At 36.0% G+C, this 286733-nt stretch overlaps 6 protein-coding genes and 1 long non-coding RNA gene across 11 annotated transcripts; 4 read left to right on the top strand and 3 right to left on the bottom strand.

The window, feature by feature from the left end:
* The first annotated feature begins 25190 nt into the window (after positions 1-25190).
* On the top strand, positions 25191-43694 carry EIF3J (eukaryotic translation initiation factor 3 subunit J). The gene is made up of 8 exons (XM_031952225.1): positions 25191-25924; positions 26034-26131; positions 36747-36801; positions 37183-37274; positions 38028-38142; positions 41067-41228; positions 41942-42015; positions 42612-43694. The coding sequence occupies exons 1-8, from the start codon at positions 25891-25893 to the stop codon at positions 42741-42743; spliced, it is 762 nt and encodes a 253-aa protein (XP_031808085.1). The 5' UTR covers positions 25191-25890; the 3' UTR covers positions 42744-43694.
* A 1141-nt stretch (positions 43695-44835) lies between these two features.
* Positions 44836-117802, bottom strand: SPG11 (SPG11 vesicle trafficking associated, spatacsin). Its single transcript, XM_031952224.1, has 40 exons — positions 117478-117802; positions 115365-115549; positions 113911-114138; positions 113237-113429; positions 108287-108424; positions 104983-105431; positions 101712-101857; positions 99651-99783; positions 98611-98766; positions 98057-98229; positions 96747-96923; positions 93336-93407; positions 92948-93072; positions 92401-92579; positions 91768-91981; positions 90839-91042; positions 89771-89877; positions 86487-86632; positions 85293-85454; positions 83977-84043; positions 76312-76477; positions 74345-74550; positions 72476-72584; positions 71104-71263; positions 69641-69916; positions 68508-68708; positions 67914-68021; positions 63720-63879; positions 58933-59147; positions 57445-58204; positions 56679-56818; positions 55978-56176; positions 55165-55302; positions 53761-53894; positions 51147-51254; positions 49406-49574; positions 48403-48491; positions 48041-48196; positions 45524-45675; positions 44836-45164 (listed from the first exon to the last, which is right to left on the bottom strand). Exons 1-40 carry the CDS (start codon positions 117729-117731, stop codon positions 44984-44986), a joined length of 7335 nt encoding a protein of 2444 aa, XP_031808084.1. The 5' UTR covers positions 117732-117802; the 3' UTR covers positions 44836-44983.
* A 5068-nt stretch (positions 117803-122870) lies between these two features.
* Positions 122871-134788, bottom strand: PATL2 (PAT1 homolog 2). The gene is made up of 16 exons (XM_023500754.2): positions 134718-134788; positions 133913-134009; positions 133307-133467; positions 132609-132689; positions 131321-131463; positions 130177-130269; positions 129803-129944; positions 128348-128468; positions 128153-128250; positions 127906-127956; positions 127482-127615; positions 126597-126756; positions 125643-125783; positions 125017-125117; positions 123817-123966; positions 122871-123374 (listed from the first exon to the last, which is right to left on the bottom strand). The coding sequence occupies exons 1-16, from the start codon at positions 134754-134756 to the stop codon at positions 123350-123352; spliced, it is 1737 nt and encodes a 578-aa protein (XP_023356522.1). The 5' UTR covers positions 134757-134788; the 3' UTR covers positions 122871-123349.
* Positions 134789-145299: 10511 nt separating this feature from the next.
* Positions 145300-154641, top strand: B2M (beta-2-microglobulin). Of its 2 annotated transcripts, none has more exons than XM_012546656.2 (4): positions 145300-145453; positions 151145-151423; positions 152279-152334; positions 154243-154641. In XM_012546656.2, the coding sequence occupies exons 1-3, from the start codon at positions 145384-145386 to the stop codon at positions 152293-152295; spliced, it is 366 nt and encodes a 121-aa protein (XP_012402110.1). In that variant the 5' UTR covers positions 145300-145383; the 3' UTR covers positions 152296-152334; positions 154243-154641. The 2 variants fall into 2 exon arrangements, with proteins under 2 accessions (XP_012402110.1, XP_003756112.1); XM_003756064.3 differs by having other exon boundaries at positions 152279-152314.
* A 951-nt stretch (positions 154642-155592) lies between these two features.
* On the bottom strand, positions 155593-156577 carry LOC116421559. Its single transcript, XR_004231962.1, has 2 exons — positions 156490-156577; positions 155593-156360 (listed from the first exon to the last, which is right to left on the bottom strand). It is a non-coding gene; the product is annotated as an uncharacterized LOC116421559 (long non-coding RNA).
* A 41-nt stretch (positions 156578-156618) lies between these two features.
* Positions 156619-198249, top strand: TRIM69 (tripartite motif containing 69). 4 transcript variants are annotated; one of them, XM_003756065.4, is made up of 7 exons: positions 156621-156810; positions 175228-175713; positions 176219-176314; positions 178283-178516; positions 181291-181313; positions 181400-181524; positions 197634-198249. In XM_003756065.4, the coding sequence occupies exons 1-7, from the start codon at positions 156805-156807 to the stop codon at positions 198194-198196; spliced, it is 1533 nt and encodes a 510-aa protein (XP_003756113.1). In that variant the 5' UTR covers positions 156621-156804; the 3' UTR covers positions 198197-198249. The 4 variants fall into 4 exon arrangements, with proteins under 4 accessions (XP_031808088.1, XP_003756113.1, XP_012401947.1 ...); XM_012546493.3 differs by having other exon boundaries at positions 156696-156810; positions 175234-175713; XM_031952226.1 differs by lacking the exon at positions 156621-156810 and adding an exon at positions 157098-157181.
* Positions 198250-219963: 21714 nt separating this feature from the next.
* TERB2 (telomere repeat binding bouquet formation protein 2) lies at positions 219964-237188 on the top strand. The gene is made up of 7 exons (XM_031952229.1): positions 219964-220163; positions 220297-220378; positions 223779-223918; positions 226058-226119; positions 229125-229210; positions 231399-231487; positions 236569-237188. Exons 1-7 carry the CDS (start codon positions 220100-220102, stop codon positions 236712-236714), a joined length of 669 nt encoding a protein of 222 aa, XP_031808089.1. The 5' UTR covers positions 219964-220099; the 3' UTR covers positions 236715-237188.
* The last annotated feature ends 49545 nt before the right edge of the window (positions 237189-286733 follow it).

Consider the following 286733-nt stretch of genomic DNA (forward strand, 5'->3'; position numbering starts at 1 on the left):
GGAAGAAATTTGAAGCAGGCAGAACATTCAGGTAATGTTATTATTTTCATTATAATGGCATGGTCTACCTATAAGTAATATTTTTCCAGTTATTTAGGTGTAAAAACAGCCTAGCTCCCTGGAGGGCTTCAGGGTCAGCCAGTCAGGATAAATAAAGTCCTTGGTCTTTAGGGAGAGAAGTGAAGGAGACAGGCAAGCTGCCACAAGGCTTGCCCAAGATATCTCCTGGATTCTCCAGTCAGGAGTCACCAGCCTCTCTCCTCTTCCTCCTACCGTGGAGTCTTTCTGACTCTCCCTCTGCCCTCCAATCCTTGTCTATGATTATCTCACTACCAAACATTCAGCAAGCACCAATAATGAGAGCCATTATCCAAATATATGCTAATAGAACCATTGTCTCACATCAAATAGGTAGCCTTAAGTGCTCTCTTGTCTGATTTCAGAGTTTCAGCTCTCTACATTTAGGTCTGTATTTCCATAAGAATGTTTGGTAGTTGTATTCTCTTGGTAGATACAAATATTTTATATATTATGTAGTTATTTTGAATGGGATTTCTCTTAATTCATCCTGCTTGACATTGTTGATAATATACAAAAATACTGATGATTTATGTGGATTAATTTTACATCTTGCAATTTTGCTGAAATTATATCAATTAAATGTTTAGTTCTTTATTTAGACCATTACATCATCTGTGGAAAGCAAAAGTTTTGTTTACTCTCTTATTCTGTCTTTATTCCCCTTTTTTCTTACCAACTTGCTGTAGTTTGCATTTGCATATATGCATTATTTGCATATATCAAATAATACTGGTGATATTGGATATCTTGGCTTTACTAAACACTGATATTATTAGAAAGGATTTAAGTCTCATACTATATTCATAAAAGATCCATTTATTCTCATGTTTTCTAGTATATGTTGTTTTGATTTTAGCCAAAATGGCTGTTAGGTTTTATTACAAGTATTTTCAGTATCTTTTGTTAATGTGGTTTTTATTATTATATGATCTATTATGTTTGTAATTTTACTTATATTGAACAAACTTTGGATTCCTGGTATAAATTCAACTGGATCATAGTGTATAACCTTTTTTTTTTTTTTTTTTTGCTCTTTTGCTGAAGCATTTGGAGTTAAATGATTTACCCAGGGTAACACATCTAGGAAGTATTAAGTGTCTGAGGCCAGATTTGAACTCAGGTCTTCTATCCACCTAGCTGCCCCCGTATATAACCTTTTAAATATTTTGTTGTAGACTTTGCTAATATTTAATATTTTTACATGAATATTCATTAGGGATATTCATTTTTGGTAGAATTTTATCAAACATTTTGGTCATTACAGTCTTAAGTGTTTAACTCTAGGGAACTATGGCTTCATGAAGACAACTACATTATCATATCTGTTTCTGCATTCAATCTGATGTAATATGTTGGTTGAAATATACTAAGAAAATCTGGCCTCAGAGATATATAGTTAGAAAAGGGAGGAAGATTCTAATGGGTAAAATGTTAAAAAATAATTTTCTAAAAAATACTGTGTCATGAACATACTTTGAGAACTGATGGTTTAAGTTTCTCTTATATCACAGAATTTGGAAGGAACTTTTTCTTATTTTTGCAAACATTTTATGGGTAATATAAGAATTGTTCATTGAATATTTGACAATGCATCTGTAAATCCATTTATAAATCTTTCTTTGGAAGTTTATGACTCACATTCAGTTTGGGTTTTTTTAAAATAAGTTGTCTTTTGTTCTGTTAATTGGAATATATTTTTGTAAATATTCCTTAATCTAGCAGTTTTGTCAGTATATAATTGGGGAAAATAACTTCTGATGGTTTCATCTTTAATTGCTGAGAATTCTATTTCAATTTTAATATAAATAACATTGTTTCCTTTGTTTTTTTGAATGAGAATCGTTAAATGAAATATTTTATGTATGGTGAAGACCATAAGTATAGAGTCATGAAGTCTTTAGACCTGATACTGAAGGGCCAACATTTTAAAGTCACAGATAATGTTTCTACCAATGCTAGTGACTAAAAGTAGGGCCTTCAGAATAGAGAGGTGTATGTGAAAAGTGAACTGCTTAATAAGGAAAGTGTTTGAAAGTAAGACTCAAATGTCTGTACCACGGCATAATATAGAAGGATGTTGTGAGGAGGATGTGGATAAGGAGTGTTGGAATACATTTAAACAAGGATAGAAAGAATACATTTATCCAGATTCTTTCTAGGCAAATTTTTGATCAGTTCAAAGATTATATATATATGTGTGTATATGTGTGTATATATATATATATATGTATGTTTTAGCTGGAAGGAATCTTTATGACCATCTAATTCAGCCTTCTCAATGTTCAGATTAGAAAACAAGCCCAAGGAAGCTAAAAAATTTGCCTAGAGCCACATGGTAAGTGCCAGGAGTGATTTAAATTGAGGGCCTCTTGTCTTATTTTTTCCACTATACCACTGATCAAGATGACATTAAACTGATAAGGAATGGGGAAACTGTACTAGTGCAATGCCAAATTTTACTATAACTAGAGCAGTTATGATACAGGAAGCATGATATTGTTGGAAAAACCCAGTAGTATGTAGAAAACAATAATGTTAATGTAAGCCACATATTAAACCTAAGAAGTAAAGTAGATCACACAGATCTCACTGATAACTTGTTTGGATAGATGTAAAATAAGAATTTTCAAGAACAGATTAAAGAAATGGAATAGCAATTGCACATCAAGAAGAGATTCCTGTGAAGACAAGAGGATAAAAGAGCATTTCACTGAAGATCAATGGAGGTTTTAACATTGTATGTGTGTGTGTGTGTGTGTGTATATATATATATATATATATATATATATATATATATATATACACACACACACACACACACATACAATGTTAAAACCTCCATTGATCTTCAGTGAAATGCTCTTTTATCCTCTTGTCTTCACAGGAATCTCTTCTTGATGTGCAATTGCTATTCCATTTCTTTAATCTGTTCTTGAAAATGAGGAAATAAGTTGCAGAAACTTTACATCTGTCATGAATAAATAAGCTATTAGGGAAATCTGCTAAAAACTCTTAATAGTTGAACAGCTGATAGTTTCTTCAGTTACTTTAATAGTTATTTTATCCTTCAAAAATGAACAAAGCAAGCCCAGCCAAGGTGGTTGAATAAAAAGAAATAGTATCCTTTGTCCAAAGGGTTATCAAGACTGTGCATAACCTTTGATTCAACAGTGTCTCTACTGAGTCTTTATCCCAAAGAGATCATAAAAAAGGGGAAAGGGACCCACATGTGTAAAAATGTTTGTGGCAGTCCTTTTTGTAGCAGCAAGGAACTGAAAACTGAGGGATGCTCATCAGTTGGAGAATGGGTGAATAAATTATGGTATATGAATGTAATGGAATATGATTGTTCTATAGAAATGATCACCAGGGTAATTTCAAAAATGCCTGAAGAGACCTTCATGAACTGATAAGTGGAGTAGAACCAAGAAAATATTGTACACAGTAACAAGATTATGTGATGATCAACTATGATGAATTTGGCTCTTTTCAACAATTGGGTGATTCAAGGCAATTCCAATAGACTTGTGTTGAAGCCATCTGCATCCAGAGAGATGACTATGGGGACTGAATGTGGATCACAACATGGTATTTTCACCTTTTTTATTTGCTTTTTTTTCCCCTTTTTGATCTTTCTTATACAGTATGATAAATATGGAAATATTTTTAGAAGAATTGCATGTTTGACCTATATTGAATTGCTTGTTGTCTAAAGAAGGGAGGTGGGGAGAGAGGGTAAGAAGTGTGGAACACAAAGTTTAGCAAGGATGAATATTGAAAACTTTTTGCATGTATCTTGAAAAACAAAAAGGTAGTAAAAAATTTTAAGGAAATAGTTATCAAGCCAAAATTATTCCATAGAAGATCTGAAAAAATGTACCCTACTAAATCCTTATCAGAAAACCCAAGGAAAAAAACAACCAAAAATGAATCATTTTTCCAGATTCAGACTGGCACCGAGGGACAAGGGAGTCTAAGATATTTGGCACATGGTCAAACTGGAAATGTACATCTCAGGAGACTTCCCATATGGGGACTGAATGGCTGTGCACCTGAAAAGAAAAGGTCCTAGAAGGACCCTTCCCCCCACCTCCTCCCCTAGATAAAAAGTAATCTCAATATATGTTAAACATGGTAAAAAATATGTAAATCCAATATGTGCATACATATTTATACAATTATCTTGCTGCATAAGAAAAATCTAATCAAAAAGAAAAATAAAATACAAGCAAACAAAAGAAGTAAAAATGCTATGTTGTGGATTCCCACTCAGTTCCCATAATCCTCCCTCTGAGTGTAGATAGCTCTCTCCATCACAAAATCATTGGAATTGGCCTCATCTCATCATTGAAAAAAGCCACGTCCATCAGAATTGATCATCATATAGTAGTCTTGTTGCCATGTACAATGATGATCGGGTTCTGCTCATTTCACTCAGCATCAGTTCATGTAAGTCTCTCTAGGCCTCTCTATATTCATCCTGCTGATCTTTTCTTATAGAAGACTAATATTCCATAATATTCATATACCATAACTTATTCAGCCATTCCCCAGCTGATGGGCATCTACTCAGTTTCCAGTTCCATGCCATTCCACAAAGGACTGCCCCAAACATTTTTGCACATGGGGTCCTTTTCCCTTCTTTAAAATATCTTCAGGATATAAACCCGGTAATAACACTGCTGGATCAAAGGGTATGCACAGTTTGATAACTTTTTGAGCATAGTTCCAAACTACTCTCCAAAATGGTTGGATCAGTTCACAATTCCACCAACAATGTATTTATGTCCCAGTTTTTCCACATCCCCTCCAACATTCGTCATTATAGCCTTTTATATGTCATTTTGGCCAATCTGAGAAGTTTGTAGTGGTACCTTAGAGTTGTGTTAATTTGCATTTCTTTGATTAATAGTGATTTAGAGTACCTTTTCATATGACTAGAAATTTCAATTTTTTTCATCTTAAAATTGTTCATTTTCTTTGACCATTTATCAATTAGAGAATGGCTTGAATTCTTATAAATTTGAATCAGTTTTCTTTATGTTTTAGAAATGAAGCCTTTATCAGAACCCTTCAATTTTCCCTATTATTTATTGCTTCCTTTCTAATCTTGTCTGTATTACTTTTGTTTGTACAAAACCTTTTTAACTTAATATAATCAGAAGTAACTATTTTGTGCTCAATAATGAAAATCTTTTTATTTTCAAAACATATGCATGGGTAATTTTCAACACTGATCTTTGCATTCCAAATTTTCTCCCTACCCCTTCCCCTATATGACAAGTTATCCAATGTGTATACATATTTACATAATTATCATGTTGCACAAAAAAAAAATCAGATCAAAAAGGAAAAATATAACAAAACACAAGCAAACACAATAAGAGTGAAAATTCTGTGACCCACACTTAGTTTCCACAGTCCTCTCTCTGGATGTAGATTGCTGTTTTTATCACAAGATCATTGGAACTGGCCTCAATCAGATGATTGATTGCTGAAAAGAGCCACATCTGTCAGAATTGATCATCTTATAGTCTTGTTGCCATATATTGTGATCTCCTGGTTCTGGTTATTTCACTCAGCATTAGTTCATGTAAGTCTCTCCAGACCTCTCTGAAATCATTCTGCTGGTCATTTCTTACAGAACAATAGTATTTCAGAGCATTCATGTACCATAACTTAGCCATTCTCTAACTGATGGGCAGCCACTCAGTTTCCAGTTCCTTGTGTGGCTAGGTTTTAACAGCAGTCTGCTGAATCTCCAAGTAGGAATCTTCCAACTGTGAAGCTCACAGTTGTGATGCTCACATTCAAACCTGAAACTTGAAATTACAGATCTTAGATTTCACTCTGATCAGACTACTGTCTGTGGACTGAAATCTTATGTTTCCAACCTGAGCTGTCAGTGAGATATAGGTCCCCATTCATAAAGTGCCCGGGCAGTATATTAATATATCATAAAACATATCATACCACTAGCACTCTAAATTAAATAATACCTCTTGGCACAATATATACTTACTCAACAAGCATTTTAAATAGTATTATACTTAGGGTGATATTCATGAATAACAATTCATGAATTTTTAGTGGGTGTAAAGTCATATTTTGACCAATTGTCATAATTTATTTTTGGACAGTTGTTAGATCTAATTAAACTTTTTGTCAATCAGCTCTGTCATTTTCTTATTTGTGCTCCCATTATTAGTATTCTCTTCAATCTGAGGGGGGGGGGTTTGTTTTTGTTTTTGGCAGGAAGTCTTTTTGAGAAAGTCATCTCTTGCTCAAAAAGTTATCAAACTGTTCATACCCTCATACCCTTTGTTCCAGCAAAGAAAAATTAAAAATTAAAAATTAAAAAATTAAAGGAAAGGGACCCACATGTGCAAAAATGTTTGTGGCAGCCCTTTTGTAGTGACAAGAAACTGGAAACTGAATGGATGGTCATACTTGGAGAATGGCTAAATAAATTGTGGTGTATGAATGTTATGGAATATTATTGTTCTGTAAGAAATGACCAGCCGAATGATTTCAGAGAGGCTGGAGAGACTTATGTGAAATGAGAAGAACCAGGAGCATGGCAACAAGATTGATGATCAATTCTGATGGATGTGGCTCTCTTCAACAATGGGATGATTCAAACCATTTCCAATTGTTCAGTAATGAAGAGAGCCATCTACACCCAGAGAGAGGACTGTGGAAACTCTGTGCAACAACACAGCATTTTTACTCTTTCTATTGTTTGCTTGCATTTTATTTTGCTTCTTTTGTTTTTTTAAAATTGGTTTGATTTTATTTTTCTTGTGCAACACAATAATTGTATAAATATGAATACATATATTAGATTTAACATATTTCTGCCTTGTTTAATATAAATTGGACTACTTGCCCATCTAGGGAAAGCCATGGGGGAAAGGAGGGATTGGAATACAAGGTTTTGCAAGGACTCATGTTGAAGAATTTGAAAAAAAAAAAAGGTTTAATTAAAAAAAGTCATCTATGTTGTTAGGATTAGTCTAGTTATAACTACTTAATAGCCATAAATCCATTTAATCAAGGTTAAAAAATAAATGTGCATGTTCTGCAAGTAAACAAGCAAAGGTGCCCATCTAACAAAATTTCTCCTGCTAAGTGGAATTGTTGCCTAATTAATTTTCATTATACTTTTATAGTAATGCTAAAACAAAATCAAAATTCCATAGCAGGAGTTAAATATATATATCATCCATGATAAAAAAAAAAACCTGCCAATATCTTTCAAGAAATCAAGAATAATAGCCCTGATATTCTAGAACCATAACATTAAAATCATTGAAAGAATCCATTTATCACCCTCTGAAAGAGACCTCAAAATGAAAACTCCAAGAAAGATTATAGCTAAATTGCAGAATTAGCAGGTCAAGGTAAAAAAATATTGTAAGCAACCAGAAAGAAACAATTCAAATACCACGGAGCCATGATCAGGATTACTGAGGACCTAGTAGGTTCCACATCAAAGATCAAAGGAATATGATATAACAGGAAGGCAAATAAACTTGAACTACAACAAAGAATCTACTACCCAGGAAAATTGAGCATTAATTTTCAAAAGAAAGATGGAGATTCATTGAAAAGGAATTTTCAATCATTTCTGATGAAAAGACTAGATCTGAATAATCTGTTCTTCAAATACAAGACTTGAGAAGCATGAAAAAATAAACAGAAAAAGAAAAAAAGTTATTTAAAAAGTTTAAACTGTTTACACTTCTACAAAGGAAGATGATACTTGTAACATTTGAAAACTATATCTTTATTAGGGCAGTGAGAAGGGTATATATAAAAGGTATAAGTTGACTTGTATAAAAAGGGTGGAAGTAAGAGAAATATATTGGGAGAAAAGGAAAGGAGAGAGAAAATGGGGCAAATTATATCACAAAGAATTACAAAAGACATAACAGTTGGGGGAAAGAAGGGAAGAGGTGAGCATTGTTTAAACCTTAATCTCATTGGATTTGGCTCAAAGAAGGAATAACATATATACACTTGTTGGATATAGAAATTTATTTTACTATAGAGAAGTAGGAGGGAAAAGAAAAAGGGAAAGGAAGGATTGATAGAAGGAAGGACAAGTAGAAGGGGAAAGAGGTAAGAAAATGGGAGGGAAGACTCTTAAAAGAAAGATTAGTTTGAGGGAGGTAAGAGGTCAGAAGCAAAACACTAATGAAGAGGGGGACAGGGGAAAGGAGAAGTATAAATTGGGGGGAAATATGATGGATGGAAATAAAAAGTAATAACTGTGAATGCAAATGGTATGAACTCTCCAATGAAGTGGAAATTGATAGTGGCTTTTAGTCCACAGAATCATACAATACATTGTTTACAAGAAATACATTTGAAGCAGATAGACACATAGAATAAAGGTAAAAGGCTGGAGCAGAACGCATTATGCTTCAGTGGAAGTAAAAGCAAGAGTAGCAATCCTGATCTCAGACAAAGCAAAAGCAAAAATCTAAAATTGATAAGGAAGGAAACATCATATTTAAAGAGTACTATAGATAATAAAACCAATATTGAACCTATATGCACCAAGTGGCATAGTATCCAGATTCTTAGAGAAGGTAAATGAGTTGGAGGAATAAATAGACAGCAAAACTAGGGGATCTCAACTTCCCTCTCTCAGAACTAGATAAATCTAAACACAAAATAAAGAGGTTATGGAGGTAAATAAAATTTTAGAAAAGTTAGGTATGATAGATCTCTGGAAAAAAATTGAATGGGAATAGAAAGGAGTATACATTTTTCTCAGTGGTACATGTCATATGCACAAAAAGTGACTATTAAAGCATAGAAACCTCACAATCAAATGTAGAAAGAAATAGTAATTGCATTCTTTTCAAATCATAATGCAATAAAAATTACATGTAATAAAGGTCCATGGAAAAATAGATAAAAAATTAACTAGAAATTCTAAATTAATAAATGAAGAAAAAGTGTTTAACAAAATAAAACATTCAGGCCTAATAAAAACGCTAAACAGCATAAGAATAAATGGAGTTTTCCTTAAAATGATAAGTAGACTATCTAAAAACAACAGCAAGCATTATATGTAATGGGAATAAACTGAAAGTATTCCCAGTAATATCAGAGGTGAAACAAGGATACCTATTATCACCACTATTAGTCAACATTGTACTGGAAATGTTTTAGCAATAAGGGAAGAAAAAGAAATTGAAATTAAAGCAGGCAATGAGGAAACAAAACTATATTTTGCAAATGATATGATGGTATATTTAGAGAATCAACTAATTTGGTATTTAGAGAATCAATTAAAAACTACTTCAAACAACTTTAGCAAAATTTCAGGAAAATAAATACACATAAATCACCAGCATTTCTATATATTACCAACAAAGCCCAGTAGTAGCAAGAGATAGAGAAATCCCATTTAAAATAACTGTAGACAATATATCTGGGTGTCTTATCTGCCAAGACACACCCAAGAACTATATGAACACAATTATAAAACACTTTTCACACAAAGTCAAATCTGAACAATTGAAAAATATAAACTAGTCATGGTATGCTAAGCTAATATAATAAAAATAATTCTACCTAATCTACTTATTCAGTGCCATACCAATCAAACTGCCAAAAAATTATTTTGTACAACAGAAAAATTCATCTAGAAGAACAAAAGAGGGAGGGGGAAGGTAGGGAAGAAAGAAAACATTTGTAACTTGAACTCTTACAAAAATGAAAGTTGAAAACGATCTTTACAAATTATTGGAAAAATTAAAAATATCAGAGCAATAAAAAAATCTAACTGAAATCAATCATTGCTGTAAATTCTGTCCGATGAAAGATGATAAAAAAAAATCTAAATTGAATTAAACAAAGATATTTCCATTCCTAAATTTTTGAAAATCAAGATCTTTTCTTAAAATTGAATGTTTTCTTTTCAAGAAAAACTGGGTATTTGATTGTATATTTTTTGTGCTGTCATAATATAAGGTATTATTTTAATATATTAAGTATTGGTAAAGTTTAATTTCTTATATTAAATCAGAATTTATCACTTTTTCCGAATACCATCATAGGATCATAAATTCAAGCTGGAACGAGGCTTATAATTTATTGAGCCCCCAAAAGTTATCAAACTGTGATCCAGCAGTGTTACTACTGGGCTTATCTCCCCAAAGAAATTTTAAAGAAGGGAAAGGGGCCTATATGTACAAGAATGTTTGTGGCAGCCAACCCATTGAACAAAAATGATAATTTTCTGTACTGAAAGGATGCCCATTATTTGAGAATTGCTGATGGATTTATGATATATGAATGTGATAGAATACTATTGTGCCCTAAGAAATGATTAAGATGATAGTTTTAGAAAAATCTGGGAAGACATAAACTCTGATGCAAACAGAAGCAGAACAATGTATACAATAATGACAATACTGTAAAGATAATCACCTGTGGAAGAATTAGTAATTAACTGATCAACACAACTGTCCACCAAATTCTAAAGGATTCATGATGGAAAATGTTCTCCACATCTAGATAAAGATCTGACTTTTTAGGGTACAGATTGAAGTACATTTTTCTTTTCCCTTTTTCCTTTTTTTTTTTTTTCTGTTCTGGAACATAGCTAATTGACATTTGTTTTGCATGATTGTATTTGTAATGAGTTTTGTATTTCCCTCTTAAGGGGTGCAGTAAGGGGGAAAGAAGAGATAGAATTTGGAACTGAAAATAAAATAAAATTGAATTTTTAAAAAGCTAAGAATATGATCTTGCACATAAAAAAGACATAGAAAATGAAAAAAACTCTATCCCCATAAAGCACCTCTCTCCAAATAAAACAAAACACCAAGATGAAGTTGAAAGGATATTACTTAACTACTTAGGTGAAAAAAAAAAAAAGAGAGAGACTAAGAATCAGATAACAAAATAAAAGGAAGAAAGAAAAGGGAATTAAATTTAACTCAACATTAAAACCATTAAAATGGATAACAAGTGGGAGGAGAATAACTTTGAAAGAGGAGGGAAAAAATTTGGGAACAGAGTTGCCTTAAGGCAAATTAAATTAAAATAACTGAAAATACAAGGTACTATCTTTACAAAGAAAAGGAAAATGCTAATTCAGAAAAAAATGATTAGAAAATATGAACCTAACTCATAATTTTAAATGAGAATTGTTTAATCAATCTAATAAAACAATAAAGGACTGACAAATTGCATAAGAAAACAAAATATTCTAATCTATTGCTTCCAAGAATTACACCTAAATGCCAAAGACATACGGAATAAAAAGAAAAGATTGGTGCAACAATTAATAAGCATCAAGTAAATTCCAAAAGCAGGAGTTATAATTATGTCTTTAAACAATACAAAACCCCAAATTTAAAATGTAAAAAGAAATAGACAAGGAAAGTACAGTTTGTCAAAAAGAAACCATAAACTACAAAGCAATTTCATCGGTAAACTTATATATGCTAAATGCCTTATTATCTAAATTCATAAAGGAAAAATAATTAAATGCCAAGACTATTTAGACAATAATACAACAGTGGCAAGATTTAATGTTCCTCTCTTAGTTTTGGAAAAACAAAGATAAACAAAAGGGAAGATATAGAACAAATTACTGGGAAAAATACTGGAAAAAGAATGAATATATTTCCTAGCACCAGCTGAGATTTTTACAAAAACTATGTATTAAGAAACAGATATTACAAATATAAAAAGCAGACATAGCAAAACATTCCTTATAAACTATAACATCAGTTCAGTTGCTTATAATCAAATAAACAAACAAAATAAGCATAAAAGAGGAGATAAAAATTTTAAAAAGAAATGAACAGGAAACCAAAAAAATCAGAGAAATGATCACTAAACCTAAATGCCAATTCTTTGAAAGAACATATCTATAGATATAATAACAACAAATTTGAAGAAGCAGTGATAGAAATTAAAATCTCTTCCCCAATAACAAAATTCATAAAATATTTCAGGATCAATCCACCAAAACATAGAAAATACCTATGTAGACATTACAAAATGCTCTTTAAATAAAGAACAACTGGAATATGTGGAAGAATAGTCCATGTTCATGGGTAAATGATGTGAACATAATAAAAATTATAATCTTACCAAAGTTTTAGTTTTAATGCTACATTAATCAAATTGTTAAAATTGCACTTTATAGAAGTTGATAAAATAATAAAAAGTAACAAAATTCATTAAAAAATTAAGAGATCTAGAATATCAAAAGAAATAATGAAAAGCAATTGAGATAAAAGGGGAATGACACTTTTTATCTTTATAATATAGAGCACCAATCACCAAAAGTGTGTGTTATTTGCTTTAAAAAAAAAAAAGAAAAAAGAAAAGATAGAAAAAAGAAAAGAAACACTGGAACTCAATAATTCAGTGTTTAATAAACCAAGGAGATATCTTTACCTTTTTAAGACAGTCATTAACAAATTTCAGTTTGACTGAGGCTATACCCATTTAATAATTGTCTAGATGGCAGTTGAGACAAAAAAAAAAAAAGACTCTTCCATCTAGTCAAAAAAAAAATCCTTTCCAGCTCTAGATCTACGATTCTATGAGTAAACTGGCAGAGAATTTAAAGCTGAAAGACTTAAGACCTTTTTTGAAATGGGACACTAAATAAATATATTTTTCAATACCACCTGTTACCCTCACAAAAACAGATATAGGACACACAGTAACTATTCAAAGTATTAATACCAGATAAATCCTTTGTGGATCACAATGCAATAAAAATAGTAATTTACATGAACAACACAAGTAAAAGACAGATATACATGGAAACTCAATAATGACATCCTGAATTATAAGTGGGTAAAAGAAGAAATCAGAAACAACTAGCAATTATGTTAAAGAGAATGCTAATTTTAAGACATTTCACAATTTCTGGGATAATGCTAAGTCATCAGAAGAAATATTATATCCCTGAGAACTTATATTACAAAATAGAAAAAAGAATTAATGAAGTAAATAGGCATTTTTTAAAATAGAAAATAAACCCCAAATAAATACAGAAAAGAAAATCTTAAAAAAAACCTAGAATCTATTGTACAGAAATACATATTAGCAAAATTGAGAATCTAAAGGAAAAGTATTATCTACAAAAATGTAAAATACCCAAATCATAGAACATGAGAGATCTTAATACAATTTCTTACAAAATCTTAATACAATTATCTAAATCAGGGAATTATAAAGCAATGGAAGAAAATAGATCAATATCATAAAGGAATATATGTTATTAACCAAACAAGAGATAACAGCAATTACAAGACAAAATAATTAACTTTTGTTATATGAAACTAAAAAACTATTGTACAAACAAAATTAATGTTCCTAAGAGTCAAATGGGGGGAAAAATCTTTATCTCAAATTTCTCTGATAAAAGGTTTAATATCCAAGACATAAAATTAATAGATATAAGATGAAAAATCATTTTCCAATCGCTAAGTGGTCAAAGGATCTGAACAAATAGTTCTTTAAAATATAAATTTGTTATATTGTATCTAAGATATACTGTAACCTCTTTAACATATATAAGACTGCTTGCCATCTGGGGGAGAGGGTGGAAGGAGGGAGAGGAAAAATCGGAACAGAAGTGAGTGCAAGGGATAATGTTGTAAAAAATTACCCTGGCATGGGTTCTGGCAATAAAAAGTTATTTTAAAAAATAAAATATAATATAATGTAAATGTGTGCACTTACGTATACACATACACATATTCACACACATGTATTTATACATATGAATGTGTGCATGTATTACAAAAATTTAAAAACCACAAGAATGCTCCAAATCATCTATAAGAAAGAGGAAAATCAAAAGAAAATTGAGGTTTCACCTCACACTCTGCAAATCAGCAAATATGACAAAAGATATAGGAACAATTAACACTGGAGTGTGGAAAAATAGGGTGGTGGTGGTGGTGGTGGTGGTGATGGTTGTCATATCTAACTCTTCATGACCTCTTGGGGTTTTATTAGCAAAGATACTAGAATGGTTTGCCTTTTGTCTAGCTAATTTTAGAGAAGAAGAAATTGAGACAAACAGTGTTAAATAAGTTGCTCCTAGTCATAGAAGCTAATGAGTGTCTGAGATTGGATTTGTACTTGGGTCTTCCTGACTCCAGGCCTGGCACTTTATCTTCTATCTATCTGCTTTTAAGGAAAATAGGGACCTTAGTACATTACTGGTAAACTGGGAACCTGAATATTATGAAAAGCAATTTGAAATTATGCAGATAATTCTAAAGATTCTAAAATATCCATAAGCATAGAGATTCTTCTATTATGCTTATACTACAAGGCCATTGATAAGTAAAAATACTTCATATATACTAAAGTTTTATGGTATCACTTTTTGTGAAAGCAAAGAATTGAAAACAAAGTAAATGTCCATCAAATGGAAGATGGCTAACCAAATTATGATGTATGAATATAATAAAATATTATTGTACTATAAGAAAGGATAAACATACTATACAGAGAGAAACATGTAAAGTTCTATGTAAACTGATTGAGTAAAATAAGCAGAGCCAAGAAAATAACAATAACTAAAGCAATGTAAATATAAAGAATAAAAATAAAAAAATAAAAAATGAATGTTGCAAAATTCTATGCATAAATGCACAAAGAGCTATATTCCTCATGGAACTAAATAACAAGCATGGCCAGAAACAAGAGGTATGAAAAGGCACATTTGAAGAGGCGGAAGATCCACGAAAGGAACATTGTACATAATTTTTAGACATTTCTGATACATTCATTCATTTTGCCAATTTTCCCCTCTCCTTTTAAAATGTAATTTTATATGTAAAATATTATTTGTTTGTATAGAGTGGCTCTCTTAAAGTGGATAGGATACTGAAGAAAATTATAGTGATGTGAAAAAAATAACAAAAGACATCAATAAAAACATGCACAAGTTTTAGCAAAGTGACAATTTCTTGTGCTATTCTTTTGGATAAGATGAAGAGATGTGAGCTAGATGAGTTTAGAGTTGGTTCAGTGTCAGTTTGAAAGAAGGCCTTCCAGTAAGATTGTAATGTCCCAAAGATCATTTTTTGGCTCTGTGCCATATAATATTTTTACCAGTGACTTGAATAGAGTTATAGATGGGCTTTTCAAATTTGCAGAGGGATTTTTGGGAGGGATAGCTAACATAAAGGATGACAGAATTTTAAAAAACTCTTGGTTAACTAAAACAAATTGTGTGTATACATATACCTAATACATACATGTATTATTTATGTATATAAGTATAGACATATAACACATATATATATATATGTGTATATATATATAGAAATATAAACATACCTACATATGTACATCCATAGATATGCAATTTGGGGCTGTGCTGAGAAATATGGGATCAAGGACCAGATTATTAGCTGATTAGCTATGTATCTGGAGTATTGTGTCCATTCTGGATGCTACATTTTAAAAAAGAACGATGTTAAGTTAGAAAGCATTTAGAGGATAATCATATGGTGACAGGACTTAAGATCATGCCATATTAGGATAGGCTGAAGGATGTTTGAATTGAAGGAGAAAAGTTTTAGGAGGACATGAAAATTCTTCAAGTATTTACTATGTTCTTCTGGGCTCCATAGGGCAAAATTAGGAGAAATGATGGGATTTACAAAGAGGCAAATTTGGGTTTGATATAAATAAAAACCTTGCATATATAATTGATATTAAATGTTTGCCTTCTCAGTGGGTAGAGGGGGGGTTGGAAAGAGGGAAATAATTTGGAACTCAAAATTTTTTTTTTTAAGAGGAAGTAAAGTTTTTTTTGTTTTTTGTTTTTTAATTTAATAGCCTTTTATTTACAGGATATATACATGGGTAACTTTACAGCATTAAACTCAAAATTTTTTTAAAAGAATATTAAAATTTATTGTTTTCTAACCTAAACAGATTGTAGAAAATAGGAGAAGTGCCATAGGATTAGGGAAGAGCAAATTATGCTCCAAATTAAAAAACAAAACAAAACAAAACAGAAAAAACCTAGTCTGGCAACTCTAAGTCAGTGAGCTTGACTTATTTCTGGGGAAATTGTAGAAAAGATCATTAAAAATATAGTGAACAACCAGAAAAAGAAGTCAATATCACAAATAGTCAGCAGAGCTTTCTTAAGAACAGGTCCTGAATGATTACTCTTATATCCCTTGTTGTTTTACAGGGATAATAATCAGGTAGATTTACAGCATCTGAAAGTATTTTTTTTGGAATTATAAAACATTTTTTTTATTCATGACTTGTTTCTATTCCTCCGTTATGCCAGGATTTACCTTATCAATAAACCTTCAAAAGTGGCTGAGTATTGATTACAGTTTGCATTGTTACACAAGGCCCCAATCTCACAGATTTGGATATTTGGCAATTATAGAGAGCAAAGATGTTCTGTCATATTTGCAAATACCAAGGACACATAGTTAATAGTACTAGTGGAGTTCAAGTATATATGGAGGAATAGTTTTAAACCAAATAAAAAATTTAAATAACAATTTGGTTGGAAGGAGAGTTCAGGGGTCATTCCACATATGCACACTCAATGATCAGTTTCTGCTATGTAGCACTAGACTGTGCAGGAAGGGACAGAAGATTCTAAAAGATAACTAGCAGCAGGCAAAAAGACCTCCCTAGTAATGGGAAGGCAGTGTCAATAAAGCTCAATGTCTGTGGGAGAGGGGCAAAGATTTGATAAAATATTTCTTGTATTAATCTTGTAGAAAATATAGATGTTGTAAAATAGAGTATAATATAATAAAATTTATTTGGAACAGGTAAAATTAATTGTTAAAAGTTTCAACATCTATTTGGCAATATCTAGAGAAGTTTCCCAGTAATGTGTGCTTGCCCCAGGCTGTTTAACATCTTTTTTCAACGACTTGGGTAAAAAGTTCACTAAAGTTTTGTATAAAATAGATGGAAGGCATAGTCTATATACTGGATAACAGAATTGAGATCCAATAACATCTCACAAGCTACAGCAATGAGTGAATCTAATTAAATTATATTTAACCAATAAAATAAACCATTGGTTAATTTTTTTTAAAAGACAATAAAACCAAATAGTATCAAAAATGAAAAGGGTGAATAAACCACTAATGAAGACAAAAATCAAAGCAATTATTAGGTGTTATGTTGCCCAATTATATGCCAGTAAATTGACCAATGTAAGTAAAATGGAAGAAAACTTACAAAAAAATAAACTGCCTAGATTAGCAGAAAAAGAAATAGAATGACTAAGTAAACCCCTTTTACAAAAATAAATTGAACAGGTTATAAATGAGCTTTCTAAGAAAAAAGCATCAGGACAGATGGATTTGCAAGTGAATCCTACTAGACATTTCAATGTAAACTAATTTCAAAATTAAATAAATTATTTATAATAGGCAAAGGAGTTCTACCAAACTCATTTTGTGAAACAAATATGGTACTGATAATACCTAAACTAGAAAGACAAAAAACAAGAGAAAGAAAATTATAAACCAGTTATATTAATGAATATGGATACAAAAATTCTAAATAAAATACTAGGTAGGTGACTAAAACATTATATTACAAAGATTGTAATCAAGTGAGATTTATATCTGGAATTCAGGGATTGTTTTTTTTAATATAAGGAAAAGTATCAACATAATTGATTATATCAATGACAAAAATGATAATATCAAGATACAGAAATAGCTTTTGACAAAATACAACACTCATTCCTATTTTAAAAGAAACAAACACTTGAAAGCATAAATATAAATGGATTTTTCTTTAAAATGACAAAAAGCATCTACCTAAAGCCATTAGTAAGCATTATTCATAATGAGGATAAGCTAGAAGCCTTTCCAATAAGATCAGGAGTGAAACAAAGATACCCAGTTATTACTAATTTTATTCAATATTGGATTAGAAATAATAGCTATAGAAGAAGAAAGAAGAAGAAGAAAAAGAAAGAAGAAAGAAGAAAAGGAGAAAAAGAAAGAAGAAAAGAAGAAAAAAGAAGAAGAAAGAAGGAAGAAATAAAAATGGGCAATAAGATAATAAAAATTATCTCTTTTTCCAGATGATATAATGATTTACTTGGAAAATCCTAAAGATTCAGCTAAAAAGTTAGTTGGAACAATAATTTAAGCAAAATAGCAGGAAGCATTTCTAGATGTTACCAATATCCCATTTCAACTAAATGTAGACTATACAAAATATCTGAGAATATATCTGCTAAGACAAACCCAGGAACTAAATGAACATAATTTATAAAACATTTTTATACAAATAAAGTGAGATTTGAATAATTAGAGAAATATTACTTGTTTAGATAGACAGAGCCAATATAATAAAATGACAATTCTACCTAATCTACTTTTTCAAAATCATCCCAATCAAATTACCAAAAACTTATCTTATTGAGTCATAAAAAAATTCATTTGGAAAAACAAGGAGTTAAGAATATTAAAGAAATTAAGGAAAAAAATTTAAAGTAAGGAAGTTTAGCAGTTAGAGATCTTTTTTTTATTTTATGTATCTTTATTTTTTGTTGTTGTTGTTTAGTTATTTTTTTTTTAATACTTTTTACTTACAAGTTATATGCATGGGTAATTTTACAGCATTGACAACTGACCAAACCTTTTGTTCCAATTTTTCCCTTCCTTCCCCCACCTCCTCCCCTAGATGGCAGGATGACCAGTAGATGTTAAATATATTAAAGTATAAATTAGATACACAATAAGTATACATGACCAAACCGTTATTTTGCTGTACAAAAAGAATCGGACTCTGAAATATTGTATAATTAGCCTATAAAGGAAATTCAAAATGCAGGCAGGCAAAAATATAGGGATTGGAAATTCGATGTAATGGTTCTTAGTCATCTCCCATTTCGCTGGGCGTAGCTGGTTCAGTTCATTACTGCTCCATTGGAAATGATTTGGTTGATCTCATTGCTGAGGATGGCCAGGTCCATCAGAACAGGTCATCATAAAGTATTGTTGTTGAAGTATATAATGATCTCCTGGTCCTACTCATTTCACTCAGCATCAGTTCGTGTAAGTCACTCCAGGCCTTTCTGAAATCATCCTGTTGGTTATTTCTTACAGAACAGTAATATTCCATAATATTCATATACCACAATTTATTCAGCCATTCCCCAATTGATGGGCATCCATTCAGTTTCCAGTTTCTGGCCACTACAAAGAGGGCTGCCACAAACATTCATGCACATACAGATCCTTTTCCCTTCTTTATGATCTCTTTGGGATATAAGCCCAGTAGTAACACTGCTGGATCAAAGGGTATGCACAGTTTGATAACTTTTTGAGCATAGTTCCAAATTGCTCTCCAGAATGGTTGGATGTATTAGTGTCCCTGTTTTCCCACATCCCCTCCAACATTCCACATTATCTTTCCCTGTCATTCTAGCTAGTCTGTGTGTAGTGGTGTCTCAGAATTGTCTTAATTTGCATTTCTCTGATTAATAATGACTTGGAGCATCTTTTCATATGGCTAGAAATAGTTTCAATTTCTTCGTCTGAGAATTGTCTGTTCATATCCTTTGACCATTCATCAATTGGAGAATGGCTTGATTTCTTAAAAATTAGAGTCAATTCTCTATATATTTTGGAAATGAGTCCTTTATCGGAACCTTTGACTATAAAAATATCTTCCCAGTTTATTGCTTCCCTTCTAATCTTGTCTGCATTAGTTTTGTTTGTACAAAAACTTTTCAATTTGATATAATCAAAATTTCCTATTTTGTGATCAGTAATGATCCCTAGTTCTTCTCTGGTCATAAATTCCTTCCTCTTCACAGGTCTGAGAGGTAAACTATCCTGTGTTTCTCTAATTTATTTATAATCTCATTCTTTATGCCTAGGTCATGAACCTATTTTGACCTTATCTTGGTGCCTATGGTGGTGTTAAGTGTGGGTCGATGCCTAGTTTAGCAGTTAGAAATCTTAATCTATAAGATAGTAATTATTAAAACTAAATGATACTGGCTGAGAAATAGGAAGGTGGACCAATGGAACAGAACAGACATACAATAAAAAGTAGTAAATGATTATAGTAACCTCAGATTCGATAAATGTAAAGATTTATGCTTTGGAGATTAAGAATTCACTATGTAGTAAAAATTGGTGAGAAAACTGAAAAGTAGTCATTCAGAAATTAGATATAGACTCATATCTTAAACCAATTACAAGATAAAGTTGAATAGGACACATAACATATATAAGGGGAGATATAAAAAAATTAGAACATGGATTATCTATCAGACTTGTGGATGGGAGAAGTTATGAATAAGCAAGAGACAGAAAGCATTGTAAGATGTAAAGTGGGTCATTTTGATTAAATTTTAAAAGTTTGTATAAATAAAAACAATGTAGCCAAGACTAAAAGGAAAGCAGAAAACTGGGAGGGAATTTTTGTAGATAATTTCTCAGAAAAAAAGGCTTCATATCTCAAACAAATTGAGTACTTTGTCAAATTCATAGAATATGAGTCATTCTCCAATTGATAGTCAAAAGAACAAGCAGTTTTTTGAAGATATCAAAACTACATACTCATATGAAAAAAATTCCCTAAATCATTATTGATTAGAAAAATCAAATTAAAACAATTTCAAGACATCATCTCACACCTATGTCTGAAAAAGATCTGAGGGGTTTTGTATATTCCAAATTTGTAATGAATCAGTAGAGTGATATAACATCCAAAGAAGCTAATGAAATTTTGAGCTGCACTGAAAAGATTAACTTCTTTTTCAGGAGGAGGAAGTAACAGTTTTGTTCAATAGTTCAATAGAATTGAACAGAGTCTTTTAGATGTGATCTGGTTATACTCTGCCATAGCCAGATTACATTTAAAAGACTGTTCAATTCAGAGTGCTGCAGTTTAACAAAAGCACTGATAATCTGGAGAATATATTGTGGTTCAGTTGGGTTCAATTGTCTGTAACCTGATTTACATTTTCTTGACAAAGATATTGAAGTGGTTTTCCATTTCTTTCTCCAGTTCATTTTCCAGATGAAGAAACTGGAAAAAAAAAAAAAAAAAAAAAAGGATTAAATGACTTGCCCAGGATCATATAGTTAGTAAGTGTCTAAGGTCAGATTTAAACTCATGTCTTCCTGACTGTCCAGTGCCCTATCCATTATGCCAACTAGCTGCCCAGAAACTATATAAAAAGAGGGTGGCATAGAGTAAAGTAAAGAGAGTGATGAAAGGCCTTTAGTCCAAATCATATGAATTTTGGTTAAAAGAACTGGCAATGTTTGACAATAAAGGAAAACATGACAGCTGTGTTCAAGGATGTAAAGGAAAATTTAAAGTACTTCCTGGGAAATAAGGATGACACATGATCTATTTAGCTTTAGCGGAAAAAAACAAAAACACCGGATGAAAGGGAAATTTAAATTTGATATCAGGAAAAAACTTGTTCACAATTAGATCTATCCAAAAGTGAAGTGGATTTGTATTAAAAGGGGTTGAATGACCAGATTGGTTATATTGGTATTTCATTCAGGTGTATCATTAGACTAGATGGCCATTCAGTTACCTTCTAAATCCAAAAATTCTTGAATTTTTGATCCAAGAATCTGTTAAAGTGCTCTGCCTGAAGCTAAGCAGCTAATAATTTCATGATATATTCATTCAATTACCATCTATGTGCAAATGATTCCCAAACTTATATTTCTGGGAGTCTCTCAAGTCTCTTCTTAATATCTTCTGAATGTAAGTTCTGCATTTTCATCTACCTACTAGACACTTCCTACTAGATTTCCATAGACATCACAAAAAACATGTCCAAAATAGAATTCATTATCTTTTCCCAAAAATCCATCCCTCTGCTGAAATTCTCTATTTCTGCTAATTGTATCACCAACTATCCTTCCAGTTACTGAGTTTCACAATCATTGAATTATTCCCAATTCTTAACTGTTCTTTACCCCATAATTAATTGCCAAGTCTTCATTCATTACACTTTTATATCTCCCTCATCCTTCTCTTTTTCTCTGATATTAGACACACCACTCTAGTTCAGGTCAACATCAGAGTCTTTCTTGAACTATTACAACAACCAAGTCCTAATACTCCTGATTCAGGTTTCTCTTCTCCAATCCATCCTCTACACAACTGCCAAAGTAATAGTCCTAAAGCATAGGTGTAATCGCAACATTTTCTTGCCAAGAAGCTCCAGTGGGCTCCCTATTTATTATTACCTCTAAGATAAAGTATGCATTCACAAGTTTGGCATTTAATATCCTTCACTCTCTGGCTCAGCCTATCTCTCTAGACTTATTGTAATAAGTTCCCTTAATTATTCCTTTCATCTATTATATGGTTTAGCCAAACCAGTCTCCTCTTACTAGACAGTCCATCTCTTGTTTAATATTTGTAAAAAAATAAATTTGTAAAAACATAAAAGATTTGGCATAATACCTAGCACACAGGTGCTATATAACTACATAATCATTTCCTCTCCTTTGTTTCTCTTGCTTTGCATAAATTATCTCCCTAGCCTGAAATACACTCCCTCTTCACCTCCATCTCTTAAAATCTTTACCTTCCTTGAAAAAGTTTAAGTGCTATTTTCCACAAGAGAGCCATCTTGATTCCTTTTCCTTCCCCTCCCCCAAAGAAATAACCTTGTATTTATTTTATGAATAGGATTTAGTTATATGTATACCTATGGTTTCTTTCCTATTTGAGAGCAGAGATTGTTTCATTTTTGGTATGTGTTTGCAAGTATTATCATCTCCATTTTAAGTTGAGAAAACTGAGGCTAAATGATATGCCTACAATTTTAACCCTGAGGCATAATTCCAACCAGCTCTCCAACTTCAACTCACTCTCACCTCTAAACTAAGCTACTAATATACATTTTGCCAGATTGCTTGCATTGATGTCTGTAACATAAATAAGTTAACCCAAATTGTAAGGGAAAAAGTTAAATTTTCTCTATTATGTTATTCCAAAACAGCTGCACATCATTTTCAGATGCTTTTAGTTTAGTACGTCTGCCTATCTTATTATTAGAAATCAATTATCAAAATTTATGAATACCTGTCAGCCCTCCCCCAATAGTGACCTGCGAATAGCATTGCTTTATGTCTGTAAGGAAAAAAATTCATGATACCACTTTTTAGATACTTGGTCATATAGTAATTGATCTACTTAACAAGATACATATTAATTAAAGAAAGAGTCAAAGGTGTTTTGAATAAGCATGATTTTTGTGTCTAACTATTGCACATTTATCCAATAAAGAACTACAGTGGAAGACAAGATTTGCCTTTAAGAAACTTGTGATCTAGCCAAGGATACATAGTATTCGTATACTGACCAGAAAAAGATAGAAACTTTTAAAATCAATGTATAAATAAATGAAAATGAACAAGCCTAGGTTCTTGATTTCGTCTCTGGAAACTGAAATACCCTGCAGGTGGATACAGGCTAGAACTGTGATAGGCAGGAGGTAGCAGGAAATCCCTGTATAAGACAAATTACTAAATTCCTTTATAGATAATGAATGCGACAGTATACTCAACCTCCAGGCTGTCAATTTCTATATTTCTCCACGGTTTTGATCCCACGGGACCTTTTTGTACATTAGGTAACTAAACTAGAGGTGCTGTTTGGGCATCAGGTGGGAGGCTGTAAGGGAAAAAGAGCTCGGCATTTGGAATCTGAGGACTTAAGTTTGAATGCTGTCCTTATCCCATCAACCTCAGCATCCGTTTTCTTCCTTGTAAAATGAAGGGGTTGGACTGGATAGCCTCCAAGGTCCCTTTCAGTTAGAGACCTACTACAGGGAGTTGAGAAGTCTGGGTTTTCTTCTTCGTCTCCCCTTCCCCACCCCAATTGTAAGACTGATAGTTGATAGACACGTCGGTTCCTCCCTCGAGGCCTCAGTTTCCTCCTCTGTAAAACGTGAAGGGGCCAGGCAGCGCGCTCCGAGGATTCCAATGTATGACTCTGCGCGGGTCCCCATTGTGACTGCGCTCCGGACCCCAGCCGGAGAGCCGGCGGAACCTTGGCCGGACTCAGGACCGGCGCCTTTCGCCCGGGAGCAGCACAGGGGCCGGGCCCGAGCGGCGCCGATGCTCCTGCCACCCCTTCTTTGCTTCGATTTACCTCTGGAGAAAAGGAGCGCTCTCTCTCTGTTCCCGCCTGGAATCGGTGGGAAGGACGCGAGTCTAGGAGCCAGGAGGAAGGTGAGGGACAAGAGGGAAGAGATGACTGGGAGCGAGGGGGCCGCCCTGGGGTTCAGGGCATTCACACCTCCAGCCCCCTGGCTGCTTTGGGCACTACGTGAGCATGAACGAATGAATGCACGAAGGAGAGGGTAGTGTCCGGGTGACGCGTGTGCTACGTGTGTGTGTGTGTGTAAGGCCAGAAAGTACCAGTGCTTTGTGTGCAAGCTGTGTGTGTGTGTGCGCGTGTGTGTGAGGTGTATTGTGTTGTGTGTACGGGCAAGGTGTTCGCTGGTGACATTTGTTCTACAAGTTTAAAAAAAGGATGTGTGTGGGTATGTGTGCGTAAGGCCAAGGAGTTCCTTGCTGACCGTATGCGAAAATATGTGAGTGTGAGTGTGTGCATGTGTGTGTAAAAGTGTGTGGAGGATCGGGGAATTCTCTGGTGACCTGGGTTCGAGAAATGGCGTGTCAAAAGAGTGTGTAGGAGACAGAGGTAATTTTTCCTGAGGACGGAGCGTGTGGGAAAGGTGGGGAGCGGTCAGGGTGACTGTGTGTGCCAGGGACCTCTCCTTGACAAGTGTGCGAGGAAGGGGTTTCCTAGAAAGAGGAGGAAGGGTCCCGATTCCTAAAACAGTGTGTGCAAGGGGCGTCCTCTTGGGGGCGTAGGGGAAGGAAGGAGGGAGAGACAACAGAGACAGACCGACCCAAACACACAGAACTCAGACACAGAGACAGAGACAGCAAGCGCTAGGGAGGCTAGTTTGTGTGGGGGGTATGGAGGTGGGTGTATATGATGCGACAGGCTTCCCAGTGACGACGCTGTGTGTGAAGTGGGTGTCTGTCGGTCCTCCTTGACATGGCTCTGTAGGTGTATATGTGTATAGGCAGGGGCTGGGGCGGGACGGAGATGGCATTCTTCCCGAGTAAGGCTGTGCGTGCGTTTGGTGTTTCTCGCGAAGGGGGAGCGTTTAGGAAGGGAGATGTGTAAGGGACGTGACAATGTGTTTATGGGGGTGTCTTTCCTCCTTGACAAAGGTTTGTGTGCATGGGAGTGAGTGAGTGTGTGTGCGAACGTATGTTCCGGACAGAGACCAGAGGAGGTGTAAGAAAGCGTGTGGCGGGTGCATGGGGTGCAAAAGTCATTCCCTGTGACTGTATGTGTGCCAGAGGCGTTTCTCGAGCCTCCCGGGCGTGTGGAATTGATAAAGGGACGTTCTCAGGGACGCCTCTCCTCTTTCCCGGGCCCTCTCCCTGTAGCGTATTGGTCGGTTCAATCTCTTCGTCCACCTGGCCCACCTGAAGTCCCGCCTCCTCCGCCCTCAGTTTCCGTGCGGCCTGGTTCCGCCCTCTCCCCGTGGCGTCAGGAGGGAGGCGGAGCTCAGTGCGGTCGGCGCGCCTAATTCCCGCGACTTGTAAGGGGCGGAGCCTCGGGTGGGGTCTTGGGCCCGGGCCTGACGCTCCGCCGCCGTCCCGGCGTGCCCCGCGCTGGCCAGCGAGAAGCTCTTCGGTGACTCACCACCCGCCCTCTCGCGCTCTCCTTTCCTCTTCTCTCCCTCCCGCACTCACACACACCGGGCCCGAGATGGCGGCGGCGGCGGGGGACTCGGACTCCTGGGGTAAGGGGACGTGCCGAGTGGTGGAGGGCAGGGGGGGAGGGGTGCCTCAGTGTCCTTTGCCCGTACGCTGTTAGTCCCTAACGTGGCTCTCTCTTCCTCCTTTCCATAGACGCGGACACGTTCTCGGTGGAGGAGCCGGTGCGGAAGGCGGGGGGCGCGGCCGGCGGGGACCGCTGGGAGGGTGAGGATGAGGATGACGACGTCAAGGTGGGTGCGAGGCCGGGCGGGACTGGCGGGGGGAGGGGAGAGGAGTGTGTGGCGGAGGCCCGGACCCGGGCCACCGCCAAGTCCCGTCCCTCTGGGCCGTGGAGTTCGCTCCGGCCTGCTGGCAGGGCGGACCGCCGTTTCCGGGTAGTGGCGCCCTTGCCTCCCCAGGCCCCCATCTCGGGCCGGGGCGCGCCGCCCGGTCTGTCCTTTCCCCTCCCATTCCCGGACACCCGGGCCAGAGGCACGCGGCCGCGGCCTGCTTCTATCGGCAGCCCTGGCGTCCGGGTCGGCGGCCGCCCGGCCCCTTCCCTCCGAGTGCCCTTCGCTTGGGCCCGGGGTGCCTGGCGCCCGCCCGGGGGCCAGCAGAGGTGACCCCCTCCCCATCCGGCCCGGCCCACACATCTGCTCCCGGATGGCTTTCTGGAAAGGGCTTGGTTGGAAGGTTGAGGCCCGGGACATGTTCCATCTGGGAATCCCGGGGAAGAGTCCTCACCTGGCCTTTTTCTCCACACTCGCGGTCAGTGACTCACTTCAGGGTGTCTGAAGTTTCCAGTTCTGTCCTGTTGGTGTAGCTTTAGCAGCAGAGTCTAAGGAGCAGCTGATGGGTTCGATGAATTTACATATGTGAAGACATTTTGGGAGCTTTGCTTTCCTCAATTCCTAGACCATCCCCTTGCCAGTGTTACTTAGAATAAGACGAAAAGCTACCCACTTTTCTGGTGAAGGAATTTAGCAATGAAATATACAGGAAGGTGGAAGAAGTAATAAATGCTCCAAGTAATCCACACGGGCAACCAAAGAAATGTAGAGTTGGCAGGAGGGTTTATTTATCGCTACACATGAAAAATACAAAAAAAAAAAAAAAAACCCAACCCAGATGGAATGAAAACTTTTGCTATTTGGATATTGGAATGTTGAAAAGGCAGTGAGGACTTTTAAGTGAGGAAGATAAATTTGAATTTCTTTCATCTCTTCCCACCAGATGTATGCTTTCTGAAAAGTGTGCCATTTTAATCATGAGGCCAGTCATGTGCTTTTAGGAAACTCTTCCAAGTATTTTATTTTGAAGATTTTAATTCTTATGTCCAGAGTGGCAAGGATTTAAAGCTTAACAAAGTAGTGGAATTCTTAAAATATTTCAGCAGATTTTTATATATGTGTGAAGTTGAAAGTTATTTCCCCATTACCTGTTCAGCAGACCTTAAAAATTAAAACGTAATAAGCATACACTTAATAGAGAATTCTCTGGCTTCTCTTTTTCAGTGTTCAGATTCATACACATACTCCCAAATGGCCAAGAACACTTAAAAGATACTGTAAAATTTATTTTATTTTTTTACTATTATTTAACTCTGCCATGTAGTAATGTAGAAAAATTTTAAGCAGTGAAAGTGAGGGTTAGAATTAGAGGAAGAGTTAAAAGAATTTTAAGAATGGTCAGAAGAAAGATAAAGGTTAAAATTTGAAAAAATGAGAAGTAAACGAAATCATGCATGTACTTGAACCAGCTTATTTTCCCCTGGAGAGTTGATACAGGACCCACATGATTGTCATTGAAAAGTAGGGATAGAATAGTATTGGACTTTACAGTTAAACCTGCATTCAGAGCTTCCTGACTGGGGACAAATCATTCTCCTAAGACTCTTAAATTATAGACCGATTGCTGCGTTGGTGGAGGGAGTTCCCACACATACTGAAGAAACCACAGGCCCTTTATGCAATGTTGAAATGACATTGGATTTTGTTGACCTTAGTAAAAGAATGTTTTTGTATTCTGGTGTGTATTCTTAAAAGAAATATCTATTGATTTATATTACATTCTTAAGCTTCATTGAATAAGTCTTCCATGGAATACTTTGAACTAGTTGTCTCTTCATTTTAATTCAATTTCAGCATCAAAATAGAGCTTAGATTGGGTGAAGTTGTAAACCCATTTAGAACCCTTGTCTCATTTAGTCAGCAATTATTTATTTCTAGTTAATATAATGTACTTTAATTTTCTAAAGCAGGACTTAGCACATTTTCTTAGATTTTGGAGTTATTCCAAAAATGTAGGAGCCAAATGAATGTCATCTTTCAAAGAACAAAAAAGGGGAAAGGGGTGTGTAAAGGCAACATCACCATTGGGCTTATCATAGTCTCAAATCCAGATTCAAATTATGCTTGGGCTGGGGATGGGAGAGTAGTATACATACAGAAGGGTTTTAATGGTTCCTCTGAAGATACTTATCATGTTTTAATTCTTGGGATTCTAATGACTTATGGATGGGCAGTTTTCTTCACTTTGTTTTTCCCCAAATGCGTACAGTCAGACCTCAAACTGAGAAATCTTGTCAATGTGTCAGTGATTGAAAATCCTCTATGTTGGTTTCTATTGCACTCTGAACTGAATTAGCCACTGTTGTGGACTACCTTTCAAGTTACTATGATAATGAAATATAAATATACATGAGGGGAGTTCAGGTTTGGGGTTCAATGTGACTGACTCAAAATGTTTTTAACAACCGAGTTCACAGAATTTGCCAAGCTATCATTAAGAGCATCTAGGACTTTTATGATCATAGTCCTTATTAAGTACAAATTTTATGTTTGAATTGAAATATATTATACACTCATTTGTATTGAACTCTTTTTTACTCTGAAAATGATCTCACACTGAAAAAATAAGGGTTATTGATAATATTAAACTAGAGTTGAGGACTGTTAGGTAATTGGTTTTGCTGGTAACCAGGGTGTTTTTTTTTTGTTTTTTTTTTAAGTATAATGTTAGTTTTTGACAAAGTGTATAGATGTTAAGTTGGGAGGGTAGAAAATTATAATCCTTACAATATGGAAAACCTAACTTTCTGGTGAAATGGGCCTTTACACCAACATCTGTAGTAAAACTGGAATTATTATTAATTCAAGAATTAGGGTTTAACAATATAAATTTATGTGGATTTTAAGTGTTACTTTGTAACATCCTGAGAAAGGCAGCTTGGGGATTTGTAGGTAGTATTGTATTCTCAGCTTTAATAGTAGACTTTAAATTATATTAGTCTTGTCTTTTCTAAAACCTATTCTGCAGATGACTGCTTATAGACTTCTGTGGAATTCTGTCTCACAAAGGGAAAGCTTGTGGTCCTTTTAACATTTATGCAAAATTTTTGGTGCATTGATGTCTGCCATTTGGGCTTTACTGGCCAGGAAGAAAAGACCACATTCCACTTCTGATGGTAAGGGAGAAAAATGCAGGTTAACATGTGTCATTGAGATTTGATCTATATTTCTGGGGCTATGGATGAGTAGGCTGGCTGATAGGTGCTTTATTCCACCTTAAGAAGATCTGTTGTCTGTTGAGTAGTAGGTTCCCCATCCTCTACCCTGCCCCAAGAAATTTGGTTTCCCATCATTAATTTAGGAAAACTTATTCTATGTATCTAGAACCATCGCAAGCACCATGCTTTTTTTCCTTAACAAGATTTTCAGTAATCATGAAGAACTGATTCTTTCTGGTTGTCTTAAACTCTTTCCTTTTGCAAATCAAGAACCTTGCTCCAATAATAATTAAATAATTTTAAATAATAATTTTAAAGTTGCCAGAATTAGAAAAATTTTAAAGGTTCTAAAGCAGTTTTCTAAAGAAAAGGGGGGGGGGTGTTTCAGAGAAATGTGAAATTACTTAGAAATAGTAGGGAAGGTTGGGCACCCTGCCAGGAGGCAGATAATTTTAAGTATACTTTAGCCAAATTTCAAATTAAATTTTTATGGACCAGTATTTCCAACATTTTCAGTTCTGGCTTATTCAAACAGTTCACTTGTTTAATGTTCACTGACTTGATTTTTGATTTTTCTACAACGTGAGAAATTTAGACATAGGCCATTGGAGAACATTATGTAGTCCTAGGGTCTAATATTATTAGCATTTTACATATGGGAGGAGTTCCATATGTATTTGTTTAAATAATCACAAGTAGAGTTTATTAAGGAAAATGCTTCTTTACCTCCTCTTGGTTAGCATAGTTATAAATTTGTTTTGAAGTGAAGATACTTATTTGGAATGGGGCTCGAAAAGTAACTAAACCGCATGTCCTTTGATCCAGTGATTTATCTACTCAGTTTGTACCTTGAAAGAAATTAAAGAAAGGAAAAGGACTTCTTTGTACAAAAAATATTTATATCTTTACTTATTGACATCAATAAGTAGCTACTAAAGGGGTAGCTATCAATTGGATATGGCTGAATTAGATCATTGTATATAAACATAATGGAAAACCATTATGTGGTAAGAAATGAAAAGGGAAAGGTGGTTTCAGAGAAACCTGGGGAGACCTACATGAACTCTGATGCAGAGTGAAGCAGAACTAGGAGAACAATTCCCCTTCTAGAAGACTTCGTTCAATATAATGGTTTTTTAATGCTTCTCAGGTTTAGGTTCATCTTAGGTCCCAGAGAAAAGAGAGCAGTTGAAATCGTGGTTACCCAAGTAAGAGCAAGAAAGAACATTGGTTTCAATTTTTAAAAATCCTTTCAGGTACTTGCTGACTTAAAAAGACAAAAGAATGATTGAATCTTTTGTTATATTCAGAATTGGAGAGCCAAATTGCCCCTCATCATCATCACTGTTCTCTCTTATCCTTTAAACAGACTTCAACCAATTCTCCTAAATGTAGTGGTAGCTGTGCCTATCTATTGTGGATGATGTTATGACTTGTAAGCAGCAAATTTTGGATATACCACCAATACTATCTTTTTTAAAGGAATTGTTGGAGTAGAAAATATAGAGGCAATATGCTCCCTTGTTACACACTGGAGAAGTATAATCTGATAAAGAGCTGATTAAAGTCTGAATTGACATAGAAGTGTAGAATATTAAATGGAGCTAAGGCCCAGGGGATGAAATGAATTAGCTGCTGAGAAAGGATCTTTGGTTTTCTAATACCCAATCCAGGCACTTATAGCCATAGTTGCCAAAGATTTATTAGAAAAATTCCCTCTAACCACTTAGCCTCTATTCCCTTTTATCATGTTCAAGCTATCGTATGCATCCTCCTTGCTTTGTGCTTTCTTTATGAGTGGTGAGTAAAGAATATAGCTTCTTTGGCCCACACCCCCTCCCTTTTAAAAATTTTGAGTAAAGCAAAAAATTGGAAACTTGAGTAGCTGCTTGTCAACTAGAGAATGGCTGAATAAATTGTGATATGTAACTATTTTTCTATGGAAAATGATGAGAGCAGAATGCGCTCAGAAAAACTACTCTGTGAACTCAAGCAAAGTGAAAGACTGCTTTTCTCGGCTATATAGTGATCCATGACTATTCTGGAGGACTTTTGATGAAAAATCCTATCCATACCCATAGAAAGAACTGATTGTATGAATAGAGATTGAAACCTCCTTTCTCTTATGTCCCCTGTCTTTTTTTTTTTTTTTTTTGTTCTCGAGGACTGTTTTTTTAGAAGGGGGAATCTGTTTTCTTTTTACAACATGACTTATATGGAAATGTTTTGTGTAACTTCACACGTGCTTTTTTAATGGAAGCTGAGGGTGGGGATAAGGGACAAAATCTAGGATTCAAAGTTTTAAAAACAAATGTAAAAATTATTTTAAATGTAACTGGTGGGAAATTAAAATATTAATAAAAAATTTTTCTGTGAAACAGTGAGTTGAACAGGATGAACAGTCATGGATGGATTTCAATCTGTATCCTAGATCTCGTTATCTTTCTCCAAAAACTTCCCCTGTTTGAACTCCTATTTCTGTCCAGGACACTGCCATCCTTATAGTTACCCAAGTTTGCAACATCAGTGTTATCTTCTACTTCTCACTTTCATTCACTCCATAAATCCAAATAATTTCCAGATTTTATTGTTTCTACACATCTAGCATCTCTTTTCTTTTTTCCCCCCTAACCAGCCATTGCCATACAACAACTATATTATTTGAGTGGCTTCCTAATTGATCTTCCCTGACTCCAATCAATATTCTATATACCTGCCAAAATGCAAGTCTTACTTGTCACACAATTTTTTTCTTACTTTGGAAACTCTATTGACTCCTTCTATGATAAAATATAAATTCCTGGCATTTAAAACACTAGATAACCTCAGTTTACTTTTTAAGACTTGGTATACATTACTGTGCTCCTTGGACTCACAGAGTACACGCTGCACTTTGTACACAGTACAACAAAACTGGTCTTGTAACTCACACTTAGATAAAATTCGTATACCCAAATAGTTCTGTGATTTCATCCATTTGGGAATTTGCTCCAGCAGTACTTCCATGCTTGTCTAGTCCAGCCTTTGTGATTGTTACTTTTTTCTACCAAAATTTTGCCATAGAGTATCCACTCAGTGGGTTGGAAACTTTCTTTGTTTTTAGTATCACACAAGTTAAAGCACTGACTGTGCATCAGTAATCTTTTGCTATTGTCACTTGACTATCATTTTCTCTTCCTTTTATACATTTGCTTGATGATGTCCTATTCTTTGGAGTGCCTCATTAATATATTGTTGACCTGCTTATGCTCACCATGGGCCTCTTCATTATCTTCTTTATGGCATTCTTCAGTTTTTCAGAGGCAGTGCTGTTCTAGCTACTTAAGTAGCAGTGCCACTGAGGAAATGTTAGTATGAGCCTTTGCTTTCATGGGAATCTTGATGTCAGTAAAAGAACTTTTCAATCTCCCAAAGGCAATCCAGCACAAGTTCTTTAAAGTGCGTGTTGAAATCTGGGCAGTAGACATACGTTGTCTACTTGGTCTTGTGTGGTTGGACAGCTGATCTCTTTCAGGGATTTTGTAGGATTCCAGGGCTTTGCATAATCATAATTTCATCCTCAAATACCAATATCTGAAGGACCTTATCAAAAGGGAATTCTTCCTAATCCTAGACTCTCTACTGGATCTCTTCCAAACCAATGGCAGATAGGTTTAATGAATACACATTTATTTCTGTTTTATTCCTTGCGTAATGTGTGGTATCAGAGGTACATTAAACAGAATTATTTATGTTGTTAAGAGCCTTCCAAAAGATGAAGAGAACTTGCTTTTTTTAGATGTGGGATTTGATCCCTGGTGTGTGTATAACAAAACCATTGACTTATCAGATCTAAGATCAGCATTTGTAAAAACAACAAAAAAACTTACTTAACTATTGAAAATTTTAAAAGTGGACAACAGTAATACTAATAATATTGACCTATAATAATTTCATCCAGAAGTTGAACCAATATTAAGTTAATTATTACGAGACAACTAAGTCAAGGAAGGGCTTTAGACAGCCAAACATCTTGACTTTTGCCTCTCAGAAACTGATGGTTATCAAAAGTAAATTGGATTAGAATATGAACTCATGTACAAGATTTTATGAAGAATGGTTACAGCATTATTATCTCTCAAAACAGAAGCATGGAGAGTTTAAAAAAAAAAAAAAAAAAACCCAGCTTAATAAAGTGTGACAAGGATATTCAACTAAGCAAAAACATTCCATGAACTTTCAAGACTCAACATGGAAGGATGACTGCAAACAGAAAATGGAAAAGATTTGCAAAATCCTTTGCTTTAAACTTTTATCTATCAAGAAAAGTGTAACCATCTCATTAGGACACTAATATAGTACTTGAAGTGCTTATAGAGGGGATAGAAATGAAGAACATAGGTGGTGGGGGGGGAAATTTGATCAATAAAGAGAGATCCATGCTAGAGACATTAACATTTGTGAGGACATAGAAGGACTGAGGCACCTAAAGGAGGGGAACATACCATCTATATACTGTCTGCTATTCAGTGAGTACTTCCAATCTTAAAAATCAGTGGAAAATAGAAATTGCCAAATTTAACATTTAAATAAAGGGAGCATAAATGTGCTGATTGGGTTTCCTATTCATGAGCTCTTTGTGAGCCCTTTTCTGCCTGACTACAAACTTAAAAACACTGTATGGAGTAGAGGAGTTGTAACTAGAGAATGCATAGTGAAGCCAGGGAATCTTCAATAAAGTATGGGTTTCCAGTTAAACTTCAAAAGACACATCATGGGCTTGTTTGCAGTGATCCTTCGAGAAGAACTTTGTGGGATTTAGTGGCTATTCAGAATTCTTTTTGGATGGATGTTTTTTGATTTATGCATAAATTGGATTTAAGTGAGGCAGAGTTGCATGAAGTCATTGGCCTCACTTTCTCTTCCAGAGCCATCACTGTCCAGTTGGTAGATCTAAGTCAAGATGACTGGTGATGACTTGAGATGTAGTGGATGACCTTGGTGTCTTTGATGTTAGATATATCTAAGCTCTAAGCGCTCATCCACTCATTCCACCAGGGGAAGTCTTTACATGGTTAGGAGTAGACTCACCATAAAGTTTGAGACCCATATGGCCTCTGTGCTTGCTACATCTTGGAACCTCAGGTGGACATCAGAGGAGGAAAGCAGCCTTGTGAAAGGCTCAGCAGCCCTCATCCCAGAGGTATTAGTTTTCTCTGAACACATCCTATACCCTTGGATTAATGTAATATATAGAAATTGTTAGCAACACTTAGAGGTAAATGCATATTGACATTGCCTAAATTCATTGTATGATTTACTTAAGCTAAATTGTTTTTGGACTCATGATAGTGGTTTGGGCCCTTGAGAACCTGAAGTTACCAGAGAGTGGGTGATATAAAGGTGGAGTGTTGTGGGTAGTTCAAATAATGGCCAGGTAGTTTGCTTTGAAATCTGTCAAAACTAGACCTTTTTTGTAACAAAATATAAAACTAGAGCTCTAAATTGAGCACACCACAATTGAGTGGCATCCGCTCATAATCAGACTATTTGATCATCTAACTATTGGTTTGAAAAAGGAGTTCTTCTTGTTTGGCTTGTTTTCCAAGAATGCATTTAGATTTTTAGTTGTCTTATAAAACAAGCTTAATGTCATAGTTGCAGCATATTGCTTGTTTAAGCCTTTACCAGTAATTACACTTGTCTTTTTACACTGGCTAATTGTACCTTCCATTACTTGTCCTTCACCTTAACTTTATTAGATTTATCATTGTTTGCCCAGCTTGAAAGTTGGTCCTTTACAGACTTGCCTACTTTGTAGTCACTCAATAAACATTAAAGCAGCTGAGACTAATGCACAAAAGGAAATCTGTCCTCAAGAAGCATAGGATCTAATGGGGAAAGAGAAAAGATGGAAGGCATAATAAAAAATCAAAGCAGTTCAGGAATAAAGCCAGCTGAGACATGGAGTGAGAAATAGGATTTTGGAGTTCTTGCCTCTAGGGCAGAGGATACTGATGAATACCAAGGCTTTACTTTTTCCAATGATAAGCTTTCTGGGAATATGTTGGGAGTCAAAGGAGGGTAGCCAGGTAGGAGATGAAATGTCTGTTTTTTTATTTTTGTTTTATTTATGACCTGGAGTCAAGAACTTCCCCGAGTTCAAATCTGGCCTAAGAAACTTTCAAGCTGTGTAATTCTGGGCAAGTATTTCTTCATCTGTAAAGTTAGCTTGAGAAAGAAATGGCAAACTACTCCAGTATCTCTGTGAAGAAAATGGCAAATGAGATCACAGATTGGATACAATTTAAAAATGTCTCAACAAGCTTAGTTGCTCTTTCTTCTGTTGCTACCTACCTGCCCCCTAACTGGGGATTTAGAAGTACTAGGCTTCATTGGTCAGTGCTGATGAGATGTACTGATAAGATGAAGGCTGATTAGATGTCTTCTTGGATCATGCTATATCTCAGTGATGAGATTACTAGAAGTACTTGGCTCTATTGATTTCAGAGGGTGCTGATAAGGTGTGAGAACTAAGGCTGATTAGATTTCTTTTTGGATAATATTTCTCAATAATGGGATTGCTGGGGGCAAGTTGGAGGAATCAGAGAAGTCTAGCTGGGTGGCGGAAAACAAGGAAATAGATAATATAAACTAATAAGTTCTCCAACCTCTCTGTAGCAGGTTTTTTTCCCTCCTAATTCTGTCAGATAATCATGCTATTTTTAGTTCTAGGATTGCTTAGTGACTGTCCTGGGACTGGAAGTGACAGATTCAAGGAGCCCTTCCAGTATCCTATTTGTGTTTAGGGGTGTTTTAAATAATGAATAGCTTTTGGCATTATACTGTGACTTTAAATATTACAAGCTCAAATTAAGTATTTATTTTTAAATAGGTTAAATAATTACTGTAGTTTGCAGAGTATACCTTTTTTGCTTATCAAATTGTATTATATAAAATGTCTCTTCCCCCCACCTTAAGAGTTGCTGTACCCAAAAATATTGCCACCAGCTGACCAACTTGGTGATGAAGTTTCTCCAAACTTATTGAAGCTGCACATAATAAACATATCAGGCCTCTAAAAATATTTTGAATAAATGATCATTGTCTAGTGTTTGGAAATAATTTCTTTAAGGAAGGGGGTGTGTATGTGATTTGGTATAATGGAATTTGGTCCAGTTGGCTTATATAAATGTCAGATTTTTTTTTTAAATGGGATGAAAAGTTCATAATTGATCTTCAGAATTTTTAGGGATAGGCAGGTTGTTTGAATTTTTAAGATTTAATACTTTTGAATCAATTCAAAAGACACTGTTAACTTTGGCTAGATTGTCATGTCTTAGGTTAATAATTCAGCTAATGGAGGTTTTTCTCTTTAGGAAAACTGGGATGATGATGATGAAGAAAAAAAAGAGGAGACAGAGGTAAAACCAGGTGAGCCATTGGGGCTCCCTTCCATTCTTGGTGAGGTGTCTTGGTGATCTTCCAGTGTGTTACTGGCTTTGTAATAAAAAGTACTCAATTGAAAACCTTAAAATCTAAACAACAGCCACCTCTTGGTCCGCCCCCTTTCCCCCTATCCCCATCCATCTCCTCACCATCCTTTCTTGCTCATAATCTCATCTTCTCCAAATGCTTGATGTTTGATTCTTTCAGAAAAACAAGTTTTTTCCCACATTTCCGTTTAATATGGAAATTATTTTTATTTTGAATAGCGCCCAGTATGGGTGAAAATAATGAAAATCTATGATACTGTAGTGTACATTTATAAAACTAAAGAATTGTCTGATTATAAAAGCTTTATGTTGTTTTTAGAAACAAAAGTTTCAGAAAAGAAGAAAATAGCAGAGAAAATCAAAGAGAAAGAACGGCAACAGAAGAAAAGACAAGAAGAAATTAAGAAAAGGGTAAGTACAGGTATTTTAGAAGAAAATTTTTCCTATCATTTCAAATAATGTCTACTGAAGTTGATCTTTTAGGGTAGTAGATTTGCTTGAACTCAGTTTTCAATTCTGGAAAAACACAGAATCAAACATTTAAACCTGTTGCAGACCTTCTGGAAAAGTCATGACTAACTATTCAGTGGTCTTTGCCATTATTGTCTGTAGTTCTAGCATTTACTGTTCATTATCTACATTGTGCTTGCTGAGTGGAATGTGAAAGCACCCATTTCTGTGATAAATATACATTGATGTAGCTATTCTTTGGTCATTATCCAAAAGCATTTCTGAAATATTTCTAGTACTATCTCTATGTAAACGTAATAATGAAGAAAGTCATAACATCTCATCATTGTTTGTCCCTCTTTCTTTGTAGATACTGCACACATACATACATACATACATACACACACACACACACACACATATACAAACACACTTCATATCTATTACAACTACATGTCTCCATAAATACCTTTTATAATCCACTCAGATAGGCCTACTTGGTAGCAAAACTGATTATCATTGAATTATTAAATATTCAGATTTTCTAATATATTTTAGTTGCCTATGGCTTGTTGCTCCATTAGCAACAAAACGTTGCAATTGTGTTTCTAGGACACTTTTCTGAATTGAAGTGTTGTAAATTGTAAATACATAGATATCCATGGAAGATATGAACTCTTTAAAATAATACTTTCACATCTGTCTGCATCATAGTTGGAAGAGCCTGAAGAATCTAAAGAGCTTACACCAGAAGAACAATTAGCAGATAAACTACGGCTAAAGAAATTGCAGGAAGAGGCAGACCTTGAATTAGCAAAAGAAACCTTTGGTAAGCTGGTGGCATATACCTGCATGTTATCAGACTAGATATGGTGCTAGTGAAAACAAGTAACATTTACATAGTGATATCTGGAAGCAATCCTTTCTTTGGGTGTCTGAGACTAATTTATTTAAATATTAGCTAAAGATTGAGTCAATTTTTTGAAATCTCTTAGATTTAGTACTCTAGTTTATAATTGTGCACCAAATGAAAGAAAAGTAAAAAGAATTGAAATGTAGTGATTTGTGTGCTTTGATCTCATTTTTGTGTACTTGTTTTAAAAATTGCAAATATATCAAATGGAAGGTGTGTAGATTAAAGTCCTAAATATTTAGCTGGCAACAAGCCTGTCCTGTTGTCTTTTCTGGAAAAGAAAAATACATGAAAATCATTATTTCAGGAAATTTATCTCTGACCCATTTCTGTGACTAATTCCGCTTACTCCTTTTGCCAACCATGCTTTTTTTGGTAGGGGAAGATAAACATTCAAATCCATACAGCACAGGTGTGATTGGTCATAGTCCAGGAACCTATAGAAGAATTGCTCCCTATATTCCTTTGTGGTAATAAACTGTGGGAAATTGAGATATAGAAAGAATAAGATTAACAAACAGCTATAGAATCGGATACTTTTCTTATTTCTCACAATGGCCTGTGGGCAGGTTTTCAATACCTGCATGCCTGGTTTAAGCAGTTCAGTTGGTTCTATGAAAATATATTATCTCTTCAGGCTTAATATTTCCAAAAATGAAGTCATTTTTCTCTTGAACATTTTCCCTTCGAACTTGAGTTTTTCTGCTAATGATTCCACCAAGTCACTGTGGCCCAGAATAAAGGAATCATCTTTTAGTCCTCTTTCACCTTCCATAATTAGTTGCCAAATTCTTTTATGTAAAATGTTAACTTGTCTCATATATATCACTGCTTTTTACAATTTGATTCTGAATTTAGTTTTCCATTCTTAATTCATATTTTTCCTCTTCAAACACTTTTATCCAAACTAGACCCAATATGCTGATCATATCCCTTCCTAATCTCTACCTGTTGAAACTTTTAAGACTTGATTGAGGGGCCACTTGGTGAAACCTGTCTTGATAACAGAATAATTGTTTGGAAGTATGCCTCTGTGAAACTCTTAAAATAATCATTTTGTTTTATAGTGTTCTCTTACTACCCCCTCTTATTAAATTACAAGAGTTGTTCATTTTTGTCTCTCTAGGTAGTACTTATTAAATGGTTGCTGAATTGACTAGCTAAATTAATTTGGAATTCCAAATCATAAGTGTGGGGATGAGGTACTTTATTAGGATTCTTGTTACCCCTAATATCTCTCCTTCCCACTCCCCCTTTATATCTGTTCTTAAGATGGAGGCTAGCAATGATTGGATTTTGAATCAAGTTGAGAAGTGAAATCTAAGTTTGTGATTAAGATCTATAACTGGCATTCAATTGCCTTTATTTCTCTCTTTCTCATGGCCTTAGTTTTTTTTTTTTTTTTTTGTAAAATAAAGAGATGAAATAAATGATCTGTATGAGTGTTAACCTTCCAGTTCCTGAATAACATAAGGGTGCTGATGAGCCAGTCACTGATCTTTTTTCCATAGAAAATGCTTTATTAAGTAATAATTTCAATTGAATTGTTATGGATATTCTTGTAAACCAGGGGTGTCAACTCCAATAGAAATGGGGACTAGTAAACCATACATAAAGATCCCTGTGGGCTGCATACTGACTTAGAAAACTAATAGAATATAATCGAACATATTCAACATGTATTGGATTGCTAACTCTAGGGAGAGGGGATGGGAAGGAGAGAGGGAGAAAAATTTGGAATACAAGGATTTGCAAGAGTGAATGTTAAACTATCTTTGCATGTATTTTGGTAATAAAAAATTATTTAAAATAAGAAAAACAACACTCCACTTTAGCATTATCTGTGTTGTTGAATTTTTATTTTGTTAAAAAGATTTCCCAATTACATTTTAATCTGTTTCAGGACACAACTAGGCTCCATTTGACACCTCTACTATAAATCATGGTGTGGGTGGTAGCTTTAAATCGCCATCTAATTACAGGGGTACACTGGGGTACAGCATTATTTTACACAGAGGCTTGAGGAATACTGCATTTTTGTGCTTTAAAGTGATTGCTGATATGTTTTTGTTTTGTTTTGTTTTTGAGGGGGGGGTACAGGTAAAAGGCCCCCCCCAAAAAAAAAATCTACACTAAGTATAGTATTTTAGGGAGGCAAGGGAGGTATGGTAGGGGAAAAAAAGCATTTAGTACAATAGTCAGACATTTGCCATTGTCATTTCACTTTTAAAATTTCAGTTTTTGTGAAAGCTTTTTAAATGTTAGCTTACAATAATGATGTGTCATTTCATATATTTTTAATTTTAAATAAATAAAATGATGGTATTCACTTACATAGTATTCACTTCTGTCTTCCATTTAACCTGTGTTTAGCTTTTAGAAAGAGTTATATTGGTTTTTAGAGAACAGGCAAAAAAGACCTTGCCCTTAGTGTTTTGTTTTTGTTTTTATGGGGGAAACCTATTACCTAAGAACTGATAAATAAAGAATATATAACATAATTTTACATATTACTATTGTGTTCCATGGTAATCATTAGGGCAAGGGGAAGGAAGGAAAAAAATTTACATAATTTCATTGTATATTTGAAAGGAAGAGCAAATTCTGCATAATAGATCTACAGTTTTCATGTTCAGTCATCTTTTTTATTGTACTTTTGTTATGGAAATTTTTCCGTAAATTATTTAAAAAAAAATTTTCTCTACTTTAACTACCTTTTTTACCTTGGGCTGTATGTACTCAATGTGAATAAACCTTTCCCTCTAATTTGGAGTTTATGCAACTGACAAGCTTTTTCTGACAACTTCTCAAATTGGCATTTTCACTGTTTTCTCTTACAGGTGTTAATAACACAGTCTGTGGTATAGATGCCATGAACCCCTCTTCAAGAGATGACTTCACAGAATTTGGCAAGTTACTAAAAGATAAAATTACACAGTATGAAAAATCTCTATATTATGCCAGTTTCTTGGAAGCATTAGTTCGAGATGTGTGTATTTCATGTAAGTAACATCTTTGGCACATTGAAATTCAAACAGCAGTAGCATGAGAATATAGAAGTGATTTTGATGACTTAAAACTGACTTGGTTAGGGGATTATTTTGGGAATCTTTCGAACACACCCAGGAGCAACTGGTGGCTATATTTGTGACATGTTGTTAAGGCCAGCTTGTTAATGTTTTACAGTTGCTTCCTGAAAAGAAATTTAGGTGTCTGTCATAGTAGCTAATAAAATATTGTGCTGCTTTTTTTTTTTTTTTTTTTTTTTAATAATTGTGCCTCTTGTGTTGATTTTTAGGAAGAAAGGAAAGTAGTAAGATGATATTAAGTCATTGTTTTGGAAACAAATTTTAGATGCAAAACATTTGATCACTTTAGTTTATGGAAGATGCAGGCATGGAATTACTGAGATTACTGAGCATGGAAGACTTTCTCTAATGCTACTGGAAGAAGCCTAAAAGACAATCAGACTGAGACTAGTTTCTGGGTCACATAATTTCTCTGTGTCCAGTTTGATCTTGATAATTAAGCACTTTTTTTCTCCCTTGAACAATAGCAAAAGAAAATTCTTCTAACATTCATAGTTAAGGAAAACAAGTTCTCAAATTGACCATATCCAAAAATGTATTTATCTTGTTCTGCATAGCTTTGATGTTTCTTGTTCAGACCTTTAGTTTTGAGGGAAACTAAGTTTATTTTCATTTTTCTTTTTAAGTGGAAATTGATGATTTGAAAAAGATTACTAATTCATTGACAGTGCTATGCAGTGAAAAACAGAAACAAGAAAAGGTAAGTAAAAAGATAGATTTTTTTTTTTTTTTAAAGCGTGGATTATAGCAGTTTTTGAATTCTTACATGCTTAAAAGATTTTAAAAAACAGTTAAAAGATGTTTATTTGATGCACTTTCCTGAAATAAAAACAAAAAGCCTTAAATTGGAGAGAGGCTCTCTTATTTATATTACAGTGGTATGGAGTAGTCTACGTAAGGGTTGGTTTAAAAAAAAAAAAAATGGTTTACAGGTGTGACTGAACCCTTTACTTTGGCCAGAAATTCCTTTCATGTTCAAATACCTTGATGGTATCTCTTTAACAGAACACAGTACCTCCAAGCATCAAAACATAATGTGAAGTTCACTAAATACCTGCATTCTGTTATAAATTGCATGTATTTCAGGGGTCTTAATTAATAGAAATTGTCCAAACTTAAAGTTTGGCAGCTGGCATTTTTCTGTGAGTTGGAATAGTTATGGGGTTTGAGGGTATTTTGTTAGGTAATTATGTGGGCTTGTGACTCAAAGTTTTTCCTCTGACACCTGGGATGAAATTGTCTGAGTGAATTCTTATAAAACAAATACTTAGCTAATTGAATCTCTCTTATCTTCAGCAAAACAAAGCCAAAAAGAAGAAGAAAGGTGTGGTTCCTGGAGGGGGATTAAAGGCTACAATGAAAGATGATCTTGCAGACTATGGTGGCTATGATGGAGGATATGTGCAAGACTTTGAAGACTTCATGTGACATTTCATCTTCTCCCCATTGTCTTCTGTTGCCCACAGTCCCTTCAACATGTAGCACAACTTCCTTTCCTTTCAGTTCTGCCAAATGCTACAATCAAAAGTGCAGTATCTTTGTGCTGGTTACTTAACCCCTTGACACTTAGGTGCTAATGCAATGGGGAACTAGGTTCTTGTTGCCAAGGGGTTAAAATCGGGAAACTCGGTTGCTACTAAATCACAGTAAAAGAAATCCTAATAATGTTGTCATTGTTGCTATCTGGTTCCAGGGCAGCAGAGTCACTAAATTGGAAACAATAGTTGCAACGTGACAAAAAAAATGTGTAGTATTTACCAGCACCATTCAATAATACAGCCTTAACCATACCTCCTTGAACTACTTCATATCTTGTCAACAAAAGCAGTTTGCAACAAGGGCATGTGGGTGTGCACCTAGTATTAAAATTGCTTTGTCTTAAGGTAGAGCGTGAGGATTTTAAAATTACATTGCAAAGAAGACTGCTTATTTCAGAGTAAGGATACTGTGCCTCAAATGGCTACTAGTTTGACATTAAAAAAAAAAAAAATTAAATGACCAAAAACCACCAACTTTGAAGCCACAGAGGTAATGTCTCCATTATTGCATTTGACAAAATCCAACTCGTGGTATTTCGAGTGTATAAACAGTCTAGTTTATATTTACCGGAATATTTCTACTGATGCAGCTCTTAAGAGGGGGGAAATTCTTGACCTGTTTTATTTGCCTGATTTAAAATGTCTGAGAAACAAAACCTTTGTTCTCCTAGGCTGAAACAGAACAACTTTCACAGGGTTTTGGCATTTCCTTTCTTTTACAAACATGCTTAAGCAAACTGCAACAGTTACTACAGTTTGGTAAATTGTTATGTTAACAATTATGACATCTGCAATGTTTTATAAAGCAACTAATTTAATAAAATCACTATTGTGAGGACTTCATTTTGTGTGTGAACTCCCAGGAAACACTTAAGTGCCCTGATGCTGATGATTTTTCAACCTGAGTTTGCTTTTGATTGAAGAAAGCATATCAAGTGGAGAGGATGGAACAGATTTCTCTTCTGTAGTTAAAAAAGAAGCCCAACAAAGATTTGTTTGCTGCTGCTTTATGAGGGGCTCAATTTTGTTATGGAATCAAGCCATTAATATGATATTGAAATTCTACAGTTGTGGGGTACTTATTCATATTCTGACATGTTGGAGAATTTAAATGCCTAAATACTGTCTCTACTATTTTGTAAGAAGCATTCTTTCACGGAGCCCTTAAATTTGAAGCTCTCAGCAGGGATGAGCATGTCTTTGTGGGGATGATTTAAGTGTTTAAATGCCTAAGAACATTTATGATAGAAGCTTAATTTCTGTATTTTTTATAGCCATTGAAGCAAAGTGGTACTGAATTGAGTTTCACTGTAATACAGCTTTGTAAACAAGGGGTAGAACCCAAAAGTTCTGTTGTTTCTAGGTTTTATAATGTCACAAGGATAGAAAGTATCAGGAGGAATGTTTTTTCATACTTGGCCTTTTTCAAAATGTACTGGGAAGAGAACACACAACAGTCCGGCTTCTAAGGCAAGGGTTTATAACTGTCTTTTGTCATGGAAGCCTTTGGCTGCCTGGTGGAACTTAACATGGTTTTCTCAGAAAGTATCTACAAAGAAAACTTGAAATAAATAGTTATTAAATACTTTTGGTTATGAACTCCTCCTTAAAACTAGCTGAGGCTAGATAAGAAGAAAACCACTGCCCATGCTTCTCTTAAGACATGGGATGAGAGGATGCAATAAATGGGAAGACATTCTAGTCTTTGTGGGGAAACCATAATTTCCAATACAAGGTACAAATGGTTTTCAACTGTATAAAGTTTGTTCACAGATATGAAAACCTTTTGAACAGCAGACACAGATTCTTAAATCAGTATTGTACCTTCTTTTTAACATGGTCTGTGGGTCTTACCATTAGATCCATTCTATAAGACATTCTCTGGTTCTTGGAAATAGTTTTTCCTAGATTCTGACAAAGATGCATACCTACCCAACTTGAACAATTTACCTTTAAATAAAAACAATTATTAGAGGTGTCTGTCTTGTTAGTGATATATATTTATTTATGAATGACAGAAACTGTTCTGTGTTGACATACCAGGGCAGTTCCAGGTAAGCCACCTGTATCTGTAAAGAACCCATTTCCATTACAGGCCCACTGCAAAACATGCTAGAAAACAGTCTTGGTCTAACTTGCCAACATGTCATTCAGACAACATCCAGTCTGTGGCTCCTTGAGAAGCTTATTTACAACATCATAAAACTTGTGATCATATGCCAAATTATAATGCAGGTAGACATCTTCACAGTATGAGAGTAGCTTTTTCATGTTTTTTGTGACTGTCTCAGTTGGCTGCCGCTGTTTAAATCTAAAGAGAAAGAGTAACATGTGTGTGCTTTAATAATCGAGAGAAAACTAGTTTTTTGTTTTTTTTTTTTTTTTACTACCAAGGTCACTTGAATTTCATTTAAAAATTAGTGACAATGCCATCAATACCTAAAATGTTCAACTCCATTAGAAAATGGGCTTTTTTATTCATTTGCAAGGAATTACAAGATGTAATTTATAATACTTGCTATATATTTATGATAGTCTAGATCATAGCTCTTCCAGCAAACTACTTTCTGTCCTTTGCCTTAAAGGAAGATAATCAAAAGGAATATTTTTAAAGAATTTGTTAATTATTTGTTTTGAGACCAACGGGGCAGCCTGCTTTATAATACTTACTTCTTAGAAATCTCTTCAAATATATTGGTTTTTAATAACCTTTGCTGCTTAAATTCTTCCAGGTAATTGAAGTCACCTTTTAGAATCACTTGTTGATAAAGAATTTCAGCCCAATCTGGGATAAAGTCATAGGCCTCAGCCACAATAGAGGCCTAAAAAAAAAAAAAAAAAATTGATCAGAAAGTATAGAATTAAAGATCAATTCTAGTTTTATCCCCTATAATCTTGACACTAAATAGTGGATTACTTTTTTTTTTTTTTTTTTTAATAGCCTTTTATTTACAGGTTACATGCATGGGTAACTTTACAGCGTTAACAATTGCCAAACCTCTTGTTCCAATTTTTCACCTCTCCCCCAGATGGCAGGATGACCAGTAGATGTTAAGTACATTAAAATATAAATTAGATACACAATAAGTATACATGACCAAAACATTATTTTGCTGTATAAAAAGAATCAGACTCTGAAATATTGTACAATTAGCTTGTGAAGGAAATCAAAAATGCAGCAGGTGGGCATAAATATAGGGATTGGGAATTCAATGTAATGGTTCTTAGTCATCTCCCAGAGTTCTTTCTCTGGGCGTAGCTGGTTCAGTTCATTACTGCTCCATTGGAAATGATTTGGTTGATCTCATTGCTGAGGATGACCAGGTCCATCAGAACTGGTCATCATAAAGTATTGTTGAAGTATATAATGATCTCCTGGTTCTACTCATTTCACTCAGCATCAGTTTGTGTAGGTCTCTCCAGGCCTTTCTGAAATCATACTGTTGGTCATTTCTTACAGAACAGTAATATTCCATAATATTCATATACCACAATTTATTCAGCCATTCTCCAACTGATGGACATCCATTCAGTTTCCAGTTTTTAGCCACTACAAAAAGGGCTGCCACAAACATTCGTGCACATACAGGTCCCTTTCCCTTCTTTATAATCTCTTTGGGATATAATCCCAGTAGTAACACTGCTGGATCAAAGGGTATGCACAGTTTGATAACTTTTTGAGCATAGTTCCAAACTACTCTCCAGAATGGTTGGATTCGTTCACAACTCCACCAACAATGCATCAATGTCCCAGTTTTCCCACATCCCCTCCAACAATCATTTTTTCCTGTCATCTTAGCCAATCTGACAGGTGTGTAGTGGTATCTCAGAGTTGTCTTAATTTGCATTTCTCTGATTAATAATGACTTGGAGCATCTTTTCATATGACTAGAAATAGTTTCAATTTCTTCATCTGAGAATTGTCTGTTACTCTTACTCTTAAAGCTTTTATAAGCTATAACTGGATTTCCCTCTTCTGCTTGGCCATTTAGCAGCAATGTTTTTATTTAAGGTACATGTCATTTCAATTCATTTTCAATGTTATTTCATTTTCTTTGTAAAACAAGGAAGTTAAATTGGTCTAATATTCCTTCTTAGTTCTTTAAGATGATGTAGATTCTGGTCCCCAGAGAGGTTAAAACACACAGCTTTACTTGATCCAATAGGCTTTTTTTTCCTGTCTTCCCTACTCATTATGCTAAGAAGCAAAATTCATCTCTCTTCTGCAGGAAGTATAGACAAGCAATGATATATCAAGACCAGGAAAGAATAAAGGAGGAAAAGCAAAGGACTTGTAATCCATGCTTTTTGGTTCCTGGACAAGAGATAAGATTACCCCCAAAATAAATTCAGAATGAAATGCTTAAACTACAAATTGCAGGATCATAGATTTAGAGATAAAAGGACAGAAGAGATCCAAGAAAACTGGATTAGTTCTAGAATTTTGAGAACAGTTCATTCTGTACAAGGCATGAAAGTCCCCCAAGTTTAACCTCGGCAAATCAAATGCCCCTAGCCTATCATAACAGCAATATTCTCACATGGGGCCCCTCATTTTTCTACGTCAGAGTGGAATGATGACATTCTGGGTACAAGAACAACACTGGGTAATCGGAATATCCCTAAGTGTACCTGGAGAAAACTCCATATTCTAAGATGGATGATTCTAAGGTCCTAGTGTCAGGCCTGGAGTTTTCCTAATCTAGACCAGAACTGGCTCTGAACATGCCCCATCTTTCAGGTTTGAAACTGCAGAAGGCCAATTTTAGCAGATGCCAACAAATCTCCACATCCCCAATGACTAAGTGATAGGGGGGCGGGGGAGATGAGGGAAAGGCGTCTCAGAAGGGCAAGCCAAGGTACAGGGGGGAAAGGATTGAGCAAGAGGTAGAGAAACCAATGTGCATAAGGTTGGTTGGAATGACAAACCCACCAATACTGCTTGTGGCACTAGAAAAGACCTCAGACTAGCCTTAAGAGCATCCTTATCTAATCAATATCTAGCAACCTCATCTGAACTTTTGCTCAGAGCAAAGCAAGCCGTCTGTACTACTCATTATAGGTTTCAGCCCAACCAAAATGACTGTCTTGGCCATGGTCAATACTCATACTAAAGCAGTAATTATGGCAGTGAAGGCCTTGAAGTTTCCAGGGGCTTCTCCCCTAACCACCCCCTCCCCCCCTCACCTGATAAAATCGAGGCAGGGCCATGATACAGTCTGTCAGATTCTGCCTGTTAAGATTGATGAGCATCGTGTTCTGGCCAGTATTTAGAAAATGAATCTGTAATGTTATCAGCTTCGTAAGCCGGTGACAATGCAGAGCCTGACGAACACAGGAATCCTGGAGGCAAATGCAGCGTTGGGAGAGAAAAAAATCGGTGAGTTTTTAAATGGGGGGTATTTGACTTGAAAAGATGGTATTTTAAAGAGATCACATCTTGTATGTCCTTCAATGAACAACCCTTTCCCTGGCTCTGGTCCCTGACCGTCTTGAGCTTCATCAGGCAGCTCTCTCAGACTCGCCTGGGTTGGGCCACGTGTGGTTACCTTAGCATAACTCTCCGCCGCATCCAACATCAGAGTCAGGGCTTTCAGCAGCAGCTGTTTCAGCTGAGGCCCATCCTTGACACATTCCTCTGGACAAAGAAAAGGGGACTCGTGAATTACCATTTGCCTTGGTTCCCAGTGTTTTCCTGAAACCTCAATTTGAAAGAGCAGAATCATCTTATCTTACGAGGAAAGTATTCCTCAGTAGGATCATTTCTATCTTATCTAATGCTGAACCACCACCACCTCTGGGCAGCAGCAGGAAAAATTTGAAAGGTATCTCACATATATCTTTTTTTTTTTTTTTAATAGCCTTTTATTTACAGGATATATGCATGGGTAACTTTACAGCATTAACAATTGCCAAACCTCTTGTTCCAATTTTTCACCTCTTACCCCCCACCCCCACCCCCAGATGGGAGGATGACCAGTAGATGTTAAGTACATTAAAATATAAATTAGATACACAATAAGTATTCATGACCAAAACGTTATTTTGCTGTACAAAAAGAATCAGACTCTGAAATATTGTACAATTAGCTTGATCTCACATATATCTTGAGAATACTCAGGCCCTAACCCTCATTCACTGGGTTGACTGAAGAAGAATGTCTCGTGCTTTCAAGAAAGGCCCTTTGGCCAGAAATGTAGAAAGGCTGGGAATCCTACACTCTACTGTGATTATGACTTGGCTTCCCAACTAGTAACTTAAGTTTTCTTCTTCCTTTGCTGATGCACCAGGATGATTATCATACCATAGTCTTGAGGCTGAGTCAGTTTGAGTATCTGTAGATGGAAAGTGTCCTATGAAGACCCGTGATAGCTCCCCCGAGAACAGGATTTCCAAATCTCATTCCCACAGTATCCCATAGATACAATCCAGTTTAGAGTCCTGTAACAGCCTATGCCTACGCAACAGCTAAGCTCTGAAGCTTTTTAGGATTCCTCCAGGATAGCGTCCAGACCCCCCATTGGGTGGGTGCTGTCCTTGGCCTCTACTTACCCCAGGGCTGGGATTCGATGAGCTTAAGCTGGATGCGGGCAGCTGCCTCATGGTTCTCCCCAATTTCCCGGCACATGCTGAAGCAGAGAGCAATCATATTATGCTTCTCACTGTCTCCTGGGCGGCAGCGCTTGATGTAGTCTAGCAGGGCTGTCTTTAATGTCCCACTCTGCCAGGGGAAAGAAAGGGTAAACTCGGGGACCAAACAGCACAGAGAATGATGTGGAGCTCGTTCACTTCAGAGTTCCTCCATCAAATAGCTGTAGGGGAATCTCAAAACCACTGTGGTAAGACTTGAGGACTCTGGCATTAGCAAGTTCTTTCCCACAAGACTACTGTCTCATCTCATTCCTCCAAATCAGTGCTAACTCTGAAATGTGACAAAAAAAAGTATTATGGAGATACTCCACATGGAAGCCTATGTGCTCAGCCCTCAAGAGACCCCAGCAATGGCAGCGCCAACTTGCTCTTGAGCCAAGTCATGCTGGAGGTGGTAAGAAGGAGTGGGGAGGTAACAATAAAAGACAATAGTTTCTTCTTGGATTCAAAATCCTGCCCTTATTTATAAAGCTTAAGCTCACAGAAATCGAATATTTCTCTTACTAAAGGTCAAAGAATTTCAGTCAAATGGCACCCACAAACAGAGGGTCAGAGAAAAGGGACACAGATAAACAATGTCTATTAGCCAAGTCAATCCTGATGGTGGTTTCTGAACCCTTCTCATAAATGGCTGTGCAGCCGAGCTGACCCCAAAACAAATCTAGCTCTTGGCCACATGCTTGTTTTCACAACCCCAGACCATCTGAACAAGTTTCCTTTTTGGAAGAGATCCAGTACTTTGTCCGCCACACTGAATCCCCAGCAAATGAAAGCAGCCCTTATCTCAAGACCCAGATGCTCCCCACGTCAGGCAAGCATCCTCAGCCTTAGGGAAGGAGGCACGTCCCGATCACAGAACCCTGCCCTGTAGTCTGGGGGCTTGGTTAGTGTTAGCACACAAGAGGGGTGCTCCTCTCTAGCAGGATTCCCAGTCCCACATCATTCTCCTTTGTGTCATCAGTAGCTAGCACCAGGAGGTGGCAGACTAGGGATCTCAGAAGGAACAAGATGCCTTCAGCAGGAAATCTTTCCTAAGGAGACACTCAGACAAACCCATTATTTTAGTTGTGGTTTCAGGGTCATGAGTGAACCAGGGGATTTCCAAGAAACAGATTTACAGCTTTAATAAAGCCTGGTACCCTCAACTACTTGGAGAGATACAAGAACTAACTGCTCATAGCATTGAGCCAAGTCAGGAAGCCCATCCGAAGAAACAGGTGAAGAGCTGAGGTTTATTTTCAGCAGAGTAGTGGACTAAGAGCCAGCCTCAGAACCACAGTACAGCCTCTGACACATCTGGCTGTATGACGTTGCACTGGTGGTTATTTATCCTCTCAGGGCTCTGTCTAGTAACTCTCCAAAACTATCAAATGCAGACAGGGGGTCAACTTGTAATTGCAGAGTTTCCTCATTCAGAGATTCCCTTTACAAAAGAAATCTTAAGTACCGTCTACCAAAATATTTTCAGGCACACTTGCCAACTGTTCCCAGCCCTGACACACACAGGCCCCAGATTATCCTCTGCCCCCTTTTACTTAATAAAGGGTCCATTCTTGTTTGAGGCAGAAACCACTCCCATCCTCAAAATTCTAGTATCAATTGAATGTATTAAACATGTAATTTATAGTCACCCTGAACGTACCGGGTCCAATTTTTTCCTCATCAAAACTTCAAAGTAGTGTTTCCTGTGCAGCAAGTCAAATATGTAGGTCATCTCATTGTATCTTCCAATGCCCGTCAGGAGGCGTACCTGAGAAAGGGGGCAAACCACATCAGAAGTACTCATTCTCTAGGCTCTGTCAATCTGAAAGACTCCCGGACACACCAATTTGGTTCACCACTTGTGAAACATCTAGTCTGGGTAAGGTGCTGGGAAGAAAAGAGACACCCCAAATAGTCTTTTCCTCAAAGAGCTTACATCCTATTGGGGGAAGAGGTAGGTGGGCAGGGGAAATAAACATGCATGGTGCAGTGCAGTAAATAAAGAAATACAGGTCCTATGAGGATGGGTGCTGAATCAGCAACTGAGTGAATCAGATAAGTGCTTCATAGAGGAAGTGAGATCTGAGCTGAGCTTGGAAGATGAAGACAAAACGAGATTTGTGGGATGGCACAGAGGTGACAAAGACTGTCACTACAGTGATTCAGTTTGACAGGAACAAAATGAAGGAAGGAGAGAAACATGAAAGAAGGCTGGAAAAACAGATGGAAGCCATACTGGGGAGGGCTTAAGAAGTCAGGTTGAGGATTTTGGCATTTTATTTTAAAGTAATAAGGAGGAAATTGGTAAAATCTTTGAAAAAGAGAGTGACATGATTAGAATCGTGCCTTAGGAAACACTTTCTGGTAGCTGTGAGAAGGCTGGATCGGAGAGAAGAAAAACTGGAGAGGCTAATTAGGAAGTCATTAGAAATGTCCAGACAAGAGGTGACGAAGGTATAAAATAGCTGTGTGAATGAAGTAAAAGGGACAGATTCAACGTATGTTGTGGAGGGAACATCAGCAATATGTGGCAGCTGACTGGATGAGGGGAGGAAGGAGAATGAGGGATGATACCAAGGTTACAAACTTGGGTTACCAGAAAGTGGCAGATTCCCACTATAAAAACAGGGAAATTTGGGAAAAGGTAAGCTTAGGAAAGAAGATAATCTATCCTGTTTGGAGCATGTTAAGTTTAAATATCAAAATGACTAAAATTTAGGGGAGAGATCAGGCTAAATATATAAATCAGGAATCATCTTCTTAGGGTTAATAGCTGAACCCACAGAAAACAGGTGAAATCAGCATGAGAGAATGAAGAAAGTCAATAGAATCAAGACAGAGTCTGTAGGAACATCCACTCTTAGTGGACAGAAGGTAGAGGATACAATCTATCAGAAGAAGGAACTGAGCATTCAACTGAAAAGACTAAATTAAATCAGTCAGCAACCTTAAAACAAATAAAAGAAGGGGCAGCAAGGTGGTGTTAAGTGCACCAATCCTGAAGTCAGAAGGACCCAAGTTCAAATTTGATCTCAGACACTTAACACTTCCTAGCTGTGTGACCTTGGGCAAGTCACTTAACCCCAAGTGCCTCAGCCAAAAAAAAAAAAAAAAGTAAAATTCTTTTTACAAAAAACTGATTGGCAAAACCAAGAACTATTTTTTTTGAAGAGAATAACAAATTAGATTCATCATTATTAGCCAAATTAATCGAAAGAGGAAAATCAAATTACCAAAATAAAAAAATGAATAAGGCAAATTCAGAATAAAAAGAATGACCAGAAATTACTGTATGTAAACATATAGAGAATTTAAAGGAAATTGACATTTACATACAAAAATTAATATCTATTATACAAAAATTATTCTAAAAATAGATAAAGAGCACTCTACCAGTTATCTTTTATAAGATACATACAGTCCTAATACTCCCCAGAACAAACAGCAAAGAAAGAGAATTATAAAGCAATTTCTTAATGAATATTGATGCAAACACTGCTCTCAGAGAATATTACATTTCATAAAGAAGAACAATACACATGTTTATTTTAATACATGAAGAAAAAAAGTTGTCAAAACTCATTTACATTAAAAACCATAGGCATAGAATGGTTTTTAATATGATCAAAATTAAGAACTAGCCTTGCTTCTTGTGGGGAAACAGAATCTTACACCATTAAACAATGGGATAAAAATAAGTTCCCCCCATCTATTTGACTCAGATGTAGAAATGTTAATTATAGTAACAAAAAAAGAACAAAATCAAAAGTATCAACATCAGCAGAGAGACAAAACGATCACTGTTTTTAGATCTCAAGACAATGTACTTTAAAGGGAATGTAGCAATCAAGCTTGGAGTGTAGCCTTTAAAATGAACTGCTGGAGTGCTGAGGGTTTCTTTTCTCCATCAGAGCTACCCCAAACTCTTACAGAAATATACCTTAGAGAAAGCAAAGCTCCCGTTACATATGTCCTGCTTTCTTGTGTTTTATTAAAATGGTCCTGGAATGTCATCAGTTGAATTAAGATGACCCCAAAGCTTCCCTAAATCACGTTAGGTTTTAATTTGAGGCTCACTTCCTTTTCCTGTGTCTGACTCTCCTGATTTAAGTTTAAAAATTATGTGCAAAAACAATTTATTAAATAGCTACTACATGGAAAAATACTATTCTGGATACTTAAGAGATATAAAATTATACAGGACAAAGTCTTTAATTTATGGAGCTTCTGTTCTTCTGAACTATGTCCAGGGTAGCTGTGAGGGGGTTCCTTACCACCAGTCCGTACTCGTCATTAGGGGCTAAATGGTTATCAGTGAGCAGCCGAGCCGCCTGCAGGACTCTGATAATGCCTTCCATATGACAGGTCAGAGTGAAACACTGATGGGCCAGGATCAATAACTCTGTAGCTGTGAACAGAAGAGAGGAGAGGCTGCTGAGCGGCTGGGAAGGGAGATGCTCATGTTTCCTTGGCTACAGATCAGTGAAAAGGGTAAGGGTGTTTAGCTGTTCTCAGTAGTACAATAATTTGAGGGACTTATGATGGAAAATGCTATCCAACTTCAGAGAAAAACCTGATGGAGTCTGAATGCAGATCGATTGAAGCACACTATCTAAACTTTTTTTCCCCTTTCATTTTTTTTTTTTTAGTTTTTTTTTTTTTCTTGCTGAGGCAATTGGGGTTATTGTGACTTGCCCAAGGTCACACAGCTAGGCAGTGTGAAGTGTTTGAGATCAGATTTGAACCCTGACTTCAGGGCTGGTGCTCCATCCACTGTACCACCTAGCTGTGTGTGGTTTTCTTTTTACAACATGACTAATATAAAAATAAAAGGCTAAGAGTGCTGGACACAGGGATTTTACCCTAGTGATCTCTTTAGCTACTTAATGAAAGCCCTGATTTTGCTAGCTCTACAAATCGGATAGTCAGATCTGCTATCAAATGTCTAAAAATCCCAAGTGGGTGATTTAAGAAGGAAAATTAATTTTTCTAAAAGACTATTTTAGGACTCTCTTGGCCAGAATGATTCCAGGAAGGATCTTAGATACAGGAAGGAAACTATTCACCAGATGGGAATTTGGAAAATCTATTTCTTTTTGTAGATTCACAAGATCTAGAGCTGGAAGGGATCCTGAAGTTCTGATATACCCTCTCATTTTACTGGAGAAAAAACTGAGCTCTAAAAGTTAAAATATCTTAGGCAAGGTCACACAGGTAGAGGAGAGACCAAACTAAAAACTCTGGTGGCCTCTTTGATGGTCAATGTGCCACACTATCTTCTAAAGTGCTAAAACCAATCTCTGGAAACAAATTGCAAAGAAGGAAGGTTAATTAATCCCAGAAGGCTCTGTCCTCATACCTAGGACCTAGCCAAATGTTACTTGCTATTTGTTAGCACAATTATCTTTCTATTCAGGCCCCATGGGCCACAACTGGAGATGGGAGAGCAGAAACAAAGAAGCCAGGCAGCAGAAATGGGTCTAGGTATCCAGAATTTCCTGGTCTGCAGTTCCTCCAGAGTCTGCACAGTAAGTCAAGAAAAACTAGAAAGGCTCTGGTCCTACTGGTGAAATAGTGGAGCAAGGGGAGGTGGGAGAGTGGGTGATGAGCCTCCAGGCAAACAAACACAAGACCACACACATATCCAAGCCCTCAGGAACTACCCAGTGCTGACTTACTACAGGCCAGCTCCCCAGGGGGGACTGAGGAAATCTTATCTAGCAGCTTCATGCCCACCAGGGTGCGATCCTGGCAGAGAGCTGTCAGCTGGAGAAACATCAGGCCTTCCTCTGCTGGACTGGACACTTGCTTCTGTCCTGTTCAGATACAGGAAAAAAACAGTTATTGTTTATAAATATGAGGAAAAAAACACACAAGGACCCAGCTAAGCACAGCTAACAGGATGGCACTTCTTTATAGGGAGGGAAGGTGAGATGAACTCTTGAGAGGTTTTTTTGCACAGGGAAAATTAATTCTGAGATTAATTAATTATCTGGCAATTAATACCGAGAGTAAGTTCTAGAAGCTATCAAGTGTATTCAGTCTCAGCACTGAGTTTCGATGTCAAATATGAAAATTCATCTAAGGTAGCTAGCTTTCTGAAAAAGATAGCATGAATTTTTCAACTGGAAGTTTAACTACTTCAAAACATCTAGGACTTCCTCAGTATGGGACCTTCCTACACCAATGCAGATTAGAACTCTTTCACACCTTATTAGACCTTTTCATAAGAGGCTGTGACCCTAAATTTATCATCTGGTAACTGGCCTGGTGATAAGCTTTTCTAAACTTGGCTAGGCTGGTCTTCATGACAGGCAATTGTGGAGGTGTATATTCAAAAACTACCTCTTGTTAGAACCTGCTAAAACTGATGTCTCACTGGTCTAGACTTCAAGAGTCCAGAGTCATCCTTCAAGAAGAGTTTGAAAAACATCCTGGGTCACACCTCTAAGTGTCAGCGCCTCACCAGAAACAGCAGGACCCTCCCTCACCTTTTTCTGCTGAGGCAGCCAGCAGCTCCCTCATCACCTCTTCAGCCACAAGCTCAGCCACCTGTTCTGCTGTCAGGCCTTGGGTTGTGATGAAAGCCTGGGCTCGCTTGCAGCGGTCAGACTGCTGGGAGGACAGGATGGCTTGGAGCACAGAAGTACTGTCCTGGACAGAGATTTTCCGGTAAGTGCAGCCCAGCTCCTGTGGGGTGAAGAGAGCACAGTGAAACCTGAGGCTGAGACATATATTCCAGGGAAATGTGACCCAAAAGAATTCTCCATTAATAAGCCCAGGCTACACTGAGACTAAGCAGGAATCTTTGAAAGATGGAGCCAAAAGGATTAATTTTCTCCTCTACTATTTCACTAAGGGACCCAAACTCAAGCCAAATGAACATAGACAAAAAAAAAGCTTTCAATCGAAAAGGGGCAAGGAAAGGAGCTAATTATAATTTCTTTTAGATAGTTGAGTTTTTTAAATTCCCTAAAAAACTAGAAATTTAGCATGTGCCTTCTTTTCCCAAGTCAACTCATGCTTTACCAAGCACTCTTCTCTATTTCCTATTCTTTCTCTCCTTGTCAATTCTCTTTTTTTAGCTTACTTTCCTTGTCCTTCCCTTCCCCTGCAGCTAACCTGAATTCCACTTTTTCCCCTTCATTCCGCACCTCATTACCCACACCAGAAGAGCACTATATGCACATACCTTGGCAAGTTCATACAGACAAAGGACTTGCCGGCAGTAGTTCTTTCCATGAAGACATCTGCTAATCAAAGTCTCCAAATGGAGCGCAATCTCATCACCATGTGTGACCACAACGAAAGACTGACTATCCAGACTTGAGGCTAGAAGCAATTTATAAGAATGAGGAAACAAATAGCAAAACACAGAAGCCATTTCACCTGGTTACCCTGGAGTTCTGGCCTTTGTCTCCCGCTTCCAAATTTCCTTCATATACTTCCAAAATCACACAGTTCCCTTCCATAGCCTTTCAAATCCTTTCCCCAACAATTCTGGCCTGAGCTATTGTACTTTTTATTATGTTGTTTTCCACTTAGTCTTATAAATTCATTGGAAACAGACTCAGTTCTCATTTTTATATGAGATAAACACACAGTAATACTGATAATTCTCCTCATAATAAATGTCAACAGGAGAATGGCTAATCAAATAAAAGAAAGACTTTGATCCCAGAAATTTAGAGGAAAGTCAAAATATCAAAGTCAGGATTCCACAAGTTCATTTTTAAGTCAATTTAGAATTCAAAAACTTTTTTCCTATGAAAAATAGTTTTGATCTAAACAATCATGATATGCATTTAGGGTTCTAGCTTGGGATTCTCAGAATAAGAAGATTAGAAACTCTCTCTCTCTTTTTTTTCCCTTGGCAGTGGGTAAAGTTTGAAATATGGGGCTGGGGCCCTCCAGTGCTTGATACTAAGTTCAGGAAGCACTAAGTTCAAGTTACATACTGCTCTGAAACCTCCTAATTGGAACTCCAACTTGCTCCTCTTCCTTCTCTAGCAGCAGCTCAGCGTCTCGAAGGATACCTTGGATTTCTGGGTGCAAATCATCTATACTAGCTTCTCCTGAGGCCAGTGCTCTACAGTGCAACACCAAGAAAGCATCTTGATTATAGAAATGAAAATAGTGGCAAATCCTGCTTGCTTCATGAACAGAACCATCATCTAACAGATGTCCAATTAGAAAGTTTAGCGACTCTGCCTCATTCTTATCCAGTCTACTCTCAGAGGCTTCTTTAGAGGGAAAGCCATTAATCTCTAAGTATTTTGAGGCATTCAGGGCAGGAAGTTTGGAGAAGGAAAATTCAGTGGCTAAGCTATCAAAGGAAAGGTCACCACTAGTTGAAATCTGTCGAGAAAGCCTTGATTCAACCACCTCTTGGTCACTAGAGTGGATTTGTTTGGTGATACGACAAAGCCAGATCTGCTTCTCCAGCTCTTCTAGCTTTCCTAAGGGTACAGGATCCTCCTGGGCAAGCCAATGGCCTGCCAGAGTAAGCAGCAAATGTCTTTCCATAATGTTGCATTGTTTCTTATCAGCTGAGGACTCAGATGTCACAGTGGCCTGGGCTAAAAAAAAATCAGATGCTACTTTTTTAAAAATGGAATTCTTCTTAAAATTCTCATGACATTTTTTCCAGAATTCAATTCTTGCTTGTTTCAGGTACCACTGACCAATATGTTTTAAGGTCTGCATCTCCTGAGTTATCTGTAAAATAAATACAAATGCTACTTTAGGTTTTACCATAAGATTTTTTTTAAAAAGGATCTTTAGTCATACTGATTCTTAAGAAAAATATGAGCAGTATAACATTCAAAATAAAAGAAAAACAAAATTATAGAAATTAGAAGGTCCCTATCAGAAAAGGTCATCTAATCCATTTATTCGCCATCCCAGAAAAATGCACTTAACCTACTTTAAAAGAATGATTAGGAAGAGATTTCACATTACTTTTTAATTATTTATTTTAGTTTCCAAATTCCCTTAGCTAAAGTTTTTCCTTACAACTGAGTTTTTATCTTACAGTCTAAATCCATTCATAAACATGAAAAGCATTTCTTGATGAATTTGTATCAAGAATCACAGGACCTTTCTATAAACAATGCCCTTAAGATCCATCCCATGGGAGAGATAAAGGAGAAAAAATTTGGAACACAAAATCTTATGAAAACGAATGTTGAAAACTATCTTTATATGTATTTGGAAAAATAAAATACTATTGAAGAAAAAAAAAAAAAGATTTATCCCATGGATTAATTCGTGTAAAGTTTCTTTTCAAAGTTTTTGGCTATGTTTCCATTTCACTTTGTGGATGGAATTTAGAATTTAGATAATTCTGTTTTACAGAATTAATTTTACTTTCAGAAAAGTACTGCCCTAATCAATGTTGGTTTAAAAATACAAGTTTTTATCCATAACTAAGCAACCAACTTTACCTCTTCAATAACCAAACTATCCACAGGTAATTCAGCTAATCCTGCAACCTTCCTAGCCAGGGCAAATTGTCCTTCTGTCTGCAGTCTTTCCACAATGGATCTACATTCCTCCTGAAAGTTCTCAGTGCTATAACTGGTTATAATGGAATGATTAATAACTATGGATGTGTCCTTCAAAATCTCACTGAGCAAACACAGCTTCTTTACATCTGGACCTGTAAACAAAGAGAAGAGAGTTAAGGACACCACTATGGCACTTGAGGGTAATTGTGGTCAAGGGTTGTAAACATTTTATTGAATATAGTAATGTGAAATCTGGAGGTAGGACCTGTTCATATTGTTAATCACTCAAGAATGCAATTAACAGAAAAAAACAAACAACCAAAAAAAGAACCTCATAATTCTGAAACATTAGAACTGTTCAAAATAATCATACCAAGTAGCCCGAACTCAACTGCCTAACAGTAAGTCTTTTTTTTTTTTTTTTTTTTTTGGCTGAGGCAGTTGGGGTTAAGTGACTTGCCCAGGATCACACTGCTAGGAAGTGTTAAGTGTCTGAGGGCAGTTCTGAACTCAGGTCCTCCTGACTTCAGGGCTGGTGCTCTAGCCATTGCACCACCCAGCTGCCCCAACAGTAAGTCTTAATACAGATTAACAGATGCATCAAATCTACACCCTAGTTTACAACAGGGAGCAGGAGAGCCAACCAGGCTTGGAGCTTTCCAGTTTTCCAGCACTGTTTCCACTCTGACTTGATATATCCAAGCGGCCACCATTGGCTGAGAAAATAAATCCATTACAAGATTACTTGAAGGCAAAACAAGTAATCAAGTAGGGAACACCTTAGTTAAAATAGGATGGCTAAGGCTGTAATTGACATCCAATTCTCCAACTACTAGCCTGCTGTAATCAGAAGGTCACGTTACTCCCACCCAGGGTAGTTATTGGTCCTGAGTAACCCAACTAAGGGGCAGGTAAATGAAGAAGTGGAGAGAGCACTAGGATTAGAATCAGGAGGACTCCTCTTCATGAGTTTAAATCTGATCCATCTCTTACTAACCGTACGAACCTAGATAAGTCACTTAATCTTCTTTGCCTCAGTTTCCCCAACAGTAAAATGAACTGGAGAAGAAAATGACAACCCTCTCTAGTAACTCTGCCAAGAAAATGAGGTCATGAAAAGTTTGAAAGACTGAACTACAACAATGACCACCTGGCTAAGTTTCCATCATTAATTCTTAAGGGAATCTTATTTTTCCTATAAAAAATCTTGACCAACATCCTGCCATTTAGGGGAGGGGGTGGGGGGGGGGTAAGAGGTGAAAAATTGGAACAAGAGGTTTGGCAATTGTTAATGCTGTAAAGTAACCCATGTATATATCCTGTAAATAAAAGGCTATTAAATTAAAAAAAAAAAAAAACAATATAAAAAAAAAAAAATCTTGACCAATACTTTTTTGACAAAACTTATGTAAATCAACTTGAGGTAGTTTCAGCTCTCACAATTTAGGAAGTTTCATGAACAAACTGAAAAAGCTCAAAATGTCACAACTAGACATTTTCTATCATTTTCCTCAAAAGCCTGCATTTCTTACTTAGGGAGATGGGAAATGTATTAGAAATGAAAGCACATATTTATTTCAGTGATACAGAGCATGGAGCACTTCCTGGAGTCAGGAAGACATAAGTTCACATCCAGCTTTAGACCCTTACTAGCTATACGATCCTAGGCAAGTCATTTAATTCCGTCTGCTTCAGTAATGTCATCTATAAAATGGGGATGATAATATGGCTGCTATGAGGATCAAACAAGGTAGTAATTATAAAGAGCACAGAACATGGCACATAATACGTGCTATATGTTATTATTATTAATGCTAGTATTGTTATTATATAGCACTTTAAGGTTCACAGACTGCTTTCCTCACAACATTGGTAGAAATCTCTGTAAAAGTCCCATTTCAGAGGACTATAGTTGAAATCCCTTCAAACTCCTTCCAGTGAAGACTACAGGAGGAAGTATACAGCTGGGGTCCACGCAGGTGAACAGAACAGTATACTAGCAGAATGCATGTGAAAAGGGGATACCAACTTTCTGTGCTGTTGTCACATAAAATCACTGAAGCACTAGGATGGAAGTCACCTGGTCGATTGCCTATATGAATGAAAATCACTCTATAACATTACTGCCCATTATTCAACCAGCCTTTGCTAAAGAATACTAGGGAAGAGCAGTTCCTCCCTGAGGGATGTCATCCTCTCTCTGGACAGCTCTAAGTTTTGGGTACTCTTTCCTCAATGGGCTAAGCCCAGATCTGCCTCTCCAATGTTGAGCTGCTCCTGCACAACCACTTGAGAAGAATACATCTAGCTCACAAAAGGCCTCCCAATACTTGAAGTTGGCTGGCATCTCCCTCTTAAATTTTCTCCTTTCCAAAATAAGTATCTACAGACCCTACACTGATCCTCCTTGTCTGTGCTGTCTCAGCTATGATGACAGCTATTTTATAGTTGCTCTCTAGATTACTACTGTCCTTCTTATCAGCAAGGGAAGAGAGACACTTGTTTCTTAACTAGAGTTTCCACCTTCCAGTTAGCCATTTTTGTTCTTTTCTTTCTGATCCAAAGAGACTAGGCAAAGAAAATGGATGAAAAACAAGAATTCATTGCTTCTCCAAATTTTCCACCATATTACCAAATCTGCATCTCATTGAGTACAGATCCGGTCTCTTCTTGGCTCCTCTTTTTTTCTACAAAGCTAAACCTAACTTTTTTCTTGTCTCTAGAATTCCTTGCCCCTTTTAGCCCACTCTGTACCATGGCTCACAGAGCATTCTTACAGGAGAATTATCATGCTTCTGCCTTTATTCTTAGTTATGTACCCTTGTATGGTTCTTCTATTACATGTCTTAAAAAAAACCAACCTGGTGAGTAAACTTCCTATATAATTATGAGGCTCTTCTAATATTTTTTTCTGTTCCCCTCATGGGAATTCTCCTTTTGTCTTCCCAATTTCAATCTTAGGAATGTCTCCTCTCGTCTTAGGCTGACATGCTGCAGTTGAATGTTTGGACATGAGATTCTATCTTTTTCTGAATTTTTGAGCAACTTTCCTTTGTTGAATTCAAGCTAAAGAAATGAAATCTACAAATCAAAGTCTAATGGACTTGTATTTGATTCCTAGCAAAATTCTAGGATGTATTACTAATTAAAGGCCTAATTTATGAACATTTAGAAAGGGGAAATGGTGATCTCTAAAACTAGAGCAATTCATGCCAGATTAAGCTCATTTACTTTTCTGACAGGATTACTAAACTGGAGATCAAGGGAACACTAGAAATATATTTTACCTGAATTTTGCCCAAGCATTTGAAAAATTCTCTCATGTTATTATGGAAAGATGTAAGCTAGATGATAGAATAGTTTAGTGTAGCTTTCTCCCAAAAACTGCAGTGCATATCAGACTCTGCACCAGACTGTTTTTTTTTCCTTTATCAAAAATTCAAAGATGGATGGGATCACTTCTTTCAAGGTTTCCAATAAAATCCACATATGTGGTCAACCTTCATAATCAGAATTGCAGTTTTCTTCATTGCTCCTTCCACATTTTGAAGGAATCAATAAAGGCAAGTCAAAAAATTATTAATTCCTCTGCTTCTGGCAGACAAAGTGAGCTGGAGCAGAAATCTAGACAGCCAAAGATCGTCATTACTATCATGTCGGCATTCCAGTCTTGTGATCCAGTTCTTAAAAATCTTCATCCATTTTCTCTTTCTATTCAGGTGATTTGTGATATATTCTAATCATAATCTTGCTTCTATTTCTCCTTCCACTATTCTCAGCCAAATGTCATCCATCAGATTTTTTTTCCCCAGGAAATCCCCTAGGTTTCCACACATGAATTAATCTACTTAATACATAATAATACTATTCTGCTCTACCCCTTCCCTGCTTTTATTTATTGTTACTTTAAAATAAAGCCTACCCTTTCAGAGTCATATTCTAGTCACAACTGCAATCTAGCAAGTTCCAATTCTACATCGGAAGTCAAATTTGCCACCCTGCTTTAGAGGATCTCTAGTTCACCTTGCTCATCATCTGTAGTGTATCATGCTTTGAGCATTTGGATATTCACATCTATATTTTTTCCCTTGTTTCTTGCGAGCATTTCTATTTTTTTTTTTCTTATAGAAAAGCTGCCCTACAGTATTTGACTTTGTACTGTTACACAAGAAGTATTCTTTTTCCCTCTCCATTTCTGTTTGAGGTTTTCACACACATGTGCTATCTACAGATAGATACATAACATACACAAAAAGACCATACATTTAAGTTGAAAAAAATGCAGTGCCACAATAGAAAGAAACGATTAAAATTAAGGATAGTAAAAAAAACAAAACAAAACAAAAAACACCAATTACTTTATGTATACATTTTTGGATATCTTCTTTCTTGAGAAGGAATCAAAAAACTGATTTTTTTTTCCCTGAGGTAATTGGGATTAAGTGACTTGCCCAGGGTCACACAGCTAAGAAGTGTTAAGTGTCTGAAGCTAGATTTGAACTCATGTCCTCTTGACTTCAGGGCTGGTGCTCTATCCACTGTGCTACCTAGCAGCCCCAAGAACTGATTTTTAAAAAGCTTAAAAGCCATCCAATTCTCCTATAATCCAATTTAATTTAACTCAATAACATTTATTGAGCACCTACTATGGGTAAAACATTGTTAGGAATTAGGACATGAAAATAAAAAAGCAAAAAAGAAACAACTATCAGAAATGCTATTACCGTCAGTAAAATGATCTATTTCGGAAAACAACTGTAACAGTTTACGTAGCTCATATTGGGTCTTGCACTGCTGCAACATAAGCTTCCAAAGCAAGTTGACTTGACATTTCAGCCATAGCACAGGTATAGCAAGAGTGGCGGTATTATCTGCTTTTTCAATCTAAACAAAAAAAGAGGGTTACAGAGAGTGATTTTGTTCAAACAGCTAATTAAAAAACACCAGTTTGGGATTAAGGGAACTGAGGAATCCCCAAATTTCATCCCATGACTGTATCTTATCTAAACTTTGTATCTAGTAGGGGTTATCTTCCCATGACTCAATGTTCTTTTGCTAAGCAAATATTTTGAATGGAGTAACATGTAGTAATCTTTGTTTAGGTGCTTCTATTACTCCATAGAGAGAGAAGAATAGAAGGGTACAAAACTGGTAGGGGAAAGAACACAGTGACAATCTAGATGCTGTCCTTGATGCCCTCTCTGCCTTTTTCTGAAAAGTTAAAATGTAAAGAACTCTCTCTCTCTCTCTCTCTGCTTCTTTGTCTCTCTCTCAGTGTCCCTCTCTCTGTTTCTGTCTCTCCTGTCTCTTTCCTCTGTCCCTCTCTGTCTCTCCGTGTCACTCTCTCACTCTTTCCTCTCTCCTCCTCCCTTTCTCTCTCTCTCTCTCCCCCTCCCTTTCTCTATCTCTGTATGTCTCTCTGTCCCTCTCTTTCTGTCTTTGACTCTCTCCCTCTCTCTCTCTGACTCTCCGTTTCTTTCTCTCCTCTCTTCCCTGCCTCTGTCTCGATTCTTCTCTCTCTGTCTCTCCTGTTTTTCTCTCTTTCCTCTCTCCCCTCCCTCTCTGTCTCTCTCCCTCTCTCCTCTCTCTCCCTCCCTCTCTCTCTGTGTCTCTCTCCCATCTTTCCTCCCCACTCCCCTCACACACACACATACCCACAAGAGAGAGAGAGATGGCTAATGACTACTGGACTTCTGTGAAGAAGAGTATACATAAACTGATAAAGGCATGTACAAAAAATTCAGCAATGCTAAATAAATACTACTAGTGTTGATTACAAATCTAAGACAAATGTGCTTAGCATCTTTGTCCCCCCAGCTAATTCCAGGGCTACATTATACAAGTCATATATTAAACAGAATCTTGAATTTGAAAGGGACTTTGGAGGTCGTGGAATCCAAACCACACTGGAACAAAAATTTCCCTTATAAAAGGTCTGACAAGTGGTCACCCAGACTTCACTGGAAGATTTCCAATATCAGCCCATTCACAATATTCACAACCAGGGATTCTATTACACTTTTTGGAGAGTTCTAAATATAAGTTTTTCCTGATATCAAATCTAACTGGATCTCTGTGAATGTAAGTGCCTGGTACATACTAGGAACTTAATAAATATTCCCTGTCTGTTCTTTGCAGCTGCTCATTCTGCTCTGTTGGCTTAAGCAGAACAGAATTTTTACGTGATAGTCCTTCCAATATTTGAAGACAGTGATTTTGTTCTTCCTGCACCTTCTCTTCTCACCCTGTATTCTTCATATGATCCTCCTTTGATATACTCTCGAGACCTTTCCTAAAGCTGACCATCCTCCTCTAGCTATTCTTTTGCTCACCAATGTCTATCCTACCATGTGACACCCAGAACTGAACACAAACCAATGTATTTTGACCAAGATAGAACTGTTATTACATTCCTAGCCTTTTCTGATTACCCATTATGCCATTGGGTTCGTAATCAGCTTGTTCACTACCAGTGTTTTCAAGAGAACTTCCTATCTAGCTACATATCTCTCATCTTATTATTGGGAAGTCGATTTCTTGAACCCAAGCATGAGACCACATTTACCCCAATTAAATTTTACTTTATGAGATTTGGTTCAAACCCTAGCCCACCAACAATGTCTCTTTAGATGTTGACTTTGGCATGCAGTTTTATGTAATGTGCAAATGTGTTAAGTTGCCCATTTATGCCTTTATCGGTGTCTTCAGTCAACAAGCATATATTATGCACTGATTATGTGTCAGGAATAATGCTGGAGATAGCAAGGCAATAGCAAAACAGTCTTACATTCTAAAGGGAATTTCATGGAGTGAGAAGATTAGATGGAGATATGGAGGAAGTACAAGACAGGCAATGGGATCAGCCTGCGTGGAAAGGCAAAGAAAGGAAATAGATGTCATGCATGAGGAATAGCAAACAGGCCAGTCTGGGTAGATCAACTGAGTTCTGGAAAGGTAGTAAAATTAAATAAGCCTTTGAAAAGGTAAGCTGGAATTAGCCTGGGAAGTTCTATAAATGCCAAACTTTATCTGAGAAGCAAAAGAGAGAGAGATTTTTGAGTAGGGGAAAACATGATTTTCATTCTGTTTTAGGATTATTACTTGAATAGCTGTATGGAGAATTGATTGGAGAAGGAAACAACATGAGGCAGGGAAGTTAAGAAGTTATAGCAATAATACAGGTAAGAAGTGATAAGAATCTGAATTAAGTTAGTAATGAAATGAATAGTGATATAGGGATGTTGTGAAGGTGCAATCAGCAAAACGTGGCAACTAACCAGCTATGGGAATGAAGGAGACTGCAGACAGGAAGAATCTGAGATTGTGAACCTAGAAGATTGGAGAAGTGGCAGTGCTCTTGACAAGAAACAGGGAAATGGAGAAGAAAAGAGAATGTGGGGGGGAAAGATAATGATTTCTGGTTGACAAAAATGTTAATGAACCCCAGTCAAAGCACAGATTTTTGAAGCACTCCACTGCAGAATTCCTTCCATGGTTGAGCTTAAATCATTACTCTATGTGATGTCTAGTGATTCAACTAGTTATAAATTCAGCCACCCCCCTAATCAATAAACATTTATTAAGTGTCTACTATGTGCCAGGCACTGTCCTAAGAATTAGTGATACAAAAAGAGGCAAAAACAGTTCCTGTTCTAAGGTATCTGAAAGACTATGATGTCAATGAAAAATTAAGATTCGGTTTGCTTGGACCCAGAGACAATGGTGAAAGCTGCAAAGAAGCAAATTTAGATTTGACACCAGGAAAAACTTCCTAACAAGTAAAGCTGTCCAAAAGTGGAATGTGCAGCCTTAAGAGCTGGAAGGTGCCCCCTTCTGAGAAGTCTTCAAGCAAAGGTTGGATGGATATCTGCTGGATAGTAGTTGTTATAGTATAACTTATACTATAGTTATAGTAGAGATTCCTTTCACGTATGGGTTGAATAGATGGCCAAACAAAATGGTTTTGTAACTGTACTCATGTTTTGTAACTATATTCTCAAGGAGCCCATCATTTTATATTGTCCACAAGAATTACATCAGGGACATTTTCAAATGCCTTGCTGAAATCCAAATAAACTTAACCTATATCATTCCCTCAATCTATTAATCCAGTAGGGGCAGAGACTACACCTAGAAGTGCACTGATTTAGGGAGCTGCTGGTGAGGAATTTCTACCATACCAGGTTAGCACTTCCTCTGTAGCTCAGGGAGTTCCCTGGGGGCCCTGAGAGAGAAAGTGACTTGCTTAGGGTCCACGTGTTAGAGTCAGTGACACAGAGATCCAGGTTCAAGTCATGTCTCTGATACATCCTGTTTGTATAACTCAAATAACAAGTTCCTTCCAGTGTTCTAGGCAACTCTCTAAGACACTATAACACAAAGAAGGTGCCAACTTGTCCTGTAAAGACAATTTCCTCAACTGGGATTCCCTGCATCATAGTCATATCCTTATACACCTTATTTATACTTTTATCACACAGCTAAAAAAGAAGGAGATTTTTCTTCCTCCTTAGTACCTTTACTTGTATCCATGGTCAGGAGGCTCTGTGCTGTGAACCAAGTATCTGAACACGTTAAGTGGGCAACATCAGTACCCGATGGCTTAGAGTCAACCAGAGAATTTCATCAGGAACATTGATGAAAAAGGTCATATTTGTCTGATATCATAATTAATCAAAACTGTAATCTCCAAGATGATATAAAAAACCCCTAAAGTCCCCATCTGTGTTCTGTGCCACTGCAACTTTGCTCACAATCCATTTCCCTGGGTCCTCACCAGCTGATGCTCCGGTTCTGCCTCTCTGCCTCCAGAAGAGCCTGGCCCTGGGTCACACAGCACCTGACTTCCCTGCTGTAACTTCCCCCATCCCAGCAACAGGTTATCCCCACAAGGTCCAGGAGGTTGTGGTCTGGCTTACCGTTTCAAGATTCTTTTGGAGCTCTAGCAGTTTGGCTTTGGCGCCCTTGTAGTTCTTCCAGAGCATACACAGCTCATAAATCTCCATCATTAACAGCAAAGCAGAATCCTTTGAAGTGAAGGGATAAAAGAATATCTAACCTCCACCTCTCCCACCTTCTCACCCACCCCGCCCCTCAGTAACAATGTTAGAAACAACAGATGCATATTTAGCGTCATGTTTCATATTCTTTTGGGAAAAGAGAAATTCTAAACTAAAGCTCCCACACATTCAACTCTCAATTTTCTGTTTTATGTGTGACCCACGGCCCAAAAAGTAGGATTTGAAATATTCCAGAAGGCAGTCATATGCAACATAATCACCTCTAGGAAATGTTCTTATACATTCCCTGGATAATTCCCTGTTTTTATTGAAAGATCTACATATGATTAGCTGCATGAAATTGCATTTTCTTCTCACTTTTTGTAGAGGGAAAATTAGCTCATGAGCCTGGGATGGGAATACTGGGAAAATAGGGTTTCACAAGCCTGTCTAGTAGTAATATCATGCAAGTGCTTTTCTGAAACTTGAATACATTAAATTGATAGTCAGTACCTTCAGAAAAAGTTGGAAACTTCTGGTAAGAGTTCTACTCTTTTTTCTTGTTAGCAACATTCTCCAGATAAGCGAAAGGTCCTCCAGATCCCATTCATGATCTTCTACAGAGCCCTGAATATGACTTGTTGCTTCAGCAGCAACACGATCCTCCACAGAAGTGATGATCCAAACACTCAGACATGGAACAACATTAGCATCCTGGAATTGGAAAAGAACACTATTAAAATAAAGCCAGGTGAGAATTAGAATGCCTACAGACCCAGATGAAGCTTCAAGGAAAATCTGACATTTGATATAATGATGTACAGAATGGAGCCAAACTTGATAAATTGATGTGAAAAATATTTAAAGTATTTAAAGATAAAATAAGCTTCCAACTATGCCCAGGGCATGCACAAGTATCAGAATGGGCAGGAAATAAAGAGATATGAAAAGAGAAACAGCAAGGATGAAGTCAATGGATTACTCTCTCCTTCTCAGGGTCTATTTGGCAAGTCCACCACTGATGAAGGGCCAAGCTCACAGGTGAGGCAGGGAAGTTCATAAGGATGGAGGTCTTAAAGGGATAGAGCCGGTAAGTCAATGCCAGGATGAGAGCAGATGTCTCTGGAGCAGAATCAAAAGCTGAGCAGGAGCAGCTATTGTGCCTTCAAAGTATCGTAACCCAGTTAATATGAGGAATAGACAACAAAGTCACCAAAATGAGACTTTTCCTACTAAAACAAGGATGAGGAGGACCTGAGAGGGGATTTTTTTTTAAATGCTCTTAGTACCATGTTAAGGACCAGGCCTAAGTGCACTGTAAGAGGCAGGCCAATTCTCCAAAAGCCTCCACAGCTGTGAACATTTGAAGGTGCTGCAAAGCAACCTTTATTGACACAGGTGTTGTTTGTGGACTGGAAAAATAAATTGGAGGCAGAGGGAAGAGGAGAGATAGGTCAGACAATAAAACTGCCTCTCAGTAGAGAGATCAGAGAACAGCAACTGTCTCTCAGTCTCTGTGAATCACCATCATCCTCTCACAAGAAGAGAAGAAAAGGTTTACCAGAGGTAAAGCAAAGTTACATATTGTGTTCCTGACGGTAGCATCATCTTCTTTCCATGTTGCTGAGCCTGTGTATCCTACTGACCTTGAAACAAGAGGCCAGGATGCTTAGGATGGGAGCCCGTTGTCTCATGGCTTCCGCCAGAAGATAACGCCAGGAATTTGGTGCCTCAGGACACTGAAGCAGAATCTGAAATAAATCAATGGAGATCCCCTCTTGTCTCCTCTGAGTCTCTTGAAGGGGTCTGCCACAAGTCTGTCTATCATGTACTTTGGAGTTTGAAAATGAAGATAAGTTCTCAAAAGCCAACTGCAAATGGTCCTGAAGGATTGGGCTGAAGTAGCAGAGGAGGGACCTGACCTAGAAAACAAAAATTAACTGACTTAGAAAAAATACAATTGTCAGAGAAAAGCTACAGAAAGGGGAAAAACAAAAACATTCACTAAATGGCTCTCTCACACTAACTTGTTTCAGGGGAGATCATATAATTTTGCATTTTGCCAGTCTTTGACGTTCCATTGGATGTACCCAGTGTTTTAATGACTTATTTTTATCCACAAATACTCTTTATAGCGAAAAACCAGTCCCTTCTCTTATTCCCACCCACTGAATTTTGAAAAAGTAAATTTTAATGGATGCCTCTGTTTTTATGTCATAGTCATTTTTGGACCAATCTACATCATCGCTGCAAAAACTGAACATGGTAACCAAAGAAAACTCATTGGGTGGGAATGGGGGGAACCCACTAAGTGCCCATATCTGATAATGTGTGTAAAGTTCAACTATCATGGTTCCCTATCTCTTTACCAAGAGACGAAGAATAGGGTTCATTTTTGTTTTCCAGGCTCATCACTAGTTTTCAAATGCTTGGATAAGTCTTTTTAAATATATTTTTTCATTTATTTTGCTCAAGTCACTATGTATCGAAAAATACTCAAGAATAGGGAAGTCCTTCAGGAATTATCCAGATCAATTTCCATCTGAAGAAGGATCCCTTCTATAGTGGACTCCTGGAGGGATCACTCACGTCTTTGTTTAAAGACTTCCAATAAGAAAGAAGCTACTTTTAGATTCTCTTCATAGATGTCATTTTACAACTTCTATCTTTTGCTCCTAGTTCTTACTTCTAGGGCTAGGAAGAACAAGTGTAATTTCTCTTCCACATGACAACTCTTAAAATACTTAAAAGGTAGTTATTATCCAGCCCACTCCCCCAATTTTCTCTTCTGGCAGCTAACCATGCTAACTTCCTTCAAATGATCATCATGCATGTGGCAGGATTTTAAAGCCCTTTCGATCAAGCTACTCTCCTCTGAAGATTCTCCAGATCATCAACATGCTTGCTGAACTGTAGGGCCTAGACCAAAAGACATGGTCCTGTGGATGTCGTCTGACCGGGACTATCACCTCCTCAGCTGGTCCAAAAGAATCTAGATAATAATGATATTCCCTCAAAGAAAAGTTTAATAATCTGCATTTTAAAGCTCTAAGAAAAATGCCCACTTTCCAGTGTTAAGAAATCTGAGGATGGTCAGTAGTTTACTTACTTCCTCCAGGGGGTAATTGTGAAGCTGGCTGTGCACAATAAACTGTAGCCAGTCATTGGCTTTAGAACACTCTTTTAGGTAAGCTGTGCTCAGCCTCACATTATGAAGCCTACAGAACTGCACCACCAATGCCCACTGGCGACCTGATTCACTGGAGGTTCTGACATTAAAAATAGAAAAAATAAAATATTAGATATAGCTATAGTTCGAAAATGACAAATTAACAAAAATGTACAAATCCTACAGGTCTGTGATGACATGTTCAGTCCAAAGGACTAAAAAACTATTCAGTAAAAGTGAATACAGGCTGCTACTCAACTACTAATAAACTTTGTGGATAAATAGCAAGTACAAGTCTTTTTTGTTGCCACTAACCTCCCCCACAACATAGTATATATCACTTTACTTTAACACAATCATTCAAACAATTGCCAAGCACTTATTAGGCACCTACTGCTGGTAATAGTATATGCTGTCCTAGTATATACATATGCCACAGAGACACAGTACTGGAACACTAGTACGAAGCAACAAAAGTTAATTTTAATAGTCAAAACTCGGATGTCTGTTGAAGGATAGAGCCAGGAGTCTATGATATAGGACATCTGGAGGCAGGAGAGACTGAGACTAGACTGAGACTACTGGTCAAATGAAGGCTTTTATTGTCTAGTGCTTCACCGGGGGACTCATCTTCTCCTGAGATCAACGGCTAGATGGTACTTTTGCTACACAGACACTCTGACACACATAGGAAAAAACAGACTTTTTCCATTTACATGAGAAAGAATGAAAATAGCATAAGCAGGATAAATCACTCGTGCCTAGAAACCCTAACGGGTTACAGCTGGCAGACAGGCTTCCTTGTCTACACTCCTGAAACTCTGCTCATCTCCAGTGTTTGGATTAGGATGTTAGACCCAGGGGGTTAGAGTCAGAAGAGGTAGATGAGCAGGTCTAACTACGGAAGAATCAGATTCAGTAGAGGTATAGTGAATGAACTTGACTTTAAGAGATTGGGGAAAGGAAAAGGCTCCCTAGACTCATGCTCTCAGAATGATATCACTGAACTCTAACAGGCAGAATCAGAGCAGGATGTAAAGAAATCAACTTAATAGCCAACTGGTTCCTCTTTTCAGTTTGCTTAAAGGATCCACTGTGACATATTTAAAAAACATTCATTCTGTTTGGATTATTTCATCCTAGGAAGAGGAAGAGCCAACCATGCTCCACCTCCATAACAAGGTGTGGTGTGAGAATTAATGAGAACACTTGAGGTGGCCTGAATTCTTTACAAAAAAAAAAAAAGCTAGATAAATATAAATGGACACAATCACTGCTTTAAAAAAAAAAAAGGCACTTAAACACAACAAACCTCGATATTCCTTGTTGTTGAATACTATCCCATATGCCTTCTTCTAAGAGACTAAGCAATTCTTCAGTTGCTGCTTTTTTACCATTAGCCAGTTTAACTAGTTTTTCAGCTGTAAAAAAATTACAATTAAAACATAGTATGATAAAGAGATTTCCCCCTAGGAAATAGTATTTTCAGATCTCAAAACATTAGTCAATAATTTGAAATTGATTAAAAAGTAGAGAAGTAGATAAGTGAGTCAGAATAGACAAGAGAGAATCAGAAGCAATGGAACTCAACAACCCAGTGTTTAATAAACCCCCAAACATAAATTAGTTAAGAAAAAATTTACTAAAAGAGAATTGCTGGAAATATTTGAAAGCAATCTGACAAAAATTAGGCTTTCACCCACAATAAATCCAAAATAAATGAATGACCTTAATATTAAGGATAATTCCATGAAAAAATTAGAAAAGAAGCAAAAAACTGAGTAGGAGTATTCTTTTAGATAGATGCTATTTATTATTCAAAGGAAAATTCCATTTATTTCTATGCTCAAGTATATTTAATAGGAATGGATGTTGTATTTTGTCAAATGCTTTTTCTGCATCTATTGATACAATCATAAGGAGATGTATTCTTAATAAAACAAAGAACAGGCAATTATAAAGAAAAAAAAGATAATTCTGATTAAATAAAATTCAGAAGCTTCTACAGAAAGAAAATATATCTAAGATAAAAAGTGATATGATTAGATGGGAAAAATTTTTGTAACAAATTTTTCTACACTGGGTATCTAACATATTTACACTAATTTATTTCTATTATATATGTATTTATATATGTGAGTATGTGTACATGTATATTTGTATTTGTGTGTATGAAAACACACACACACACATTCTTTAACAGATCAAAGAATATGAATAAACAGTTCTTCAAAGAAGTGCAAATTATTAACAACAATGTGAAAAAATGCTCCAAGTCACTAAAAAGAGAAATGCAAATCTACTTCACTTAACGAGATGAAAAATGAAAATAGTCCATATGAGTTGGAGGTGTTGTGGGAAGATAGGCACACTAGTGCACTTTTGATAAAGCTCAGAATCAATGTAATCATTTTGGAAAGCAATTTGAAATTATGAAAATAAAGTGATTGAAATATTCATGACCCAGAGAAGTAACTGCTGGTTATATATTCCAAGAAGGTTTCTGATAAGAAGAAAAAACCTAGATACACCAAGAAATTTATATATCACTGTGCTTTAAGACAATGACTACATAGAAAGACTTAAATAAAGTGATGCTCAAGAAAGGAAGTAGAGCCAAGAAAACAGTACGTACAATAACTCCAATAACATAAATAGAAAGAACCACCACCAGAAAATAGTAAAAAATTAGTTGAAAAATTATTAAAAACACATATGGCCCCCAAAAAGAATGGAAAATACACTTCCTCCATCTCCTTTGCAAAAGTAGAAGTCCAACACTGTGTAACATTGCCAATTTTCAGATTTTTTCAAAGCACTGATTGCTTTTGCTGATTTTTTTTCGTTTTCTTTAAAAAATATCTTTATTATATAGAATGGATTTCTTAGAAGGAAAAGGGAGAGAATACTAGGAGATATCTAGATGATGGAAAAACAAAAGATAGTAACAAAAATTTATTTTTCAATAACTAAAGGGATAAAAAAGAGATTTTTAAGAAGAACATAAGTTTCTATTTACAATGTTTCATTTTCATTTGTGAACTCGTTAATGAAGAATCCAGAAAATGAGACAAAACAGTAACCTGTCTGCATTTCCCCATGACAAATTCCTGATTCAGTATTACAAATAAGCCCCTTTTCTACTCCACAAAGCTGTCCAAATGAAGAGAAGATGTCTTACCCAGGGATTCCTTGATACAGTTATACTGAGCCTCTTCATTTCTACATTTGTAGCTCAAAATGATGCTGGCCACTTTCATATCAACTCTAAGTTTAAGGCTGTCAATACCAAGCAATTCCAAGAAACACACACAAGCAGCCCCTACTGAAGGCATATGAAAGAAGGAAAGTGCCAACATGTAGGCTTCATTTCCAACTTGCTGGATCCTAAAACAGAAAACAGACATCAAAATTAGATCGGCACACTGGAGATCATGACTGCTGAGGACCCTGGTACTCATGGCACATTATGATGTTTTATGTAATGAGTCAGAAGACTCATACATGCACTTGTTTTCAATGCTAAGTTCTGTTCAATTCACAGCATATCACTGGAAAATCATTGATGTACAGTCGGAGAATGGCTGAATAAATTGTGGTATATGAATATTATGGAATATTACTATTCTGTAAGAAATGACCAACAGGATGATTTCAGAAAGGCCTGGAGAGACTTACACGAATTGATGCTGAGTGAAATGAGCAGGACCAGGAGATCATTATATACTTCAACAACAATACTATATGATGACCAGTTCTGATGGATCTGGCCATCCTCATGATGACCAGTTCTGATGGATCTGGCCATCCTCAGCAACAAGATCAACCAAATCATTTCCAATGGAGCAGTAATGAACTGAACCAGCTATGCCCAGAGAAAGAACTCTGGGAGATGACTAAAAACCATTACATTGAATTCCCAATCCCTATATTTATGCCCACATGCATTTTTGATTTCCTTCACAAGCTAATTGTACCATATTTCAGAGTCTGATTCTTTTTTATACAGCAAAATAACGTTTTGGTCATGTATACTTATTGTGTATCTAATTTATATTTTAATGTACTTAACATCTACTGGTCATCCTGCCATCTTGGGGAGGGGGTGGGGGGTAAGAGGTGAAAAATTGGAACAAGAGGTTTGGCAATTGTTAATGCTGTAAAGTTACCCATGCATATATCCTGTAAATAAAATGCTATTAAATAATAAATAAATAAATAAATGAATAAAAAGAAAATCATTGATGTAACATAAGAACACAGAGGGTTCTTAGGAGTATCCAAGATAGAAGACAGTACATAATGGTGGGAAAAATGCTGTCTTTGGAGTCAGATGAGTTGCATTCAAATGCTGCCATCTGTTACCTTCCTGACCCTAGGAAAGTTTAAACCTCACCAGGCCTCAGTTTTTTTAATCTGCAAAATCAGAGATGTGGGAGGATTAGACTAAATGACCTTTTGGGTTCTTTCCAGCCCTAAGCAATATCTATTCCCCAGTTGTTTCTCAGTCTTGTCTTCATGACATCATTTGGGGTTTTCTTGGCAAAGGTACTGCAATGATTTGACATTTCCTTCTTCAGCTCATTTTATAAATGAAGAGCCAAGGCAAACAGGGTTAAATGATTTGCTTAGGGTCAAGTAGTGTCTGAGCAAGTGTCTGAGACCAGATTTCAACTCACCAAGATAAGTATTTCTAACTTCTAAGTAGTCTGACACGCTACCTACTTCACCAACTAGCTGCCAGTCACAGTACAAAAAAAGAAAAGTTGGTCTTTAGCATTTTGCATACTTCACTTTGTTGCCATTGTCTTCTGAATGTTTTTAAGAGTTTCTTCATACTCAACAGCATATTGTCCCTTTCTTCCCCAAGAACAGAAACAAGAGTCAGCACCTTCATATGCAATGAATGAAGGACTATGGATCCTTGGTCCAAGATTATGTTTGTAAACTAAAGTCATAAAGAAGACTAATAATGAAATCTATTAGGAAGTTTATTTCAAAAGTTATTTTCTATGGCACTCACTGATTATCTCCAAGTAATATTCCTAATTTTGTTACATAAATATGAGCCTCAAAATTTATGTAATCCCCTTTATAACTCTTTTGACATTTATCAAGCTTACTTCCTATTACTCTGTAAATACTCACAGTTGTTTTGGAGACTTGCTTTTGGCTAATTCCTGAATAAGAAAAGTACCAAATGCAAATGATGGTCGACCATGACGTAAATAATAAGCAAAATTCAGACGTTCCATTATAGCATATTTGTTTACAAGGTCAGAGCTAGAGAAATGAGGAAGATCACTTGAAGTATCTGAAAAAATGGGAAGAAACATTAATGTTAATAAATCTTCACTTGAAAATAGCAATTGTCTCAAAGGAGCAGAATATTAATTTCTCATATTTTTTTCTATGCTTTGTCAAATATTTAAACTACTGATCCAGATCTCAGTCTATTAAGGATAAGAATCTCACAAACAATGACTTCAATTTTTCTTAGCACAGATTCTATTCTAGGATCTTGGGATAGCATTTTTTCACAATAGAGTAAGGTCTGTTACAAAACCTCAAAATATAGTCATCTTCAAGTTATAACAAAACTACCATGAAACTGTAATCCCAAACTTTCTCTAAGAAAGCTTTATCTCTAAAGCTCAATGTTGACTGAAAAGCAAAGGACTTTTATAATTAAAGATATCAGATTGAGCCATATGTACTTTCTGATAGGTGTATCCGGCGTAATACACTGCATACTGTTGAATCCAAAAGTTTTAGAAATAAGAGTTGAGAGCTAATCTAGCTTAATTATCCAGATGAGGAACCTGAAGCTCTGATGGAAGAAGTGACTTGCCTAGGATCACAAAGCTAATAAGTAACAGAGCTTCTGTGATAACTTCTACAGACAGACAGACAATGTTTATTTAATGAAAGTTATATGACATTGCCTTGGAAATCATTTGTGCAACTACTCATGTACTTTGCTTTTATTAGAAATATATAAAAGCTTGTGAAGCTTCTGACATGTTATCTCGTTGATCCTTACAACCACACTGGCAGGGAAATAACATTTTTATCTATGCTCTCCATTTTACAGATTACAAAGCCTGAGAGAGGTTAAATGACTGGTACATTGGTCACACACAGCTGGTAGGATCTTGAGAGAGGATTCAAATTCAGATGCCATCCAGAGGTGCTCCAAAATACCCTCCAGCTCTATGTCTGCCTCCCATGACCAAGGGACACACCAGGAGTTTTTAAAAAATTTCAAGTATCCCCTAGAATCTGTAGCTTCTTCATACTCTGATCCAATACCATATGCATCTATAACTACAGCAACATATATGCTCAGTATAATGACTAGCATTCATGTTGAAAACCATAAGTAATCAGGAACAGACCAAGCTAAATGATGGTCAATATATACTCTATTATTCCTCCACAGAGCTGTGCTAATGACATTCTGGGAGATTCTACTGAAATGAAAAGGCTTCAAAAGTTGGGTCTGGTGACGGACTACATATTGCCCATCAGTTAACTTCAAGGAAGTGAATCAGAAGATTGGCCTCAAGGAAATGAATTCTTTTTCTGGTCACAGCAATTCATGAAGATGAATTTATTGATGAATATGGGTACTTAATCTCCATTAGGAAAAGAAGTACACAATTTAATGAAACCATTTATATTTGAAATATTGGTTTGATAAGATATCTCATAATAATTTTATAGCCTTTCATCAAAATGTGATTCATTAAACTAAACATTTCAGTTATGTAGAAAATCCAGTTCTTTGAATTTCCCTCCTGGAGATTGAGGGTCACAACTGGCTAGTGGAACAGGATCTGGCCTTGGAGTTAAGAATATTTGATTGAGTACAAGGTCTTACTCAAACGTAGAATGTCTCTGGGACTATCCTGGGCCAGTCACTTAACTTTTAAGCATACCAGTCAACTCTCTTCAAGTGTAGAGCATAGAGATGGTTCTGACATGCACTGGGAGAGGGAGTTCTCTCCACCAAAGAAATCATAGGTCTAGTTTCCATTCTTTTTCTCCTTGCTGTCTGATAATTGGTATTCAGTTTGCACAGATGAACTGAGAGCAGCCTAGTTAAAGATTAACTTGAAGCCTCAAATATTAGGTAAAACATGGGGGATACAGTGGTAAGAGTATTAGACAGGAGAATCAAGAGTCCGAGGTTCTAGTCTTAGCTCTGCAATTAATCAACTGAGTAGTCTTGGACAAGTCACTTAAATCCTCAAGATCTCAATGTCTTCTTTTGTAATCAGAAAGCTAAAAGGAAATCAAGAAAAACTTTCTGAATCAAACCTTGGTGACAGGCAAAGACCTGGACTGGCACAAATGGGATCCTGAGCAATGATAATTAATCTTGTTTAGCACAAAGGATTTTGTATGTGTCCTACACTTCCCACAGTGGGTAGTTACAATGTCAAATGAGCTCTCATACTAAGACTGAATCTAATGTGAGACTCTGAGTTTCTTCAGCATAGAAGTCATATGTTACTTGAGTTTCTTCAGCACAGAAGTCATATGTTACTTATTTTGTTCCTCTCAGCATCTACCAGGGTTTTAAATATAGCAGATACATAATAATTATCTGATAAATTAAGGTCACTATGGAAGATTAGAGCAGAGTCTACCACTCCCTTCCTAACTCCACTTCCCTAATACTGGGGGGCATTTTGGAAGACCTGATTTGGGAGTTTGTAGTTTGATTGTTTTAAGTATTGAGGGGCGTGTGTGTGGGGCGTTCATAGCACGAGGAAAGTTAAGTGTGTGTGTGTGTGTGTGTGTGTGTGTGTGTGAAGACAGTTTACTCTCAATTTGTAAACAGCCTTTTGACTTTGAACTGAGAGGCAGGAATCCTGTACCCCTGGCTTATCTCTGCCAATAACTCAGGGCATGATTTTGGGCAAGTATTGAACCATTAAGCTTTAAGAGTCTTTAAATTTCCAGTACTATACATGAAATAGGTGCTTAATAAGTTTGCTGAATTTATTGAACTGGATCTCAGTATCCTTATTCATAACACAAGAAGATGGGACTAGACGATTTCTAAAGTCTATTCTAGCATTAACAGACTATAATTCTGTATTAGAAAATGAAACTTAAAGAAAAACCATAAGAATAACTGCACTAGATTCTTTTTGTACAGTAAAATAACTGTTCGGACATATATACTTATATTGTATTTAATTTATACTTTAACATATTTAACATGTATTGGTCAAGCTGCCATCTGGGGAGGGGGTGGGGAGTTGGAAGGGAAAAATTGGAACAAAAGGTTTAGCAATTGTCAATGCTGAAAAATTACCCATGCATATAACTTGTAAATAAAGAGCTATAAGAAGAAAAATTAAAAAAAAAAAAAAAAAAAAGAATAATTGGACTACTTGAAAGTTGTGGCCAAAAAAGAACCCTGACACAATACTATAAGAAATAAGGGGGCAGCTATGTGGTGCAGTAGATAGAGCACCAGCCTTGAAATCAAACCTGAGTCAAATCTGGTCTGAGACACTTAATACTTCCTAGCTGTGTGACCCTGGGCAAAGTCACTTAACCCCAAATGCCTCACAAAAAAAAAATAATAATAAAAGAAAATTATCCTAAAGTGAGAGAACGAGAGGGGAAAGTAGAAATAGGAAAAAAAAATGCAATGTTCACTACCTCAAAGACCCTACAAGGAGAACACATAGAAACAAATTTTGTTTCTAATTTTTGAAACTCCCAGATCAAAGAGAAATTTCGCAAGAAACAAATTCAAATTTGCTGGAGCTACAATTAGAATTTTATAAGATTTATCAGCAATTATAATCTTATATATTGACAATCTATATAGACCAGAAACAAAAAATATTATATCCAATAAAATTAAGCATAATATTAAATGAAAAAAATTGGATATTCAATGAACTTGAAGATTTTCAGGATTTTGGCTCAATCAAACTCACACTCAATAGAAAATTTAACCTATAAGAGCCAACATCAAAGACTACCAAAGACTAATTTCAAGGGACCAAACAAGGATACACTGTTTATGTTTTATATCTGGAAATGGAAATATGTCCAAGATTAATATCCGTATTGGGTAGTCCAATAGAAAGACTGGGACAGAGTTGAGTATGATCTGACTCCAAAAAGCAAATCTATCTAAGAAAAGGTGTAAATAGTAATTATCTTATACGAATGAGATATAGAAGAAGAACTGACAGGTATTAGAGAAGGGAAGGGAGCTGTTAGTTCTGAAAACCTATTCACATTGGGAATAGGTTAAATAGGGAACACCACACATATATACTCCATGAAGAATATAGCACCCTCCAAAATTTGTAAAGAAATAGTGGGGAGAGGGAATAAGATAAGATGTGGAACAGAAGATGTTAGATTAACAGTGGGATTAAAGTATGTAGATTAAAGGGACTAAAAAGGGAGGGAAAGGGTTGTGGAAGAAAATAAGGGAAGCATCCAAGTAATAACAAGGCAAGTTAAAGAGTAGAACTTATAGAACTAGTAGAATTAGCAGGGATAGGAAGTAAGAGATCTACATAAACACAGTAACAAGGATCAGGAGTAGAATTTTTTAAAAAAGAAAAAAAGGTAGGACTAGTAATCATTGATCCCAGACAAAGTCAAACTAGATTCCATTAAGAGAGAAATCTACATTATATGTCAGATATATTAATACTGTTTTAGATGTGTCTATGTATGTGTAAATGCATATGTATATCTCTATACATATACTCTATACTCTATACATACTCTATACACATAGAGATAAATATATGTGTACAGGTAGGCATACAGGTATGAATGTGTGTATATACATAAATATATAAATATAATTGTATGTATATACATAAATATGTTTAACGATAGCTTGCTTGGGGGAAGTAAAAGGAATGAAAAGGGAACAAAAGAATAAAGTAAGAAGTGTACAGCAGAAAATAAAAGAAATAAAAGAACCTATAAGGAAGCAAAGAAAAAATGGACAGACATGAATATAATGTCTACTATTATTATACATGCTTTTTTTTTCTTTCTTTCTTTTCTTTTCTTTTTTTTTTTGTTGCTGAGGCAATTGGGGTTAAGTGACTTGCCCAGGATCACAAAGCTAGGAAGTGTTAAATGTCTGACACCAAATTTGAACTCAGGTCCTCCTAATTTCAGGCTGGTGTACATGCTTTCTTGAAAAGGAAATTTATTGTTACATATTTTAAATCTTCCCTGATGTTCAGCTGGACATGACAATGTTTTGTTTTTCTTTTTTTTTCTGTCATTCTTTCTTTTTCTATTTTGTTTTTTCTTATTTTGTAGTTAGTTTTCTTTTTTTAATTTTTAATAGCTTTTTATTTACAAGTTATATGCATGGGTAATTTTTCAGCACTGACAATTAACAAACCTTTTGTTCCAATTTTTCCCCTCCTTCCCCCCACCCCCTCCCCTAGATGGCAGGTTGACCAATACATGTTAAATATGTTAAAGTATAAGTTAAATACAATATATGTATACATGTCCAAACTGTTATTTTGCTGTACAAAAAGAATTGGAATCTGAAATAGTGTACAATTAGCCTGTGAAGGAAATCAAAAATGCAGGTGGGCAAAAATATAGGGATTGGGAATTCTATGTAGTGGTTCATAGTCAAATGAGTTCTTTCACTGGGTGTAGCTGGTTCAGTTCATTACTGCTCCATTGGAACTGGTATGGTTCATCTCATTGCTGAGGATGGCCAAGGCCATCAGAACTGGTCATCATATAGTATTGTTGTTGAAGTATATAATGATCTCTTGGTCCTGCTCATTTCACTCAGCATCAGTTCGTGTAAGTCTCTCCAGGCCTTTCTGAAATCATCCTGTTGGTCATTTCTTACAAAACAATAATATTTCATAATATTCATATACCACAATTTATTCAGCCATTCGCCAATTGATGGGCATCCACTCAGTTTCCAGTTCCTGGCCACTACAAAGAGGGCTGCCACAAACATTCTTCACATATAGGTCCCTTTCCCTCCTTTAAAATCTCTTTGGGATATAAGCCCAGTAGTAACACCACTGGATCAAAGGGTATGCACAGTTTGATAACTTTTTGAGCATAGTTTCAACTTGCTCTCCAGAATGGCTGGATGTATTCACAATTCCACCAACATTGTGTCCCTGTTTTCCCACAACCCCTCCAACATTCCACATTATCTTTCCCTGTCATTCTAGCCAGTCTGACAGGTGTGTAGTAGTATCTCAGAGTTGTCTTAATTTGCATTTCTCTGATTAATAATAACTTGGAATGTAGTTAGTTTTAAATAAATTTTTTAAAAAAGAACAAAATGGAACTTACTAACAACAAGAGAAATGGAAAAGATAACAGAGAAAAAGGAGAAATAGAAGAGTACAGTTCTCCCAGTAGAGTAGAAATCCCTTGGCTAGAATGACAGGGAAAGATAATGTGAAATGTTGGAGGAGATGTGAGAAAACTGGGACATGGATACATTGTTGGTGGAATTGTGAATACATCCAGCCATTCTGGAGAGCAAGTTGGAACTACGCTCAAAAAGTTATCAAACTGTGCATAACCTTTGATCCAGCGGTGTTGCTACTGGGCTTATATCCCAAAGAGCTCTTAAAGAAGGGAAAGGGACCTGTATGTGCAAGAATATTTGTGGCAGCCCTCTTTGTGGATGCCCATCAATTGGAGAATAGCTGAATAAATTGTGATATATGAATATTATGGAATATAATTGTTCTGTAAAAAATGAGCAGCAGAATGATTTCAGAAAGGCCTGGAGAGACTTATGTGAACTGATGCTGAATGAAATGAGCAGAACCAGGAGATCATTATATACTTCAACAACGATACTACACGAGGATCGATTCTGATGAACGTAGCCATCTTCAACAATGAGATGAACCAAATCAGTTCCAATAGAGCAGTAATGAATTGAATCAGCTACACACAAGGAAAGAACTCTGGGAGATGACTATGAACCACTACATAGAATTCCCAATCCCTCTATTTTTGCCTGCCTGCATTTTTGATTTCCTTCACAGGCTAATTGTACACTATTTCAAAGACAATTCTTTTTGTACAGCAAAATAACTGTATGGATATGTATACATATATTGTATTTAACTTATACTTTAACATATTTAACATGTATTGGTCAACCTGCCATCTGGGGAAAGGGGTGGGGGGAAGGAGGGTTAAAGTTGGAACAAAAGGTTTTGTAATTATTAATACTGAAAAATAACCCATGCATATATCTTGTAAATAAAAAGGTATAAAAAATACTTAAATGACAAAAAATAAAAATTTAAATTTAAAAAAAAAAGAATTTAAGAAAAAGAGTAGAAATCCCCAGGAAAAGGAGAAGTTTTTATGCTTAAGGGAACTTACACTTTCTACTTCCCCTGATCTCCACAAATGAAAGTAACCTTTTTTTTTCTCAAATTTTCTAGCGTAATCTTGACTAAATTGCTCATTTGCTCCATTACATTCTTCTACCTTATGTCATATGAAGCTATTTATATATTTTATCTCTTCTATTTCATTCTCCTGAGAGTGTGGCTAAGCTGTTTTTCATATAAAGTACAGGGGCTTGCAGATAGTAGATACTGAATAAACACTTGCTGAACTGAACTTATAAAATGTTTTCTCAACAAGAATGTGTTTTTCTATAAGACTGAATTTTTTCTTTAAAAAAAAAATGGGAAATTAGAATGGACTTTATAGAAAATCACCTTAGCTTAATTATGCCAGAATATGTCTGTGTCTCTAAAGTAAGGGTTGCCTGTATCAACTTACCTGCAATGGCAAGAGTATTGGTGGCCTGCCAGCCAAATAACTTACTGGGATCAAAGGGAGACAAGGACTGAAATAGAGACAAATGGACAAATGAGAGAAAATTTAAAATAAGCAAATTCTAAAACAATACAAACACAATATTTTATAAAAGCGCTTCAGGGACAAGCTGCTTATCTAATACCAGAGTTTCTAAAAAGCTTCTCTTTTGGTAATTTAAGAATTTTTTAGCCACTACAAGTTTTCAATTTCATACAATAGCATGTAAGGTCCTCAAGGGGCAGAAGCTATTTTTTGATCTCTGCATCTCAGTGCCTTATAGAAACCAGGCATTTAATATTTGTGGAATTAAATTCAAGGGAATGAATTTAAGGACTGAAACACTAAGGCAACAGACATCTAATTCTCAGAGAAAATAATCTAATTATCATGACTTTCTAATGGAATGAAGTAAAAAAGAAAAACAAAAAACAGTATTAAACACATTTTTATTTTGTTATAATCAAATGGTGAAATTCCCCTTCCCAAACACAGATTTATCACCCTACAGCTCTGCCTGTGAAAGGCAGGCATAATTATAATATAAAACTAAGCTTTACAAATATTGCAGGATTTTGAATCCTCCCTTATGCTGCGCTGTGCACATGATAATGCTTTTTTTTTCTTTTTCTATTCTGAATTTATTTTAAATAAATCAACACATTAATTAAAAAAAAGAAAAAAAGAAAAGAAATGTTATTGGGTGGGACAGAAAAGAGAATTAATAAGACTAAGAAATATGACCACAATGGGTATGCAAGCTAAGTTGCCAAGATACGTGATAAAGAGGGGAAAGAAACAAAAAAAGAGAAATCTGTCTAAGAAACAAGATAAAAATGCAGAGAAATGTGACTGAGGCCAGATGGTACAATAACAAAATGAAACAATAACTAATTAAAGGCATGCAATCTTGAAAAGGTGTGAGAATGAAAAATAGTTTCTGAGGGAAATTTATCTAGGAACACTGAAAAGTCTGACCTATAGAAGGGGAATTTGAAAAAGAAACCAAGGGAGCAAAGAATGACTTTCTGAGGTTAAAGAAAGAATAGTTTTGATCTGAAACAAAAATGTGGACCTGCTGGGTCCACATTTGCTAGCACCAAGCTAGCAAAAGGGAGAAACAAGGACATTGTCTGTGAGAGCCTATACAGTAAACCAAGTCAACTGATTTTAAGCAGGGAGACTTTACACTAGAAACTTATCCAATTTGATGGGAAATATCTTAATTAAACTGGGTTTGCCATTGGTTAAACAGAAGATAGGCTATTATAATTACACACCTGAATAAGGTGGTAGAGGGTGATGTCATGGGGCAGGATACTAGGGACAGCATTCTGCGGAAAGAGTGCAGCTCTGAGCTTGGGGTAAGGAGTTAAGGCCATCTTTAGAAGCTGGGGATCCACCTTCCTCAAACAGATTTCTCCTTCTTCTTTCTGAACAACCTAAGTATAAAGGAAAACAAATAACTGTATTACCTTTCCTTCTTAAAATCTTCAAATTTTTTTTTCTCAACATTCCTGTGAAACAATATTTATTTAGTAACAAATATTAGAGGACACTAGGAAGGTAATACAACATAGTGAAAACATAGGAATGGATCACAGTCAGGAGTTCTGGTTCTGACCAAGATCTGCAATTAACAAGCTGTGTAGCCTTGGGCAAGTCATGTGACATCTTCCTAGGCATTAATTACCTCACCTATAAAACAAAGAGATATTGATTATCTTTAAGTTCTATAATTCTTGACTTTAATTTCTGGCAAGTAGTAAGGTCAAAAATAAAAAAATAAAATAGTGACTAATGCTGTAGAAAGGGAGTCTGGCCCCAAGGACAGAGAGTCAACCTTTGAATCAGAAAGATTTGAGTTCAAGTCCTATCTCTGACAAAAACTGTGTGAACCTAAGCAAATCACAACTCTTGGTGGCCTAGACATCTCGCAGACTTTAAAGTACAGATGAGTTATCAATCTATATCTATGGAGAAACAAAACAAAAAAGACCCTGTAGGCTAAAGAATCAAACAACCCATGTAAAACTTTGTCAAAATTCAAAATTTTTGAAGTGAGAAGTTTTAAACATAAAAGTTTCCTCTAATTATTCACCATTTTCACAAAGCAAATGGGGTAAATTCCCTTTAGGTCATTAACCAGAGTTTCCAAAAGCAGCAGTAAATGTGGTTCCTCATAACCCACACATAAACTGTCTAACCATATAAAAAATACCAGTTAACTATTAAGTCACAAGGCTTAAAAACATATTATTAGGAAACAAAATAAAGGGGGGAAAGTCATCAAATAACATTTCAATCTAGAGAAAATGAAATTAGAAAATTTTGTGTTGTGTAATCTATAAAGGTACTTAAAAATCTGTGTATTTGAGTTTTTCTATTCTACTGAGGACCAGAGAAGCCAAGATATTTTTATTAGACCTAAGTTTGCTCTCAAAATGAACTGGTGACAATGATAGCTAATTTACCTGGCTAAGGCCTCCAGAAGCATATGCTGTTGTGGCAAGGGCTAAGAGGGTATGGCCTTCCAACAGCATACTGCTCACACTGGCTTGGTTACTGGGAATCAGAATCTGAGCATTAGCAAGACTGGCCTGGAAAATTAGTTTGGGATCTGGAAAAAAAGAACATGTTTTTCTCTGTAAGAAATAACTATCCTGGCAACAACAAAAGATGTTAACACACAATGCTAAAGGGGTTGTATGTAGGAAGATTGGCACACTAGTGCTGTGTATCATTGGTAGATCTATAAAACAACAGAATCATTTTAGAAAGCAACTTAGAATTATGCAAATAAAGTGACTAGAATGTCCATATCCTTTGATTGAGAGAAGCCACCACACACACACACACACACACACTCTCTCTCTCTCTCCCCACCTATATATGTGTGTGTGTGTGTGTGTATATATATATATATATATATATATATATATATATATATATATATATATATATTCCCAGTAAATCACTGATAAAATACAAAGTCTATCCTATATATCCTTTTACCAGCACTTTTTCTATGGCAAAGAATTAGAAACCAAATAGATACTTATGGCTTAGGGAACAGCTAAACAAATTATGGGATAGAAATATAATGGAATATTACTGTGCTAAAAGAAATACGAAGGCTATGCAAAGATTTAAATGAACATCTGCTGAGTGAAGATAAGCCAAGAAAACAATGTTTATGTGAACACAATATAAATAGAGCAACTGCAAGATAAGTAAAAATGAGTTGCAAAATTACAGATAAGTCAGTATGGCATCCACTGGAGATATGAGATATGAGAAAGTACCTCTTTTGCAAAGATGAGAGGTTGAGAGAAGTAGAATATTTCCTAAGCTTTCAGGCTTTTTTCTACATACTGATTCAATGTTTTACAATTGGAATGTTTTGCAATTTTGGGAATAAAGTTTTTTTAAAAAACACTAAGTACCACCACCACTGTATTAAATCAAATCAAAATGGTTTTTTCCTTTACTTTCTCTGTTTCTTTTAACATTTTTTTTTTTTTTGGCAAGGTAATCAGGATTAAGTAATTTACCCAGGGTCACATAGCTATTAAGTCTTGAGGCTGGATCTGAACTCTAGGCCCTCCTGACTTGAGGGCCAGTACTCTGTTCACCATACCATCTATCTGCCTCTCTTTATTTCTTTTAAAAATATTCTTTGCTATATGGATCTCTAGGAGAGGGGAAGGTAAAGCTACATTTTGCTTTATATTTCACTTAAATCCTAATTTGGGACAGTCTTTTCTTTGGGGAAAAAAATATTGTTATCTTTTGTTTTTAAATTGTTAAGATTTAAAAACAAAAGATGTCAGTAAAATTATTTTCTTAAAAAGAAGAAACTATCCTAAACTAGGAATTAGGTGAAAATAATTTTTGAAAAGCAAAATGATTTAAAAAAACAAAACAAATCCTTCTTCTTAACAAGTTTATATATCAGCACAGAGAATTCCCTATTGAAAAAAAATTATTGCAGATTTCTTTTGGGTAGTTTCCCAGACCATAATCTTTACTGAATGTTTGGAATGACACCAGACAAATATGTACTTTTATCATCAGTACAATTGCAAAGCCTTAGGTTATTGAGGTTAAAAATACTATGGATTTTTCCTACTACCACCTGATCATGAATCCCACTAAATGATGACTAGATGGTCCTTTAATGTGTTGAAACAAAGGGAAGAAATGGCTCCTCTTTTTTTTTTTTTTAAATAATAGCCTTTTATTTTCAAAATACATGTAAAGATAATTTTCAACATTCAGCCTTGTAAAACCTTGTGTTCCAAATTTTTCTCCCTTCCTCCCTCCTATCCCCTTCCTAAGACAACAAGTAATCCAACATAGATTAAACATGTGTAATTCTTCTGTATATATTTCTACATTTATCATGCTGCATAAGAAAAATCAAATCAAAAAGGAAAAAAAAGAGAAAGAAAACAAAAAGCAAGCAAACAATAACAAAGGTACACACTCAGACCCCATAGACCTCTCGATGCAGATGGCTCTCTCCATCACAAGTCTATTGGAATTGACCTGGATGATGTCATTGTTGAAAAGAACATGTCCATCAGAATTGTCAGATAATTTTGCTGCTGTGTACAAGATTCTCTTGGTTCTACACACTTAGCATCAGTTTACGTAAGTCTCTCCAGACCTTTCTGAAATCATCCTGCTGATCTTTCTTTACAGAACAAAAATATTTCATAACATTCATATACCACAACTTATTCAGCCATTCTCTATTTGATGGGCATCCACTCAGTTTCTAATTCTTTGCTACTGCAAAAAGAGCTATTATAAACATTTTTGCATATGTGGGTCCTTTTCCCTCCTTTATTATTTCCTTGGGATGCAAACCCAGCAATGGGTCAAAGGGTATGCACAGTCTGAAAGCTCTTTGGGCAGAGTTCCAAATTGCTCTCCAAAATGGTTGAATTAATTCACAGTTCCACCAACAATGTATTAGAGTTCTAGTTTTCCCACATCCCTGCCAATATTTATCATTATCTTTCCCTGTCATCTTAGTGGCTCCTCTTCTTTTCTGATATAGACACTCTACCCTCAAGAATTATTTTTGCTTTTTTGATTTTACAATTAAAAGGAAGAAGAATACAAAGAAAACAGGTTACTTTAGAGACAGAAGACATACCTACCATTCTTTTCAAGTTGCCTAATTTCTTTCTGACAAGGAATAGATTAAAACTTTTTGGCCTTCTAAATAGACACAACCTGCATTCTAAAAGTCTGAAAGCTGGTCAATTTGTCTCTAGTCAAATGAACTAAATAATAAAGGAAATCACTGCAGAGTTTGTATGAGAGGATTACAAATGTTAAATATTACATATGTTGTCAGACAAAGTCAATTTTACTTTTATAAAAAATATTTATTCCTTTGAAAAAAAATCTATTAATATCTTTTGTTTCCAAATACCTTAATTTCTGTATGTCTCCCTCCTCTACAATACTCAGGGAGAAATGAAGAAATGAAAAAAGAGAAAGAAAAAAAAGAGACAGAGAGAAAGAGAAAAGAGAAAAGAAAGGAAAATTATCTCTTAAAAAATTTTTGTTACAAGGGATGTTCCCTGGGGAAGAAAGGAAGATAGGCATATACACACATATATGGAAATGAAGATCATGAAAAAAGAAAAGGTATCAAAAAATAGGATAAATATTTTTAAAGTAAAGGAACATCAACAGAGAAATTAGTTCTTCAAAGTTTTCCTAAATAATAGACTCCTACCTGTCAGATTACTAGTAACTTGTCGGCACCGAACCAAAAATTCAAACCAAGGATAAGTTTCATGCAATTCTTTTTTCTCCAAAAAGGGACAATTCAAAGGATTAAGTCTAAAATTTAAGATGAAAATGACAATAATTAACATGATGAACATATATGATGTATTATAGATATATATGCTCAGATGATAGGTTAAGAAAGGATCAAGAGTAGTAGGAAATTCAAAATAGTATACCAAGCTGTACAGTCCACCCAAATCAAAAGGAAATTTTACCACTGAAAAAAATGATGCTTTCCACTTTAAAAATATCTTAGGTTTCAACGATTTTAAAATAAAAAAAAGGAAAACTAAGAAATTCAAAATTTGATTGACAGAATTAATAAGATATGATTTCAACATCCTTTCTCAATTTTTAAAGAAGTTCAGACTGAAGAGTCCAAGTCCAGGACTAACTCCTGAAAAAAAATCACATTTCAATTCTCTAACTAGCAGAATTGAGAAAAGTTCTTCTATATTTAAGTAAATCTTACTGTTATGTGTCACAAATATACCTGACTGCCCTAACCTCAGGACCACATGACACAAAGAATTAAAACAATTAAATCAGTAGGTATAACTTACTGCCTCAATATCAATTATTATCTTGGATACATGGCTCTATATAAATGAAACATTTATACAGGTAAGAATTTATAAAAGTAGTTAATACAACACAACTAAACCTATTTAACATTTATTTACTTAAAAGAGCAGAAAGTACTAGAATTTAGCTGAGCTTTTATAGTTTTTCTTCTCTCCTTAAAAAATTAATTTTTTATACACTTTCTTTAATTTTTAGTTTGAATTTTAAGGGGTTAATAGAAATATTTCTAACAAAATCAGTGCTAGCAAAAACTATTTGTTAAGCTTATTTGTGCATGGCACTATGTTAAATGTGGTACAAATAAATAGAAAACTACTTTCAGAATATCAAAATCATCTAAATGAATGTTAACATTTCCAAAAAGTTATGTTTATGTTGAAGGAAGCATTAAGAAATCATGCAGAACAGACTAAATATTAGTACTCACTTGTAATAATCAAGGTAGACATAGAGCAGATGCTGCAGATTATGCTCTAAACAGTATAGAAGAAAGCGAGCATGGAAATCTAAACCATCACAGGATGTATAATTTTGAACAGGAAGTGGGTCCTGCATCACACCCCCAATTCGGCTTAGTCTTAAGAGCAAGAGTTCAAAATCTTCTAATTCAGATTTTAGGAAAATTCCATGTCTACAAAGTGAAAGAGGATCAATTTGATGACAAATTAAAAGTGTTCGATGTAGATCATATTATACTGAACAAATTTAAAGCATTTAATTTAATTTAATTTACTTATGTAAATTAATTTACTTTACATTTTAATTTACTTTACATTACTTATGTAAATTAAATTAAAAGTACTAAGGAAGCACATGATAACTACACTGTTTAACTTTATCAAATGACCTTATTTCTATTATTTCATATACCAACGTTCTTTTTGGCTCATTTTAGTCATACATGTATAGCAATAAAATAGAAAAGAATAAGAGAAATTTATGAGTTCACAATACAGGGGAGGAAAATTAGGAATCTTGACCTCAACTTAACTACATAGTCCAGGAAAAATCTCTATGAAATCTTATAGAATCTTCTCAAAACAAAACAAAAAACAAAAACTAAATCCAAACTTTGAAAGGAAATCAATTGCAACATTATTATAACCATATCATATAACCATCATAGTCTCATAAAATTATATATATTTTACTACAAGTAAAATCTCAGCTTTATTTGGCAAGGTATAATGATTTGTAATTTTTAATGTATTTTGTCCCATACAGACAATAGGATATACAGCAAGCATTAATTCTAGTTAACACTATTCAGAAGAAAAAAAAAATGTGCATTTATTTTTGACACCCCCAAATTTAGTTCTTTCTCTTAAACAGAGATTCCTTTACTAGTAACAATACCTGGCCAGTTTATCTAAGATTTCATTTCTCAGGTAGTTATTGCAGCACGTATGGTGATCAATAATATCTACTGTCAAATGAGGCCATTTAGCCTGTTGGAGTGAAACACAACCATCTTGAATCTTCAATTCTTCCATCCAAGAGAAAATGCTTAGCCAGTCATGGCGAGCTGTGATATGCATCCAGAGAACTTGAGGAGAACAAGATTTGAGTTCTACATAAAAAAGACATCAAATTCATTATACTTAAATTAGCAATGAATGATTTTTGTGGCTAAACTTTATCATTCAATGATTATTTATCCGATTCAAATATTATTCATCAAACTATTTCCTTTTCTTCCTTTTATATAAACTCCCCTTACCTTTTACTGCCAGAACTGCCTTAAAAAAGAGTCCTGACATGGGATGCCTCTTTAAGCTATTCTATCCTTTAAGCTATAATATCCTTTAGTGGTCCCCCAGCTGCTAGGATTTTCCTCACAAAAAACTATCTTAAATTTATTTTGGACATCTATATATCTATATCTATATCTATATCTATATCTATCTATTTATATGAACTATCCTTTCTATAAACAATAGCTCATCCAGAACACTTTATTTCCCATATTTCAAACCACGTGACATTTACCTTCTGTAGATCTCCTGGGAAGAAGAATGGTTTCTCGGGTCAGAGATTCCCACCACTGAGCCCAGCTTAGTATAATTCCATGATCCTGCTTACAAATTTCATCTTTTTCACTGAATTTTAAGAAGTCTAAAACAGATCTGTGTTTAGAAAAATCATCTTCCTTTCTCCAGCTCCTGAAACTAATAGTAATTTTAAGTTTATGAAAAGGAATTTGTTCATTTATAAAAAAAAATCCAATTCAGCATATTCAATTTGGCAGTATTTTAACAATTGTTTGAAGCACCTTACATAAAGTATTCAAAAAATATTTGTTGAATAAATGAGTGAATGACTATAAAAACATCAAAATGAAGGAAAGCTCTAGAACTTTTTTAGTGAGGAATACTTCTTTGGGGGGTATATATTATATTCATGGGGAATAAAAACTTAGAATCATTGACTACAGAAAATCCTGGATGTTGACAACTAGATCTCAAATACACTAAACAAACCTTAATTTCCTGAAAAATATTAATATTAACAGTGTGAGGATAGTGGAGGAAATTACCTGCAAGGCTGGGTCTTTTTATTTTCTTTGAGAGGTTCTGAATACAATTTTTCAACCTGATATACATACTCTATAGTTCTCTTCTCTTCTTCAGAAAAATAATTTTCTTCTTTCAAAATGCCAACCTTGAATCAAATATATACAAATTAAATAACTGGTGCTACAAAATCAAAATCATTTTATATCTTGACACAAAATTCAGAAATGTCAAATAAGTTATGCACATTGAATAAGTAAGCTAAAATTCAAATTTTGTGTGTGTATGTGAACATGCCTGAATGCTATAAACATATAGGTAGTAACATGAATGGAAGGGAACACATTTTACATTAAAGTACCATTCAGTGTTAAGACTTAATAACTACAGATTTTCAAAATCTTCACTTACCAAAAAGTCCCGTGTGTTTTTCTCAGTTGTATAGAAACATATTTTGTGTAACTCGTCTTTTACATTGAAGCCCTGCAAAATATACAAACAATACAAAATGCCTCTTACAATCAATACTGGGAATTCCTGAACTTCTGTTGGCTAGATATAGGAATACTCTATTATAGCCAGGTATCATGACAGAAATCAAAAAAGATCTCAAAACTTAGTGCCTTCTAGGAATTCATCCTCTTATATATTATATATATATATAAACACTTAAAATTCAAAGGAAGAGTGAAGTCAGAAGGACCTAAGTTCAAATCAGGCCTCAGACTTAATACTTCCTACCTGTGTGACCCTGGGCAAGTCACTTAACCCCGATTATCTCAGCAAAAAAAAAAAAAAAAGATTCAAAGAAAGAGGATGTGTTTCTATTATGCTAAAGAAGAGTAGAGCTAATTAAATGATCCATTCAGGATCAAAGGCACATTCTAGGCCTGGTCCTCTTACAGCTCCAAAAAGTTACCATACTATAAGGACTACAACAAAAGGATCCAGTGGGTATTGTTCCCAGCTCAAATCCTATTCAGCTATAAATTCATTACTCCATAGTTTCCAAAGTGCTTTCTCTTCAGACCACTTGCTGAATATCTTCACCTCATCAGTACTTCAAACTAAATATATATATAAATATAAATATATATATATACATATATATATAAAGAATTCATATTTCCCCTAAAATATTCCCTTCTTTCCCCCTAACTTTTCCTAACCAATACACTTAGGTTCCTAACCTAGGAGTCAATCTCAATCTTTCATCCCACATCTCATTACTTGCCAAATCTTAACAGTTTACTTGAACAATATCTCTTGCATGCAATCCCCTTTTCTCTACCCATACTACGATTACCTTAATAATTGTGCAAAGTACAATCTTGCACAATTGCAAGACTTAGCAAGTCTTACTTGAACTATTTTAACAGTCCTAATTGAGCTCTCTTCTTCCATTTTCTCCCTCTCCCCAATCTACTTACGCATATGACAAAATACAATAACTAAGTTATAAGTTAAGCCATGTCTCTTCCCCTTCTCAAAAATTACCTCTAGGAAAAAATGGAGTCTCATCTCTCTACAATATAATTCCTACTACTTTTCTAGACTTGTTTCATAACATTCCGCTTCACATATTTTAGGAGTGGAAAACACTCCATCTCCTATCTCCATGTCTACCTAAGATCAACTCCCTCCTTAGTTTCTCCTTTTAAAATCACTGGCTTCCTATGAATTTCATCTCAGGTCCTAATTCCTCTTCAAAATTTACTGCTCCAATTTGTGCTTTTATGATAAAAGTATCAGAATAGTGTCAAAGGAGGCAGGAAGGACTAAGAATCACACAGATTTTAGATCACCTATAAATCTTTATTGTTAATATTTTAAATATTAGGTTTTCTAACGAAACTAAAGTATAGTAATCTTGACATTCTTACTATGAGTGTGCTCAAAAGACAAAAGATGTTGCAGCTAAATGGAATAAAGATTTACAGATTATTCTTGAAGAAGCAAATGAAGAAGTTGGCAGAGTTGCTTTTTATTACACAACTGAAGTAACAAATTGACCAAATATCTTATAAAATAATGTTTTCTGTGCTCAAAATATTTGCAGAAAGTCAAAACAAAAGCTTCCTGAAAGAATGACAGATTCAATGTAGATCACAACATAGTATTTAATGGGAGAAGTGGGGAAGGAAAGAGAAAAATTTGGAACACAAGGTTTTGCAAGGGTGAATGTTGAAAACCCTTTGCATGTATTTGAAAAAACAACTACTAGTTTTTAAATTGCAGTTTATGTTCCAACAACATCTAGTGCAGATGAAAAAATAGAGATTCTATTCATAGAATAGAATTCATAGACTCTTCAAATTTTATTACTATATACTTTGATAACTGGTGACTTCAATGTAAAATTAGGTAAATAGGAAAAGAGAGAAAAATATTTTTGGGAGGAGGGAGAGAGACAGACAACAGAGACAGAGAGACAAGGAGGAAGAAAGAGAAAGCCAGAGACAGAGAGACAAAGACAGAGTCAGATAAGGAGGGAGAAAGAGAGAGACTGATTAAAAATTTGTAAACTATGGAGATTCTTTAAATAATCATAGGAATCAAAGCACTAGGACTAAAAGCATAAGTGTGATAGGATCAATAAATACAGGCTAGCAATAGTCAATTGTTAAATGAACTTTTCTCAATTTAAAATTAAATTTATTTTCAATTCCAAATTGTTTCTCCTCTTCCCTCTCCCCTCCCCACTGAGAAGGCAATAGATGCAAAATTTTCATTGTGATTACACCTCAGAAACTGAGGCAAGCTCTACAAATTGGGGTTTTGTATTCAATGTCTAGATTTAAGAAACTGAGGGGAAAAAATGTTAATAATGCAGATTAAGCATAAAAATGTATTAAGGATCCTGGGTTTTTTTCCTGAAGAGTCAGTTGTTACTTATTTGCCAGGACACATCTGCCTCAGAAGCTACTTAATCCTGCCCCTTTATTTTATAAATGAAGAAACTAATGGTTTGCCTAAACTCATAAGCAATTAGCATTAGAATAAGGACTAGAATCCTAACCTCTTCACTCCCCAAAAATGGACAAAAGATGATAACCCCATGTATTATGCAGGTTTATTCAGGAAAATTCATTTTATAAAAATGTCTTTTTTTCTTAAGAGCAGCCCTGAGAATACTTTGTATAAATGATTTTGACTTATGACTTCCAAATAAATTTGCTATACAAGTAGAAAAACTTAAAAGAATCATAGAAATCACAGAAGTAGGAAGAACCTCAAAAATTATTTATTCTACACCAAATCTGAATAAGTGTTCCTTCTTTGTATTACAGTAAGTAGCCTCTACTTTAAGACTCTCAAATAACATGGCACCTCCTTTCCTCAAAGACAGACTATTCCACATCTGTATTCCTTTATTAAGCTTTTCTTTACATCAATCAGAAATCTGTCCTCCATGACGTCTATTCCTTGCTCACATTTCTGGCCTCTTGGGTCAGAATATGTGTAATAGCTCTTCCACACAGCAGCCATGACTTGACTTAAAGTCATCCCTTCTAAATGTTCTCTTCTCCAGATTAAACATGCCCAGTTACTTCATTTGAACCTCACTGAGCATTTTTTTTTTCAGTTCTTTCATGATCTTAGTTATGCTCTTGTAGAACTTTTCTTGTTTGTCAATTTCCTTCCTATAGTATGGCACATGGAGTACAAGAGTACAATATTCAAGATGTGGTCTGACCAGGGAAGAGAGTCCAATGGGTAAGACTATCATCTCCCTATATATCTGAAGAAACAGGTATATGTAAACCTAGTGCTCCTCCTAGATTCAATGACTTTAGAATCAGACTGGTGTAACACACTCACCATATTCTTTAAGAGTTCAGAAGCTTCTTTGATATTGCTCTTTAGCAGTCTGTCAAAGACGAGATGTAATCCAATTTGAATCAGTTTGTCAAGGTTTTGAGCAGCATGATTAGTGATCCTGAAAAAGGTCTGAGCCTCTGGTATTTTGTTGTTTAAAATGGCATTGGCAATAACTTGCTAATAAAAAAAAAAAAAAAAAAAGAATATGTTTAAGTTTTTTGTGCTTGTTTGTTTTTTCATTGCTACTTTTGATCAGACTTGTTCACCATGCCTATTCATAAATCCAACTATTTTGGTGTGGATCTAGGAAAACAGAAAGATATGTATCTGTCATTTCTCCATTCAGTCTATTCTTCAGAACATCACTACTGCTCTCAGAACTGTGCTTAAACGCAACCACTGTTATTACCATTTTAGATATCCAACCCATTAGCTCAGCTATGCTGACATTAATCTTCATAGTGCTCCAGGGTAGTAGATATATAGGTAGAGAGCATTAAAGGAAACTGCTCCATATCACTAGGACTTCTACTTTCTTTTCAAGTCACCCTCATCTCCTAATTGACAACAATGTATCTCACTGTCCTAACTACATTCAGAAAACAAAGATACGGGATGTAAGGGAAGGAAAGAAGTGAAGTAATCACCTTAAGTAGGGTTCAAATATTTGCCTTAAAGTCCAGTCAATGGCAACAATTCCAAATAAATAAAAGAGAACTATGGATCACTAGGTAAGTTGGGATAAGTAGAGCCTAGCTGGCATGGAAGGATGTTACATGTCATTTCAAAAGGGAGCATTGAAAAGCTGCTAAAGTATAGCTAATGTGAAGTATTAACAGGATAAATAGGAAATAATTAAGGCACTGGGATTAAAAAGGGGCCAGAGAAGGCTTTCTGTAGAAGGTGAGATCTTAGCTGAGCTTAAAGGAAACCAGAGAGGGTCAGCAGGTGAAGCAGAAAAGGGAGAGCTTTCTAGACAAAGGGGTGGGGGACAACCAAGGAGATGGAGGGGTCTTGTTCCTGGAATAGCCAGGAATCCTGGTCACTGGACCCAGTCTGCAATGGGGACTGGAAAGGGGAAAAGAATGGAGAATGGGAAACGTGGGTTATTCTGAAATACTTTGAATGCCAACAGAACATCTAAATTTTTAAGTCTTGGTTCAGGAATAGCCAGTACAATGATATAGGGAATGTACTAGCCAACTCTCAATATAATGGGTACGCAGATTCATAACTCCTACTTTTCCTTTATTTTCCCAAATATTGTAAATTATGGGGGGAAAATGAAGGCCAAGCATATATATATTTACCTCAGGGGTGAGCTTCCTCCACATTTCATTCTCATTTATTCTGGGGATATCTTCATCTATATATACATTTACAGAATCAGCTGGTTTCCGAGGAAATTTTATCATGAAGGTTCGAAGTTCAATAATGTAATTGGTCAATATATCCACACCATTCTGCAAGTGTTCATCTAACTCTAAAAATATCATGAATAAACTAATTTAATAAAAGAAAAGGTATATCAGTGGACATGATTTGACTTAATAGTTATGTAAAATCTTAGAGACAGAAATATCAAAATTTCTCTTTTTATCATCTTTTACCAGTTCTGCACTTTGATAACTTTATTATCCCTTTAGGTTAAAGTTGGTTCTATGTCCTGGGGCTGTGAATCTCAATACCACCTCTTTTTTATTCACTTAAATAACCTTCCTTTGATATATGAACTTTTGCTCAACTCTAACCCAAGGACTTCTTTTGGCCTATGTGCTTTCTCACTGTCTCATGGTCACTCTGAAGTCAGAGTCCCTTGACTTAACAGAATTGATGCAAAGGGAACAATATTTTTAACATTTACCTTCAGTGTGGGCAAAGATTTCCCTGATTTGTTTGTTGAGGAAAGACAACGTGAGCTTCAGCAGTTGTTCTGAAAAGTGTTTGCTTTGGGTTTCAGAATCATTCTCTCGTATAGCTGAACAAAGCAAATCCAAAGCTGGGATCAATTCTTTCACACCTAAGAAGAACCCAGATAAATAGTTTTAGATGAAGGATGTAGATTGGGGCATACAAAGTAATTTAATATTCATTTTTATGCTTATGTACTCTAGGAACTATTACTGGGCATAAAAAATATGCCATAATAAATAATCAGAGGAGAGGAGGACGGGGAAGATAGAAGACAGACAACTTCAAGTTGGGGCCTAAATGTTCCCAAATAGGATATGCACACACACTTCTTTCCCTTTACCACCACAAACACCCTAGAGAATTAGGGATCTAATGCTACTTAACCCAAAGAAGGAGTTAAGCATGTTTATCAACACTGGCTAGCTAACAAGATTATTTAAACTAGAATATTACTATTGTCATCATAGATTTGTGTACACTTTTATTCAAAGAGCTTAAAGATCTTCTCCACTGCTTATTGTGTTTTTTTTCTACTAATAATTCTTACAAAACAGATATGTAAAATTCTCTCCACTTGTCAGAAGAGGAAGCCAAAGCCTTAGGAAAGGGAGTCTAAGCCATATAACAAGCAGGCAGGCAATCAGGCTCAAAATTCACATAAGTTCCAAATCATAGCTTAGTAGTTATATTCCTTTAATAGGATCAACACATAGTTCAGGAATTCTCAAGGCATCCTTTTATCTGACTTTGCGTTCTTGTCCACTTTGAAAGATTATATATCTTAACCACATAGCCAACTTGGCTATGGAATACAGCTTGGAATATATAACCAACAAAGAAAAAAAAACTTAAAATATTGATACAAGTTCTTCACACAATAACCCAAAATGGTGAATGAATAACCCAGGATACTAGAACCAAGCACTTTGAAATTATGAAAAAGAATAAATGGTAAATGGCAAAGGTTAAAATCAGGATGATTTTACTCACTTTTCAAATATAAGTGAGATGGAAGCCTGGCAGATTGGTCAGGTTCAGAAGAAATGGAAGAGGGATTAAAAAGATTCTCCTTGCTCTTCAAAAAGAAGTCTACTGTATCCAGCTGACGGTTCTCTAACCCGGCCTGAACAAAAAAAAAAAATTTTTTTACAGACCTAATAATGATCAAAGGAAGGAATCATTAAGTCAAGACGGGATAGTTTTCATTAAAATTTTTTTTCCTCAAGAGCATTTTTTTTTCAAGTAGATGTAAAGATCGTTTTCAATATTCATATTTAGAAGATTTTATATTCCAAATTTTTTCTCTCTCCCTCCCTTACCAAGAGAGCAAGCAATTTAATATAGATTATAGATGTTCAATCCTTTTAAACATATTTCCTTATTTGTCATGTTGTACAAGAAGAATCAGACTAAAAGGGGGAGAAAAACACAAGAAAGAAAAAAATAAACCAAAAAAAGATGAAAATACTATCCTTTGCATGACAGATGTGGAAATGTTTAGAAGAATTGCATATGTTTAACCTATACTAGATTATTACTTGCTGTCTGAGGGAAGAGAAGGTGAGGAAAGAGGGAGAAAAATTTGAAACACAAAGTTATACAAGAGTGAATGTTGAAAACTATCTTTGCATATATTTGGAAAAATAAAAAGCTATTATTTTAAAAAAAGAAAAGAAAAATAAAGATTTTGTAACTGAAAAAAAAAAATACTGTTTTGATTCAGTGTCCACAGTTCTCTCTCTGGATGTGGATGATATTTTCCATCCCAAATCTATTGGAATTGTCTTTGGATAACCATATTGTTGAGAAATTATCACTTTAAAAACTTCTGACACCTCTCAAAAGCCCTCTGTAAGCCATCAAACATCAAGCCCGAGTTTCTACATCTGAAAAAAATGTGGAGCTAATCTAGCTAGAGAGACTAGATTACTTTTAGGTGCTCTTTTTGCACGAAAATTCAGTGCATCTAAATACATGTAAAGCAACTTAGAGAGATTCTGAAAAATCAGTTGTGGTAGAATTGTTAAAGTTCACTTTTAAAAGTCTACAAACACAAACAGCTTATAATATTGTATGGATATTATGACACATAAACAAGTACCTGTAATGTTAGTTTTAAATAAGCCAGCAATGGAAAATCAAAATTAATAGCTTTAAAGTATTCTTATAAAGTTGAAACCAGATTGCTGAATGATCAAGCATGCTTTTTATTAAAAAGGAAAAATTCTATATGGTATTTTAATACTGAAGAAAGTAGACAGAAGGCTAATCATGGAGTCAGAAAAACCTGGGTTCAAGCTTACAACAAAGTATGTGATCAAAATCACTATCCAAGACTATAAATTGTAGAAGAGTTGCCCATATGCACTGGTGGAGGACACCAGTGATGGGAATTTTAAAAAATGGTAAATTACTTGAGAGGCAGTGTGGCAGAGAATAGAGTCAAGAAGAGAAGAAATGGCTAACTTCAAGCCCAGCATCATATACTAATTGGGTGTGTGACAATGGCAAGGCATTTAACTTCTCACCGGCTTGACTATAAACTCTCTATAACTATAATTTGCAGACATCAGCATCGAAAGAGAGTTTCTTCACCTGGGAATTTCCCATACTCAAGAAGTCAGAGGTCCAATTTCTATTTAGTCTCTATGCTTTTAAATAACTTACAATAGTCATTATCTGTCAACAAGTAACAAAATACCAACTAAAAGTAGGTGATCACATATATGGTCCCTAGAGTTGGCTGGAACAGAAAGGTAGGGAGAGGAAGGCATCAGTGATTGTGCCCTGTCCTTCCCTGTTTCCATTTCCTTTGGTTTTTATCATTCATTTAACTTCCCATAACTTTTAAAGCAAGAATTTTTAACTCTGTAGAGTTAAAAGTAGTTGATAGTAGGAAAGAGTTGTGGAGTTAGGTCAAAATTATACTCCTTTTAAATGCTTGTGTTTGATAAATTCCTCATATATTTATGTGAAATATCTTGTAGAGCTCAATCAAGCAAGTCCTATAAAAGTCTAACATAAAGGTTCTGCTATGACTGTCAAGGTTACCTCTAATGCATGTATAGGGATTGAACATCTTCCCCAAGCATTGAGATGACAAAGAGTATCAACAGTGCTGGCACTTCCATGGATCATTAATCTATTTAAGAACTCTTCTTGAGTCAAACCAAACAAAATCAGAGAGAGTCCATTTTCTATTAAAAATAAAACACAGACATATTTGCATTAATAGGTTGCTTTTGACTTAAACAAGGTTTTTAATCACTAGATATTTCAATAATAATTAACAATGAAATGGCTATGTATATGGCATAGTGCTATACACTAATGAACTTGTCACCCATCAATCTAATTTCCAACAATTTTGAAATAAAATTATTCTTAAATCACACCAAAAAAAAAAGAAATTTGCCAAGAGATGAGTTCTTGTCATAATAGGCATTTAATAAATGTTTGCTGTATTGTGTAATTCTAATCCATAGGAATTTGTAGATTCCAAATATAGGTACACAAGAGGAAGAACATGAAAGACAGTACAACCTAAACATTTGGTGGCATATTTTGTATTCTAGGCATCATATGGAAACTGGCTGCCTTTGTTTCCAAGAATTTTTGATTATGCAATGAAACCTTTCTTATTACATAACACCTATGTGCCAAGGGCAATAAATAACAGTCTCTTGCCATGGTCCCAGATGCTGCCTACATTTTATAACCCTAGTCCCAGCTTTAATGGTTACTGCAGAGATAGATACAGACTGAAATAAAAATTTTAAAAACCACAAAGCCCAATTAGAGATCTTAAAAGAGTTTGCCATATAATTCACCCCCATCTTTTTTATTACTATATTATTTGTAAGATTTTGTGTCTTAACTAAGCAAAAATCATCTTAACAAGAAAATTAAACATTTGTCACCATTTTATTATTTCCAAATTCAGACAAGATGACAAATGTCTCAGATAAAACAATCTTTTAAAACATTCTTATTAGCAGCCATTTGTCCATGCCAAATAAGTAAAGAATGATTTAATTTTCCGAGCCAACTAGTGAAGGTTAAATGGAAAAAATATTATATTTGTACAAAATTTTAACTTATTTCCAAAACTTGCTTACAATCAAACTGTCATAATTCTATCAATAATATGTAGTAATAATTATATCTTACTCAATCCAGCTCATAATTAAACTCAAGTGGAATACAATTATATACATACTGCAGATAAAAAATTACTTAGAACACAACATTCAATTAATGTTGAGCTTTATCTCCAATTTATAGATCTTATTTGTACATAGTTGTTTGCATGCTGTCTTTCCCACGAGACTGTGAGCTCTGAGAGCAAGAACATGTTTTTGGCAGTTTCTGTTTCCCTGGCATTTAGATAGTGCCTGGTATGTAGTAGCTTTAAATGTTGTTGGCTGGATATGAAGTGACTTCATAGTAAGTGCTAACAATGTATTAGATTTCTGATCTCATATTCTAGTAAAATACATCAAAACAAAGTTCATATACTTATGTGACAAATTATTTTACCAATATCATTTTTAAAGTCAGAAGGATTATCATGCACATGACTAGCACATGCAAACAACCTGACACTAGTGATAGCACCGTGTGAACACTAATTAATGAGTTTGATCTTTACTTTAACCAACTGATGAACTGCCTATATATATAGAATAAATGCTTCCAAAATGACAATAAAGCTTGCAAACATTTTTTTTTAGTAACTTTTGTCTGTTAGAGTAGTCAATTTTGTGTTTTTTTGTCCTTCAGTGCTCACTAAGATCCAGTGCCTACTGCTTCACTAAAGTACAGTGCAAACACTGCCGCTCTACAAGCCGTCCTATACAACCAATTTTTTCAGAGCATTCACAATATAAAATCACAAAGCATCAGGGCAGCTGACTAGCTTTTAGTATTTTTTTTATTCTTTGAACCTAAATCATATTTTTCATCATCTTATTCTATGCTCATCTTTGCATGCAGGTAACTGAATGTTAGAATACAAGTAACTTTTTGTAATTAACGAGGCTGAGTCTAGCTAAAAAAACAACTCAGCATGTTATCAGGGCCATACCTGAAGTCTTTTAGACATAGTAGAATCTTGTCAGAGCTAATCTACTGGCAGAACTTTTGAAAGTCTTGGGTTACTTACTTCAACACCAACAAATAAGGCATTGAAATAGGATTGAAGTATATAAAACCTTTATGAAAATGACCTAAGGCATTCTCAATTGAATATGAGAGCAGGCAGGTTATCAGAGGTAATTTTTTATAGTGGATCACATTTTAAAATTGTAAACATGGCTAAAAATAAAGAATTAAGTCCCATTCTATTTATTGTTTATTGATTGTTTAGAAGATTTGGCTTGGCAGAATAAAATGCAGCCTTAAACACCTTGCTCCAAAAAGACATGTTTCACATCAAAGTCACACAAGATTTTCACCTTTTTGTTGTTGTTTGGTTGGGTTTTTTTCCTTGTGTTTTTTCCCTTTTCATCTGATTTTTCTGTGTGCAGCATGAATATAGAAATATGGTAAAAGAGAACTGCATGTTTAACCACTTTGGATTGCTTATAGTCTTAGGAAGGGGGAAAGGCAGAGGAGAGGGAGAAAACTTTGGAACACAAGCTTTTGCAAAGATGAATGTTGAAAACTATCTTTGCATGTACTTGGAAAAATAAAATACTACTAATTTTCTTTTTTTAAAAAAAGGACTATTAACTTGATGTCCATGTGGAATATAGTTTGGAGAAAAGAAACAGAAGGATGGCAGCTATCCTAGACATAATTTAGAGCCCCATTCCACTTTATCCTCAACATAGCTGTCAAAAAGTGATCTTTCTAAAAGTCTGACCATGTCATTATACCACACCTCTACTCAATAAACTCCAGTGGCAAACTGCAGGAATTTTTTTGGGTGTCCTCCCTGCCCTAGACCCTCGAATGCTGTCCCTCCTCATTTTTGTCCCATAGCTTCTTTTGAGTCCTAGACAAAATTCCATTTTCTACAGAATGAATCTATTCTGGTTCTTTCCCTCTGTTGATAATTTCCAATTTAACCTTATCAAGCTTGTTTACACATAATTGTTTACATGTTGTCTCCTCATTAGACTGTGAGCTCCTAAAGATGAGAAACTATTTTTTGCCTTACTTTGTATCCCCAGTGCTGAGCACAGTGCCTGAAACACAGGGGGTACATAATAAAATGTTTACTGACTGAATGAAGCATAAATCCATCCATAGTAGTGCAAGGAATGAATGCAAAGACTTTAGCAACATGACAATTTGATCAAAGAAAATTTGATCTCACCTGTCAAAACAAGGCACAATTGCTGGTTTTCACTGCAGTCCACCGGAATGCAATTTTTGCCAAGGAAAACACGATGCACATTCTGTGTCTCCAAGTCCCACAGAACAACTGTCCAGCCTGTACTTTCTACTAACCATGTAAAAAGAACAGTGAATCCTGTCACGGACACACACTTGAGCTTTGCTATTCCTTCCTGCTCTCCAATGGGCATTACCTTCCACAACTTCTTTAAATCATCTGACTTAACATGATCTCTCCAAGGGTGGCTGTGTTGGACACGAGTTAGGTCTTGTGGAATGAAGGTCCAAATCTGTTCCTGTGTAGGGTGGCTACTAGATTCAGAAGGGTCAAAATGAAGAAGATCCTGGAACCAAGGCACACAACTCACAAGTTTTAACCTGGGCTTCTTTGTTGAATTGTACAATTCAGATAGCTGAGTTTTCCAGGATCTGGAAAAAGAAAGGAAGAAACTCTTTACACTAAGAATCAATGAGCAAAAACAATCAACTTTCTTCTCTTTAAAAAGAGGTACCATGGTATAGTAGACAGACAGACAGCCTTGGGGTCAGAGAAATTTGAGTTCTACTCCTGATACTTACATACTAGCTATATGACTGTGGATAAGCCATTTAAGCTTTCATTGTCCAATGCAACTTAAGCCTCTAATTTTGCAGAGAAGGTGCTAATCTGCAAAGCTTCTTCACCCAAGAGCTCCCTATACTAGTGAAATCTCAGATCCAGTCCCTATGCACAGACTCTCTAAAAATACTTTTTCTACTGGAACACTGATACATTCCTGGTGGAATTGTGAATACATCCAGCCATTCTGGAGAGCGATTTGGAACTATGCTCAAAAAATTATCAAACTGTGCATACTCTTTGATCCAACAGTGTTACTACTAGGTTTATATCCCAAAGAGATACTAAAGAAGGGAAAGGGACTTGTATGTGCCAGAATGTGGCAGTCCCATTTGTAGTGGCTAGAAACTGGAAAATGAATGGATACCCATCAATTGGAGAATGGCTGAAAAAGTTATGATGTGTGACTGTTATGGAATATTATTATTCTATAAGAAATGACCAGCAGGATGATTTCAGAAAGGTCTGGAAAGACTTACATGAACTGATGGTAAGTGAAATGAACAGGACCAGGAGATCATTATATGTAATGGGCTTGGAACTCTTGAGTCAATGCACAGAAGTCAGGACAGCTGAGCACTTAGGGCTAATTACTGATTGGACAATACTCTATGGGCATATGCTTGGAAAATGGTCCTTCCCACTCTCCTGTGCTGGCTCGATGATTGGGGTATACAGAGGACTGTAGGAGGGGTTAGGGGGGGAGTAAGACTAGCCAGGGTCACTTTGGCGGTAGACGAGGGAGAAGAAAGGTTGTGGAGATTCTGCTTCCATCCAATTCAATCCTACCTCTAAAGACCAAGAATAAAGACTAAGGACTTTTGCTTATACTGACTCCGGCTGATTCTAAGGTATCCAGGATGCTAACGCGGTCATCACATTTAAATACTTCAAAAACAATACTATATGATGATCAATTCTGATGGACGTGGCCCTATTCAACAATGAGATGAACCAAATCAGTTCCAATAGAGCAGTAATGAACTGAACCAGGTACACCCAGCGAAAGAACTCTGGGAGATGACTATGAACCACTACATAGAATTCCCAATCCCTCTATTTTTGTCCGCCTGCATTTTTTATTTCCTTCACGGGTTAATTGTACAATATTTCACAGTCCGATTCTTTTTGTACAGCAAAATAACAGTTTGGACATGTATGCATATATTGTATTTAACTTATACTTTAGCATATTTAACAAGTATTGGTCAACCTGCCATCTGGGGGAGGGGAGGAGGGGAAGGAGGGGAAAAGTTGGAACCAAAGGTCTTGCAATTGTCAATGCTGAAAAATTACCTATGCATATATTTTATAAATAAAAAGCTATTAAAAAAAAAAAAAAAGCTTCAAGCCAGCTTTAACATTCTCCCCTTTCAACTTCAAGAGGCTTCTTAATGCCTTTTTGCTTTTTGCATCAAAGTGGTATCATCTGAGATTGCTGATATTTCTCCCAAAAACCTTTTGATGCATTCAGCCTGGCATTTCACATGATGCACTCTGCATATAAGCTAAATAAATAAGGTAACAACATTAAAAAAACAACAAACCACTTTTTCTTCCTTTACTAAATCCTTCTTCCAATTTAGCCATTCTCAAATGTAGAAATGAACATGGGAATTGCCTTTCATTAAATGCCTCCCTGTAGCATGGAGACCATGTTTTTCTGCAGATAATGCTAGTGAAGCAGGCCTTCTGGCAAGTCCTATGCCAAGTCAGAAAGGCTATCATCTGAACATGGGCCTGGGGATGGATATAAAGATAAGCTATGAGAGATAAGGATAGCTAAGTTGAGAAAGGTTCATTGCTAGAACTGCCAGCAAAGAGTAACCTTTTGAGATTATAACAACTTAAAAACTTTCCGTTAAGGCAGGAAGATGGCCCCTATATTGGTGGGCAAAATCATAGATCTTTTTGAGGTTAAAATAAGGTTAAAACCTTATTCTGAGGCAGTCCTTCAAAGAAAAGGTACTCCATCAATTTAATAAATCACTGGATCTCACAATTAAAAGAGACCTCCAAGGTCACCAAGTTTACCTCCTGTCTGAGACAGTAACTGTCTCTATGAAATGTTGACAAGTTACGATCAAAATATTTATTCCAAGACCATCAGAGATAAGAAAGTTACTTTTTCTCTTGTGCAAAGCTCTAGTTATTAGGAGGTTTATTCTTACTTGGAGTCAAAATATGTTTTTCATTTTTGTGCTAGGCCCACGAGGCCTAGAATAGTGTCTGGCACATACTAAGTGCTTAATAAACACTTGTTGATTGATGTGTGACTTCTAATCGTTAGTCCTAGGCTACTGTCCTCTAGGGCCAAGAAAAACAATCCTTCTTTCACATGACAGCCCTTGGAATATCTAAAGAGAAACATCACAATTATTAAGTCTTTTCTTTTCCAGGATAAAAAAGGTAACAATAGAATAACAACAAAAAATTTTTTGAAGTTCCCATCCCACATTGCATATCCTATAAGTTTTTTTCAATGTATTATTAGTTTTTGTGATTTTACTTTTCCTCTTCTTCCTTTTTATTTTTTCTTAAAAAAAAAAAAAAGTCTTTGTTACCTGAAATGGTTTTCTGGGAGGAGGAGAGAAAAACATACAACAGGAAACTTAGACTATATCAAAATAAAATATAAATTTGAAAAAAAAGTTTCTCTACATACCTATCGACCTGGAATGAAAACCTGGTCAGTTTCATGTTGTAAACTGAATTGGCAGGGTCATCTTCATCCATTCCTTGAGGTACTTTGATGCGAAGATTTTCTAGCTTTCTCTCACATAGTATGTGTTCCGGATGTAGCCTACATTTTAAAACATAGCAACAGTCATTGTGTAAAAGTAATAATGTTTACCTCAAATATAAATATTCTTCCATTTGTTTTCCATTCACGTAGCCATGTCACTGTTATTTCCATAAAAAAGAAAAAAAAGCAAATCATAGAGAACACCAAGATAACTAATTTTCCTTAGCTGAGCATACTATTATGTACCTATAGCATAATACTAAGAAAGTCAAGATTATAAGTTTGATTTCTTAGAAAAACTCTATTTTATATAAACAAATTGAATCCTAATATCATCAATGATCACTTCTATTTCACAAATGTGCACCAGTAGCAAAAAGGGCTATGCCTATATGGACAATTCATTCCAAATGCATAGATGCCCATGATAGCTACAGGAATAACTTCACACCCAAAGTCCTTAAAAACCATAAGTTAGGTGAATCAAGATCAATGAGTGAACAAATATCTACTGAGCATTTCAACTGATTCAATTATTTAATTTTTAATTTTTTTTTTAAATAAAGCTTTTTATTTACAAAACATGGGTAATTTTTCAACATTGACCCTTGCAAAACCTTCTGTTCTATAGTTTCCCCTCCTTCCCCCCAGCCCCTCTCCTAGTGGGCAAGTAGCCCAACACATGTTAAATGTTAAACCCAATATATGTATACATATATACAGTTATCTTGCTGCATAAGAAAAATCAGATCAAGAAGGAAAAAAAAACCAACCTGAGAAAGAAAACAAAATGCAAGCAAACAACAGAAAGAGTGAGAATGCTATGTTGTGTTCCACACTCAGTTTCCAAGGTCCTCTTTTCTGGGTATAAGTGGCTCTCTTCATCACTGAACAAGTGGAACTGGTTTGAATCATCTCATTGTTGAAAAGAGCCACGTCCATCGTAATTGATTGTCATATAATCTTGTTGTTGCCATGTATAATAATTTCCAGGTTCTGATCATTTCACTTAGCATCAGTTCATGTAAATCTTTCCAGGCCTCTCTGAAATCATCCTGCTGATCATTTCTTACAGAACAATAATATTCTATAACATTCATATACCATATTTTATTCAGAAATTCTCCAACTGATGGGCATCCTTTCAGTTTCCAGTTCCTTGCCACTATGAAAAGGGCTGCCACAAACATTTTTGCATTTGGAGCCTTTTCCCTCCTTTAGGATCTCTTTGGGAAATAATCCCAGTAGAAACACTGCTGGGTCAAAGGGTATGGATAGTTTAATAACTTTCTGAGCATAGTTACAAATTGCTCTCCAGACTGGTTGGATCCATTCACAACTCCACCAGCAATGTATCAGTGTCCCAGTTTTCCCTCATCCCCTCCAACATTCATCATTATCTTTTCCTGTCAACTCAGCCAACCTGACAGGTGTGTAATGGTATCTCAGAGTTGTCTTAATTTGATTTCTTTGATCAATAGTGATTTGGAGCACCTTTTTATATGACTAGAAACAGTTTCAATTTCTTCATCTGAAAATTGTCCATTCATATCCTTTGACCATTTATCAAATGAAGAATGACTTGATTTCTTATAAATTTGAGTCAATTCTCTTTGAATTTTAGAAATAAGGCCTTTATCAGAACTTTTGAATATAAAAATATTTTCCCAGTTTATTGCTTCCCTTCTAATCTTGTCTGCCTTAGTTTTGCTTGTACAAAAACGTTTTAACTTAATATAATTAAAATTATCTATTTTGTGATCAATAATGATCTCTAGTCCTTCTTTCCTTCCTCTTCCACAAATCTGAGAGGTAAACACTATCCCATGTTCTTCTAATTTGTTTACAATATCATTCTTTATGTCTAGATCATGAACCCATTTAGACCTTATCTTGGTATACGGTATTATATGTGGGTCAATGAATAGTTTCTGCCATACAAGTTTCCAATTTCCCCAGCAGTTTTTGTCAAATAGTGAATTCTTATCCCCAAAGCTGGGGTCTTTGGGATTGTCAAACACTAGATTGCAATAGATATTGACTATTTTATCTGAATCTAACCTATTCCACTGATCAACTAGTTTATTTCTTAGCCAGTACCAAATGGTTTTGATGACCTCTGCTTTATAATATATCAACTGATTCAATATTACTAGAAGTGCTATTAGTAACACAATAGTGAAAGTAGCAAAAGGCAAGTCTGGCCCAACTAAACAAAGTTGTTTTTTTTTTAAATACTAATAGCTTTTTATTTTTCAAAATGCATGCAAAGATAGTTATCAACATTCATCCCTGCAAAACCTTGTGTTCCAAATTTTTCTCACTCTCTCCTCCTTTCCCCCCTTCCCCTAAACAGTAAGCAATCCCATATAGATTAAACATTTTCAGCAAAGTTTTAAAATTACACTTTTGGGGTTATCAAACTCTGATCCAGCAATGTCTCTACTGGGTCTGTATCCCAAAAAAACTACCATGTGTGAAAAAATGTTTGTAAGCAGCCCTTTTTGTAGTGGCAAGGAACTAGCAATTGAGTGGATATCCATCAATTGGGGAATGGGTGAATAAATTATTGTATATAAATGTATTATAATGTTATAATTATAATTATAATAAGAAAGGATCAGCAACATAATTTCAGAAAGGCCAGGAGAAATTTATATGAACTGATGCAAAGTGAATAGAACCAAAAGAACATTGTACACAACTACAACAAGATTACATGATAATCAGCTCTGAAGGCCCTTTTCAACAAAGAGGTGATTCGGGCCAATTCCAACAGACTGTGATGCATCTGCATCCAGAAAGAGGTCTGTGGGGACTGAATGTGGATCACAACATAGTATTTCCACCTTTTTTTGCTTGCTTTTTTTCCCCTTCTTGACATGATTTTTCTTGTGCAGTATGATAATTGTGGAAATATATTTAAAAGAACTGCATATATTTAACCTATACTGGATTACTTACTGCAGGAGGGAGGGTGAAAGGAAAGAGAAAAATTTGCAACACAAGTTTTTTCAAGGGTGAATGTTGAAAATTATCTTTGCATGTATTTTGAAAATAAAAAGCTATTATTAAAAAAATTTTTATTAAAAAAATAAAATTACACTTTTTGTGTACTTACCAGAGGCTTTGAACCTACACTAAACATAAGCAACAATACAAAACAAAACCCAACAGGCTTTTTAGAATCTTCTGGCACTGAAAATGTAGGAACATATAAAAAGTCATATTTTAAAGTGCCTCAGTGGATCCCTGCAAGTTGTGTCCTTGGTGACTGTTTACTTTGCCCAACCTTAGTCCTGGCTCTGTAAAACATGATCTTACTATAATCTTATAATTATTATAAACTTATTATAATCTAGATGTACTTGAAAAAAAAAAGAGAATAATATGAGATCCTAGATGATTAAATGCTAAGTTTTATGGTTCTCACTACAAGATTTCCTGGATTGATTTTGGAATTTTCAAGCTCAAAGAGACCTCACAGATTCAGGAAAGGCTTTCACAAATGGAAACTGAGCTGAGTTTGAAGGAGTAGGATTTGAATAGGCAAAATAGCAATAACAGGGTACAAAAAGCAAAGGAAACATAAGCAAAAACCCAGTTGTGGAAATAAGTCTTTTGAGGTTTCACATCCATATTTGATTGAACAGTTTTACATAATGTACTTAGACTTCTGAACAATTTTAAAAAGCAACAATGTGCTAGGTAACTTCTTATTATATGTACCTGTGAAGAGGCAGCATTTTGTAAATCACTAGAAATCAAAGCAGTATGGTATGAAGGAAAGAACACTGTACTAGGAATGAGGATACCTGAGCAAGTCCCACAGCTCTACTACTAACTTCTAAGTAGCTTCTACTAAGTGGCCTAACTTTGGCTTTGGTTTCCTCATTTGTAAATAAGGAGGTTGGACGAGATTGCTTAGGTCTCATCCAGTCTTCCACCAGGGGAAGATGAAACCAGAGAAGAACAAATAAATGTGCCCATGTCCCCATTCAAATATTTTTCAATCCATTTGCTAAAGCAATTAAAGGACTGGGACAAGAAAACACAGTGTATCAACCCTCCCCACCAAGATGGTTTGCTTCCCATGGCACATTTCTCATCGATGACTCAAACCTAGCTAAGTCCATCTTGTGTATGTGTTGCAGAGATCAGAAATGTACCTCTCCATAAAGAGGTGAATGATCTATAAATATGCTCATCAACTTTGCCCAGATATAGATCATCAAAAATCCATTCAAAATCAGAGGAAATGTCAATGATTTTAAGTTCTAATGGCCACATGAAAATTAATTTCTCTGAATTTAGGATAATCATAAAAAAGATACCTGGACTATAGAAAATTTATATTTTGCTACTACTGTATTACCAACAGTACCTCTACAAAGCTAGAGGCAAAGCAACTAGTTCTCAACTGATTCAGAGTTTCCTTTCATTATCAACCTTAAAGAAGAGCTAATAGTATCTTAAGTGCTTAACAGTCCTAGAAGTTTAACCTCCTAAATGTTTCTGCACATGGAAACACACACACACACAAACATATTTCAATATTCCAAAAGATCTATAAGCTCAATAGTTTGGATCCTCCCTCTGACATGTCATAAGTATTCTGAGGAGATGGCTTCCTTAACCAATCAGTAAGCATGTATTATGCACCTACTATGTAACAGGTATTATACTAAGTGTTGGAGATACAGATACAAAAGTGAGACAGTCCCTGAAAGAAAAGAGCTTACATTCAAAAGTTCCATCTTAGACATGATGAATCTGAAATACTTATAATAAATTAAATTAAATTAATCTGACCCATCAGCATCAATGACTGGAATGTGCCTCTAGACTATGAAATCTTAATCCACTTACCTGAAATAGACATTTAAGTCAACAGCAATTGCAGAACCAGAACAGCTGATAACAACTACCACATCAAGCTCCTGAGACACCTTCATGGTAGTAAATGAAGATATATCAGTTAGCTGTTCATCACACGTTTCAGCCTGATGACGGGTTAGATCCATCTGAGCAAGATATGTACCATCTGCAGCATCAAAAATGTCTTTGGGCCTGGGTTAAAGAAAATATTTGCTCTAAATCTAATAAACTATTCAAAATATAAAATAGGATAAGATGAAACAGAGAAGAACAAATAAACATGCCCATGTCCCTATTCAGTGATAAAAGAAAAAGTATAAACTGAGACAGACAACAGGACAGTGACATGGAGAAATCTGATATATTGCTGACATTCTCTACTACTATTCAACTATCCAGAATTTTGTGGCATTTAAAAAAAAATCAGTTTGGATACAAGCAAGTATAATTAAAACATTAAAATCATTTCCAGAATTCACAAAGTAAACCACTAATTTGTGCAGGTAGAAAATATCATTTATGAAATTTTAATATAATTTTGCTAATAGCCTATAGATCTTCTGTAGAGTTCTCCCATGATGTTATCTCAAATACTTAAGAAAATAAACACCTTTCAGAATATTCTCTTTCCTTACTATTCAAATTATTTCCATTAACAAGGATACAAATCCAACCAGAACTATCCAAAACAAAAAGAAACCCTCTGCAAAGTTGTGAATCAGTTATCTTTTCCAAGACCTGTGGAGGTAAGGCCAGACTGAAGCAGTTGAGGGTTTTGACCTCAGTATCTCTCCCAGGAAATGCAACGTGTAGGACAACACATCTGTTGATGAGCAGCAATGATGAGGTGTTTTGAAATGACAGAATTTTTATATACAGTAAAGAAGAAATTCCTGAAAAACAGAAAGTTATTAATTAATCCTCACTTTCTAAGTTTAGTAACATTGTTTTTGTGAAAAAATAGAAGACAAAAACAAGACAAATTTCACAACAATTCTACTTAGGTCAGAAGTCTGATTCATATTTCACTCACTTGGAACAAATTAAATATCCTTATTCATCATGTCATTTTGGCAGAGAGAAAAGAGTACTGGTCTTGCAGTTAGGAACCTGAGTTTGAATCCTCCTCAAACATATGCTAGTTACATGACCCTCAATATGTCACCTAACCTTTGACCAACTAACAGTATGAGTTATAATAATAACACTTATCTTACTGAGTTGTGATATGTAAAATACTTAACTGAATTTAAAAGTGTCATATTAAATGTTCAGTATGAGTATTTTATGTGTTCATGCCTTTGGAGAAGATAATAGAGAGTAAAAAAAAGTGCTCTTTCCCTTTGCTAGCAACATGGCAGCAAGAGCTATTATAGCAACCCAGAAGCAATCATAGTATTACAGAACTGGTTTTAGATTTGGAAAGAATTTTAGATCAGGAACATCAATGTATTATTACCTTTAAACAATTATCTGTTAGTTGTCTTCATTAATCTTTCTGCTTATAAGAGGTCTCAAAGACCATGAATTTAAACAGCAGATGAGGTGTTACATATGAGAAAAAAAAGAGACCCAGAAAAGTGACTTATCCTGTAGCCCACAGACAATAAGCAGTGTAATTAAAATCTGAACCTGAGGGCAACATGGTACAATGGAAAGATCTGGGATGAAAAGACTAGGTTCAAATCCTCCTTTTCCTCAATTAGTTATAAACAAGGATGCTTTAAAATTTACAAAATGTTTTTCTCACAAAAACCTTATGTGGTGGGTCATATATCAATAACTCCATTTTACATGAGAGGAAAATAGGTCTCAGAGACATAAAATAATTTGTTGTGACCACAGTGTCAATGCCATGATTCAAACCCAAAAAAACTTAGCACTCTTGCTATTACATCAAAAAAATGCCTGGTTTAAGTATACTATTATCTGTTCTGAGCAGCAATCTATCTGGACCATCACTGGCCACTCTGCAGGCATTCTCTGAAGAGCCTCTCCCCCTGGTCCCACTCCCATTTACTTACAGCAGGGAGCACATTCATAACTGCAAAGTATAAAATGTCATGGTCATTTGTCATAAATTTACACGTGCATTGCTACAGAGCCAGTACATACTTACTAATGTTTTTATCTTCAATTAACTTTTTTAACATCTCCCCACTGCAGCTACATAATGTAGTAACATCACATTTTCCATCCTTTATCTTGAACTCATAGACAAACAGTTCATTATTATCACTGAGAGTCAGAAGTTTAGGCTTGTCTGTTGGTGGGTCACTGGGTTGGGAATTCTCCCAAACAAAGCTAAAAAAAAAATCATAGCATGCTGAGTTTATTTACTGAACAACAGTGTTAAGGGAAAGGCTGGAAAAAAGAGGAAGAAGGGCTATAAATAGATTCCTACTATTTAATTCTACTACTCATTTTTGAGAGATCAAGATAATGAAATAAATGGTATCCAGCAATGATACCACCATTAAAAATAAATCCATAATTTAAAAAAGTTTTAACATTTAAAAATAATGAAGTGATCTTATCTTCATTTGCTGAGTACCACATTCCCCAAAACACAGCATGAATGCTAAGACTGGATTCAGACTTTTAAAATGTTCCCTTGTTTCTCCATTAATAATGTTTTTATACAGAAATATGTTTAAAATGATTGCATGTATAATCTATATCAGATTGCTTGCTGTCTTGGGGAGAAGAAAGGGAAGGGAGAAAAATCTGAAATTCAAAATCTTATAAAAATGAATACAAAAACTATCTTTATATGTAATTGGAAAAAAATAAAATACTATCAAGAAAAATTTTTTTAGATATATACATTTTTATACAAATATTATATCCTTCATCTTCTCCAAGTTGACAAACTCTAGTGGGTTCTACTAAGTTAGAAAGGCTTAAAAAATGATTCTGTGAGAAAATCTGAAGTGTATAGATCTTGGATTAGTCACCTGGTGATGAATTTTTTTTGCCATATTGATTGGTTATTTAAAATATAGTTAAGTCATATATCTATATGGGTGGAAGCAATACTGGCTAATTCTCTGTGGATTAAAGAAGTAATGACATCCCCATGAAATAGTTGTTGCTACATTTGGATGAAAGTTTCATTATTACAAAATCTTATTCATAACCCCACTCTCTTTATAAGTCTTCATTAACCCTTCTCCTACTCTGAGAGAGTATTTTCTGCCACAATGCTATGTTTGTAAGGTCCTTTGTTCAATAGTTATTTCTCTTTCAATTAAATTGTAAGCTCCCAAATGGTTACAAGTTTCTTTGGTATCTTTCAAAGCACTTCGCATTTAGCACAAAAACAAATTCTTGTTAAAAGACTGAATGAAAAATCTGGACCGGAAACCAGATTCTCGTTAGCAGAACTGGGGATAAAGGAAATAAATGACCAAATGATTTGCCCAATCACAAAACAATCTCTTCTGGACTCTGCACAACTCTATGCCTCTTTATGAAGAAATGAAGTGACTGGTACTTACAGGGGAAAAGCAACAAGATGGTCATTAAATAGAATACATTTTGGCATTATGTAAAAGATGGAAACTGACTAATCTGGGGGAGTGGGGTGAAATAGAAAGCAACCTACCGCTTAAACCATTTAACATAATTGAAAATTATTTCGTATGTATTTAAAACTTTGTTCTCTGCTCGTATTTCATCGCGGTGCAGTGGCAACAGCCCAAGTTCTGGGCTAAGAGAACCACTAACTTCCACTAGAACATAAACTCCTTGAGGGCAGGGCCTCTTTTCCTAATTTGCATTTTCACTACTTGAGCAGTGCCTCGGTGTTAAATCAAGCTGTTAAATATAAATAAATAAGCTGTTAAATAAATAAATAAAATCTGTGCCACGGGGAGACTCTGCAGAGTGGCAAGAATCTCCGCAACCGTCTCAAAAAAAAAGGGCTCCACTCCACTCCCACTTCCCAAAAGGGAAAAAGGTTAGTGGCGAGCAAAGTGTGCGTGAGAGGGGGTAAACCGACGGGAATGGGCGGGGGCTTGGACGCCTACTATACCTTCGGCATGTGTTCTGGGCATTTAATCAATTAACAAGCATTTATTCGGCACCTACTGTGTACCAATTCCTACCCTCAAAAAAACTCCCATTCTTTTAGCCTGGTGGGAGCCTCGAACCAAGGCATCCTCAGGAGGGGCGTCGGGGCCAGGAGTCTAGAGGGAGGCCGGGAGACGGACCTAGGGTCCCCAACTTACTGCCGGAAGGGACCCGCGAGGCTGCAGCCGCGGCCGCCGCGGCCGCCAGGAGCTAATGACAGGAGCTGGAGGCTGCCCGAGGCCGTGAGGCTACCCAGCGCACCTTGCTCCCGGTGTAGCTGGGCCCGGGGCCCCAGCCCCGCTCTGGTCTCGGCGGGGACCGGCACCAACAACACGGGCAGCACCCTCTCCATAGCCCCGGTCGGAGAAGCCCTGGAGTCGCAGCCACTTCCGGCCCCCTCCGGCGCCGCCATGTTGCTACAGGAAGTCCCTTCCCCTTCAGTCAGTCAGCTGAGTGCCGCATGCCTCCCCGGAGTCTGGGCAGCCAGCCTAGCAAGATGAGCATGCGCAGTGGCGGAACAGGAGCCCTTTTAGACCCACCCACTTTTTTTTTTTTTTTTTTTTTTTTTTTTTTTTTTTGCGGTGGTGGTTTTTTGTTTTCGCGGAACGCAGGCTGAGGAGCCTAACAGAGATGGCTTTTAGCGCCGAACGCTCTCCTGGGACTCTAGCGCCCTGGGCCTTGTCAACAGAGGCCGTCAGGTGACTAGTCAGCTGACCTAGAGCAATGGTGTGATAGGCTGCTAGTTGACCTAGTAGTAGCTCAAGGGTTCTGGATTCAAATCCATTGTGACCCCGGGCAATTCCACAACTCGCCAGTCTCCAATTCTTAGTTTCTTAATTTGAAGGATGGGGATAAGACCTCCTAGCTCGCTTACTGGTGATCAGATAACTAAAAAAAAAAAAAAAATACGGGTTAAGTCGGAGTCATGGTGACTCCATTATTATTGTTAATTTTTTTTTATTTAAGCTTTTTAATTTTCAAAACACATTTTTCAACATTCACCCTTGCAAAACCTTGTGTTCCAATTCCCCCCTCCCCCCCCATCTCTTCCCCTAGATAATTAATCCAATATGTTAAACATGGCAAAAAAAAAAAATGTTAACGCTAATATTTACATGCAATTATCTTGCTGCACAAGAAAAATCAAATTTTAAAAATGAAGGAAAATAAACCGCAAGCAAACAACAAAATGAGTTGAAATGCTATGTTGTGGTCCACACCCTCTCTTCATCACAAGATCATTGGAACGGGCCTGGATCATCTCATTGTCCATCAGAGTTGATCGTCATATAATCTTGTTCATCTGCAGTTTTCTTGGCAAAGATACTGGAGTGGTTTTGCCATTTCCTTCTCCAGCTGATTTTACAGAGAAGGAAACTAAGGCAAACAGGGTCAGGTGACTTGCCCAGGATCACACAGCTAGTATCTGAGGCTAGATTTGAACTGCCTGACTGCAGGCCCTGTACTCTTATCCTCAGCACCACCTCGCTGCCCTAGATAACATGTAACACTGTCATTCTTAGCCGAAGTCACTACTGTAAAAGGAGCTGCTCTATGTGCGTGGGAGAGCACATTGCCAGGGCAGGAGTGAGACAAAATATCTAAAATACATTGTGGGGGAATTTTGTATGGAAAATGCCATCCACATCCAAAGAGAGAACTAGGGAGACTAAATGTGGATTGAAGCATACTATTTTCACCCTCCTCAATCTCCCTCCTCGTGGTTTTCCCCTTTTGTTCAGATTTTTTCTCTCCCAACATGACTCATATGGAAATATGTAAAAAATGAATATATGTATATAATCTAAAAATTAAGAAATTTTTAAAAGATAAAAAATTTAATAAAATTTTTTTATTAAAAATTTTTAAAAGATAGATTAAAAAAAGAAAAAAATTTAATCTACACCATTAAAAATGAATAAAATATATTGGAGGAGTGAGAACCAACCTTTTTTAATATGATAAATCCCTTTGGATCTGGTAAAGTCTAAAGATGCTTCTTCAGAATGTTAAAAGCATAAAATAAAATGCAGGTTCATACACATATTGGAGGGGATGTGGGAAAACTGGACATATACATTGTTGGTGGAGTTGTGAATGGATCCAACCCATTCTGGAGAGCATTTGGAAGTATGCTCAAAAAGTTATCAAACTGTGCCTACCCTTTGATCCAGCAGTGTTTCTGCTGGGCTTATATCCCAGAGATCTTAAAGGAGGGAAAGGGACCTGTATGTGCACGAATGTTTGTGGCAGCCCTCTTTGTAGTGGCCAGAAACTGGAAAATGAATGGATGCCCATCAGTTGGAGAATGGCTGAATAAATTGTGGTATATGAATATTATGGAATATTATTGTTCTGTAAGAAATGACCAACAGGATGATTTCAGAAAGGCCTGGAGAGACTTACACGAACTGATGCTGAGTGAAATGAGTAGAACCAGGAGATCATTATACACTTCAACAACAATACTATATGATGATCGATTCTGATAGACGTGGCTCTCTTCAACAATGAATTGATTCAAACCAGTTCTACTTGTCCAGTAATGAAGAGTCATCAACACCCAGAAAGAGAGCTATGGGAACTGAGTGTGGAATGCTACATAGCATTCTCACTCCTTCTGTTATTGTTTGCTAGCATTTTTGTTTTCCTTCTCAGGTTTTTTTCTTTCTTTCTAGATCCAATTTTTCTTGTGCAGCAAAATAACTGTATAAATATGTATACATGTATTAGACTTAACATATATTTTGACATATTTAACATGTATTAGACTACCTGCCATTTAGGGAAGGGGGTGGGGAGGAGGGGAAAATTTGGAACAGAAGATTTTGCAAGAGTCAGTGTTGAAAAAGCTATAATAATAATAATAAATGCAAGTGAAAAAAATGCAAATTCATAGATACCACTCACTCACCCCTGAAATCTATCTGTGGATTCTCCAGTTGAATAGCCCTTTTTCTAGGAGGTGAGAAAATAGGTTACACAAATAACCCTAATCCAAGATTAACAGAAGTGTTGCAGAGATGGTATGGGTAGAAGTGCAGAGTCATTGCAAATGGGTTTTCCTAAAGTCATGTAGGTTAGCATCAGAGCAGAAATTTGAACTCAGGTCCTCCTATTCCAAATCCTGTGATTTTTCTATTAAAATGTGGACTTAACAGAACCTGACATCTACTACTTGTATAATTTTGGGAAAGTAACCTGGATGGGCACAGTCTAGGTACTTTTGACTGTAAAATAAGGAGTTTCTAAGATTACTTTCAGCTCCATTTCTCTCTTGTTCTCATATTTCCTCTTTATTTGCTTTACCTAATAATAACTGTATGAAAGCACATTGTACTGACTTTTCTATATCCCCAACCACCCAATAACTCAGTTTGTGTTCTTCAATGAAGGCCATTTTCTGCCAAAATCAAAGACAATAGATAAATTGTTGCTATTAAGAAACACTGGCAGATTTAAAACTAAGTAGTTCAAGGATAACTCCCCGCCCCCCCCCCAAAAAAAGGCATGTTGAACAGAAGTCCTATACAAATGTCAAATTTAAAATGAAAGCAGGATAAAGTCTTTATAGAGAGTTGTCAGCAAATGTGAGGAGAAAGAAAAGCAAGCAAAGCAAATAAAGACAAAGGTTACAAGGATAATAAATCGGGTCAAAGAGTATTAGTTAGGAAAGTAGATGTTCCAGTTAGCTAGGATGGGAACAGCAGAGATATGGAGCAGCTTTCCCCATAATTTCCATTTCAGTTTCTAAGTGTTTATAAAAAAAAATTGTGTATTTACACGTGATGGATTCTCATATATAACATATATTACATCTGAGAATACATATTATACATAGATTATATAGACTATATTTTACATATTATACATATATTATATAGACATTTATATATTACAGAACCCACCCCAAATGTTCACATGAACTATGTGCCCAATCTGTATTAGAACATTCCAAGCATGTTTTGATCTGATTAACCCCTGTCAAACACACTGTAAATTGACTAACATAGTGATGTCATTTTGGTCCTCTTCGAGAAGAAAAGACAATCGTATATATGGCATATCATTCTATTGGGCTTCCCTAATTAAGTTAAATAAGATTAGCATAAATACACCAGCCTATGTCCTAACATTCAGGCTCTCCTGAGAGAATATTAGCAATGTAATGAGATGTGTTGTTCATTTGCAGATTTCCATTACTCTTCAAAGCATCCTCCAGCACTCTTCCCAGCATCAGAAGATTACATCAGCCAGCCAAGCAAGAGAAACTTCCATTTCACTCCATATAAATTTTTTCTTCCAGGTAGTTGAAAGGCAGTATAGTGTCAACTGCAGGGGTTCTCAAACTTTTTAAATAGGGGGCCAGTTTAGTGTCCCTCAGACTGTGGGAGGGCCGGACTATAGTAAAAACAAAAACTTTGTTTTGGGGCCTTTAAATAAAGAAGCTTTATAGCCCTGAGTGAGGGGGATAATAGTCCTCAGCTGCTGCATCTGGCCCGTGGGCTGTAGTTTGAGGACCCCTGGTGGAGATTGCAATGTCATTTATCACCATGACCCCTGAAGAATAAAAGTTATAGGTAACTCAGAAGACAACAGAGGTGTGTGGCTGGTATCAGGCTTCAGAATATTACAAACAATAACTTCAGCAGATGTCATAAGTATCTAAGAAATGTATTGTTGAGAAAGGATAGGTCATTAGTTCTGTAACAAAGGATAAAATAGATGGACACAAGTGCTTTACTGGTTCCTAAAGACTGATACAAGACATAAAAGGAAGGCCTTGAGACCATTGGATCTCTTTGGAAGATCTTTATGTACAGAATTATACAAGATGAAATATAAATGAGTTATGATACTCATACTTAATAAAACCAGAACCGGAGTAAAGAAGGAAGGAAGGAAAACCCTTTAAATAGATACTTTTTTTCAATTTGATTTTTCTTGTGCAGAAAGATAATTGTATAAATATGTATGCATGTATTGGATTTAACATATTTCTACCATGTATAACATATTGGACAATTTGTTATCTAGGAGGGGGTGGGGGGAAGTGGGGAAAATTGGAACATAAGATTTTGCAAGGGTTAATGTCAAAAAATTATCCATGCGTATGTTTTGAAAAATAAAAAGCTTTAATAAAAAGTAAATAGAGATAATTAGGTGTCATAGGATATTGTTATAGTCAGAAAGATGAACACAAATCTGGCCTTAGACACTGGATTTAACTTCCTGCCTCAGTTTCCTCATCTGTAAAAAGGAAATAATAATACCACCTATTTCCTAGGGTTAACAATTAGCAATTGTTATGACAACATGTTTTATAAACCTTAAAGCACAAAGTAAACGTTAGTTCTTGTTATTAGAAAAAGATATTTGGTGGAAAGTAGGGAGAAATTCTTCCCATTGTTTGTAAGAAAAAAAAAATACTTCAGGAGTCTAGGACCTATGGTATATATTCAACCATTTTACCCATTTCATGATTGTTAGGGGAAATGACCTCTCTCTGAAAGAAGACTAATACTTAAAGCCAAGGAAAAAGACAAGATGATCACGAGAAAAATACCTCATGTTTTTATTTGGCAGGACACTGCACTATTGAGAAAAACCCCTTTACTATTATTATATTCCCATTCATTGAACAAACAAACAAACAAAAAAACTATATCATTTATCCCTAGTAAAGATGTTTAGCAGAAGAAAAGAGAAAAAGCTATTTTGGAAATAGAGGTAGGGCTAAATATGGCCTTTAATCGAAGCAATATCTCAACACCCACTTGTTCCAATTTTATATGAGCACTTTAATTAAATCATGCACTGCCCAGACCTCCATTCCTGAAGGTTCTAAATTACTGTACTCATTAGGAGAAGAGTAAAGAAACCCAGGATCTCCATTGCATCTACTGAGGAAAATCAAAAAAGCCTTCATACAACTGTCAAGGACACAGCTCCTTCAGTGAATTTTCCCTTCTTCTACTTCAGCTCTAATAGACTGGTATGTAGGTGGGTTGGATAATTTTCCCCAACAAGTCAGGAGGTAGCCATGGGGGTGTAGCTGCAAAAACAAAAACAAAAAGAAAACCATCTGTGGACAGTCTTTGATCCACTAACTCAATTTCTGGTGCAACCATAAGAATCCTAAATATGGTTTACATAAACTTCTCATAAGGTTTTAAATTCTTGGGAGGCAAAAGTTAGGTCTTTAACACATATACTAAGTATATGGCAAAAGGCCTGCCAATTCAAGAAATCCCTTGGGAAGAGGGATGCCCATGATGAAGCATTTTTTCTTGTTAAGTTATAGTTTGGAGGACAATGGAAATAGAGTAAAACAAGAATTAGAAGAATGGAGATATTGTGCTGTGGAACTCTACTTCATTGTCAAGTGCCCCCACCCCATCTTAAAATCTGGAGAAATGAGAGTATGGAGGCAAATGGAATATAAACTGTGTTGAGGTTTAAATAAGGATTATTATATCACTTCATTCTCTACTTACTCCATTCTGGCTTCTAATTGCTGTACTATCTGTTTATCCACATAACGGCAGAAGAGGGAGAGGAGATTGCTGGGGACAATGAGTGGCTCTGCCAAAGAAGCTGTGGCCATATGGGATATCTCCCAGGCAATCAGAACCACCATGTCTGTCCTATAGAGGAAAGAAAGCTCTCAGTAAGGTAGGACTAATCAGAGCTTGGTATACTTGGGGAACAAACCAGGGACAAGCCTCTAAAACTCACTCAAAGAAATTTCAAAATTTTCAGGTGCCAACAGATACCTAAAGACCTGTGCCTACTCTTTTTTTTGAAGTTTCAATAGTATTTTATTTTTCCAACTACATATAAAGATAGTTTTCAACATTATCTCCTGTAATATTGAGTTTCAATTTTTTTTCCTTCTTTCCCTACCTCATGTACCCTTCCTTACCAAGATAGCAAGAAATCTGACATAGGTTACATGTGCACAATCATTTCAAATATATTTCCATATTAGTCATGTTGTGAAAGAAAAATCAGAACAAAACAGGAAAAAAGCAAATCACCACAACAGAAAGGTAAAAATAGTATGCTTCAATCCACATTGAGTCTCCATAGTTCTCTTTCTGGATACACATGGCATTCTCTCCCAAGTATACTGAAATTGTCTTCATCACCGTGATGCTGAGAAGAGCTAAGTCTGTAATAGATGATCGTCACATAATTTTGCTGTTTCTCTAGTTCTGCTCACTTCACTCAGCGTAGTTCATGTCTCTACAGGCTTTTCTGAAATAGCCTGCTCACCATTTCTTATAGAATAATAATGTTAAATTACATTTCTACACCATAACTTATTCAGACATTCCCCAATTGATGGGTATCCACTGAATTTCCAATTCCTTGCTACTACAAAAAGATGCCACTATAAACATTTTTGGACATGTGGGGCCTTTTCCTTCTTTTATAATCTCTGGGATACAGACCAGATAGTGACTCTCCTACCTACTCTTAGTATCTTGGTCTACTGCAACAAAAGACTTTTCTGAACAGAAGGGACCATTAGTTATCGCTATCCTTCAAGTACAAAGATAAGCTACCTTGACCTCATTCAGACTTCCTCTCTTCTTTACCCAGACTAGCGAATATAGGGGCAGGAAAAATCTTATCCAACCCACAACAAAGATAAGTGTTAAAGAAGCTGCTGTATCTGAATACTGTCTCACCAAGTTGCAAGATCATTGCTGCTGTGTTGCTTCAGGGAACAATTCAGGGACACCAGCTGTTCTCCATGGCTCAGAAGTGAATAGAGCAAAGAAATCCCAAACTATAAGAAATGGCGCAAAGACAAGAAATAACATTAGGTAGTCAATAGCTCCCTTTGCTTCCTTCATCTAACTCAAGGGAAGTTTTCTCTCTAATGAAATTTAACCTCTATGGAATAGTCAGGATTTTACATGAACTGAAGAAATTCTAGTCTTTTCCAAGATAATAATATTTTTACATTTATATTTTTATACATTTATATAGTGCATTGAAATTTATAAAGTACTTTACAAATATTTCATTTTATCTTCATAACCACCCTAGGAGGAAGGTGCTATTACTGGTTCCATTTTGCAAATGAGAGGATTTGAAGCAGAGTGCCTTGTGCAAGGTCACACTGCTAAGTAAGTGTGGCTGGAACATGGAGGTTTGTGAAAAGGACCTACAGGATATTTTATTATTCATAAATATCCAATTTGTGACTACTCCTGGGGCACTGAGGTGTCCCCTCAGTGGGGGATCTGGTCACCAAAATTAGAAATGACTTATGTTCAGGTAAGTCTCTCTAGCTTATAAGCTGTAATACCTGGTTCTGAAGGACTACAGTGATTGGCCGCTCTTGGGATCCAGGTTGTAGCACCATGAGCCCCTGAAGTCCTTGGAGAAGCTCACCAAAGGCCAAGAGATTTATGCACTTTCCCATGGGCTTGAACAGCATATGTAGGGCCTGTAGGTAAGGAGAAGACCAGATTTCAAAAGGCATTGTTCCATGACTAAAATTATTTAAACTTCTCCATTTTACTCCTTTTTTATCCTTCCTATTAGCTCTTTGTAGTTGGGTTATGCTGGCTACCATTCCTGACGTCTTTCAACTCAATTCTGTTATCATTTTGGCTCCTCCAGCCCTAAGACTACCTTCCACACCACCCCCACACCAAGCCTGTTTTTTCCATGATGCCTTAAAGGAAAGAAGAACCAGAGCTTACCACCTACAGGCATGACTTTCCTACCCAACTATTACAATTCTGTGTATATAGACATCATGGCACTATCACTGAGTGTCTTGACATGGCCCATCATAGAAGAATTTGTGTTCTTAACTCCTTGATTCATGAAAAGAACTAAACAGCATTGATGAATAATTACTGCTATCTTTTTTTTCCCCATAATATCCGGATAAAAATCCTTAGCACATGAAGTGAAGAATTGATGGGAGGTCATGGATAAGAATTATACCATATAAAGGCATGAATGAATTATGGTATATACCAAAGATGGGAACCATCAGGATGGCCATAAAAGACCAAGGAAATTATTCCTCCCACAGTTTTGATTCTATAAGTTGGTAATTTTGTATGACTCATGAATGATGTTATAAATATCCAAATGGCTTGTGGCAGAAAAAAAAAGGTTCCCCATCCATAGTCCTTACCATGGAAAAATACAGATCCATGGAAGTATCCCTCTAGAAAAACCCCCCAAAAGATAATATCATCACTGATCTCTGACAGGTTAGGCTCTCTGCCCAGTCCCACTGTACCTGATCAGCTGTATCCCTTCGAATAAGGAAGGGCAAGTGACTTGTGATTGATAGGACAAGGTGGACTGCCTGATCTCGTGGAAGAAGTAGTAGTAGCCGGGCTACAAGAACCTTTCCTTTCCTCACAGATAGCACTTGTAGAAGTCCATTTGCTGCCTCCCTGCAAATGAGATCACACAATTGAGAGCTAAATGGGACCTTAACAGCCATCTAATCCAAGTTCTTAATTTGACAGAAGAGCAAAATGGAGCTCTTAAATTACGTGACTTGCCCAAATTCTTAAGTACCAGAATGAGGATTCAGATCCAAGCACCTCAGGTTTGTAGAAATGATTGTCAAGAAGGATATTCTGGAGAAATGATCCAAGTATGGTTTCCCCCAGAATGGGACTATTACCTACTCTTTTTAATTTTATTAAAACTTTTTATTTACAAAACATATGCATGGGTAATTTTTCAACATTGACCCTTACAAAACCTTCTATTCCAACTTTTCCCCTCCTTCCCCTCATGCCCTCTCCTAGACGGCAGGTAGTCCAATACATATTAAACATGTTAAAACATATGTTAAATCCAATATCTATCTATATTTATACAGTTATCTTGCTGCACAAGAAAAATCGGGTAAAGAAGGAAAAAAAACTGAGAAAGAAAACAAAATGCAAGCAAACATAAACAGAAAAAGTGAAGATGCTATATTGTACTCCACACTCAGTTCCCACAGGTCCCTCTCGGGGTATATATGGCTTTCTTCATTACTGCACAAGTGGAGCTGATTTGAATCATCTCATTGTTGAATAGAGCTCAGTCCATCAGAATTGTAGGTAATATTCTTAACTATCCCATAAGTCCTAGGGTGAATGAGTAGGGGGTCAAATGTACTCACTCTGAATTGTCCTCATCACCTGTCTTCAAGGCCTGGTAGATCTTCTCTAGCTGTTTACTCTGCAGCTCATAGAAATAGGACTTGGCTAGTTTACCCTTCTGATTCTCCTCCAATTTAAGCAGCTGAAGGAACATCTGGAAAGAAGGGGTAATATAAATCCCTGAATACTCCTATCCTGCAGGTAAACTTCCCTCCCCAAATTTCCATACATACTAGCATGAGTGGAGGTATGACTACTAGAAAAAAATCATAGATGGATCTCTATACTTTATTAGGAAGGGAGATTTTTAGGCTGAGGTGGGCTAGAACATGAAATCAGTGAAAAGGAAGATTCAAAGATTTAGAAATATCTGGTGGAGGATTTGTTTGAAGCGCATAGCTTCATCTCTCAGGAGCTGGTAAAGAGCTAAACAAGCACTCTTACCTTCTCAATCCGATATAGTACTTGAAGTTTCTGATTATATATAGCTGTGTCCTGAGGAGAAAAAGATATTGGCTACTGATCTGATTTCCAGAAATTAAAAAGTCTAGGATCTTAAGTAAAGTCTGAATAAAAAGCTCAATTTTAGGGTTTGGCCTGACTTTTTAATTCAACTTAAGGAACTAATACTAAGATTTGCCTAATATTAAAATAAGCAAAAGGAGAAGCTATAAGTACACAACAAGCCTACCTGCTCCTGTGAACCATGGGGCACTGCATCAATGGCCCTTCGAGGACTGAAACAAGTAGATACAGCCACCTGCCCTAGGGAACCTTCAATTCGAACCACTGGGAAAAAAACAAACAAGATGATACCTAACCACTGCCCACTCCCCCAGTAAACTTGAAAGTATACCCTTGCCAATATGGCAAGTTCTACTCCTACCTGATTCATAGTCCTCTGCCTTCTGAATGTAAGGGGTCACCAATTTAGGTGATTCTAGCCTGTTCCTTCGACCAAGCAGTTCCTCGTCTGCCTGTTTTCTTTCTAGCCTTTGGTAATATTCCTGAGAGCAAGGGGAGTGCAGGAAGAACATACAGAAGGATGGGAAGGAAAACAAAGACACAGGACTATGTTCCATGTCTGACTGGGAAGCAAGTGGGTCAAAACATTTCTTTATACCCTATTCCAAAGAGGGAGGATTCCTTTTAGCATGAAAAATGAAAATGGGCAAGAGAAGTGGAAAGTGAGAAGCAAATCAAGACCTAGAAATAATTCAGAATAAATAGGAATGGGAAAAATATAGGGTTTTTGGTTTTGAGGTTAGGGAAATGAGAGGAGACAGTATAATAATTTTGGGCAAAAAGATGGCCGGAATACCATTTGCCTGGGAGAAAAAAGGAGGGGTATCATTGTTTGCCACTACCTAACAGGTCACAGAGTACCAAAAAGTGATTCAATTTTGTAAAAAGAGACTCTTCCTTAGCCAACCCTAAAAGGTCTGAGCATTGGTAGAGATCACGTTCCAAAATTCAGCTTTGGGAATTTTGATTTGACACCTTCTGACCTTCATTTACTTATAAACTAAGTCAACTTAGAGGGATGAAGGTCCTGTTGCATTTTTTGTACAGTGAATTGAAAGATTATCAATCAAAAATGCATTAATTATATGTTTTAAGGCAGGAATTCTCAACCTTTTTTTTTTTAAGTATCATGAATGATACTATGTATGTATCATGATGAAACCTATGGAAACCTCAGAATAATGTTTTTAAATAAATTGGGGTTACAAAAGAAACCAATTATATTAAAATATAGTATATAGAAATGAAGATTATGATAATATGATATAATGGTGATTCCAACAACTATGGTCACTGTGAAGTAGTAATGAACAGCAATAATATTTCAAGACATCTATAATAACTATAATATATGAAAAGACCTCTGATTTCTATTGCTCACAAAATTACAGGTGCTACTAATAAGACTAGCTTGTTGCTTACCCTTGTGATCAGATAAAATGCTAAATTTCAGGTAGAGGTTAGTGAAAATAAAAATGTAATTTTTTTCCTCATCCAAGTTTACAGAGCCCTGGTTAAAAATTTCTGCTACGAGGAAACAAGATCATATCCAAGTTAGTACCATGAAGACAGGGCTCCACCTGTTTAATCCTTACTTCAGAGGATCATAGATTTAGAGCTAGCAGAACTTTAGAAGGTGATCCAGTCCAATCCTTAATTTTATATATGCAGAAAGTGAAGCCCAGAAAGGAGCCTTGTGACTTGCTCAATAACACAAATAAGTGGAAAAACCAGGACATGAATCTGGATCTCTTCCATCTACAAATCTAACATTCTTGCCACTGCAACTCCACTCCTACACAATTAGGCAGCTTACCTGGTAATAGTAATCATCCAGCTGAGGGTTCTCACTTTGCAGCTGGACCATCTGTACCTTGATCACCCAGTCTTTCTCCCTTTGATTCATGAGACCAGCATAGGGATCTGGCTTCTGGGACCACAGTTTCCCAACACGGGAACTTTAAATGAGGAAGAGCATTCTTTTGATGTCTGGACCTCTCTTAGCCCCCTCACTCTCCCAAAAGAGAGGCTGGGAAGGGAGTAGGAACTCACTGGGAAGGATGGGGGCAGGGACAGGGATGACAAAGGTGGGAGAGCCCAATTCATGCAGACATTCTGGGTCCATATTACCCCGCAGAGGGGGAACTGCCCACATCCAAATCTCTCATTCCTGTATTCTGCCTATGTTACCTCTGGTGTTTAGGACCACACCGTTGTTCTTGCTGCTGCTTCTGTAAGATCCGCTGGTGCTGGGGATGCAGCTGGGTCCTATGACTGGGAAGGCTACAAAGAAAACTCAGATAAGGTAGCAAGCCAGTTCTTAGCAGCTACTTTATGGTGGTATTTACCAGAACTTCCTTCAAGACAAAGGATCTTATCACAACATAGTATTTTCACCTTTATTCATTTTGTTATTGTTTGCTTGCTTCCTTTTTTTTTTTTAATCTCATTTTTTTCTTTTTTGATCTGATTTTTCTTGTGCAGCATTATACATGTGGAAATAGGTTTAGAAAAATTGCACATGTTTAATCTATACTGGAGTACTTGCTATCTAGAGGAGAGGAATGCGGAAAAGGAGGGAGAAAAATTTGGATGAATGTTGAAAACTATCTTTGCATGTATTTTGAAAAATAAAAAGTTATTTTTAAAAAAAGATAAACTATTTTAATTTGGGGTCTGTGAACTTTTTTTTTTTCTTTAACATTTTACCAACTATTTCAATGTGATTGGTTTTTTTTTTAATCCTCTGTATTTTTGCATTATAAAAACATTATTACGGGATCAGGTCTATAGCTTTACCAGAGTGGTACAGAGGTCCAAGACACAAATAAAGTTAAGCACCCCTGCTTTCAGGGGACCTCTGTAAAGAGACACTCTTTAAAATGGGATTTTAAAAAATTCCAGAGTCCCAGCTGAACTCCCTTCCTACTTGAACCTATCCCAGTCTTAAAGAGGGAGATACAAGAGAAGGAGAATGTGTGTGTGTGTGTGCACAATACACTAGATCAAAAACACAGACATACACATACACATAATTGGGATTCAGGAAACCCAAGTCTAAACTCCAGCTCTCACATGCACATAATTGGGATTCAGGAAACCCAAGTCTAAACCCCAGCTCTGCCAACAATTAGCCATGTAAACTTAGACAAACTAATTTCTCTGAGCTTCAAAAAGTAAGGGATTCAGAAAAGATTCCCAAAGCTACTTTCTAGCTTTAATTTTGATTCTTTTTTCAAAGGATACAATGGTCTTAACTACAACTAATACCCCTAAGAATTAGTCATGGGAAGGACACATCCAAAGTTCTGGCAATCTCCAAAATCTAAAGTACCTGAGTCTTAGGGGCCTCGATGTTGGTAAAGTGTAGAAGAGAGATGGGTCTGGTGAGGACAGCTGAAGTCCAAAATGTCGTGCTGGGGAACTGGCACTTGGGAGTGTAGACCGGAAAGAAATTGGAGAAAAATAATCCATTGTCTGAGGAAAGATTTAAAGACTTAGGAAATAAGGGCCTTATTTGACCACATACTTCCATTTCAAGTCTCCCAACCTTTCTCCTATTCACATCATCCCTTAAGTAGTTTTTTTTTTTGTTTTGTTTTGTTTTTTTTTTTGGTTGTTCTTGTTTTTAAATTTGCAGACCATCCTCATGGACTTCTTTTTCCTGGGAAGTGTATATCTTCCTAAGATTTTATATCTCAAACAGCATTTCCTCCTGGAAATTTATACACCCTTTTAATATATTTATATTTATAAATTCCCCCGGAAATTTATACATCATTAAAAAAAACTCAAGGAAATTAAGAGAAAAAACACTACCAGGAAAATATTCCACCTGCCATTTTACTCATTTTTTTGGTGTGTAAGTGAAATAAAGTTTTGATAGTCATTTCTAGATTAATAGTCCTAAACACTACTATAACAAATTCACCAGCATAAGATGTTCCATTCATACTGTTATTTCCTTTTCTTCTTGTTAACCTCAGTGAGTCAGCGCTTGCATATGTCCCTTCCATATGACTTCCCGGTTTCAGGATCCTTTTTCTTCCCCCTTCTTTATCCAACAAGAGTGAGCTTACTTCTTTCACTTCCTTTCTTTCTTTCTCTACCCCTTTGTTTGTCATATCATCTGCTTTATCATTTGTTCAGCACCGCTGAAAGGTTATTGCTTCTCTGGCCTCTTTCCTCTATTGTTCTCCAGATATTTCTGTCAGGTCCCCAACCTCTTAGACAATAATATTCCTAAGATATTATCCCAATAACCTAATTGAAGAAGTCTCCCCTTCTACTATTGAATCTAATGCTATTAAATTCAAGGAATGAATAAGACATAGAAAGAAATTAGAACTAGGATTGTCTCTCACTACTTTATTTCAATTCTTACACCTCACTGCAAAGTTAGCTCATTATAGTGATAAACAACTGGGAATAGAATAGAATAATATCTATCTCTGTATACCCATTGGTGTGTCACCCATTTTAACTATTATTCTCCAGACCAAGGATCATAGGAGACTCAGTGCTACAGAAATAGGGAGCAGCTAGCTGAACATGTTTTAGGATTTCATTCTTTCAGGCACTCAGCCAACTCTTTCATGAGGTTGAGAATGTAGCTAACTTACCTGACACAGAAAGTGTAAGGATACTGGAGACATTCCAAGCATATTGGAGGCCTTAAGTTTTGAAGAGCTCTTGAGTCCTCTCTACAATAAGAATAAAACCTACTCTTATTTGGGACCTTTATGTCATCTTCTGCAAAGGCCTACCTCATTTCCTCAGGATGTGAAAAGGCTAGCCAGACATTCATTGCTCCCACCAGTTTTATTCATATTAAGTTCATTTCAAAAAGAATCATCCTCCCTCCTCTAAGAGAACAACTTGGGTAATTCCCTCGAATAAAAAGACTTCAGATTGATCTAGGTTTTATCCTTCTAATCAGGGAACAAGATGAGAAATGCAAAGACAGGCTTAAAGAAATTTAGATTTTCTGTAGAATTAAAAGAGCCTCATTTCCTTTTTGGGAAATCCATGCCATCTTTCTCCTATTTTTTTCTCCTGTTTTTTTTTTTTTTTGGTTGTTCTTGTTTTTAAATTTGCAGAAAGCAAATTTACAGAAAGCAAAACAAGCCACAAAAATGGATCAGAGAGAAGGGCGATAAGAAGGCCAAAATTAAGTAGAAATAGTTTCTTATGCCCCTAAGCAAAATATTATTACTACAATTCAGGACAATATTTGAGGCCAATGAGAAAATTAACAGAAAAATGAGAGTGAGAGAGATGGGAGTGTGGGAGAACACAAGATCCTTTCCCCTATTAGCACCTGGGCAGTATGAATAGCACTGAGTACTGCTGGATCTCCCAAATCATTCTCTTCCTCTTCTTCCTCTTCTTCGGTGCCCTCTTCCTCCTGGGTTCTGCTAGCCTTCTCAGGGATCTGGAGACCAACAGGTTTGCCTGGTCCTTCCTCCATTAAGTTTGAGTCTAGAGAAAGGGCAACCCAGAGCTCTGATTGAGGAAGGTCATTATATCCCAGCCTAAATAAATTACTTTCTAGCTATCCCCACCACAGCTTGCTTCTGACCCTAATCTATCCTTAACATCCTAATACACAAAATACTTTGCATTATGCACTTCTTCTGAATGTCCCATGCATATAAACAAGCCCTTAAAATATACGATCTTAAAATACTTATCTTGAATACTTAACTATCTTAAAATACACTAAACCTGACTCAAACATTTTTATTGTCTTCTTTCTAAATAAGAACCCTCAGTCATCTCTTCCCCACACCTAAAAAACCTTGATGTTGCCTTTATAATTGGGTATCAGTTCCAGCTGCCCTAACAATCCTTTTCCTCCTACTGTGTTCCTATATTCCTCGACTCCCAGCTTTTCATCTTGACATTATGTGTCTCCCCAGCATACCTGTGTTACAATCCATTTTGTCAAATGGGTCGACTGCTTCAACTGCTGTCTCTTCCACAAGCAGACTCTCATTTTCCAAAAAGTAATCCTTTAAGACCTATGACAGGGGAGACCCTTAGGGACATCCTTCTTCCACAGAAGGTTAAATTAAACCCTCACCCAGTGGGAAAAGACTCAGGTCCCAGCCAGGAGAGATGCCAGGCTGAGAGGAAGCAGTTGCTTAACACGCTAAAAAGGCAACTCTTTTACCTTTGCCTAAGAGAAACTTAAGTCTCTGTGGACCATTAACATATCCCTAGGGCAGAAGGAAAAGAAAGAACTACCATGGTCCTGGAGTCAGGAGAATCTGGGTTCAGATTTGAGGAGGGAGAGGATGGGGAAAAGATGGTTAATTAGAATAGATAAGCTTTATACTCCAACCTTCTAACTCAAGGTTGCCTTAGGAAATGGACCTTTGAGTAAATTTATATACAGAACTCTTAGACTAGAAAATTCTCTCTACCAATATAGATCATCACCTTTTCTGTAATTTAGAAAGTGAGAGCACCTAGAGCACCAAAACATTAGGTGATGTGCTCAGGGTCTGTCAGAAGCAGAATTTATGCCTGGGCCTTCCTGGCTCTGAGGGCAACTCTGTCCACTATAGCTCTCACCAACCCAAGGTATCCTGAGAAGGTAGTAGAGGAAGGAGAAGGTGGTGCTGAATGAAGCCACTGGCACTTCTCTGCTGGTACAAGAAGAAGCAGTGAAACCGTTATCAATGAGAAAAAATTAAGAGAGATTTTATTCTGCCCTTCGCACTTACAGCCTGGCTGTCAGTGAGAGCCTGGCCACATCCAGCCATGGCAACACCTGTTGTGGGGCAGAGCCGCTTTGGCTCCCAGCTTTTTAAAGGTTCCCAATCCCACATTCTGTTCTCTCCTTAAAGAAACAGCACTCCCTGCTCATGGGATTTTGGTAGGAACGTAGGAACGTAATTAGGGGATGATGAATACCTTGTAACAGGAAATAGGGGAAAAGCTTGAATGACTGAAAATGGGGTGTCCTGAGAATAAGAGGTCTCTAGAACCTTTGGGGTCATAGGATTTAGATTAGAAGGAATTATGGAGATTATCTAATCTTCAGCAAGATTTAAGTGATTTGGGATGGTGAGAAGCAAAGCAGAGCCTAGATCTTTTAACTCTAAATCCTGCATTCTTCAATTATATTAGAAGCTACACACCAAAGTCTATGCTTGTTTGGAACTAGATAGGAAGGAAGAATTTGTAGTTCCCTCTATTCTTGGTACCTCAGAGAATGAGAGCCATTTTTGAAGGAAGAAAAATTATAGATGCATTGAGACAATTCAGCAAATAGAATTGTGAGGAGGAACTGTTCCTGACCTTAGCAATGGTGGAACCATCTGGGAAAGAAAAAAACAACAACAACAACAACAAAAAAAAAAAAACAAGCAGGAGGACCACCTGAAGACAATCTACTTTTTTTAAACTGCTTTTTCTTGTGACCACAAGCTTTGCACTCAGCTGAAATTCCACACATTACTATTTTTTTTCTACGGCAGGATATAAAATGAGATTTTTTCTTTCATATTAAAATGCAGTGTAGAGCTATTCATGTATGCTAGGGGGCATGGCCACTCTGTTACTAAGGGCCAGAAATCTGAACTACAAAAAAAAATCAAGTAGATGGGAAGTGTACTTTCTCAGAAATCGTGATTAGTTAAATACTTTCAGCTCATTGCTTTTCAGCTATTTTGTTGGTTTTTTTGTTGTTTTGTTTTTTAAATACTAATAAATAACTTACTTTGACTATTTTGAGAAAAGGGCCAAACAATGAATTTTAGGGTTCTGGAAGTGATTTGCTAAGCTGCGTAGGCAAGGTTTTTTGTAGTCAATATGAAGAAGATAGTACTTCCTGTTGGTGCTGGTGCTGTTGAAGCTTCCGGTATAGGCAGAAGCTTCAAAAAAAGAGAAGTTAACTGACTGTTGCTCTGTGGTATCTGTGAAAACAAATCCAGGTATGTGACAGTTTCAGACTCAGATGGGCCCTCCCCATCTTATCAAGACTTGGCTAATACCTTGCCCCCAGATTTCTTTCTCTGTTATAATTTAACCAAGTTATTTTTATCAGCTGTGGATAGTTTCATCTGGGAAAGAAAAAAAAAAAAAAACAAGCAGGAGATATGTGGAGGACTTCCTTTGCCTTTCTTGGAAATGTGCACTTCTATGAGTAAGAGCTATTTGGATATAGTAGTTTTCTTCAAAATAATATCTATGTATCTAACTTTTGGATTGATTTCTCTGTGGGTAGATAATAAATCTGAAGCCTATTCCATTCTGATTCTCAGAGGGAAAAGAAAAGGCGACATCTCAAGATGACCAATAAGCATGAAATACAGATATGTCTCTTGATCTGGACATAGAAAAGCCTGGTGAACATAGACAAATTAACCGCTCTGAGCCTAAGTTGCCTCATCTTAAAAAATGAGATAAAATATATAAAGGAATTTACAAATTTTAAAGTAATACATATATGCATGTTTGTATTATTGCCTAGCTCACAGAAGTATTGTGAAGATTATTTAAGATAACAAGAAGTTCTTTAAGGTTTGCAAAGCACTATACATATTATTTATTCTCACATCAATCTTGGGAGGTGGGTAGTATTATTGTCCCCATTTTACACATAGGAAACAAAGGTTAAGAAAGCTTAAGTGAATTAGCCAGATTCACAGAGGTAGTAAGTGTCTGAGATAGGTTTTGAACATGTGTGTTCTGCTTCATTTAGTTTTCTGTTCATTAAGTAATAGTGCTACCTAAACCTTAAAGTATTATATAGATCAGAACTTATTACTAAGGAGTAGTACAGTAACATTTATGTTAGACAAATAACATTGAGGTTATTTCATTATGCCTCAGGTTGAATTAAAAGCAGGACTAAAAACATTAGCCAAAAACAGACATTTATTATATAATTCATCAATTTATCTCTTTTAGGTCCTAAAAGATCTCTTTTTAAGTCTTCTCTGTGTATGTATGTTCATTGATTCAACACAGGGTAGCACAGGAAAACTTGGGTTTGAGTGCTGACTCAATATAATACTGACATATATTTACTGTGTAATCCTGAGCATATTACTTCCCCTCTCTCAGATACCTCATCTGTAAAATGAAGGGGTTAGACTCTGACTTTGAAGGTCCCTTCTGGGTCTAAATCTCTCATCCTAAATATAATCATTAAAACTAAATTAATCAATGAATTAATATTATTCACCTACTAGGTGAAAAGCACAACGAAGGGATACAGAAAGTGAAACTGCATGTGCTCTTACTTTCCTTATGCTATTCCCTGGAAAGTAATAAAGCAAGTCAGAATTGTTAACTCATAACAGAGTAATGTGATAAACTTGGTATATTTATTTTTATTCATTCATTCAACAAATCTTTATAATCATAAAAGCTAGCAGTTATATAGTTAGGCATTGACACAACATCCCATATAGTTAGGCATCAGGACAATCCTGGAACGTAGGTGCCATTATTAAGCTCATTTTACAGGTAAAGAAACTTTACAGTTAAGGCTAAGAGGTTAAGTGCCATGCTTTGGTGTTGCAGAACTAGTGTCTAGCATTAGCAAGTGCCATAATAGTAGTTAACATTTATATAGTGTTTTACAATGTGTTAAGCATCTTTGAGAGTCACAACTCCTCTGGGAGGTGGGTGCTACATTATTCTCATTTCTTCAGTTCTTGCGATCATGTCTGACTCTTTGTGACCCTATTTGAGGTTTTCTTGGTTAAAAAAAAAAAAAAAAAAACCAGGAATGGTTTGCCATCTCTTTCTGCTTTTTGACAGATGAGGAAATTGAGGCAAAGAGGGTTAAGTGACCTGCACAAAGTCACACAGCTAGCAAGTATCTGGGATTTGAACTCAAGAAAATGAGTCTTCCTAACTGCAGGCCTGGCACTCTGCCCGTTGTACCACATAGCCCAGTGTCTGTTCATGAATACACAAAAATATATGCATACATGCTCTCTCCTTTTTTAGAATGGCTAGGGTTAGAGACTGTTATTTTTGTCTGTATGTGCTCAGAGTTTATCAGTGTTGGATTTGTTGTAGATGCTTAAGAAATGCTTAATTTACTGATAAAGGATGTGTTGGAACTCAGGGCTCCGTGACTACCCCACATTCTTCCTCTCTCCTCATGAAGCATTCTAACCACTGGACTTGCTAGCTACCTCTATTCTGAGACATGTACAATTCAATTTTGTTTATATTTAGTCTTCATAAGTCATAGATTGTGAATAAAGCTTTGTAAATCTTAATGCAAACTGAAATGTGCCTTATTTTTATAACTTGATCATAAATATGAGAGGGAAAGAAGTGCGACAAAGAGCCAACAAAGCCTTAAATCACTGTGGAAATGGGAGTTATTATCTAGTGGATATGGAGAAATAATGGGCAATGATTTGAGATAACAGATTGGAGTCTGATTGTGGAGGGCTTAGTGGAAGCATGAATAGACTTGTTTTGTTTTAATGGTGCGTGTCTAATTAAATGTAAATATAGATCTTCTTCCGTCTTTGGACAGGTATTGTTAATGGGTGAGTAAATACCAAACCTCTTCTTTCTTTTATCAAATTAAAGATTCTATTGGGTAGTTATGAATCACAGACTGCTGGGGCACTAAGAGACCTTAAGAAATTAAGAGACAAATATTTCATTTCACAGATAAAGAAACTGAGGTCCAAGAGTAAAACAGCATGCCCAGGGTCACACAATAATAGCCAAACCAGTTTAGATAAAAACAGATATTTGCAAAATGATTTCAGTGGAATGTACTACTGCTGATTGCAGTTCTAGGAAGGAGGTGTTTTCAGCTCCGTGTGAGAGAGGGAGCTTCTTTTCAAGTTTATATGTACAAAGTGGTTTATAGGTTGTCTCTATTCCCTTTCCCCCCTTAGAAGATGCTTCTCTAGGGCAGAGGCCATGTTTCTGGATCTTTGTCTCCCAACTTGGGATGCTTATTAATTTTATTTAATTATATGTTAACAACATTAATTTTTAATATTAACATTAATAAAATTAATAAATATTATTTAATTATACCAGATAAAACATTGAAGAACTGTCTCTTTGTTACTCCTTTCTGAAATATTCTTATATTAGCTTAGAGGAGCTCAGAGATTATTAACTCCAACCTACAGATGATTAAGAATTACCTTCCATAGCTTTACTAATCATGGGATGGCTAGCTTCTGCTTGAAATGCTAGAGATATCAAGCATATCTAGGCTAATGAGTTAATTTTTTTCATGTGCAGACTATGATTTCATTTATACATGGAATTTCTAGACAGGAAACTTCCTCTAACAAAAAACCTTTGGTCTAGAGAGTTTCTGGAAGCAGTGAGACATTGTGATTTACCCAGAGTTACACAGCTAAACCAAAGTCTTCCTGCTTCTGAGACTGGCTTGCTTCTTGGTGAGTTAATGGGTCTTGTAAAAATTTGTATTTCTACACTGGTTTTCAGGAGATATAATACTTTCTTCAAAAGGAATGATTGTCATTGTAGGAATTTCAGCTCTATAGCAGATTAATATGAAACAGGAATTTTTTTGGCAAGCAGATTCTTTAATTATATTGCATAAGCATTGTCTTAGTTCCCCTCTCCCACTCACATTCTTCTTCCTTGGCTTTGCCCTCAAAACTTGTCATTGTTACAGAGCTATTCCAAAAAATCCAAGTGTATATACCTTTAGGTTCCCACAAAAGTCCTCTGAAATCATTGTACTTTTCTCCCAAACCTTTTGCTTTCTCTGTCAGTTTGGATTGGCTTTTTCTGGAAAACTATTGGTTGAACTCCATCTATCTAGACTTTCTTGTGTTCTTTTTTTATTTTGGTTTCTTTCCCTCTCTTCCTACTTTTTTGACTGACTAATTTTTAACTTGAAAAATAATAGCCATAAAATGTTTTCATGTAATCTCTTTATGATAGACACCCACACATTACATGACTGTAAATCAAAATAAAATGATAAAATCTTTTTCTATGGTCTAAACATTTCATTATATGTATATATAATTATTTATGTGTCTTCTATGATGCATAAACTTCTTTTTTTTATTTAATAGCCTTTTATTTACAGGATATATGCATGGGTAACTTTACAGCATTAACAATTGTAAACCTCTTGTTCCAATTTTTCACCTCTTACCCCCCCACCCCCTCCCCTAGATGACAGGATGACCAGTAGATGTTAAATATATTAAAATATAAATTAGATACACAATAAGTATACATGACCAAAACGTTATTTTGATGCATAAACTTCTAAGATAAAAGAGCAATGTCTAAATTATAAAACCATAAGAAATTAGAATGAGAAGGGATCTTAGAGGTCAGATAACCAAAGTCTTTCGCTATAAGTTAAAGACACTGGAGGTTACATGATTTATTTGGTCACATAGTTAATTCTAAAGCTAGAACTGTTATTCTGTCTCCAACTACTCCATGGACTAAAATTCGGGTCTCAAACTATTGTTCAGGACTATTTTTACTACATTTAAACATATAAAAAATTTTTCCATGACACAATAGCCAGACCTTATTTGTCAAAAAATAATGCTGTAAAATTAAGACAACTCTGAGATACCACTACACACCTGTCAGATTGGCTAGAATGACAGGGAACGATAACACGGAATGTTGGAGGGGATGTGGGAAAACAGGGACACTGATACATTGTTGGTGGAATTGTGAATACATCCAGCCATTCTGGAGAGCAATTTGGAGCTATGCTCAAAAAGTTATCAAACTGTGCATACCCTTTGATCCAGCAGTGTCTCTACTGGGCTTATACCTCAAAGAGATACTAAAAAAGGGAAAGGGACCTGTATGTGCCAAAATGTTTGTGGCAGCCCTGTTTGTAGTGGCCAGAAGCTGGAAAATGAATGGATGCCCATCAATTGGAGAATGGTTGGATAAATTGTGGTGTATGAATGTTATGGAATATTATTGTTCTGTAATGACCAGCAGGACGAACACAGAGAGGATTGGCGAGACTTACATGAACTGATGCTGAGCGAAATGAGCAGAACCAGGAAATCATTATATACCTCAACAACGATACTGTATGAGGATGTATTCTGAAGGAAGTGGATTTCTTCAACAAAGACAAGATCTAACTTAGTTTCAATTGATCAAGGATGGACAGAAGCAGCTACACCCAAAGAAAGAACACTAGGAAATGAATGTAAACTGCTTGCATTTTTGTTCTTCTTCCCAGGTTATTTATACCTTCTAAATCCAATTCTCCCTGAGCAACAAGAAAACTGTTCGGTTCTGCACACATATATTGTATCCAAGATCTACTGTAATCTATTTAACATGTATAGGCCTGCTTGCCATCTTGGGGAGAGGGTGGAGGGAGGGAGGGGAAAAATCGGAACAGAAGTGAGTGCAAGGGATAATGTTGTAAAAAATTACCCTGGCATGGGTTCTGTCAATAAAAAGTTATTTAATTTTTAAAAAAAAAAATGCTGTATCTCCTAGTATTTCTAGACAAATTAGGAATCAATTTAGTCATGAGTTTAGAATTCTTGAGGTTTTGAAAGAGTTAATACAGTATTAGATGTCTTAATTTATAAATTTAGGCATTGCAACAACAATCATGATATTCACAAATTCTGAAGTGGACCAATAGAAAATATTATCTCTATGAATTGTTATCTCTAAGAATTGCACATGTTTTAACTAATATTGGATTACTTGCTGTTTAGGGGAGGGGATTTGTGGGGAAGGAGGAAAAAATTTGGAGCACAAGATGTTGCAAGGGTGTATGTTAAAAACTATCTTTGCATGTATTTTGAAAAAAACAGCTATCATAAAAAAATAAAAACAACGATAATATTATCTCCTAGTGATTTTGTTTGGGTAGCTAGGTAGTGTCGTATGTATAGAATGCTGGGCTTGGAATCAAGAAGAAATCTTCCTGAGTTCAAACCCAGCCTCAAACACTAGCTGTGTGATTTCGGGGAAATCATTTCACCCTGTATGTCTTAGTTTCTCATCTTCTAAAGTGAGGAAAAGGAAAGAACAAACCACTCCAATATCTTTGCTGAGAAAACTTCAAATGGCAATATGAGTCAGAAATGATTCAACAATAAGATGATTTTGTTAATCCTCCCTGTATAGTTGAACTTTGACCTTCATAACAGAAAATTTATCAGAATTTCAGTATTGTACAGGAGCTCAGAGATTATTAACTCCAAACTACAGATGATTAAGAATACCTTGCATAACATTACTAATCATGGAATGGCTAGCTTCTGCTTGAAAATCTTCCATGAGGAAATCTTGTGGCTTTTTAATCATTTCCCCTTCCTTAAATCTTTACAAACTATCCTCTTTTAGCAATGTATTTTAAAAGTTTATGTGGAATACAAGTAAAGCTTGTTCTATTTTCTTTTCTGAAAATTGAGATATTTGTCTTTGTATAGTATTGAAGTATCTCTTTAATTCTTTAAGATCAGCAGGATGATTTTAGAGAGGCCTGAAGAGACTTAACTAAGTAAAGTAAATAGAACCAGGAGAATATTATACAAAGGAACAGCAAGTTCTGATGGACATGGCTCTTTTCAACAGCAAGGTGATTCAGATCAGTTCCAGTGGTCTCGTGATAAAGAGAGCCATCTACACCCAGAGAGAAGATTGTGGTGACTGAGTGTAGATCACAAGATAGAACTTTCATTTTTGTTGTTTGCTTTCATTTTGTTTTCTTTCTCATTTTTTCCTTTTTGATCTGATTTTTCTTATGTAGCATGATAATTGTGTATATATATATATATATATGAATTGCATATGTTTAACATATATTGGATTACTTGCCATCTAGGAGAGGGAATGGGGATAAAGGGGGGGGGGTGAGTTTGGAACTCAAGATTTTGCAAGGGTGAATGTTGAAAACTATCTATGCATACATTTTGAAAATAAAAAGCTTTAATAAAAAATTCTTTAAGATCTTTCAAAGGCTATGGGTGAAAACTCAGTAACATCTGCCAGTTGTTTAGTTGCCTAACAAGTAGTTTTTGGGAATCTGATGACTTATATTTTGCCTATCAGTGACCTTACTTGTCTTGCGTTTCCACTCCTTGCTAACAATTTTTTGTTCTGTATTTCTCAGATCAAAAGCCATTCTACTTAGAAAATAAAACAAACAAAAGAACTGAGTAGTTCAGCCTTTTTCACTGTTATCCTCATCCACGGTAAGCCTTCAGTCCTATTCCTTCTTTGATTCTTATCTTGCCCCCAAAATGCTTTTTTAAAAGTTTTTTTGTTGTTGTTGCTCATAGCATTCATCACCAGCTTCAACCTATTCAGAATTTAGTGTTATTCATGCAATTCTTAGAACACACTATATAACTTAACATGGAAATGAGTTTTGCATGATTGCATACATGTAAAACCTAGGTTAAATTGCTTGCCTTCTCAATAATGTGGGGGGAAGGTAGGGAGGAACAGAGAATTTGAAACTCAGTTTCCTCTCCTAATGCAATTGGGGTCATGCAGCTAGTAAGTGTCAAGTTTCTAAGGCTACATTTGAACTCAATTCTTCCTGACTCCAAGGCTAGTGCTCTATGCACTGTACCATCTAGATACCTCTAGAACTCAAAATCTGAAGGGAAAAAAAAGGATTTAAAAATTGTTTTTACATGTCATTGGGGAAAAAATAAAATAATTTTTAAAAAAAGAAGACCAAGCTACCCTTTCATATTTATCCTCAGTTACTTTCCTTTGCTTATTGTGTCTTATTTAAATGCCTATTTATAATCTGAAGCTGTTGATGACTTCTTTAGGGAGTTCCCCATTTTTCCTGTTATTAGAACAATTTCTATTTATGCATCTGAAACTTAATTTTTGAAAGTTTATCATCCCTCTTGCGTGTACTTCCCCCACAAAGTACTAGATCATTGGATCCTTGTTCATCTTTCTTCTAAACTATGAAATTTCTACTTCAGCAACCAACTTCTTGTTGGTTGGAGTTAGACCAAAAAGAACAGTTCTCTTGTTGCTTCTTCCACCTTTTGAAGGATGAATTCTCATTAAGGCAACTCACAAATCTCTCTGCCGTTGTTAAAAGAGTATTCTCTTTTTAGTACCCTCATCTAACTTCTCCTTAAATCTAAGTAGCTATTTAACCTGGGCCGTCATTTTCCTTGGTGATTCTGAAGAAACCTTTTTTAGTAGAGAATCGTGGGATGTTTGTTAGAGATGAAAGGAAATTTACAAGATTCTCCATCTACTTCCGGAAATTTACAAGATTCTCCATCTAATTCCCCTACAGATGAGAAAATAGGAACCCAGAGTGGTGAAGGAACTTGTCCAAGATTATGTAAAGAAGACCTGTATTCTAATCCTTCCTCATAGTAGCGTAGAAACCTGTAGCCAAAAAGCTGTAGCCAGACCCCTTGATTTTTCTTGGCTTCAGTTTCGTCATCTGAAAAAACAAGAGATAGTAATAGCATTTAACTCAGAGGATTGATGTGTGGATCAAATAGTGTAATGTGTAAAATAGTTTGCAAACATCAAAGCACTGTATATAGACCAGCTCTGAAGAATGGTGTGGTGGTGATAGTTGTAGGAGCAGCAGCAGCGGTGATGGTAGTAGTAAGTGGCACAGGGGATTCAAATCCAAGCCTTCTGTCTCCAAACACAGTGCCACAGTCCCATAGCACAGGCCCTTTATCCCACCCGAAGGCCACCAGAAGCTAAGTCTGGATGGTCATCCACTGCTAAGACTAGGGCAGGGAGCCTTTAAGTTTGTATCATTTGGGGAGTTTTTTGTTTGTTTTTTTGTAGCGGGAACAATCTTCAGGGCTGGAGTTCTTAACCTGGGGTCTCTGAACTAGGTGAAAAAAAAAATAAATAAACGCCAACCCTTATTTTGCAACTGTATCTCAATGTGACTGTCTTCCTTCGCAACCCTATATATTTTATGCATTTGCAAACATTATTCTGAAAAGGAGAAGCCGGCCAGTGGAGCTCAGGACACCAAAAAGGTTAAGAAGACTGTTAAAACATACAAAGAAATCACACCCCAAATTCTGCCCTAGTCATCAAATTGACAGACGAGGTTTGGGACTGGGGTTTGGAGGGGAATCGTGCCTAAGCGTTTGAGAAGGCGATATTTTTAACAATGCAGTGTTTAAAAAACAAAAAAGTCCAACTCCAACCGAGCTTCCCAGAATACTTACATGAGGCTTGGTAGTTTCCAAGCAAACGAAAATGAAAGTATTGGAAAACCCCTTTGCTAACCTGAAGCGGAGCTTTTTGCCCAGAGACCGGTGACGCGCTGCTCTCATTCTCCGTGTTTATTGGCAAAGCCGCGCGCTATATAAAAAGAGGAAGGCGTCCCTCGCAAGGTCTACCCAAGAAGATCCGACAGGGAGCGGAGCGTCTCTGTCCTCGGTCATGGCGAACTTCTTGCTAATTGCCCTCTTGGGGCAATTGTGCATCCTTCCCTACCTGGAGGCTGTCACAAGTGAGTGCCCATCTCGTTTCCCCTTTTCCCAGCCCGCACTGGGTCCCCGAGCCTGGAGTTAGCCCCCTCCCCACCCCGCTCCGTCCCATTCCCCCTGCGCTGGGTGGAAGGAGGCTTGCGGACTGGGGTCCAGGGCAGCGGGGCCTGCGGGGTGTCTGGGAGCCAGAGCTGCTGGCTTCCCTTCCTGGCAGGGCGAGCTGAGCTCCAGCTGGGAGCCGCTGAGGACCTGAGCGAGGTCGGGGAGAGCCCCGGTGGAGCGGTGGGGAGGGAAAGGGGGGACGCAATGGGGACTGGGGGCTTCGGGATCCTCGTCAGCCCTGGGAAGGGGGGTGCGCAAGGTGCTTCTTCCCTTCAACTTCTCGGGATCAGTGGCTTTGTCCGGGGTTATGGAGATTTTGGTTATCCTTAATGCCCAGTGAGGGAGCCCTGGCAGGCATGTAAGTGCAGCTGTGGAGAGGGTGGCAGTCTTTTAGTCGCGGAGGAGGAGTTGGGGAGAGACGGGTGGTCCAGAGGTGTGATGGAAAGGCACTTCGGAAGCAAACTCGCAGAACTGGTCTTCTGCTTCAAGGCAGGATCTCGATCGCGCCATCTCGCTGCTTCCTCCTCGAACCTAGAGCAGTTGCTGACCTTCCGTACCTTAAGATCTAAACTGTCCCCCATCTATGTGTAGGTGTGTCTCTCTCCTCTCTCTTCCTTCCCCTCCCTCCCTCTCTGTGTCTCTGTCTCTGTCTCTCTCTTACACACACACACACACACACACACACACACCCCATGTTCACTCAAGCCCACTTGATGCCATGCTCCTGTCCTCTTCAGAAATTGTCCCCCTTTTAAGTCCGTTTTTTAGCCTTTATCTCTTTTATCTGTTGCCTATAAACACACAGTTGTTTTCCCACACCTTAAAAAACAACCCCTCCCAGATCTTCCCATTCTTCCCTTTATTTCTCAACAAAACTTATAGGAAAAGCTTTACTTAGCCAACTCCACTTCTCCCCGCGCTCTCCTGACATAGTTTCCGATACTAATGCCTCTTCTCAATCTCACTGGCTTCCCTGTAACATTTGACCTCCTGGGCACTTTCTCCTTTCTTGCTACTCTCTTGGTTCTTCTCAGTCTTCTTTGTTGACTCACAGTTCCTCTCAGGATCATTACTTCAGGGCTGGGTGCTGGGTTCTCTCCTTATTCTCTTTACACTTTCTCATTTGGAGAGACCATCAACTCTTATGAGTTTGGATTATCGTTTCACTACACACGATCCCAGATGATCCAGCCCTAGTCTCTGTCAGAAGCTCCAGTCCCTCACTACTTACTGCCGGCTGGGTATTTCCACCTAGATGTCCCTTAGACATCTCAAATCCACCTTGTCAAAAACTATGCATTATCATCTCTCCATAATGCAGTCCTCTTTTCCAAATTGCCCTTTTATTTTATCCTTCTAGTCACCCATGTTTTCTATGTTGTTGTTAACTCAAACTCCTCTTTCTCACTCAGCTTTCATGTTAAATCATTTGTCAAATTTTACCACTTCTATCTCCATAAAATCGCTGGAATAGGCCCCGCTTCTCCACCCACATAGACACCATTCTGATTTGGGCACTTTTCACATCTCTTTTGGTTTATGCTAATGCATAATGCCTCCTAATTTGTTTCCTTCCCTTAAGCCTCTCCCCATTGAAATCCTTCTTCACCACAGCCCTTAAAGGGATTTTCCTAAAATCTGGTCATATGACATCCTCCCCCTCTCTTCCTGCTCAGTAAACTTCAAAGGCTCCAAATTGCCTCTGGAATTTAAAAAATAAAAATAAAATAATAATGAAAAACATTCTGGAAGATATGGCATCTGACTTGCGTCTTGGAAATGGATGATAGTAGGTGCTAATTTAGCACGAAAGAGCAAGATCTCACTTGTGACTCGTGTGTTGGTTCACCTCCTGCTCTTCAGAAATTGGATGGTAGGAGCCTCTAAACTTCAGCTTAACTGTCTTTTCCCCCAAAGGTTCTTTCTGAGGAGGTTCACCATTTGTCAAGTTCATCAATAGGACCAGAAGGAGAAAACATGTTGGTTGACTACATTTGCTTTTTTCAAATGATCACTTTCTTTTCTCCCACATTTCTCCAGTTTATCTACCATACTGAGCTGGCTTTGTGATAAAGCATATAGAAATCAGGGAAAAGTTTTACAATCATGGGCTGAAAATTGATAAGCAGTGTTGGTAGAAATATGTTATGGAATAAATAACTTAGCAGGAATTAAACTGATGCCATAATATTTTACTTTATTAACTTAGAAATGGGAGTTGGCTGGGCTTTGCTACCTTCTGCTGAACTCTGATGTTTCATTTTCAATCTTTTTGTCCTTGTTCTTTTATTTACATTGCTGTAGTTTTATTTATTGTTTTATTGGCTCTACTGGCTTCACTTTTCATCAGTTTATGACTTTCCAAGCTTCTCTGTCTATATTTATCATATCCATCATTTCTTTCAGCATAGTAATATTACCAATTACATTCAATTACCACAATTCGCTTAGCCATTCTCCTTTGGATGGGTGTCTCTTATGACTCCAGTTGTTTTTCAAGCTTTCTGAACCCCACTCAATTGAGGAGAAATTAAAAACTAAAGTCCTGTCTGTGATGGAACAGCTCCTGAAGCTACCTCCATTTTTTGTTAGTGAGAGAAAATGACAAATATCAGTATCTTAGTGGAAGTCTGTGGGAGGTCTGTGTTATTGGATAGAAAGGTTTAAGAGCTGTCTTTGTTGGATTTGTGGAGGAATTTTCCATATTGGGGAGTTCCTGGGATCTATTAATTCACAGTTCTCCTTAAAAAAAGGAAGAAAAGGAGTTAGATCAGAATCAAAATAATGTAGAACTTAATAAAATTGGGAAACAAATTTGCCCCTTAGGCAAGCAACTTTTTTTCCTCTTCATTTTAAACATTTTAAAGTAAACATAAAACTATTTATTTGGACTAGTCAAAACGTAGTCTACTTCCTGAAAATAAAATTTCTTTGAAAGAAGAAACATATATATGGAGCCATTCGTCATCAAGTACATCATCAAGTAGTACATCATCAAGATAGATATGACATATATATAAAAGGAATGCTGTAAAAATTACTTTCAGTTCAATTAAAAATAAAAGTTTGATTCATTTTATCATAACATTTTATAATAACACTTATTAACTGATACTGTATTCTCTTACTATATTACTCCTGTATAGATTGGCCAATGTCTTTTTAAAATCAAGGTACCTGCAGTTTGCAAATTAACTGGTGAAACAAGAAATAACCTTCAGGAATTCATGCCACATTCTTAAATTAAGCAGTCAAAATGATTTTTTAATGTGATATTTTGGCTGGAATGTAATTATTTACTTAATTTTGTTTTGAGGGTCACTGTTAGGAAAAAAAAAAACCCATATATTTCCTTTCTTTCTCCTATCTATATCCTAAATATTTAGAAAAAACTTTGCACTTTAGGACCCAAACTGAGATTGTTTAAACATTATATTCTCTTAGCTTTAGCCTAAACTGGCTAAAGCTGGATCAGATAGTTTTTCTTTCTTTTTGTTTCTTTCTATAATAATTAAGATGTTTATATTTATGAATTTATATTTTGCAAATATAAATGATTCATTTTGTTATAAAATTTTCATTTATATATAGCTCCTTAGACCCAATAAACAAGGGTTCAACAGTATCAAGTACCTGTTTATTTTCACATTTTTTTTATTATTTCCACTTTAGAGATGAGGAAATTGAACCTCACGTCAAATAATTTGTCCATGGTAACATATTGAATGTGACCAAGTATCCAGAGCTCTTTCCATTATACCATATTGCTTCAGAAAAACCAGGCACATTGTAGATGCTAAATAGATTTTTAAAAATTGATTTACATACATAAATGCTAAAAAAAAAAAAAAAAAAAAAAAAAAAAAAAAAAAAAAAAAAAGGTAGCGGCAGGATTGAGGTAGGGGAAAGCAGTAACAGCTGAACAGGTAGGGAAAGGTCTTAATTTTTAAGAGATGGTCATTAACGTGAAATAGCCACTGTGGCTAATTTACCAGTAGTATTAGTTCTAGGACATGGAAAATATAGAGATGAGACTTACTGGAACAGAGTGGGAGTGGAGCAGAATTTGGAAAATTTTTAAAGGAAGAGTCCAAAATCATACAGAGGCTAAGGTAGATGTGTGGTTGGTATTAATTAGGTTTAAAAGCTCACCCTAAAAAATCTACTACTTCTCCTTCCTCACCCCCTTAAAATGTGAGCTTCTTGAGGTCATACAGGACTTTTTTTTTTTTTTTTGCCTTTCTCTGTATTCCCAGAGTTTAGCACAGTGTTGTCATGTAATAAGTACTTAATGATTGAGTGCAATAAATGTAGAATTATTCCCCAAACAGGGTTTACTGAGATTTATATAGCTAAAGGAAAGAAGGAAAGAAGCATTTTGTTAAGCACTTGCCTTGTATGGGGTGACTTGCAAGTGAACTGGATTTAAGTTAGGGAGGGCTGGGCAGTCACCAGCTCTCCTGCTGAGCCATCTGGATCCAGTTAGATCAGGACCACTGGAGATGACCCTGGCTGCAGTGGAGGCCATGGCCTTTTAAAGGTCTTTCCCAGGTCTCAGAACTGTGCTAAGTACTTTATAGTCAGTATCTCATTGGATCCTCACAATTACCTTGGGAGCTGGGCACTATGGTTATCATCCATTGAACAGATGAGCAAATGTGGTCATGCAGAGGTGGTGACTTGCACAGAATCCCACAGCTAGCAAGTGTTGTGAGGCCCCATTTGAACTCGGGTCTTCTATTGTCTTATTTCTTGCATCACCAACGCCATTCCATTTTCAGCCTTCAAAGAACCTTTTAATTCCTTTGAAGTCTCTGGTCCTACTCCAACTGTATCCTCTGTGCCTGTTCTCCCTCCTTGCCATCCTTTCTTCTTGGAGGCCCTGCTTTTAACCCCAAAGCTCTGACCTCACCTTGGTTCTTATATGCACATGTCAGGGTCTGATTTAAAACTAAAATACAGATGATTCTTAAGGCAGTCCTCTATGCGCAAAAAAGACTTGCTCATTATCACCCATGTACAATTTAAGGAAAATAGGAAAGGGAAAAGGGAAAAAATATGTGGGAGAGATGGAAAGAACTCGAAAGTGCTTGTAATCTCAGAAGAATAAGGGGTGTCCATTTTGTAATGAGTCTGGGACATGAGAAGTCCCGGCTAAAAGCAGCAAGTAATGATAGATGGAATGGGAAGCTACAAGTCAAGCAGCTCAAACCAACCTCTGGGGCCTAAAGGAGAAAAGAAAAGATTGCCTAAGTGGCTAGCCGACCAAGGATTAAGACCTTTGGGGTACTTAAATTATGGTGTTACACTAAGAAGGGGAAACTAAGTGGCTCAGTAGAACACATTAAATCTTGAAATCAGCAAAACAATAAATCCCTGATTTATATAATTAGCTGATTTCTAAGGTGTCGGTGCTCACACTGAAAATTTGACTATCAGCTCTCACAATAGCAAGAGCTGACTTCAGGATAAACCTGTCTCTATCTAAAAGACCTAAAAGTGTATACCTCCCCATACTAGAGGTTAGGGTATTAGAAGAATATTTGGAGCTTAAGATCAATCATAGCAAGTCAAATAATCTATTTTTTGTTTTCCTTTCTCACATTCCTCAGGTCCTCCCAGAGTTCAGGTTTATTCCCGTCACCCAGTGGACAGTGACAAGGATAACTACATAAATTGTTATGTGTCAGGATTTCACCCACCACAGATCACCATTGAGCTTCTAAAGGATGGTGAAAAAATTGAAAAAGTAGAGCGGTCCGATCTGTCTTTCAACAATGATTGGACCTTCTATCAGCTTGTCTCTGCACCTTTAGAGCGAAACTCTAAAAGTGATTTTGTTTGCCGCGTGGTCCATTCAACCCTCAAAGAACCTAAAGTAATTAAATGGGGTAAGTTCTAATTTTAGGTCTCATTTTCTCTGAATAAAATCGTACCAGAAAACCTCATCAAATTCAAAGAATTATTAAAACCCTGAATGGTGATGACATCACATGGGTTTTTTATTTTTATATATATATGTGATCCTTGCTGAGCTGCTCTAATGCCTGCCCCAAAGCATATTGGTTTTGTGAGTTGACCAGTGGAGGAAAGGCTAACAAGAACAAAGGGCAGCAGCACTTACAAATCTTAAGAATTATAGTTCAAAAAAAAAAAGAACTATAGTTCAAGGCAAATTAGTTTTCCCAGAGGGTAGAGCACTGGCCCTCAGGTCAGGAGGACTTGAGTTCAAATCAAGTCACCATATCCTTCAACCCCCCCTCCAAAAAAAACCCCAGCATCTATGTTGCATATTACATTTTTAGTTTAAATTAAAAATTCTTACTTGCTGCTACCCTTTTATTTTACTTATAGGCCTGTGTTCCTTTAAAGTACAACTTCAATAGCTATTCTTTATTCTTTTAGGAGAATAGTTTTGAAGTGATTTTGCCATATTTTTAGATATGGTAGAAAATATATACATATGTAGGCTTCCTTGATGAAAAAGGGAGTGCTACAATTTGACAATTTCACTGACAGCACAGCCTATCAGAGAAGTTTGTGTCTTTCCCAGATCACAGATCTCTGATATTCCTGTATATAAGATGATTTATCTGAGTTAGTGAGCAGCTTACAAAAAGTCTGCTTCTGCATTATTTCCCACATCTTCCACTCTTACCCCCAGTGGATACAATAGCATCCTCTCTGAGCTACCTCCAAATGGTAGCTTAATTAAAGCTTAATGGATTTTCTCATTTCTTTTACAGATCCAGAACAGAACTAATCTGCATTATGAAGAGTTGGTGAGTTTGAATATTTTAAGGTTTGTTTTTTCCCTCTCATTTCAGTCTTTTTTTTTTTTTTCCATGCAAGTTCACAGACTTCCCTGAAATCCATCCATAGACCTGAGGTTAAAAACTCATTATGAGAAGATAAGTGGTTGAAATGAATTTTTAAGAGAAGGCCTCCATGAGGTGAAGGGAGAGAATGTACACCAAGTATGTGAGACAGCCAATGGAGAGGCACAGAGGTGGAAGTCAGTTAAATGTATATTTCTCATTAGGATCTCAGGCTAGTTAAGAGTCAAATGATAACCCCGTAACCAATCACTTTATCCAGATAGTGATGTTCTATGAGGTAGCAAGCTGGTGGCACAATGGGACTAGTTTTGTGATACTAGGCAGGTCAGTTTAATCTTTTGTCTGCCTCAGTTTCCTCATCTATAAGATGGAGATATAACTGCCCCTTCTTCTCTGAGTTTGAGGACCAAATGAGAAAATAACTTGTAAATGACTTTACAAATGCTAACTATCTTCATCATTAAATGCCAGTTACTGCTCTGATGAGCTGGCTTTTTTAACCAACTTGAAATAGAAGCTAAGGCTAAGCAACGCTAGAGTAAGGACCAAGAAGCCACCCAATTTGTAGTTCATGGGTCTTTGTCTGTTTGACTCCACTAGCTTCCTCTTAATTCTGGGATACAAGAAAAATATCTGTTCAGCTTTTAAAATTCTTAAAACCCCAGCATGCTCGTCAGTTTAGATAAATTGACCTTCTTTTCCATAATAGTTTTTTATTATTCCAAATACATACAAAGAGAGTTTTCAGCATTCATCTTTGCAAAACTTTATTCCAAATTTCTGTCTTTCATCCCTACTTCCTTGCAACAGCAAGCAATCCAATATAGGTTAAACATGTGCAAGTCTTCTAAATATAAAAATTGGCCTTCTTTTCTGTCCTTTCCTCCCATCTCCCACCTCTTTGCCTTCAGCACTGGCTGTTCCACTTGCCTGGAAAACACTTCCTCCTTACTTCTACCAGGAGGCTCTCTTCAAGATGCAGTTTCAACCACTCCAGCCTTTGAACTTTGGGTGGGAAAAAAGATACATCTTTATTTCATTTTCCTTTGAAATATTTATTTTATGCATTTAAAAACTTTATTTTTAGAAGGCATCTGTAGATGTCATTAAACTGTCAAAGGGGTCCAGGACACAAAAAAGATTAAAAACTTTTCCTCCATGAAGCCTTTCCTGATCCCTCATCTGTTAGTATTGTCCTTTCCAACTTTCCTTGTATTTTATTATTTTGTATTTATTCACTTTGTATTTGTGTTACACATACATATATGTATATGTATGTGCATTGTCAATAGAAGACTCTTTCAATTTGAACAAGTTAATATTTTTTTACCAAGAAAAATTAAAATCCTGCTCATTTAACTTTTACACAGGATCAGTTACTTTTCATGACATATTAACATTCATAATTTTCATGGATGGTTGTGATGGTTGTCTTTCTTTTGGTTTTCTAGAACTTTTTGTTTCATTTTTTTGTTTCTGCAAAGAGATTCGAGTGCAGAGATGTTTGACCAGTTTTTTGATTACTTAAATCAATGAACTCTGTCCTCTAATGAAGTATTCTAGAAAATCATAATGGGTAAAAGAAAAAAAAGGAGGTACTATTTTTATGTGTATATATATATATATATATATATACACTATATATATACATGTAGCACCATATAAAGTGAATACATATATTTGTGTGTGTGTGTGTGTGTGTATATATTTGCATGTAGATTTGCTTATCTCCTTAAGTATAAGCTCTTTAGACAGTTGTGCTTTGCAGTTATATCCCTAGTATCCCTGGGCACTTAAAGTGCCCAGTATATAGTAGGTACTTAATAAATGCTTGTTTGATGGAATAATTTATTTTTTTTCTTCTTCCTTAGGCTTCAAGAAATCTAGCTTAACCCGAGAGGATTTAAAATCTACCAGGATTTTCAGATTTTACATTTAATTGTGATTCAGCTTTAACTATCTTTTGAATAGCTTCATGTAATTGGTAAATGCTAACACAGTTGGTCATTTTTCTTAGTTTTACTTTCTTTGCATATTTGCAAATATTTGCAGATATCTCCTTAAGTACATGCATTTGTCATTCAATATCTAGACTTTAGATTTTGTAAGGAATATACATTTTGAGGGGTGAAATGAATTTTGAAAATTCAATATTTATCCTTTTGTCAATCCTGTTATTGTTACTTATTTCTTCACAAAGAATGGCTAATTGACTACATTATATTCAATAAACCTCTGAAATTGGCTGATAAACTTATCAGTGCTCATAATTTCAATTTCTGGACTGCTTCTGTTTAGAATTTTATCAGATAATTTGAATATAATTGCTGATTTGAATTGCCTGGGAGAATTTCCTGTACTGATGGAATCACATTTTTAAAAATAGTATTTTGGGCTTTTTTTTCCACTTACATGTAAAGATAGTTTTCAACATTCATTTAAACATTTATTTGATATTTTATTTTTCTCAGTTTCATGTAAAACAATTTTTAAACATTTGTTTATAAAATCTTGATTTCCAGATTCTAAAAATCATAGATCCCCATCCACCCCAAAAAGCCCTCAAATCCTAAAATAAAATAAAGTTTTTAAAAAATGCTTCAATTTATATTCAGACACAAGCAGTTCTTTCTTTGGGTATGGATAGCATTTTTCATCATAAGTCCTTCAAAGTAATTTTGGATCACTGTATTAATGAGGATAGCAAAGTCATTCACATCTGATCATCCCATAAACATTGCTACTACTTTGTAAATACTATATTTCACTTTGTATGAGCTCATGAAGACTTTCCATGTTTTTCTGAGAGCATCCTGCTCATCATTTCCCATAGAATAGTATTCCATCATAACCACACACTACAATTTATTCAACCCATTCCCCAATTGATGGGCATCTCCTGAATTTTCAATTTTTTACCTAAGAACTGCTATAAATATTTTTGTACACATAGATCCTTTTTCTTTTTTTTTTTAAGTTGCTTTTTGGGATACATGTCTAATAGTGGTATTGTTAGGTCAAAGGTATATAATTTTTTAGCCCTTTGGGCATAATTCCAAACTGCTCTACAGAATAGCTGGACCATCAACATTCATTTTTTATTGAGTTCCAAATTCCAAATTTTTCTCCCTACCTCTTTCCCTTCTATCTCCCCAAGAAAGCAAGCAATCTAATATCAGTTATATATGTATAATCATGTTAAACATATAAAATCATATATGTCAAGAAAAAAATTTTAGGTGGTCTTTATTCACACATTCAAAAGCTGACAAAGAATGGTTACATAAAAAACTACAGGTAGGAAGTCAACAAACATTTCCTCAAACAATAAACCAGCCCCAAGACACATTGTTTTAAAGATTATTACATTAGGAAATACTCTTGGATAAAGAACATAAGCCTACCTCAAGCAGCTTACGCTTTATGGGGGGAGGCAGAACAAATAAATTTACAAAATCAATATTAAGGACTGGAAGTATGGTATAGCAGAGAGAAGAGCTGGCTGGGAGTCAGAAGACTTGATTAAGACCTGCCTGACACACAGTGACTAGATAATTTTAACTCCCTTTTTCAGACTCCAGGCAATATTCCAAGACATAGTTTCAGAATAACCATTTATCTGCATTGATGGAGGGAATATTTATTTCAATGCAGGGAATTCCCTACACTACTGAAATCATAAGTATAGATATCCCTTTTTTCCTGCCAAAAATAATAATGTGTAGATATCAACATTTGCCAAAACTACCAAGACTAAGTTTTGATATTTAGTAGATATTCTTGGCTGGTTTATTTAAATAAACAATAAAATTGAAAGTTTTCTTGCTAGGCAGTACAAATCCAAGAACAAATCCTTCGGGAATACAGCCTCCTGTTCCTAATTTGCTGAATAAAGCCACAGTGTTAGATGAATTAGGACTTTTATCTTATTTCCTTGAGCTCTAAGATGAACTATTACTCTTCTGGTGTCTTCTCTGGACCAAAAAAATCTGTGGAGAAAAATAGGGTACTATGTTGAAAAACTGCAACTCAATACCATTTAGCTCGTCTCCTGTCTTTTGTGTTATGGTTTTGAGGAAAATGGGGATCAGCCAGGCCTCTCAACCATTTTCTCCTACCTTAGAGCAGTAGGGGACAATAATACTATGTCCCACCTTAAGTAAATGGGTAGTATGGAGAAAAAACACTTCAACTAGTACCTCTTCTTCTGGAGCAAACTATGGTCACATCAACTGACCAACTGCCACGGAACTTGTAAGCTCCTCACCCCCTCCCATCCTTGTTCTTTTTTGGCCCTATAATTACAGAGTCTTTCCAACTCTTATTCTTTAGTGAACCATCAAAGCTCCAGCCTCTTGTTTTGCAGCCCTGACTGGGTCCAAAATGTAAGCTCATGCCTCATCAAGTAAAGAACAACTCAATGAAAAAACTTCATGGAGGTGAGGGCCTTTCTGGGATGGGTGATTACATTTTCCTAATATAGTTGCTTTCCCAATGTGATGGATAAATATCTTGGTATATGATGCTATAAGAATTTAGGAAGATTTAATCTGTAACATTTTGAAATATTTACTGAGCTGGACATTTAGGAAGGTTTGAAGAAGTACATGAAAGTCCAGTTTTGATACTTCATCCTAGTATGAAGGTGAGGCTGGCTTTTCAAAAGTTGTATCAGTGAGATGTAAGCATTCCTGGGTCTTGGCCAGCTGGAAAGGCTTTGAGGAACTATGTAGTGGGTCTCTTTCAAGAATCTAAGAGTGAAGAGAAGATCATCACCACAAGGTCAGCCACCAGGAGACCAATTTATCAGGTGAGAAATTTAATAGGGAAGGGGTATAATTTGTATAGGTAGAGGTAATAAGTAACCAGGTGATACCCACAGGGATCTTTCAACTTAGTGTCAAAGGGAGGAGAGTAGAAAAACCAGCTTTAACTTAATGTAGGAGTTATTTATTAAGTATTTTCTAGTATCTGGCCCTACATAAGTGCAACTGTGTAATTCAGAGAAAATAAAAAATCATTATGCCTAAGTAATGTGTCATCTAACTAAAGAGTATAAATATTTATCTGAAAAAAATTTCAAATTACAGAAGTCCCCATACTGTGGTAAAAATGAGATAAATGCTGTAGGGATTTAAAATATAGTCACTTCAAGGCAGGATTAATTTGAGATTTGTTGGAAGAAGTGAGCCTCAAGTTAGGCCTTAAAGTGTAGAATTTGGGTTGGCAAAAAGGAGGAAAGAATGTTAGGCATAGGAGAAACATAAGAATAGTAAAAGTGGTATAGGAGTGAATGTCAGAAAAGGGAAACAGAGAGAGAAACAGAGATAAGAATGAAAAGGTAAAAGTAGTCTTGGTCACACTATATATACACAAAGATAGTGCTTCTTTCCTAGAGACATCATTCAATGCAATAAGCATCTGTTAGGTGTTTATTTCATGAAGGAAACTGGGGATACAAAATGAAAACCAATCCCTTTCCTCAGGTTTACATTCCTTTCTTTTAACAGATAGTAGGTTACAGAGGTTGTATTAGTAACACAGATGGAAAGAACTAACATTGGCTTCAAACTCACCTTAGGCCTTGATTGGTTACATAGATAAGTTAGTTCCTTCCTAGAGATGCAAAATTTCTCAACACCTTTAAGCTATAAAGGGAAAAAACAAATCTTTTTTGGGTGGGGGGGATGGGAGAGGAGGTAATGGGTATTGTTATACACTTTTGTGACATATATATCCACATCTCTAACCATCTCAGAAGAGTTTAGTTTGATATCTGAAGAGGAAAAGACCAAGTAGATGAAAAATTTCTATTCTGTAATAGGATATTATTGTTCTCTAAAAAATGATAAGCAGGCTGATTTCAGAAAACCCTGAAAAGACTAACAATGAACAGATGTTGAGTGAAGTGAGCAGAACCAAAATAACATTGTGCAAAGCAACAGCAAGATTATGTGGTGATCAGTTATATTGGACTTGTATTTCCCAGCAATGCAATGATTTAAGGAAATTGTGATAGATTTGGGATAGAAAATACCATCTATGTCCAGAGAGAATTATGGAGACTGAATTATAGATCAAAACATAGTATTTTCACTTTTTTTGTTTGCTTCTTCTTTCTTGTGTTTTTTTCCCTTTTGGTCTGATTTTTCTTTCACGACATGACAATATGTTTAAAAAATTGTACATGAATGAGCTATATCAGATTGTCTGCTGTCTTGGGGATGAGCAGAGAGAAAAATTTAGAACACAAAATCTTACAAAATATGAATGTAAAAAACTTTTTATTCGAAAAAAATACTATTGAGAAAAAAGAAGAAATTTTTAAAAAGAAAAAGAAAAATTTACATTCCTCAGATTATGAAATTCAATTGAATGGACAACCTATATAGTGCTTGCCTATCAGTATGTCTACCTGGACAGACAGTACAAATGGACCAGAATTAAACAGGAGGAAAGCTGGATGGATTATCTTCAGGAGATTACAAAGCTACTTTAATGCTCCCTTGAAGTAAAGGCCCATTGTTTAAACACCAACATCCTCTTCTGTTTGAGCTTTGAGGGCATCCAGGTAGAGGACTAGGCCTGTGGTCAGGAGGACCTGAGTTTTAAATCTGACCTCAGTAGCTATGTGATCCTGGACAAAACACTTAATCTCACTTGCTTCAGTTTCCTCATCTGTAAAATGATTTAGAGAAGGAAATGGCAAAACACTATAGTATCTTTTCTAAAACAAAAAACAAAAACCCAAATGGGATCACAAAGAGCCAGGCATATCTAAAAAAAAGTGAGAACAACTACAAAATAGTTTTGAAACAGGAAACACCATAGTCTTCAAAGAAGTGAAAATGAGTATCACAGAGAACTATGGAGAGGTGTAAGGAAGGTGTAAAAAAGTTGCAACATATTAAATTTATTTTACCATGGAATTTACTATAAGAAAAGAAGATAAGCTGGTTACCTGTCAAGAGTAATGAATAAAAGATGGTTAGCCACAATGGTCTGTTGGGATGCTCACAATGTTAAAAGAATGAAGGCTTTCAGCCTGTAGGATAGACCATCTGTGGCAAATTTATGGAAGGATATAGACAATAGTTTTACAGAATGAATAAGCATGTATTGGTCGTTATCTACATCATTGGACAGATCATCTAAATTGATGAGATCACATATTTACTTGATGACATGCATATATGTAAAATATTAGTCTAACTAATGAATACATGCAATTTGGTTGACATTAAATATTTGTATCTCATAAAGATAATAATAAATTTGCTAAGGATTTATTTCCAAATCTGTAATTTTTGTTACAAATAAGCTTTAAGGAAATAGTTTAAAAAGAAAGGTAAAATTTGCAAATAAAAAAACCAACATCATAGAAAACAAAGTTATTATATTTAGACTTAATTTCCTTTAAGGCCAACTCAATAAAGGACTAGTTTTTCATAAGTCTATAGAAAAAAAGCAGAAAATTTACTAGCCTTTGCAACCAAAAAAACATGTCTCATAATCTGAGGTAACATAATTTTTAATTTGAAAAGCCAGTAGCTTTAAAAAAATATCTTTTAGAAAAACAACTTCCAATAGCCATAGGACCAGCAACAGCCTGAGGGGGGAGAACCCAATCTTTTTTCCCGTCTTGTTTATCATAGAATTTTAACTTTTCTGTCTGGCAGATTCGATTCTGGGCACCAACTCTTTGGAACAAATTCTTAGTTAAGTAGCTAGGACCCTTAAGCTCCTCTGTCTTTAAATTCATTTATCTTGTCCAGGAGCAAGGGCCTCCCTGTCAGATACCTAACCCTAATTTATGATGATTTATGTTTTCTATATGTTCTGATTTTCATCTCTGAGACCCTGACTAGCTCTGGTTATTATGTAAGGTTTATTATTCCTTCAGCAACTACTAAAACCTGACTGTCCAAGTCATCTTAGAAGTAGTTAGGATAAAGACTCATAAATTCTCAAGGTAAGTGAGATAATCAGTGTCTGGGCATACATTTCTCAGTATACTCTGGTTTCTTTGACCTTGGAAGACTTCCACTCACAGGTTGTTGTTTTGTGGTGGTGTTTTTTTCATGGCCTTGGGTGGTGGGAGGAGAGGGAAAGGGAGGCCCAGAGAGACAGAATGAGAGAGAAAGAGAAAGAAAGAGGAACATGTGGAAAAAGAAAATGAGGAGGAGAATCATGGAAGATAATTAACAGATTAATTACGAGTATTCAGGTATTCATCAGAGTAAGACTGATACCTGCTGAGGCTGCAGATGGTACAGTTTGTTGGATCTGGAGTCAGGAAGATCGGAGTTTTCAGTCACTTCAAATACTTACTAGCTATCTGATTCTTGCAAGTCACTTAAATTCCATCAGCCTCAATTTCCTCATATATATAATGGAGATGTAAACAGCACCTATCTCCCAGGATTGTTATGAGGATCAAATGAGATAATATATAAAGCACTTTGTAAACCTTAAATAGAAACACTAGCTATTAAATCATTGGAAACATTTCTGATGATCAGAGACACCTCTCTCAGCTGGTTAAACCAGCTTACACCTGCTATTTTTTAAGTGTAACAGAAAGAAGCAGAGAATGGGATAAGAAACCCTATACATCAACTGAACTTAAAATATGGGATTTTTATCTGGGATATTTTGAACTTTTTCTTTTATTTTCCTTTTGAGGAGGTCTGATTTCTTCTTTTGATGATTTTGAATTTTGAACTAATTTTTAGTTTCCTTATTTTCAGAGTCTTTCCTATAATGTGATTTAGGAGAGCTCGATGATGTGTTTGGGGTTTGGCACCAAGTGATAAGATGGGAGGTTTAGGCACCAGATATTGGGGTTTGGTCATGTGAAGAATTCACAATGCCATTCTGTTTGGCAAAAAGTAGGTTTATTTAGGAGAAGAGGTTTACAGAAAAAAGAAAAAGATAAAATAGATACCAGGAATGGTAAATAGGAAATAGAGTTGGAAGAGCTTATAGTTAGTGAGGAAGGGGCTTTAACAATTAATGGAAAGGACAAGTTCTCTAGTGGAATTCACAATTAACTAGGAGAAAGGAAATAAACAAAGAAAGGGGGAAAAAATAATCCCTTCCCTCAAGGATTTTATATTCTAATGGAAGAGACATCACATATATGAATAGATATATAAGAGGCTTATAGAGTAGAGAGAAAGTAATTTTGGAGGAAAAAGCTTTAGCAGCTGGGGATATAGGGGATATAGGGATATAGGAGATCTTTCCATAGAAGATATTTTAATTGTCTTTTTAAATTTTCATTTTTAAAAAGATGAAGATACATTTTCTCTCCTCACTCTCTTCCTACTAAAAAAGTAAGAAAAACACAATCCCCTGCTACAAACCATATAGTCAATCAAAACAAATTCCCACACTGACCATTTTAAGAAATGTCTGTCTGTACTCTTAAGAGGTCCACTTTGAGATGAGATGGCAGGTAGTTTGCTTTTATTATGAATCCTCTGGAATCATGATTGGTCATTGTGTTGATGAGAGTTCTGAAAACTTCCAAAGTTGATTGTCTTGACACTTAACTATGAAAGAAACCAGGGATATTAAGATTTGGCAATGGGAGAATTTCAAGTATGGGAGATAAAGGTACTGAGATAAGAGATGATGCTTACTGAACAGAAAATAGGCTTGCAAAGTCTTTGTTCAGACTTCTGCCCTCAATAATGATGCAAACTCAGGAAGAGAAAATAGAACAAAATCCCAAAGCAGAAACATGTTAGTAGACCAATTCAGAATTCAAGATGGAGACTACTTTTAAAGACAACTTTTCATAAGGAGCAAGACAATTCTGATTTATAGATGTCTACAAAAAGGGATGGTCCATTGTATCTCAGCTCCTGCCTCACTGCTGTATGACAGAGGAAGAAGATCAGAGGTAAACGGCTACTTAAAAACTACATGCTGACTAGCAGATCCATCCCAGAAAACAAGCCAGCAATGGAGTCAATCTGCACAAATTTTAATAATAGAATGTGTGGAGGAAGAATAAAGTGTAAGAAAGCTGGAAATGTAGTAAAGTACAGCGATTTATACCAAAAGATCTTATATTTGATCCTGAAAGTAATAGGAAACCAGTGGGGCTTATGTACTAGAGAGTTGAGCTATATGGAAGTTAGATTGAAGTAGAGAGAAAAGAGTCAGGGAAGACCAATTGGAAGACTATTACCATAATCCAGACAAGAAATGGTAAGAGCTTGAATTAGAATTGGGAAGTTTTCATTAGTTGAAACTTTCCAGTGGGAAAAACATTCTCCTACATTACATATATCAGGGACCAAATTAAGAAGCTTCAGAACAGGTCCCATGGGATCTAGGAGAATCAATAGAAGCATGGACTAGGTATATAACAGTATTTCAATAGACTGTATCAGACTGGCTTTTGAATGTGTCTGATCTCTAAGAATAGAACTCTGTAATCACATAGGAGAGTTTGAAAAAGCTAGAATTGTACTATGAACTTGGCCAAAAGCTGTGATGGCATTTTCTAAGTTTAGCAATGCCATTCAGCAGGGAATGAATATCTTGTATATATAGTGCATGTTGATACCCTACTCTTTTATTTTTAAATTTCTTTTTTATCCTGAACTTGAACAAAGAAAATTATATATATATATATATGAGATGGTAAACTATTAAATGGTTCAAGTTTTTTAGTGCATAATAAATGTAAGATGGCAGTAACAAAAACTCTTTTATATCCTCTAATGAATTTCATTCTCTTTTGTGATTTAAATTTAGAACTTAAACCCCCAAATCTCTCCTACACATTCCCATATGTATGGAACACAAAAAATTTCTACATAAAACCATGAATCTTCATTTGACTACTTTTCCCCCCTCAATGTTATTGTATTTTTCTAATTACATGTAAAGACAGTTCTAAACATTCATTTTTGTAAGATTTTATGTTCCAGTTTTTTTCTTCTTCCCTAACTGAAACAGCAAGCAATCTGATAGAGGAAGACAGGGAACTAGAAATTGAGTGGATGGCTATCAGTTGAGAATCGCTGAATAAGTTATGATATATGAATGTAATGGAATATTATTATTTTATAAGAAAAGGGTGACTTCAGAAAAGCCTGGAAAAACTCACATAAAGTGATGCTGAGTGAATAGAACAAGTGAACAATGTACACAGTACAGCAAGATTATGTGATGATCAACTGTGATAGATTTAGCTTTTCTCAGCAATGCAGTAATTCAAGAAAATTTCAGTTGCCTTGGGATGGAAAATACCACCCACATTCAGAGAAAAAACTATAGAGATTGAATGTGGATCAAAGCATAGCATCTTCACCTTTTTGTTGTTATTTGTTTGCTTGATTTTTTCCCATTTGATCTGATTTTTTTTTGTATAGCATAATTAATATGGAAATATGTTTAAAAGAATTGTACATGTTTAACCTACATAGGATTATTTGCTGTTTTGGAGAAGGGTAGGAAGGAAGAAAAATTTAGAAAACAAGGTTTTTCAAAGGTGTAGAAAACTATCTTTGTTTATATTTGGAAAAATAGAAGACTATTAAAGTAATTTTGCTGATTTATTAAGAAAAAAAGAAAAAAGAAAGAAAAATACTGTGGATTTGGTTGAGACTTTTCTTTTTCAGAGATGATCAGTGGAGTCTTTCTATTTTTTCCCTTTGGTTCTAAAAGATATAGGTTGGTATTGGTTTTTTGAAATAAGATTGTTTAGGCTTTTTAAAAAATTATACTTTTATGGTATCCAATGATTCTTAAATTATCTGTGCTGGAGCCACTGATTTCTATTTGGTCTGCTCCAGTGTTCTGAGGGTCCTAAGGCTTGTACCAATTTCTCTTTAAAGCTGATTGTTCTCTTTACAATTTTTCTTCCAAAGGTTTCATTTCATTTTTCAAAAAATACCTTTTTTCAAGGTATTTATACAGACCTAATGGAAAATCCATTTTTTCCCCTTTGAATTTCTGTTTGAAGTTATTAGAATTCTCTCCTACTTGAAGATTTCTATATTTATAATATTTCTTCATACTGGTCAGTGTTGTTTCAATTAACTCAATTTTTTAGCTTTGGAGCTTAATGCCAGAAGCATAAAATCCTACCTGCTGTGTTTTTGGATTGGGGGGGGGGAGGTTCCTGTTACAACTACTTTTGTATATATGGGTTTTTTCCTTTGTCTTTGATTTCTTTGGAAATATATGTGCAATGAAGAAAAAAATGTACTGTCTGTTTTAAGCCTTTCAGAAACAATTTAACTGTTTTAATATCATTCTAAATCTAAACATTGCTATCTTAGAGAAAGAAAAATATTCAAATTTACATAATTCCCACATGCCTTTAGATGTCTTTCTAACAGAAGATCATTTCAGGTAACATATATAAGAATACTGACTGAGAAAAAGGTCACAGTATGTTAAAAATCATTTGGGTTAACATTCTACTCTTCTTATTAGGTCACTAATCACTTAATTTTCTTCTAAAATTACTCAGATCCTTTTTCTACCATTCCCCAGCAATGATACTTAACAATACCCTAATCTTGTCAGAAAGAGGAAACAATGATTTTAAGTATTGTTAAGTCTGTATTTTATACAATTTTGAACAATATGAAATTAGAATTAATATAAATTATAAAATAATAGTAAGTCACAATAGCCAAAGTTAAATTAATATGATATGTGCAAGGTAGTCAAGAATTTTAACACACTATTATTATTTTATCAGGTTTACTTGCCTACCTTTGAGTGTGAGTGTGAATGAGACATGCTACTAAGTATCACATTAGCAACAGTTGCGTTGGTTTTTTTTTTTTTTTTTCTTAAAAGTCCTTGAAGAAATGGACAGGATGACTTCTTCAGATGGAAACATTGCCAAAACAAAAAGAAGAGCTTATTCCTACATTAGAATAAAAATTTGAGGTAGATAAGTAGTACAAACATAATCTGGTCTCCACTTATTCTTCCAGGCTTCTAACACCCTATGTTTAACTACAGTAGCTTCCTGGCTATTTCTTGAACAATCTCCCAACTCTGGACATTTACATTTGCTCTTCTCCTTGCCTTGATATGCCCTTTTTCCTTATCTCTGCTTCTTCTTCTTCTCCTTGGTTTTGCTGAGGCAATAGGGGTTAAGCGACTTGCCCACGGTCACACAGCTAGGAAGTATTAAGTGTCTGAGGTCAGATTTGAACTCAAGTCCTCCTGACTTCAGGGCTGTTGCTTCATCCACTGCACCACCTAGCTGCCCCTTATCTCTGCTCCTTGTTTCCCTTTAGCACCAGATAAACATCTTACTTTTTATAGAAAGTCTTTTCCAATCACCCTTTATTTATTCTAGTGCTATCTCTCTGTTGATAATTTCTAAATTATCTGATATACTTTATGTATACATAATTATATTTTGTCAACCCTCATTATACTATCAACTATTTATGAATGGGGACTGTCTTTTGTCTTTCTGAATCCCCAGTGCTTAATATAGTATCTGGAACATGGTAGGTATCTTAATATGTTAACTGACTGATAGTGAACTAGTGACAATGATTGTCATAGTAACTTTAATATATCACAAGATGACAGAATGCCTGAATTGAGAGTTCAGAATATTATAAAATATGCAGGCGTAAAGTAAAACAAAATAGCAAAGTTACTTTAGCTTTTTGTGGTCTACATAAAAAAGAAAAATAAGACTATGATAGAAATGGAGCAAGTTTTAGCTGCGTACATTTGAAGATTGCAAATAAAAAGTATATTACTTTTAGCAGAGCAGCCATTTAGACAAAAGCTTCTAATTTATGCAAGATAGTAGGGGGAAAAGGAAATTCAGTAGACAGAGAAGAAACTTTTGGTGCACTAGTTGGAAAAATCTAGGGCAAGTGAAAATGTAACAACTAAGCATCCTGATTTTTAAAAATAATATAATTAATATTTTATTTTTCCTAATTACATGTAAAAGCAATTATTTTAAAAAACTTTTAAATTCCAAATTCACCCTTCCCTCTTCATTAAGAATGCAAGCAATTTGATAAATGATCATTTATACTTGTGCAGCCATACAAAACATATTTCCATATTAGTCATGTTGTAAAAGAAAACATAGACAAAAAGCCCCAAAAACAACAAAAAAGAAAGTTTGGAAAGAGTGTGCTTCAAATTGCATTTAGACTCTAAGTAGTTCTTTCTCTGAAGAAGGAATAGCATTTATCATCATAAATCCTTCAGATTTGTCTTATACCATTGTATTACTAAGAACACTTTAAATTATTCACTATTGATCATTGTACAATAAAGCTGTTACTATATAAAATGTTCTCCTTGTTCTGAACATTTCACTTTGTCACTCCATGCAAGTTTTCCCACATTTTTCTGAGAGCATCCTGCTCATCATTTCTTAAAGAACAATAGCATTCTAATACAATAATACACCATGTCTTGCTCATCTACTCTCTAATTGATGGGCCTCCCCTCAATTTCTAATTCTTTGCTACCACTAAAAGAGCTGCTACAATAATTTGTGTTATATATGTGTGTGTGTGTTTCATTTTATTTTGCTTTTAAGGAACTATATTAATTTAAATCAAAGATGACAATTGTCCTTTGCAGCTGTTTTGAACACCTTTCTTCAATATTTCAAGAATATCAGACTCAATTGTACAGATTCAACTCACAACACCTCCACAACTTGGTAGGTGATCTCTGAGAGTGATTTAGTTTAGTTAAAAAGTTTGTCACTGGCCACATTTTTTCAATGGACCTCTGGGTTTGTCAGACTACATCAATGTATTCTGTACTTTCTAGCTCAGTTAGCTGTCAAAACTTATGTTTTATTGGCTGTGACTTTGAAAACCCAAGCCTCACATGTTTTATTATTTCTTGATGACTCATGGAATCATTAGCTTTCACTTGTCCAATTCTAATTTTTAAGGAATTATTTTTTTAGTAAGCTTTTATACCTTCTTTTCCATTTGGCTAATTATACTTTTAAAGATATCCCTTTCTTACAGATTTTTATGCCTTTAACCATTTGCCTTATTTTGTTTTTAAGGTGTTATTTTCTTATGTGTATATTTCTCTCTGTGTGTGTTTTCTTTAACAAGCTGTTACTTTTTTCATTGTTTTCTTACATTCAGTGGTCATTCCATTTCCCAATTTTTTGTCTACCTTTCTTACTTGCTTTTTAAAATTTTTGATCTCTTCTAGAAATTCTTTTTTGGGCCTAAGACCAATTCACATTTTTCTTTAAAGTTTTGGATGCAACAGTTTTGACTTTGGTGCCTTCTTCTGAGTTTGTGTTTAATCTTCCCTGTTACCATATTAACTTTTTATGGTCATGTTCTTTTTTTGTTCTTTGCTCATTTTTCTAGCCTATTTCTAGCCTTTTAATTTGATGTTAAATTTGGGCTGTGCTCCTATGGTAAAGGGGACACCGTCCCAAGTTTTAGTTTTTTTGTAGTTTTCAGTGATAGTTGTAAGGGTCTGTAAATTTTCAATTCTTCTAAGGTGATATGATTTAAGAAGAAGTTTATTTAGTATTCTAGATTGTATTCTGGTCTGTGAGCAAATACAAGCACGCTTTTCTGCTCTGGACTTATGACCAGTTTCCCTACTCCTTTTCAACTGAAAGCTTGGTGGCTACAGAGGGGCCTCGGTACCTTGGACTGAGACTTGGGACCATGACCCAAATCTGCATTATGTAAAAAATATCATGTACTCAGTGCCAGCAAAAGAATCCCTGTAATAACCTTCTGACCAACTGCCTGACACCCTTACTATTTGTAATCTGAAAACTCTGGAAATTGTGCTGCTATGACTGATTCAGTGGTCCCCAAGGCTTATTCCTGGTTTACTGGGATAAAGTGCTAAACTATGTTTCACACTCATTCTGGTATGAAAAACCTTTTCTGCCAATCTTCTTATTTGTCTTGAGCTGAAAAATTGTTTTACCCCATTCTTTTTTTTTTTTTAATTTTTATTTAATAGCCTTTTATTTACAGGTTATATGCATGGGTAACTTTACAGCATTAACAATTGCCAAACCTCTTGTTCCAATTTTTCACCTCTTACCCCCCACCCCCTCCCCCAGATGGCAGGATAACCAGTAGATGTTAAATACATTAAAATATAAATTAGATACACAATAAGTATACATGACCAAACCGTTATTTTGCTGTACAAAAAGAATCAGACTCTGAAATATTGTACAATTAGCTTGTGAAGGAAATCAAAAATGCAGGTGGGCATAAATATAGGGATTGGGAATTCAATGTAATGGTTTTTAGTCATCTCCCAGAGTTCTTTTTCTGGGCATAGCTGGTTCAGTTCATTACTGCTCCATTGGAAATGATTTGGTTGATCTCATTGCTGAGGATGGCCAGGTCCATCAGAACTGGTCATCATATAGTATTGTTGTTGAAGTATATAATGATCTCCTGGTCCTGCTCATTTCACTCAGCATCAGTTCGTGTAAGTCCCTCCAGGCCTTTCTGAAATCATCCTGTTGGTCATTTCTTACAGAACAATAATATTCCATAATATTCATATACCACAATTTATTCAGCCATTCTCCAACTGATGGGCATCCACTCAGTTTCCAGTTTCTAGCCACTACAAAGAGGGTTGCCACAAACATTTGTGCACATACAGGTCCTTTTCCCTTCTTTATAATCTCTTTGGGATATAAGCCCAGTAGTAACACTGCTGGATCAAAGGGTATGCACAGTTTAATAACTTTTTGAGCATAGTTCCAAATTGCTCTCCAGAATGGATGGTTTTGTTCAGTTTTACCCCATTCTTTCATGGGTTCTACTGCTCCAGATTTTCTTTTTTTTGGAATCATTATTTGGAGTTGTTTGAAGAGGATTTAAGGAAGAGCTCAGATGAGTCTCCACTTTATCTCTGTAATCTTGGCTCTTTCTCCTAAATATCCTGATATTTAAGAAAACAATCAAAGAAGACAAACATATTAATAAACACATTTTAATGTGTTTGAAATGGGCTTATTCTGGAAAAGGATCCCTTCATGAACTTGAACTTATGTTCAAAAGAACCCCCCAAACTCAACTTGAATTTAAAGTATTTAAAAATCAAGTACTTTATACTTGTACTAAAAGGGATTGGTTCTAGATCATGTAACCTGTAATGGAAAAACTTCCAAAACAAAATGAACTGGTGGTCAATGGTATCATCCCCCAATAGTGATAACAAAAAAGGACACACAAATTGTATATACACAACTGGACCTGTACCAAAGGAATTAACCTGAATTGGTACAGCATAACAAGAATTTTTCAGTATTGAATATTTGGAGTAAATAAAGTCCCATTCCTAAGGCAGGGGAGAGAGTTTTAATCTGTCAGTTTAAGAACATAATTCAAGGCATCTCAAAGGCACCTGCCTTTTCAGTACCTAACGGAGAAAATAACTGAAGACATGAATTACATAGAAGCACTGATAATCCCCTGTATTGGCTATCACATTTTCAAATAGTTTTGCAATTTGGGTTACCCACTTTTTGAACTTGAAACTTATAAGATTCTTCTTTTTAGATGAGTGGATATAAGGGGGCAAACTATCCTTCTGACTACGCCAAATGTAATGGACCAGATCTGTTTTACCCTAATGCTAAATGTAGGAAGGAATACTCACTGAGAGAATACTGAGATATCAAAGAAAGAGAGGCACATACTAGCTTGGTTATTAATAGGTTTTAATAGGGTTGTTTAGATTAATTGAGTTGTTTAAAAGAGTTTGCTCACAAAAAGCCAGTTTTCCTGGGTGGCCCAGGACAAAGCTACATCATGGATCCCCACACCAATCCCACTCCAGATCAGGTATTATTTAAAAAAAAAAAAAAAAAAAAAAAGAAGAAGAAGAAGAAGAAGGCATAGTGCCAGGATGGCTCAGGGTTATGATTTTAAAAATTTATGGTTCAGATTCATATCTATAATGAAATACTTAAGAAGAAAATGATGGATGTTTTATTGATTTATAAAAAAGGCAAATGCCTAGGGAATTCGCAGCAACAGCAACAATAGCTAATAAGCCCTAATACTGATATAATTAGAACAATACTAATGTAAACGTAAAAAGTAGTAGAAAACATCACCAATTCAGGGCAGTACCAACTCCTGAGGCTCAGCTGGGAGATTCTGGATGTCAGGTCTCAAGATTCCCAATGGGAAAGTTCCAGGTAGAAAATTTTCACCATGGGTGAAATTCCCAAGTTAGTACAGTATCATGGTCATTTAAATATTAAATATTTGCAGAAACTTGGCCAAGTTTCTGCAAAACATTTGAAGGGAACAATTGGGAGGTCGGCCAACCTCCTAATTTACAATATTTTCTGGCTTACAGCCCACCTTACTGTTCCTCAATTCTCGGGATATAATCTGATTGGTATTCAAATATGTTTCTTTAGAGGGGCAGATATATTCTTTAGGCAAGGAGTCACCTAGAAGATATATCAGTTTACATGTTGGGCCTGTGCAGAGACATGGAAGAACATCTAATACATATTAACCACTCATTTGTCCTTAAGTTCTTACATATAGATAGTATAGGTCATTGAAACCTTAGGGATAAATTTAGTATATATATTTTTCATTCAGAGGAACATATAACAATTGCATATATATAAAATATGACAAGAACAGTAGCAAAAACTAATAAAGGGTTAGCTAATGCAGAAAAAATATCTTTGTGCAGAAGGAGATTTAAACAAAAAGACATACCAATGATGATTAGTATCAGATATTACTAAATGAGAGGCCTCCATTAATTTTCTAGCAATTACATGAGTTTGATATTCATTAAGAACTCTTTGATTAACATAACAGTTGCCATAATTTATGAGAAATGAGAATAGAGATCAAAGGTTCTAGATATAAATATACATAGGGTAGAGGCAATGGTTTGGGTACCCAAGACAATAACATTATCCACTGTGTCAGGGGAAAAATAGAAATCATCACCCTGCCAGTGGAGAAAACGTACGTTCTATACACAACTAGCAAAGGGGGCAATTTACCCTACAGAATTTAACTTGGTTTGATCATTGAACACTAAACAAATATACTGGACATACATCATATAAAATAGAAAAATTAGATACTGGATATAGAGTAAGATCACAGAGATTAAAGGAATGGTTTCGCAGACAGGGCTCCATCTGCTGCATGACCATTTAGCAGACAAGTTCATAATCAAAATTTGTGCAATCAACTAAAGCATGAGTAACATTTAAATCTACATAGCATCCATTAATTTGAGACAGAGCAAAATTTAAAAAAAAACACAAAGGGAATAAGATGGAAGGTGTACACATCACTCGAGCAGATCTGATTTCATAATGTGTTATCATGCTTATGCATCAAATCCTATCACACTTACTTCCTCAATCACTCAATGTCCTGTGGCATATGATCTTAAAACACCTTACACCATAACCATACATATGCCTTGTGTTAACATCCTCTGTGCGTTTACCTAAACTAATCTATTTATTTAGCGCTATACCAATCAGACTCCCAAAAAACTATTTTAATGACCTAGAAAAAATAACAACAAAGTTCATATGGAAAAACAAAAGGTCAAGAATTTCAAGGAATTAATGAAAAAAAAATCAAATGATGGTGGCTTAGCTGTACCAGATCTAAAACTATACTATAGAGCAGCAGTTACCAAAACTATTTGGTATTGGCTAAGGAATAGATTAGTTGATCAGTGGAATAGATTAGGTTCAAGGGATAAAACAGTCAACAAATATAGCAACCTAGTCTTTGACAAACCCAAAGATCCCAGCTTTTGGGATAAGAACTTACTGTTTGATAAAAATTGCTGGGAAAATTGGAAACTAATATGGCAGAAACTAGGCATTGATCCATACTTAAGCACTAACACCAAGATAAGGTCAAAATGGGTTCATGACCTAGGCATAAAGAATGAAATTATTAATAAATTAGAGGAACATAGGATAGTTTACCTCTCAGACCTGTGGAAGGGAAGGTTTTATGACCAAAGCAGAACTAGAGATCATTACTGATCACAAAATAGAAAATTTCGATTATACCAAACTGAAAAGTTTTTGTACAAACAAAACTAATGCAGACAAGATTAGAAGGGAAGCAATAAACTGGGAAAATATTTTTACAGTCAAAGGTTCTGATAAAGGCCTCATTTCCAAAATATATAGAGAATTAACTCTAATTTATAAAAATCAAGCCATTCTCCAATTGAAAAATGGTCAAAGGATATGAACAGACAATTCTCAGATGAAGAAATTGAAACTATTTCTAGTCATATGAAAAGATGCTCCAAGTCATTATTAATCAGAGAAATGCAAATTAAGACAACTCTAAGATACCACTACACACCTGTCAGATTGGCTAAGATGACAGGAAAAAATAATGATGATTGTTGGAGGGGATGTGGGAAAACTGGGACATTGATTCATTGTTGGTGGAGTTGTGAACGAATCCAACCATTTTGGAGAGTAGTTTGGAACTATGCTCAAAAGTTATCAAACTGTGCATACCCTTTGATCCAGCAGTGTTACTACTGGGATTATATCCCAAAGAGATTATAAAGAAGGAAAGGGACCTGTATGTGCACGAATGTTTGTGGCAGCCCTTTTGTAGTGGCTAGAAACTGGAAACTGAATGGATGTCCATCAGTTGGAGAATGGCTGAATAAATTGTGGTATATAGAAAATTATGGAATATTACTGTTCTGTAAGAAATGACCAACAGGATGATTTCAGAAAGGCCTGGAGAGACTTACACGAACTGATGCTAAGTGAAATGAGCAGGACCAGGAGATCATTATATACTTCAACAACAATACTAGATGATGACCAGTCCTGATGGATCAGGCCATCCTCAGCAACGAGATCAACCAAATCATTTCTAATGGAGCAGTAATGAACTGAACTAGCTATACCCAGAAAAAGAACTCTGGGAGATGACTAAAAACCACTACATTGAATTCCCAGTCCCTATATTTATGCACACCTGCATCTTTGATTTCCTTCACAAGCTAATTGTACAATAATTCAGAGTCTGATTCTTTTTGTACAGCAAAATAATGTTGTGGTCATGTATATTTATTGTGTATCTAAGTTATATTTTAATATATTTAACATCTACTGGTCATCCTGCCATTTAGGGGAGGGGGTGGGGGGTGGGGTAAGAGGTGAAAAATTGGAACAAGAGGTTTGGCAATTGTTAATGCTGTAAAGTTACCCATGTATATATATCCTGTAAATTAAAGGCTATTAAATTAAAAAAAAAAACATCCTCTGTGCGTTTTCTTTTTGTATTGGACTATACATATTTTATAGGGAGCACTTTGTCCAACTGAACAATAAGGACATGTTAATATCAAGTTAAAGACTGGCTAGTGTGGAGGCAATAAAGATTTGTAGGCACTGTTCTTGGTAATCAAGAATGCATTGGTGTGGGCAGCCATCTTGCATTTATGGCCAAAGGTTGAGCCATATCCCACCAGCACTGCACAGTTTGCTAGACAGGATCTCAAGGTCCACCAAACTCACTATGTCCAAACCAGTTTATGCCCCACTAAGGAGGGTGGGGCTCTCTTTCTGTTAAAGGATTGAAGGAGAGGAAAAACTAATAAATGTAGTATATATTTCTGCATATTTTGAGTTACATTAACACAACTTTTGGGTACTCTCACTAAAGAGATAACATATCACCAGAGCATTAGTGCAGATTAGAAAGAGGCCTGGGGAAATTCTATTTATAAGTATTTCCTGTTTACTGTTATTTATAATCCATTGTGAACAATTCTGGAGAGCAATCAGAATAATGTTTTGTTGTCCAGATGGAAATGAAAAAGGGAAGGGTTTTCAGTAATGTGAGATGTTAACCATGGTTTGCATGGTCAGATTTATAGGGAATTGACGTTGAAGTACTGCTTGTATGGGGGAGCACTGTTTTCCATATTATGGCCTCATTGATAGATATAGTCCAGTTAACTATTACAAGCATTATTTGGAAGTCAATTGTAGGTATCTTATTGCTGGCCTTGAGGAGCACCTCTTCATCTTAATTGTACACGGTTATGAGCTGAAAGCAGCTGTACCTCCTGGGACCAGGAATAGTTAATTTAAGCAGTCACCAACATTCACAGCCCTGCAAAACATTTTATTCACATAGAAAGACATGGATTAATAGGACATCATATAAAAGCATAACAGATTAATACAATGTTATTTTTTCCCTCGGCCACAATTTCTGTGACTTTTGGTCTGTCAGTAGATTTATTTACTCCTGACTCACACTTTGGAACTTACTTTCATATCAATGGAACCAAAGCTTCTGGTCCTTGATTCAGAAGACTCAGGCCTTAGCCCATTCAGTATTCAAACAAGGGATGATAACTAATGGTGCAATTCTTTTCCCTTCAACAGGATAAGGTTCAGGACCTAAATTTTGCAACAATTTTAGGTTTGGATACAATACATGGGAAACCCCTTCAGAATCAAGTGTGTCCAGTTTATCGTTAACTCTTGCTCAATTCTACTTCCAAAAGTAGATGGTAGTGGTGACCAGAGTTTCCCACACTCTTGCTATCAGGGACAGTCTATGTTGAACCAAACATAACCATATGTTATGATGTTTCCTTTTTAATTGTGTTTAGAGGCTGGATTGGCTAGGCACTTTATTTAGCTCTTCCATTTTTGGCTTCTAGATCCCTATTCCTAGCTCTGAGAGTCAGCTGGTTGGAAATACAAAGCTGCCCCTTATAATCTAGATTTTCTGTTGCGCCCTCAGCATTTCTTACAAAGAGCTTAGAAAGAGGGCCTTACTACAACTATTCCCTTCCCGCAGAAACAGAAATCTGACAGATCTCTCAACAGTTCTTCCAAGGCTTCACTGAATGTCAATATAAAAGACATGGGTAAGATGGTCACCTATCCCACTCCCAACAACAAGGCAAACATAGAGGATGTCACTAAGGAGCTGCACTGCCAACTGTGCCACGAGTGGTTCACTAAGCCTGTTATGCTGACCTGTAGCCACAACTTCTGTAAAGCGTGCATTGAGAAATCATGGAGGCATCATCAGAAAACAGTGTGTCCCGAGTGTCTCATACCATGCCAGAACAAGAACTTTATTCCCAACACAGTGCTAGAGAGGCTGGTGTTGAGACTCAAAGATATGCCTCTGACCCAAGCTCAGCCTCAGTGCCCGGAACATGGTGAGAACCTGAAGCTGTTCAACAAGCAAGAAGGGAAGCTGGCTTGCTTCCAGTGTAAGGACATTCGACATTCCCAAGAATTTATGCAGATAAACGAAGCTGTTCAGATCTACACGGTAGGTAAGCCCCACACCATGAAACACCCCTAGAGAAAAACTGACAGACACGTTATATAGTGGGTCCTGACACATTCCCTTCCCCTCCTCCTCTGACCCTGACTTTTATAGAATTAATCCAAACAAGCACTAAACTGCCAAGTGCTCAAAAAATACAAACCATTATAAAAGCTCTCCTCCTTGGATCTACTCATGCCAATGTAGCGGCTCTGGTATATTCCCACTAGTGAGAAGCAGGCATTTATTCATTACCATTATTCCTGCTACTCTCCCCAGAATTCAAGGAAGGAGTAAGACCTATTGTGAGGATGGGAGTAGGGATGCAGTAAGGAACTATTACACTAAAAATCTTCCCTCTTTTGCTGCTTTTTTCACTTATTCCTAATTTTATGAAAGGCCTATGGTTGGTAATTTTACACACTGTATTGGGCATTAAGGTGATATTCTCCTGTAGCCCCCTTTTCTCTCAAACTTGTTGGAGAATAACCCCATCTGATGCTCCCAGGGAAAGCTGACCACCAAACAAACTCAGGTGGAAGCAAGCCTAAAGGAATTGCAGAGATTAAAAGGCGTGCAAGAGGAGGCAATCTGTGCTCATAAGGTAAGGCACTGTGTGATGGGACAAGACTTGGACATAATATCCTAGATTCCATGGGATAGTGTTAATGTTAGTAGGAAAGTTGGGGCATTGTACATCTTCCTTCCACTTAGATCATCCTAAGGGCTAGATGAGAGGATTGGGAAATTGAGATGGATTAGAAACTAGGGTATGAGTATAGGAATCTCTTAGACTAAGATTAGAGTAAGATTCCCTGATAGCTTTTGGACAATATCAAACAATTGGATCTTTCACTTGATATGGTTACTGCTATGATTATTTGGATATAGGGATTTATTAGATATATTGGATATATTCTCTAAATATTCTTTTATATAGAGTGAAAAATTCCTTCCTTCCCTCTGGTACAATTTTCAAGCTGTAGATCATCTAAGACCTCTGTAGTTGTTCTTTCAGCAAATGAACTAAATTTTACTTGGGCCTTACTATGAGCAAACAGATGCCATGTAAAGTAAAGAAAACAAAAATGAATAATAAGTGGTATCTTCAAGGAGCTTGCAATGTAGTCACAGACACTTTATGATTTGCACAGCATTTTTCTTACAATAATCTTAGAGATACTATGAGAATTCTTATCATCTGTGTTATTTTTGTTGCTCTTCAATTATTTCAGTTATGTCTGACTCATGACCCCTTTGGGGTTTTCTTAGTAAAGATACTGGAGTGGTTTGCCATTTCCTTCTCTAGTTCATTTTACAAATGAGGAAACTGAGGCAAACAGGGTTAAATGACTTGCCCAGGATCACATAGTTATAAGTGTTTGAAGCCAGATTTGAACTTTGGAAGGAGTCTTTCTGACTCTACACTGCACACTGTTATCCACTGTACCACTTAGCTGCTCATTCTATATTATACTATACTATTAATACAAATGCCAAAATCACTAGACTATAAAGTAGAATTGATAAGAGCTGTAGGAGAGATACAAAGTGCTGCACTTGCTAGCTTCTCCCTCTTCTCTTTGTATTCCCAAGCTTCTCCAAAGAGAGACAGTCTAGTTTTCCTGTTTTACACTCTCCAACCCTGCTTCTATGACCTCTCATTTTCAGTTGGGCTGCCAGATAATGAATTAGATGTCACAATTAATTGTTAGGAATTTGGCAGTATGTTTGCTCCACAACAACATACAGTTTAAGGGAATACACAAGAGAGACTGTTTTCTTCACTGAACATTTTAGGACAGAAAGTCTATCTTTAGTTCTTAGCATCTGAAAAAAAGGAATATGGTGATAAGTAGAAAAGAGAAACAATAGATGGCAACAATAATACCCACAGAACAACTAAAGAATTTTTAAAACCATCTCTCAGTTCAGTTATTGTCACCTCTGGATGATTTCTGATCTCTAGCCTCTTCTGCAATTGAAAAAGAGATAGTACTTTTCAATTCCTGTCTTCCAAATCAGGATGATTTTTTTTAGGATCACTGAGTTGGGGATAGCAGGACTTCCTAGAGCTTCCCCGTTACCCCAAACTGCCCACATGTAATACCCACATAACCAAGCAGGAGACAACATGGAGCAGAAAGTATGCTGGTTCTTATGTCAGGACAATCTTGACACAAATGTGACCTTAAACAAGTCACTTAACATCCTTGGGGCTGTTTCCTAGCCTATACAAGAAAGAGGCTGCTAGATCCTGGTCACTGGGGTGACTTCTAGCTTTAAGTCTCTAATCTTCTAGGGAGACCTATGTCTTTCATTTGCTCTGAAAGATGGATTGTAGAAGCTAAAAGAAACCTCAGAAGTTGTGTGGTCCAATATTTTCACTTTGCAGATGAGGAAACTAAGGTCTAGTCTCAATGAATTTCCCAAGGTTATATAGCCACAGCAGTAAGCAATAGTTTGACTAATTTTGTTTTGTGTTCCGGAAGTTGTCTGAATGTTGGGGGTAAGGGGCCTCATCCCCAAACACTAGTCTCAGTAATTACCATGTCTGTGATGGAGGTTTCAGGAAAACAAGCTACTTCTGCAGCAAAACATTTCCCTGGAGTTTTTAAAGCTGCATCAGTTCCTGCACAACAAGGAGAAGGAACTTCTGGATGAGCTTCTGGAGATGGGGAAAAAACTGGATGAAGACATGGAAAGAAGTCTGAACCAGCTACAGGAACAATGTGTCCTAGCTAAGGAAATGTTGGTGGACATCCAAGTCCAAATGGAACAGCATAATCCTTTCGACTTTCTTAGCGTAAGACTCACTAGATAAGTAGCAAAAATTGAGAACCTAAAGGGGTTGCCAAATTGAGGGAAACAAAACAAGCCTGACTAAGGTGATTGGGGCTCATATATTTGTGAGTGTTTATGTTTGTACTGTTCCTCTTGAAATGAGAGCTTCTAACTGGTGTTTTTTGATAGCATGTACTATGGTAATAGTAAATAAATCCAACAGCCTGATTCTTCCTTTACATAAGGAAGATTGAACTAGTTTGAATATGTGGGGCAGGAACAATCAATATAAATATATGTAGGAAACAGTTATTTCTCACTTGAGCGATGGTAGGCAGATTACCCCAATACATATTAGTTGCGCTGCCCCAAAAGCCTTTGTGATGTGAGGCATGTTGAGATCTAGTAGAGGTAGAGCACACTTTTGTGATTTTGGCATCATCAACATTATCTAACACTTAACTATGGGTGAGATATCATGTTAAGTGCTTTATAATTATCTCATAGAATACTCACAAAAATTCTGGGAGGTAGGTGCTATTCCCATGTTACTAATGAGGAAACTGAGGCAAACAGAGTCACACAGATAGTAAGTGTGTAAGGCTAGATTTTCATTCAGGTCTTCCTAACTTCAGATCCAGAGCTCTATCTACTCTACCATCTAATTGGGGGGGGGGGGAGGGAGGGAAAGAGTAGTTTAGTAAATTAACCATTATACCGTTTATTTATTTAATGGTAAGTTTTATCTCAGTGGTAAATATGAAACCGATTAGTTCTCAACATAGTCACAGGTGAGGTCTAATTAAAATTTCTGCTCTTTTCTTTTTTTAAGGGAAAATATCAAATGATTTAAGATAGACTTTATAGGTAAAAAAAAAAAAAATCAAAGAATCCTAGACAACTCCATAAAGATCAAGCCTCCCTCAATTCACTAAAATAACCACAACAGTAGCTGTATAATTTACTAGAAGAAAAGCAAGGTGCTGTTACTTCTTTTATAACCAAGCCAGTATTCTGCTAACACCTAGTTATAAAGATGGGAAATTCTAACATTTATAATAATGTTAAATGTATTGATTTATAACTTTTATTATTATTTTTGTTTAAACAAGTTTTGTATACTTGTTCTTAATCCCCATACAAATCAGGATGCACCAAATTGAACTTCACAGTTCCTACTCATTCGCCACTGCTTGAAGTAGAGAATGGATAAAAACAAATGTCCTTTGAACTTGTCAGTCAATACAAGTCATATTTTTAACTCTAGGAGGGATTATCCTGTGCCTAGTGTCCTTGTAATGACTCTTACCCATCAACCAACCAATTTAATAAATCAACAAATATTTATTAAATAACTTTATGTGCCAGGCACAATCCAAGATGTTGGAGATATAACTGTCAAGTAGCTTATATTGTAACCAGAAGACAACAAATACCTATAATAAATATATACAGAATAGATATGAAGAGGAAAATACAAATAAACACAAGGAGAGAAAAGAAATTAATGGGGGATCAAGAAAGTTGGGGAATCATGTAAAAAGGGGATTCTATGAGATTGAAGTGAGAATAAAATACACTTCAGGCACAGGAAAGGCTAATTTGGCTGGACTATAGAGAAGAAATAATCTACAAAAATCTGAAAATATAGTTTGGTATCAGATCATGGAAAGTTTTGAAAGCTAAACAGTTTATATGTTATTCTAGAGGCCATAGGGGGCCACTGAACTTGATTGGATAGAGAAGTGTCACAGTCAGATTTATGCTTAAAGGCTCATTTTAGGGAGCAGTTAGAGAATGAACTAGAGTGAAGGGATTCTTGAGGGAAAGAATAACAAATAGAAAGCTAAGAGTTGACAAAGGCCACTACTACTAAAGTAGTGGATGTGTGAGCAAAGAGAAGAGTTTGAATGTAAGAGTTGTTGAGATAGAAATGTTAAGATTTAGCAGCACTGGATACATGAAATGAGGGAGAGTGAGGAGTCAAGGATAATACTAATGCTACAAATATTGGTAACTAGAAGAATGAGAGTAGCTTTGATAGAAAGAAATAAGGTAATATGGAAGAGGGATAGGGTTGGTGGAAGATGATGAGTTCTGTTTTGAAAAGGTTGACTTTGAGATGTCTCCAGGACATACTGTTTGGAACATCCAGTAGGTTGTTAATGAATTGGTAAAGAGAAGGAACTTGGGGGCTAGACACATTGGCAAAGTGATGATAAACCCATGGAAGGTGATGAAGTCACCAGAAGAGAGAGTGTAGGTAAATAAAGGGGACCAAGACAGTGCCTTCAGAAATACCCATAATTGGGGGATTAGATGTTAATGATAAAATAGCAAAGACGACTAAGGAATGTCAAACAGGTAGGAGAACCATTAAAAACCCAGAGACAATAATCAGGTGAAGAGAATGGTCAATCAGTATCAAATGTAGTAGATAGGTCAAGAAAGATGGGACTAGTTCCTGGTAATAAAAGGTTTCTAAAGTCTGTTTGAATTATTTCTTTGAGTATATTGCTAACTGAGGGAACTTTCAAAGGGAAACTAATTAATTGTTTCCCCATATGCATTGAGCAGCTGGCAATTCTCATGAAACAGGTTAAACTTCTAGGTCAGACTAGAAAATAACACATGTTTCTGGAACAGGAAGAGTTTATGAAAGTCATAAAAAGCATAAGTGGGAATGGGATGGCTATTTTTATTTCTTAAACAGAGGCTTACATGACCAAATTCAGGTGATGGCCAATATTACCAACAGAAATGCAGCTGATATCTGTCTCTCTTTTTCTCTCCTAGGACATTAAAGCCTTCTTGGGTAGGTAAGTATTACTTTTTAGTATTCTTTTTGTTTTTACCTGGGTCTTTGATGACTATCTAAGAAGAGGTGATTTGTGTTCCCTTGCAGCTTGGAGAAAGGAATTGAAGTATTAACCCCCAGAGACTTCAATTCCAGGGATCTGAGCCTGGGCAAGTTCAAGGGCCCTATCCAGTACATGACATGGAAAGAAATGCAAGCCATTCTCTGTCCAGGTACCATGGGAATGTGGCTTTTTTTTCCCGGGGGCAATTAATCTCTTATCTACCTGGGGTATTCTGTAAGCTCCTACAATTTATTCAGCCATTCTCCAATTTATTCAGCCAATTTTTAGATACCTGCTGTTTTCAACATCTTGTTACAACAAAAAATGCTGTTATAAACACACACATTTGTGTATACATATATGTGTGTATGTATTAATATATGTATATTTGGAACTTTTCTTTGGCCTTATTGGGATAGATGAGCCAAATGGTCTGCATAGTTCATTGACTTTTTTGTACTTCAGAATGGTTGGATCAATTCACAACTCCCTCACTGATGATAATTTAGTTCATTTGTCTTCTTGTAATCCTTCCAACACTTACCAATTTGTCTTTTACAAAGTTGATTGGTTTGAGGATAGACCTCTGAGGTGATTTAATTTGTATTTCTCTATTACTGATTTGAAATATTCCTTCATAAAGTTGTTGAGAGCTGCAATTCTTCTTTTCCAAGCTGCCTATTCATATCTGTGGATAACTTATTTATTGGGAAATGTCTCTAGTTCATATATAATGTTTGTATAATTGTTGCTTTAAGTCTGTTTCCTGTCTCCAGTCTCATGGCTCCTTTCTCAGCAGGAATCAGGCTTTCATTCTCTTCCCCTCATCAGGAGAGAAGTGGTTACTTTGGGGTCCCTGTACTTTTTTAAAATCTGGTTCCTGTATATACCAGCCCAGTTTACTTTCAGGCTCCAGAGGTAACAGTGTGACTCCCTATCCATGCTCAGTAAACTCTGGAAACAAGCATTCAGGTAGTATCCCACTATCTGATCCTACCAACTATAAATGTTGTCAACCAGCTCCAAAGCAGTGCCATTTTTGTGTGGTTTTGATGATAGGGCAAAATGAGGAACTTACAAGGCACTAAACATTTAACAAAATTAGAATTTTATTTTGTTTCAACACAGCAAGGATATGCAATAAAGTGGCATTTAGCTTTTCTGAAGGTGGCTCCCCACTCCAGACTCCATCTGGAAGCATATCTGCTCAGTCATTAAGATATAGTGACTTGTGGAGGTCTTGAGCACCCACTAAGTTCAGAGGCAGTGACTTTGTGAATTTGGGACTTTTTATGCCCCCAGACTAGGAAGCTAAATCAGGATATGTTTTCCTACCACAAATTGTAATTGTACATTTTTTCATGTATAATCACCTCTAACCCTTATTTGGTTAAAAATTCTCTCCCTAGGCGTAGCTGTGAATAGTAACTGTAATTTGTTGCCACTAATTTGATATTACATTACATATAACATTACAGTTACATGTAAAACAATTAGCATTTGTTTTTAAAACTTTGCATTCTAGATTCCCTTCCTTCCTCCCCTTCTCCTTTGAGAAGGAACATGTGAAGTTATACAAAACATTTTCATAAGTCATTTTGTGAAAGAAAACTTAGATCTCCACCTTGTTATTCCCCCCAAACCCTCAAAAATAATAAAGTTTAAATTGAAAAGTATGCTTCAATCTGTATTCAGACACAGCCAATTCTTTCTTTGAGTATGCATAGCATTTCTCATCATAAGTCCTTTAGAGTAGAGGGATGAAAAGGTTTGGGAGAATCATTGTGAAGAATGGGATAGTGAGTTGAAAAGAGAGATATAGTAATACCATAATAGTTTTTTTTGGCTCATTTTTCCAGAAAACTTTTTGACATCAGATTTGAATCTAGAGGCTGAGCTCTTTGCATATTTGAAAGGAAGATCTGGACTGGTCTTTTTGTTGCTTTCTTAAGGATACTGTGTAGTATCCCTATCTCAGGGATAGCTCAGATTGTAGATCTATAAGCTTTTAGTGCTCCCAAAAATAATTAATAAAAAATATTTAGTACTTACCAGCCATGAAGTTAGAAGGATTCGAGTTCAAATTTGACCTCAGACACTTAACAGTTTCTGGCTGTGTGACCCTGCGCAAATTACTTAATCCCAATTGCCTCAGGAAAAAAAAAAATCTTTGTTACTCTCAAATGCCAAAGATTTGTTATGGAACCCACTCAATGTTTATATGCCCTTGGAAGAGTGAATGAATACACCTGAGAGTTGAAATCAACTTTGGTTAATAAGTTATGGGGGATATGACTGATCATTCAGTGTTAGTCAAAGACTTATTTATATCCATATCATCTCACCTAGGGCAATCTAAACAAAAGAGGGAATCCACTTTTACCCAAACCTAACTGAGTAAAACCCAATTGGCTAGAATCCATCAATTCACCTAATTAAAATTTCCTTATCTTTTGATCAGATCTGAGTTTTCCAGTTGTTTAGTTTTATGTCATTATGAGCTTTTCACTTCAAAGGCTGTCTGAATAACCTAGAAGAGCCTATTTCTAATTGAGGAATTCAATAGTCCTAACTCAATAACTGGCTATTATTAATATGGGAGAAAAAATAATTTCGGTCAAGGGGCAAGGTCTGATTACTACCTTCCTCCTTCCTCAGCCCTCCCTCCTTTATGGTTTTTATTTGGCGATTTTATTTTGGGATTTCTTTTAGGAGATGATCAGTAGATTCTTCCAATTTCTATTTGGCCTTCTTGTTCCAAGATATCTGGGCAATTTTCCTTTAATTTATTGAAATATGATGTTTAGGTCTTTAAAATTTTTTTTCCTCTATATTTCACATTTTTCTATTTTTCATTCATTTTAATTTTATTGCTTCTTGATATCTCATAAAAAATTTTTTTTCCTTTAAAACTTTTTCTTTAACTCTTCTAGGAATTTTTGTTGGGCTTTTGTCTAATCTGAAGTTTTCTTTGAGGCTTTGCAAATGTTTTCAAGTCAATGTCTTCTAACATTTTTTATGATCAGGTTTTATTATTATTATTATTTTGTTCTATTTGCTCATTTCCCCATTATATTTCTTGACTTTGGACTTCTTGGTAAAATTGGGCCCTGTTGGGGAGAGAGAAGCAGTGAGGAATATGTAACTAGAGCCTCTGTCTTTTATGAGCTTCTGATGTTTTTACAACTCTGTAGACATTTTAAAGTTTACAGAGCTTTCAAAGTGATGTAATTCAGGGAAAGGTCTGATCATTTTGCCCTCCTGGCCTGTATTCTGGTCCTTCCACAGCTAGGGTGCCTGCTGCCTTGTGACTATGGCTATTCCTCTCTGCTTTGGAATTGTGTGTAAAGAATGACATAGCAGCTAAATGGCATCTGATCCTGCACTAGTTTAGGGATCCAGTGAGATCCCTTTCTAATCATGTATTCAGTTAACTTTCCACTTCCAGAAGCTTGTCTGCTGCTGCTGCTGCCACCTTACAGCCCAAAGCTGTACATGCACCACTGTGCCATGCTCCCAGCTAGCTCTCAACCCAGCGTCTGAATTATTAAGCTCCTTCTGTATTATTAAGCTCCATGGGCTGGAAAGATGACTCACTCTGGATTTTTGTCAGTTTTCCTGCTTATTTGGTTTGATTGATTGAATTTAGATTGCATTTTTTAAAAAAAAGTTTTTGTAGAAGAATTTTTGTAATTGAGAGCTCAACAAGGTGTTGACTTCACTCTTCTGTCTTGATTTTGCCTCTCTATCAGTGATTTGGAAAAAGAAATAGATTGTATGCTCATCGAATTTGGGGATGACACAAAGGGAGGAGCTAATGATTTTGACAGAATAAAGCATTGGGATTACCCAAATAAGATCACATTCGACAGGGATAAATATATAAAGTCTTGTACTTGGGCATAAAAATAATCAATTTCATAAGTATAAACTTGGGGAGATATTTCTAGTTCTGAAAAAAATCTTGAAGTTTTAGTAGACTGCAAATTCAATATGAATCAGCAATAAGATGATAGCCAAAAAGATTTAATGTGATTTGGGGTTGCATTAAGAAGAGCATAGCTTCCAGAAATTGGAAAATGATAGTTCCCCTGCATCCTGTTTTTGTTAGACATTATCTATGATACTATGCTCAGTTCTAGGTGCCATAATTTAAAGATACTGATTAGCTGAAGGATATCTGGGCAACCAAGATAGATGGTTAAGGGCTTTGAATTTTTATCATATGATGATGGGTTGAAAGAGCTAAGAATGTTTAGCCTGGAAAAGAGAAGATGGCAGGAAGTTATTGATGAGAGAAGAGTCACAGTTGAAAACAAATATCTGAAGGGTTGAGGTTAGAGCCTGTCATACTGAGGACAGGTTATATTTAGGTTTTATATCAGGAAAAACTTCTAAACATCAGTAGGGTCCAAATTGGAAAAAACTGCCACTAGAGGCAATGGGTTGGAGGTCTTTTATGCAGGTTATGTTATAATGAGGATTCTTTTCATATATGGATTGGACAATATGTCTCCTAAATTCCTTTCCAATTTTCCATGTGTAAAGAGCAAAGAGGATTTTATATGAAACTGTGGGTCTCATGTAACAATTAAATTTTGGTTCCAAGCTGTTCTGCTTAACTGTCTCCTTCTATAATATCTTCAGTTTGCTTCTGTGCATTTAAAAAACTTTTTTGATATTCTATACTTATTTTTCTATTCATATCACTCTTAGCAGTACTCTTTCTTATTCCCCCAAATCAATAGGTCCCCTGTATCCCAGTTCTTTTTAACCACTTAACAGTGGTTACAAAGGAATAGATAAATTTATGTTCTCAACATTTGGTCCTTAATCCTCCTCCCCCTAGGGCAACTAGGTAATATGATAGTGCCTGGTCTGGAATCAGGAAGACTCATCTTCCTCAATTCAAATCTGGCCTCAGATTCTTTTAGCTGTATAACCCCTGTACAAGTCATCTTAACCTCATCTGCCTCAGTTTCTCATCTGGAAAATGAGCTACAGAAGGAAACTGCAAAGCACTCTAGTGTCTCTGCCAAGAAAACGCCAAAGGAAGTCACAAAGAGTTAGATATGACTGAAAAACAAGTGAACAACAACTTCCTTTCTCTTGGCTCCATCCCACTATAAGAGAAAAAGGAAATTAGGTTCATAGCTTAGCTTGGTTCCTAAAAAGCACAGTGCCAATTCAAAGTTTAAATCCCCTCAAAGCTTAAGTCCAAGATACCCTAGCTTTTCTGGGCTTTCTTCATGCTAGTTGGTCAAAAATACCCTGACTAAAATACTGGCTTTAAGGTCATCATGACTTGAACTCTCAGGTTTGGTAGATCCACTTGGAATAATAATCACCAGGCATCTAAAATTGAGAAACTAAAAAATGAAATTTAACAGAAACAAAAATTTCCAGGCCCCTTTCTTGAAGCTAGAGTAAATGAGGGATCAGAGAAAGGAAGTCTTGTAGCAGGCAAGAGTTCAAGACAGAACAAAACTTATAGTTTGACTGGTTTTAAAAATAGTCTTTCTGGTTACACAGCCAATTAAAGAAAACTTTCGTCTTCCATGGAGTTGGGGACTCAAGAATGCCTCTATCCTAGATGATTCAGATATGTGTAAGCAAGCCCCTTCTCCACACTCACATATGGTTATAGTCAATGCAAATATAATATAGTTCTATTTCTACTTCTCTCATTTTATATTACTTCACATGGGTCTTTTCGTGTTTCCTTATATAATTCAAGAAATCAATAAACATTTAATAAGATCAAAGTTGCAAAGTAATTCAGTGTAGTGAATAGAGAGAGCCGGTGTCAAAATCAGGAAAATTTAGGCTCAATTATTGCCTTTGACACATACTGACCCAGGGCATCTCTTTATATCCCTTTCCCTAGGCAACTCTTAAGACTACACATTACAGAGAAACAACCAATCAAAATTGGTAAAAGAAGTTCCTTACTTAGAGATTACTACAAAGACAAAATCATAAATCTGGATCCAATAAAAGGGAGAAAAAAAGATACAAGTTCATTGAGGGCACAAAGACAAAAGCAAAATAGTCACTGCCTCTTAAGAAGCTTACTTATATGTACCATATAGTTTTTAATAGAACTATATTCCATTACAATAACATAATATTTTGTTCAACCATTCTTTAACTGTTGGACTGTTAATCAGTTTTGAAGTATTACAAAAATTAGAACTAAAAATGAAGTAACACTTTCTCCAGAAAATTTCTTTACTATGTTCTTATCTCCAAAGCTCTAGTTCTATCTCTAATCCAAATATCCCCCTCAAAATATATTTTTAATTGTTACATTTTAAGTACCAACTTCAAAAATTAAACATTTTTAATTTTAAAAATTATTTCCCTCCCTCCCACTTCATTAAAAAATTTAAAATCCTTCTAATAAATAGTATTGTTGTTGCTCATTTATTCAGTATTTTCTAATACTTTGTGCCCATAGCACAGTGACATTGTCAATGGAGAGCCAAGATGGTGGAAAGTAGCTGGGAAGTTAGCTGAGCTCTTCTCTTCCTAGTTTCCCTCAGAAAAGATGTTAAATCAAGCCTTTGAAAGAATCCCTGAGTGACAAAATCTACAAAAAGGCAGAATGAAACAATTTTCCAGCCTAAGATAAATTAGAAGGGCTTCAAACAAGGTCCGTCTCACTTGGATAAAAGAGCACACCACAGAAGTGTGTTTAGGCAAGCTTTTAACCAGAAGAGGACTAGCACATAAGCTAGCCATGAGGCCTCGAGTCTCAATGCAGCAGTCCAACTGCCAGTCTTAGAACCCAGGGTATAAGAGGTTAGGCTGGGCCATCCTAGCACAGAAAGTTAGAGACTAGATTCCTAGCCTCCAATGTAGGAAACTTGGAACAGTGCCCTCTGTACCCCAGAAACAGAGGTCAACTTTAAAAAATTGTCAAAAAACTAAAACGAGCCATTGCATAGAAAGTTACTATGGTCATACAGAAGATTCAAACCCCAAACCAGAAGAGAACATTAATATCAAAATGTCTACATGTAAAGCCTCAAAGGGCAAAATGAATTTGATTCAAGCCCAAAGCATCATTTTGGAAGGCCTCAAAAAGGATTTTTAAAATCAAGTAAAAGAGATAAAAGAAAAATTGGTAAAATAAATGACAGTTTTGCAAGAGTTATGAAAGTTATGAAGAAGAATCAACAACTTAGACAAGAAAGCACAAAAAGTCACTGAAGAAAACAACTCTTAAAAAAATATAACTGCCCAAATGAGGGGAAAATCTATTGAAGAAAACTATTCCTTTAAAAGTAAAATTGGTCAAATGGATAAGGAGGTACAAGTTAACTGAAGAAAAGAATTCCTTAAAAACTGGAATTGGGCAAGTAGAAACTTATGATTCTTGAAGAGATCAAGAATCTGTCAAACAAAATTTTAAAAAATGAAAAAATAGAAGAAAATATAAAATATTTCACTGGAAAAATATCTGACTTGGAAAACAGATCTATGAGAGATAATTTAAGAATTATTGGTGTAGAGGACCACAGATATTGGGGAACTCTGAGAAAATTTATTTGAAGCAGACACTTATAGCAGGGTGTCAGTGTGACTGATGAGATAATGGTTCTCTAGTTTACATATACTTAGTGTGATATAATGATGAATTGATGTAATCACTCTAGTTGGCATATACTTAGTGTGATATGGTGATATAATGGTTCTACAATTGGCACATATTCAGTGTGTTGTAGTGATGTAATGACATTAAGGTATTTAAGGGCTGAGAGGACTGGAGATGAGAACTCAAGCTCAATCTCAGATTCAGACACAGACTTGAGACTCCAGACTCCATCCTTGACCATCCTCATGGTGACTCTCCTGCCTTCATCACTTCTCCACCTAAGACCAAGGCCCGCCCAGAGATCTTCCAGAAAGCTAGTGTGGACACTACAATTGGACTATCTGAAAGCAGTGACCAAAAAAAGAGCTTGGACAGCATTTTTCAAGAAATTATTAAGGAAAACTTCCCCAATATCCATGAACCAGAGGGAATTGAGTCATTGAAAGAATTACCTCCTAAGAGAGACCCCAAAATGAAAACTATAAGGAATATTGTAGCCAAAGTCCAGACTTAGAAGATCAAAGAGAAAATACTGCAAGCAGTCAGAAAGAAATTCAAATATCAAGAAGTCACAGTAAGGATTTATCAACTTCTACATTAAAGGATTAGAGGACTTAGAATATAATATTCTAGAAGGCAAAAGAGCTTGGATTACAACCAAGACTCAACTATCTAGAAAATTTGAGCATAATCTTTCAAGATTAGAGTACTTTCTTTTTATTTTATTTTATTTTTTATAACTTTTTATTGACAGAACCCATGCTAGGGTAATTTTTTTACAACATTATCCCTTGCACTCACTTCTGTTCCGATTTTTCCCTCCCACCCTCCACCCCCTCCCCTAGGTGGCAAGCAGTCCTATATATGTTGAATATGTCATAGTATATCCTAGATCCAATGTATGTGTGCAGAACCAAACAGTTTTCTTGTTGCACAGGGAGAATTGGATTCAGAAGGTAAAAATAACCCGGGAAGAAAAACAAAAATGCAAACAGTTTACGTTCATTTCCCAGTGTTTTTTGTTTGGGTGTAGCTGCTTCTGTCCATCATTGATCAATTGATCAATTATGTCTCTTTGTCAAAGAAATCCACTTCCATCAGATTACATCTTCATACAGTATTGTTGTTGAAGTATATAATGATCTCCTGGTTCTGCTCATTTCACTTAGCATCAGTTCATGTAAGTCTTTCCAAGCCTCTCTGTATTCATCCTGCTGGTCATTTCTTACAGAACAATAATATTCCATAACATTCATATACCACAATTTACCCAACCATTCTCCAATTGATGGCATCCATTCATTTTCCAGTTTCTAGCCACCACAAAAAGGGCTGCCACAAACATTTTGGCACATACAGGTCCCTTTCCCTTCTTTAGTATCTCCTTGAGATATAAGCCCAGTAGTAGCACTGCTGGGTCAAAGGGTATGCACAGTTTGATAACTTTTTGGGCATAATTCCAGATTGCTCTCCAGAATGGTTGGATTCATTCACAACTCCACCAACAACGTATCAGTTTCCCAGTTTTCCCGCATCCCCTCCAACATTCATCATTATTTTTTCCTGTCATCTTAGCCAATCTGACAGGTGTGTAGTGGTATCTCAGAGTTGTCTTAATTTGCATTTCTCTGATTAATAGTGATTTGGAGCACTCTTTCGTATGAGTGGTAATAGTTTCAGTTTCATCATCTGAAAACTGTCTGTTCATATCCTTTGACCATTTGTCAATTGGAGAATGAAATAGAGTACTTTCAAACTTTGCTAATGAAAAGACCAGAACTGAACAGAAAATCTGATCTTTAAATATAAAACTTGGGAGAAGCATAAAAAGGTAAACAGGAAAAAAAAAAACTCATGGTATTCAATAATGTTGAACTGTTTACATCTCTACATGAAAAGATATTTGTAACTTTTTAGGAATGGCATCTTTATTAGGGCAGTTAAGTATATTTAGACAGAAGGTATGGGTATAAGTTGATTTTGATGTGATAATTTAAAAATTTATTTTAAAAAGGTGGGAGAAGAGAAAAGGAGAGACAGAAGGTGGTAAATTATATTACATAAAGTATGAAAGACCTATTAGAGTAGAGAGAAAGAAGAGAGAGGGTAAGCATTGTTTGAACCTTATTGTCATTGAATTTAGTTCAAAGAGGAAATAGTAATAACACCCTCAGTTGGATAAAGAAATCTATCTTAACCCTAAGGGGAAGTAGGAAAGGAAAGGGAAAAGAAAAAGGGAGTATGTGATAGAAGGGAGGGAAGATTGAGGAAAGTGGTGGTCAGAAACAAAACAATGGTGGTGAGGGAGTTTGAAAGGAGAGAGAGAAATATAAACAGGTAGAAAATAGCATGGAGGGAAAGACATATTTAGAAATCATAACAGTGGATGTGATTGGGATGAACTTTCCCATAAAACAGAAGCAGATAGTAGAGTGGATTAAAAATCAGAATCCTATAATATGATTTTTATAAGAAATACTTTTGAAATAAGATATACACACTGAATACAGTCCTTTTATGACATAAAAATGGTGCTGATACCTAAATCAGGAAGAGTCAAAGCAGAGAAAGAAAATTATATAGCAATTTTCCTAAAGAACATTGATGGCCAAAATTTCAAATAAAATGTTAGAGATAGTACAGAATAGTTAGAGGTCTGGTATTTCTAGATCACCTTTTTTTCCCACTTTATTCATTTTTTACTATTAAGATTTTTGACTTTTTGTCAAAAGCAGAGATTATAGCAATTTATAAGCCAGGAATTCATACCAGGAATTCAAGGCTAGTTCAATATTAGGGAAACTATTAGGGAAACTTCTACTTTAATGTAGAAGTGAAAAGCACTTATCCAAGTGACCGTACAGTAATAACAAAACCAACAGAAATCATAGCTCTTGACAAAATACAGCATCCATTCCTATTAATAACACCAGAGAGCATAGAAATAAATGGAGCTTTCCTTAAAATCGTTAAAAAGATAGATAGTATCTATCTAAAACCAGCAGCAAGCATACCTGATATGAGGACATGTTAGAAGCTTTCCCAGTATTATCAGGAATGAAACAATGATGCCCATTATCATAAATATTATATTAGAAATGTTAGCTTTGCTAATAAATGAAGAAAAAGAAATTGAAAGAATTAGAACAAGCAGTGAAGAAACAAAACTATCTTTGCAACAGACAATTCTGGAGAAACTTTTAAAATTACATAAAATGATTAATAACTTTAGTAGGATATAAAGTAAACCTACACAAGTCATCATTTCTAACCAATAAAACCTAGCAGCAAAAGGTAGAAACAAATGCTATTTAAAATAATGATAGACAATGTAAAATATCTGGGAATCTACTTGCCAAGACAAATTCAAGAACTATATAAACATATCTAAACAAACTTTTCACACAAAGTCAGATCTAAACAACTGGGAAAATGTCAGTTTCTCATGGGTAGGCCTAACTAATATAATAATTCAGTGTCATACTAATCAAATGACTAAAAATTATTTTACATAGCTAGGAAAATAACAAATTTAATTTAGAAAGTCAAGAAAATGAAGGGAATTAATAAAAAAAAGTGCAAAGGATGATGGCCTGGACATATAACAGATCTAAAACTATATATATAGAGCAGCAATCATCAAAACTATATGGTAATGGCTATGAGTGATGGATCTGGAATAGGAATAGTCCATGACTATAAAGACTCCAGCTTCTGGAATAAGAACTCATTATTTGTTTTTTATTATTATTATAGCTTTTTATTTACAAGATATATGCATGGGTAATTTTTCAGCATTGATAATTGCAAAACTTTTTGTTCCAATACATGTTAAATATGTTAAAGTATATGTTAAATACAATATATGTATACATGTCCATACATGTATTTTTTTTTTTTTTTGCTGTATTTTGCTGTACAAAAAGAATTGGACTTTGAAATAGTGTACAATTAACCTGTGAAGGAAATCAGAAATGCAGGCGGACAAAAATAGAGAGATTGGGAATTTTATGAAGTGGTTCATACTCATTTCCCAGAGTTCTTTTGCTGGATGTAGCTGATTCCATTCATTACTGCTCTATTGGAACTGATTTGGATCATCTCATTGTTGAAGAGGGTCATGTCCATCAGAATTGATAATTATATAGTATTGTTTTAGTATATAATGATCTCCTGGTCCTGTTCATTTCACTCAGCATCAGAAGAACTCATTATTTGACAAAAATTGGGAAAACTGGAAAATAGTATTGCAGAAATTAGCAAAGACCAACATCTCACACCACATATCACCATATGGTCAAAATACGTACATGATTTAGAAATAAAGTGTGATTCCTTAAGCAAATCAGGAGAGCAAAGGATAGTTGGTTCACCTGTTAGATCTGTGAAGAAAAGAATTTTGACTAAGAAACTATGAAATATAAAATGGATCATTTTGATTAAATTTAAGTTTTTACATAAAACCAATGTAACCAAGATTAGAAAGAAAGCAGAAAGATGGGAAACGATTTTTACAACTAGCGTTTCTGATAAAGGCCTGACTTTTAAAATACATACAGAATTTGAGTCAAATTTATAAGACTACAAGTCATTTCTCAATTGATAAAATGATCCAAGAATATAAACGGGCAGTTGTCAAATGAAGAAATTAAAGTCATATGGAAGAAATTATAGTCATGTGGAAAAATGATCTAAATCACTATTGATTAGAGAAATGCAAATTAAAACAATTCTGAGGGACCACTGCATACTTCTCAGATTGGCTAATATGACAGAAAAGAAAAATGATAAATATTAGAAAAGATATGGAGAAACTTGGAACATAATACATGGTTGGTGGAGTTATGAACTGATCTAGCCATTCTGAAAAGCAATGCCCAAAAGGCTATCAAACTGTGCATACCCTTTGATCCAGGCAGTATCACTGCTGAGTCTGTATCCCAAGGAGATAATAAAAGAAAGGAAAGGACCTACATAAGCAGAAATGTTTGTAGCAGCCCTTTTTGTAGTGGCAAGGAACTGGAAATTAAGTGGATGTCCATCAGTTGGGGAATGACTAAATAACTTATGGTATATGAATGCTATGGAATATTTTTGTTCTATAAGAAACTACCAGCAGGATGATTTCAGAAAGGCCTGGAGAGATTTACAGGAACTATGCTGAATGAAGCAAGCAGAGCCAGGAGAACATTGTACACAGTAATAGAACTGTGCAATAATCAATTACAACAGACTTAGGCCTTCTCAGCAATACTATCCAAGACAATTCCAAAAGAGTTACAATGGAAGACACTATTCACACCCAGAGAAAGAACTGTGGAGTCTGACTGCAGATCAAAGCATGTTATTTTCATTTTGTTTTTTTATTGTTCATGTTTTTCATGTTTCTGTTCATTTTTTTTCTTTTATAACATGAAATAATGTGGAAATACATTTACATGATCTATATTAGACTGATTGCTATTTTAGAGAGGAGGGGATGGGAAGGAGGGAGAAAAAAAAATTGGAACCAAAAATTTTATTTAAAAAATGTTGAAAACTATATCTTTTCATGTAATTAGAAAAAATAAAATACTATTTAAAAATACTTTTCATGGAGTTTTCTTGACAAAGACACTGGTGTAGCTTTCCATGTCCTTCTCCAGTGGATTAGAGCAAACAGAGGTTAAGTCACTTGTCCCCATCACACAGGTAGTGAGTGTCTGAGACTGGATCTGAACTCATTAGATCTTTCTGATTCCAGATATATAGCTCTATCCACCTAACTACCTACAATAAATATCAGAGCCAAGTAAAATAAATTCCCAGGCTGTCCATGTAAAAAAAAAAAAAAGGTCTCAATTTGTATTCTGAGTCCATCACCTCTGTCAGGAGGTGATTAGCATGCTTCTTCATTGATCTTCTAATATTATACTTGATCATTGTATTGATCAATTAAACCTTTCAAAGTTATTTGTCTTTATAATGTTTTTATCATGTAAACTATTTTCCTGGATCTGCTCTCTTTGCTGGGCATCAATTCATATAAATCTTCCCCAGTTCCTCTGAAATCCTCCTTTTTATCATTTCTTATAGCAAAAAAGTATTATATTACATTTATATACAATATTATGTTGAGGCTTTCCTCAAGTGATGGACTCTCCAGTTCTTTGCCACAACAAATAAAGCTGCTATAAATATTCATGAGGAGACTTGTCTAGACAAGCCCAGATTAATATGGAGGCACTCTATATCTCCTATCATGATGAGGGCCTCTTTTGATAGGCTATGTAGCCTGAAGAGACTATGTCTTTCAGTTAGCTAGACTGAGATAATCACTTTGCCTGCATGTTCTTTACTGTAGCACACAGAGAGAAAAGATCAAAATTTCCTCAAAATATGGTACCATGAACTGAATGGCTAAATGAATGAATGGTGAAGGACTTTCCCTGCTCTTCCTCTCCTTTACCCCAATTCCTAGAAAAAGGCTTGGGGGTGATGTTTTTGTTGTTTCATTTGCTCTCAGTTTTAGGTACCAGTGGTGAGCACCATTGGAGCCACCAGATATGGGAGCAGGAGCCATAGTAACTTCGAATCCAATATTACAGGCATAATGGGGCAACTAATCAGCCCAGCAAGGAAGCCCAGAGAAGCCAGGGCACCTGCGTCCTAAGCCTGAAGGGGAATTTGGACTTGGAACTGTTCTCTACAGGAACCAAACTAAACTGTGAATCTAAATCCACCCCCCACTAAATCAGAGATTGAGATGGTTTAAGAAGGGAGGAGATTAAATCCCACTTGTTGGGGAAGTATATCTTCTATTTGCTAATAATATACCTTTGAAATATTCCTTTGAAAAGGTAATGTTAGTGGCTAAATGGAATTGGGGTACAAAGACCTCCCCCAAACATGAAGGGAACACCTCTGGTGGGGGGATGTAAAGACCCATGATGTAAAGACTTGATATTTTAAGCCCTCTTTAAAGATACCAAAGAACCCTGGGGAGGAGTGAAAAGCAATATATCTGGACTTTGTGGTAGTGAGGGTTAGGATGATCAATGTTACATATTTTTGTACATATGGATTCTTTTCTTCTTCAATCTCTTGGGGACATATATCTAAGAGTGTTATTTCTGGGGAGGACTATACACAGTTTAACAATGAGCTTTATTAAAGTTTCAATTGATTTTCCAAAAGAGCTCCAACAATTCACAAATCTTTAAGAGAGCATTTAAGTGTTGTTTTCCTTCAGTCCCTCCAACATTTGTCACTTTCCTTTTTGGTCAACTTTGTAAATCTGATGGGTATAAGGTAGAGTCTCAGAATTGCTTTAATTGGTACTTCTCTAGTTATTGGAGATTTGGAGCATTTTTTCCATTTAATCACTCTTTTGGATTTCTTCCTTAGAAAATTGCCCATTCATGTCATTTGACCATTTTATAAGTTAGGGAATGGTTCTTATTCTTATAAATATGAATCAATTCTTTTTATGTTTTGTCAGTAAAACTTTTATCAGGAAAATTTGCTTCAAATTTTATTTCTCTCATTTATTTCTCATACTTTTATCTGCATTGGCTTTATGAAAAACCTTTTTAAGTAATCAAAATTGTCCATAGATCATCTTTAATCCTTTCTGTCCCTTCTCTAGTCATGAACTTTGCCCCCTTTCCATAGTTTTGAAAGATTATATGGGTTAATGTACACCAGATTGTGTGGATCACAACATAGTATTTTTACTTTTTTGATATTGTTTGCTTGCATTTTGTTTTCTTTCTCATTTTTTGTCCTTTTTGATCTGATTTTTCTTGTGCAGCAAAACAAGTGTATAAATATGTATGCACATATTGGATTTAATATATATTGGATTACTTGCCATTTAGGGGAGGGGGTGGGGAAAGGGAGAAAATTGGAACACAAGGTTTTTGCAAAGGCAGTGTTGAAAAATTATCCATGCGTATGTTTGAAAATAAAAAGCTTTAATTAAAAAAAAGATTATATGGGCTATATAGCTATACAAATTAAACATATACTGACAAGTCATAATTTCGTGATCCCTACATTTAATTATGTGATCTCATATGGGGTTGCAACCCATGGTTTATGAAGCTATGTTTTATGATAACTTTTATGTCTTAATTAATGAATCAAATTTAGAGCTTATCTTGGCATAAGCTGGACTACAAATTTCTGAGAGAATACTTTCTAGATGAGCACTTATTTTTGCTGATATTTTCTTTATTAAATCATATATATCTTGATAGTCATTTGTTATGAATTCCCAAATTCTTATTATGGTATTTGTTTTAATTTATTTATTTTTGTTAAATTTTAAGTTCTGAAGTGTCTTCTTCCCTCTCCTTACTCCCCACCCTCTAAGGCCATCATTCGACATAGACACAGACACGATCACACATATACACCCATACCTACACCCACATATTCTGTATTATATATACTTCTATTTATCAGTTTTTTCTGGAGGTAGAGAGCACCTTCCTTCAGAGGTCCTTTGTACTGGTGTATGTATAATATTCAGGATAACTTAGTCTGACTTGCCTGACACTGTGCCTAAATGTATATGCCATATTAAAAGGGGAGATGTGTGTTTGTGCCATTTTACTAGGAAGGCAGGTTACAGTCACATTTGGCCAAAAGAAGGCTGGCCTTCTTCTTGTCTTGAATCATCTTTTTTCCTCTAGGTCTCTGTTTGATAACTCTGGACCCTGTAACAGCTCACCCAAATTTGGTGATATCTGAAGACCGAACCAGTGTGTGGCATGGTGATGTTAAGCAGATGATTCCTGACAATCCAGAGCGGTTTGACTCAAGTGTGGCAGTGCTTGGTGTAGAAGGCTACACCAATGGAAAATGGTACTGGGAGGTAGAAGTAGCCAGGAAAACCAAATGGACAGTGGGAGTGGTCAGAGAATCAATTAATCGGAAAGGCTGTTGTCCTCTGACTCCTATGGATGGTTTCTGGCTCCTCCGCCTAAGGAACAGTATTGAGCTAAAGGCTCTAGATGTGCCTTCCTTTGGTATGGTGCTGCAAAGCACCCTTACCAAGGTGGGAATATATTTGGATTATGAAGGGGGACAGGTGTCCTTTTATAATGCTGAAGATATGACTCACATATATACCTTCAGCAACACCTTTACTGAAAAACTATTCCCCTACTTCTGCCCCTGCCTGAATGATTCTGGAGATAACATAGAGCCACTGAGCATCATTCATCCCTTTGGCATAAGCTCAGATAAGCAGTAATGCTGCTTTGTTGATTCAGAGCTTTATTAAAGGTACTGATGCAGTTTCTTGGATTCATGACTCATTTCTTCAGCCTTCTATCTCTGTCGACCCACTTAATTAGAACCACAGTAAACAACTATAGTAGAAATCTGACAAATTAGGTTTTAGTTTCACTGTTTTAACTTTACTTGACAATTTTATTGTAATCAGAAAATATCAAAGCTAAAAGGGCCTTCACTTCATATACTTCAATCCATTCATTAACATAAATTCCTATGGCTGCATACATACAGAATACATACACACATAAAAGAAAAATGGTCATTCAGCTCTAACTTGATCTCTAGTGAGAAGTAATGAATTACCTTCTGAGGTAGCCTATTTACATATCTAATTGTTGAGAAATGTATCCTTGTATTAAGCCAAACTTAATGAGCTGATTTTCAATGAGTTCATTTCATTCTTTTGGGTTTTATAAGATGTAGGCCTCAATATCTTTTTAAATAATATTTTATTTTTTCCAAATACATGTAAAGACAGTTTTCAACATTTTTTAAAGATTTTTTCGTTCCAATTTTGTTTCTCCCTCCCTCCCTTACTTTCCTACTCCCCTAGACAGTAAGCAATTTGATATAGACTACACATGTACAATCATTTTAAACATTTCCATATTAATCATGTTGTAAAAGAAAAATCAGAACAAAGGGGGGAAATGATGAGAAAAAAGCAAACAGCAACAAAAGGGTGAAAATGGCACACTCTGATCCACATTCACTCTCCATAGCTCACTCTCTAGATGAAGATGGCATTTTCCATTCAAAGTTTATTGAAATTGTCTTAGACAGTGAATTGCTAGAAGAGCTAAGTCTATCACACTTGATCATCACATAATCTTGCTATTATTGCATACAATGTTCTCTTGGTTCTGCTCATTTCACTCAGCATCAGTTCATGTAAGTCTTTCCAGGCTTTTCTAAAATCAGTCTACTCATCATTTCTTATAGAACAATAATATCCTAATATATTCATATGCCATAACTTATTTAGCTAATCCTCAATTAATATCTATTCAATTTTCAATTCCTAGCTACCACAAAAAGAGCTGCTACAAACATTTCTGCATGTGTAGATGGTTTTTCCCTATTTTATGATCTCTTTGGGTTACAGATCCAGTAGTGATACTGCTGGATCAAAGGATATGCACAGTTTTGTGGCCTTTTAGTTCCAAATTACTCTCCAGAATAGTTGTATCAGTTCACAACTCCACCAAACAATGCATTAGTGTCCCAGTTTAACATTCAGTTTAAAAAAAATTTTGAATTCCAAATTTTTTTTACCCTTCCTTCCCCCATCCTAAAGAAAGGTAAGAAATAACATATGTAGTGATGTGCCATGTTATAAAAGAAAAATTAAGATCAAAAGGAAAAAAAAAAAAAAAACATGAAAAAGTTAGTGAAAATAGTATGCTTCTATTTGTTTTCAGACTCCACCAGTTCTTTTCCCTGGATATGGATATCATTTTCCATCATGAACCTTTTAAAATTGTATAAACCTCAATATCAAAGAAAGGCTGCTTCCCCCCTTATTATCACTGAGGCAAATTATCTCTTGAGTTCCATGACACTGCAAGTACATCTTCAAAGAGTATGTGGCCCACAAGTTGATAAAATTTAATATTAGGGCACCTTCTCACTTTCACTTTTCATATATCCTCAAACACTCAATGCCTTCTGGCAAAACTCAGTGCCTCCCCTCTTCTCTTTCTTTTTCCTCCTTCTCCCCATAAACACACTATATAACATTCTACCTGTGCCTAGACAATGCCTCTACTGTCCAAATTTTCTTTCCATTGTCCATTGGACCATTCCTAATCTTACCTTTCCCTAAAATAACAACAAAATCACCCATATGAAATTTTAAAATATCTTTAATTCTATCTGGAAAGGTACTCTAATGAGTCTAAATTTCATAAAGATAACTGTTAAAACTGATATTCTAATACTTGTTTTTTTAAAAAAGATCAAGGGTTCTGATAAAGATCTAATTTCTAAAATATATAGAGAATTGACTCAAATTTAAAATGCAAGCCATTCTTAAATTGGTAAATGGTCAAAGGATATGAACAGACAATTTTCAGATGAAGAAATTAAAACCATTTCTAGTCATATGAAAAAGTGCTCTAAATTAACCTGAATAAAGAATGCAAATTAAGACAACTCTGAAGTACTATTATATACCTCTCAAATGGACTAGGATGACAGAAAAGATGATAAATGTTGAAGGGGATGGGGGAAAATTGGGACACTAATACATTGTTAGTGGAATTGTGAACTGACCCGACCATTCTGGAGAGCAATTTGGAACTATAACCAAAGAGCTATAAAACTTCATATCCTCTGATCCAGCGGTGTGTCTACTGGTTCTGTATCCCAAAGAGATCATAAATGAGGGAAAAGGACTCATATATGGAAATATGTTTGTGGCAGTCCTTTTTGTAGTGGTAAGGAACTAGAAATTGAATGGATGCCCATCAGTTGGAGAATGGCTGAATAAATTATGGTGTATGAATGTTATGGAATATTATTATTATTCTGTAAGAAGTAAGCAGCAGGATGATTTCACAGAGGCCTGGAGAGACCTTACAGGAACTGATGTTATGTGGGATCGACATGAGACCTTCTCAGAGAACTGACTCCTGCTACAGTTTGAGGTTACAGTTCCAGGAACCCCCCTCCCTTGCCTGTACCCTTGTTTAATCTGACACAAACTATTTTATAATGTATAGTCTCTCTGTTCTTTTACCCTGGGGATGGAGAAAGTCACGTACAGCTGGGGCCCAAGATGTGATAAAGTTTTAGAGTATAAAAAACCCTGTTCTGTTGCCTGTCCTTTGCCTCACTCCATTAGACTATGCTGATGGAGATAATGCCTTTTTTCTACAGAAAGTAAATAAACTGCTTTCTGCTCTGGCTCAGAGAAAGGTCTATTAGAATTATTTTAAGTTGATGGTCCCTGTCCCACGCAGTTTTCTTGGGACTCATCCAGGATTTGCTCTCTCACTGGCAACTCTCCTCACTCCCAAAGGCAGACACCTATTGGGACAGCAGCCTGATAGTCTTTGGACTTGATGGGGGAGATCCTGTTGTGGGAAAAGTAGGAGGCTAAAGAGAAGGATTCACCAGAGCAGAAACCAGAAAAGCTCTAACAAATTAAAAAGAGGAAAAAAGCCTGGTTGGTAGTAAGAGGAACAATTATCCAAGGTATATGTGGTACCCTGGTGTGAAAGCTTGAAAGGGGACCCTGAAAGGAGCAGCTCCTAGTAAGCCCCTCCAGATGATTGAGGGAAGGGGGCAACTCCTTTGTAATTGGCATCCAATAATAAATGGAGCATGAACCTAAGAAACAAAATGAAAATTGGGTGAGTCCCCTAAGTGTAAGCTAGGAGGAGGTACTATTTGGCCCAAGTACATAACTTCTGAGGATTAGGTATGTCAAAAGTTAAAATAATATGTAAGGGATTTAAAAGCAGTGTATGGGTGTGAGTCTGTGCTTTGTCTTTAATGTTTTTCTTATTCAGCTGATTGGGATTTAAAAGTGCTTGTAATGCATCTTGATGCAAAGTAAACTCAATTTTTTTTAAGCTTTCAAGCTTCTCTCCCTAGAAGGTACTGAGAATGACCAGTGTCACTGAGTGTAGACTTATGTCCAGTCTCTCCAAAGAACGGTAGGCTCCCCCCAATGCCCATGCTCTAAGTCAGCCTCAGTTTCTCTGTAGATGAATCTCTTCTGTTCCCCAACCCCCAGAGTCCCAACTTTAGGAGACTCTGGATTCTGTAAAAGGGTGTGATTTATCTCCACTTGGGGGCAGTTGTTCATAATGTAGAGTACAAAATTTAAGGGGGAAGATAGGAACCATTGCCATTTTGTTTCCAGGGGCCTATGTGTATTATCTTTGGTCTCAAATAGTTTACTGCCATTTCAAAGATCTTGGACAGTCTAGAAGAATGAAGTTTTTGAGGGGGAAGAAGAGTTTTCTCCCAAAAATTACTCCCTAAATTACTATGTTTAAATTTAAATGGTATATGATAGAATTACTTTCAATTGTTTATTTGGGAATAAGATTTCAGAAATATTTGTGCATTAATATTGTAGCATTGCTATTAGAAATTTAAATCTGTATTTGATTTGAAGTTGAAAAAAATGGTTATTAAAACAAAGTTCTCTAGTAACTTACCTAAAGAGGTCACATGTTTGTATCTCCTTAATAGATAAAATATGTTGCTTTCTAAACTGCATATTGAGTAATTTGCAAAAATTATGATCTATGCTTTAAAATTTAGTCAGCTCTGCTGGACATATGTATGTTTTATGAAATTTGGTCCAAAATTATTTAGATATTTTAAAAAGGTGAACAAGATAAATTGATTTGCCAAAGAAATTGATAATCTGAATGGAACATCCAGTTAGAATCTAACAAGCTAAAGTATTGATTTTTAAAATACAAATTATTTGTTAAAATTGGAAACCTGACTGTAAATTACATGAGAATTCTTATCCATTTTTGTGATAAGTGATAAACAAATAGACATTACATAGCTTATGAAAATTGTGAAATTGCTTAATTAAGTTATTTGAGATTGTCATAACATTGAAACCTAAAATTGTTAAGGATTATTGATATAATTTATTTCAGAAAGGAGTAGATGTTTTGGCTGACACCAAAAGATGTGGTTCCAGGACCTAAAAATGGAGGGATAGAATAAACACCAGGAATGGTAAAAATGAAATAGAGTGGGGAGAGCATAGAAAGAGGTTTTAATAAGAATGATGGAAAGGGCAAGTTCCGTTATTGCCAGGAGAAAGGAAACACCCCATGAAGTTGGTGCATGCTAAAACCTGAAAAGGTTAACTATAAGATGTGGGGTCAGAAAGCATAGTGGAATTAGAAAAGACACCACGTGGAGTGGGGTAAGGAGAAAGGAAAAGATCTCTTGGTTTGAGAAAAGGTAAAGGTTTAGCCCCTTTTCCCCCATTGGTTGTGGCTGCTTCTTAGAAGTGAGAGAACAAACCCACTTATTGGAGCTCACCCCCCTCCTTATTTCTGCCACATTGCCCCCCCCCATTTAGATAAAATTATTTTAACATTGTGTTTATTGTTTAAAGAAAAAGCTTATAGACATGGTGTTAATAACTGAATGTTTTTATTTTTCAAGTCTGTGGTTGTTTTTAAGGCAAAGTAATTTGAGATGCTATGTCAAAGGTTCTACCACTTAGTTGGCAATGAAAGGAACCTCTAAGAGAAATTTGTTAGATTTCTGGTTAACTGCAAATTCTCTGAAAGTGGTTATTTTAAAACCCATTCAGCAAATTATCTAATATTAAGTGCATCATAGTCTCATTGTTTAATGAATATGATTTATAGCTATCTTGCTCTTGGCACATGGGATAGATTAAGATTTAAAACCCGATTAGTGAAACTTGCTATTGAGATTTAATCTCTTGGAATTATAACTATTATTGTTTTGAGTTCTGAATTTGGGAATGATTATCTGATGAATTATTAAGCCAGTAAACTATCATTTGAGAGCTGAATTGGCTAAAGTGGGATTGTTACTACATGATTGGTTGTCAAACTGTACCCTCAGACTGAGGATCAGTTTTGATGTTATTAGAATCATGCTCCTGCTTTTTCTCTTATAGCAAATTTCTATAATCAGAAAGTGGTAAATAGAAATCATAAGTACAGATGAAGTATGTAATATTTTGCTGTTTTCGATCTGAAAACACAGTCATTATATCTTATAATTAAGTAAATGATTATTTGGCCTGGTCATCTATCTGTTGCTAGATGTGTCTGTATGAAATAATGTCTTTAAGAACCATATGTAAATGTAAAAACAATTAATACAACTATCTGTGAGACCAGTTATTTTATTGATTATTGAAAGTGAAGCTGAAATATCTTTCATCTTTTATATAAGAAGATTTTAGTGTACCTAAGTTTTCTTAGAGAGGTGCAACTTATGGAATGTTTTGTTACATTTTATAATTTATAGAAAATTTATAGAAATCTGAATGTTTTTTAAACACCTTCAGGCCAGTTTCTAATCCCAGAACCAAGCAGTGGAATTTAAAGCCTACAATAGGCTACAAAGGCTCTTGTTAAATCTATTTTCACTGGTCTCAGGCCAGCAGCCCAAGTGACTCTTGAAAGTGCCACTGAACTTTCTTCTCCTGAAACCTATTCAGAGTTATAGGGATAGTGTATGTGTGTATTTTAATCTATCTCAGTATCCTGCTTTTGATAAATGAGACCTGTTAATGAAGGATTTTGTGAATATTTGTTATTCTGATAGGATTCCCCCTTTCTAAAAATTGCTTTTGGGATAGAATGTAGTTTCTAAAAAGGAGATGATGCCTAACTATTTGCAGAATCTTTAGGGAAAATATAAGCACATCTCCCAAGAATGAGGGTTCTGCTCTTTGTACTTGCTCTCTCTCTCTAGTGCTCTTAGGTTTATTTTCTTCTAGGCTTTCAGCAATTCACCTTGAAATGACCAGCACTAGATAGTTATATTGACTAGTTTAAAGAGATACGACTCAACCCACTGGATCTTCAATCAGTCCAAGCCTCTTCAAATGGGATCCTGTAGGATGACCCAGCTCAACGCCCGTTCTCAACAGGAAGTACTTGCAGAAGAGAAGATTATTATCCCACATCCTCAAAAGATTTTGGGTTCTGTTTGTTTGGGAAGGAACTGGGAACTGGTTAGTGAATGGACTCCAAATTACCCAGTGTCCAATTAGGTTTCCTGTAAGTGAAGGAATCCCGAAACTCTAAAACTCCTTGAAGGACAAATTCTCCTTGAATCCTGCCACTATAAAGGCACTGTCCGAGGACAAACAGCTTCATTCCATAATTTAGGTGGGGCTAGGTGAGTCCAGAGTTGGAGATACCAATCCCATTGAATTGGAGAAACACTCCTTTAATTCCAGCTCAAGCTGAAAACCCAGCCCCCATGGAGTAGGCCTTCAGCTTGTAGAGGAGTTAATATGCCATGCCAAAGAAACTCTCTCTCTTCCTGGCATATCAGAAAATTCTGCCCGCTGAAATGATATTCTCTTGCAGTGCTATCCTCTCTTTATCCTCACCTATTTGCCTAATGAGACTTTATATCTCTCTCTGGATATTTTTACTGGAAACTTCACTTCTCTATCAGGACCTTGCTACTAAGGAATTCAGCCTTTTTATTCATGCATAACAAAGGCTGACTTCCCAATGTCTATAATAAACTTCTTTTTATCAGTCTAGCTTTTCAGGTTTGTAAATTCCTTTAAGAAGAATCTCTGTGCCACCAGAAGGGGTTTCCCAAAACTCCCTACACATGTGCAGAATCCCAAGGGGTTTGGGTAAGTCTGACCTCTTCATTTGGTTCCCTGAACCCTGAACCTGTCACTAACCTTATCATTTAACTCCCTGACCACCAGGAATCCTAATCCCCTCATTTGGTTCTCTGAATCTAATCTCATCATAAGGAGTCCATCAATCCTGTGAAGGGAGGAAGTTAATGCTATCCCCTGCTGCAATAGTATTTGGAGCTTTAGATGGGGATACTGAATTAACATTTGGGTTAATATTACTGGCAAAGGATATCGCAAACAATTTATTTTGATACTTGTCAAATTATAGAATTGTCGAGGCTTGACTAGTCTTGACAAGTAGGTACAATTGTGTCCTAATAAAGAAAGGTTTTTGTGGAACTGCCTGTCTAATATGGAATTATGTTTGGTTTGCTACAGGGGTTGGACATTTAGAAAATGCAAATCAAAGAGTAAATTGGTTATACATGTAATAGGTAATAGGTAATAGATCTCTTAGGAAGAATTGGAATCAAAGTAAGGTCTTAAGGCAAGTGATAGATACCAAGGCCTGGATAGAATTGGTAAAGTACCCTGTAAAAAGAGCCTGAACAAAAAGCAATTTCTATGTCTGTACTATAGGTTGCCCCCATGTCCAGATAGTACCATTCCCTTTGGGAATAGAAAAACACAAGAGTGAATTCCTCCTGATCCCAAAATAACTTTCCTGGGGAGAGTTACAATGCTTTATACTAGTCCCTTTCCTCTGGAAATCAATCAGCTTTCCTCTATCACAGGGTCAAAGATTGCAAAATCTAGGGACTGTAGTGGCAAGTACCCAAGTCATAACTGAGAGTAGCTCTGGCAATTTCTTGGATGAGCATACCCCAAGCAAATCTTGAGTATAATGTGGAGACAGCACTCTCAAACTTGCTTTGTCTGGGAAGAGAGTGGGCACCTGTGCACCAATTCAATTGGCTATTCCTTTTTATCTTCGCATTCGATGAAGATTGAATCAGGAAGAATTAAGTCAATAATAGTAACCGATGAATTCAAGGCTAGAAATCTAGTTCTGGATTTAGGTTATTCCTGTGCTGGTGAGTAAATATTAAGTTATACTAGAGAAGCAGTGAAGGGAATAGTAGAGTAGTTAGATGCTACTAGCAGAATAGTATGGGAAAATAAAATGACTCCAGAAAGATTAATGGCAGGAAGAGGAACATTGTTACAATTGGAAATTTCACTCCTAGCACAACCCTAGCAGAAGAATTAGCAGAAAATTCGGGGATTAGTTACCCACCCTAATTTGTGTGGTGGTTAATAGGCTTTTAAGAAGAGGGATGTAAAAAATTAGATGTGAGAACCAAATTATTAAAAAGAAAAAAGTGGGATTGTGAGGAATAGATGGGCATTTGTTTTTTTCATGGTTGTGAAAATTGGATCGGAGAGATGAAGCTTGAATTGGATGGCCGAAGGACATTGAGAAATAATCAAAGGGGAATTTATTTGGCAGAGGGACTAGCTAGGTAATGAAAAGTGGAGAATTCATGTATTGTAACTTCTGTTAATTCCAATTAATGAGGAATCAGGATTGGGAGTCCATAAGTCAAGAACATAGGGAAGTCCTGAAGATGAGATATAGAAATTGACAAATTATACTGGAATTGGTGTGAGAAGTACTCAAATGATCAAAAAGGAATTATGTGGGATCGATGTGAGATTTTCTCAGAGAACTTGATGGGGTTCTAGTGACAGTCAGAGAGTTGTGGGATTTGGTTGGCGCAGGTCCTTCATGAAAGAATTCAGGAACCTGAAGAGTTTTAGGTGGCAAAAAGGAAAGTTTATTGTTGAATGAGAAGCCAGTTTTGCTAGGAAACTGACTTCCTAGTGGCAAAGTCCTATTAGGAAAATGGAAGCTGGCACAGAGAAGAGAATGTCTTCACAGCGGGCAGGGTCCTGGGAGCTATGCCAAAGAGGCAAAGCATACTACTTTGAGACAATCTGCAAAAGAAGTGAGTTTAAAATTGCCCTTTAATAGGGAATCTTGAGGCTCAGATTTCAGACTGAAAAAAAAGTCAAAGTCCCCAGGCCTAGATCTCCAATTGAATGGAAATCACTTTGAAGGCTTCTGGAATTGGGAATTTCCTGAAAAGGGTCTGAATCCCCAAAAGATCAATGGGGTGATTTGCCTTAGAAAAAGCCCAGCCAGGAGGATAAGCTCTCTCTCATAGACTCTCTGGAGTCTGGGAGACCCCAATTTCTCTTCTTTTGCAGATCAAAAGACAGATTAAAGGGAACATAATTTCATACCCCTGTCAAACTGACCTCTGCCACAGTTTGGGGCTACCGTTATAGAAAACAAAGATCCTTGCCTTGTACCCTTGCTTAATTTTGCATAAACTGCTTTGGGGGGAACTATAGATTTACAAAGCAGTTTATGCAAAACAATGAGTGATTCAGGACAATTCCAACAGACTTGTGATGGAGAGAACCACCACCCAGAAAAAAGAGTGTGGGCACTAAGCGTGGATCACAACATAGTATTTTCACCTTTTTTGTTTGTTTGCTTTTTTTTTTCTTTCTAAGCTGATTTTTCTTGTGGAACACAATAAATGTGGAAATATGTTTAGAAGAATTGCACATGTTTAACCTATATTGGATCACTTGCTATCTAGGGGAGGGGGCTAAGGGAAAGAGAGGGAAAAAATCTGGGAACAAGATTTTGCAAGAGTGATAAAAACACTTTTAGCATGCATTTTGAAAATAAAAAAAAAACAATTTTTTTTTTTAAAGGACCAAATGCAGGAGTTAAATTATTTTTGAGGGAAGGGGTCTTCCCAGTCTAAATCATTGATCAATTTTACCTAAGGCCTAGACTGTGCAATATACCTTAAAAATTCAGGAGGGGCAGCTAGGTGGCGCAGTGGATAGAACACCAACCCTTAAGTTAGGAGGACCCAAGTTCAAATTTGGTCTGACACTTAACACTTACTAGCTGTGTGACTCTTGGCAAGTCACTTAACCCCAATGCCTCAGCCAAAAAAAAAAAAAAAAAAAAAAATTCAGAAGGATAAATCAACATTATATGCAATAGTTCAACTGGAGGAACATTTAAGTCAAGATTTTTTTTCCCCTGAGGCAATTGGAGTTAAGTGACTTGCAGGGTCACACAGCCAGGAAGTGTTAAATGTTTGACATAGATTTGAACTCAGGTCCTTCTAACTTCAGGGATGGTGCTCTATCCACTGCACCACCTAGCTGCCCCATTAAGTCAAGATTCTTAAGGGAAATAATGAGGGAAAAACATGTGAAAGGAAGGGGCCTGAAGATCTCAAAATTATATCACAACTATTTGATACTAGGTAAAAAATTTTTAAACAGATTAGGTAGGTACACAACACACAAAAGATACAAATATAGTAACGTACTGTTCAAGGACAGCAATTATTCTTGCAAGAACTCACTATTTGTTGAAAACTGAAAGCAGCCTAGCAGAAATTAGGTTTATAAATCAATTTTTCACAACTATATACAGCAAAATAATCCCCAAATATATATAGACACACTTAGGTCACATTACAAAGGACTCCTAAAATGCTTTTCATGATCAAGAAGTTTTGAACTCTTGAGAAGACCACAGAAGAAAAAATGGACAATTTTGACTATATAAAATTGAAAATATTTAATCAAAATCCTAAGTGTAATTAAAATTAGAAAGAAAATGAAGGGGGGGGGGGTTGGCAGTACCAGATCTCAAACTGGCAAGAACTCAACTAACAGGAAAAAAAGTCTTTGAAGTAAGTTTTTCAAGTTTCTTGTAAAAGGTGGGATTTATCTGAAAATTGAAGGAAGCCAGGAAAGCTAGGAGACAAATGAGGAGAGAGAGAGAGATTCCAAGCATAGAGCAATAGCTAATAAATATACATGAAGTCAGAAGATGTCTTGAGGGACACCAAGGAATTCAGACTATGAGGTCTGTGTCACTAGATAACGAAGTAGCCAGGTTATGAAGGGCTAAAACCAAAGAATTTTATATTCGATCCTGGGAACAGGAAGCTGAATATGGAAGTGACATAGATTGCACATTAAGAAAATCATTTTGCCAGATAAGTGGAAGATGGACTGGAGTGAAGAGAAACTTGAGGCAAGGAGGCCAACCTGAGGCTACTGCAAACAATAGTCCAGGAATGAGGTGATGAGGTTCTATAATAGGGTATAGATAAATAGAACAGGCAATTCTCGAAAAAATACAAGTGATCAACAACAAAAAATAATTCTAGTAGAGAAATGGAAATAAAGCAATTCTGAATGTTCTGTCTTAAGAGTGCTGAAAATGAGGAAAAAAGAAAATGACAATTGTTGGCAAGGAATTGGAAGATAATACTAATAATGCATTGTTGATGAATCTATGTCAAACTATTTTGAAAAACAGAAATCACTAAACTCTGCATACCATCTTAACTGTTAATACCATCATAAGAGTCATATTCCAATAAAGAGGAAAAGGACCAATATATGCAAAAATCAATTTTTTGGTAGGAAAGAACAGGGAACTAATAGGGAGTCTATAAACTGAAGAATGACTGGACCAAATATGATATATGAGTATAATAGAGTATCATTGAGCTACAATAAATGACAAAAGGATTTCAGAGAAAATCTGAGGAAACTTGTAGGAACTGATGAATAGTAAGGTGAGCAGAACCAAAAGAACAATTTATATAGTAGTAAAGACGGGACAGTACAGTAACAATAGGAGGAAGCTGAAGGAAGTTGGGGGGGGGAAAGGTATTTGCAAAGAAGAAAGAAAAAATTAAAACATTTGTTAAAACGTACAGAAGAGCAAGCGTAAGTTCAGGAGGAATAACAAGCACATTAGCGTTGTAAATGATTTACTACATACTTTAAAAAAAATCCAAACTGCACTTAGTAGTGATTTGCAGTTTTACATATAATTCTTTTATTGTTCTACTTTATATAAGAGAAATAGTTTTTGGAGTTCATTATCAAGAATTTCCAAAAATTAAACTAAAACACCAATTAAACTCTAATAAAATGTACAAAAATTATAGCTCTTAAAGAGCACACTGGTTTATCAATAGCTATTGCAGTAGCTTATGGTATAAAACAACTTAATTGGAAAAACAATCCAAGCCTAAAATGGGATCTGGAACTAGAGAAATTATTGATTCCTCTATAGAGTGAGGATAGACTTCTTGAAGTTGGAAAAGTAGACCAGCAAAATAAAAAAACAATAGCTGTTCATCATTGCTATGATGAAGGAAAAAAAAATCTTGCTTTTGATAAATACAAAGACATTACTGTTAAAGATGGGGAGAAAATTATTTCTTTTTACTGATACCCATTTTTTCTTTCAAGGCTATTTTCAGAAGTCTAGGTGAGCCAATTAAACCTGAACATCTTTATAGGATTAAAATATCTCTCCTAAAAAAAAAATAAATGCTCTAAATCACTATGGATTAGAGAAATGCAAATTAAAACAATTCTAAGAAAAATGTTACATCCACTGTTATAAAAACAATTTTGAAGATCTTTATACAGTGCTTAAAGAAGAATAGTACTGAGTGATCAGTTCATACAATAACACATTGTAAAGTAAAACAACTTTGAAAGCTGTAACAACTGTGATCAATACAGGTTTCAGCCATGACTCCAAAAGACCAATGGTGCAACAAACTTTCTGACAAAGGAATAAGAGTTAGAATATAGAATGAGGCATGTGTTTTTTATATAGCCAATGAAGGAATATGTTTTCCTTGACTATGCTTATCTGTAATAATATATTTTTTGATGTCATGGACAGTAGGAGGGAAATAAAATATATTTTTTAAAATTCAAATTTAAAGTTTTGGATGTTGCGACAGATATGGAATGTTGCATGTATTTTCAGTTGAGATCACTGCTTATACTTAAAGTGTTTTAACTTTGTACAAGACATCTTTTATAGAATGGAGATAACCTGTGAATGTAATGTAAAAAAAAAAAATCATCTCAATAAAATGCTTTAAAAAAAACTTGAGGTAGCCCCTTCTACTGATCAGATTGGCTAAAATGATAGAAAAAATATGATAAATATTGGTGTAGATATGGGAAAACCAGGACACTAATACATTGTTTGTGGAGTTGTGAAGTAATTCAAACATTCTGGAGAGCAATTTGGAATCATGCCCAAAAGGCTATATAAAATTATGGGCAAACTGATTCAAACATTCTGGAGAACAATTTTAAAGTATATCCAAAGAGTTATAAAACTTACATATCCTTTGTTCTAGCAGTGTAACTACTATATCTCTATCCCAAGGAGATCATAAAAAAGGGAAAAGAACCCACATGTGCAAAAATGTTTGTAGCAGCTCCTTTAAAAAAAAATTTTTCCCCCAAATACATGCAAAGTTATTTTTTAACATTCACTTTTGCAAAACCTCATGTTCCAAATTTTTCTCCCTCTTTCCCCTCCCCTCTTCTCCAAGACAGCAAGTAATCTTTATAGGTTAAACATGTATAATTCTTCTAAACATTTCCATATTTATCACGCTGCACAAGAAAAATCAGATCAAATGGGGTAAAAAATGAAAAAAGAAAAAAATCAAACAACAAAAGAATAAAAATACTATGCTTTGATCCACATTGTCTCCATAGTTCTCTGGATGCAGAAGGTATTTTTCATCATGTCTATTAGAATTGCTTTAAATCATCTCATGGTTGAAAAGAACAAAGTCCATCACAGTTAATCATCACATAATCTTGTTACTATGTTCTCTTGGTTCTGCTCACTTCATTTAACATCATCAGTCCATGTAAATATTTCCAGATAGCAGCTCTCTTTGTAGTGGCAAGGAATTGGAAATTGAGTGGATGCCCATCAATTGGGAAATGGCTGAATGAGTTATGGTATATGAAAATAATGGAATGTTATTCTATAAGAAATGATGAAAGGTTTTTTTTCTTGTGTTTTTTTCCCCTTTTTAATCTATATTGGACTGCTTGAACAAGTCTATGGGAAGGATTTGGAAGAGGGAGGGAGAAAAATTTGGAAAATTATATTTTGCAAAAGTAAATACTAAAAATTATCTTTGTATGTATTTGTAAATAAAAAGCTATGTAAAAAGAAAACAAAACAAAATAAAAAATAAACAAAAAAAGAAATGATGAACAGGCTGATTTTAGAAAAGCCTGGAAAGATTTATATGAACTGATGCTGAGTGAAATGAGCAGAATCAGGAGAACATTTAGACAATTACAGCAAGATTATGTGATGATCAACTGTGTAAGATTTATCTTTTTCTCAGCAATATCCAAGATAATTCCAATAAACTTTGGGATGGAAAATGCCATTTGTATCTAGAGAGAAAAATAAGGAAACTGAATGTTGATCAAAGCACAGTATTTTAACTTTCTGGTATATTTGTTTTTTCTTATGTTTTCTCCCTTTTATTCTGACTTTTCTTTCATAACATAACCAATGTGGAAATATGTTTTAAAAGACTGTACATGTATTCAACCTCTATCAGATTGCTTTCTCTCTTGGTGAGAGAAAAAGTAAGGGAGGTAAGGAGAAAAAATTTGGCAACTCAAAATCTTACAAAAATGAATGTTAAAAACTACCTTTACCTGTAACAGAAAAAACAAAACACTATTAAGTGTAATGTTCTGACTAGCTTTCTGGAAGGCCTTGGGACCAGCCTTGGTCTCAGCAGAATAATCATCACAAGAATAGTCAGGAATAAAGTCCAAAGTCTTTATTATCTCTTTCACAGTCTGTCTCCTTCACCTGGGGCGAGGCTAGCTTTCTGGGGGACCTTCAGATGGCCCTTGGTCTTAGTGGAGAAGTGAAGGAGCCAGGACAGCCACCACGAAGGTCTTTATCTTTGAGTCTAGCCTCCAGCCTCCAGTCCTCTATCTTCTCTGCCTGTCTCCAACTCTGTCTCCCTCCCAAATCTCTTAGCTCTTATATACTCTTAAGTACATCATCATAGATGTCAATCTTGTAGAATAGGTGTCAATTTGTAGAATTATACTAAGTACTAAGTCCATGTAGAGAATCATTATCTCAATTCCACTAAGTTAACACCTTGTAAGATTATTTGTTTCAAGTACACTTGGCCTTCTACAATTAAGTGCAAAAAAAGATTAAAATATCTGCCAGAAAAAATGCTTGGGGAAAGGCAGCCAGGTGGCACAGTGGATAGACCACCAGCCCTGAAGTCAGGAGAACCTGAGTTCAAATCTGATCTCAGACAATTAACACTTCCCAGCTGTTGTATGATCCTGGGCAAGTCATTTGACCCCAAATGCCTCAGCCAAAAAAAAAGAACACTTGGGAAATTTTTTTTACTTCTACCGGCCAAAAATTTTGCCCTACTGAGGTGATGATGAACTCTGATTAACATATTAATGTAACATCATATTAACATAACTGATTAATATCCTGAAAGAATCAGAATTGTCCAAGAATAACAGAAACTCCCACATGGAATCGAGGAAATTTAATTCTGCAACATATCATACCACACATTGTAAAGAGTGAAGAAATCTACAGTGACAAAAAGTTTCATTTTGAATTAAAGAATGTACTTCAAAATCTTATGAACTTAATGCCAAATCATGTAAAGCAAGTAACTATAGCAAAAGGAGACTGTAGTGCACATTAAGAGATTTTTTTAAGATGTTAAAAAGTTTTAATATTTATTGTATAAATCAATGTAGTTATTTTACCCCATTAAATTTGTTTAATTCTATATACTTGGGCTTTATGACTTGAACTCAAAAAGGGCACTGAATCATAGCAGCCTGGTTCTGTTTTTTCTATTTTGTTGGTTATCACTGCTTCATTAATCCTGTTCTTTCTTTTTTTAATCCTAATTTCCCCAAATGTTTAAATGTTTAAACTCATCTTTTTTTTTTTTTTCTATTCTAAGTCTTCTTTACCTGCCTACTTGAAACTGTATACTTGATATACCTTAATCCAGCTTTTCTCCAGACTAAATAGTCTCAATTCTTCTATCTGACCCTGGTCACATACAGCATATTGATATCCTTCCTAAAAGGTCACCAGAGGACATTTAATGTTTGTTGAATTGATTCCCACATCAGTAACTCCATATCTGACTGCTTACATGTACTTTAACTACCTCTATTACCCACAGTCTAGAGCAGAGTTGTCAAACTTGCTGTTTCTACAATTTCTGAATGGTTGGAACCAGATTAAAAAGTTAACTGGGAAATATTTGAACAAAATAAAAAATATAACAGAGATAGTTAATTTGTAGGTTTTTTTTTTTAAAGTTACTACATGGGCTTGAAGGGATCCCTTTATATTTGAATTTGACATCACTGGTCTAGAAAGCTGTTCCTAAACATCACTTCATCGAAACAACATATTCAAAACCAAAGTCATCTCTCTCCATACGTTTAACACCAAACAGATTCTCTCACTGTCAATGGCATTACTTTTGTTCTAGTCCCTAGACTAGAAACTTTGGAATCCTAAGATCACGTCGGCCTTTTCCCTCTATTTCATCCTCTTTATCCAAGATTCCTTTCAAATATTTCTAAGATCAAATGTTTGTCTTCATTCTGCTCCCATCATTCTAGTCCAGGCTCTCATACCCCGGGGTAGGAGGCTTCAATATAGTGTGCTGGACAGTAGTCTTTCATTTGAAAGCAGAGATTTGATCATATAACCATAAATCTAATAGCTTAATCCATCAAATCTAAATTCCTCTACCAGATTACCATTATATTACCATTAATATACCATTATTACCAAATTCCAGATTACGCAGAAGACTGCGTATTTTTAAAATCAGCAGGAGTCAGGAATTCAGGTTAGGGGAAAATCGTCAGTCTTTATTCTCAGTGAAGAAAGATTGGAGATGGAAGAGAATCAGCGATAGCAATGTGTGCAGCTGAGTCAAGAAGCTAGCTAGACCAGCAGCCACACAACCAGCAGCTCAGAGTCTCGAACCCAGGCCCAATCTCCCCCAGCTTCTCTTCTTGTCTCTCTCTGCCTCCACCCACCAAAATCATCATTTCCTATACAACACATCAGGACTTGCACGGAGAGTGGGCGGGGCCATTCTTTATCCAATCATGTATATTAATAGAGTATAGCCCAATCACTATTTATTTATTTATTTATTTATTTTTTATTTAATAGCCTTTAATATATATACATGGGTAACTTTACAGCATTAACAATTGCCAAACCTCTTGTTCCAATTTTTCACCTCTTACCCCACCCCCCCACCCCCCCTAAATGGCAGGATGACCAGTAGATGTTAAATATATTAAAATATAACTTAGATACACAATAAGTATACATGACCACAACATTATTTTGCTGTACAAAAAGAATCAGACTCTGAACCATTGTACAATTAGCTTGTGAAGGAAATCAAAGATGCAGGTGTGCATAAACATAGGGACTGGGAATTCAATGTAGTGGTTTTTAGTCATCTCCCAGAGTTCCCCTTCTGGGCATAGCTAGCTCAGCTCATTACTGCTCCATTAGAAATGATCTGGTTGATCTCGTTGCTGAGGATGGCCCGATCCATCAGGACCGGTCATCATCCAGCATTGTTGTTGAAGTATATAATGATCTCCTGGTCCTGCTCATCTCACTCAGCATCAGTTCGTGTAAGTCTCTCCAGGCCTTTCTGAAATCATCCTGTTGGTCATTTCCTACAGAACAGTAACATTCCATAATTTTCATATACCACAACCTATTCAGCCATTCTCCAACTGATGGACATCCACTCAGTTTCCAGTTTCCAGCCACCACAAAAAGGGCTGCCACAAACATTCGTGCACATACAGGTCCCTTTCCCTTCTTTATAATCTCTTTGGGATATAATCCCAGTAGTAACACTGCTGGATCAAAGGGTATGCACAGTTTGATAACTTTTTGAGCATAGTTCAAACTACTCTCAAAATGGTTGGATTCGTTCACAACTCCACCAACAATGAATCAATGTCCCAGTTTTCCACATCCCTCCAACAATCATCATTATTTTTCCTGTCATCTTAGCCAATCTGACAGGTGTGTAGTGGTATCTTAGAGTTGTCTTAATTTGCATTTCTCTGATTAATAATGACTTGGAGCATCTTTTCATATGACTAGAAATAGTTTCAATTTCTTCATCTGAGAATTGTCTGTTCATATCCTTTGACCATTTTTGTTTGGAGAATGGCTTGATTTTTTATAAATTAGAGTTAATTCTCTATATATTTTGGAAATGAGGCCTTTATCAGAACCTTTGACTGTAAAAAATATTTTCCCAGTTTATTGCTTCCCTTCTAATCTTGTCTGCATTAGTTTTGTTTGTACAAAAACTTTTCAGTTTGGTATAATCGAAATTTTCTATTTTGTGATCAGTAATGATCTCTAGTTCTGCTTTGGTCATAAAAACCTTCCCTTCCACAGGTCTGAGAGGTAAACTATCCTATGTTCCTCTAATTTATTAATAATTTCATTCTTTATGCCTAGGTCATGAACCCATTTTGACCTTATCTTGGTGTATGGCGTTAAGTATGGATCAATGCCTAGTTTCTGCCATATTAGTTTCCAATTTTCCCAGCAATTTTTATCAAACAGTAAGTTCTTATCCCAAAAGCTGGGATCTTTGGGTTTGTCAAAGACTAGGTTGCTATATTTGTTGACTGTTTTATCCCTTGAACCTAATCTATTCCACTGATCAACTAATCTATTCCTTAGCCAATACAAATAGTTTTGGTAACTGCTGCTCTATAGTATAGTTTTAGATCTGGTACAGCTAAGCCACCATCATTTGATTTTTTTCATTAATTCCCTTGAAATTCTTGACCTTTGTTTTCCATATGAACTTTGTTGTTATTTTTCTAGGTCATTAAAATAGTTTTTGGGAGTCTGATTGGTATAGCGCTAAATAAATAGATTAGTTTAGGTAATATTGTCATCTTTATTATATTTGCTCGCCCTATCCAAGAGCATTTAATATTTTCCAATTGTTAGATCAGACTTAATTTGTGTTAAAAGTGGTCTGTAATTTTGCTCATAAAGTTTCTGATTTTCCCTTGGCAGATAGATTCCTAAATATTTTATATTATCAGTAGTTACTTTAAATGGAATTTCTCTCTGTAACTCTGACTGTTGGATTTTATTAGTGATATATAAGAATGCTGATGACTTATGTGGGTTTATTTTATAACCAGCAACTTTGCTAAAGTTGTGGATTATTTCTAATAACTTTTTACAGAATCTCTGGGGTTCTCTAAGTATACCATCATGTCATCGGCAAAGAGTGATAATTTGGCTTCCTCATTGCCTATTCTTATTCCTTTAATCTCTTTCTCAGCTCTTATTGCTATAGCTAGCGTTTCTAATACAATATTAAATAGTAACGGTGATAGTGGGCAACCTTGTTTCACTCCAGATCTTATTGGGAATGGTTGCAGTTTGTCTCCATTACATATGATGCTTACTGATGGTTTTAAATAGATGCTGCTGATTATTTTAAGGAAAAGTCCATTTATTCCTATACTCTCAAGTGTTTTTAATAGGAATGGATGTTGGATTTTATCAAATGCTTTTTCTGCATCTATTGAGATGATCATATGGTTTTGTTAATTTGGTTATTAACATGGCCAATTATATTGATAGTTTTCCTAATATTGAACCAGCCCTGCATTCCTGGTATAAATCCTACTTGATCATAGTGTATTATCTTGGAGATGATTTTCTGTAGTCTTTTGCTAATATCTTATTTAAGATTTTAGCATCAATATTCATTAGGAGATTGGTCTATAATTTTCTTTCTCTGTTTTCAGCCTACCTGGTTTAGGTATCAGTACCATGTCTGTGTCATAGAAGGAATTTGGTAGGACTCCTTCATTCCCTATTTTATCAAATAATTTATATAGCATTGGGGCCAATTGTTCTTTAAATGTTTGGTAAAATTCACATGTAAATCCATCTGGTCCTGGGGATTTTTCTTAGGGAGTTGTTTAATTGCCTGTTCTATTTCTTTTCTGAAATGGGACTATTCAAGCAATTTACTTCCTCCTCTGTTAATCTGGGAAGTCTATATTTTTGGAGGTAGTCATCCATTTCACTTAGGTTATCAAATTTATTGACATAAAGTTGAGCACAATAACTCCTTATTATTTCTCTAATTTCCTCTTCCTTGGTGGAAAGTTCTCCCTTTTCATTTTTAAGACTACTAATTTCATTTTCCTCCCTCCTTTTTCTAATCAGATTTACCAAAGGCTTATCTATTTTATTGGCTTTTTCATAGAACCAACTCTTAGTTTTATTAATTAGTTCAATAGATTTTTTACTTTCAATATTTTTAATTTCTCCTTTTAATTTTAGAATTTCCAATTTAGTATTTGATTGGGGGTTTTTAATTTGGTCTTTTTTTAGTTGCCCAATCACTATTTAGCCTCATGTACTTGGGACCTCAGTGCATCAACTCAAGCCTCAGCCCATTACGTCACGGCACAACAGCTAGGAAGCTGGACTTGGGAATCAGTACAACCTCTGGATACTGCCTAGTGTTCTAGCTATGGGACTCTATTCAACTAATAATATTCTGCCTCCTATTTATAAAATGGAAATAAGATCAATTACTCAAAACGGAAGTAACATCAAGACTTGCCTCACTGGGTTGTGGTAAGGATCAAATCAGTACCATATATCAAGGTTTGCTTTTTATAAAGCTTTTAAAAAACTATAGCCAAATGAGCTATGATGACTACCCATCACCAATCCTTTGTCTAGGCAGGTCAGCCAGCCATCTCATTCCTAATTACTATTCTAATTTCAACGTGGACTTTCTTTGCTTTCCATGACCCACCTCAAGCTCCCAACCCTCTATGAATTCAAGAACAGCAAATGCCTGGCACATAGTGGATGCTTGTTATATAAATGTATAATAAATAAATATACGGGAAATATACTAAATATAGCATTTATATACTGGAAGTATGCTAAATATACGGGAAGCGTGAAGGGACAGGAAAAACAAAGAGATGCATGCTGGGATAATCAGAAGGCCCAGAGCAGCAGCAAGTACTGGCTTTTGGAGCATTCTGCGTCCCATTCTCTGACATCCTAATGGACTTCCACAACCTATCGATTGATTTTGGGGTCATTGTTCTCTAACGGTTGCCTCCCGGTGTATTTATTGCACACTTATTCAAAGCAAGGGATCAAGAGCGGACCGGGGAGAGGGAGGGGCTGGCACCTCCCTAGTGTCAGACGGGGAGTAATATGGCCGGGGTTCGAGCCAGGCCTGTCTCTGTATCGGTCGCTTTAGGGGGACGGCCTAAATGCCGCCGAAGTTCGGACCGCGGGTCTCTTTTAGGGGAGTTTTCAGTAACAGCCCTTCGTGGCAAGGTTAAAGGTGAGCCACAAGCAGATTCCGGCCCCTCAAGCTTGGAGGCCCGCCGCCCGCCTCCCTCCCGCCCCCTGGACCAATCAACGAACTCGCGGGGACCAATCAACGAGCTCGGAGGCGGCTCGCGCGCAGAGTTCGCGGGAAGACGGTCTCCGGCAGCGGCATGTTCCGCGGCCAGCGAGCCTGGTTCTGCCGAAGCGTGAGCCAGGATCTGCAGGGGCTCTGGGGTAGGCGACGTCCGGCCTCGCCGACTTGCCGGGCCCTGCTGCCCCGCCCCCGTGGGGGAACCTGGGAATCCGGGAGGTACGGGTGAGGGCTCCGCCGCCTTCCTCCTCACACTGAGACCCACTCTCTTCACAGCGGCCCAAGGCGGAGTGATCTGCAACGCTCGGGAGGCGGACTTTCTGTTCAGCTGCGACGCCTCGCACCCCGACACTATGAGGTATCCCTGCGCGTGGGCAGCTCGCCACGTGGCTCTTTGCCATCTTCGCGCGGCCCCCGAGGCCCGGGGCCTCGCAGCTCTCCCGAGATTCCCGCGGAGCAGCGTAGCCGCGATTCATCCATCAGCGTGCATTTATTAAGCACTTGTAATAGAGTCAGAGGGCCCAAAAGCCAACGGGAGAGTTCCTGCCCTCACGAAGCAACGTATTCGCTCATAAATGCGTAGTGTGAGAGAAGGGAAGGGGGAAAGGCTAACCTATTAACGGGGGGAAATAAGTAACAGACGTTAGAAGGAAAGGGTGTGGGCCGAGCCCTGTGGAAAGCTAGGGGCTCCAGTATTTAATTGAGAAAAAAAGAGTATTCTACCTTTAAAATTCTTTAAAGAATGAGATGTCCTTTAGAACAAAGGAGTTTGTGCTTTAAACTGGGGGCACTTGGAAATCCTCTGACATCCAAAATCGTGAACACACCCAGCCATTCTGGAGAGCAGTCTGGAACTGTGCTCAAAAAGTTATCAAACTGTGGTCCCCTTTGATCCGGAGGTGCTGCTACTGGAGATCTTAAGGAAGGGAAAGGGACCCGTATGTGCAAGAAGGTTCTTGGCAGGTCTCTGTAGCGGCCAGAAACGAAACAGAGGATGCCCATCAAGTGGAGAATGGCTGGGTAAATTGTGGTACATGGCATCCAGAGTTGCTGGAGGCCTCCACTAAATCAAAGCTACCGTGGCGGGAGGGGAAGTCTGTACGCTGGGAGACCAGTTAAGGAAGCTACAATACAGTAGGGGAGGTGAGAAGTGATTAAGGTCCAAATTTGGGTGGTGGTGTGAATAGAGATGAAGAATTGGATTTGAGAGTTATTGAGGAGGTAGGATTGATGAGACCTGGTTTTGGATTAGAGATACAAGTATGGCTCCTATGGACCTAGGTTTTTTTTATTTTTTTTATTTAATAGCCTTTTATTTACAGGTTATATGTATGGGTAACTATTGTCAAACCTCTTTTTCCAACTTTTCACCTCTTACCCCCCCCCACCCCCTCCCCCAGATGGCAGGATGACCAGTAGATGTTAAATACATTAAAATATAAATTAGATTCACAATAAGTATACATGACCAAAACGTTATTTTGCTGTAGAAAAAGAATCAGACTCTGAAATATTGTACAATTAGCTTGTGAAGGAAATCAAAAATGCAGATGGGCATAAATATAGGGATTGAACCTAGATTGTTAAAAGAATGTTGGGATCTCAAGAGGGAAGACTTGCTGTTGGACATTCCCTAGACATTGGGAAATAATTGATCTGATAGGCAAAGCAGAATCGAATGAGCTCAGAAGAAACTCAAGATGCACCAAGTTAGAGAAGCCACCCAAAATGTTCATAGGGACTATTTGTATTTTACTTATGGCAGAACATTCTAAGGTGAATGTAGTCTGATCAAGTGCAGTGTGACACACTGTAACTCTAACATAGTGACGTCATTCTAGTCTTCGAGAGTGAAGGATAATCAATTTAGACATAATAGTTGAATTTATGAAAACTGCTGCTATTATTGAGAGTCATAGGAAGGAAAGAGGAGAGGGCCCAGGAGAGATCTGGGGCACAGTCACCAATAAGAGAAGAAACATGGGTCATGATCTTGAAAGGGGAACTGAGAACTATCTGTCAGACAGGTAGGAGGAGAACCATAAAAATTCAGGAAAGAAAATTATCCAGTACAGGATGGCCATCCATTGAGGGAGACAAAAGAGGTGAAACACAATCAGAGGGGTTGGCCTTATCAATGAGAAGAACCGAACCGTCTTATCCTCCAAAACAGCATTGGAGGAGAGAAAGTGAGGGGAGGATGAGATGATTTAAATGTGAAATTGGAAAGGAGAGGGAGCTCTAATTTTTTTTGAGAATGAGGCAAGGTTCTTAGTGAGTGGGAGAGAAATTGGAAGTGGCTTGAAAATAGAAGGTTTGAAATATCATCTGTGGAGAATATGATGGAGGCATTTAAGGAAAACTTATGAAAAATTAAAACAGTGGAAGCCTCTTTATGACTGGAGAATATAAATTTACAGTGGATCCATTTGGCAGAGTTGTGAGTTCCTCCAGCAGAATGTGTGTGTGTGTGTGTGTGTGTATATATATATATGTATATGTCATATATATGTCATATATATGCATGTATTGTACATATATACAAATGTAAATGTACAATTGTACATTTACATATATTAGATATATGTATATATCTATATCAATAAGTATTTACGAAACACCTACTATTTGCCAAGTATGCTGAGTACTGGAGATACAAAAAAGAAGACAGACAATCCCTGCCCTGAAGGAGTTCACAATATGATGGATAAATGAACAAACAGATATTTACAGCTACATACAGGATAAATAGGAAATAATTAAGAGAGGGGAGGCACTAAAATCGAGAAAGGTTTCCTATAGAAGGTAAGATTAGTTGAGTTCAGTAGTCAAGAATAGAGGAGGGAGAGCATTTCAGATGAAGGGGACAGCCAGAGAAAATGCCTCTGGAGGGTGTCTTGTTCATGGAATGGCCAGGAGGTTAATGGCACTGGATCAAAAAATGGCAGAATAAGGTATGAAAAGATTGTAAAGGTAGAAGGGCTCTATGTTATCAAAGACTTTGAACTAGAAGCAGTGAGTCTGAATAGGAATGTAGAAAGCAAAAATAATCCATTGTTTGTTAAGGGGATGTGAAGTAACAACCCATAGCCTCTAATACTTGTGTGTATGTATGATTTGAGGAAGTCACTTAAACTCCTGGCCTTCAATTTCTTCTTCTGTACAATTAGAGGTCCAGGATAAATGGGTTCTGAGATTTCTTTTAACTGTAACTCTAAGACCCTGTGTATGACTCACTGGTCATAGGCAAGTCTAAAACTGAATTGGTTATCTAAAGGTTGAAATTTAGAAGGAAGAAAAAAAGTGAGGCTGTGATTGATGGCCTGAGAAAACAGTAATAAAGACAAAGAATGGATTTAGGAGGAGTGACATCAAGGGCCAGACAGGAGAATTTACCATCACATCAAGCTTTAAAATTGAAAGCTGTCTCAGTTACAAAGCTTGTGGGTGTAGAAGGCCATCAAGGTTTTCTTTCATCCATGAGCAGGGGAAAAAAAAAACCAAGGGAAAAAAAAATCATATTTGTTTGAATGTTTGAATAGCTTCATGATTAAATTCTCTGTGTGGACTCAATAACTTACTTCTTTCCCCTTTCCCTGAAGTATGTCATCCTTACCTTTTCAAGGTTTGAAGTTTGCGTTTAAACAAATCATTTCACCTTTCTCTTCTATTTACTAGATCTTTTCTCAAATTGACTAAGATATTAAATGTTTTAATGTTTGTTTTGCAAATTAAAATATTTCCCTTTTTTCTCCTAGAATATATCAAAGCTTTGATTACATGGAAGACAATGCTACAGTATTTCATGCTTATTATCTTTCCGCAATAGCCAATGCTGATATGAAAAATACAGTGCCTTTGGGTCACTATGTCCTTCCACCTGCCTGCCTGCAAAAAGGTTAGGAAAAGTAAAAAGTATATAAAGGTATTAAAACATTTCAACAAGTGCAATTACTCACCCAAAACCAATTTCTTAACTGAAATGTCTTTTAAATTGCAACTTTTCTACATCTCCTTCTTTCACACTATTTTCTGCTACTTTAAGATCATTCATCACTAAATTTTATTCTCCCATCTTATTGCAAGAAAGCTTTTCCTTATACACAAGATATGATAACTGCTTATTTTTAAAATTTTACATTTAATTTTATTTTTTTCTCAATTACATGTAAGCAAAAAATTTTAACATTAATTTTTATAGCTTTTTATTTACAAGATATATGCATGTGTATACTTATTGTGTATCTAATTTATATTTTAATATATTTAACATCTACTGGTCATCCTGCCATCTAGGGGAGGGGGTGGGGGGGTAAGAGGTGAAAAATTGGAACAAGAGGTTTGGCAATTGTTAATGCTGTAAAGTTACCCATGTATATATCCTGTAAATAAAAGGCTATTAAATAAAAAAAAAAAAAAAGAAAGAAAGAAAAAAAGAAAACAAGATATATGCATGGGTAATTTTTCAGCATTGATAATTGCAAAACTTTTTGTTCCATTTTTTCCCCTCCTTCCTCTTCCCCCTCCCCCAGATAGCAGGTAGACCAATACATAACATTAATTTTAAAATAACTTTTGAGTTCCATTTTTTCTTCTTTTTTATCTACCCCCCCTTCTTAAGAAAGCAAGCAAGTCGATATAGATTATACATGTGCAATCATGCAAAACATTTCCATATTAACCATGTTGTAAAAGAAAATTTAGACCAAAAAAATCAAGAATAATAAAGTTAAAAAAAATAAAATATGCTTCAATCTATATTCAAACTCCATCACTCTTTCTTTGGAAGTGGATAGCATTTTCATCATAAATCCTTCAGAAATGTCTTGGGTCATTGTATTGCTGAGAATAACTAAGTTATATACAGTTGCTTATACAGTATTGCTGTTACTATATTTTATTCTGCTCTGCTATTTCATTTTACATCAATTCATATAAATCTTGAAATAGAGTATCTAGGCTGTTAAAAAAAATCATTGTTTTCAGAGAATCACATGATTCTTAAATTAACTCTTTTCTGTTTTCTAAGTTTGTTGTTAATCTCATATCTTACATTTTCTTCTATTTTCTTTCAGTTGTTTTGTTCTACTATTTTTTGCTTTCTCACAGTGATTGATTTTTATTTGGTTTATTTTTTTTTTTTTTCAGAGAGTCTATTTCTTGGGTAAGGCTTAACACTTTCTCTTCTAAGCTATACATGCATACATATCTGTATCTGTATGTTTATTTATTCAGTTACTATTGCTTTTAAAAATTTACAGCAATTGAATAATAGATTTGAGGAAGCCAATGCTCAGAGGAAATTTATTTTTTAATTTATTACACAAAGATAAAATGTATATTGAGAATCTGTGCCTGTCAGTAACATACCCTCCTAGGTCCTTTTTGTTCTGACTTAGATGGGTCATGGCATATATGAAATTCAAACAGGAGCTGCTGGCCAGCTCTTCTAGAACTTTAGACTGACCATGAGTAGCACCTAAACACAAAGGATTTTATATTTAGTAATGATTAAATTTTTAAAAAGGAGCTCTTAGCAAATTTATAGCAAGCAGATCTCGAGCACTTGTCATGAGTAGAGTAGTAGATAAGGAAACACATGTAGATTAATCAGTTCTTTGGTGTTAACATCTATGGAATAATCCATTCACTCTAGCAATTTCTGCCTACATGTTTTTCCTCTTTTTCCACTTGGCCGAATCTGATTAGACTATCTCAAAAGTATAAAAGGAAATTATGTTATATCATTCATTGTTCTTAGTCACAGTTATATTAAAATAGCATGATAATTGCTTTTTACTCAAACATTTGATGAGAATAAATGTAATCCCAGAATTTATCCCCCAAATCACTTTAGAAGCAAATATGAAATTTAAACCTCTGTAATCTTTTTTTAAAAAATTGTAATCTTGTTGATCCTACATATTCAAATCTGTTTACCCTACAAAATTGGAAGATCAGGCAAAGTTCTTAAACATTCTATGATGTCAGATTAAAAATGGTTTTTCTGAACACCATTTATTCTTTTTTTCTACAGAAATAAGAAAAAAAATTGGCAATTTTATTTGGGAGCAGAACAATCATGTGATGACAGAGAAGGTAAGAATAAATGATTGTTATTTTGATTTAAATGTGCACCTTTTTATATTTTTGGGAAGAAAGTAATGATTGGTTGTTTTATTTGGGAAACCAATCTCAGCAACATATTTCATTTATTATCTTAATGATGGTGATAATGATGACAATAATAATAGTAAAAGTCACAGCCAGAATTTATATAAGATTTACTATGTCCAGGGCAATGTGCTAAGCTTTTTACAAATACTATCTCATTTGATCCTTACATCCCTGGGAGATGGATGCCATTATTATCCACATTTTAAGTTGTAGAAACTGAAGAAAAGAGAAGTTAAGTAATTTGTTCAGTAGTTGGTAAGTGTTTAAAGACTATATTAGAACTCAGATCTTCCTGACCCTAGGCCTAGAGCTATATCCACTATGTCACCCAGCTGCCTAGGTTATTTTTATATAGATTTAATTTTTAAGTATATTCATTCTCACTTTCCTATCCAGGTATATGTTTCTTATAATAAAGAATAAAAAGAAATTTTAAAAAAGTATTTTAGCAAAACAAAATAATATGATGTTTAAATATATGAGCTGTTGCCATCATTGAGCTAAATGAAATTAAAAGTGCTTATTATTATTACATAATTAATCAGCTGCTCTGATATAGTAGTTATGTAGATTTATGTAAATGTAAAAAAATTATATATAAGAGAATCTAAAATGTGATCATATTTATTCCACTAAGTGAGGAATACTTATATAATCCCAGTAACTCTACTGTTATATTCTTTGTAACTCTACCTCATAAATTGTATGTAGTAGATGGAAATTGTATGTGGTGGATGGATGGTACTTTTTTGCGTGTAAAAAGTAAAAATTAGCTAAATTTTCTACCAACTTCAAACTGATTTAATCATAATTATACTGTAACAATTTTACGTTTTTTGCATTTATTTTTATTTGTTGGCTTTTCTCAACCTACCCCCTCCCTCATTGTTTTTCATTTGGTAATGCCTATCTAATTTTATTTATTAATCTTAGTCATTCGCTAATTCATTCTTCTCCCAGTGGAATCCTCCTTTAAGCAAAACCAAATGGCACAGCTTGCCTTTGATTCCAACTAGATTTTTAAGAATTATTAATAAAAGGATGATTAGTGAATATCTAGACAAGGAAGTTATGATTACAGAAAGCCAGCTTTCATGGATTCATTAAGAACCAGATATAACATTAATTTTACTTCCTTTTTGAATTAGTCTAGTAGATCAAGTGGATTCGATGGGTTTGCTTAGATTGTAGCAACATATTTTTAAAAGTCTTTAATGATGTTCTTTTGGAAGAAATGGAGAGATTTATTTCAGATGATAATACAGCTAGGAGAGTTCAGATTTGGTTGAATGATTGGGCCCAAAGAGTTAACATTAATTGTTCTATGTCAGATTGAAAGGACACCTCAAATTGAATGCTTCATGGATTTATGCCTAGTTCTTAATGATGAAAATTCTTACCAGTGATTTGTTTTAAGGTATAAAATGATGTGCTTATCAGATTTGTAGATTAACAAAGCAGAGTAGGAGAGCTAATGTACTGAATAAGAGAGTTAAGATATTAAAAAGGTTTTGTCTTAAATCTCTTTTTATATTATTGCACTGCCTATGTTTCTTAGCATTGTAGTAATTTAAAAGTACAAATGAAATCCACTTAACATTACATCCTATGTTCTTAACACTTTTTTTTTTCAGTAAGTACTCCCTGTCCAGTCTCAATATCGGTAATATCTATAAAAATCATATCTCAAGGCAGTGTGCATTAAAATGTTATTTTTAGTAACAAAATATGTAAAATATTTTTTATCATTCCTCTTTGGCAGTGCCTGATTTTTCATTTACAGCAACACCAATGCATAGCAATAAATTATATTGAAATTAGTGTGGAGCATTCTATCATAAATACCCTTTTTTTGTTTTTAAAAAATAATTTCTGTCTCCCATTATACCCCTCCTTAACTAATGAAAAAAACAGACTCCTTCCCCTAAAAAACACATAAAGGTTTTGAATTTTAATGAGGCAAATGTTATATTTTATATTTAGGTTCAAAAAAATCAACTTCATAAATTGGAGATGACACAGCTAAACAGTAATTCATCTGAAAAAGATTTGAAAATTCTCAGAGATTATAGGCTCGATATGAGTCAACACTATAAGATAATAGCCAAGAAAGCTAGTCTAAGTTGGGGCTTTATTAATTGAAGTGAGAGTCAAGGGAAGGGACAGCCCTGCTATATATACTCAGCGCTGGTCAGATTATTTTTAGATTACATTTTCTATTGCAGGTCCTGCTTTTTAGGTAGGACTGGTAAATTGCAGCTTAATTAGAGGAGAATATTAAGGATAGTGATGATACCTCAAGATCATGCCATATGAGGAAAGAGTCAGGCATGTTTATATGGGAATAAAATAGTTATAGAGGAGATGTGATAGCAGTCAAATATTTGAAGTGTTATCAGGTGGAAAACAGACTAGACTTGTTCTGCTTGGCCCCAAAGGGAGAAACTAGAAATGATGGGTGGAAGGTTCAGAGAAGCAAATTTAGGCTTGATAGAAGTAAACATAGATCTAACAAAAAGAATAGAATGGATTGCCTGCAGAGATAGTAATGGGTTCTCCCCATTGGAGGTCTTTGGTTAAAGACTGGTTGACTTACTTTCTGGGATGTTATAGGGGGCATTCTCATACAGTTATGAATTAGATTTTTTATTTAAAACATTTTACTTTTTTCTGACTTACTTTTTTTCCTTTTTTAAAAAAATTATAGCTTTGTTTTTACAAGATACATTCATGAGTAATTTTTCAGCATTGACAGTTGCAAAATCTTTTGTTCCAATTTTTCCCCTCCTTTCCCCTACCCCCTCTCTCAGATGGCAAAAGTAGACCAATATATGTTAAATAAAAACATTTTACTTTTGTTTAAGAAAGCATAGTAGTTAAGTCATCTGTGAATTGTCTTTTTACACAACTTATTTGTCTATCCACAGCCCAATGAGGTAAAGCCAAGTGAAATAAAGAATTTCAGGAAAGATACTGAATTATCAAGACAATCTGGAAAAGATATATACATAAGGTATTATATTTGTCATTACTTATTATTGAGATAATTATTTTAAAAATACAAATCAGTGATCCGACTTTTAATCCTTGAAGTTATAGGAAGTGGAATGGTAAGTGGAGGATGCAATTTACAAATCATTTATTTCTTGAATGTCTAGATAAATTACTGAAAGACTAATAGTACAACTATAAAATTTAATTTTCTGTATTTCTTCATCGATTCATTTATTCAACAAGCATGCTGTATTATGGAGCTGAAAAGTTTCATTAGGATACAAGATTATAGCATAGAATTGTCAGTAAAAAAAAAATAAGAATTAGGAAATAAACTAGATTTGTATTTGTTTTTAAATGGAGATGTCATATTTTGAAGCCTAGACACTACCAAAATACCATCTTACTTATAGCCCAGTCCTGATCCATTGTTCTCTTGCTTATTGGGATCATTAAGTTTGATTCCTCTTTTGACAAATTTAAAAAAGGGCTCAGTGTTGAAACCTATTTGGGAGAAGTCAACAGGAGAGAGAAACTGCAATTATTCTGGTAGGGGAGAAAGGAAAAAAATAAAGAACAAAAATTAAGGTATAATCAAAAGATTATGCAATTTTTAGGAATTTAAGAGGAATAATTAGGTAAAAGAGCATTAGCCCAAGTAAGGAAGGAAGCAAAGACTCTCTCTTCAGTTGTTGACTCTGCAACTCAACCACTTTTCCCAAAAATTAATCTCTACATAGAGCTATTCTGTGTGAAATCACCAGGGGGCGCGGTTGCAGCACAAATAAAATTTGGGTTGTAGTTACGCTCCAAAAAGTCTCAGATCCCAAAAATTTACCAAGAGGAAAAGATTTGTGAGGAGGCCATTCTGACTTTTATTGCTGTGGCCGAAGAGAAATTTATTTTGCTTGAATTAGCTGATAATTTTGCAAATGTTTTGTTTTAGTTGTTGGGAAACAAATACCTGTGGTTCCCATTTTCTATGAACAATGTTATTCATTCTTGGAGGAATTTAAATGAATCCTATTTTTAGCCATTTAATATTCCTTAATGCATTTCAAGAAGACTAATCTTTTTTCTTTTAAAAATGTTAATGTTTTGATTTATTTCATTAAACATCTCTCAATTACATTGAAAAAAATTTTAACATTTATTTTTTAAAATTTGAATTTCAAATTCTCATCCTTCCTCCTGCCTTTCCACTACTCCTTGAGAAGGCAAGCAATATGATAGTGAATTTTATACATGTGAAATCTTGGGGAGCTTTTTCATATTAACCATGTTGTAAAAGAAAACACATATACCTAAACAAGAAAAATAAAGAAAATTTAAAAACAATGCTTCAGTCAGTATTCAGAGTTCATTAATTCTCTATGTGGAGCTGGATAACATTTTTCATTGTGGGAGAACTAGCTTTTTAATTAAATTTTTATATTTGTATTACTGTGGTCAGATTCATGGAATTTTTAGTTGGTTTTCAAAACTTCCAGTGAAAAGAAACTCATTAAAGGAAGAACATTCTTGTTCCAAAAAAAACAAATTATTTTATCTGGAATAGTAGAGAGTGTGTTCTTGTTAATAAAGAATAAGCATTTGTAGGTTATTTAGTTTTTGAGTATTAGAATTCAGTTAAATATACAAGACGAAAAATACATTCACCATAATTTCAAATTTTGTTTAAAATGTCAAAAGACATTTTAAAATCTTATTCAGAATCTTGACATTATTAGGGTAATGATGCATGGAGATGCTAATTAATAAAGATCTCATTAATGAATGCTGAATAAGTTTGCTGTTTTATGTTTTTATTATAAAACATGCAATAATTTCTGGTGTATCTATTGTCCCTGCCTCCTTTTTGGAATATTTGTCGTTAATCCTTTGCATAAAATTGCAAGGAAAAATGAACTAACTCTTTTATTTAAGACATTCCAAGTATACTTTTAAAAGTATGGAACTAAATATCTCATGAACCAAAAAAGTACTTCTTTAACTTTGTAAGAATGATTGCTAGGAACACAAAAGATAATACATAAATATTGTTTTGCTCAATAAAACCTAAGTTCAGAACAATGAGACACTGAAGCTACCATATGCTAAATTTAAATAGTGTTCTAGTTTTGTTTTTTTTAAGTCTGAGTAGAATCCAGAAAAAGAAATTCAAATTGTAACCTATCGGGCTTTGCCCTATATATTTCATTTTGCAGCACAAAAAAACATATCTCAAGGACTCCAGTTACAGGAAAACAACTGTATTATCCTCTTCAGAATTATCCAGTGAATAACATGGTAACAGGTAAAAAAAAAAAAAAAAAAAAAAATAGAAAGAAAGAAAGAAAAGCTTAAACAGATTTCTGTAGAGGAGATACAAGTGATTAAGTTGTAGGATGAAAATATAATATAATGCATCAGTAACTTGGCAAATCAAGCTCATTATCCTTTTAGTCATAGAAATAGAGGCCAGGGAGCATAATTCCTAGTCAGATGTTATACTTAGTTGATAATTAATAGTATTAATTGACTAACAATAGGCAGTAATAGTTGAGTTTTTTTGGTTCAGACCTGTGATTTCTTTGATGTGGAAAATTTCTGGTGAGGAAATACTCTATCTGTGCAAGTGTGAACTGTTTTGCAGCTTATAGTCTCAGAGAGTTACCTGAGAGATCATAGCATGGAGATAGAACCTGTGTTTTCCTTATTCTATCTATCCACCACTCCAGATAACTTCTCAAGAAACCCAAATTGTGGAAGAAATAAAAGCCAGAAGTTCCCAAAGCCAACTTCAAATAGTAACTAATAGGATCATACTATTGAGAAAGGGAAAATAGTGAGTAAATAGGGTTAAGTGGGCACATCAATTTTTTTCTGGATTTAAATTTTTTGTTATGAACTTAACAAACATGAACATTTCAGTATACAAAGAACAAAAAAGAGGATTGTATGTGACACTGAATTTGTTCTATACAGTTTTTTAAAAACAATTGAATTTAACACAGTGACTAAATTGCTTTGTGTTCTCTTCTGAATTTTTTTCTTCTGAGCACTTTTAAAATATTTTTATTGCTATTTTCTTTCCTTTTTTTGCATCTTTATTACTACCTACCAAATCACTCCTTTCTCACCCTAAAGAAGCCATCTCTTATTATAGTAAACAATAGTCAAGCAAAACAATTCAACAAATCGGCCATATCTGAAAATGTATGTCTCATTCTACACCCTTTCCATATAACCTTTTTACCAAAAAGCGTGTGCTGTGCTTCATCATCAGTCTTCTGAAATTGTAATTGGTCCCCATACTAATCAGACACAATTGTGGTTGTCATGGAAATTGTTCTCTTGTTTCTGTTTATGGAAGGTAGCACAGCCTAATGGTAGCCATGCTCTTCCATGATACTGCATTTGTTAAAAAAGAAAACATTGTCAGTAGAATTGGTTGGCTTAGAATAATCTTGGCTTCCTGGATGTTCAAAGGTAATAAATTACATCTAAAGAAAGATTTATGAAAGAAATTAATATTGCTCTTTCAATTAAGACATGAAGTAAGATTTAGACATGTGCTACTATACCTCATTCTTCATTGCTGGATAAAGAGAAGATCTGAGCTATTACCCCCTTCCCAGCTACACCCCCCACACCACCATCACCATCTCTGCCACTAAAAATAAAGTCAAATATAATTCTAGAAAATAGTTGGCTGTCTCACAAAGACATAAATCCAATTATTTTATTCAGCCCAGAGTTATCTATGTGATAAGAGTAAATAAGAGTGTTGAATTTGGAGTCAGGAAGATCTGAGTTCAAATCTAGCCTCAAACACTTACTAACAGTATGATCCTTAGCAATTTACAACCTCTTGGTGCCTTAGTTCCTCGTGTGTAAAATGAGGATAATAATGTTCTAGGATTGTTGTGAGGATCAAATGCTATTATTATTATTATTATTGTTATTATTGTTTATGAGTTTGAATTCCTTCAAAATAACTGTTTCTTGTTTTTATGCATGTATATATTAACAAATAATTCTTCATCTCCTTGCACTTGTATTTTTGTATTCAACTTTTTAAAAATCCACTTTTGGGAGTGGGAAAGGGAATTGGAAAGAACTTTTAGTTAGGTGCTTTTAATTTCTTCATTGGCAAGTTATGGTTCTTTGATCAATCAGTCAAAGAACAAGCATTTACAGATGCCTACAATGTGTTAGAGATACAATGATAAAAAAAAGAGAGAGATCTAGTCCCTGTCCTGAAGATGCTCACATTCTTTTGGGGGAAATGACACTTAGAAACAGGTAAAGACAAGGGAATGAGAGGAGAGGGCTCTCTAGTACCTGGAGGGTGAAAGGGAGAGACCAGGAAAAGCTTTCTGTTTAAGGAGACACTTGAGTTGAGACTTCAGGCAAAGAGACAAGATTCTAAGGGATAAAGGTGAGGAAAGAGTTCATGATGGATAAATATGAAGGAGCAGTCACCTGGGCAAAGATTCTTGTCCTGAACAGGGAACAAGAGCAGGCCTGTTTTACTGGATTAGAGAATAGAAGTATTATATGTATGTGAATACACTCATATGTGAACCTCTATAATAGCTTGCTTAAAACAACAATATATGTAATAACTGAACATTTTTATTTCAAAACTCTTTGTTTTTCCTTCCTTCCTTTCTTTTTTCATCTTCCCTCCCTCCCTTCTTTCCTTCCTTTCTTCCTTCCTTCTTTTCTCCATTTCTTCCTTCCTCATTGTCACTAATTCCACTGCTTCCCACCTTCCATCCTCAAATAATTCAGTTTGGTTTTCAATAAACTTTCAGCACCTACTATGTTCCAGGCACTCTGCTAAGCTCTGAGAGATACCAAAAGAAACCAGTGTCCTCAAGAAGCTTACATTGAATGAAGGAGAAAACATGCAAATAAATACATACAAAGCAAGCTATATAAAGGATAAATAGGAAATAATTAACAGAGAGAAGATACTGAAATTAAGAGGGTTTAAGGAAGGCTTCCTCAGAAGATGGGATTTTAATTGGGACTTAAAAGGGAGGTCCATAGTCAGGGAGGAGAAGGAATTCCATAGGCATGAGAAACCAGAGAAAATACCAGAGCTGAGATGGAGTGTCATGTTTGTGGAAAAGCCAGCAAGTGAATTTCATTGGATTAAAGTGTACATACTGAGGAATAAAGTATAAGCAGACTAGAAAGGGAGGAGGGGGATAGATTGTTGTGCCCTGCTTTCTAGAGCCCCCAAGTTGGGGTGACAACACGTACTGTTGCTTTCTAGAACCCCCACACCGGGGTGATTAAATATACCTTCCTAGTGGAAAAGTGATGAGATGGGACTACTGAGGATGGTGGAAAAATGGAGTCCGTTTTCCAAGGACTTAACCCCTTTATATAATGTAACAAAAACAACTCTGAGCATGTGGGACCATATAAATAACTTGCTATGTAGTTTGCCACCTGGTATCACTCTGCTTCAGGCTCAACACAGATTGTCACTGCCCCATGAGAGCCCTTAGGGGAGATGGGGAGGTAAACCAGATATTGTTAGCAGTTCCCTCTGGGCTGAAGGGTTTTATACCTCACCCAGAGTTTCCCCACTGACTGTGACCCTCTATACTAGATTATAATGAGGCTTTAAATGCCAAAAAAAAAATTGTATTTGAGTCTAGAGATAATAGGGAGCCACTGGAGTTTATTGAGAGGTATTGATCAGATCTGCATATTAGGAAAATCACTTTAGTAGCTAAATGGAAAATAGATTGGTATGGGGAAATACTTGATATAGTCCCCTTCACCCCAGAAAGCAGTAACCAGTCATGTGGTGGTAAGGGCCTTCACTAGAAGGGTGGCAGATGAAAGAAGGGTGTATAAGAGAGATGTTGCCAAAGTAAATTTGTCAAGTCATGGCAATATCTTGCATCTGAGGAGTGAGAGTGAAATGTATGACTTCTAACAAGACTGAGAAAGTGGCGTTTCCCTCTATAGTATAGGAAGATGGGGAGGAGAGAGTTAAGGGGGAAAGATAGAGTTCTGTTTGGAACATAAGTTTTAAGATGTCTGTTGGGGTTGGAGATGCAAGAGTGGAGGTCAGCAGAGAGATTGGTGCAGGATAGGGTGACTTGAGATTGATCAACATAGATAGTAATTAAGTCCCATGGAGTTGATGAGATCCCCAAATAAAATAGTTTAGAGGGAGAAGAGAAAGAGACTGAGGACAGAATCCTGAGGGACCCCTGTGGTGAGAGAGGACAGGGTCTGGGAGAGGATCCAGCCAGGGAGAGAGGAGTGGTCAGAGAAGTAGGGGTAGGACCAAGAGAAAGGTGAAGAGTCAGCGTCTGAGGCTGCAGAGAGGTGGAGGAGAATGAGGGTGGTGGAATGGTAAGGTCAGAGGAGAGTGAGAGAGTAGAAGCATCTATCTGTAGAGAGCCTTTTTGAGGGCCAGAATACAAAGGGCAGAATAGAAATGGGACGATAATTAGCAGGGCCAAAACACATTCCTTATAACAAATAAGCATAGTCAAACAAGCATATTCACACGTTTGCCACATCCAAAAATGTTCTTGAGTCTGTTGTGCTTAGCACAGTTCCTGGCCCATGGTAGGCTCCTAATTAATGCTCATTTCCCTCCTTTCCTACCTCTCCTCTTTTCTTACACCTTATACCCTACTGTGTACTCGGCCGTCCAGTGACACTGGCCTTCTTGACATTCATCAAATAACATTCCATTTCGAAACCTTTCCTGGTACTTTTTTTTTTTTTAATTTAATTATAACTTTTTATTGACAAAACATATGCCTGGGTGATTTTTTACAACATTATCCCTTGCACTCACTTTTGTTCCGACTTTTCCCCTCCCTCCCTTCACCCCCTCTCCCCAGATGACAAGCAGTCCTATACATGTTAAATATGGCACAGTATATCCTAGATACAATATATGTGTGCAGAACCGAACAGTTATCTTGTTGCTCAGGGAGAATTGGATTCAGAAGGTAAAAAATAACCTGGGAAGAAAAACTAAAATGCACACAGTTTACATTCATTTCCCAGGGTTCTTTCTTTGGGTGTAGCTGCTTCTGTCCATCATTGATCAATTGAAACTGATTTAGACCTTCTCTTTGTCAAAGAAATCCACTTCCTGATCCTTCTTAATGCTGGGGCTTCCCTATGTTGATCATCTCCAATTTATTCAGTATCTATCTGGTTTGTACATAGTCATTTGCATGCCTTCTTCATTAAGCTAATTTTCTGAGCAATTTCATGCTAAAACTGGGATCTTACTTTTCTTTCTAAGCCACTTTTCATTTATCCTAACTCAAAAAGAACAAAAGGATTTGGGGGGAAGAGGGAAGGAAGCCTGACACTTCAAATATAGTTTTCCCTCTGTAGGTTATGTCTCTATTGATACAATGAAGAAATTCCTTGGGGAGCTACATGACTTCATTCCTGGAAGCTCAGGATACTTGGCATATCATGTTCAAAAAGAAATCAACCTCTTTTCTGCTGTAAAAAATAAATTGAAGAAAAAATGTTAAGTTGGATTATCCTTTGCTCATCTATTTTCTATAAAATATGTTACTAAATTAAGCATTGTTTAATTATTACTACTCATCTTTAAATTACAATTTCTTTTCCTCAAGATCAATTTAGAACTTTTTCTCCTTAGAAAATTTAGAACCATTTTGGTCAGATAATAGAAGCTCTATAGCAGGTTATTTTGTCTTGATTTGTGGCAATGACCAAACAAATTATAAAATTTATATTTTTTTGTGTTGTAGTTGTTATTGAAATGTCCATTCCATTATAAGTCTTATATTTACTCTTTTCAGTAAAAGTGTGTCTTTTGGCTTAAAATTTCTGTATAATAAGTTTATTGCTGTTAAACTCCATAAATATGAACATGCTTCTGAGAATTCAATTTTACATAAGGTATTATGGAGTACTATAGTAAATTTTGAACTAAGAAAGAATAATAAGGGGCAGAGCTAGGTGGCGCAGTGGATAGAGCACCAGTCCTGAATTCAGGAGGACCTGAGTTCAAATTTGGTCTCAGACACTTAATACTTCCTAGCTGTGTGACCCTAGGCAAGTCACATAATCCTGATTGCCTCAGCAAAAAAGAAAGAATAATGACTTGCTTTCTTTGCTAAAAATTGAATAGTGTTTAGGAATTGATGTATAAAAAATATTAAACTTAATATTGTATAATTATGACCTAGTTTGACATTATCACTCTCTCAAACTTGTCTCTTTAGAGTAATTTCTTTAATATTACTATCATCTTTCCAGAGTTTAAAAAAAACCCATGTCTGGGTCAGGCTTTCTTAACAGGTGAGTGTGTGTGTGTGTGTGTGTGTGTGTGTGTGTAACTTGCACTCCTTTGGTGTAAAGTCTGTGGATGTCTTCTCAGAATAATATTTTTAAATACATAAAATAAAATGCGTAGGATTACAAAAAAAAAACTAAAGATTATAAAGTTTTTTGTGTGTCAAGATTCATGTATCCCAGATTAAGAATCTCTAGCTTAGGGCAAGTCTCTTATATAGACAGATATTACTGCTTATTAAACTGATGCTACCTATAGAATTAGCTAAGAAACATCTATCAGGATCTGGACCTATTAATTTATAAAATATTTTTATTTAGTCAAAATAAATTAGAAGAATAGAAAATTGAAAAAACTATCCTAGACTTAGGTATTGAGAGCTTATCTCTGGTGGTTTGTCTAATTTTTACAAATATTTATAGTTAGTAACTTATAGTTAAATAATTTATAATAAGCTCATTGCAAATAAATAACTTTCTTGGATCATTTTACTATGTATAGCTTCCTTAGAAATTTTCCTAGTCACAGCAAATTTGAGGACATACATCCGATTGCTCTGCTATATTAAAAAGGCAAACCTTTCTTCAAATGATAAAAACTATTCTTGGAAATTACAGGTAATACTGATACCAGGTAATGTGTATTCAGGTTTCTTGGGAGTATTTAGTATTCAGGAATGAGTGTCTTAGATTAAAAAGCTCAACTGTTCCTCAAACATCAATGTGTGTATATAGGAAAAGGTCAGAAATGACATATTCTTGGAATACTGCCAGCCAAGAAATGAAATGGGCAGGTCTAATGTTTCATAATGATAACTTTTTGTTGATTTAATGAGATAAAAAAACCCTAGGCTCTCAGCTATTATTCCACTCTCTCTTATTTCCTCTAGTGAGTCTAATGGATGTTGTATCTCCCTCTTTCTTAAAACATTCTGTATTTTCAAAACTGCTGGTCTGTTGCTTTCATAAACTCTTACTGCCCTTTGTTCATCTCCTCTTGGCATCAAGTACAGTCATCCGACACTGCTCAGCACCACTCCCTAATTCTAATTTTATAAGAAAATAGTTGCTGTTTCTATTGGTGGCTGGGTTTTTGGTTAAAAATGTGATTTGTGAAGAATGAAAGACTTCAGAACTTATCATTTTACATATTCCTACTTTTAAGGCAGAGAACCAAGTGATCTCAGGCTTTGTATATGTAAAACATCGGCAGATATGTAACATTGGAGTTATGTAAGTTTTAGCCCATATACTAGCTGGGCCCTGGCCTTTGCCATAAAAGGATTATAAATTTTGTTTTTTGGAAGGAGGAAAGTGGCCTCACAAGATACCTCTGGCTTATTTTCCCACCCTGGAAACATTAGTACCCGGCTTGTGTTTACCAAAAAAATCTGACTTGTGCTGCCATCCAAGAAAACTAGAAATAGTAATAGTTGGCACATTTCTCTTAGAAAAAGAGCCTTGTTCTCCCTTGTACACATTCAAGCTATGAAAACACTGCAAAATATCATGCATAAACAAAAACACAGAAAGCACTCATGTCCAAGTCCATCAACAATCCAGAGGGCTTTTCCACCTTCCCCGTGGGGAAAGGGCTCAGGGATGTCCATGTTATCTCCCCACCATACATTTCGCATGACTCACTGTGCCAGCAAGGCTAGCTGTGCCTCAGAGCACAGTTCCTGATAGTCTAGACTCTCATTCCATCAAGGGTCCCTGATGTAATGTTTCCAGTCCAAACTCGTTTCCCTTATTTCTTTCTCTGGAAAGGCTCTCTTTTTCTGGGGGACTGTGCATCTTTAGTAGCCTATAGGTGTTCCTTCCTGGGTGACTTTTTTCTAGCTCTAAAGCTTCATTCTCCATCTGTATTTCTGTTGAGGTTTCAGCCTCCATCTGGTGCTAGTTTATTGATGCACATGGCTGTGCAGTCCACTCACCAAGTCCTGTGTTCATTTTGGCATCTCTTATTACCTTTTTTTTTAATTTGTAAATTTTTATTCATTTTTAACAAATACAAAACAAGAAAAGGAAATAAAAGAGAACTTTTCCACATAACAACATAGGGGAGGATCCAACATAAAGCAAATTTCTATTTCAAAAAACCTATATAATAAATACTACATATTTATTTCAAAGCTACACAGGTTTTTTTGGCTTTCTGGGTTTTCTTTTGTTTTTTGCTGTGCAAAAGAAGGTTACAATTAAATGTTTTCTTAATATATGTGTGTATATGTGTACATATATAGATATTTATAAATATATACATATATCCTCATATACTTACATGTAAAACTATTATATATTTCTACTTGCCATCTTTTTCTGGAGAGAGATAGCATCTTTCTTCAGTTTGTCCCAAGTCTTTCCATGTTTTTCAGAATTGACCAGCTCATCATTTTTTATACCACAGCAATACTCCAAAATAATCATATCCCAATGGAGAAATTGCTTATGAAAGTTTCTTCCCAATTTTCTGCACTCCTTTTATCTTTGGATATGTTAATTTCATTTACATAAGAACATTTTAGTTTAAAATAAATTATACATTTCAACAATACTGTCACCTTATAACAATTTAAGATCTGATACTGCTGAATTATCTTTCTTTACATATTTTTCCCTTGTTGCTTTGAACTCCCACTACCCTTAAGGATGACATGTTCCCTCATGTATCTGAAAGCTGTCTCCTGTAAACCAAGAGATGACATCACATTTGTTATATTTGTTATCAAAATATTCTCAGGAGTTAGGTGTAGCAGGAAATTATTTAGGAAACAATTTCCACAACTTCAATACGTCTGTGATCTCAACAGTCTAAGTACTCTTTATGGGTGCAAATTGAAACCCCTTCCCCATTTCATCTTATTCTATTTTTTAATGTGTTAGTCGGTATATTCTTTAGAAATACTATTTATTCTTTAGAATATACTGGAAACCTATTTTTAAAAAAAAATCTAGAGGCGCAGCTAGGTGGTGCAGTAGATAGAGCACCAGCCCTGAAGTCAGGAGGACCCGAGTTCAAATTTGACCACAGACACTTAACACTTCCTAGCTGTGTGACCCTGGGCAAGTCATTTAACCCCAATTGCCTTAGCAAAAAACAAACAAAAAACTAGAAAAACATGATTAGCCCACTTCCTTTTTCTGCTGCAAACAGATGATGTCTTTTAGAAGGAGAACTTATTGTTTTATGACACTTTAAGATTTACAAAATGTTCCCACATGTGATGGTCCAGTCCTGGATTTAAAGGAAAATGTCAGTTATGGGCCCCTGCTTCTCTTTTGTCCTGATGTATCTAGACTGTGTTACAAAATACAAGAAGTCCAATCAATAGCAGATCCACTCTCCCAGGCTGACAAGGTCCCTCCTAAATATTGGAGCCCAATAAGCTTTTCTATTTGGAATAAAAGAACATGAAGAACTTTTATGTGGTCTGCACCAAGCAGCCCCCAGTTCCTTTGGATATGATAATCTTAAACAGATTCTAAGGATGCACGTAGGGTTTGACGCTCACTTAGGATTAACCATTTCTGTCTATCCTTACTTTCCTCTAGGCAGGAGGCGTAGCCTGACTATATCATGCCCTATTTCACAACAGCCATTTGAAATAATAAAAACTAGCATTTGCATTCTACTTTAAAATTTACAAAACATTATACAAATATCTCATTTCATCCTCACAGTAATCCAGGAAGGTAGGTACTATGATTATCCTTATTTTATAGGTAAAGAAACTGCTAATTGGGTAAACAATTTATCCAGGGTCACACAGTGTAAATCATCTTCCTCACTTCAGGTCTGTGCATTTATTCACTGTGCCATTTAGCTGCTTATAAGTAAACAGTATAAGAATTATTATCTCTTTCTTGCAATGAAGAAACAGAAAATGAGAAAGATTAACTGACTTGTCCAGCAGGGTCACAGAGTTAGAAAATAATGATATGAGCCTCTTTTCATTTCATTTGATACCACTTCCCATGTGCAAAGTCATCTTGTTAATATCCTAACTTCTACATGCACTGACCATTTATGGTAAAAGATAGTGCTCTCAAATAAGTGATCTCGCAAAGGGAAAGCACAGAACAGAGTAGTCCTTAGCCCATTCTTTCATTTAGTAGATAATCTACATAGAATATATAATAGTCAGTGGTGAACCAGCAAGTATAATGATTTTAGTATTTATCTTAACATTGCCTCTTTCTGGCATGTATGTAATTATTTCCATGTTGTCTCCCCCATTAGAATGTGAATCTTGAAGACAAGGATCATGTTTTTGTAAATTTTTGTCTCCTCAGTACTTGGCACATAATAAGCATGTAATAAATGGTTATTGATTGTGGCCTGGCCTAAGAGGGGAAGTTCAGGGTAGTGAGGCTGTTATAACAGTGTGAGATTGTTGTTCAGTCGTTTCACTTGTGTCTGACTTTGTGATCCCATTTGGTATTTTCTTGGCAAAGATGCTGAAGTGATTTGCTGTCCCCTTCTCCATCTCATTTTTACGTAAGAAAACTAAGGCAAAGGCTTGCCCAGCTAGTGTTTAAGGTCGGATTTAACTCAGGAAGATTAGTCTTCCCTACTTCAGGCCTGATGTTCTATCTACTACTACACCTAGTTGCCCTAAGTGCCCTAAATTTCTCGGTATTGTGGCATTTTTACATTTTTCAAGTTCATATGAATAAGATTCAATTTCTCATTACTTTTAAGGTAAAATTTTAGTGGGAAGCTAAAAAGTGATTTTTAAGCTACCTAAGTATTTAACAAGAAAGAATAGTTTAATTTATTTTAAATTTTATTTTTTGTCTTTTTTTAAACTAAAGCTTTTTAATGTTCAAAACATGAATAATTTTTCAACATTAACCCTTGCATAATTGTGTAAATATGTAGGCATATATTATATTTAATATATTTCTACCACGTTTAACACATATTGGATTACTAGCCATCTAGGAGAAGAGGTGGGAAAAGGGGAGGGAAAATTGAAACACAAAGTTTTGCAAGGATTAATGTTGAAAAATTATCCATGTATATGTTTTGAAAATAAAAAGCTTTAATAAGGCAAAAAAAATCATTAACTCTTGCAAAAACCTTGTGTTCCAATTTTACACCCTGTGCCTCCCCCAGGTGGCAAGTAATGCAATATATGTTAAACATGGTAAAAATATATGTTAAATCCAATATACATGTTTATATAATTGTTTTGCTGCACAAGAAAAATCTAATCAAAAAGAAAAAAAAAATGCAAGCAAACAACAAAAAGGGTGAAAATGTTATGTCGTGATCCATACTCATATTATTCTAGGATCCATACCCATATTATTCTAGTTGTTAATCAATCAGTAAGTCATTCAGTTAGCTTGCATTTATTAGGAATGTACTATGTGCCACACATTGTATCTAAGCACAGCACTATACAATGGAACTGTTATCTTAGTCATAATACTAACAATTCAGTTGATTTTTTTAACTGCCCTAGTATGAGACTTGATTCTTATACCTCTATATCGTTCCAGCAGCTACTATGCATATACTTCAAAGAGGTCATTACCAAAAAGAAAAGCTCCATATATACCAATGTGTTTACAGCAGCACTTTTTATAGTAGCAAAGAACTGGAAATAAAGTAGATGTCTATCAAGGAGAAAACAGCTAAAGAGCTAACCAAATTGGGGGTCCATAAACATTATGGGATGTTGTGCTGTAAGGAACAGAGCATGATGAATACGGAGAATCATAGAAAGACCTAACAACTGAAAAAATATAAAGAAAAATAAGCAGAATAAAAGAATATATACAATGACTGCAATTTAAATGGAAAGAACAGCTACCACAAAATAACAAAAACAGAACATTGAGAAATTTTATAGAAGAAACTTATTCCCAAAGAAGATATATGAGAAGATACCTCCCCCTGCTCCTTTATAGAGGTGAGGGTCCACAGGGGTAGAAAATCACATATAATGTCAGATTTTTTTTTTCAATGCATTGATTGGTTTGATTTTTTCCTCCTGTTTTTTTTTTTTTTTTTTTTTAAGTTTTTATAAGGAATGACTTTCTGAGAGGGAAGAGGGAGACAGAGGAGGAAATCTTGAGGATAAAAATCATCTTTTTAAAAATTTATTTTAACAGTTCGGGTTTTTTGCATATTCCACTGGGCACAATGTTTTAGGCAGCTTGGGGGTTTCAGTTGACAGACAGCTGAGTCTGGAGTTAGAAAAATGAGTTCAAATCCAGGCTCAGGCATTTTCTAGTTAAGTGAGACTCACTTAACCTCTTTCAGATTAATTTTCTTTATAGATTTAAAGTGGGGTTAATAATAGTACTTATGATTAGTACTGTGTCCAGTATATAGTAAGTTCTGTGTAAATGTTAGCTTTTATTATTCTAGTCTATCAATATTTTGGGGGGCCATTGTATCATTTAACTTTTTAATCTGCAAATATGATAAATGTGTTATCTATGTCTTTATCCAAGTTATAACAGTAGCATATTAAACCACTATTATGCTTCAGGCATATTTGTGAAATACTGTTTTTATACAGGATGACAAAAAAGTGTGTTTCTATAACATTTGCAGTTCTTAAGTTCAGAGCTATTTGTTTATTAATTATAAGGATAGGAGCTGGATTTGTGATTTCACTGGTACAGGGAACTCCTGGATTAAGAAACTCTTATCAATAATGTACATTATCTGTAACTTAGAATTTTAGACTGTTGCTTTAGATGTGACTCAGGATCACACAGCCAATATGTGTTGGAGAAGACACTTGAACCCAGCTTTGAAGCTGGCTCTTTCTCCACTATACCTGAGATTCTTAGTGTGTGTGTGTGTGTGTGTGTGTGTGTGTGTGTGTGTGCAAATCCTGGACCTTTTTGGAAATCTGGTAAAGCCTATGGATCCCTTCTCAGGATTATGTTCTTAAATTCATAAAATAAAATATGGTTACAAAGGAAATTAGGGATGCTGCAATACAATTATCAAAATAGTTGAAAACCAAGTTCATAGGCCCCCAGTTCTAGAAAACTTGTCATACTGCCTACATTATTAATACTGGCATAATAGGCATCTCCTCACTAATATCCAGATTTTCAGGTCAATAGGAAAAGATCAAAGGTATCTTATTTCTGTGTGTCTTGTGAGTCAGCGAAGGATAAGTTTCTTGTGTGTTTTGCACAACACCTGGCAGGGATGATTGGCCATTTTCCTGAAATCTTCAGTTACCTAATAGTCAAATGGGGTACCTAATTTCTGTTCACCACTAGATGTCAGAAGAATCCACTTGAAATTATACCTAATTTTACTATGCGGTCCACAAATTCATAAATCCCGGTCACTGGCAGTTTTTACTCAATACTGTTATTTTCCTCAAAATATACAATACAAATCTACTTACAAAATGATACTTCAAATATTACCATTTGCTGGTCATCTGGCATTTATTTATAAACTCAAAATGGGACTGATGGTCGCCTTGGGAAGAGGAAGAAGGCAGGGAGCCATGCACAGTATCCTATGGGTTATAGGACTTTAATGTTTGTAAAGCTTTTTACCAATCTTACCTCATTTTGTCCTGAGATAAATCTAGGAAGCAGATGATATTGTTATTTCCATTTCATAGACCAGGAAACAGACTATGATGAGCAACTTGGCCAAGGTCACATAGTTAGTAAGTAGTATCAATTCAGATTTAGACTCAGGTTCAGCCATCTACCCCCTCCTCCTTAAGTGGACAGATCAGGGGGGAAAATATGTGTATAATATGTGTATGTGTGCCTGTGTGTGTGTGTGTGTATGTATACACACACATATATGTACATGTAAAATATTTGCTTGCTTTGGATAGATTATATATATATATATATATATATATATATATATGTGTGTGTGTGTGTGTGTATATATATATACATATACATATATAATTAGATATTATAGGTAGATAATTAGCAATGAGAAGATCTTTAGGCAGTTGGTAATAACCAGGTATATTGGAATATTTACTTAGGGAATTGAGTAAATTGGGAGAATGAGTAATCTTATGGAAAATAATATTTTATTCATCTAGATTTCTACTTAATTTATTGAAAAATTACAGTGAACTAAAAAATCAGCAATAAACACAAAGCACTTACATATTTGAGGGTTAGATAAAAAGGATTGTATATGAAACATCAGTCTGTGACACAGCTTTTTAAAAATACATATGGAATTAAACGTAATAGCAGCATTGCTCTTCTTTTCTGTGTCTCCTTCTGAACTCCTTTCTCTTCTCTTCTGTGTATTTTAAAGTTTTTCTATGGTGCCCTCTTCCTACACCTTTTCTCCCACCTTGACAATGAGTTTATTAAATGACTGGTACAGGTCAGACATTATGATGAAGTGCCAAGGATACAAAAACAAAAAAAATAAATTGTCCTTACCCTCAAGAAACTCACATTCTACTGCATGAATACTGGTCATTGTCCTTACATCTCGAAGAGGACTAAAATGACATCGCTGTGTTAGAGTTGCAGTGGGTCTGTGGCTGATCAGACCTATATGAGCTCAGAATACTCTGCCACAGGTCAGGCACAGTCCCTATGAACACTGGGGCAGCTTCTCTAATTTTGTGCATCTCAGGTTTCCTATGGGCTAATTTCATTCTGCCTTGCTCACAGAGCACAGCCCCTTCCCTGATGAGGGTTCTCCATCCTAGCCCATCCGTGCCAATGTCTCTTGGGTCATACAGTTTTTCCTAACATCCTTAAGATACACTTTTTCTGACCATCTTGTGAATAATGCCCTGTGTGATTTTTCCATAAAATAGTCTTTTTGTGTACATTTGGCATTTGAACCTTGTGGCCAGCCCAATGGAGTTGCTCTCTGCAGTAGTGTTAGAATGCCAGGAAGTCTAGTTTAAGAAAGGACCTCAGTGTCTGGTACCTTATTCTGCCATGTGATCTTCAGAATCTTCCTGAGACAATGCAAATGGAAGCGATTCAGTTTGCTGGCATGGTGCTAGTAGACTGTCCAATATGGTCAAGGGGATAGTATGTGTCAGGAGGACTTGGATCCCAATCTTTCCTGACACATACTGTATGTGACCATGGACAAGTCTTTTAACCCCATAATGGAACATTTTTAAGTCGAGGCTGGAAGTCTTTGTTGGAGACACTGTAGAAAGGATTACTACTCTGGTACAAATCAGGCCATATTACCATTGGAGGCCCCTTTGAACTCTTGTTCAATTGAGTCCTACTCTTCATGACCTCATAGACCGTGACATACCATTACCATTGTTCATGGAGTTTTCTTGGCAAAGATACTAGCGCTTTGCCATTTCCTTCTTCAGGGGATTAAGGCAAACAGAGCTTGACCAAGGTCACAAAACTAATAAATGTTTGACTCCACATTTGAACTCAGTTCTTCCTGACTCCAGCCTTAGCACTCTTACCTGCTGAGCTACATAGCTCCCTCTAACTCCATGCTTCTCTAGTTCTCTGAAATGGGGTGAGGGAAAGGGGCTGAAGTCAGGAGACTGGCTGGGAGCAATTGCAATAATTTAGGAAAGAAGAGTAGGTGAATGATAAATTAGAAAACGATTAAATGTTTACTGTGTGCAAAGCACTGTGGTGAGTGCTGAGAATACAAATAGGAAGTCTATTAGACAGTCCTTGTTCTCAAGAAGCTCATATCCTAATGGAGGTTGATAAGTCCTAGGATCAGTCTGATGGCTAAGTGGGAGGAGATCCCAGGGACAGGTTGTGCTCTTGTACACAAAGCCTTGAATGTAAACAAGGTATGTTTGCAAAGTAAATTGATTTTTTTTGTGTATTGCTTGTGGAATTATTTGTGTGTGCTGTTTGTTCATTATCTTTACCATATCAAACTGTCCCTTCTCTCTCTTCTTTGTAATTTGATAAGTTGGAGTTTCCATTGAATAAGAACTAGAAATAGGGCAGCTAGGTGACATGTTGGATAGAGCCTTGGGCCTAGATGCTTACTGGCTATGTGACTTTGGGAATGTCACTTAAACTGTGTTTCAATTTCCTCACCTTTAAAAGGCAGATAATAACAGCACTACCTTTCAGAGTTATTTCTAGGATAAAATGAGATAACATTTGTAAAGAAAGCACTGAGCATGGTGCCTAGCATGTTTGTGGTGCTTAATCATAACCACTTATTTCCCAATCTCACCTCCTTTAGGGGCTACTTGAGAAACTGGTTGCCAAATTCATACCATACCTTTATGCTGTAGCAGGATCAAATGAGATAACAATTGTAAAGCATCAACACTGTGTGTAGTCCATACTGCAATGTAAATGCTTTTTCCTTCACTCCAACCCTTTCCTGTTATAAATTCCTACATATTTTTTCCTATGTTGGGATAGCAGTGTGCAAATAGGGAATCACTGAAACAAGGGAAATGGATTTTAGATTTGAGGTAGATTTTCCTCCTGGTTAGAATTGTTTCTTTTCATATCTTCAGAATCCCTTTTCTTGAGAGTTCTTCAATGGTACTTGGCTGACTTTTGTTGTGGTATTTTCCAAAGTCATGAGATCCTATCCTTTCATCGAACACTTTGAAATTTGCTCTTCTCTATAACCAGTTCTAAGAAGAAGAGGCTACTTTCTCCTAGAGTTCTCATTCTTTTAAACTCTGAAACCAATTTCTCCTTGTTAATGCAAATGAAATCCAAAAGTTCCTTTCATTGAAGGATGGAATTATCCATCTCCTACCTCTTTGCATTTGTATATACCTTTTGTCTTGCTTGGGGGAAAAAAAAAAAAAAATATATATATATATATATATACACACACACATACACACACACTCTTCTCATTTTCCCTTTGAGAATCCTTTCCTTCCTTCAAGGTTCAACTCAGGTGTCAGCTCCCATGATTTCCCAAGTTCTGCTCTATGTTTCCTTAAGTGTGTTTGTATATATTGTATTTCCTCAGTAGAATGTAAGTTCCTTTAGGATAGAGACTTTTGATTAGTCTTTTATTAGTCTTTGTGTCTTCATGCCCAAGCAAAATACCATGTACGTAATAAGAGCTTGTTGAATTAAATTATTTGAAATATAGAAACATAAAAATAATTAAGGATTATGACTGCTTAATGATTTAAAAAAATCAAAACTGAAGAGCTTAAACCAGCTACCATTAATAGCTAGGTACTTTCTTTGAAGAAAATCATGTTTAGATGGACAAAAACCTTGCTTATAAAAAATTAATCACTATATTATAAAGGATTGATTATAACACAGAGAACTAGATCTGGGTCATCTACTATGACATAAAAATAACTATTATTTTAAAATCATTCTTTATAATATATTCTTTGTAATAGAATTTTTACTGGACTATAGAGTTAGAATTAGAGAGGATCTTGGAGATTATCTAGTCAAATCTCTTTTCTTTTTAGATAAGGAAAATGAGGCTAAAAGGAGGATGAGATTTGCCTTGGATCATCCAGTTAGTGAATGTCAGAGGCAGGATTTGGATTCATTTGACTCCAAACTCAGCACTCTTTCCATTAGCTCAGCTGCTTCTCCTATATCTTGTTTGATTTTTGGCCTCTTGTTTCCGCCTTCTCTTGACTGTTTTATATGTTAACATTTAACCTAGGCACAAGATACACCCCAGTTTTTACCCTCTGTTTAGCTGCAGGACGCAACTCCTTTTCTCGACTTTGTACTTTTGCCCAGGCCATTTATTCTTCATGCATAAAATAGTTTTTCTTTTCTTGAATAGTTTGTCTGTCAGAGCTATGTTGAGAAGGGAAGAATTTATGACCAAACAAGAGAAAGAGAATGTTATGAAATGAAAAATGAATAATTTTGATTACATTAAATTATACAAGCAAAACCAAGGCAACCATGATTGGAAGGAAAGTAGAAAGATTGGAGATAATTTTTCTGAGAAAGGCCTCATTTTTCAAATATATAGAGATCTGAGTCAAATTTAGAATACAGGTCATTCCCCAGTTGATAAAGGGTCCAAGAATATGAAAAGTTTTCAGATGAAGAAATTGAAGCTATCTAAAGTCATATTTTTAAAATTCTCTAAATCATTGTTGATTAAAGAAATGCAAATTAAAAGAGCTTCGAGGTGCTACTTTACATCTATTAGATTGGCTAATATGACAAAAAAGGAAAATGATAAATGTTAGATAAAATGGGGAAAAATTGGTACACTAATGAATTGTTGGTGGAATTGTGAGCTGATCTAACCATTAAAGAAGCTGGGTACTATTCTAGTTCTCATCCTAATCCTGTGGTGGCAGAACTATAGCTCACTGTTGATATGGAATAGCTAGGATTCAGAGATGTCATTTGAATGACTGTCACCACCTCCACCCACAAATGATCAGAACCATATTTCAATGCTAAATTGTCTAGTAAGTGCACTTTCCTTGACCTCTGAATCTGACATTTCATCCCATCAGTGGTTACTAATTGGTTTAGCTGATTGCCAAAGAAAGCAAGGAATACAGATCTTCTTGAAAACCACTGGCTTAGTCATCATTTTGCTCACACAATGATGCTGAACTAATAACTGGGTATGGAGTAGGAATTTACTTAAGATTTGTTGATTGGATGATTGAAAAGAAAAAAAAAAAAAACAGATTTCCATCTGCCAAAAATAATAGACTATAGTTTAGGAATTGCATGCAATGGAAAATAAAAAGATTACCAAGTGAACCTAGCCATGGAGGAATTTGTACTGTCAGCCTTTAAATCATAGGACATTAGACTGGAACAAACTTTCACAATCATCTTGTGCCTCTGCCTCTCTTTATGGATGAGGAAGATAAGAAGAGTGATTCAGTGACTTATCTGTGGTTAAATAACTGGTTAGTGTCAAAGCTTAGAAACTGTATTTTCTGGTTGCTAGTTCAGAGCTAGTCTTTCTTTCCTCATCTCCCTTATTATATTACTACAATCCTCCTTAACTGCCATTTATGCTACCTATATCTTATTTGCACATAGTTGTTTGCATGTTGTCTCTCCTGCTAGACTGTGAGATCCTGGCGAACTGACACTGTGTAGTTGGGTTTTTTCCCTTTCCTTGTATCCCCAGTGCTTAGCAGAGTGCCTAGCACATGGTAGTCCTTTGGTAAAAGCTTGTTTAACTGACTGCTGACTATAATATATGGCCTTGACACAGAGGGGGATGCTGAAATCATCAGCTTTACCACCTACAGAGGAAGAAATGGCCAAGGTCAGGTAGTATCACAAATCTGCCTGTGTGACATGCTGTCTGCCCGTCCTTTCATGCAGGGCAGGATATTCATCTTCGCCAATATGCAGATAGTTCCATACCAACAGGCAGCTTGGCCATTCAAAGGTGAAAGCACCAGGCCTGGAACCAAGAAGGCTCATTTTCCAAATTCAAATCTGGCTTTTCAGCAAGTTACTTACCTCCATTTGCCTCAGTTTTCTCAACTGTAAAATGAGCTAGAGGAGAAATGGCAAACCGCTCCAGTGTCGTTACTGAATAAACCCCAAAAGGGGTCACAAAGGGTCAGACACAACTGAAATGACTGAACAACAACAAACCATACCAATGGAAAGAATTTACAATAACAACAGTAGCTTGCTGGAGCTCTTGTTCTGAACAAAAGCAGAAAAATCTAATCAATGATTGACTTTTCATAATTTGACAAAGGAGTCTGCCATTTTGTACAGAATTCTGACCCACAAGGAGGAATTGACTGCTAGTGGATTAAGTGCTACACTTGAGGAAGGGAAAAATAGGACTGAGATCCCAATTAAATCTTAGTTCCTCACCTTACAATAAAAGGTTTGGGATGGTCTATGAGATCCTTTCTAGCTCTTAACTCTGTAATCACATGATTGGAATCTTGAGAAGTGTCCTATATATCTTAGAATTTTTGATAGATATGGTGAGAAAAGCTGATCAAATTTCTGGAGAGCAGCTTTCAAAGAGTACCAAAAAAAAGATCTATTAAATCTAACTTAAAGCTCTCTATAACAAATTGGTTCAAAAGGGATGTGAAGTTTTCAAAAGTCAAATCTTGAACTTTTATACACAAAGGATTCTGCTGAAGATGAAAAGGAGAATTTCTCTAAAGATACTGCTATATATAAATAAGGAAATAATCAATCAACTAAGGGATTATTTTTTTTCTACCTTTTCTGGGTCTTCTGTCTTTTTTAGTAGTATCCTAGAACTTTCCCAGCAAAGTAAAGTTTACTGAGCCCGAGTTTTCAGACTGTACTTCCTTCCTGTTTTTTGAATATTGTGACATCCACTCTTCTCTAGTCATGTGTCACCCTTTCTTCATGATCACTCAAAAGTTACCATCAAAGACTCAGCAATCAAGCCATTGCCAACTTTTCTTTTTTAAGTGTTCTAAAACAATAGTTCACAAAGTATAGGCTAGGGATCCTTTTTGGGAATCCATGAGGTCAAAATTAGTTTCATAATAATATCAAAATTAATTTTTAATATGGTAAATATTAACATAACTCACATGAACAAAAATATTAAGATATATGCATATATATGATCCCCATAAATAAAAGCTCTTTTGTGGGGAGATTCTCCATAATATAGTGTAAAAGGGTCCTGAGATCAAAAAAGAATGCATTGACTCAAGAATGTATTTTGTCTTGGTCTTGCTACTTAAATTCATCAAGAGCAGCTAAGGGCTCATTTCTTTTTTTCCCAACTGTTGGACCTAAGTTACAACTGTTACATATGATTGCTGAAACTCTGTTAGTGATCCTTGGAAAATAATTTGGATTTTTAAAAAATATATGTATATATAAGTAAGGGAAAACATTAGAAGATGATTACAGAATAGTGAAACTCCTATCAGCATGGAAGTTTATTTGACTTATTAATATTTTCTCCATCACTTTATTAAGTCTACATAATCAACAAAGTAATTAAAGGCTGATTTAAAGTGTTTGTTGATTTCAGAAGGGTGAGTGCTCACAATGGATATTTAGCAATTTTTCCAGAGTAAATGGGAGCTGGCTCCAGCACACACCTTCATTTATCCCTATTAAATTTCATTTGTTGAATCCAGTCCACTGTTTTAACATGTTGAGAACTTTTAGAATTCAAACTCTATAACCTAATATACTTGCTATTTCTTCTAACTTTAAGTAATCTACATATCTGATGAACATATTTCTACTTTCCTTGTATTCACTGATGAAAAAATGTTGACCAAAACGGGGCCAAAGATAGAATCCCCTGCACTCCCTTGGAGATCTCTATCCAAGTTTAATTCAACAAGCATTATAAAGGAGTTATCTACTGTAGTGCCTTACATACAATGGAGGCTTAATGTATATTGGATTGGATATCAAGTTTATGGCATATTGCTGAATTGGGGAGTCAGGAAGACAGATTCAGATCTCACTTCTGACACTAATTATATGAATATGGAGAAGACATTTTATTTCTTTGGGCTTCAACTTTTTCATCTACAAAAGGGAAAACAAATAAACATAAGAAGGTTGTTAGGAAGCTAAGATAAAATGTATAATGCATTGTATCCACTTTAAAGCACTATGACATTGAGGCAATTACACTCATCATTTTTCTATACAAAGCATTATTGCTAAGTATAAAATGAGGAAGATGTCAAAAAAATGAGGGAAGCTTTGTTCAACAAAGAGTTTATAATTCAATAGGCAAAAAAATTCATATACACAAATAATTATGATACAAAGGGAAAGATGATGAGTACAAAGGATGGGATCAGGTAAAGTCCTAAAAGAAATGAGAGGAAGGAATAATAATTTTCAGGTGAGGTTGTCAAAGTTATCTTCATGGAGAAGATGGCAACTGAGTTTTAAAGAAAAGGAAGAACCTCAATAAGCAGAGATGGATGGGGTGTTGTTACAGGTATGGGAGATCAATCAACCGATAAACATCTATTAAGAATCAGCTATGTGCCAGGCAAAAAGACAGTCTCTGTGATCCAGGATTTACAATCTAATACCATAAATCCAGAGATGGAAGAGCACAAGATAAGAACTATGCTTGAGGAAGGGGAAGGACCTGAAGAATATCATTTCCATCTCAAGGAGATTGGTCCAGTGGGAAAAGTGTGACATAGGGCAATAACTTAGCACAGATAGTTGATTCAAGGTTAATTCAAGAACTTTTTAGAGATAAGGGGGAATTGTGATTGTTGGTAACTAGAAAGGAGATTAGAAAGAGATTGGAGAAAATAGGGGAGATAATCTGGAGAAGATGGGAGGGGAAAGAGAAATCTAGGTGTGAGTCTGGAAAGTTGACTTTGGCTAGGAAGAGATATGATCAAAGAGGAAATAGTGGGAAAAATATCTGAGTAATGCGAGATAGGAAGAAAGTGCTGTTGGCAAAGGGATTAGATTTGTTCAGTGAAGTTTAAAGCAGTGTTTTTAGCTGAGAGGGCAGGAGAGGTTCTGAGAACATGAGGAGAGATGAGAACTTTTGGAACAACCATTGTGGGGAATGGGAGAGAGATCTGACTAGGGAGGTGTAAAAGGATTGCCTTGTTGTAGTGAAGGTCTTTTGAGATTATGAAACATAAATTTATAGTGGAAATCATCATCAGTTTATGATTTTCTATGAACTCCACTGACCAGTACATGTATAGGAACTAAAGAGGTGAGTGATGGGTATAATCCAAGGTTGGAGGTGGCAAGGTGTGAGAAGCATTAGGACAAAAGAGTAAGAGATTCATCCACAGAGAACTGTGTAGATGGAGTTGAATGGATCACTAAGGGATCAAGAGATGAAGGGAAGGTCAGTATAGCCAGTGGATGGGGTTGGCAAAGAACCAAGAGGTGAGAAAGATGGTCAGTCACAATGGGGATGAGGAACATGATTAAGGTTTATGAGGCATAGGGAGAGATAAAAAGTTAAAAGATGATGATAAAATATAGGAATTGGGGAGTTCATGAACATGATGTAATGACAAGATCAAAGGTATTACCATCTCTATTGGAGCTGAGGCTGTTCAGAAGAGGTCATGAGAATAGAGTAGAATGAGGAACTGGGAATTTGGGGGCCAAATCTGGTACCAACTGTCCCCAAAGGCCACTGGGGGTGGACATTTGTAACCACTATTTAATAAATATAAGGGTTATAGGATCATAGATCTAGAGCTAGAAGAGATGTTAGAAGTCATCTAGATGAACTCCTTCATTTTACAGAAGAGGAAACAAATTCCCAGAAAGCTTTAATGTTGCCTAAGTTCATTCACAAGGTAGTCTTAGAGCCTGCTTCCTCAATTCTCCATCACTCCTGTACTATATTCTAGGAAGTCCAACCAACTTCTCTGTGTAATTTGTCTGCTCTCTTTGTATAAAAACATCTCTAAGCTCTCTAAGATGGTATCAGTGTGTCATAGGAAGGGCTTCCTTAAATCTGGCATTATTGAGGTAAATTGTGTGCTTTGCTGCATGGTTAAATCACACAACCCACTAGTGCAGAGAGGACACACTGGCTTTTGTTTTTCTGAGAGCAGTGAGTCAGCATGCTTGTCCATCTGCTACCAGACTTAGCTCCTTCACTGAGATCTGGTTGATCTGAGATGGCCTCTCTTTTGTTCTTAGTGACCTAAGATATCCTGAGACCATTCTGGAATGATTTTTGTCCTCTCAAATCACTTTGTCCATCAACTCACACTCAATGTCCCTAATCAATATATCAGCTTTAAATAAATTAAGGGATGTCTTTCAGGCAATGTTTGTAGCACTGGGATTTTAGCAAAGCACTCAATAATATTCTGTATGCTATTCTTATGCACTACATGAGAAATGTATTAGGTGTATAATGTAAGCATGGAACAACTGACTGTCCAGGAAAAAAATGTATGTAAATCCAATCTAATCTGTTTAATCTCAGCTGCTCCATTGTTGCAGCAAGAACATCTTTCTATTCCTTCCTAATCAGTTCTCTGTCCCACTTTCCACAGTGGCTATTCCAAACTCTCTTATCTCTTCAAATCTCCTGTAATACCCCACCCCAACCCTCTCAGCTCAAGGCTAAGGCCATCCAAGGTTTTAAAATCATTTGCCAAAAGCTTTCTACTTTTCTTTGTTTCACATCCTCCTAAATGATGAGTTATGTATATTCTCGGAAAAATCTGGAAAGTCCTCCATGAGCTCAAGCAAAGTGAAATGAACTGAGTACAAAATAATAGCAACGTGTTAGGATGATCAACTGTGAATGACTACTATTTTCAGCAATATAATGATCCAAGACTACTCTGAAGGACTTATGACAAAAAATGCTATCCATATCCAGAGAAAGAATTGATTGTGTCTGAATATAAATTGAATCATATTTTTGAAATTTTTTTTCTTGAGGATATTTTTGCAGATTGGAAGTTTATGGTTTTTTTTTTTTTGTTTTGTTTTTGCAACATGACTTTTATAGAAATATTTTACATAACTTTACATATGCTTTCTTAATGGGAAAAGGAGGGGAGGGAGAAAATCTGGAACTCAGTTTTATAAACAAATGTGAAAAATTGTTAAACATGTAATGGGAAAATAAAAATATTAAAACATTTCACATCTTTCTGACATCATACTCCAGTATCTCCTCAATCTGATGAAGACAGCCCTTCACCTTAACAAGGTCCACTCCTCTCTGTATACCTTTGATCCTTAATCCTATTCTCTCCAATCTTTTCTATCAGATTGCTCAGTTCTCCCATACATGTATACGTATATATGCCTGTGTATAAATACATATACTCTTCAATCGGTTTTTGTCTACTTGTTCTTTTCCTACTGCCTACACAGATGTATACTTCTCCCCCAACATTAAAAAATTTTCAAGAAATTTTAACATTCCTGCTAGTTACCATCTTCCATCTTTCCTTTCTTGATTAAACTCCTTGAAAAATGCCATCTACATTCAATAACTTCTATACCTCTTCTGTTTAAGTAATGTTTTATCCCTTAGAATATGTGCTCCTTGGATATAGCAATTGTTTTTGCTTTTCCTTCACATCCCTTGTGCTTATCAAAATCCTGGTATACATTGTTAATATTTAGTAATCAACACCTGTTGATTGGTAGTTCCACTATCTTCTGATCTTATCAGAATATATCTAAGGTACTATCTTCATTGACAAGCTAGAGTGCATCTAGAGGAATGTGACTAGGATGGTAAGGGAATTAGAAACCATGCCATGCAAAGATGATTTGAAAGAACTAGAGATGCTTGTCCTGGAGAAAAGATTGATTGAAGTGAAGGAGGGATAGCAAGAAAGCTTCTAGCTGCTTTCGAGTATTTGAAGGGCAAAAAGATTGGTCTCATTTTGCCAAGACTTAGAAGGCAAGACTATTTGCAAGTAGAAGTTGCAGAGAGTTAAATTTCAGCTTACTATAACAAGAACACTGAAAAACAGCTGTCTCTAAGAAACAAATAAATATGAGGAATTCAGAGAAACAGGGAAGGACATGAATGATGAAGTGAAACAGAACCAAGAAAAAAACTTTCCCCCTTACTTCAACAGTGTAATTATGGGATGGGAGATGATGGGAGAGGTGACTATACTCTGACTACTTACCACTCTAGGGCCAGAACATCAACTGGCAAAAAAAAAAATCAGTCATATTGACATCATCAACTCCTAAACATGAAACTTTGATTGACAAGACAAAAACACAAATAATCATGCCATTTATTTGGTATAAGGCAAAAGACAATGAATAATGAAAATATAACTCTCCACCCAAAAACCTAGATTACACTCCCACTACTATATACAGTTTCCATATATATATTTTTAATGAGGTAGGAAGTTTTATAAAAACTTTCCTGAATAGTAGCATAATCATTGTTCAAAATAAATTCTGAAATTGGAAAAAAAATTTCATCGTCTTCCTATGTCTGCCTTTTTACTTATTTTCAGCTGCTTAAAAGCTGACATTCTGACATATTTCATCATTAAGAAAAACAATTAGAGGATATCTAGATGGTGCAGTGGATAGAGCACCAGCTCTGAAGTCAAGAGGACCTAAGTTCAAATCTGGTTTCAGACACTCTAACATGTCCTAATTGTATGACCCTGGGCAAGTTACTTAACCCCAATTGCTTCAGCCCCCCCAAAAAAAAAATTTAGGAGGCCATGTTTTAGTTTTTTTTTTTTTTTTTAATGCTTTTCCCTACCTTGTTTAGCTCATTTTTAGATTTTTTTTTCCAAATGGTGTAGTGTGTCACATGATGTGGCTATATGTATACATATATATATATCACCTTTCATTTTCTTTAAAAACAGATGAACTTGACCTTTTTCCTCTTAGTTGTAAAATGGGTTTAAATTATGATTTGCTTCTAACTTTTAGATTCTGTGTTTCTATGAGGTGATTTTCTTCTTTTTTACAAGAAAAGTAGAGTTAAGAATGTGGACCTCAATAGAAGCATAGGGAAGATGCAACCACATTTAGTCATACATTTCACACACTTCTCTCTGGTGATGTTGGTCGATAGCTGCTCCTATACCTATTCTTGTTGTGTATTATCTTCCTACCTGGATTGTGCTTTTTCTGTTTTTTAGGGTTTTAAATTTCTAAATCCAGATACAGAGGATGATTCACTCCATTTTAGGGATGCTTCCGTCTTTAATCTTCTGACCAGGGCTATTACTATCACTATTGGCATTCCACAGATAGCCATCTGATTAGTATTTGCAAATTAAATGTCTTTGTCATTGGGATTAGAGAAATATGTAATATAAAACAAGGCAATTGATTGGCTAGGGGGTAAAGGACAGTGATAAATTAAGGTAGATCCAGAGATTGAGAGCCTAGATAACTGGAAGGGTTGTGGTGATCTCAAGAGAAATGGGGGCAACCTTTTGACTTATGCTCTTTCCCTTGCAAATGATTCCTTTAGGTCAGAGCTCTCTGGAAAGTTTTTTTCCTCTCAAACTGTAGCAGCTGCTGTTTCTTTAGCAGCTTCTCAGCTGTGAAATTTTAAACGTGAAAATAGGTACCTTTGTTTTGTTATTATCGTGAAATTTAATATATACATTAAAAAACCCAATGTAATATTTCAGTTTCATATATATATAAATATTTATTTGTGTTAATTTCATAACAAAAAAGAAAAATTTAATTGGGGAGGGGAAGGCCTTTTTTTTCCTGAGGCAGTTGGGGTTAAATGACTTGCCCAGGGTCACACAGCTAGGAAGTGTTAAATATCTGAAGATCATATTTGAACTCAGATCCTCCTGATTTCAGGGCTGGTGCTAAAGGCTTCCTTTTAAGCTCCATAGTTTCTATAATCCTCTTTGCCTCAGCTGGTCCACTATTTCAGAAAGAGCCCAGAGAGACACTTCACTTACTATTTTCTGGCCAACTCCTTTACAGCCTCAACAAGTTATCCTTTATTCCAAAGCTGCTTAAGCTGTGGGTCATGATCCCATATGGGGTCTTAAAAAATTTGGTGATACAAGCTAATTGTACAATAATTCAGAGTCTGATTCTTTTTGTACAGCAAAATAATGTTTTGGTCATGTATACTTATTATGTATCTAAGTTATATTTTAATATACTTAACATCTACTGGTCATCCTGCCATTTAGGGGAGGGGGTGGGGGGGTAAGAGGTGAAAAATTGGAACAAGAGGTTTGGCAATTGTTAATGCTGTAAAGTTACCCATGTATATATCCTGTAAATAAAAGGCTATTAAATTAAAAAAAAAAAAAAAAAAAAAAAAAAAATTTGGTGATAGTAAAAGATATCAAATATTCTGCCAAAATTTTATTATTTATATAAAACACATACAAGTATATCATTTCATTAGCATACAAATTTAATTTCATCCTTAATAAAGATTATATAGATATATTTATATGTGCACATATACACGTGTACATATGTATATCAAAGAATTATCTTAACATAAATTTCCTTATGATTTATTATCAGTAAATGTTTGATTTGTAAACCTGTTTTATATCCCTCTATATTCAAGGTTGCATAAAAATTTCTTGGGTGAAAAAGGGGTCTTGAGTGAAAAAAAGTTTAAGAAGTCCTGCTTTATTCTCCCTTCTCTCCCCTGTTCCAGTTTTTGAAATTAAGAACTATAATCCTGTCTTTCTGCACCTGCAGAAAGAATCTAGCTGGCATGTCAGAGCCTTGACACCTCACCTGACCTGCTTCCTATAAAGCTGTGGGCCATTGTTCCTGAATAGGCTGCATCAGTCTGCTTTCCTACAGAGTCACTTACCAGCGTAACTTTTCAGAAAAAAATGCTTCTCCAGGGCCACCACTTCCTCTGAAAAGTGTCTCCTCAGGAAGTGTTTCCTCCATTAGGATATAAACTTGAGATCTGTGATCATCTTTGCTTTTATTTGTATCCCCAAGTTTTAGCTTAATGTTTAGACACATAGTAAACACTTAATAAACATTTTTTCATTTCATTCATTCTGACTACTAAAATGGCTTGTACTAATATTGGCTTAGTAATTAAAGTCCCCAGTGGTAATGGCTTCATCAAAAAACAAAAACAAAAAAACAACAAAAAAAGGAAAAACTCAAAAGGAAATTAGTCTTTCCCTTTTGAGTTCCTCATTGCATACCTGTGCCATTGCTAGAGTTGAAATGTTATTATATATAAAGATAATGTAATGATATAATACATTATATATTTACATATATTTGTGTCTATGTATGTGTGTATGCATATATATATATATATATATATATATATCTTGCTTGTATATAATTGTTTGTATGTTGTCTTGTCCATTAGACTCTGAGCTCCTTGAGATCAGAGACTATCTTTAGACTTTCTTTGTGTCCCCAGGACTTACCATAAATGAATATTTACTGGGCTACCCAACTGCTGGAAAATGGCTGAACAAACTATGGTTTGTCAAACATAATACAATATTATTTGGCTGCAAGAAATGATGCAAAGTGAAATGAGCAGAAGTAAGGAGAATAATTCACATAGTAATGTGAAGACAAACTTTTAAAGACTCAAGAATTCTGATTAACTCAAATTTTTTTTTTCTTTCTCTTTTTCTTCCTAGGGGAAGAAGGGAAAGGAAGGGAAAGGAACAAGCATTTATTAAGTGCCTGCTACCAGGCACTATGCTAAATTTATGAATATCATTTACATGTTATCAATCAATTTTTGCTTATTGAAAATATAAAATTAAATTAATTTTTTTCAATAGCATTTTATTTTTCCAAATACATGTGAAGATAATTTTCAACATTCATTTTTGTAAGACTGTGTGTTCCAATTTTTTTTCCTTCCTCCCTTATACCCCCCTGCCCAAGACAGTAAGTAATCTGATATAGGTTAAATATGTGCAATAAAATTAAATTAAAAAAAATATTTCATTTGTGAAATTTTTGTAATTTTTGTGTTTGATGGATACCTGTGGGCCCACCTACACACCTCTTGCTCCATAAGCCCAGATACTAGCTTTGATGCCTTGGAACTTAATAGCAGTGTTTACGATTTACATTCCAATTCAGACAATCACTGTCAGAAACATTACTTTTTTTTCCTTCCCACCCTTTTAAGGTATTTTCCCAGGCTGATATTTCATTTCCTGTTCTAACTGCTCCTGCAGTCTCAGGCACCTGCAAAAAGAATCTAGCTGGCATGTCAGAGCCTTGCCGCCTCACCTGACCTGCTACCTATAGAGTTGTGTGCTTTCTTTCTCCATTTACCCCATCTCTTCCTACCCCTTCTCTGATGCTCTGGACTTTTGCTCAAACCTTGCTGAGTTACATTCTTGACCAGATTCTCTCTCTCTTGATCAGAAGGGTTTTTCATTCCTCTAGCCCTTCCCTCCTTGGGGATGAGTACGTCACACACGGCCTCATCTCATAGAATTTCAGGTTTAGTTAAATCTTGTTCACTGTGATGGGCAGGCAGGCCCAACCACAGTGTCGTAGGTAGCCCCAATTAGGAACATCATTCACTCTCACCTCATCAGTTATTCTCTGAGGAAAACATTCCTCCCCTTACCCCCTCCTTGCCCATTAGTCCTTTCATTAAACCACGCCTGTTTTAGCCTTCACTGTTTGTCTCCCTTGGAGATTGAGTTCTGACTTCCCTTTTTTTCTTGAAGTTGCTCATATATGCCAGATACAGTGGATGATTATATGGAAATATCAAAGAGATCAAGGGTCCCCCAGCTTGATATCTCATAGTTTACCTGGTAAGACACTGGAGAAACAGATCATTGATGGGAAGGGAAGATAAGAGCATTTTGGAATGGATGAATACATGTTAGGGCAGGAACTTTTTAAATAATAGCTTTTTATTTTCAAAATGTATGCAAAAATAGTTTTCACATTCACCCTTGCAGAAACCTATGTACCAAATTTTTCTCCTTCCCTTCCCTCCACCTCCTTCCCTAGACAGCAAGTCTTATATATGTTATATCTTCTATACATATTTCCACATTTATCAATGCTGCACAAGAAAAATCCGATCAAAAATAAAAAAATGAGAAAGAAAACAAAAAGCAGGCAAAAACCAACAAAAAAGGTGAAAACACTTATATTGTGATCCATATTCAGTCCCCCGTGGTCTTCTTTCTGGATGCAGATAGCTCTCTCCATCACAAGTCTATTACAATTGGCCTGAATCACCTCATTGTTGAAAAAAGCCAGTAGGTCAGGAATTCTTAACCTGCTTTGTGTATGGACCCTTTGGCAACTTGGTAAAACATATGGAGTCTCAGATATTTGTAAATGCATAAAAATAAAATAAAGGGAACCAATTATATTGACATAGAGTTATCAAAATATATTTTTTTAAAGTTTGCAGAACACAGGACAAGGACTTCTGGTTTGTGAGACAAATACTCTTTTTCCTGGTGGCCTTAGGGTGCCTTTGCAAATAGGTCACTGGACATTCCTGGACAACCTATCTAAAGGTGATGTCAGGTGCCACTTAAGACAAAAATATGAGGAAACATACCCTGGAGCCAGGACAAAGGGAGAAAAAGATTGGAGGGAAGGAGATGGTGAGCTCATCAGCTAAGAAACATTTCCTTATTGAGGGAAGACAGAGACCCTGGAGCTCATTTCCTCTTTGGTGCCCCCAGAACCAGGGGATCAAGACAACCATAGCTGGGAGGAGGCCTTAGACCTCACAAAGCCACTCTGAGGCCACCTCTGAGGAGGGAACAAGATAAAGCCAAGAGAATACCAGAATAGGAACTCATTAGATGGCTCTGTTAAGGAGGAGATCACCTGGCTCACTGTGAGGGCAAAAGAGGTCCATTTAAGCATTTAACTAATTTTTCTAGGTAACTAATGTCAATCGTTTCTACTTGCTGGTGGATAGGCAAACACAAAGTGTAGCTACACTGGCTTTTCCCTCCCTCCCTCCCTCCTCCTCTTCCTCCTTCTTCTTCCTCTCTCTCTCTCTGTGTCTCTCTATGTTTCTCTCTCTCTCTCTCCTCTCTCTCTCTCTCTCTCTCTCTCTCTCTCTCTCTCTCTCTCTCTCTCTCTCTATCCTCTCTCTCTCTCTCTCTCTCTCTCTCTCTCTCTCTCTCTCTCTCTCTCCTCTCTCTGTCTCTTTCTGTGTCTCTCTAAGGCTTTCTTTCTCCCTTCTTTCCTCCCTCTCCTCCCCTCTCTTCTTCTTCTCTCCCTGTCTCTGTCTGTCTGTCTGTCTGTCTCTCCATGCCAAATCAATGAAGTAAAAGCTCTGTCTGTGTCTTCTGGTATATTTTTTGGGGGTGAAGCAATTGGAGTTAAGTTACTTGTCCAAGGTCACCCAGCTAGTAGGTGTTAAAGACCAGACTTGAGCTCAGGCCCTCCTTACTCCAGAAATGGTACTTTATCCCCTATGCCATTTAATTTCCCCCCCTTCTGAATATTAGCACACTTGCATAGATAGATGCTCTGGAGTCAGGAAGCACTGAGTTCAAATCCAGACTCAGATAACTACCACCTGGGCAAGTTACTTAACCCCTGCTTGCCTTAATTTTTTTCATCCTTAAAATGAGGATAATTACACCTACTTCCCAAAGTTGTTGGTAAGAGCAAATGTAAAACATCTAGCACAGGACCTAATACATAATAGGTTTTTTTTTTATAAATGTTGTGTGAGGTAAAAGCCCAGGCACACTTCTCTACTTAAGAGCTCTGGACCCAGAGACCCATTCTGACCTGACACTACTATATGGGGTCAGCTCAGTCCGTAGGCTGAATTGCAAGTTTGAAAGATTCCACAAAAACACAAATTAGTTTAAATATTGATCTATTATTCTGACCTGAGGAAGACCCATTAAAAGTGGAAGAACCAGAAGTATAAGAGTATCCCATATATCTTGGGCTGGGGACCCCTGTAGTCTTCCAGGGTTGGAGAACAAATTGAAGGGTCAGTTCAAACTCTGCTACATCCCAGTCTATTTTAGAGACAAGGATTATATTAAAATGTCAAACTGATTTCCATCTACTGTTTATGTAGTTTAATGTGCTTATCTTATTTCCCCCAAAAGACTGGAATTGCATTAGGGTCAGGGATTATGTCTTCTTCTTTCCAATTGTACCTTGGAATATAATGCCAAGCACACGATGAAAGCTAAATAAATGTTGACTGAATGATAACTGATTTCACTGAAAAACAAGGCACAGAGAATAAGAAAACAGAGGCAGCAATATTGACCATACATCAAAGTCAAATAAACATCCTTATCTTGCCACCTTTTAGGGGCTGACCTGATTAAAAGGAAGAGTTTTTGTATCATGTCTTGAGAATCAATAAATCAAGCAAGCTAAGTAGAACTATATTTTCAAAAACAAAAACAGTAAAATATTATCCCTAGATGAAACTGCATCAGCAACTTGAAATGTAAATCTAGAGCAGTAATCCATAACGTTTTCTGTGCTGTGAACTCTTTTGACAATTTGGTAACTGCCTTCTCAGTCATCAGATTGACCCCTTCTTGGATTCATGTTTTTAAATGCATAAAATAAAATACAAAGAATTATAAAGGAAACCCATTATATTAGAAGGTTGTTATCAAAATATATTTAAAAAATAAAACAAGGGGCAGCTAGGTAGTGCAGTGGATAGAGCACCAATCCTGAAGTCAGGAGGACCTGAGTACAAATGTGACCTCAGACACTTAACGCTTCTTAGCTGTGTGACCCTGGGCAAGTCATTTATTTAATCCATTTGCCTCATCAAAAAAATAAAAAATAAAATAAAAACAAATAAAAAATTCACCAACTTCCTGGACTCCAGATTAAGAACCCTTGGTAGAGGATATTTCTCCTGGAGTCCTGGAGATACCCAATAAGAGAATCAGGTACCCAGACTAACATGCATTTCTACAGAAAAGGGGATGGTGGGAGAAGGAACTTTGCCATATAAGGGTGAGGAGAAAGAGCTAAAATAAAAAAAGATTATGCCAGCAAAAGCTGAGCAAAGGGTTGACTGACTGAAAGATGATAGAAGAGAAAGTGAAGGAAGAATTAAGAAAGAAAAAGTCACTATAATTTTGGGAGGGTGGATGTCTCAGCCAGAGAAGGAAAGGAAAAGAAGCAATGGGCTTGGGCAAGAGGAACAAAGCTAAGCCTTGAATAATGGTGATTTTTCCCCAAAGAAGGAAAAGGAAGTGAAGAATAAAGATGAATGGAACTGAATTTTCCCCTGGCCTGGGACTAGCTTCTTAAGAGAAGGAAATGAGCTCATTGAGTGGCTCAGGAGATGGAGTCAGGCACAGAGTCAGGAAGACCAGAGTTCTATTTCTCTCAGATAAACACCGGCTATATGACCCTTCATAAATCACTTAACTTTTCTCAGACTTGGTTGTAAAATATAATTGTATTTTGTAATAATTGTAACGATATGTATATAAAATACAATTTATAACATCTGTTTATTGGGGTTGTTGTAAGAACCAAATGATATAATATTTACACAGTGCTATATAACTGATAGCTGAGGTTGAAAATATTATTCCTTCTGATGGATCAGGCCATCCTCAGCAACGAGATCAACCAAATCATTTCTAATGGAGCAGTAATGAACTGAACTAGCTATGCCCAGAAAAAGAACTCTGGGAGATGACTAAAAACCATTACATTGAATTCCCAATCCCTATATTTATGCCCACCTGCATTTTTGATTTCCTTCACAAGCTAATTGTACAATATTTCAGAGTCTGATTCTTTTTCTACAGCAAAATAACGTTTTGGTCATGTATACTTATTGTGTATCTAATTTATATTTTAATATATTTAACATCTACTGGTCATCCTGCCATCTAGGGGAGGGGGGGGGGGGGGGGGTAAGAGGTGAAAAATTGGAACAAGAGGTTTGGCAATTGTTAATGCTGTAAAGTTACCCATGTTTATATCCTGTAAATAAAAGGCTATTAAATAAAAAAATAAATAAATAAATTTTAAAAAAATATATTATTCCTTAATGTGTATTCATTTTCCACAGTCCTCTCTTTGGGTGCAGATGGCATTTTTAAAAATCCCAAGTCTATTGGAATTGCCTTGAATCACCTCATTGTTGAAAAGAGTCAAGTCTATCACAGTTGATCATCATATACACACTTGTTGTATAACACAGCTTGTTGCTGTGTACGATGTTCTCTTGGTTGTACTCACTTCATTTAGCTTCAGTTCACGTAAGTCTCTCCAGGCCTCTCTAAAATCATCCTGTTGGCCATTTCTTACAGAACAATAATATTCCATAACATTCATACACCATAAGTTATTCAGCCATTCTCCAATTGATGGGCATACACTCAGTTTTTAGTTCCTTGCCACTACAAAAAGAGCAGCCACAAACATTTTTGTACATGAGTCCTTTCCCTTTTTTATGATCTCTTTGGGATAAAGACCCAGTAGAAACACTGCTGGATCAAAGGATATGCACAGTGTTATAGTCCTTTGGGCATAGTTCCAAATAGCTCTCCAGAATGGTCAGATCATTTCACAACTCCACAAACAATGCATCAGTGCCCCAGTTTTCTCACATTCCATACAACATTCACCATTATTTTTTGCTGTGATTTTAACCAATCTGAGAAATGTGAAGTGGTGACCTTGGTTGTTTTTTTATATGATTAGAAATGACTTTAATTTCATCATTTGAAAAAGGTTGAACAAAGGATTCTTTTGCCTTTCTTTTTATTTTCATCAAGCTACACTTTGCCTGGAACAGAGTAGTCAGTTAGTCAATTAAACACGTGTTAATCATCTACTATGGGCTAAGTACTGAGGATACAAAAAGAAGCAAAAGACAGTCCCTGCCCTCAAAAAACTCACAATCTAATGGGAGAGATGACAAGCAAACAAAATATATATAAACAAGCTATATACAAGATAAATAGAAAGTAATTAAGAAGGAAAGGCATTAGAATTAAGAGGAGTGGGGAAAGCTTCCTGTAGAAGGTATTTTAGTTGGGAATTTAAAGAAGCCAGTAGGTGGAGATATAGGGTCTTAATTTTTTTTCCCCTAAAGTGACTTAGGTGACTAAGGTGAGAAATATCCTCGGCCTATAGCAAAAATTCAGTCTGGACAGTGTTTCTTAAGAATCTCTGACATGGCTTTCTGGCCAGACTAGTTTTATGGTCTTCATGGATCTCAGGGTCATCTGTTGAGACATAACATCCGTTTTAGAAATCTGTGTGGTCTCTAACTAGAAGGGAACATAGAGAAGAAAGAAGGTAGGAGTGGTCTTGTTCCTGAGATCTTGTCTAACCTAACTAGACAGAAGGCAACTAGATAGTATAAAATGAATGGGATGAGTAAGGGCTTGCTTGGCTACAAGCCCTGCATCTTATTTCCTGAGCAAATCAGTCTCTCAGTGCCTCCAGGGAGTTCTCTAGCATAAACAACTGTGGCTAATCAACATAGGGAGAGAGAGTTCTCTCCCTGTGAATTTCCTGGATACAGCTTTGGATCTGGACTAAAATCTCAGTCTCTCTGGCAGGAAGGACTGAGAGAAAGCAGAACAAAATCTAGGTGGTTTTCCTTCTCCCTTCCACGCCCTTGATTGTTTCTCAGTTCTGGTCTCAGCTCCTAGGAAGTAAATGTAATCAGTTCCAATCCAAACCTGGAAGTCATTCAATCCAGAATCCCTTAAGTCAAACCTCCCAAGCCTGCAGAATTTGAAGGGATTTTAGGCCTAATTTGGGATTTATTCTAATTCCTAAACCTACACCATATCTAGGAAAGAGTGAAAGAGAAGAACTGTTTGTGGCTGGGAGTCATCCAGACGTTCTTATGGAAGAGCACATAGACTCATAAAGCCATCAGTTTTTCAATTCAATATACATTTATTAAGCAACTGCTTCGTACCAGGCACTGTGCTAAGTGGTAGGGATACAGAAAGAACTAAAAGACACTCCTTGCCCTCAAAGAGTTTGCAATCTAAATAGGAGACAATTTAAAGCAGGGCGGGATTGAGGGGATCATAGACCCTCTCACAGAAAGAAACAGAGAGCGAGAGAGCCCCCGGCTAGCCATGTCTGAGGCAAGGCTTGCACGCCTCTCGGTCCGGGTCCTTTGCTCCTGGGACGCTGCCGGCCCCCCAGGCAAGCTTTTATCCCCCGGGTTACTGCACCGGCCTGCCTCCAGCCTCTCCACGCGGCAGTCCGCTGCCTGTTGGGCTCCCGCAGTGACTTTTCCCTAAGGCAAGTCTGGTCACTTCGGAGGTAGCAGCGCCTATAGGATCCAACACAGAAGGGTGCGTTTGGCGCTCAGAGCTTCACAGAGCTCACCTCTTCCTGCCTTTCCAGGCTCTCTTTGTCCGGCCCCCTTGTTCCGTGAACAAAACATCCCTCTCTGGTCTCTGTTTTCCGTAACTATCTCCCTCCTCCTCTTCAACTACGGGCCTCCTGCGGCACCCGCCAAGTTGTGAGGAGTCCGCAGGGGCCGTTCTCTTTGGCCGGAGCGGGGCTTAAGTAGGGAAGAGGTGACAGACCAAACGTAGGGACACAAGACACACTGGGGATGGTGAATGTGAAATAGATGGGAGAGTATGGGAAAAACAAATTCCTTGGGGCGGCCAGGCGGCCGCAGTGGACAGAGCACCAGCCCTGAAGTCGGGAGGACCCGAGTCCAAATCTGGCCTCAGACAGGGAACACTTCCCAGCTGTGGGACCCTGGGCAAGTCACGTAACCCCAATTGTGTCAGGGGTAAAAAGCTTGGCGGAGTTATGGGAGACAGCACGTGGCATGGGAACGGGGTACAGAGAAAGGCACCAGGAGACAGTGCAATGGTTTACTGACCCAAAGGAAGGTGGCAGTCTCTGGCAGGCCCATGAGTAGATCTTATAGGGGAAGTTTAACTTCAGGGACATGACCGGGATTTCTGACCCGGCACGGCAAGGTGGGGGTGCTGGAGACCTCGAAAGAGGGTGGGCATCAGGGGTCTGACATAACTTGGATTTCAGATTGGATGACCTCCCGAGAGGGTTTGACCATGAAGCTAAACTGATCCCTATCAAAGCCTTCTCCCTGCCTGTCTCTTTTCATTGCACATTGGGGGTTGGGTCATTAACTAATTATAACATATTCCACATGAATATACCTAATCTTATCTGTACGAAACAAAATCCAGTGGGTATCAGATCCAAAACAGGAAACCCCTGCCATCTATAGTCCTGTTTCCCCACAGAATCAATTACAGTGAACACTAGGTTGATTGCTGTTCACTATTACCTGTTCAGGGAGCAGGGCAGGGAATTTTTTTCTGAATAAGTTGATTTGTGTTTTTTTCAGAGAAAATGAGATTTGTTCCTAATCAAACAATATACTGAATCCAGAAATGATGGGATCACTTACTTATGGGAAATATCTGGTGCTTCAGGCCAACAACTAATCTTTTTACAACTTTTTACACACCTCTCCTATGATCCTTATAACAGCCATGTAAAATTGTGCTGCCCATTTTGCTGATGTGGAAACTGACCCCTGAGGGAAATGAAAAGATTTTCCCAATATCACATTGGTAGTTAAGTAAGGACCCGAACCAGGATTGAATCCCACTCTGACTGAGGCCTTTTCTGGGAACTGTCCATCTGGAATTTAGCTTTTTAAATGAGGACCTTGGAGCTATAAATTCACGTTGAGCTTTGAAAGAAGTTATCAGATTGTTGCCTCCAGTTGAGTAAGAAAGCCATTTCTTTTCCTTCTTTGTAAACAGGCTGTTCTCAGTAACTGGACAAGTATCAGCCAAGTGGAAAAGAAAGGTGGGTTTTATCACTGCTGCAGGTCACTTCTGGACTTGGTTTCTGTCTGTGCAGGCAAGGATGGGGTGACTTGGGGGAAACTCTCCCTAGTGCAGCTGGGGAAAGATTTGGCCAACCAGGCATTTCAGATTCCACCTCTGAAAACTGCTGCTTATATGATTTTGGGCAAGTCTTTTTTTTTTTTTTTTTTAAATAATAGCTCTTTATTTTCAAAATGCATGCAAAGATAGTTTTAACATTCACAAACACTCGCAAAAACTTGTATTCAAATTTTTCTCCCTCTTTTCTCCCCACCCAAGCAGCAAGTAATCCAATATAGGTTAAACACATGCAATTCTTCTAAACGTATTTCCAATGGCAGAAACTAAGCATTGGCCCACACTTAACATTATATGCCAAGATAAGGTTGAAATGGGTCCCTGATTTAGACATAAAGAGTGATATTACAAGCAAATTAGAAGAACATAGCATTTTTTACCTCTCAAATTTGTGGAGAAGGAAGGAATTTGTAACCAAAGAAGAACTGGAATTCATTACTAGACACTAAATAGATACTTTTGATTATATATTAAGTAGCAAAATTTTTGTACCAACAAAAGTAATGCAGACAAGATTAGAAGGGAAGCAATAAATTAGGAAAACATTTTTACATTTACATTTTTACATTCTGACAAAGGCCTCATTTAAGATAGAAAATTGACTCAAACAAACAATTTTCAGATGAAGAAATGAAAACCATTTCTAGTCACAAGAAAAGGTGCTCCACTTAACACCGTACACCAAGATAAGGTCAAAATGGGTTCATGACCTAGGCATAAAGAATGAAATTATTAATAAATTAGAGGAACACAGGATAGTTTACCTCTCAGACCTGTGGAAGGGGAAGGTCTTTATGACCAAAGCAGAACTAGAGATCATTACTGATCACAAAATAGAAAATTTCGATTATACCAAACTGAAAAGTTTTTGTACAAACAAAACTAATGCAGACAAGATTAGAAGGGAAGCAATAAACTGGGAAAATATTTTTACAGTCAAAGGTTCTGATAAAGGCCTCATTTCCAAAATATATAGAGAATTAACTCTAATTTATAAAAAATCAAGCCATTCTCCAATTGAAAAAATGGTCAAAGGATATGAACAGACAATTCTCAGATGAAGAAATTGAAACTATTTCTAGTCATATGAAAACATGCTCCAAGTCATTATTAATCAGAGAAATGCAAATTAAGACAACTCTAAGATACCACTACATACTTGTCAGATTGGCTAAGATGACAGGAAAAAATAATGATGATTGTTGGAGGGGATATGGGAAAACTGGGACATTGATGCATTGTTGGTAGAGTTGGGAACGAATCCAACCATTTTGGAGAGTAGTTTGGAACTATGCTCAAAAAGTTATCAAACTGTGCATATCCTTTGATCCAGCAGTGTTACTACTGGGATTATATCCCAAAGAGATTATAAAGAAGGGAAAGGGACCTGTATGTGCACGAATGTTTGTGGCAGCCCTCTTTGTAGTGGCTAAAAACTGGAAACTGAATGGATGTCCATCAGTTGGAGAATGGCTGAATAAATTGTGTTATATGAATATTATGGAATATTACTGTTCTGTAAGAAATGACCAACAGGATGATTTCAGAAAGGCCTGGAGAGACTTACACGAACTGATGCTGAGTGAAATGAGCAGGACCAGGAGATCATTATATACTTCAACAACAATACTATATGATGACCGGTTCTGATGGACCTGGCCATCCTCAGCAACGAGATCAACCAAATCATTTCCAATGGAGCAGTAATGAACTGAACCAGCTACACCCAGAGAAAGAACTCTGGGAGATGACTAAAAACCATTACATTGAATTCCCAATCCCTATATTTATGCCCACCTGCATTTTTGATTTCCTTCACAAGCTAATTGTACAATATTTCAGAGTCTGATTCTTTTTATACAGCAAAATAACGTTTTGGTCATGTATACTTATTGTGTATCTAATTTATATTTTAATATATTTAACATCTACTGGTCATCCTGCCATCTAGGGAGGGTGGGGTAAGAGGTGAAAAATTGGAACAAGAGGTTTGGCAATTGTTAACGCTGTAAAGTTACCCATGCATATATCCTGTAAATAAAAGGCTATTAAATTTAAAAAAAAAAAAGAAAAGAAAAGAAAAGGTGCTCCAAATCACTATTGATCAAACTAAGGCAAATTAAGACAACTCTGAGATACCACTACACACCTCTCAGATTGGCTAAAATGACAGGAAAAGACAAGGACGAATGTTGGAGGAGAGGTGGAAAACTGGCACACTAATACATTGTTGGTAGAATTGTGAATAGATCCAAGCATTCTGGAGAGCAATTTGGAACTGTGCTCACAAAGCTATAAAACTGTGCATACCCTTTGATCCAGAAGTGTTATTACTGGGCTTATATCCCCAGGGAAATCTTAAAGGAGGAAAAGGGACCCACATGTGCAAAAATGTTTGTGGCAGGTCTCTTTGTAATGGCCAGAAACTGGAAACTGAGTGGATGCCCATCAGTTGGAGAATGGTTGGGTAAATTGTGGTATACAAATGTTAAGGAATATTATTGTTCTGTAAGAAATGACCAGCAGGATGAATATAGAGAAGCTTGGAGAGACTTACATGAACTGATGCTGAGTGAAATGAACAGAACCAGAAGATCATAGTACACAGCAACAACAAGATTATACAAAGATCAGTTCTGATGGACGTGGCTCTTTCCAACAATGAGATGATTCAGATCAGTTCCAGTAATCTTGTGAAGAAGAGAACCATCTACACCCAGAGAGAGATCCATGGGAAGAGTGTGGTTTATAACATAGCATTTTTTTTTTTTTTTTTTTTTTATGAAAGCTAAGAACCATCTTTAATTCTAGAGGAGCAGTAATACATCATTCTAGCATTTCCTCACTGAGAGGTGATAGGTTTAGAGTACAGAATGATACATACACACGTACATATATCATAGTTCTTATAACTTTCTTTTGTTTTTTTATTTTATATATATATATATATATATATATATATATATATATATATTTTAATAGCCTTTTATTTACAGGATATATGCATGGGTAACTTTACAGCATTAACAATTGCCAAACCTCTTGTTCCAATTTTTCACTCTTACCTTCCATCCTCCCTAGATGGCAGGATGACCAGTAGATGTTAAATATATTAAAATATAAATTAGATACACAATAAGTATACATGAACAAAACGTTATTTTTGCTGTACAAAAGAATCAGACTCTGAAATATTGTACAATTAGCTTTGTGAAGGAAATCAAAAATGCAGGTGGGCATAAATATAGGGATTGGGAATTCAATGTAATGGTTTTAGTCATCTCCCAGAGTTCTTTTTCTAGGGCATAGCTGGTTAGTTCATTAACTGCTCCATTGGAAATGATTTAGTTGATCTCAGTTGCTGAGGATGGCCTGGTCCATCAGAACTGGTCATCATATAGTATTGTTGTTAAGTATATAATGATCTCCTGGTCCTGCTCATTTCACTCAGCATCAGTTCGTGTAAGCTTCTCCAGGCCTTTCTGAAATTATCCTGTTGGTCATTTCTTACAGAACAGTAATATTCCATAATATTCATATACCATAATTTATTCAGCCATTCTCCAACTGATGGACATCCATTCAGTTTCCAGTTTTTACCACTACAAAAGGGCTGCCACAAACATTCGTGCACATACAGGTCCCTTTCCTTCTTTATAGTCTCTTTTGGGATATAATCCCAGTAGTAACACTGCTGGATCAAAGGATATGCACAGTTTGATAACTTTTTGAGCATAGTTCAAACTACTTCCAAAATGGTTGGATTCGTCCTCAACTCCACCAACAATGCATCAATGTCCCAGTTTTCCCATATCCCTCAACAATCATCATTATTTTTCCTGTCATCTTAGCCAATCTGACAAGTATGTAGTGGTATCTTAGAGTTGTCTTAATTTGCATTTCTCTGATTAATAATGACTTGGAGCATCTTTTCATATGACTAGAAATAGTTTCAATTTCTTCATCTGAGAATTGTCTGTTCATATCCTTTGACCATTTTTTCAATTGGAGAATGGCTTGATTTTTTATAAATTAGAGTTAATTCTCTATATATTTTGGAAATGAGGCCTTTATCAGAACCTTTGACTGTAAAAATATTTTCCCAGTTTATTGCTCCCTTCTAATCTTGTCTGCATTAGTTTTGTTTGTACAAAAACTTTTCAGTTTGGTATAATCGAAATTTTCTATTTTGTGATCAGTAATGATCTCTAATTCTGCTTTGGTCATAAAGACCTTCCCCTTCCACAGGTCTGAGAGGTAAATTATCCTGTGTTCCTCTAATTTATTAATAATTTCATTCTTTATGTCTAGGTCATGAACCCATTTTGACCTTATCTTGGTGTACGGCGTTAAGTATGGATCAATGCCTAGTTTCTGCCATATTAGTTTCCAATTTTCCCAGCAATTTTTATCAAACAATAAGTTCTTATCCCAAAAGCTGGGATCTTTGGGTTTGTCAAAGACTAGGTTGCTATATTTGTTGACTGTTTTATCCCTTGAACCTAATCTATTCCACTGATCAACTAATCTATTCCTTAGCCAATACCAAATAGTTTTGTAACTGCTGCTCTATAATATAATTTTAGATCTGGTACAGCTAAGCCACCATCATTTGATTTTTTTTTCATTAATTCCCTTGAAATTCTTGACCTTTTGTTTTTCCATATGAACTTTGTTGTTATTTTTTCTAGGGCATTAAAATAGTTTTTTGGGAGTCTGATTGGTATATCGCTAAATAAATAGATTAGTTTAAGTAATATTGTCATCTTTATTATATTTGCTCCCTATCCAAGAGCATTTAATATTTTCCAATTGGTTAGATCAGACTTAATTTGTGTGAAAAGTGGTCTGTAATTTTGCTCATAAAGTTTCTGATTTTCCCTTGGCAGATAGATTCCTAAATATTTTATATTATCAGTAGTTACTTTAAATGCAATTCTCTTTGTAACTTTGACTGTTGGATTTTGTTAGTGATATATAAGAATGCTGATGACTTATGTGGGTTTATTTTATAACCAGCAACTTTGCTAAAGTTGTGGATTATTTCTAATAACTTTTTAGTAGAATCTCTGGGGTTCTCTAAGTATACCATCATGTCATCGGCAAAGAGTGATAATTTGGTTTCCTCATTGCCTATTCTTATTCCTTTAATCTCTTTCTCAGCTCTTATTGCTAAAGCCAGCGTTTCTAATACAATATTAAATAGTAACGGTGATAGTGGGCAACCTTGTTTCACTCCAGATCTTATTGGGAATGGTTGCAGTTTGTCTCCATTACATATGATGCTTACTGATGGTTTTAAATAGATGCTGCTGATTATTTTAAGGAAAAGTCCATTTATTCCTATACTCTCAAGTGTTTTAATAGAAATGGATGCTGGATTTTATCAAATGCTTTTTCTGCATCTATTGAGATGATCATATGATTTTTGTTAATTTGGTTATTAACATGGCCAATTATATTGATAGTTTTCCTAATATTGAACCAGCCCTGCATTCCTTGTATAAATCCTACTTGATCATAGTGTATTATCTTGGAGATGATTTTCTGTAGTCTTTTTGCTAATATCTTATTTAAGATTTTAGCATCAATATTCATTAGGGAGATTGGTCTATAATTTTCTTTCTCTGTTTTCAGCCTACCTGGTTTAGGTATCAGTACCATGTCTGTGTCATAGAAGGAATTTGGTAGGACTCCTTCATTCCCTATTTTATCAAATAATTTATATAGCATTGGGGCCAATTGTTCTTTAAATGTTTGGTAAAATTCACATGTAAATCCATCTGGTCCTGGGGATTTTTTCTTAGGGAGTTGTTTAATTGCCTGTTCTATTTCTTATTCTGAAATGGGACAACATAGCATTTTCACTCTTTCTATTGTTTGCTTGCATTTTGTTTTTTCTCAGTTTTTTTTTCTTTCTTGATCCAATTTTTCTTGTGTAGCAAGTTAACTGTATAAATATGTTTACATATATTGGATTTAACATATATTTTAACATATTTAACATGTATTGTATTACCTGCCCTCTAGAGGAGGGATTGGGGGGAAGAAGGGGAAAGGTTTCCTATAGAAGATGGGATCTTAACTGAGCTGTATGTACTCATACAGTACATGAGTACTGAGATTCTGAAGCCATGTTATTGTTGCTTCTGGTTTGGGAGTAGGGTGGGGAGGAGTAAGGGAGAGAAATCCTCTTCCCCTAACCTGAACTACAAAGTCAAAAAGAGGAATTGCATAAGAGCTAATAGTCCCTAAAGTATGTCCAGTTTGCCTTTTTTGGCCAAGAGGGCAGCTGGTCAGAGTGTCCAGATTCCTTCTCCACTCTCCACCTCCCATACAAGGTCTTAGATAATTGCCTGGAACACTTGAAAAGTGGTGATCTGTCCAGGGTCACACACAACCAGTACATAGCAGAGGCAGAATTTAAACCCAGTTCTTCCTCCTACCATGCTTTGGCTATCTCTTGTTCCTTCACTCTGTGTGTTTAAGATGTTTCATCTTATAAAATACAAATTCTTGAGGTAAAGGACTGTTTGTTTTCAGAGGCAGCTACCTGTTGAAGTAGATAGAGTTTTATGCTGGAGGAAGGAATATCCATAGGTGACATAATAGATAAGAGTGCTGGGCCCAAAAGTCAGGAAGTTTCATGTTCCTGAGTTCAAATCTGGCATTCACTAGCTGTGTGACCCTGGACAAATCACTTCACCCTGTTTGCCTCAGTTTCCTCATCTGTAAAATGAGCTGGAAAGGAAAATGGCAAATCACTTTAGTAGCTTTGCCAAGAATATCCCAGATGGGGTCATGAAGAGTCTGATTGAACAACAACCACAAAAGGAAATCTGAGTTCAAATTTTGCCTCAAGACACTGACTAGCTATCAATTAACCTTTATTTGCTTCAGTTTCTTCATATATAAATTGGGGATAATAACAGTACCAATCTCCAAGGATTCTTGTGAGGATCAAATGAGATGATAATTATAAAGCTAGGTCTGACCTAGCTCTCTAGAGAGCAAGCATCTATATTGAAGAGGTTTTGTTTTTTTTTTAAAGGCAGTTTATGAGGGTAGTGACTGTGCATCATTTATAGGATTACAATTCTGTTGGCTCTACAAAATGAGGCCCTTGTGGCAGGCAGTACTGTAAAATGAAAGAGCTATAAATGTTTATAGCATTGTATAATGGATATAGGAGATTATTTTTTGTGGTACTCTATTACACAGAACACAATCTATATAATACATCTTGGTGAGTTGCTATGGCCAAAACCACTCATCACTAGCTGGCCAACTCTTGGGGGATGGGTTTTTCTAAACTTAGGATAGATTGCCTATGTCAGTTTATATCAGGGTTAGTAAGGTCCAGGGGAAACAACATTGGTTTTGGAATCAGAGGGCCTACATTCAAATATGACTCGTGTTCTTACTACTTATGAGATCCTCTTGGGAAAATCACTTTTCCTTTTTGAGGCAATAGTTAAAATGTGAGAAGGGGCAAGAAGGACGCTTGTACTAGATGACCTCTAAGATCCCTTTCTACTCTAAATCTGTACTCCCATAATCTATAAAAAAAAAAAAAAAAGTTTTCTCCTGTTAAAAAAACCTTTTTGAGATAATGATGAAGCCAAGGACAAACACTGCCATTTCAAGATAGAAGGATACAATTTTCTGAGATCTTGTCATTCGATGTCTCATTCAAACATATCAGAAATCTTAAACCTTAAGTCCAGCTTCAGTCTAATTTCAAGAGCTTGTGTTCTGTTGAAATAAACTTTAAGAAGCAGAATCTGAGAATTTTAGAATGGGACTTTAGGGATCATCTCAACTAATTTTCTCATTTTAGAGATGAAGGACTGACTCCCAAGGAGGTAAAATGTCTTGTCTAAACTCACACAAGTAGTAAGTGCCAGAGCCAGGACTCAAAACCTAGGATTTTTGACTCCAAGTCTTTTTAAAAATTATTATTATAGCTTTTTATTTACAAGATATATGCATGGGTAATTTTTCAGCATTGACAATTGTAAAACCTTTTGTTCCAGTTTTTCCCCTCCTTTCCCCTATCCCCTCCCCCAGATGGCAGGTAGACTAATACATGTTAAATATATTAAAGTATATGTTAAATACAATGTATGTATAGATATCCGTACAATTATTTTGTTGCACAAGAAGAGTTGGACTTTGAAATAGTGTACAATTAGCCTGTGAAGGAAATCAAAAATGCAGGTGGACAAAAATAGAGGCATTGGAAATTCTATATAGTGGTTCATACTCATTTCCCAGAGTTCTTTTGCTGGATGTAGCTGGTTCAATTCATTTCTGTTCTATTGGAACTAATTTGGTTCATCACATTGTTGAAGAGGGCCACGTCTATCAGAGATCATCATATAGTATTGTTGTTGAAGTATATAATGATTTCCTGGTCCTGCTCATATCACTTAGCATCAGTTCCTGTAAATCTCTCCAGGCCTTTCTGAAATCATCCTGTTGGTCATTTCTTACAGAACAATAATATTCCATAATATTCATATACCACAATTTATTCAGCCATTCTCCAATTGATGGGCATCCACTTAGCTTCCAGTTTCTAGCCACTACTAAGAGGGCTCCCACAAACATTCTTGCACATACAGGTCCCTTTCCCTTCTTTACGATTTCTTTGGGATATAAGCCTAGTAGTAACACTGCTGGATCAAAGAGTATGCACAGTTGATAACTTTTTGAGCATTGTTCCAAATCGTTCTCCAGAATGGCTGGATGAATTCACAATTTCACCAATAATATATCAGTATCCCAGTTTTCCCACATCCCCTCCAGCATTCACCATTATCTTTTCCTGTCATCCTAGCCAATCTGAGAGGTGTGTAGTGGTATCTCAGAGTTGTCTTAATTTACATTTCTCTGATCAATAGTGAATAGAGCACCTTTTCATATGACTAGAAATAGTTTCAATTTCTTCATCTGAAAATTGTCTGTTCATATTCTTTGACCATTTATCAATTGGAGAATGGCTTGATTTCTTATAAATTAGAGTCAGTTCTCTATATATTTTGGAAAGGAGGCCTTTGTCAGAACCTTTGACTGTAAAAATGCTTCCCTTCTAATCTTGTCTGCATTAATTTTGTTTGTACAAAAGCTTTTCAATTTGATATAATCAAAATTTTCTTTTTGTGATCAATAATGATCTCTAGTCCTTCTTTGGTCACAAATTCCTTCCTCCTCCACAGGTCTGAGAAATAAATTATCCTTTGTTCTTCTGATTTATTTATAATCTTGTTCTTTATGCCTAGATCATGAACCCATTTTGACCTTATCTTGTGTATGGTGTTAAATGTAAGGTCAATGCCAAGTTTCTGCCATACTAATTTCCAATTTTCCCAGCAGTTTTTGTCAAACAGTGAATTCTTATCTCAAAAGCTGGGGTCTTTGGGTTTGTCAAACACTAGATTATTAAAGTTATTGACTATTTTGTCCTTTGAACCTAACCTATTCCACTGATCAACTAGTCTATTTCTTAACCAATACCAAATGGTTTTGGTAACCACTGCTTTATAATATAGTTTTAGATCTGGTACAGCTAGGTTACCTTCATTTGATTTTTTTTCCTTAGTTCCCTTGAAAGCCTTGACCTTTTGTTCTTCCAGATGAATTTTGTTATTATTTTTTCTAGGTCATTAAAATAGTTTTTTGAGAGTCTGATTGGTATAGCACTAAAAAAATAGATTAGTTTAGGTAGTATTGTCATCTTTATTATATTTGCTCGCCCTATCCAAGAGCACTTAATATTTTTTCAGTTGGTTAGATCTGACTTTGTTTGTGTGGAAAGTGTTTTGTAGTTTTGCGCATATAGTTCCTGACTTTCCCTTGGCAGTTAGATTTCCAAATATTTTATACTATCGGCTGTTACTTTAAATGGAATTTCTCTTTGTAACTTTTGGATTTTGTTAGTGATATATAAGAATGCTGATGACTTAATGTGGGTTTATTTAATGTGGGGTTACTGTTAAAGGTGTGGATTATTTTTAATAGCTTTTTAGTAGAATCTCTGGGCTTCTCTAAGTATACCATCATATCATCTGCAAAGAGTGATAATTTGGTTTCCTCATTACTTATAATCCCTTTAATCTCTCTCAACTTTTATAGTCAAAGCTAGCATTTCTAATGCAATATTGAACAGTAATGGTGATAGTGGGCAACCTTGTTTCACTCCTGATCTTATTGAGAATGGTTCCAGTTTATCCCCATTACATATGATGCTTACTGATGGTTTTAAATAGATGTTACTGATTATTTTAAGGAAAAGTCCATTTATTTCTATACGTTCAAGTGTTTTTAATAGGAATGGATGTTGGATTTTATCAAATGCTTTTTCTGCCTCTATTGAGATGATTATATGGTTTTTATTAATTTGGTTATTGATATAGTCAATTATGCTAATAGTTTTCCTAATATTGAACCAGCCCTGCATTCTTGGTATAAATCCTACTTGGTCATGGTGTCTTATCTTGGGGATGATTTTCTATAATCTTTTTCCTAATATTTTATTTAAGATTTTAGCATCAATATTCATTAGGGAGATTGGTCTATAATTTTCTTTCTCTGTTTTCAACCTACCTGGTTTAGGTATCAGTACCATGTCTGTGTCATAAAAGGACTTTTGTAAGAGTCCTTCATTCCCTATTTTTTTCAAATAGTTTATGTAACATTGGAATTAATCTTTAAATGTTTGGTAGAATTTACATATAAATCCATCTGGTCCTGGGGATTTTTTCTTAGGCAGTTGATTAATAGCTTGTTCTATTTCTTTTTCTAAAATGGGACTATTTAAGCAATTTACTTCCTCCTCTGTTAATCTGGGAAGCCTATATTTTGAAGGTAGTCATCCATTTCACTTAGGTTATCAAATTTATTGGCATAAAGTTGAGCAAAGTAACTCCTAATTATTGCTCTAATTTCCTCTTCATTGGTGGAAAGTTCTCCTTTTTCATTTTTAAGACTGACAATTTGATTTTCCTCTTTCTTTTTTCTAATCAGATTTACCAAAGGTTTATCTATTTTATTGTTTTTTTCATAAAACCAACTCTTGGTTTTATTTATTAATTCAATAGTTTTTTAGTTCCAATTTTATCAATTTCTCCTTTTAATTTTAGAATTTCAAGTTTAGTATTTGATTGCTTATTCTGACTTTGGCTGATTCTAAGGTATCCAGCGTGCTAACTTGCTCTTCACACCCATGAGATTTGGACATGCCCTTAGCTGGCAGGCTAAATGCTGAAGGGGACTTAGCATGCTAAAAGATTTAGCTGTAAGAAGGAGAAGTGGGGTTGGGAAGCATAGTGGAGTTAGGGGAGGTACCACTTGGCATGGAGCGGGTAGGGAGAAAAGCACCACAAAGCAGAGTATCCTGGCAGACTGACCCCAAGGAGAGTAGTAGCCATGGGATGGTCCATAAGTAGATCTTACAGGGAAAATTTAACCTCAGGGAAATGACTGGGATTTCTGAGAGTGAGTTTCAGGAGTTTGACATAACTTGGATGACTGGGTGACTCTTTCAAAAAGCTAAACTGTTCTTTATCAGAGCCTTCTGCCTACTTGCCCCATGGATCAATTCCTCTATTAACCACCTAACACTGAAGATCTCATCACCCTGATTTACTTTTTTCTAAGAAAGAATTTTTCTCTTAAAGATATTTACCAGTGCCTTGCCAAAATTTATTCAGAGAAAAGTTTCAGGGAAGAAGGGGTATCAAATGGACATGTACAATTTTAGGAAGCATTAGATAGAAGGTGGAAGACTAGTGACGCAAATTAAGGACCCTTATCTTTACCCAACAAATAAACTTGGAAGACAGAAGAAGTATTTGTTTCTATTAGAGGAACATGCAAAACAGTAAGGAATTAAATACTTATATTTACTTCTACACAGAGTTTTTACCAGGGGAGGTTATAGGGAGTGAGCTTTTAGAACTGTTATTGAATCTCCCTGTAGGGGGTGTAGACTTCTCAATTATGCCTTGGTCCTTCCCCAAGTTCCCTTTGGATCAGCAAGGAGTTCATAACCAGGAAGATGAGCAAGGGGATTTTTCCAGAGAGCGAGACTTTCAGTGAATAGGATCAGGCCAGTGACTAGCAGCTCCATCTGGTGATTAAATCAACATTTGTCTTCTCTACTGGCAGTGCTTTCCTGAGAGAGTCTCCTCTCCCTGAGCTCTGTCCCCTCCCTCTTCCTCCTGGGCAGAAGGCTAGTCCCGGACCTTCCCCTGTGTTTGTGCGTCTGTGGCTCGTTGCAGTGTTTCCTACTACATTTCTCACCTTTCGGTAGGTCCTCCCCACTGCCGTCTGTCCGAGGGCCGGGTAATGCTGTTGGGATGGTGGCTTGTGGACTACTCTGTAACTGAGGACCACAGCAGGCCAAGGCTGCCCCTGGGGTTCTCTTGGCAAAGAGAAGTGGCTTGCCATTTCTGCCTTTAGTGGATTGAGGAAACCATAGGTTAGGTCACTTATCCAGTTCACACAACATGTAAATGTCTGGGGTCAGATGTGAACTCAGGTCTTCCTGACTCCAGGCACATCACTCTGTCCACTGAGGCATTTAGCAACTGAAGATCATTGTAATCATATTCTCTGATGCTAATTCTTTCTTTCTTTCCTTCTTTCTCTTTTTCTTTACTTTCTTTAAAATAATATTTTATTTTTCCGAATACATGCAAAGATAGTTTTTAACATTCATCTTTGTAAAACCAAATTTTTCTCCCCCCTTTTCCCTCTCCCCAAGACAGCAAGCAATCTGATACAGGTTAAACATGTGCAATTTTTCTAAGCATATTTCCATATTTGTCATGCTGCACATAAAAAAAACAGATCAAAAGGAAAAAAAACACGAGAAAGAAAAAAAGCAAGGAAATAAAAAAAAAAAGGTAAAAATATTATACGTTGATCCATATTCAATCTCCATAGCTCTCTATCTGGATGTGGCTGGCACTTTCTATCACAAATCTGTTGGAATTGCCTTAAATCACCTCATTGTTGGAAAATAGTCAAATCCAAAGTTGATCATAACATAATCTTGTTGTTACTGTATACAGTGTTCTCCTGTCTCTGCTTACTTCATTCAGTATGTTAAATATGAGTTTATCCAGACTTTTCTGAAATCAGCTTGCTCATCATTTCTTACATAACAATAATATTCCATTACATTCATATACCATAATTTACTCAGGCATTCCCCAACTGATGGATATTGACCCCATTTCAATTTTTTGTCACTGCAAAAAGGGTTTCTACAAACATTTTTGCACATGTAGGTATGATCTCTTTGGGATACAAACCCAGTAGAGATACTATTGGATCAAAGGATATGCACAAGTTTTGGGTTGTGATTTAAAAAATAATAATAATAGTTTTTATTTTTCAAAATAGATGCAAAGATAGTTTTCAACATTCATCTTTGCAAAACTTTGTGTTCCAAAATTTTCTCCCTCCTTCCTCTTTTCCCTCCTAGATAGCAAGTAATCCAATATAGGTTAAACATGTTATGCACAAGTTTTAATCCCTTTGGGTATAGTTACAAATTGTTCACCAGAATAGTTATTTCATTCTGATATTCTTCCTGAAGTGTTTGTACTGAAGATGAAGACCTAAACTAAAAGCCAAAACAGCTGAATAGAGGAAGCACTACAGCTGAGGTCTCCTAATATTTCTGTCCAAATAACTTAAAATACCTTTTTAAATCAAATTCTGGAGCAGCAGAATCAACAAACAGTTGGGATAAGACATTTTTCCAACTCAAGACAAGTGAGGAGGTCTGTGACAGTGGAGTGGAGGATGGCCCAGAAGAGCTCAGCCTCTGCAGCCCGTGATGGGTCTCAGAGGCACCTGGGACAGCAGCAGCAGTTTCAGAGCTCTCAGTCCAGAGACAATAAATGGATTAGATTACTCAAGTGGTCAGAGAGAGATTATAGGAGACTCCAGGGCTAGCCCTGGGTACAGAATCAGGTGCTGTTCAGCAAGACCATTACACATCCCCACTTCCAGATCACAGTCCCAGGGCTGAGAGGAGGGCTAGAGTTTTTGCCACAAGGATGCCCTTCCTAAGTAGAGAGCAGGAGAATGGTGACTATGCCTCTCCCAAGTTCACACCACACTGGAAGCACCGAACACTAACAAATCCCCAGAACTAGCTGTGAAAACAGTTGCAAGAAAAAGCCCAAAGCTTGGGACAGTACCATCCATGCCCTGCAGGTGGGCAGTGACAGGCTACCTTTTATGAAGGCCCCTGCAGTGGGACAGGGACTACAGTGTGCTTGGTGCTGCCGCCACTCATTCCTGCTTTATATCTGGAGACACACTGTAGGCTGCAAAGATCTGGCATCAAATTGATTTCCAAAGCAAAGAGAGATATGGTCAAATCTGCATTTTAGGAAAGTCAGCTTGACAGTTGATTGGAGGATGGATTATAATGGAGAGAGACTTCAGGTAGAGAACCTTCACCAGTTGTAATGTCAGAGAAGAGATGATGTCACAAAAGAAAAGTGTTGAAACAGTAAAATATACAATTATTGACCACTTATTGGATATGAGGGGGGTGGGAGAAGTAGAGGATGACCCTAGGTTTGGGCCTAGGGGTTTGGGATGGTGGTATCACCCTTGACCATAATTGGGAAGTTAGAAAAGGGGAAAGTTGGGGGTGGGGAGTAGAGATATAATGATTTTTGGACATGTTGAGTTTAAGATGTCTATGGCACATCCAGTTTCAGATGTTTAAAAGACAGCTGAAGATATGAGACAAGAAGCCTTAAAAGAAGATAGGGCTGGACAAGTAGATCTTAGAATTAGCTGCATATTGTTATTTAGTCATGTTCCACTCTTTGTGACGCCCATTTAGTGTTTCCTTGGCAAAAGTACTGGAGCAGTTTGTTATTTCCTTCTCCAGCCCATTTTACAGATGAGGAAACTTGCTGAGGTTCACACAGCCATAATATTTGAGGCTAGATTTAAACTCAAGTCTTTCTGACTACAGGACTACAGGATAGGCTCTATCCACTTTACCACCTAATTGACACTGGTATAGTTGCCATATCTACATAGAGATGATAATTGAAATCATAGAATCTGAGCTGATGAGATCCCCTAACGAAATAACACATTTTAGGGAAAAGACAAGATGGTCCAGTACAGAACCTTAGGGGAAATCCCACCATTATTGAATGAGATGCAGATAAGATCCAGCAGAGAAAACAGAAAAGAAGCCATCAGATAGGTATAAGGAGAACCTGGGGAGCAGGTCACAAAGCCTTAGGAGAAAAGAGTTTCAAAGAAAAGGTGGTAATTGACAATAACAAAGGCTTCAAAAAAGCCAATAGATTGTGAGAACTATGGACAGGCCAGTGGTAAGATTTGGTAATTAAGAGATAATTAAGAGAGGCCTCCTGCCTTCAAACAATATGTTCTTTATTCATATGTGTGATCCTATCACACACTTCAATAGCTATCTTAGGATAAACCACAAATTCCTTAATAAACCTGGCATTCAAAGCTCCTTACAGTGTGATTCCAGTCTGTCTTTCTATCCTTATTTCACAGTACACTCCTTTGTCCACTCCTCATTCTAGCCAAACTGAACTAGGGATGAGAGGTGTTGGGAATCCTTGTGGTAGGAAGTGGGCAAGTGAAGCTTTTGGTTTATTGTGAAAGCCTAATGCTACACTGCCCATTCAAAGGGGGATAGCTATACTGATATTTATTGAGAGTTGTGTTGTAGGGGTGAATGAGTAAGCGAGGAGTCCCAGAAGGTTTGTGGTGGCAATAAATAGGATAAGGGTTATAAGTATAAGGGCTCATGTTCGACCAAGGTTATTTTGTATTGTTATTATTTGCTTGGTGAAGAGTCGGATAAGTCAGATTTGTAGAATTTGGATTCTATTAGGAAGTCAGCGCTTGGGCGTTGTAAAAATAAGACAAGGGAAAAGTATAATAATCCTGATCTTGTCTTGTATTTCCTCCATTCATTTGTATAAATCAGTTCTCATACCTGGAATTCAATCCCTTTTCACCTTATGTCTATTGAAGTAATTTTCTTCCTTTGAAGGCCAACTTTGTTTCACTGCAGTGGTAGTAGCAACACTAAGATTCTTGCCATGTAGGGTAAATTTATTTTTCTCTAAAAGGCAAGGAACTCTCCTTGAAAACTTAGCTGATCCAGCTCACTAAGGATGCAGTTATTGACAAAGCTTCTAGGTGGCCTACAGCATGAAAAGCCCTGCCCCATCAGGAATCAGGGATTCTCCAATATTATGGAATTGCTGCTTGGGGATTTTCTCTCCTCCTCCCCTCTGTCTGTCTCTGTCTCCCTCCCTCTCTCCTTTCCTCTTCCCCCCCCCCTTTCTATTTCTCTGTGTCTCCTTCTCTCCTTCCTTCCTCCTCTGTCTCTGTGTCTCTCTCTCTGCCAGGCACACTTTGCAGATAATTAAAGAGTTTAGTTCCCCCCAATTATCTCTCAGCACATTCATTTGGTATCAAGATAACAGTTGCACACAGAAAGCTACTTCATCTCTGTCTTCCACTCTGCCCTTCCTAAGCCAATCCAAAGTCATTTTCAAGATAAAATGCTCATCAACTTGGGTGTCCTCAGCTTTAATATCATAATCTACCTGGAAATGGGAAGTTAGGGTGATGGGTCAGTTCAGCTTCCTTCTTTAAAACTTTTCTGATCATTCTTACTGAGGGGCAGCATCTGCAGGCTAAGTGGAGCCCATCCACTGGGATAATCCCTTTAGTGGCAGTGGTAGTGATGGAAGGGGTCTATTCGAGGACCTATCTTTTCTCTCCTAAGGAATTAAACTTCCTTTCCCTATCCAAAATTAATACCCCCTCTTAATCACCCAGAGTGTTCCTGCTTGACTTCTCCTAAGACTGGTATCATTCACTCTGTTTCTGGAACTCTTTTCTACTAGGATGCATGGGAAT

The sequence above is a fragment of the Sarcophilus harrisii genome, chromosome 2 (assembly GCF_902635505.1).
Source record: "Sarcophilus harrisii chromosome 2, mSarHar1.11, whole genome shotgun sequence".
Lineage (NCBI taxonomy): Eukaryota > Metazoa > Chordata > Mammalia > Dasyuromorphia > Dasyuridae > Sarcophilus > Sarcophilus harrisii.

Bases quoted from the DNA above. Each gene is read 5' to 3' on its own strand.
- EIF3J (XM_031952225.1), top strand. From the start codon at position 25,891: ATGGCGGCGGCGGCGGGGGACTCGGACTCCTGGG. The intron at 25,925-26,033 runs GTAAGGGGACGT...TCCTTTCCATAG, and splicing joins GGGGGACTCGGACTCCTGGG to ACGCGGACACGTTCTCGGTG. The intron at 26,132-36,746 runs GTGGGTGCGAGG...TTTTCTCTTTAG, and splicing joins ATGAGGATGACGACGTCAAG to GAAAACTGGGATGATGATGA.
- SPG11 (XM_031952224.1), bottom strand. From the start codon at position 117,731: ATGGCGGCGCCGGAGGGGGCCGGAAGTGGCTGCGACTCCAGGGCTTCT. The intron at 105,432-108,286 runs GTATGTAGAGAA...TTCTTTTTCCAG, and splicing joins TTTTCATTCCAGGTCGATAG to ATCCTGGAAAACTCAGCTAT. The intron at 45,165-45,523 runs GTAAGTATTATA...CTTTCTCTTTAG, and splicing joins TTTGAAGAGATTTCTAAGAA to ATTTAAACAGCGGCAGCCAA.
- PATL2 (XM_023500754.2), bottom strand. From the start codon at position 134,756: ATGGCTGGATGTGGCCAGGCTCTCACTGACAGCCAGGCT. The intron at 128,469-129,802 runs GTAAGCTGCCTA...CCTTGCTCTCAG, and splicing joins TGGATGATTACTATTACCAG to GAATATTACCAAAGGCTAGA. The intron at 128,251-128,347 runs GTAGGAGTAGAA...TTTTTTTCCCAG, and splicing joins GGCAGAGGACTATGAATCAG to TGGTTCGAATTGAAGGTTCC.
- B2M (XM_012546656.2), top strand. From the start codon at position 145,384: ATGGCGAACTTCTTGCTAATTGCCCTCTTGGGGCAATTGTGCATCCTT. The intron at 145,454-151,144 runs GTGAGTGCCCAT...CACATTCCTCAG, and splicing joins CTACCTGGAGGCTGTCACAA to GTCCTCCCAGAGTTCAGGTT.
- TRIM69 (XM_003756065.4), top strand. The intron at 181,314-181,399 runs GTAAGTATTACT...GTTCCCTTGCAG, and splicing joins ATTAAAGCCTTCTTGGGTAG to CTTGGAGAAAGGAATTGAAG. The intron at 181,525-197,633 runs GTACCATGGGAA...TTTTTCCTCTAG, and splicing joins GCAAGCCATTCTCTGTCCAG to GTCTCTGTTTGATAACTCTG.
- TERB2 (XM_031952229.1), top strand. From the start codon at position 220,100: ATGTTCCGCGGCCAGCGAGCCTGGTTCTGCCGAAGCGTGAGCCAGGAT. The intron at 223,919-226,057 runs GTTAGGAAAAGT...TTTTTTCTACAG, and splicing joins ACCTGCCTGCCTGCAAAAAG to AAATAAGAAAAAAAATTGGC. The intron at 226,120-229,124 runs GTAAGAATAAAT...GTCTATCCACAG, and splicing joins ATCATGTGATGACAGAGAAG to CCCAATGAGGTAAAGCCAAG.